General features: G+C 37.9%; 3 protein-coding genes across 5 annotated transcripts; 1 reads left to right on the top strand and 2 right to left on the bottom strand.

Moving 5' to 3' along the window:
* Nucleotides 1–12,526: 12,526 nt before the first annotated feature.
* On the top strand, nucleotides 12,527–16,735 carry CUNH11orf91 (chromosome unknown C11orf91 homolog). Its single transcript, XM_070957498.1, has 2 exons — nucleotides 12,527–12,935; nucleotides 16,650–16,735. The coding sequence occupies exons 1-2, from the start codon at nucleotides 12,527–12,529 to the stop codon at nucleotides 16,733–16,735; spliced, it is 495 nt and encodes a 164-aa protein (XP_070813599.1).
* A 16,076-nt stretch (nucleotides 16,736–32,811) lies between these two features.
* On the bottom strand, nucleotides 32,812–142,003 carry KIAA1549L (KIAA1549 like). Its single transcript, XM_070957499.1, has 20 exons — nucleotides 141,874–142,003; nucleotides 138,484–139,068; nucleotides 136,397–136,509; nucleotides 135,053–135,272; nucleotides 133,160–133,293; nucleotides 129,886–130,048; nucleotides 125,750–125,809; nucleotides 122,575–122,726; nucleotides 121,151–121,322; nucleotides 116,844–117,007; nucleotides 101,971–102,161; nucleotides 99,444–99,571; nucleotides 89,325–89,503; nucleotides 85,567–85,781; nucleotides 64,958–65,087; nucleotides 55,711–56,061; nucleotides 53,200–53,297; nucleotides 51,774–51,922; nucleotides 42,985–43,136; nucleotides 32,812–33,093 (listed from the first exon to the last, which is right to left on the bottom strand). Exons 1-20 carry the CDS (start codon nucleotides 142,001–142,003, stop codon nucleotides 32,812–32,814), a joined length of 3,768 nt encoding a protein of 1,255 aa, XP_070813600.1.
* A 77,093-nt stretch (nucleotides 142,004–219,096) lies between these two features.
* Nucleotides 219,097–285,132, bottom strand: HIPK3 (homeodomain interacting protein kinase 3). Of its 3 annotated transcripts, none has more exons than XM_070934462.1 (16): nucleotides 284,686–285,132; nucleotides 258,610–259,711; nucleotides 243,238–243,361; nucleotides 240,527–240,646; nucleotides 238,245–238,331; nucleotides 237,114–237,298; nucleotides 236,196–236,355; nucleotides 234,209–234,332; nucleotides 230,137–230,249; nucleotides 229,775–229,887; nucleotides 229,533–229,685; nucleotides 228,163–228,459; nucleotides 227,030–227,170; nucleotides 225,361–225,596; nucleotides 223,983–224,110; nucleotides 219,097–223,268 (listed from the first exon to the last, which is right to left on the bottom strand). In XM_070934462.1, exons 2-16 carry the CDS (start codon nucleotides 259,707–259,709, stop codon nucleotides 222,795–222,797), a joined length of 3,555 nt encoding a protein of 1,184 aa, XP_070790563.1. In that variant the 5' UTR covers nucleotides 259,710–259,711; nucleotides 284,686–285,132; the 3' UTR covers nucleotides 219,097–222,794. The 3 variants fall into 3 exon arrangements, with proteins under 3 accessions (XP_070790563.1, XP_070790569.1, XP_070790575.1); XM_070934468.1 differs by lacking the exon at nucleotides 284,686–285,132 and adding an exon at nucleotides 283,572–283,710; XM_070934474.1 differs by lacking the exons at nucleotides 258,610–259,711; nucleotides 284,686–285,132 and adding an exon at nucleotides 248,917–248,995.
* Nucleotides 285,133–288,358: the final 3,226 nt, after the last annotated feature.

The raw sequence follows: 288,358 nt of genomic DNA on the forward strand, positions 1-288,358 counted from the left end.
CATTCCTTAACATATATTCAGCAAATAAATAGAATAAAGAAAGAAAGACTATGCAGCTTTGTTGCACTCCTTTGTCAACATGTAGCCAGTCTGTTTCACCATGTTCTGTCCATACTGTGGCTTCCTGATTTATAGGTATATAGGTTACTCATGATGACAGTGAGACGTTCTGAGTTCATTTTTCTGAATATTTTTCACAACTTGTAACTAAACCTTCTTCTTCTTTTTTTCAAAAAAAGAGCTCACTTTACAACACATCATTACTGTTAACCATTAAAGGAGAATCCATCCCTTGATAAAATATTGAAGAGTTTCTCCTTTCCCTTCAGCAGGTTTAGGGTTAGAGAAATTATCCACCCAATTTATCTGCCCAAATATCTGTAAAAGATTTGGAAAATGGTTTGTATTCAACTCTAGCAGGAAATGCTTCTCAGCCAAGAAATACTGGACCCTTGTCCATGTAGAATTTGTGCTAATCCAGCATCAATATTCTATCCCCATGATTCTACAGTGTTATTCTTCTGGAACAGCCAAACTGTTTTTCTTTAGGCTCTGCCATGGTACAGCTCAAATTACAAAATTTCCATTTTTCAATTCTGAAGCTCTTGGGCAACCATTTTCCATTTATGGGATTTCCTGCTTCACTCTACTTTAATCTTTCTGAGTTCAGTCAAGCCATTATTCCTTCTCTATACACACAGAGAGACATATAAATAGAGGTTCTGCACTATAACCTACAACCATGACAACAACTGTTTGGGAGGGAAAAGGCTGGCTGCAAAATTAGTGTCATCATGTTATCACAGCTTTCAGAGTAGTTCTGTTTTCCCTTTTCTAATGATCAAACAAAAGCAGTTAGGATTAGGAGTTTCAGCTGCCTCCACATTGGAATTTTTAGATGAAATAATTCTAGCAAAACTGCAAGGATAACAACATAGATTAGTCCCTATTAGTCTCTGGGCACAATTCAAGGTGTTGGTTATTACCTTTAAAGCCCTACATGGCTCAGGGCCAGTTTATCTTAGAGACCGCCTTCTACCACATAGCTCCCAGCGACCCGTAAAATCCCACAGAGTTGGTCTCCTCCGGGTCCCGTCAGCTAAACAATGCCAGCTGGCGGGCCCGTGGGGAAGGGCCTTCTCAGTGGCTGCCCCAGCTCTCTGGAACCAGTTATCTCCTGAGGACTGGACCACCCCCACTCTATTGGCCTTCCAAAAAGCGGTGAAGACCTGGCTTTTCCGGCAGGCCTGGGGCTGTTGATCTCGCTGTTGCAATCTTGTGAGATCCAGCCATGAATGGTGTGAATGGGTTTTAATGTTTTAATTTTTAAATGTTTTTATAATGGTTTTTTTTAAAAATGCATTGTAAGCCACCCTGAATCTCCCGGAGAATGGCGGCATATAAATTGAATAAATAAATAAATAAATAAATAAATAAATAAATAAATAAATAAATAAATAAATAAATAATATACTGTTTGGTCAAGGAAGCTGAGCACCAATATAAGATCACAGATAAGCTTACTTAATAGCACAATATATTGTGCAATCTTATTGAATAAGAACAACTTCTTGCCACCAGGCAATTTCAACTGGAAATTGGCTGGTTTTTTGGGAAAACAGCCCCATTAGCGACAGGGGAAGAGCTATTTTCTCCCTTACTGTGTGGTATTGGAGTGAATACATTTTTGTCAGTATTGGATAAAGCACTGATTGAATTGTGATTTTGCCCTCTTTTATTGGTCAGCTGGAAGGAGCAATGACTAGTCACTGGGGTTCCCTTCCTGTCCTCAGAATTGTGAGACAATTATTCAGCTTGGAGGGATTAGAGCAATGTTTCTCAACCTTGACAACTTTACAATATGTGGATTTCAACTCCTATAGTTCAATTCCCATGCTGGCTGAAGAATTCTGGGAGTTGAAGTCAACTTAAGTGGCCAAGGTTGAGAAACAAACACTGTATTAGAGACTAAAAATGGGGTGCTCCATAATGATAGAAAGTGAACCAATAAAATGGGCTAGAAATAACATTCTCATCTTCTCCTGTTTATAGTTGGATATTATTCAGCAGATTCTGCCAGGCCAGCTTTTCTCAAAAAAACAAAAAAACAAAACAGCATTTCAGCATTATCCCATAGGCCCCATCCATTTTGGGAGTCATATAAATGCATATATTTCCTTTTTTGTAAGGAATTTTGTAAGTTTTTCAATGATTTGAGGAGATTAAGGCTTCTTATATGATGACGAGCATTGGGAAAACTTCCTTCTGATTGTTATAAAACCTTGGACCTTTTTGTCTTAGTTATTGTCTAAGCAAGCAAACTCCCTGGACACCTTTCAAGCCTTTCTAATAACATCTAAATGACGAATGTCAACAAATGCACACAGAAAATAAAGTCAGCTTGACCTCGATGGCTCTTTTCAAGACAGCTGAATTAATTTCTGAAGTCTAGAACCTTAATTTTCCTTTTGATAAATAGGAGCCTACTTGCACAATTCCCATCATATTGACAGGAGACCCTGAGGGATTTGCAGGCAGGTATTCTCTCTCCCCCTTCATTCAAAATGATTGTTAGGAGTTTGGACAGAGCATTGCACAGTAATAAGATATAATGTTGAACATTATATCAGAATGTAAACCTTGTAAACTATTATTGTAAATTTGGTTTTAAAAAATTCTGGATTAGATTATAAAATTAGAATAGAATAGAATAGAATAGAATAGAATAGAATAGAATAGAATAGAATAGAATAGAATAGAATAGAATAGAATAGAATAGAATAGAATAGAATAGAATAGAATTCTTTATTGGCCAAGTGTGATTGGACACACAAGGAATTTGTCTTTGGTGCATATGCTCTCAGTGTACATAAAAAGACAAGATAAACTTGTCAAGAATCATAAGGTACAGCACTTAATGATAGTCGTAGGGTACAAATAAGCAATCAGGAAACAATCAATATCAATATAAATCGTAAGGATACAAGCAACAAAGTTACAGTCATGCAGTCATAAGTGGGAGAAGATAGGTGATAGGAACGATGAGATACTAAATTTTATTTAGTATCCTATTTCCAAAAACAGCACCCAACATGATAGCAGATCATGGGCAATCTTGGGTGGTCTCAAAAAATGAAGCAGATTAGAATTTTTTTGCTACTTGGAAAAGAGAATTATCAGTGCTATAAACCAGATTTTTATAGGAAGGGTGAAGACAAAAAACAAGGGGAAATCACTTCTATATTGTTGCCAAGAAAACAAGATGGATCTGTCTTTACCATTTTATTCTTTGCAACCTAACAGCAAGATGAAAAGAAATCATCTACAAGGACTCAAGAGTCTTTCGTTAAAAAAACTCCGATTGTCTAAAAACTGAAGAACCAAATGTTGGTGTGCAGCGAGAAACCTACGAAAGAAAATTTAAGTTTGAAAGTGGGCCAGATTAGATAGGAAATTGGAAGACAAAAATCGAGAAGGATCCATTCCATCCCACTGGGTTTCTATGAGAAAGCAGAGAGGAAAGCAATTCAGAATGCTGCTGATTGCTCCCCTTCTAAGCCTCCCTTTGGAGAACCGGTAGCAGAAATTTTGAGTAGTTCAGAGAACTGGTAAATACCACTTCTGACTGGCCCCGCCCCATCTATTCTCTACCTCCCAAGTCCCAGCTGATTGGGAGGAAATGGGGATTTTGCAGTAACCTTTCCCTGGAGTGGGGAGAGAATGGAGACTTTACAGTATCCTTCCCCTGCCACACCCACCAAGCCACGCCCACCAAGCCACACCCACAAAACTGGTAGTAAAAAAATTTGAATCCCACCACTGATGGGCCCCTTATATGCATACACACCCATTACATACAGGGATGCAAATTACGACTTAATCCCATAGACAGGGGTGTCAAATTGGTGGCCTGCAGCCAGATACATCATGTGCAATTACGCCCACCCCAGCTCTGCGAAAGGAAAAAAACATTGTGATACATCACGTGATAGCAACGTGAGGCGGCAAGTTTGACACCCATGACATAGAAGAAATTACAGTGCTATGGCTGTTGCTGGTAAACAGATTGGAAAGAATTCTTGATGCCATGTTTATTTTTTCTATCATGTATTATTTTTCCTAAAACAGCAAGCCAGGTGCTTTCATTGCTGATATTCATCAGCATAGCACAAAAGATATTGATTTCTACCATGTTTGTCCTCAGCATCTGATATTCATGGGAGTGCTTCCTGTTCAAGGGTGTTTAATATAACTATCATGGCCCATTGTTACTATAATGGTTCTTTTTCACTGCTTTTTTTTAAAAAAGAAATGCACTTACTATATGTGCTTTGGTTATTTGTCTGTTTATATGCAAGTCGTTCTCCTTAGAGCAGTAAAGGTAAAGAACAAACAAAAGTAAAACAGCATATGAAGAAATTAAACACCAACTCAAATCATCCTTAATCCATCAATGATGAGAAGAGCTTGACATATTCTAAAAGGTGAAAGGTGAAAAGAGGGGAGACACCAATAATTCATTTCTTAATTTAGGCACACTGGCACATTTTCACTTATTAAAAATCCAAGCAGTAATTGATCAGCAATGTGAGTTATTTATTTATTTAATAATTATTTAGTTATTACTAAATAAGTAGTAAGGACTACTTCTTTCTTTATATTCACACCACATTTTTCTTCCAAGATGCTCAGGGAAGCATAGATAGATATTCTCTTTCTTCATTTGTTATCACCACACACTTGTTAGATAGGATGAGTGGCAATGTCATCTGCTGATAGGTTAGATAGGTTAGTGTATAATTTTATTTCAGATAATTACTAGCTTGAAACAAGATGTAAGAAGAAGATCAGCCAGAAGGAAATAACGTGCTCAAGTATAAATAAACTAATAAAGAATTATACTCTATTAAAACTAACAACTAAAACTAAAGTTTAGAGCTAGCTAAGTAGGGGAGAAAAAAATAAAAATTAATTACGGGTGAACTCTAGAACCAGATGCTGGATCACTATTACAACCAATTAACAATATATAGATGTGCCGTAATATCTAATAATCTAAAATAATGAGAATAAGTTATGGCGTATTTTTTCAAACATGCAAAGGCAAACCATCTACATCAGATAGAACACTGTACAACTTCTCAGTCAAAAACATGTCTGCCCCTATGGAGTATGTGATGTCACTAGCATGATTTAGAGAGGGAAGGGGCTGCTGAGTAGTACTAGATCATGCTTTTTATACTTTGCTGTGTTCCCCAGACATGGCAAAAGGTGTTGTGACCCAGGCTCACTTAGTCATTACAAGACACAATTGGTCCTAAACAAAACTGTTTTATTATAACAACTGAGAATTACTTCATTCCCAGCTTAGTCCAAATTAATTCCAAAACAAATCCTTCAGAAAAAGTCCTTCGGTTTATCACAAATCTTTATCTTCTTTGGCACCCTGCCAAAGGCCTTTCTTAGCAAAGCCCCACAAAGTTCAGAAACAAGAGACGCTGACTGGAAAACAGATTTAGCAATGTTGCTTTCCTACAAAGAGCCCAACAGCCTTTGCTGCTCTTTTAAGTCTTATGGGAGGGACCAATCATCTCCTGGCCTTACTCCCGAGTTGTCCTTTTTGCTTTAGCTGCTCTTGCCTTCTGGCAGCTCTGTGCATGCATGCACTAGGAACAAGCTCCTCCTGTTCCTCTACCTCTCTGCTGTCTGACTCTGGAGGCTCCGGAGTCTGCGCATCACTCCCAGATGGCCCTGGCCCCATCTCTGCCTCCAACACAGAGCCCTCGTCTGGGCCTTCCCCAGATTCCAAGACTGGCCCATGGTCCTCCCCAGCCTCCTCACTGTCCGACTCCACTGCTAGGTCTGCAGGCTGCTGGCAGACCACAACAAAAGGTACCTATTAATGCTAGTCTTTAGGATTTCCCTGAATTGTTCATCAGCTAAGATGGTAAGCAAGCTTAAACAGGAAAGGATGATATTAAAATCTTGATTAAATGGGGAAAATTGTTGCAGCATTTTAATTAATTTCTGGCCTATGCTAAAATGACTTAAGATGTATCTAAGTTTTTCACCAGGGTTGCCCAGGTCAAATATAATTGAGCCCCTTTTTTTCCTAACAACAGAAATGGGGCTGTTACTTGAACCCATCTACTTCATCTAATATTTTCAGATTCATTACAATGTCATACCGCCAGGTACTACTTCCAATCTGCCTGCAAATTTGAATTTGGGGTTCCCTTGGGCTGACATACTTTAATTCTAACTATTCTCATTTCCTGTGAATGACTTGATTAGAAAAAGAAAGAGAAAGAGAACCAATGCTTTGATGGCTTTTTTTTTTTAATAAAAAAAGGATTATTATTTCCCATCACCTTTCAAACTTCTGCTTGTACATCAGGTTCTCCAGCTAGATCAACATTTCAAATTAAAAGATATGTCTTTCAAACTGATTTTAATTTAGCTTTCCCTTTAACCAGCACAGGTTTAATTTGTTCCTCACTGCTGAATTTAAGTTCACTAGCGTTGTGCTGAGAGGTTCTGTAAACAGCCTCAACTACATTGTTCCACATCATTCTATTACAATAATAAAATTAACATACAAGGGTAGCAACGGAAAGGTTCCAGAAGCAGCTTAGTCCCAGTGAAAATTACAGGAACATGAATGCATTTCATGTGCCACAACGCACTATTGCACATGATGGTATAGCTGGAATGTAGTCACGTTCTAGCAGAACTGGAGCTGATGCTTGCAGAAAAGTAAAAAGCAAGTGCAGCTTCCTGGAGATTTGGGGAATTGTTGTTCCAGTACATCTAGAAAGCATCAGGCAGGAAAAAAAATTGGTGTAGGGTAACCAGAGCTGTGATTTTCAAGCCATATCTTTTGATAAAAAAAAAAATCATCCTGCAGTTAAACACTTACATGCATGAGGGCCATTCTGTAAAAATTACCTCTTTTGGAATAGTAGCAAAATGCATTACTACAGGTTTCTGAAGAAAAGTTATTGCAAGATAGAGTAGTTATTGTTAGCTCTTTCAGGGGCCAGAAGAATGATCCTTACCATTTTTATAAAGAATAGTGGTTATGAAATGTCTCAGCTGGTGGCTCAGACTTTTTTGAGCTTGGAAAGAATGTGAGGCTGGACCTGAGTAACAATTGGAGGGAGATTAGCAGGGAATAACAGGGCAGCAGGCTAGACTGAAAAGCTAAGAATTGCTGGCTATCACCTTTTTTATTACTTTATTTATTTTATTAGTCATATTTCTATGCCGCCCACTCTCCGAGGACTCTGGGCAGCTTACACCAAAAAAAGTATCCTAAATAGCATATTGCCCCCTAACAATCTGAGTCCTCATTTTACCCACCTCGGAAGGATGGAAGGCTGAGTCAACCTTGAGCCGGTGAGATTTGATCTGCTGATCTGCTGAACTAGCAGCCAGCTGAAGTAGCTGCAGTACTGCATCCTAACCACTGCGCCACCTCGGCTCTTTAAAGACCAATTGGCACGGGACTAAATTATTTGCTGGACCGCCTCTCCCTAACAGTATCTGCTCTTCCTACGGGATCCAATGGCTAACCTTTTCAGAACCATGCTGAAACTGGAACGCGCAGGCGATGCTGGAGCACTGGAACCCAAAAGAGAGCAGCTGGCTGGTGCACATGGCCTGCTGCTCTTCTGGGTTCCGTTGCACATGTTCACATGTGTGCATGTGCGCCAGCCAGCTGGTCCAGCGTGCATGCACACAGGCAGCTGCTGTCTTCAGGTTCTGGTACGCATGCACATGCCAAAACCCGGAAGAGCAGCTGGCCACTGCGCGCATGCACGCCGGACCAGCTGTGTGGCACGCATGCGTGTGATGGAACCCGGAATAGCAGCAGGTGACAGTGCGCGTACCCACAGAGATGGCTCACGTGCCATAGGTTTGTCATCACAGCAATAGGACAAGCAAACTCCAAGACCCTTCCCTGAAATCTTGCCTCCTAGTGGAACCTTGGAAGCATGTCTTTTCCATGGAATATTCTTATACATATATATCATGGAATAGCCTCCCCTTGGTGATTTGGCAGAGTCCCAGAAAACCTTTTGGCCTTCCAGAAGACTATCCAGACCTGGCTTTTCATGCCACTACTGGATAGAATCGGGATATCTAGAGCTGGTTGTTAAGTCTTCTAAAAGGATAATTGACGCACCAGGTTTTAATTTTAGGGCAGTGGTTCTCAACCTGTGGTTCGTGACCCTTTCACAGGGGTCGCCTAAGACCATCGGAAAACACATATTTTCGATGGTTTTAGGAATAATTTTATGGTTGGGGGTCACCACAACAACATGAGGAACTGTATTAAAGGGTCACGGCATTAAGAAGGTTGAGAACCACTGTTTTAGGGGGTTGGGAGTTTGACGGTTTATGATTTTATTGTTGTAGACCACCCAGAGTTGTTTTTAAGATGGATGACCATACAAATCTTTTAAATGAATAAATAATCAATCAATCAATCTTGGAAGAGAGCAATGACAAATGAAGAAAAGAGACGTGTGTTCATGAAGTAATGAGGAATTGAGCTTGTTGAAGGGCATATTTATCTTATTTTGTTATAAAAATGTCTAAGGGAAATTGAATGCAGTATTGCAGGCTAATTCTACTGATCGCCAGGAATTCGATTCTGACCGGCTCAAGGTTGACTGAGCCTTCCATCCTTCTGAGGTTGGTAAAATGAGGACCCAGATTGTTGGGAGCAATAAGCTGACTCTTAGAGAGAGTAAACTGCTTAGAAAGTGTTGTAAAGCACTGTGAAGCGGTATATTAGTATAAGTGCTATTGCTATTGCTATATTGAATACTACCAGTTAACCATGAAGGGCATTTTCACCCAAGGACTCTGATCCATTTCAAAAGCAGCTCTTCTCTTTCCTTCTGTGATTCCATTAAACTGGTTGTATTTGATGCCAAGCTAAATCTCTGGATTCAGCTGCAACATATTTTTTTTTTTAATTTGATTTATATGCCGCCCTTCTCCGAAGACTCAGGGAGGCTTACAATGTGCTCAGCAATAGCCTTCATCCTTTTGTATATTTATACAAAGTCAGCTTATTGCCCCCACAAACTGGGTCCTCATTTCACCTACCTTAGAAAGGATGGAAGGCTGAGTCAACCTTGAGCCTTGGCGAGATTCGAACCCTGCAGTAATTGCAGGCAGCTGGTCTTAATAAGCTTAATAACAGGGTGCCTTAAACCCCTGTACTACCAAGGCTCTTATTCATATTTGAAGTTGTGATACAATTAACCCCTTTTTTTAAAGCTCAATGGCCTTGTGAAGTTTGTGGGCAATCCATTTTTCTATTACCAGAAATTCCTGGCAAATCATACCTTGAGTTCCCTAATATAGGAGCTAATTCTCACGTGGCTGAAACTAAACAGGCTGGACCAACAATCAAGAAGTAAACAATGCCCCAATCAAGGAACTGCCAAACAAGCTAACAGTAAACAGCCCATCCAAAGAACCCCAAGGCAGTGGTGAAATGTAAAATTTGTTACTACTGGTTCTGTGGGCGTGGCTTGGTGAGGGAGTGTAATATGACTGAGTGGGTGTGGCCAACTTTACTAAAAAAAATTTACTTTTTTTTACTTTTAAAACCATTTTTTCTACAAAAAATGCTTTTAAAGCCTCTGAAAATCCCAGCTGACTTGCCTGATCAGCAGAGGCTTTCTTTTTTTTTAAAGCCTCTGACGATCCCAGCTGACTTGCCTATCAGCAGAGGCTTTCTTTTTTTAAAATTTTTTTTAGCAGATTAAAAAAATTTTTAAAGCCTCTGACGATCCCAGCTGAGTCGCGCGATCATCAGAGGCTTTTTTTTTTCTTTTAAAAGCATTTTTTCGGCCAAAGAGGTTGTAGAAAAAATGCTTTTAAAAATTAAAAAAAAGCCTCTGATGATTGCGCAGCTCACCTGGGCAATGGGGGGGGGGCGGGGCAGGGATTTTTGCTACCGGTTCTCCGAACCACCCGCCTCCATCGCTACCAGATCGTCCGACCAGGTCTGAAGTGGGAGCATTTCACCCCTGCCCCAAGGCCACTCCCACCAACATTGACAGGGCAAGCCGCTAGAATATAAAGTGAGAGCAAATCCCCTTCCTTACTATCACTGATGTCATCTAATTTGGCTAATGAAATGTCTGCAAGAAAACAACCAAGCTCAGAAAGCACCAAGGATCCCTCATTTCAACTCTGAGCTACAAATGTTCTCCTTTATCAGTAAAGATTGAGCTGCTGTTAGATAGGTTTTCTGTGTTTACATGGTGTTTTGGGGATCATTTATGGTTATTTTTGTGCTTTTTTTATTTTTAACTGTAAGCTGCTCAGAGTCATTGGGAGTCACGTGGCCTGTAAATAAACAAGATGTTACAAGCCCAATACTCATTATTTTCTGAAGAATGCTGACTGACTCTTGCCAAACAATGGGAAGCCTACAAGCAGAATAATGACAGTAACTTCTCTCCATAGGTAAATAAATAAAAATAAATATGTCTCTGAAAATAGAGGCAGGATATAACCACAATAACCATAGTGATTAATAGCTTCATGAATTCCCCCAAAGTGAATTCCATAGTGTAACTACACAGTGCCTGCTACAAAAAAACTATGCAAAAACCTAAGCAGTTAATTTCTCACTTAATGCACTACCATACAATTCCCCAAGCAACATATTTTTTCAATTCCAATAGCATATCGGTGTGAAAACAGTCTAACTGCCTTATTTGCCACAATTATACTTAATTTCTCAAATTGGTTAAAACAATGATTAACGGGTGAAAGTTTGGTTACTTAATTACCTGACAAAAAAGTTACTGCCCTGCTTCACATATTATTTTTTCCCAAAAATCAGTTTGAGAAAAAAAAATTGAATATTCTTCAGGTGGGTTATGCCCATATCTTTCTTACAGTGGAGATTATGTACTATGAGGGAATATAGGTAGGATATTAAGTAGCATGTTAAATACAATGAACAAGCGCAGATATAAATACCTACACAGGCGGCCAGACTGTAAGTATTTGATTCCCTCTGGTGGATGAAAAGCAGTTCTGCAGGTAACTTTGAATCACCCAAAATCTCTATTATCTAAAAATACTTTTTCCTGCAATAAAAAATGTGCTCACAAGAATGCTAATTTAATTTAATTTAATTTATCGAATTTCTATGCCGCCCAACTCCCAAGAGACTCTGGGCAGCTTACAGCAAAAAAAAAAAATACAACAAAGAACATAGGAAAATTATTTTAAAACCTTATAAAAAACATTTTAAAAACATTAAAAGCCCATGCACACGTATAAGAGAACTAACATTGGTACAGTAACTGTGGCAGATAGAGAGTGCTTAAAAAGATGTCTTATCTATTTCATGGACTTCTTATATGAGTGACACATTATTTGTACATGATTTGCATACTAACATCTTCTTCTCAGTAAAAAGTAGGACAGAGTACAGGTTTTAGTGTAATAGTAAAAATAAAAAATATGGAAGAAACGTGTGTACAATTAAAAAAAACAATATTCACGACTGATTCTTCAATAATTTTAGCAACGACATGCTTATCATACAGACTGTTCTGAAATCCATCATCTTTAAAAGAATTGGGAAAAGATTAGGTAGTGAGCTGAGATCCCTCCTTTGTAATTAACCACTGTCCAATAGGTATATTTCAGTAAAGGGGAAGATATGGGAGATAAATGTTTGGTGGTTTAAGCCTGCTCCTTATCCTCAGGGACTCCTATTCTTTCCTTAGTGCTTCAAGAGAGACACAAAATCTAAGAATGGCCCAACAGAGAAGACAACATGGATGCAGAGAGAGAAAGGGAATACAGGTAGTCATCAATTTACAACAGTTAGCTTAGTGACCCTTCGAAGTTACAACGGCATTGAAAAAAGTGACTTATGACATTTTTCACACTTATGACCATTGCAGGATCCCCATGGTCACATGATTTACATTCAGATGCTTGACCACTGACTCACATTTATGATGGTTGCAGAGTCCTGGGGTCATGTGATCCCCTTTTGTGACCTTCTTGACAAGCAAAGTCAATGGGGAAACCAGATTCATTTAACAACCATATTATTCATTTAACAACTGCAGTGATTCACTTAACAAATGTGGCAGGAAAAAGTCATAAAATGGGGCAAAATTCACTTAACGAATTTCTCACTTAGCAACATCAATTGTGGTCATAAGTTGAGGACTACCTGTATAACAAATCAAGTGTCTATTTCTTGAAAAACGTTAATATATTTCATCTTCTAGTTTAAAATTTAATTGCTCAAGGCTGATATGAAAGTGAAGGCTGAAGAAATATGGAAGATGTCTTCCGCCAAGGCAAAAGTGGGGGAGACGATTTCTGGGAGCTGAGGTGTACATATCTGAAGGCTGCTGAGGGTGAAAAACACTGGTCTAGAACTTTAAAACTCCATGACATTTTCTAGATTCTGAGGTTTCCATGGCAGTAGCAGTGCAGTTGCTGAGCCATCAGAAGCAACTCCATGAGCCACCAGCAACAGCCTCTTCCACCCCCTCAGCCACCACCCCCTGTATTCTTCCCCTCCCTCTATGATCGAACTACCCAAAGCACTAACCTAACTGATTGTGCTCTCTGGCGGAAGCTTTTTGTGCCATTGCGAGGAGGGGACGCAGCAGCACCAGCTGGGCCTCAACGCCCTCCACCTGGTCTTGGATTATTTCCACTCACAAGCGAGCGTTGTTGCCCCCCTCCCTGGCCAGCTGGCCTGGCTCCCATTCCCTATGAACCTTTGCGCTTCTTCTGTCCTGCTTCAGAGAACACTGAGGCGCACCAGCAACAACAGCCAGATGGGGAAATCTGTGAGCTTGGCATCCGTCTGAAGGAGTTGGAACTGCTGGCCCTCACAGGAGATGGCTCTGACCCACAGCAGTGTGAGTAATTGAAAGTTCTGACTCCTCATAATCTTGCTTGTTGACACCTTTGCTACCTCAAAGTAAGAAACAATGCGGTTGGAAAGGCTTCACCAACTACCAAAACAGAAGATCCTCGTCTTCCAAACAGTCTAACACGACAACTTTATATTTCATATCTCTTTCCCAAACCCAATACTTTGGCTTGAAAATTTCTGTATTTGTCCTATCAGAAAGCCTTCCCAACAAGATTACTAGGTTATATCTGTGCCTTTATTATTTGCGCAGATATGAAAACCTTCTTGTTCAAAAACAATACCATTTGAAGAGGAGAAACAATTATCTACATTTTCCCCCCTTCATAAATTATTAGAAGTCCAACGTTTTTATTCAATAAACCTGGCAGTTCCAATCTCAATGCATTCACATAACAACTTAATGAATATCTCAAATCATTTCCATTAAAAAACTATAGTTATTCTGCCAGCCCCAAATCTACCAAATTGTAATCCCAAATTAGTCTTGAGTACAAGGTGAAGAGGAGGGTGACTCCCACCACCACCAGCCACACAGATTCTCCTGCCTATTATTTTCCCAGTTCTGTCCTGTCATTCATAATTGTCACAGAACAACACATTTGCCCCAACACCAAGTTTACCCCAAGAGAATAGAAGGTTAAAGCTCAGTAATAAGATAGTGAAGAATTAGCATGATACCTAATTTCTACTACTGGTCCAAAGATTTTGAAAACATTGGGCAGCTCTCTAGTTTGTGACCAAGCAATCCTTTCATTTCAATTGATCCAAGGCCTGAAATCTAGAGTCACTCTATCCTGAATATATTTAACCACTCTAGAATCTCCAATATCCAAGTTTATTTGAATCTTTGAGAATTTTATAAATAACATCTCTTTTTTGTTATTGTTGTTCCTATGCTTATGGAAATATAAAGGAGTATCCAGACTGAATGTTTATACTTTTCCCTCCTGCCTAATAGTATTAAAACTAGCAGTGCTCAACCATTGCGACTTGGCAGCCCAGCAGTGGGGGAGAGGGGAACCGGGCCATGTGAGCAGCGGGCCAGGGCACATGCGTGCACATCTGAACTTGCATGAGTGGTGGGTTGGTTCACATGTAAGTGCACACAGTTCAACTTGTGCAAATTGAGCTGCGTGCACGTGTGCATGCATGCTGGCCTGCCACTTGCATATTCCAGTTGCCACAACCTGGGTGGTTGGGGACCCTTGATTTAAACAACAACAACAACAATAATAATAATAATAATGCCACCCAGAGTCACCCTATAGTAAGATGGGTGGCCAACAAATTTAATAAGTAAATAAATTTAATAAATAAAATAAATAAAGAGATGCTTTAAGTAGTTAAGTAAGTCAGCTAAACAATGCCGGCTGGCAGGCCTGCAGGGGAGGGCCTTCTCTCTGGAACCAGTTACGTCCTGAGGTCCGGACCATCCCCATCCTATTGGCCTTCCGAAAAGCGGTGAAGACCTGGCTTTTCCGGCAGGCCTGGGGCCGTTGATCTCACTCTTGTAATCTGGCAAGATCCGGCCATGAATGGCGTGAATGAGTTTTTAATGTTTTTAATGTTTTTTCATTTTTAAATGTTTTTATAATGATTTTTTAAAATGTATTGTGAGTCTTCGGAGAGGGGCGGCATATAAATTGAATTAATTAAATTAAATTAAATTAAATTAAATTAAATTAAATTAAATTAAATTAAATTAAATTAAATTAAATTAATTAAATAATTAAATTAGTGGCCACAGCTAGTTTTCAAAAACATTTGTTTAAAATAAAAGCAATACATGATCAATGTATACACTTCCAACATCTGTACATATAGTTAAAAAATTTTAACTAAGAAATCATATATTCGATCCCAAGTATGCACCCATTAGTGGACACACCTTTTAAAGTAAGGTCTATTCATGGATACTCCAATTGTAAGGCAATTTCATTATGCCTCTTTCCCTTTGCAGGTTTTTGTGATCTTACACATCTGTTTTAGGCAGCTAGAAGTCCACATAGGAAACAGACATCAGGGGGAAAAATTCCCCCTTCTGTTAACAAGATCTTCTGCTGGATCTTGGCCAATTCATAAATATAGCTCGCTTAGAGTCCAGACCAATGTACTCTGAAACCAAGGATGGAAGAAATGTTTTTAAAGTGATTTATGAAGGGTATGTTGCTATGGTGGGAAAGAACTTCTAAAACAACTTCTAATCTTTGTGATCTTTTCAATCAGCCTTTTCTCACCTGATGTATTCCAGAAGTCTTATAATGCTTCTCCCATCTGTTCTAGCTAAGCCAGTGGACCTGGTGAGCATAATGCTGGACCAGGATATTTTTATGATTCTTAATGCAAAGAGATAAGAGGCTTACTCCAAGAATTTTGAGCCAATCATTTTGATGTCCAGCTGACATAAAATACCAATTCCTAAATTGATGGGTAAAAAATAACATTTTACAACGTAAATCTTCATCAAAGTAATTGCAGGCAGATTATTTGAAAATGAGAATTATTTGTATCAACTGAAGATTGCATACTGAATGGGCAGCTATAAGTGTATATTTCTGCCAGAATTGTGGAGAAAATTTAGAAAGTTGATTTTTTTATTATTATTATTATTGATGATCCTTTGGGAGATTTAAGCTGTTAACCCATATTCCTAAAGTCAATTGTGTTCCATCCATAATAAAAAGAAAAGCTGTCTATAATCACTCATCTTGGAAATTTGTGACTGCAAAAAGTTCCAGCAAACATCAGAAGTCATATGAATAGCTTGGGGAGGGGAATGCTGTGCAGTTTTGATGTATCATATAAAAGCATCACACCATCACTGGGCAAATGAGTTATAGAACAATACAGGTAGTCCTCAACTTACAACAGTTCATTTAGTGACTGTTCACAGTTACACCGGCACTGAAAATTTTGACTTATGACCATTTTTCCCGCTTAAAACCGTGGCAGCATCCCAGTGGTCACATGATCAAAATTCAGATGATTGGCAAGTGGTTCATATTTATGACAGTTGCAGTGTCCCGGGATCGTGTGGTCTCCTTTTCCAACCTTCTAACAAGCAAAATCAATGGGGGATCCAGATTCACTTAACAACCGTGTTACTAACTTAACAAATGCAACGATTCATTTAACAACTCTGGCAAGAAAAGTCGTAAAATGGGGCAAACCCACCAGTAGTGGGTTCCACTTACCTTTGCTACTGGTTTGCAATTGTGAGCGCACGCTCAGCGCTTCTGCGCATTCGCAGAACCTTCTGCGCATGTGCAGACCGTCTGTGATGATGTCCGGGCGGGTGGGTGGAGTCTCCCGCCGCCGCCGCTACCAGTTCGTGGAAACTGGGGTGAACCGGTAGAACCCAACCACTGGAGCTCACTTAACAAATGTTTCACTTAGCAACATAAATTTTGGGCTCAGTTGTGGTTGTAACTTGAGGACTACCTGTACAGTCACCAACAACAACCTCTGACAAAGGAACAAGGGGTCTAGAATTTGCTCTGTCACAAGCCTTGTGTTGCTCTGTCACAAGCCTTTGCAGGCAAGCCACTTTTCCCAAATATTAACTTTAGAATAAGCTCCAAAACCAATGTCATTGTGACTTTTTTTAATTTTATTTTTTATTTGCTGTTACTAAAGAATCATATGTCTTTGCAATAGTACCTGTAACATGGCTAATGTTAAATTCTACACTTTTCAGATAAGCTTCTGAAGGCACTAAAAGATGAAAAGACACAAGATGAAATGACAAGACTGACCCTGAAGAAACATTCACCTATATCATGAAAGCTATTCACGTCTGAGCTGGGAAATTTGTTAGTATGGCAAAGCTATTGTGAGTGACATGGGGCCCATAGTCTGCCAATTGCTTCCTCATGGACTGTTTCTACAATATTCTCATTTTGACAATAAAGTTATTTTCATCCACGCTTCTTGGAGGTGGTTAATCCTGAACTGGAATTCCCCAGCAACTTTCAACTTTTCTCCAGTATTCCTCTTGATACCTAATCTAGACTTTCTTCTCCTTAAACTGTATCCTCTATGTCACTCGGTGTGTGGGTCAGTTATCAATACTATTACAAAGAAAATTTCCTTCGAGTTCTCAGATATTCCCATGACATATTTCTCTTTCTTCCACAGGAAATTGTGAATCCTCCTCCAATTTTCTGCTTTATAGGAAGAGCTGCCTATGCATTGTGCAGTTCAGAATAATAATAAAGCTTGTAGAGAATTATCATTTTAAAAAATGATTTTGTCCCACAAGATGGCAGTATGCTACAAAATTTCTACCTCAGTATGTTTAAATTCACTTGTTTGGGGTTTTTTTAAACCTTCCTACCCATTGTGCCAAATGAATCCTGAAGTTAGGACTCATTTGGCACAAATATTTGACATACCATGCTATTTTCTTCATTGGATGCTTACCACATGCCAAATCATTGGAATTAGAGTTCACCATTACATCAGCAGCTCCTCTGCTCCATAGTTTTTATTCAAAACTAGCTGATATCCTAATCCTCTATTAGACAGGAAAAGGAATGAATTATATGTATAGTGTCAAATCAAAGTAATTTTATTTACAGGCTTTTAAAAGTATAAGTACAGTATACAAATTATAAAGTAAAATGTTTCACAAATTCACTATAATATGAATTTAACACAAAATTTGATTATAAACAACATTTTTAGCTTCACCTCCACGAGCAAGAATAAATAAATTCACGGGTGAACCCACCCTTGAGCAAGCAACAAAAAGTTGTCCTCCCATAGTGACGTCAAGGGCCTCGAGAGCTTTCTTGTGAGCCATGGTGCATTCATCCCATACGATTAATTTACATGTCTTGACCTCCTGAAGTGGCAATGGCAAAAGCAATTTCTCTCTGAGCCCTGATTTCGGCAAGAATTAAATTAGTTAAAAATGTTTTCCCTGTGCCCCCAGAAGCGTCAAGTAAAATGATACCACCTTGTTGTTTTGCTAGCTGATCCATGATCATTTGGTATGCTTTTTTCTGATCTTGATTTAAAAGTGGCTTCTTGTCCGCAATATATGCACTAAGCTGTTCGACGTTGTAGTTCTTTTTTCGTATGTAATCTGCGTGAAGTATGTTGTGTCAGTCTCGTAATGGTGCAGGCAGGCTGAGTTGCAGTAATGTTTTATTGATCATGGCCATACATTTGTCCTCAAGAATAATCAAAGCCTTTTTGAAAATGTCTGGACCAAATGTAATTTCTAATGTTGGATTTTTCCCCTTACCAGAGGGAGACCCCTTATGGAGTACTTGAAGCCGTTACCATGGGAAATCTACTGTGCTGTACAGTAGAAGCCATTTTAAGGCGCAACAGGCTGTATCTTAACAGAACACACATCCCGAGGGGTGTTAGGGATGTCTTACCCCCACAGTATTTTTTTCCAGAGAGGAAGTCATCTGTATACCAAGTTTGTTTGAAATTGCTCGAGGCGTTCCAGAGTTATGATGGAACACACACACACACACATACACACACACACACACACACACAGAGAAAGCCATTATATATACATACACACACACACACACACACACACACACACACACACAGAAAGCCATTATACACACACACACACACACACACACACACACACACACACACACATATATATATATAAAATTGGATTATGAAAAAAGTTCAGTGCAATAAGTATCCAATTTCAGAATCATATTAAGAATTCTAATTGTACCCTTAGATAAGGTCAGGCTAATTGTTGAGCATTTTGTGGATTGTCTTCATCCCAGAAACTAAACTGTTAATATAAGGTTAAATAAATAGGGGGGAGGGTGTTTGTGTGTGTGTGCATGTTCAAATTAGTGTTGATTCCTGGCAACTACATGGACTAGTCCCTGCAGTTTTATTGTCAAGGTTTTTGGGAGTGATTGCCATTGACACCTTCTTTCTAGGATTAAGAGAGAGTGACAGGCCCAAAGTCACCCAGTTGGATTCATATTTTATGTGGGATTAAAATTCATGGTCTGCCAATTTCTAGCTTGGTGCCTTAACCACTAGAGAAAACTGGTTCATGATAAGGTATTACTTTCCCACTTCTGGTTGTTTCACTTTCAGATCTTTTACTGGGTTTTTTGGATATTAGAATAGAAATGGATTGGTTCTTTTACATTTTACCTCAAGCAACCAAATGCTTTGGTCCTGAGGGCATATGCCAAATCTAATCTGGGACTAATCTGTTTGAGCCCAGATGAAACCCCCAATAAATCACAGAACTATAGGACTGGAAGGGACCTTTAAGGTCTTCTAATACAGGGGTGTCAAACTGGATTTCTTCAAAGGCCAGATCAAATCTGGCCTAATATGGCTTCCAAATCTGACACATTGTACTTCTCCTCTGCGGGCTGGTTGCAGGGGGGAAAGGGAGGCAGCAGTGACCAGGATGGATGCCTCCTGCAGCACTCTGCCAGCCGAAAATGGCCGTGGGGCCCATTTTCAGGGCCCGTTTTCAGCCTATTTTTGGTCTATTTTGGGCCTGTTTTTTAGTCCATTTTGGGCCTGGTTTTTGGCCCAGTTTTCAGAACATTTTGGGGGTATTTTTCAGCCCATTATGGGCCCATTTTTCAGCCTGTTTTGGGCCCATTTTTTTTGCCTGTTTTGGGCCTGTTTTTCAGCCCTTTTTCAGCTGGCAAAGTGCTGCAGGAGGCCATGGAGGGTGAAAATGAGGGGCAGGGGGGCACCAACAGCCCATTTTAGCCACCAGAGGCACCACAGGCCAGTTCTTTGATATTATCAGGCTGGCCCCATGGGCCGGATTTAAGCACCGTGGGGAAAAGAAGAGAAGAGAAATGAGAAAGAAAGAAAGAAAGAAAGAAAGAAAGAAAGAAAGAAAGAAAGAAAGAAAGAAAGAAAGAAAGAAAGAAAGAAAGAAAGAAAGAAGAGAAATGTCCATTCTCTTCCCATACCCACCCTGCTCCAGCCAATCAGTATCTCAGGGACAATTGATACATATAATGATAAAAGAAAATTGTGAAACAACCTATTAATCTGTACTGAATTGAAAAAAGAGCATTGGCAGAATATTAAGGGTAATAATATCTGGGACCTACTTGTTTCATTTTTAGGTTGCCTGAAATTCTATTTTTCTTTGTTAAATTCTGTACCAAGCTATTACTGTAAAGATGTTGAGATTAACTCCTTCAGGCGTAATATGTCTATAGTGATATTTTGTGCCTTCCCTCCATTGGATGCAATAAAGTCATTTACTTCAGAAATCTGATACTATTTTGGCTCCTGGGTGATGGGAAGAACTAGATATGAAAGCTTTTTAGAGACAAATAAGTTTTGAATTCAGCATGTTGCCACAAAAACAAGTGGGCTTTGCAAATTGGATTGTTCTACTGTTCATACTCCTTTATAAAAACCTCTTAGGATTTAAAAAAAACTCCTATGCTTTTAAAATTACTAGTATACGATTAGAATGTTATTACATATTAATTCAACATTGTCTCTGTTAATAGAAATGTTACAGAAGAATATATATTTTACTGTAAAGGTAATAACCTGACATTTGGGGTTATTTCATAGTCAAAAACTACCACAAATATATTTTTTAAAAATGAACATGCAGTCTTCATTATATTCCAAAAAAAAGTGCTTTCTCTTTCTCACTTACTCTATTTTTAAGTGTGTCTCGAAGGAAAAATAGCAATGAATCTAACTTCTTTTTTCTATAGAAGCACTTGGGATTTACTGAATCTTGCACTATTTCTTCTGAAGTATCATTTAATGTAAACATGTTGGACAGACTATTCATTTTTATATAATTCTGAATTCACTTCCAGAGTAAATGAAAAATTCAGTGCCTTTGAAGGAACCTTATAATTTTTTCAGATGCAACAATGCCCAAAAATAGAAGAAAAACTACTTCCAGTGAAGCCAATTATATTTGCTATATGTATTATTTAAGAATTCAGCAGCAGGCAACTGATGTCATCAACTGTGTTTGGGTTGCTTGGTGCTGAACCAGAGGACACCAGCCTATCCTTGCATGAACTGAGAGGTAAAAATATGATCCTATTAATCAGAATAGATCTGGAAGTGACCTTGGAGGTCTTCTAGTCCAACTCTTTGCTCAAGCAGGAGACCATATACCATTTCAGACAGGTGGCTGTCCAGTCTCTTCTTTAAAATCTCCAGTGATGAAGCACCCAGAACTTCTGAAGGCAAGCCGTTCCATTGGTTAATTGTTCTCACTGTTAGGAAGTTTCTCCTTAATTCCTGGTTGCTTCTCTGCTTGAGTAGTTTCCATCGTTTCTTGTCCTGCCCTTTGGTGCTTTGGAGAATAAATTGACCGCCCTCTTCCTTGTGGCAGCCCTTCAAATACTGGAATACTGCTATCATGTCACCCCTAGTCCTTCTTTTCTCTAGACTGGCCATACCCAGTTCCTGCAACAGTTCTTCATATGATTTTGTCCCCAGGCCCTTAATTATCTTAGTTGCTCTTCTTTGCACTGTTTCCGAAGTCTCAACATCTTTTTTGTAATGTGGTGACCAAAACTGGATGCAGTATTCCAGGTGTGGCCTTACTAAGGATTCATAAAGTGGTACTAATACTTCATGTGATTTTGATTCTATGCCCCAAAGGATTGTATTAGCTTTTTTGCCTGCTGCCACACACTGCTGCCTCATTTTTAAGTGAATGTCCACTAGGACTTCAAGGTCCCTCTCAGAATTACTGTTTTTGAGCCAGGTTTCACTTAATCTGTACTTGTACCTTTGGTTTTTCCTGCCTATATGTAAAACCTTGCTTGTCTCCGCATTAAATTTCATGTTATTAGATAGGGCCCATTGTTCAGGTCTGTCAAGATATTTTTGGATCCTGAGCTTTTTCTTCCTTATTTTAGCTTTTATTTCTAGTCGGTCTTTTACGGTTATGTTTTTGGTAGGTTGGGCTATAGTTTCTTTTTACATGAAGACTTCTGCAAAGAATGAGTTAAGCACTCCGCAGCTCTGTTTTCTCTCTATGGCCTGTTACTTCCTTTTCATCTTTTCTCTTTAATGGACCAACTGTTTCCTTGACTTTTTTATTGCTATTTGTATATTGAAAGAAACATTTTTATTATCTTTGACTTCTGTTGTAAATCTTTGTTCATTCTGAGTTTTTGCTTTCCTGATTTCTTCTTTGCAGATTCAGGCTATCGGCTGATATTCTCCTTTAGTTATGTGCCCCCCTTTCCATTTTTTGTACTTATCCTTTTTGTCTTTCAATTTATCAGAGATCTTTGTACAACCATGCTGGTTTCTTCTTAGAATTTTTGTTCTTTTTCAGTGGTATTGTGTCGGACTGGGCTTTTATGATCATATTTTTCAATGTTTCCCATGCTTCTTGAGTTGGTTTCCCCTTTAGGATTTTTATCCATGGATTTTTTCTTAGGTTATCTCTGAGTTTGTTAAAATCAGTTCTTTTAAAGTTTAAGACACTGGTTGGATTGCTTGTGCTTGCATTATAGTGAATTCCAATATGATGTGGTCACTCTTGCCCAAGGTTCTGGCAACTTCAACTCCCTCTATCACTTTATTAGTAAGAATACCCAGTATAGCTTTTCCTCTAGTTCCCTCCTCTACCTTTTGGATGACAAAGTTGTCAGCTAAATTGGTTAGGAATCTGTTCAATCTCCCACTTTCTGCAGAGTTTGTCTCCCAGTTAATATCATAGTTATTAAAGTGTCTCATTATTACTGTGGTATATTTCCTACATGCATTTGTTAATTGATTAGCAAAGAGTTCATCAATTTCTTCTGCTTGATTGGGTGGCCTCTAGTATACATCTGTGATAACAATGTTAAAAAGATCTTGCAATCTTTTTGGACTGTTGCCTTCTGGCAGAAGATACAGAACAATTAAAACTCAGACAACACGTTTTCTGAATAGTTTTTATCCCAGAGCTATAATTGCACTCAACAATGAACTAAAGAGCCACCATCAGTGAGCTGTTGGATAGCATTACTTGATCTGTTGTGTGGATGTTTGAGTGGTTTAGGGGTGAGGAATTTGTGGTGGGTGGGAGTGTGTTTGGGGATTGTTATGTGTGTTGGACCTGGTCTTTGGGTGTTAAGTGAATTTCGTTGTATGGGTATACTGTGTATACTCATACAATGACAATAAAGTTATTATTGATTTATTATTTATTTATGTTATTCTTTTTTCCTTTTATATTGACCCATTTGGATTCTAGGTTTTCATCCTTGGTTTTGTGTATTTCTGTAGAGATGTAATGATCTTTTTTATATAATGCAACTCCACCTCCTCTTTTGTTAGGTCTGTTTCTTTTGAATAGTTTGTATCCTTCCATCAGTACATTCCAGTCATGAATTTTATCCCACCAAGTTTTAGTAATGGCAAACTATATTATATCTGCCTTCATGTACTAATACTTCAAGTTCATCCTGTTTGTTCCCTAAACTTTGAGCATTAGTGTATAGGCATTTGAGTCCTTTATGGATCTTGGTTATGTTTCTTATACCTCCTACTTTGTAACTGGAATTTCCATCCTTCCAATCACTCTCTATTTCATTATGTTTTTCTTTTTTTATTTCTTCTTTCTCTTTACTCCCTGTTTATGTGATTGGTTATCTAGTGGTTTTTGCTTGGAATTAGGTTATAAAGTTCATGAAGATTGGCCACCTCCCCCCTCAATTTTAGTTTAAAGCCCTTTTGATAAGATGAGCCAATCATTTTCCAAATAAATTCTCTGCCGTTCTTTGCAAAGAACTGCAAAGGTGCAGCCCATCCCTGTGAGGTGCAGCCCACCCCTTGCCAGTAGCTCTTCATGTAGGTAATGCAGACCATGGTCTAGGAAGCCGAAGTTCTGTTGACAACACCAGTTTTTAAGCCAGTGGTTCATTTCTAAAATCCTTTGCTCCCTCATTGGATGTTGGCCTTTTGTTGGAAGTATAGATGAAAACACCATGTGTACTCCTAATTCTTTAACTTTCTTCCCTAGCTGTCCATAATCTTTTATTACTTTTTCAGATTCATTGTTGTGTCATTGGTCCCCACGGATGGGAGAGGAAAGGTGTAGTAATCCATGGGGTTGATTATTTTAGTAAGGTACTCAGTTACATCTTTAATTTTTGCTCCAGGGAGACAATATACCTCCCTAAATTGACTGGCTGGTCTGCAGACTATAGTTTCTGTTCACCTAAGAATTGAATCTCCTATTACCAATATTTGCCTTTTTTTTTGGTTAGGGAAATCTGTGATACTTTTCTTCCTGTCGCAGGAATGCTGGGTTGTGCTTTTTAAAGAAACTATTAATGAATGCTCTTTTGTGGATGACTGCATATTTTCTTCCAGGGGGAGGCTATGAAAATGATTATTCAGTTCCAGAGTGGCTTCACTGGAGTGGGCTTGGGGAGATAGTAGGGGCTATTTGGCAGCCAAGCAGTACAAAGAATAATACATTTTTGCTACCACTTGATGTCTGGCAAATTGAACAATCAATGCACGGTTACAGGGAATTGTAAATATTCAGTGGAGAAGTACAGGGAAAAAACAAATGCAATGTATGGAGTAACCTGGGTGCTGAGTATGTTTTCCACCTTGTGTACCTTGGGCAAGGTTGGAATTTCAACTGAGGGAATCTCAGGGATGCTGTGTGCAATGCTGTATGGATGAACATGATGGAATCTTCTGCATAATACTTTCGTCACATATACAGTTCTGCAGGCCTGCCATTGAAAGAATAGCCAACTATACTTTTTATAGACTGAATCATGCTTGTGGCATGATGAATCGCTCAGATTCGGGAAGGGCTGGCCTCTGACTGGGTATGTCCAGACGGGATGACTGAGACAGGTCTTGAGAGTGTTATCTGGGGGGAGTTCGATCCTGTGGCTCCCGAGGACATGGACAGGGTCCTGGGACGGCTGAACGCGACCACATGTTTATTGGACCCGTGTCCCTCCTGGTTGGTACTGGCTTCCCGGGAGGTGACACGAGGCTGGCTCCAGAAGATTGTTAATGCTTCTTTGGGTGAGGGGGTCCTGCCGGCCGCTTTGAAAGAAGCGGTGGTGAGGCCCCTCCTCAAGAAGCCTTCTCTGGATCCGGCTGTTTTGGCTAACTATCGTCCAGTCTCCAACCTTCGCTTTATTGCGAAGGTTGTTGAGAGTGTGGTGGCGCAACAGCTTCCCCGGTACCTGGATGAAGCTGTCTATCTAGACCCGCTCCAGTCCGGCTTCCGGCCTGGGCACAGCACGGAAACGGCATTGGTCGCATTGGTGGATGATCTCTGGAGGGCCCGGGATAGGGGTTGCTCCTCTATCCTGGTCCTGTTAGACCTCTCAGCGGCTTTTGATACCATCGACCATGGTATCATGTTGCACCGGTTGGCGGGGTTGGGGGTGGGAGGCACCGTTTTGCGGTGGTTCTCCTCCTACCTCTCTGACCGGTCGCAATCTGTGTTGATAGGGGGGCAGCGGTCGACCCCGAGGCACCTTGCTTGTGGGGTGCCACAAGGGTCGGTCCTCTCGCCCCTTCTGTTCAACATTTATGTAAAGCCGCTGGGTGAGATCATCCGTGGCTTCGGGGTGGAGTTCCATCAGTACGCTGATGACACCCAGCTGTACATCTCCACCCCAAGCCACCCCAATGATGCCCTTAAAGTGATGTCCCAGTGCCTGGAGGCCGTGCGGGCCTGGATGGGGAGAAACAGGCTCCAACTCAACCCCTCCAAGACCGAGTGGCTGTGGCTTCCGGCGTCCCGATATAGCCAGCTGACGCCATCGCTGGCTATTGGGGGCGAATCACTCGCCCCCACGGAGAGGGCTCGTAACTTGGGCGTCCTCCTGGATGCACGGCTGTCGTTAGAAGATCATTTGGCGGCCGTGGCCAGGGGGGCTTTTTATCAGGTCCGCCTGATACGCCAGTTGCGCCCCTTTCTAGATCGGGACTCCCTACGCACAGTCACTCAGGCACTCGTCACTTCCCGCCTGGACTACTGCAACGCTCTCTACATGGGGCTCCCCCTGGGGTGCACCCGGAGGCTCCAGCTGGTCCAGAACGCGGCCGCGCGGGGGATTTTGGGGGCGACGAGGCGCTCCCACGTGACACCTCTCCTGCGCGAGCTGCACTGGCTCCCGGTGGTCTTCCGGGTGCGCTTCAAGGTGTTGGTGACCACCTTTAAAGCGCTCCATGGCTTAGGGCCGGGGTACTTACGAGACTGCCTTCTGCCACCAATAGCCTCCCACCGGCCAGTACGCTCCCACAGAGTGGGCCTCCTCAGGGTGCCGTCCGCCAGACAATGTCGGCTGGCGACCCCCAGGGGGAGAGCCTTCTCTGTGGTGGCGCCCGCCCTCTGGAACAACCTCCCCCCAGAGCTACGTACAATAACAGACCTCCGGATTTTTCGTCGGGCCCTGAAAACCCATTTATTTCAACTAGCTGGGCTGGCTTGAGTCAAATTTTAAACGGATTTTAAATTGGAATGTTTTAATTACGGCCAAAATTATTTAATTATTTTAACCAGTTTTAGATTTTGTATGCTTTGTATGTATGTCTTGTTTTTACTTTGGCTGTTCACCGCCCTGAGTCCTACATTGGAGAAGGGCGGTATAGAAATTTAAACAAACAAATAAATAAATAAATAAATGAAAACTGCCCCCAGACCAGTTTTGCACAATTTGAAATTGGATTATATGTATTGAAGCTTATTTAACTGTGTAATTTGTTAAAAACTGTTTTTAAACTGTGCACAGTTAAAAAAATTGCATTCATTTCTGCTGTAATAAATGCAAATAGGGACAAAGTAAAGAAACTATATTTAAGCACAAGGTCTCAATAAGGTATAGAAGAGAGGAAAGACAGCCTGACCTTGTAAGTTGAAAACAATACTTGCCGAATTCTCTGGGTAATTCTTCTCTGTTACAAAATTCTAAGGATGGGTTTCTGTTCTGTGTTTGATTTGGTTCAAGCAGCCTCAATTAAAAAGAAAGTTGCTATATTAGATAGGATACAGTGTTTAAAATTTGAAATTATACTGTAATTCATTCCAGTGTCAACAGCCAATCATGATTTTAACAAAGGAGAACCCAAATAGATGCTGGATATGAAAAAATATTAATGTAGGTAGTACATTTTTAAGTAAAACAGTTTTTCTAGAAAAGATCTGCAATCTTTACAACAGATAGCTAAGCTTAAGACATGTAAGTCAAATATGGATCTTTTAATATTGAATGTAAATCCTATATTTTTAACAGAGACAAACTGAAACATATGCTGGCTGGAAAGAAAAAGGCTACATCATATAAAATATTTTTATATAAATTGCATTGTATTGTAAGCTAAAATATAATTTGTATAAATTGTATTGTAAGCTAATGCAGAAGGTAGAAAAAGCTAATGAAATTGATTACAATGGACTCAGAGTAACACTATTTTTGGAAAATCAAAAGTTTTTTACCTATCCAGTGGTGGGATTCAATTGGTTCGCACCACTTCGGCCGAACCAGTTGTTAAATTGCTGGCTGGCCCTTAACTGGTAGTTAAATTATTTGAATCCCACCACTATACCTATCCCTGAGCTCATACATGCACATGTGCCCATTTTCTTTATGAGTCTCTCAAAGATTCTGACATGCACATACTGCACAGAAAAATTACTCGGAGGGCTGAGTGACTAGCATCAGCAAGGATGTGCAGTCATGTGCACAGTTCAAAGGCCAGACATTTTACAGTCCTGTGATTTTATCTCTTATTGCACTGCTGCAATATATAAAAGCCAGCAGCAGGTACTCACAACATGCAGGGAGATACAACTCTGTTTATTTTATTGAGACAGAATAGATCTGATATGAATAGGAAGGAAATTGAGAGGTCTGCAGTCTATCAGCAAAGATGTACAAGCTCAGTTGCATACCAAACCTTAAATGCATTTCCTAGCCTGAATTATGGACCAGTTTTGTATCTCTGAGCTTCATTGTTCTCTGTCAAATGGAATTAAGTGTGTAAGAATGAAAATGTAGGTGGTTCTTTAAATAGCTAAAGAGATATATTTTGTCAGTTGCTTATCACACTCTTTGTGTTTCTCATCTGAAAAAAATGTATTCATTATTTCCTAAATCTAGAACTGATTTAGTTATTAGAATCTCTATGTTATAAAAATCCAGGATGTAGATTTCAACTTATATATAGAAGCTGCATCAAAAAGTAGATTATTGAGTGTCTTGATTTCTTCCTAAAATCTATCCTAGGTCTCAGGATTTTTTAAAAAATAGGGGCTCTATAAAACTGAGACCTGACAATTTCTGCAAGATCACTTAGCTCTTCTCCATTCAGAGAATGATGTAAATACATTCAATTGCTATGAAGGTTGTGGAAATTTAGTTTAAAGAAAAATTCCTTTCTTGGAGGCATAAAGATATAAAGGGCTGGAAACAAGAGAGCTGGAGGCATAAATTAGCTAAGTATGAATGAGCAGATAGATACAGAACACTGGTATCACGGAAAGCAACATAAAAAAACGTGTAGGATGAATATTGCTTCTTTGATGTATTATTTAAATGACTGTTGACTAATTGTGTACTAGATGATAACTCATGCAATTCACAAAGTTAAAATACTTGTTGCTAAAAGCACTTGTCACCTAAAAATCTACATGCCTGAGGTTCAAGATCTAGCAAATCTAAATCATGCAGCACAGCTGTTCCCCCCCACTGTTCTACTTACCTTGTCAAGCCTTCTTTTCCCATGTGAAGCGCGCATTTGGCATACACTGCACATGTATGCTGTGCATGCTTTTGGTGCACACTGCATGTGCATGCACAGTATGCTTTTGGCGTGCACTGTGCATGCGCAGGCAGCGAACCGGTGCAATCCGCTGAGGATTTCACCACTGGCTGATAAGATAGTAATACTGAACAGCACACAGAACACTGTACTTGAATGTAAGAAGAGTAAATATTCAAGAACATAAATTAATCACTGAAATATAAGAAATTTAAGGAAAAAGATGTGTTCCTTGTCTGAAATTAGAAGGGGGAAGAAAGAATGAAGATGGACTGATACATGTAGGGAAATGAAAAAGACTGAAGTTGAATAAAAGCAATTTTTATCAAACTAAAAATGTCTTTTGGAAATGAACCAAAAGGGCTAAACAAGTTATATATACCACAACTTTGTCCTTCAGCAGCTTGTATGAATGTAAAAAAATGATGTTCACTGTACATTTATTTAATGCAGATTTATTTTTAAGATGTCTACAGTTTTGAATTATTGAGTTCTGCATGAGTATGGTTACTGAAAGTGATTAGTGGTTATGATGAAGTAAATTGTAAAAGTAAAAGGCATTCGAGCCAAAAGTATTGGGGTCTGTCAAGAGAGAATAAAAAGTTGAAAGTTATGCATAAATGATAAAAAAGTAGAACATATAGATTATATATAGACCTTGTTTAGTGATTGCAATCACTCAGTAAGTGATACAGTTGCTAAATTTGGTATGTTCACCCCAACACTGGGATTGAGGTTTGTATTTACATTCATTGGAGAGGAAGGGATTACAAGAGAGTAAGTAGGCACACAATAGGGAATGCACATCAAAAGGAATACCCTACCAAGGGCTCTTTCCCTAGTGAACTGCTTAGGAGGCAAACAAAAGCGTGAAATTGATTTAGGACAGTGATGGCAAATCTTTTAGAGACCGAGTGCCCAAACTGCAACCCAAAACCCACTTATTTATCACAAAGTCCCAACATGGCAATTTAACCTGAATACTGAGGTTTTACTACCTAAAATAATGATAAACAAGGCAGAGTTCAGCTAATTGTTCTAAGAAAAATGTAATAAGTGTACTTCTTTGCCCCTTCAATTTTTTTCTGCCTTTGAAATATTACGTTTAATAACAAAAAAGAAATTTTTTTGTAATATTCCTCTTTCCCTCCTCTATTTCTGTTTCTCTCTCTTTCCCTCTCTGTTTCTCTTTCCCTCTCTCTCTCTCTCCCCTTTCTTTCCCTCCCTATTTCTCTCTCTCCCCCGCCCGCCTCTGTTTCTCTTCCCCTCTCTTTTTCTCTCCCTGCCCCCCGGGGGGGAGGAACTACTGAACTGGTGCTGGGTGGTGGGAATCTGATGTACGTAGACCAATGAGCCCAGGAGCAGCGCGCCAAAGCTCAGCTGGCCGCCGGGGAGGCGGGGCATCACAACTCAGGCAGCTCTTCAGGAAAAGCAACTGACATCCAGGAGGCCAGAACGAGCTGAGACAACACAGGGTTGCATTGTGGTTCCAAATCGCAATGGGCTTCAAGAGGAGGACAGGATCCCGTCTCTCCCATTTTGAAGCGTGCAAGTGAAAAAGTTCACTCAATCAATTCCAACTTCACAAGATCTTTTTTTTTCACGAGGTCAGAATTGATTGAATTTTTTTTAGTCCCACAAACTTTTGTTTCCCTGCAAACGACGGCGAGAAACGTGATGGAGCTGGTCTGGGACGATGGCATGTGTGCCCAAGAGAGGGCTCTGCATGCCACCTCTGGCACGTGTGCCATAGGCTCGCTACCACAGATTTAGGATCTGGTCAGTTTCAGCCAGCAACTGTCACCCATGTGAGAGCTCTAATAAATTAATTAAGATCACAGACCTGAGTTTGTTTTATTTCTAATTGGCAGTTTTTAGGGAGTGTTGCACTGCAGAAAAAAGCAGCTTAGGAAAAGTTTGCTTGTGTATTCTCTCTGCTCTGGGATAGATGAAAAATGGGTCAGGCACAGGCACATAGAGTGTAATGGTGAACACAACTGAGAAAGCAATATTACATAGATCATACATACAGATATTAGTCACACAGTGACTTTTTCATCACCATAGCAACTGCAAATAGTCACTGTCCTAGGCAGTTGCTAAACAAGGACTACCTTGGTTGAATGTTAAAAATGGGGGAAATGGAGACATTTTAACATGTGCATATACTAATAGAATGGATATTAAGTGATATGTTGCAAGAACTAAACTTTGCCCCTGTCCCCAGCAAAACAAAACAAAACAAAACAAAACAAAACAAAACAAAACAAAACAAAACAAAACAAAACAAAACAAAACAAAACAAAACAAAACAAAACAAAACAAAACAAAAGACAGCTATGCTTGGGAATATTCTATGGAAGTCAGTTGGATATGTCAGAAAAAACATAAAAATTCAGTTGAATGGCAATTGGGTATTTAAGAAGTGCATGTTAAAACAAGAATACACAGTGGTTCTGTTGACTTACTATTTTTTAAACGTTCAGGCTTGCAATGTCTTACTCCTTTTCAGTGCTTTGCATTCTGTTGCTTAGCCCAAAAAAGAATAGTGTGATGGTTAAGTTTGTAATGTATGTCCAACCTCATTACCTCTTTATCTACTTTAGTAAAGGTTAAGGAAATAACAAAAAAAATTATCACAAAACACCACAAAATGGAAACTGAAGAAATGAGTTGGCTAAAGGGTATTTTTTTATTCCAGCAAAAAATCCGTTCATCCAACTTGTTATCCCATAAACAATCTTAGTTCTTCTGAAGATTGCATTATAAATGAATGTTTTTCTGTTAACAGTCTGCCATTTTTGAAGCTATCCTAAATGAATCAGCATATTTGCATTCAACTTTCATTCCACATGTTATTTTCATCGCACTGCAATAAAACAGAGAATTACATTTATCTTTCAAAATATATAATTCTAGATTTGGCAAAATCATTTTCGATATCAACAGTTTCAACAGAACAATTTGTTGAAATACTTCAGCAACGTATTTACAGCATATTATTTTATTCAACCAACCAACTTGTTTGCTTATTCACAACCTTAATATTGATGCCAGGCTATGAAGGTAACATTCCCTTGAGTCATGCTCATTTCCTGCCCAGTGTTTACATGGGCAAAACTCTGGCCATGGGTTTTCTTGACGTGTTTTGCATAGCCGTGTCATTATTTACTCAAGAAAAAAGAATAGAGCTCTGTCTTAAGCAGAGATTTTTTTTTTTAAGTACATTCATTATTCCCAACTGAGTTCTCATTTGAGAACTTGAGACTCAAGGTTCTCAAATTCACTATTTTCACTTTGTTCAATGTGAAATCCTTTTTGAATATAGGGAATTTGGTTTCAGTGGAAGATTCCAAGAGCTTTTTATTTTTGGTCAAGTTTCTTTTCCTTTTGACAGTCAACAGAGACACTATTGAAAACTTTTTGTGTAACTCAAAAGTAACATTATACCAACGCTTTAGACACTAATTATACTAGTATACTTCTTACCAACTCTTTTTTTTCCCCCTGGTTTTTGAATTATAAACAATGATCAAGCCTTTGAGGACATTAATAAAGCACTCTGTGAAGTTCATACATATCAAATTCTTGTGGTCCAAATGTGGCTTCTGGCAAAAGCTGAGCTCTATTGCTTTGTTGTACTCAGTCTTTATACTGTGTTGCAAAATGTAACTTACTTGACCACTAATGAAAGAATACATGTCCTTTAATTATCACAGTATTAGTTTCCTCTTGACCCAGAAAGATAAAACTTACTTTTTACATGCACATGTTGCTACAGAGTGATCTATATTTGTGCTTCCCCAGCACTTTGTATATTGGAATAGTAAGCAGGCATTTGGTTTAACAGATGTTTACAGTGGTAGAAATGTCATCAAACAAGATATATGTGATGAACACTTGCTTATAATATATCAATGTTTCACCAGGGAATATTTATTGTAACAGGCATGAAACTGATGTTATAGTTGCTATCACTTTAAAAGGTCCAATATTGACTCTATCAGAATTGGAAAAACAGGGCATTCTTTTGACAAGTCTAATTTAAAAGCTAGAGACTTCCCAGTGATGAAAACCTACAGAACAGAACGCCATCAAACCTGAAATTCAAACATTTCTGTCTGCTTCTTGGCTAACTTGGCTACTTCTTCTCTTATTGCTTTCACCAAGGCAGTTGTAGAAAGATTGGGGACAGGGTTGACTGAAGCATCATTTTCTATTATGCTTTGATGAGATCCAGCTGTAGCAGAGTGCAGAGCTTCTTCCAGACTTGGGTACAAATCTGCTGATTCACCATACTGAGGATGAAGCATCGAAAGACAGTTGTGCTGATAGGGTGGATGTGAATATGCTTCTATGTAGCCAGGGTGTGGAACCTACAGAAGATTTTAAGTAGAACGTGAACTCCTCTCACTTAAACAACAACACAGAACAGCTGCAGTGTCTACCTCATATAAATATATCACTTGGGAAAAGCTGTAAAATAATCAGTTCAATTACTCCAAAGGAAATGCCATTTTTGAGTGGAAATCATTGAATGGAATCATTTTCATTAGAAATCCATAAGCTCCTTGTCAAATCAATGGTTTTCCATTCCTCAGTAATCTGATGGGAACATAATAGTATACTCTGAGCCATACCGAGAAAGGTACTAACTTCTCTAATTGGAATGAGACTTCTCTTTTCCTTGGACATGAAGGTACATGCCCCAGTAGCATTGCCCCACTTTCAAAACAGAAACAGTTTCAGTTTATTATCAACATATTGAATCCTAATTCACTAAATTAAAACAGAGATTATCTTTTTTGAAAATATGAGACTATCATATTATGTAAGATAATAAGGCTTTGAATTAGTTTGGAAGTAGTAGAATAGGTATTGTGGATATTATTTGATTATTGTTAATTTTTAACATCTCTGCATGCTGTAGAGGCTGGGTTCAAGTAGAATCCAAAAACAAGACAGTAAAATCTAGAGATTAACTTGATTGCTTTGCATGAGCCTTGGTGGCGCAGTGGTTAGAGTGCAGTACTGCAGGCTACTTCTGCTGACTGCCGGCTGCCTGCAATTTGGCAGTTCGAATCTCACCAGGCTCAAGGTTGATTCAATCTTCCATCCTTCCGAGGTTGGTAAAAATGAGGACCCAAATTGTTGGGGGCAATATGCTGACTCTGTAAACCGTTTAGAGAGGGCTGTAACAAAGCACTGTAAAGCGGTATATAAGTCTGAGTGCTAGTGCTATTTTGTCTACATAAATTTTGTATAATAGTCCATGTCTACTCATTTAATAACCCTAAAGTTAAGATTGAGACTAATAGGTTATACCCCCCTTTCCTAATAATCTTACTAGTGGTCAATAGTTCCTCTATATGACAATTTTTAAGAATTTTTTATTGGAAAGATATTAATTTATATATTAATATAAATTAATTAATATTAATTTATTTACTTTTTCTCAAAAATTATAGAACATTATTGCCTTTCAAAGCAGATGTTTCACTCAAATTGATACAATACACAAAAAAGAGAACATAATATTTGTTTAAAGCCCAAGGCGAATTAGGCTTCTACTTGAGAGTCTGTAGATCTCTATAACCTTTTTCCTCAGAGCAACCAAAGCCTTTTAGGTGACTTGAAGAATAGTAGAAAGACAGACACATTATCTATAAAAAATAGTTTACATGCTTTTTTCAGATAAGGAAATTGCAGAAAGAGGAGAATTGATAGAGCAAAAGATTTATTTTTCTATTCACATGATATAAAAAGTATGTAAGGAAATCTTCACACTAATTTGGAGAAAAAATATTGCATAGAATAGGGTTACTGGACATGGATTATAAAATCCAGACAACCACTAGATCAGTGTTGGCGAACCTTTTCAGCACCAAGTGCCAAAATGAGAGAGCGCGCACGCGCGGGGGAGCACCAGAAATCAGAAAAACAGTTCCCCAGGGCGGTTTCTGGTGCGCATGTGGACACAAAGACCAGCTGGCTTTTGGTTTCCAGAGCTCCCGTGCGGGTGCACTGGAGAACTGCTCTTCTGGTTTCCCGCACTCCCGCATGCGTGAAGACCGTACCAGAACCCGGAGGAGCAATGGGCGATGGCTGGTGTGCCCAGAGAGATGGCTCTGCGTGCCATCACTGACTAGATGCTATACAGAAAATTCCATCTCTCTGCTATAAGCTAGTGATCATCTTGGTATTTGCAGCAAAGATGTGGTAGCCATTAAAATTAAAGCAGTTCACTTTTCTATCTCATATCCAAGTCAGAAAGCTTTGACTGCCACAATATATAAGCTTTTTGTTAAAAGTTTGTATGTATATGATTTCTTTTCATTTTAAGCAAGGATTTCAATCAATTTTCATTTTTCAAAACATTTTTTTCAGCTTCAGAAATCTTTTCTAGCTATCTTCCTTTTCCATTTACAACTTATTGGAGAATTTAAAGCATTAATTTCATTATCTCCCTCAATAAACAGATTGGAAGCAGTGAATATGTAATAGTTCCTTCTCTATTCCAGAAATACTCCTGCTGATATCTGCTGATATCCTGCTGATATTTCTCTATTCCAGAAATACTCCTGCACAGTAATCATCCTCCTTAAATTTCATAAAGAGAGGGCTACCAAGTCTGCTATTAAAAAAAACAAAAACCTGTCAAAGTTAATATTTATCTTTTTTCATTTATTATTTATTACTTCAATTTTGAGACCACCTGACTAGGGGGGAGGGGGAGCTTACAAATAAAACCAGAAAATGTCAAGAGAAGAAAGCTAAATAAAAAAAAAAGCTCCCAAAAATAAGTAGCAAAAAGAAAACAAACAATGGAGTTCAATCACAATCCTAGCCCACAGTGGGAAAACAACAAGGTTTGATTGGCAGAAAGTCAAAAGGGTATAACTAACAATTACAGCATATATGTATATACCATATTTTTTGGAGTATAAAACGCACTTTTTCCCTCCTAAAAGGGGGTGAAAATTTAGGTGCATCTTATATACTGAATGTAGCCCCACCCACCCCCTGGCCCCATCCTTTGCCTCTGCTTCGCAGCAGTTACCTCCTTGCAAGCAAACAGCAAGAAGAAACAGCTCCTTTCAGCTTCAGCACAGGCTAATTAGCACAAGTTGATTGGATCGGCCTCCCAATTCTCAGCTGAATTGCTCTCAGCTGTTTTGAGCAGGGCTCTGCTGTTTGCTGCAAAGAGGTAAATTGCTAGAGCAGATTTTTTTTCCCCCTTGTGCTAATCAATCTATGCTGAAAATGAAAATGAAAGTAAAGCAGGCTGTTTGCTGTTGTCTGCAATGAGGCAAAATTGCTCAGAGGCAGAGGCAGAGGCAGAGGGAGATTTCTTTTTCTTCTTTTCCTCACCAAAAAAGGTAGGTGCGTCTTATACTCCGGTGCGTCTTATACTTTGAAAAATACGGTATATGTCTGAAACTAGATGCATAATGTTCACAGAAGGTGTAACTATGCTTACAGCTGTTATCTGTCTGCCCATCCATTCATGAATGTAAAGACTAATTTTATTTAGTTTTTGAATATATGTTTTATTGGTGCATTTTTTCATTAAAAACATAAAAAAATTCATGTCTATCTGAACAGCGTGTTGTCTGGGCATAATTAATTTTAAATAAAGGTACAACAATAACCATAATCATACTTGTAATCTTAATAAATGTATCAATATTAATCATAAAATAGTAAAACAATTGGTTTATCCATCTTGCAATATTTTCAATACAGATTTTTGTTTTCTCTTTGACTTATTTTTAAATTCTAACCTCTGTTTTTGTTAGTTAACCATTGATAAAATATATTCCATGTTAAAAAGTATTCTGTTTCTTCTTTTTCTTTTATCTTAAGTGTCACCCTTCTCAGCACATTCTAATATTTTTTTTATTACACTTTTATCTGTCGGAACCTTATCATTTTTCTGTTGTTGTGCAAACACCATCCTTGCTGCCGTTACTATAGTACATGCAAAATTAAATATGTAGTTCCTTTATTATACTGTTCTGGTAGTATCCCCAGCAGAAATAATTCTGGTTTCAAATCTATGAGTTGTTTTATCATTTTTTCTAACCACGTATGTCCAGTATTTTTTTTGCCTTTGGGCATGTCCACCACATATGATAATATGAACCTGGTGTCTGATTACACTTCCAACATTTAGCTGATAAGTTTTCAAACATCTTAGCTAACCTCACTGGTGGTAAATGCCATATATAAAACATTTTGTATAGATTTTCTTTATAGGCCATTGATATTGTTAATTTACAGTTTCTATCCCACAATTTCTGCCATTTGTCTAATTCTATTGAGTGGCCAAAGTTTTTAGCCCATCTTATCATTGTTTCTTTCACTTGCTCTTTTTCCATTTTAATACTCAATAAGTAACTATAATTTTTTAAAATTAATTTTTCATCTGTCCCTAGTAATATCTGGTCTAGTTCTGTTGGTTCCTCATAGAAACCATGCATTCTTGCATATTTCTCATATCTTGATTGTATTTGCATGTATGGCTACCATGCTAAATCGATCCTTTGATTAATCAATTCTTGTTTAGATTTGAGTTCCCCTTTAACATTCAAAATTGTTTTTATTTATTTATTAAATTATTATTTTATTTATTAAATTTTTTATACCGCCCTTCTCCCGAGGGACTCAGGGCGGTATGACACTAAAACACATATATACAAAAAATTTAAAAGCAATTTAAAAATATATTAAATAATTTGGCCCCAGTCTTATTAAAAAACTAAAACAATCATTTAAAATTCACGTTTAGGCCAGCCCAGCTTGTTGAAACAATAAGGTCTTGAGGGCACGGTGAAAGGCGCGTAGGTCAGGGATCATCCGTATCTCCGGAGGCAGTTCATTCCAGAGGGCAGGTGCCCCCACAGAAAATGTCCTTATACCTTACTTTTTTTTTTTCATATTAATCACATTCGGATGAATCAGTGCCTCCATCGTGGAGAGCCAGACTGGTATTTTTATATAGTGTCTTTAATTTTCCCCCGTACTAACAGTAGTGCATTTCTAACAGGGTGCCTTTGAAAATATCCATGTATTTTATTTTTCCCATACCATAAAAAGGCATGCCACCCAGTTGGAGATCATGTCCGTCCAAAGTTTATAGTCTTTTCTGTCTCAAGTTTACCCATTCTTTAACCCAGACAAGTGCAGAAGCCTGGTAGTATGGCTCCCAGTCTGGCAGCCCAAGGCCCCCTTTCAGTTTAGTATCTTGTAGCAGTTTCAATCTTATTCTTGCTTTTTTCCCTTGCCAAATATATTTTAATATCATTTCGTTTAGTTCTTTAAAAAATTTTTTTTTCTAATTTTATCGGAATTGTCAGGAATAAGAATAACAATCTCGGCAGAATGTTCATTTTTATTGTAGCTATCCTTCCTGTTGTAACAGTTTCATATAATTATCTTCTTTTATAGATGCACATCTTGCTGTTAACTGAACTCCTAAGTATTTGACTTTCTTAACTATCTGAATATTTATCTTTTCCACCAACTCTTCTTTTTTTTTGTTTCTCTGTGACATTTTTAACTAGCATTTTAGTTTTTTCTTTATTCATTTTCAGTCCTGCAACTTCACCATGAAATCTTATGTAGAGAGATTGAAGAAACAGCATATTTAATCTTCAAAAAAGAAGACTAAGCTTAGGGAGATGTAGTAGCTTTCTTCAAGTGCCTGAGATGACATTATCTCTCTTTCCATGCAAGAATTTATATCTTTCTCGCTTATTGTGTTGTTTCATTTTTTTAAGCATTAAAGTGTTTCATTTTTAAGTATTAAAATTAAAAGTATTTTCATTTCATTTTATTAGATTCTCTTACATATTTTAAGAATTGTAATCTGCCCTAAGATTCCAAGATAGTGAGTGGAAAATAAATACTTTAATAAATACATAAATATAAAATATTCTACTTTCTGTTTGTAATTTTGTGCTGGATATTAATTTAGGACTTTGTTTTATTGAACAAATTACCATTTGAAATATAGTTTTTATAAAAATAATAAAATATTTTTATAAAAATATAATTGAAACTTTAAAATACAGTTTGAAAACAATGAAAAGCAATTGCAAGATTCCTTAGAATTTTATTTCTATTTAAACTATCAAAATCATGCCATTTTATTGTTCAATCCTGCTCAAGGCTGCAACATACAATCAAAATTTACTAGGCACCTAATGTTTTAAAGATAATATCCAACTACATTCCTGTTACTCAACTAATGCTAAGTCAAACTTGTTAAAAAACCTATGGCTTGGAATAAAGCACTAGAGGCCAGTATTTCTCTAGTTCAGGCCCATAAAAATGGTAAAGCAGAATTACAATGCTGAGAAATCCAGAGAGTCAAACACTTTTTATCAACCAAACCATCTGCAAATCTGTATTGTCTCATAAGATCATTGCTGCCATTATCAAAAAATTATTCTATTTTTTTCTAAATATGAACGGTAGAGATAGCATGCCATCCAAAGGATAATATATTTTCCAAAGAAAAATGTTACCTGATTAGAAATTGTACTTTGCAGCTTGTTATTTGATTTAGATGATTTGCTGAGAAATAGAAGACTTTTAGAGTTAAAAGAACATAACATGAGATTTGGGTTGAATGGATATTTGTGATAAGATAAAGTTAATGTTGACTTCAAAAATCATTATGTTATATATGCCATATTGAGACTATGGAATAAATGCAAATCCAGGCTGTGCCTAGAAAACATCTTTATAGCTCTCAACACAAGAAACATTCTATACCCAAGAAATAATAGACCAACACAAATTAAAATATTGTGAATACTAGAATTCTGTCAAGGGGGATATAAAATAAAGAGAACAATTGATGGCAGAGGGATATATGGTTGCCTTATTTACAGATATCAGAAAGATTTAAAGTAGATAAATTACAATAACTTTTATTGATAACATTTATTTTATCACTTTTGGTTGATTTTTGTTTTTACAGCCACTCTTTATTTAGTATCTACTTCATTTAGTAGCCATTCAAAAAATATTACAATAGTAATACTAACAAATAATTTTTTGACTAATTTGCAAATTTACAACTAAATTTCATAAAGCTAAAAACAAAACCTTCAGTGTGAAACTGATTAAAGTCTGGTCAGTTTCGGGCACCAGCAGAGCAAAGAGTTTTAAACAAATAATTAAAATCACAAAGCTGCACTTCTTAATTTGCAGTTAGCACTTTTGAGGAAAGAGCTGCACTGCAGAGAAAAGCAGGAAGAGTTAGGGTTTGTTTATCCAGTCTCTCTACCCTGTGAAGGGGGGAAGAGAAACCAGGAATAAATGGGTCAGGCACAGGACACTGTACAAGAGAACTTTATCTGAAAGAGATGGCAGGAACCACTGATCTACATGGCATCTCTCTTTCTCAGTCACATGTTTACTTAGCAACCATTTTGCTTAGTGACCATTTTGTTACTGATTTAAGGAACAGATTGCGGTCTCTAAGGAGAGGTGTACTATTATTTTAATAGTTAATTTGTATTTCATTTGCAGCTTATATTTTACAAAGAAGCGAATACATATAAGATGGTGTTTTATGCTCTTCCAAAAATAAATGCTCTAGAACACTATCCTGACACCCAAAATTTCAATACTGGAGTCCTCTATTTTACTCATTGTTTAAAAAAAAAAGGGAGTTCTCAATTTATTCATTTTTTAAAAATCTATTTCAACTCTTCATTTAAAAGCTTACAAGGTGATTTAGAGCACAACGCTAGTGCTGATTTCCTAGTCACTTTCATGGAAAAGAAAACACCACCAACCCCTAAACTAAACATTTTCCATACAAGATCTTATACACAATGAATCTTTATTTCCATCCATATTTTTGGTTGTTGTTGGTTTTTTCTCATTTCCTTGTTTTTAAATATGTTTAGTAATCTGTACACTGTGAGTTGGGCAACATATAATATCTAAATTATTATTACAAAAATTTAGTTGTGAGTGGCAATGTCACAATTGCTAGTTCTTTTGCTGGTACTGGCCTTCATATGCATCAAGCTTCTGAAGAAACTAGCATGTTGTAATGTATGGGCGTAAGTAAATGTGTGAATTCAAGCAATGTGGCCTTTGGAAATTGGCTGATGGGAATTTAGTCAAGGCAAGGATTTTCTAAGTGCCCCACAAGATTTGTTGGTATGGCATCCAGTGCACCAATTATCATTATTATTTAATTTACAAACTCTATCAGAAGAATACCAATGCAAACCATATCTTCATCAATAACGTGAAGAAGAAGAAGAAGTAAATACAGGGAGTCCTCAACTTACAACAGTTCATTTAGTGACCTTCAAAGTTACAACAGCACCATTCGAAGTTACAAGCTGACTTATGGTTGCTTTTCCCACTTATGACCATTGCAGCATCCTAATTGTCACATGATCGAAATTCAGACACTTGGCAACTGACTCATATTTAGGACGGTTGCAGTGTCACAGGTCATGTGACACTACCAGTAGGCCAGTACCAGCAAAAGAAAAAAATACTTTTTGTAATCTTCTGACAAGCAAAGTCAATGGGGAAGCCAGATTCACTTACAACCAGGTTACTAATTTAACAACTGCAGTGAATAACAACTGTGGCAAGAAAGGTTGTAAAATGAGGAAAAGCTCATGTAACAAATGTCTCATTTGGGAACAGAAATTTGTGGCTCGATTGTTGTAAGTCAAAAACTACATGTATTTAGTAATTATTATGTATTAATAATTATGTAAAGTCTGTTTTGGCATTATGTATCTCACTTGATCACTGAAACTGTATCATTTTTAACTCTCTGTGTTGTTTTCAAATTACTTTGGGAAATCACAATCAGATTGGGCAAGAATTCGCCTGAAATGGAATAGGATTTCCTGCTTGAGCAGGGAGTTGGACCAGAAGACCTCCAAGAACCCTTCCAACTCTGTTATTCTACTATGTGTTTTATAGTTGTTTTTTTTGAAAAAAGTTCTTTATTTTTATTTTTCATCAACATGTTTAAATGTACAGTCCTTATACATTGTTCGTTCATCTTCTTCTTTAACTTCCATTAGGTAATTAATTAATTGCTATGTGTTTTATAGTTCTAATATTCAGCTTAAACCCTGTTTAGGCATACCAGAAAATTTGAACAATATGTGTAACAACTATTGTTATTTTGCATTAATAACATTTTATAAAAGGAACCTAAAACATTAATGAACATTAGCAAAGTGAACTTCCTATTGTTGTACTGTAACATCATACTTTAAGTTCTCTTCTGGAAATGGCTGGATAGCTGAGTACTACGATCAGCAATTGTGTAACCAGTATCAATCACATTCCATTACATATGTGAATGTGCTCTTCTCTTCACTTTTATTATTTGAATGCAAATCTTCGAAAAACAATGACAGCTTTTTTTCATTTGTGCTGAAACCTAAATTTGGAGTCCAGAATTTTGTATTTTAATCAGTCACATAGTCTACACATTATTTATAGTATTCTTAGTGTATTGTTTATTATTTAGTTTTTTTCTCATTGATTTTAATTGTGTTTATTCTAATTCAATTGTGTTAAATTTATTTTAATTCCATTTTTAAACATAATTTTTATATTTGAATATTTTTATAGTTTAGTAGAGATATCTCTTGGCCAGAAATTGAGTATCGTATATCTTATACTACTCTTAAGTTGTTTGTTGTGTACTAGAATGTGTTGACCACATGATATCTTCAATCTGCTATTTAATTGCAAGTCATTGATCAATATTCTTGTTGTATTTCTATCAAGTTTATTTTATTTATTTTTTTTGAAATAATAATAGCAACATTGGAATTTAAAAAAAGGAATACAGATAGTCCTCAACTTACAACAGTTCATTTAGTGGCTGTTCAAAATTACATCATCACTGAAAAAAGTGACTTATGACCATTTTTCACACTTACGACCATTGCAGCATCCCCATGGTCACATCATCAAAATTCAGTTGACAGCTGACAACTGACTCACATTTATGAAAGTTGCAGTGCGCCAGGATCAGGTGATCACCTGATTTTGTGACCTTCTGACGAGCAAAGTCAATGGGTAAATCAGATTCACTTAACAACATTGGCAAAAAAGATCGTAAAATAGGGCAAAACTCACTTAACAAATGTCCCACTTAGCAACATAAATGTTGGGCTCAATTGTGATCGAGGACTACCTATATATATCAGTTTACTCTTGAGATACAAATAGTAAAATAAAATCTGCTCAATTACCGAGTCAGCCCATTGTCCTGGGATATCAGGGTCTCCAGCATAAGACATCCAAGCCTGATTTCTGTATGCTGCAGGTGGTGCTGGGATGAAATAACCTGTGAACCCAGGTTGGTTTGCTGCTGGGATGGCAAACACTGCTGGAACTGTATTTCCTATCAAAAAATAGGGAAGGTAGTTAGTCATTGAAACATATTTTATAAACACAGAGGAACATTTTAAAGGACATCTGAGATGTTCCAAATAGAAGATCCCATTGTTTAAGTGGCGATGGAGAATTTCTTGCCAAAAGTAGATCATGTGTACTAGCTGCATCTGCACCTAGTGCCAAGCTGCCACTATTGTGGCATGTTTTGTGGAAGAGACGGCACCTATATAAAGAGAGATCAGCACTGACATTCCATGTGATACAGCGAAGACAGCCGCACTATATTCATGCAACTAGTAGTGGTACTTGTTCTTTGTCCAAATGAATTACTGTACCAGCTTTTCATTCATTATTTCCATCAGTAAGTGGCACAATGCAGATGCATATTCTTGGATTTATGCAGAGTAGAAAGAGATGTTTTTGGACATGTTTCAAATAAAGCTTGCGAGTATACATAATGTATATGTGATATGAGAAACATATAGATTCTAGTCTTTCTCTAAATGTGTTGTTTCTTTTGTACAATTATTAGCCGAAACACCAACATAGTTCATTTTCAACAGAGTCTTATGGAACAATGAGCAATCACAATAGGATTAAGAGTTTCTGGAAAGCGCTGTAACCGTTTGTTTCGAATTTTTTGAAATATGTTTGTGTGTAACAGTGCTTTTGCACATTTGCAAAATCTTTCAAATTCTTCTGAGTTGAATTTTGTGTTTAGTCACGTTTTGAGCAAAATTGTTGGATTATTAAAGAATAAGGGAATAACATTATAGATGTGACTGTCTTACGTTGTGTGCATCAGACTTTAAGTAATTCAAATAACCTAGCATTTAATGTTATTTAAGTCTTCAATTCCAGTGAAAAATCCGAGTAAGTTTTATATATATATATTGTCACTTAGTCACAATCTTGCTGTTTCCTGATCCTTTCTAATGTCTTCATGAAGAGTTTACTTGTCCACAGGAATGACCTTCTTCATCAGCTGACAAATGAATAGATTTTTCAGTCTGTCACTGGTATCTTCTGGGATGCGCTCCTCAAATTACTGATATCACATTACTGCTCTCAGCAAAAATGTTGCAAAGTATTTTTTCAAAAAATGAACCCACTGTTATCGTCTGGGCATGAAGCACTGCTCTTATAGACCAAAGATAGCAATTATTCACATGTTAGGATTTTTAATGTTCCAAGTATCTTATCATCTTTTCTAGAACTCAAATTTTAAATAATTAAGTATGCGAATGTTATAGAGCCTGGTTTTCTTTTCTTTTTTCTTTTGCCGAAAAGAAAATATCTCTGCCATAAGTCCATGTTCGGGAGACAGCTAGTAGCATGTGCTATTAATATTTTATTTTCTGGGTCCAATGTAGTTTGGTCTTTGCTTTGGCATACTGTTAGCATCTTTTGTGGTTGCTATTGATATAACTTTTGGAGCCTAATCTTATCCATATAAACTAACTGAATTTAATGGAACTTATTCTTATGTAAATATTAAAAGGTCTACAGTTTTCTTCCTAAGGAAAATATCTCCAGAGCAATGTTAATTTTGAAACTTGTCTCCATATGCTAATTTTGCTACAACTATCTTTACAATGCATAATATCTCTCTTGGAATAATATTTCAATTTTACATATTACAGAATTTGAGTAAAATTTATTGTAACCTTCCTGTGAAAACTCATCAAGTAAAGGACTTGAGAATTACTCTATCATTTTAAGTTGTAAATTCATCATCATATTTATGAATACTGTAATTTTATTTTCCTTCTTTCTTTAGTACCTCATAGCATCTATGCAAAATGTCCTAATGCCAATGTGGTTCTCATAAGATTCTCTGCTGAATAGTGAAACTTGTGTGCCTTGTGCCTCTTACCTCCATTTAACGTTTACTTAGGAATTTATATGGATTACAACTCAACCAGCGAACAGCGCTTAACACCTGCCATGATTGTTACGTTATTGTCATCAGTTGCTATTTCCTTTGCAAGAGCCTATTTATTAAACAAAACTGCTCTCTTTTTGTGTCTTATTGACAAATATGTTTGAGTATCTCAAAACAAAACACTTCACACACATGGAATGTTAAACAGAAACAATGTATTTTAATAAGACAAAGTTCCATTTTTCCATTTCAATTTACAACATAGTTTTCCAGCCTTCTTTGTCTACAATGGGCTTCTCAAGTTTGCGCAAATGTTACTTATGGGTTTACAAGTTATAAAAGGAACCAAATATACCAACCAAACAACCTTCATTTGGGAGAGAATATCAGAAGTTAGCCCCATTCTGTATGTTCCTTGAGTTATGTCTCCTTAAGATCTCTGACGTGAGACCTTAAACTCTGAATTTGAAAGGTTTCAGGAAATTATTTCTTCTGTTGATGAATACACCCCTGAATGAATATAGCATAAGGTGTATTTAATCTTATCGGCCTCAACAACAATTCTAAAAAGAGTCATTCCAATAGTAATAATAATAGTAGTAATAATAGTCATAATAATAATAATAACAAAACAGAGACATCATATTACAAACAAAGTCCCTTGAATCCATAAATTGGAATGATTAGATTTAACACAAGTAAATTATGAAATTAGAAAATATTTTACTGCTTAAAGGCATTTCCAGTACCAATATTTATACCACAGCTGTATATTTACACCACACTTTACAATCACAAAGATGGCTTGTAACATTAAATCCAGGATAAGGTTAGTGAGGATCTGCTATCCTGCTGGAGCAATTGTAATTTTCCCTTGAGTAGTCACAATTACAAATATGCATCCCCCAGAACTAGAAGGATGCAAATCAACACAAATAGAGCAGAATTAACCTTTAATCCATGTTTAGAGGGTTAGGAGAGGGGGAATGGAAACTTTTCTATGTCTTCTCCACTGTTCTGATCTTGAGTAGAAGAGCAGCAGTAAGCATTTCTTCTATCCTCAAGTTAAACAAATAAAAGAAGCAAGGGAAGGACCCACTGCTCTAGTGTAAATATGAAAAGATCACTCAGAATTAGAACCCGTATAAAAGTCACCATCAATACAAATATGTAACTTACATTTCAAACTTTTTTCTCCTGAAAAAGGGAAGAACTGTGATCATGATTGTGCAGACCACTTAAATCAGACTCATGTGGCCAAGCAGAAATCTTAAAATACTGGTGGTGGTGGTAGTAGTAATAGTAGTAGCAGCAGGCATTTTAAAACTGTAAAGTTGTTATAGATGGTTTATTCTCCTACAAACAACTGATTGAAAGTTGCTTGTACTTTGGGAATTTCATGCTAACATTCTGAATCCCTTATAGTTAAGATTCACTATAGAAGCATGTAAGAAGCATGACTGAAGAGAAAGCAGTCCCTAGGCCAATTCCAGGATATATTTTACCTATTCAATACAGATTATATGGCTCAATTATCATTTATTCACTCAACATTTCCTAGTAGGATTAGAGATCAATATGTACTTTGTTATTGTTCCAGATTCTCTTTTCTGAGGTAGTCAAAATGGTTAGAGAATCTCAAATTATTTTCTTGTAGTTAGTAATGCCAGTTGAACTGCTTATCTTTATTTTAGTCTGCATGTTCTTGTTATTTTTGGCGATTTCAAGAAAATACGATGACCTGATCAGATGAAAGTATTCATATATTCTTGCAAGTTCCAGATATAAATGAAACTATCTACCTTCTTGAAACCATTTATCTGTGTTAGAAGCTCTATGGAATCTAATGTGATGGGATTCTAGATTGGAATAATTCCTCCGAACTTCACAGGTTCATGACTTCTTAAAAGCCACATGCAGTCCTATAGTGCTTCTTTCTGCCTTTTTTTTTCTAAAGAAAGAAGCCGAGATCTGCCTTGGAATTACAAATTGATGTATTTGTAATTGAAAATGTTTATGTCAACTTTTGAAACATCAACAATGAGTAGGTTAAAATGGAAATATTGTCCAAATATCTTCCAACCACTCCATCCCTGTTAACTTCCAATATTTATTTAAGCCATACTCAAGCTACGCATTTTTTTCATAGGAAAAAAATAAAAAAAAATCTTGTTGAAAACTAACACTGATTGAAATTACAATTAAGAGATTAGATAACCTTTATTGTCACTTTTTCTGTGTATACATTAGCACAGATTAAAAATGAAATTCTGATGCCCATTCTATTTTCTCCATTTTGATGTTATCGGCCTAAACAACAGAAGTCAATGTATGAATCTATGTGGGGTGTGGTGGAAGCAAGAATTGTTTTACAAAGATTGAAAGGTATGCAGAGCTATAGTGAATTAGGTTAGTTGCATTTTCTTTTTTATCTCATGAAATTAATTTCTTTGGCTTACTCTATCTCCTTTTCTATGTTCTGCTTTTTCTGAAAGAGTAAAGTGAGATGACTATGTCAGCATTCAGCATTCAAACAAGAGGCAAATTAAAATATCTCTAGGATTCTCAAAATCAGCCCCTTATTCTTAGGGCATATTAACCTTATTCATTCATTTGTTTTTATAAACCAACATTGATTTATTCCCAGAAAATAAGAAGCTAGAATATTTTTGCAAACATGGAGTAATGCTGAAATATCTACACAATTCTTTAACATATTTATTCCTAAGAAAACTGGCAAAACTCAATTCAGGTAGTCCTCATTTAGCAACTCACTAATTTAAATCATTCCTAGTTATCACTTAGTGGTGATTAAGTGGTGATTTACAACAAATCCTGAAAGCAAAAGGAAGTTGAAGTCACAGTTTGTGACTGTGTCATAAGCACAGTCACAGTTTGAGTTAGTGACCACTTCACTTAACAACAGAGTTGCCAGTGCCAGTTGTGGTCATTAAATGATGACTACCTGTATAATTAAAGATTTTTCAAATGTCCACATGTCAATAATAATGTTACCCATCTCAGTTAAATCTGAGGTAAGATTAATGCACATTCTTGATTAAAATCTGAGCTTTAATTATGGAGCTAGAGTCAAATTTATTTAGCGCATATACTTACTAAAGTCAAATAGTGCATAGTAGTAATAACTTAAGTTTTCTGATTTCAGTAGATCTAATTGAAATTGGTTCATCATATTGTTTTTTTCTTCCATAAAACTATAAATGTCAGCATTCTATCTTAGTGACAGTATCTTACATTCCATCTTTTCAAAAGAGGGCCCAAAAAATCTCAACTTGTTCTATTATCAACACACTATTGATAATATATAAATATATCATAGCAATAATGCTTTACTAATGAGTCACACACTGATACCTCTGCATCAAAAATATCCATTTTGAAGTATCACTCTTGAAATTCTAAACTGACCAACATTTAAATACTTAAACAAGCAAGTAATATGCATTATTCTATCTTATTTTTAAAAACAAACCAAAACTAAGAAATTATTAGTACATGGTTTCCAAAATATTGTGTGAAATTCAAAAAGGAATATTCTAGGTTGAGTTACCCTGCTTTCAGGCAATAAAAATTAGAACTGAGAATAAAGTAGCAAGAATAAAAGGAGGAGCTGAATGGATAAATTATTTCAGAGGTTAGGATAAAGTGATATATCCTAAAATGTAGGTTAAAATCACTGTGCTTGGAAACTACAGAGGGTGAATAATCTATAACAATTTTGTGCAATCCCATTACAGATCAGTTCCAGAAATGTTTATTAAAGGAGTATTTTTCAGAAGCAGCCTATGACATGCTATCTATGGCAGAAGACTGCCCAGAAGCACTATAACTGATGATTGATTATTTCAATAAAGAAAAAAAAAAGTTTCAAAGCTAATGAGACCTATGAGTAAAAGAGCACACAAGCATTAAGCATCTCTTGCCAACATGCAAACTGTGCCGAGTGGCCCCACGGAGACTATTTACATGCCTAAAGTTAAGTAAAATTCTTCAACGCGCCACTGGATCATAACCTAAGGCAATATAGTGAAACTTCTTTCAAGCCCTTTGTTTTTAAAGATGGAAGAGAGAGAGAGAGAGAGAGAGAGAGAGAGAGAGAGAGAGAGAGAGAGAGAGAGAGAGAGAGAGAGAGAGAGAGAACTTATCCCAATCATTGAACATTGCATGTTCCATTACTTTTCATGAAAGTATACTTTGTATAAATATAATACTATATTATACCAAGTATAATTATATTTAGTATAACTATAATGCTATATACAAGTATATAATGCTTGTATATATAATTATACTCCATTGGTTCCATGTAAGCACACTTAAAAGTGTGGCCTAAGCTGCTTTTATTTATGTTGTACTTTTTAGGGAACATCTGTTTAAGAAAAAGCTATTAACTGTTGATGTATTGTTACACGCTGATCTTACAAAGACTATTAAGTTAGGTTTTTAAAAATATATTCCATATGTAGGAAACATTATAGTAGCACTCATTTTTTATGTTTTCATATTTAAAAAACAAAGGGAAACATTTGTCACATCCAGCAGTTCATTCAGCCAGTGTCATCGCTCTTAAGATTTTTCCAAATTTAACAATTAAGAGAAGTCAATTCCTCCTCTTTAATAAAAACTTCAAGAAATTTAAAGTAATGATACATCTAATCAGTAGAATAGAAATGTATATTCCATTAGTTAAGTGCTTCATAAACTTCATAATACATTATTGACTATTTTTTTATTGTGGAAATCAGATTAATGGCTAGAGATGCAATTTCATTCCACTGACATTTACTGCTAGTAATATCATCTAAAGAAAAACCATCAGAAGAGAAGTATTGTTATTTCCTTTGGGAAGGGGGAAAGGCAAATGTTACAATAGCAGATAAAAGCCAGGGCAGGAATGTCCAACTTTTAGACTTATGAGCTTCAACTCCCAGAATTCCCCAATCAGCCATGCTAAGGTTGGACACCTCTGATCTAGGACAAAAGGATTTGGAAAGTGCATACAACAGCCGCTGCCTGTGTTTGGACTGGCACCCATGGTATTTGAACACAGTATGTATTAAACCACAAAATGTAAAGGAGGAAAATCCTAAGAAAAATTGCAGTACCAAGTAATACTGTTTAATCAATAAGCAAGTTAGCTGTTCTCCCTACACACTTTTTCCATTCAGATTTATTTATCTAAATTGGTCATTGAAGAGTAGGAACAAGCTTTTATTTTAAAAGCTATTATCTAATTTACAAAGTTGAATTTTCAAGAAACACTTCAAAGAAAATTGTTCCAAAACTTTGGGGATAATAATTTACTGTTTCTTGTCTACCGATGAGACTGAGATAGGGAAAAAAGCAAGTTAGAAGAAGAAGAAAAAGAAATCTACACCACACCTTTTGCACATGATTAAACAGCTAGTTGGCTTACCTTCCTTTCATCATACAGGCTGTATCAGTCAAGTTAAGAATAAATATTTAGTAGCAGAACCCTTTTAAAAAAATCTGCTTCTTCTAAATCTCTTTATTATCCAAGTAAGCACATTAAACAAACTAGCAACACAACTATTCTTTCTTTGAAAATAATACATTTTTCATTAGCTGAATTATTGACCAATCAAAATGATTTTCCTCTGAAGTCTTAACTCATGAGCTGCAATAATATGTAATATCAGAAACACCAATGAAGTGGGAGATCAACTTTACAATGTAAAACAAGATATACTCCCAACTCATTCAAACACAGGCATATACAAACATTTAGGATGTATAAATCCAAAGTATCTGATAGACTGCAATCTTTTGTTCTGTTTTTAAACTAAGAATTATTTTGATCAGTTGGTTAATAATTCTACTGAATCAAAGAAATGTCTTGAGATACAAGTCAATGGTAGAATACAACCACTAATCTTCTCATCCTCCCAAAGTCTTCGCAAATAATAATATAACTACTTTTCCTTTGCATGTTTCAGGATCAGTCATTACTGTCTTCAATTAAAGGATCTCAGGCAGTATGAAAAAAGATGTCTGAAATCTTGGAGAGCTGCTGACAATCATACCTGGAGACAGGTGAACTGATTTAACGCAGCATGAGGAAGTTTCATGTGTTACCGTAATATCATCTGCTGAAGCTCCATGTGGCAAATACGGCTGCATGTATAATCATAGTCAGTTTATTAATGACAAATGGAGTTAATCTGAATAGATTTGCCATATCGGAAACTTCTCGATTACCAGTTGGAATACCATCACCAAATTCACTTTTAAACACTTTGCAAGGACCTAGAGCTTGGAAGCTGTAGGCACTATGAAACAGCCACATGACATTTACCATCAGTTCAGATTGGCTTCAATACACTATGCCGAGAACAGCAATTTCCCCTAGCTTTTTCTAAAAAGTGCCTGGCTTTTGAATCTACACACATGCATTTAGCTCAAAAGTAATCACTGCAAAGAAAAAAAAAAGACTATGTTAGCAGTTCCAATGTCCTGTCTTAGAAAGATGCTAATTCCAGATGCTTCAAATAGCGAGACCATGTCCTTTCTCTCCATTCCTCTCCTATGTGTTAGAAATATACTTCGTGTGATAAATGAAGGTATGTGTGGGGATCCTTTTATCAATCCTCCTCCTCAAGCCTTCAAGAGAACCATTAACACAGTTTTAAACAAAGGTATTTGTTAGATCTCATACACTTGTCTCTATGCCATACAGACTTAGATGTGGTCTCTGTTTGTACCGCATGCGTTTTTCACCTGAGTAATTCAAAGCTGATTGATCCAATGGAGCCACAGTTACTGGGGCTTTTGATACTGGGACAAAAGGGACATGATCATGTGGCTGTATCTGTTCAGTCCCACTGGACTCTGATACTCTTGTCTTGCTGCCAATATCAGAAGTTGACCTGTACAATACATATTGGAAACATTAGTCATATCAATGTCAAATATACCTTGGTCAAAGTCTAGAACCCTTTTATTCTGGAGCCACACATTTAAGTACTTTGATGTAAATGATCAAAAAGCAGAACCACTTCATCCAGAGCAGCAGGATTTCTTTAAAAGTTTGTGAAAGATGATAGAGAAAATATTATCATTTTGACATTTCTTACTAATAGCTAATCATATCAGCTTTGCTGACCACTGCTTCAAACTAAGTTTGCTTTAGGTAATAATTTATATATCTTTTATTCTGTCCTGCATTTTGATATGTCAATGTAAACACAAGAAAACACCTATATTGATGTAAATAATTCTAATTATAACAGTTAAAAACATTAATGTTAATGACATACCTTTTGTTAGATATTTGCTAGATGTATGCTAAGCTTACTCTTATTTTCGTTCTATCTGACAATGAATGATGAGGCTGGCTGCCAGTGCTCATTGATAGTTTTGCACAACTATGATGACATCACTGACAGCCAATGAGGATAACTCAGCTGCTTCTGTATTCTTATACCAGTGCACTGTGAAAATACATTATTCGTACTATGTGGTGGCTTTGCAGTATATTCCAAAGTGGCTTTTTTTTTTAAAAGCAGTTTGTCAGACCAAGTAATTTGTAAGACTGAATCACACAACAGCAATCAGCTACTCATGCATGAGGTGCATTATTAAGTTAATCTGATCTGAGAATAAAAAATTTAAAAGGCATTATCCACAATAAAAATGAACAGAGAATTGTGCACTAAATATTTAAAGTATGTTAACAGTATGTTAAACCTATCTACATTTATTATGATTACCCAATTTACATAAATAACATTATAGTAAAAATGTTCTAAATTTTTCTTGATTGCCACCCCCCTCAAAAATATTAAATTATCCACTGATCTTGTGCTGTCTGTATTTGATTATTTCAGAAAAAAAAAGGGTGTTCTATTAATGATTCAATTATTTTATAGCACGGTCACCCTGAGATTCTACCTTTGTAATCAAGGATTTAAATCATGGTTCAGACAATACTAGAGAATAGATTTTGCATATTTTTACATATCTAAAAAGTTTGTATCCAAACATTGATATATAGTTTTAAAATATGTAATCATAACATTATACGTGAAATTATACCATTTGATTGAATTTCAAAAGTATATGTTAAATATAAGGAGCTAGCTTCACAGTAGTGGAGCTGAGCTTCAGCATTAGTTACTAAGAAAATTAGAAATTTCTGTAGTACCTCCTAAGAGAAGTTATAGCAACAGGTCCTGTTCTGGGAGGCACAGGAGGAGGTGGAGAACCCATCACCATTTCAGGGAGTGGAGAAAACCTGTATGCCTGGGAAGAAATCAGAGAAATTTCCTCAAAAAAAATTTCCATTATTAAAATAACACTAGAATGTCTTTCCCTGCATTATAGAAGAAGTCCGTTTGATTGAATCCCACAATAGATTCTATTCAAAGGTAGTGGTCTCAAAAGCCTAATAATTAAAAATGTCTTCAAATAATTAAAAAGTAAGCCTTTCAATGTGCTCAAAAGTTCTCATTTATTAATTTTGTAAAATGTTATACTTATATAATTTTACCAAGAGTCAATCTTTTTTCAAGATAAGAACATTTAACATATATAAAAATGAGTTATAGTTCAATTCGGGGAGCCCCCATTTTCATTCTCCTTATTTGTCAAAAGTTAAATCACAAATTAAGTTTCTTTGGGAAAACCCATGAAACATTATGAGTAAGTTATATTTGTTTTAAAATGCTCATAGCAACTCAGATTAAATGAGTATGGATTCGTCTTTTGCACTTCTGTTTTTCTTACGTCAAATTTTATACCATAAATATTCTTAATATTTATTCATATTATATCATTTTTTGGTGAATAGCTTTTTGTACAAGTTGTTCTAATTGAAGAAACAAGAGATCACAATAAGCATTTATTTTTCCATTGCTTGCAAGCATACACTAATATGAGAAATAAATTGTTGTATGGATGTAGGATGAACTGATTTCAATACACATGTCCAGTAAGCAAGTTTTAAATCATGTTGCCTAATAACTGGAACCTGAAAATAACACATGAATAAATTAAATCAATGGTATGTAGAAGGTAACAATATTGATATCTCATAAACTAATTTCAAGTCATCTGACAAGATTGCTGATTCTCATATATTTAACAAACCCAATAAAATAAACCAGCATGAGCAATGCTGCTTTTATATTGCTGAAAAATAATAAACCATTATGGTAACTAGGACTTATTTTGGTTTGGACAGACTGAGAGTTCCATTTAGTTACATACTTGAAATTGTGTAATTCTACATACATATGTATATATTTGTGCTATATTTTATCATAGATTTTAGCATTTATGTCTTTTTATAAAACCGCAACATTTTCTATTAGGATATGAATAATAAGTTTTTTTCTTACATTGACTGGCAAAACTTTGTTCATTTTACAATTTCACAACCTAGTTTTAAACAGACACACTGAAGTGTTTCTCATTCTTCCTTTGTCAGAGAAGGAAAAGATCTAGTTTAAAACTGCATATCTATGACTTGGTTGCTAGTCATTCAGGATTAATGAGCCTTAGAATTTATGCTATACTGTGATACTTAAAAGTGCTTCACACATACAAAATCACAAAGAAAACACTAGTTTGTAATATTCTTGTCTCTTTTTTAAAAAAATTCTAATCATCTGCATCCAAAACCACATCCCACACATTTGAACAAATAACTTTTATTTTCTCATTATCATAAGGGAAATTAATGGCATAAATATATCACAAGATGACCTCTTTTTTTTTTTGAGTGAAGGAGAAAGACAGTAACTGTTTCAAATACATAATTAAAATATTTTATGATTCTACTCATAAGGCAATATTTTCTTGAATATAATTAAACATATAATAGAACATGTATCCCACGTCTTTGAATGCAAAGACACTGCAGGCATAAATTTTACCTGTCTTATCTTCATAAGGTTGATTTAACATGGAAGTTTTTTTGTTTCTGGGCTCTTTTCTGGTAGTATATATTCATGAACCCACTCCATGCCGCTAGTAATACTGCATAGAGTTTTTGTGAATGAGTCTGTCAGTCTATCCCTCTTGCTCCCTCTAACTTAGGATAGAGCCGTGGTGCTCAGTGGTTAAAATGCAGCATTGAAGGCTTCTTCTGCTGACTGCAAGCTGCCAGCAGTTTGGCAGTTTGAGTTTCACCGGCTCAAGGTTGAGTCAGCCTTCCATCCTTCCAAGGTCAGTAAAATGAGGACCCAGAATGTTGGGGGCAATATGCTGACTCTGTAAACCACTTAGAGAGGGCTGTAAAGCACTGTGAAGAGGTATATAAGTGCTATTGTATTACTGATACTCTAGTCTCAGTTAGAGGAACCAGAACAATGAGAGGAAGCATATAACTTCCAATATTGTCTATACCTTGAAAAATACTGTTTACGTTTACTGCATTTATGCTATTAAACTCATACCAGGTTAATTGTCTAGTTTGGTAATCCATCTTGCACGAATATGTAACTCCAAGATCACACACATAACCTTACACGAAATATACAATGTGATTTTAAAGACAAGGTTCTTAAAAGGCATGTAAAACACTGTATGGCATATACAAAGGTTCTGCAGTGAAATGGATACATATTCAACCAACACAAACGGATTTTCCTTGAAAACATATGAAACAAGCTCACAATAGCTCTTTATGTATCATATGTAACTGATCACTTACAGGTCGTGGTAAACTGTACTGATACACTTCTGGTCTATATGTTGGCACCCACTGTATTCCACCTCTAGGCCGAGACATGGTACCAGGAGCACTGGTCACAACTTCAGAATATGGCAAATTCTGTGCAGAATTGTAAGTGTCTTGTTGCCTGTTCTGTCCTCCATGACCTGCTGAAGCCAAACTAAAGGCTTCCTCTAGTAACATGTGCATCTGTTGCCTAACTTCATCAATAGATGGCTGAGAACTCAGAGTTGAAGTCTCTGAATGGCCTTTTGCTTGATGGGCTCTGGTATAATTTCGAGATTCATTGACACGGTCAATATTTGTTTCTTCTATCATTTCAGGCTCAGTCTGTTGGATAAAATATAAGCGTTTAATGGAGATTGTTGCAATCATTTTTTATGATGGTGTTCATACATGTGTACAATGAGCAGATATGTTCACTCATCATCTTAAACCCCTTTTATGAGCTCTGTTATTTAACAGATAGCAGAAAAAAGCTATGTCCTGTGTTAGAAAAACACTAGGACAGCATCCCAAGGAAGCAAGGAAATCAACAAGTACAAGAGATCCCAAGCTTGCTTTCATTCTTCCTATTCAATTCTTAATTGCCCTCCCCATTCATTATCATCATTTAATTAGAGAAGTGATAGAGATACGGTGTTGGATCAGGTGCATATTTCCATTCAAGCATAGAACTTATACTGGCAACAGATCTTTACCTTTGCCCCAGTCTTAGTAAGTCACTTTTACATTTTTATAAATGCCACAGTCATTGTTATTCATTATTTGCTTTAAAGAAGAAAATACTTAAGAGAAATTATAATCAGGCAAAGATGAATATAGACTGTTATTAACTATTTTATATTAATAACTAAGAATGTTTTGTATTAAAAGAAAAAGAGAGTAGCTATCTAGCTTTGATTTCAATGAATTTCTAGCTGCTTAAGAAATCTATATCCTATAAAGATTACAAATGTTACAAGTATCTGATAAAAATACCTATTTTATGCCTTAATATTCTCTACATCAAGAGTCACAAGTACTGTCAACGAATTCATAGTTATGAATAGACTTAAATATTTAAAAAGTTTGTATTTTCTCAGCTTTCAGCTAAAATCAGCTTTCTCTTAAACTACCAACACAAATTGTATTTCATTACATGTTTGTATTCCATTTTTCTCTTTAAAAGGAAAGTTCAAATCAACTACCATTAACATATAAAAGTCAATAAACAGCAAAGCTGAATAAAATAACTTAAAAATCTGATATTCTTATCTAATAACTAGACAAGCGTTTTCAACTTGGAGTCTCATCATCTTGAAACCAATTGGAATTTAATGTTTCATTCAAATTTCTTGGCAGTAACACAGAAGTGGTTTGCCATTGCCTTCTTCTAGATTTACTTCTTGTAATTCTCTTCTCCTAAGTGTATTGATTTCCTACATACTTGCACAAACTCTCTTGCTCCCACTCTCACTAGATTATTTAGTTTCACTTTTTCCTTTGTATTTTACAAGCAAGGTGTATACACTTAAGTGTATAACAGGAGTTCCTGCTCCCGCCCACATTACACCCTAAATCACTAAAGATAATGAGGCTTCCCACCAGATCAAAGTAGTAATTCTAGAAAAGTTAAAAATTAAACTACACTTGTTAAAGGACAAGAGATTCATTAAATAAATAGGTGGCATTGACTACTTTGTAGGATCCTCTTTGCAGGCATAAATAGAACAACATAAGAAGCAAATCGGCTTACTGGAGCCATAAAATGCCTCAAAATCCCACAGAGGCAAAGAAAAGAGTTTGCTTCCATGTTGTTGCTGATGGAAGACATATTTATTTGATTTGTGTAAACTGATCAAACCGCATCTAGTACTTAATTGATTTGTACTTGTAATGACTTTTTAATAATTGGTTGGGACCAATGAGTTATGGATTTGTGTCCTTCCAATGATGAAAATGATTTGATAATTGTGCTCTAGTCACTAGTTCTGAATTAGTTCTGTACCACAATCATTATATCCTATCCTATAGTAAAAAGAAATTAGAGATATACAGAAAGATGAATTAAACATAACAGAAATGAAGCATGTACAAACCAGTGTCCTTAATATTTAAATTTGCCTTTATAACAATAATGTAACACAAATACAGGATGATCCAATTGCAAAGGAAACATGCACAAGGGAATACTGCAGTCAGGGAAATTCTATATATGAATAACTACAGCAAATCCAGCTTTATCTTATACCATAGATTGTTCCTTTACGTTGCTGCTACAATGAAGCACAACAAAGCATAGCACACTATAAACCTAAATGCATTTCATATTATGATTTATGTACTGTGACACATAATGTGAAAACACAGACAATCCTTTCACAGTTGATGTTTCAGTTTTCTGAATCCTGACAAATATAGCAAAGAATCACTATACTTCAACAGGCAGCAAGATTATTTATTACCTCATAAGCATTACTATTATTATTTTTTATGTATTTGGGTTCTGGAAATCAGAGAAATGTGATCAATGTAACAATGTAAAAGGCAAAAACCAAATATAAATCAGCCCTCATTGAAGAAAATGGCTGATGAAAGCTGGTAACAACTAAATAGATCCATGGCTTGACTTCTTGGCATAGTTTCAAATACATCTATGATCTAATTATGACATAATTCCAAATCGCCTTAGAAACTGGAGAGAGAAAAAAATTCCTAGATGTCCTTCTATAGTAAACAAAATGCTTAATTACTTTTATCTCCATTAGATCATGGTAGCAGTGTTTATACTACGGTGACATTTGATTTACTGGATCTTAATAAATGGTCCTTGCATGAAATGGACCATGCATGTGATGGAGCAAATTTCCCTAGTAATTTACATCATTTGCGTAATATCAATCATATCTATTGTGCCAATTTATGGCTTTTACATAATGACATCATTACTCAACTGTAATATTTTGCATTATTTTAATAATAATGTTATCATGAAAATAACATAAATCACTGTGATGATATGCTTCCTTATTTAATAAACAGTATTCCAATTAATCAATTAAAATGGAATTTCATTGTATATTTAAACACAAAAGGCAATGCAAAGAAAGAAAGACATTTTACTATTGCAGAGGACTATGTCATAGCAATTTTGAATACTATAGCTGATAGGGCTTTACATTTTGGTCTCATTGATAAAATATATCTTTAATAGTTTCATACCAGTTTACTTATCAAAGTTTGTGACAAAAGACATTAAATACTGTAATATATTAAAATTCTGATGTTGAATAACTTGCTCCCATTTTCTCCTGTCTTTCCCTCAAACTTCTCCATGATTTCGATCAGTGTTTCTTAACCTTGTTTTCTCTCAAGACCCTTCCAACTTTTAAAAATTATGGAATATGGCAAATGAGTTTTTGTTTGAATGAGTTATATTTCTCAACACTTACGCTATTAAAAAGTAAACATGATGCATTCACTGCATCTATCATGTCTCATGATTGTTTGATGAGATTTTAATATTGTATTATTTTTCAACATATCGATTTCACGATCCAGTGTTCAAATAAACCCTGATTCAAACAATCCTCTAAAGAAGAAGGATAGGAAGAGCATGACTCCTTTGAGCTTTGGTGTTGGAGAAGATCTCTGAGAGTACTATGAACAGCCAAGAAAATAAACCAATGGATTATCAAACAAATGAACTCAGAATTTTCACTCAAGGCACAAATGACCAAATTCAAATTATCCTCCTTTGGACATATTATGCTCTCTAGAAAATGTTGCAGTGCTGGGAAAGGTGGAAGGAAAGAAAAGAAGAGGATAGCCAGCAGCAAGGTGGATGGACTCAATTACAGTGAAAATGTGTGCTCCATTAGAAGACTTTGTCTGAAAAACCAGGTAAGGACTAGATCATCATGGAGAAAATCTATTTAGATGGTCACCACAAGTCACTACAAGTCAGGGACGCAGTGACTCAATGGCTAAGATGCTGAGCTTGTCAATCAAAAGGCCAGCAGTTCAGCAGTTTGAATCCCTAGTGCCGCGTAATGGGGTGCGCTCCCGTTACTTGTCCCAGCTTCTGCCAATCTAGCAGTTCGAAAGCACATAAAAAATGCAAGTAGAAAAATAGGAACCACCTTTGGTGGGAAGCTAACAGCGCCCCATGCGCCTTTGGCATTTAGTCATGCTGGCCACATGACCATGGAGACGTCTTTGGACAGTGCTGGCTCTTCAGCTTTGAAACTGAGATGAGCATCACCCCCTAGAGTCGGGAACGACTAGCACATATGTACGAGAGAAACCTTTACCTTTACCTTTACTCAGTCAAAAACAGCTTGATGCTACATAATAAATCAATCAAAATCTCCTAACTATCAAATAGTTAGGAATATAACTGAAAGAATTTTGGTCACACATTCAATGAAGAAGTAAAACATAGTGCAACTTAAGTTGGTATCAAGCTTCTTAGACATAAATTATTTATATAACAAAGTATAGTCGCATCCATTTAAGTCTGTATATCTATTATAAGAAAGAACAAATATCTGGGACACTGAACTATCATTATGTAAGAACCTTAGTCTGTAACTCTGTAATGCATCTTGTCTAACATCAGGCCCTGTGTTGCTCTAGGATTCTAATGCCTTGGCCAGAATGACTACCTCTAGTAGAATGTGAGGAAAACTTTTAATCCAGCCATATCACACAGGAGAAAGGATCACACTGATACATTAAATAACCACAGTCCACAAGGAAGAGTCTGGAGAAAATTAGGTTATTACTAGAAAATATGAAGACTGTGATACTATGTGTATAGTACAAAAAACATGAATAAATAAATGCAATATATTGCATCTTTTTTTCAACAATACTTTTTTTATTGGGTTAAATGCGAAGTTGATATTCTTAAATTGTTTAAAATGTTTGTTTGCATATAAATAGGTTTCCAAAAATACAAAAGGTTTTTCTCAGTTTCAGTGAGTAAATTTTTCCTTTTCTAAACATTTGTTTCCCTTAAATTTCCCTTAAATTTTGATTTATAAATACCTAACATTGCAACTCGATTATTTCTGTTTGAAAATCTATGGGTTTTTCTTCTGGATTTACAGAAAATGGATTTTCAATCATATTTAACTGAGCATATTCTTCAGTCAAAGCAAATGTTTCATGGAATTCCTCAATCAGAAGGCTAGAATGCTCTCCTTATTTTTTTCCTAACTCAGTGTGCCTGATAAGGAATATGCTGAATACAAATAAGAAACTGATCCAGTTCTGCTTTTTTGAGTTGTCCCTTCAAAAGATGTAATTTCATTTTAATGCTTTTATTGAATTATACATATTAAAGATTAGTTGATCTTTTCCTTGAATCTGGGAAGATTCAGATTATTTACATGAGTTGTGACATTGCAAAATAAAAAGATATTACAGTTCCACTCTTCATTTTCGGGCTGTTTAAATTTTCTAATTCATTTTCAAGAAATTTTATTACTTCACCTTTTATATTAACAAAATGTGAGCCGAGGTGGCGCAGTGGTTAGAGTGCAATACTGCAGCTACTTCAGCTGACTGCTAGTTCAGCAGATCAGTGGATCAAATCTCACCGGCTCAAGGTTGACTCAAGCCTTCCATCCTTCCGAGGTGGGTAAAATGAGGACCTAAATATGCTATTTAGTATATAGTTTTTGGTGTAAGCCGCCCAGAGTCCTCGGAGAGTGGACGGCATAGAAATACGACTAATAAAATAAAAAAATAAATAAAATGCTGCACACAAATATTGCTTTCTTTTTTCGGCAAAAAATTGCCTTCTGTACACAGCAATCTGTATAAAGTACACTGCTTTAAAAAGCTGCCTTCTGTAAACATTTTCCATCAACAGTTATTTCTCTTGCAATTTTAAAGCTCATTTCAACAACAATCTCCATGTCAGTGTTTATATTTTTGAAAGTCTGTTTTTCACTAGGGAGATCCCCCCTCCCAGTAAACTGGCAGTTTTATTTTTTTTTCTCATTATAGTCTAATTTAGCAAGGGCAATTGTGGGTTTTATCTCACAATTTCATCAGGGATTATATTTTGGGGAGATGTTTCACAATACACAAGACACGCTGTAAGGTTCACTTCAAAATAAATGGTATACTTAGCATTTCTTGAGCTTTCAAAAAATGCTGGCTGGCTGCACAAGGTTACTTGGCAGGCCACATGCAGACCACAGCCCATATGTCATGCAAACCTGTTATTATCCAATTCATTTTAAGTCACCACACTGGGAGAAGCTGTCTAAAGTTTTAGCAACTTAATCAAAAGAAACTAGGTAAGCAAACTGAGATTCTTAGGAAGTAGCTTCTTAGGTGCACTACCAATATCTCAATATATCCCTTCCACTGGAGACAGGCGATAGACCACAAGCTGGGTTCTTATGGGCTCTCACCGGTATTCTTAATGTCCCTAGGCTTTGACAAAGCAAAGCAAGTAGTAATTGATAGAATGAAGAACATGGAGTTCCAAGAAGAACTAAATAGGTTGCCTCTCCACAGTAGGGATAGAATCAAACAGGGTGTGTGGGAATCGGCAAGATACTGTATCTAAATGATCTGATCTTCCCAAAACAAAGAATAGCTTTCTTCAGAGCCAGATTTAATATTCTCTCCTCAGCATTTCTCCAGGCTAGGTCTATAAGAGAACACCAATAGCAGAACAGGTATGTAAATGTGGTAAAGGAGAAGTCGAAGATATCTCACATGTTTTATTGTACTGTGAGTTTATAGGTCAGTATATATTCTCCCCTTTCTAGAGAGATTGTCAGGGAAGGCAGATGACTTTTATGTAGGCTTTCTCCTCCAAGACTCAAACCCGGCTACCACGCATGCAGTGGTAAAATTCTGTGTTGCTGCAATGTCCACAAGAAAAAAATTGGTTACTGTCAACTTGTGCCAATTAGCTGTCAACTTGTACCAATTATTTGGAGATATCTATAACAATTTTTGGAAAATACATTTACTCACATACTTATTGGCTCTCCACTCACGTAAATTAGGGAGTGACCCTAACGGTTTGAGATCATGTATTTTCATAACATTATTAATGTCATTATTATTTTTAATATATTGTATGCCAATTGCTGATCGATAACAGTAATAAAGTTATATACTATTCAATAAGTTCTTGCTAGGACTTTTGTAGTAGGCTGCTACTACAAAATAATATTTTTAATTTTAATATTAATACCTAAGAATATATACAGGTGAAACTCGAAAAATTAGAATATCGTGCAAAAGTTCATTTATTTCAGTAATGCAACTTAAAAGGTGAAACTAATATATGAGACAGACTCATTACATGCAAAGCGAGATAGTTCAAGCCTTGATTTGTCATAATTTTGATGATTATGGCTTACAGCTCATGAAAACCCCAAATTCACAATCTCAGAAAATTAGAATATTACATGAAATCAATAAAACAAGGATTGTACATAGAACAATATTGGACCTCTGAAAAGTATAAGCATGCATATGTACTCAGTACTTGGTTTGGGCCCCTTTTGCATCAATTACTGCCTCAATGCGGTGTGGCATGGATGCTATCAGCCTGTGGCACTGCTGCGGTGTTATGGAAGACCAGGATGCTTCAATAGCAGCCTTCAGCTCTTCTGCATTGTTCGGTCTAATGTCTCTCATCTTTCTCTTGGCAATGCCCCATTGATTCTCTATGGGGTTCAGGTCAGACGAGTTTGCTGGCCAATCAAGCACAGTAATCCCATGGTCATTGAACCAGGTTTTGGTACTTTTGGCAGTGTGGGCAGGTGTCAAGTCCTGCTGGAAAATGAAGTCAGCATCGTTATAAAGCTCATCTGCGGAAGGAAGCATGAAGTGCTCCAAAATCTCCTGGTAGATGGCTGCATTGACCCTGGACTTCATGAAGCACAGTGGACCAACACCAGCAGATGACATGGCTCCCCAAATCAACACAGACTGTGGAAACTTCACACTGGACTTCAAGCATCTTGCAGTGTGTGCCTCTCCATTCTTCCTCCAGACTCTGGGTCTTTGGTTTCCAAATGAGATGCAAAAGTTGCTCTTATCAGAAAAGAGGACTTTGGACCACTGAGCAACAGACCAGCTCTTTTTTTCTTTAGCCCAGGTAAGACGCTTCTGACGTTGTTTGTTGTTCAGGAGCAGCTTGACAAGAGGAATACAACATTTGAAGCCCATGTCCAGGATCCGTCTCTGTGTGGTGGCTCTTGATGCACTGACTCCAGCCTCACTCCACTCCTTGTGAAAGTCCCCAACACTTTTGAATGGCCTTTTCCTGACAATCCTCTCCAGGCTGTGGTCATCCCTGCTGCTTGTGCACCTTTTTCTTCCACACTTTTCCCTTCCACATAACTTTCTATTAATGTGCTTTGATACAGCATTTTGGGAACATCCAACTTCTTTTGCAATTACCTTTTGAGGCTTTCCCTCCTTATGGAGGGTGTCCATGATGGTTTTCTGCATAACTGTCACGTCAGCAGTCTTTCCCATGATTGTGATTCTGAGAGACCATTTAAAGGCTCAGGAACCCTTTGCAGGTGTTATGGCTTACTTAGCTGATTAGAGTGGGACACTTTGAGCCTAGAATATTGAACCTTTTCACAATATTCTAATTTTCTGAGATTGTGAATTTGGGGTTTTCATGAGCTGTAAGTCATAATCATCAAAAGTATGACTAATCAAGGCTTGAACTATCTCGCTTTGCATGTAATGAGTCTATCTCATATATTAGTTTCACCTTTTAAGTTGCATTACTGAAATAAATGAACTTTTGCACAATATTTCGATAATTTTTCGAGTTTCACCTGTATATATATATATATATATATATATATATATATATATATATATATATATACACACTTGATTAAATTAACATTTAACAAACATTAAATGTAAATTAAGCATCTCGACAGAAGGTATAAGTAACAATTCAGAACTGTTCTGTGAAACATTATATAAATGACGGTCAGTTTAAATTTTTGGGAATAAAAATACTAAATCCATAAAAATGAACATATGACATTCAACCTAATTTCAAAAGCAGATTTTATAAACCTTTTACAAAATATTGATTCCCATTGCGGACTCAAGGCTGCAAATATGTAAGTATATCATTTTGCTAAGATAAACTTAATGTGTACTGTAATTCTTCTAAAACGATTTATTAATATTGCGATATGCGCAACAAATGCAGTCTCCATACACTTACATCATATCCACTATTGCGGATACCACGTCTCTGTCTTTCACGTGTAACTAGAAGATCCATTTCAGTTTCTCCTGGACTAGGACTGTTCAAAGATTGTCTGCTTCGGTAAACTGAGGTCTTTGTTTGTTGCCTATAGAAAAAGGAAATATTTACATGTGAATAAAACAGGACAAAACATTAGTAAATTGCTCTGATATTTAGCCTATATTGATTTATGAACAATGGCATATCATATTTTAATTATTTAGACATATATGTATCAATTCAAAATGTACAGCATTATCTAAGCAATCTTTGGATCAAATTATGCATTGTTTGTGATGGTAGAAACCTAGGTGTAAACTAGATATCGCCTTGTGTATAGTTTATTGAATAGCCCGAAGGCCTTTTCAAACAAAACAGAAAAGAAAAAGGGAAAAAGATAAAACAGTTACAAAAATAGCAATCTAAAAATATATGATAGATGACATTAAAATTTTACCATATCAAATTTCAATAGCTAAGTTGCCAAGACTAGAAGACTAGATAACCCAAATAGGATAGCTCCTCTCTAACTGAGCTCATCTTTCTTACAATCGATAAAATTTTCCTTGATATAACTGGCTCGTATTGCCGTCAACCTTTTAAGGTATCGAGTGATCGCTCTTACCAGGGGAGGAGAGTCAGCCCTCAACAGAAATGCTAATTTTTGGCTTATATTCCAGTGGGGAAATTTATTTATAATTGGGGACAGATATTGATTTCTAACTTCCTGATAGAGACTACATTCGAATATTATATGCGCCGTGTCCTCCACGACGTTTACCCCACATATGCATATTCTTTTGTCATACGGGATTTTCCGATAACGGCCGAATCTAACGTTGGTATCTAGAAGTTCGAATCTAAACTTAACAAATAACTGTCTCTCCACTGATGGCATTTCTAAATATAAATACTTTTCCAGGGTGAAAGTTGTTTTAACTGCTGTCAGCAGTTTAAGGGAATGATTAGTTGAAAGGGTTGCCATATCCATTTGCCCATGTATATCTTTAATCCGTTGTTTAACTTGGTTCAACGGGAACCCTACGCCATATCGGTTCAATATTTCTGACAGCCGGGTTAGCCAGGAATATCTTTGAGGATTTGAAATCTGCTGTTCCTCTAGACATATTTTAGGGAGTCTGCTGGCATCCATCTGGGTCATTTTTAGCCAGTAGGCTACCGCCCTAGTGATTGTATAGGTGTACAGTGAGAAATGTCCCAATTCAGCTCTGACGGCTGCAGCTGAAGTGGAATTGTTTACCCCAAGCATCCTCCTTAACAGATTATTTTGAGTTCTCTCTAATATGGGGGCCTCTGAAGACCCCAAATTTCAGCACCATAGAGCATGATCGGAACGAGTTTAGCCTGAAAGACTTTACGAAGAGGTAAAATGGAGGTTGGTTGGATTCGTTTACTTAATTTAGATACAAGGCTTGCTCCTGCTCTAACCTTTTGAGAAAGGTATTGATGGTGCGAAGTCCAACCTCCTGCACTGGAAAAAACAATTCCAAGATAAGTATATTGGGTAACTTGTTCAATTTTTGTGTCGTTAATCTGCCAATTGTGCTTTTTATTCTTGTTGCCAAAGACTAAAACTTTTGATTTAGCTACATTTATAGTCAAGTGGTTTGCAGTACAGTAACGTGTGAGCTTGTCAAGAAGTCTCCTCATTCCTATTTGGGTTCTAGAAAACAACACTAAGTCATCGGCATACATTAATACATTAATAAATCTAGAGTCTATTTGGGGGCTGTGCGTCATAAGATCATCCAGCTGCACTGGGATATCATTTATATAAAGGTTAAAAAGAGTAGGACTTCCGGTTTGCTGTTTGTCCCCGCCGGACGCTCCTTCGGGATCGTCGAACCCACTGCCTGTAAGAGCCGCCTTTTTCAGCGGAATGGCGGCTCGAAAAAACTCCGTTTCCATTAGGAAACGGAGATAGAGCCGGCTGGGGTGGGTAGAGTCCTCTGCCTAATCCCAAAAGTTTTTTATTTACTTTTGGGAGGGAGCGGAAGAGACTCCCCGTATCCCCAGCCGATGCTCCGGGCTCTGGGAGATCTCTGCTACATGCAGAGCTAGGGGGCAAAAGCAAGCCTGTAAATCTGTTAAATTAATTAAAGAAGATGTGAGCTGGACCTCTGATCCTGAAGTGCAAGTATTCTTCTTATTTTAGAAAAGTTATTGAAGTTGTTTAAGAAGTGAAAGGAAAAAAGATTTTTAAAATGGCGATTGCTGCTGTGACTGCTGCGGCTTGAAGAGAGGCTGAAGGGGAAAGTCCTTCCGTTTTCTATTACAAAGTAGCGGAGTGAATACTTCTGGCTGTAATTGAAGGCAAAACCTCACTCTCACTCTTGTTTTTTCCTTCTTTTTTTTTTTTTTCCCCCTGGGGATCTGATATTAATCTTGGTTGGAAAAAAGCTTTTTTTTTTCTTTTCCAGTAAATCTTGTCTGTGTGGAAAAATGGCACTGAGACTTATAAAGTTAGACAAACAGGCTGTGGGGGGGGATTCCCCCATTAACAAATTACATCAACAAGTTCTAACTCTCCAGTCTCAGAAACCTGACTTTAATATAATAGAATTTCTTCTTGAGGAGATTGTAAGAAGGGATGAGATTGTGAATCAGCAACTTGAAAAATTTAAGCTGGAAAAGAAAAAGAAAAGAAACAGATCTCATAGAAATAGCAGTTTCTAAACTAAGCAACAGTGAAGCCAGGGACTTTAAAAAAATGAACGAATATGTGAAAATAGTGGAGGCGAAGTATTGTTTAATACTATCTTGAGGATAGTGGCAATGCCGTGATTTTGGGATGTGAAAAGAGCCTTACATTGTTGGATTTGAATTATCTATTTTGGATTTCTTTTACCGATAAATATATTATAACTATTTCGAGTTACAAGGCAAGAGAGTCATGCTGGGGCATGCAGAAGATCTGGCTGTTACCCACTAGGATGATGGGAATTAATAATCCTGATGAAAACCAATTACAACTATATGGAATATAATTATAATGTCACTCGGGTGGTTGTTTTTACTTTTATATATACATGAGGATATTCATTACTGATGGGGGCAGAAGATGATTGAAGATCTTGAATAAACTGTTGCACCAGGATGTTATGTTACCCTATTATGGATGATGGATTTAACAATCCAGTGGAAAGACATCAAAGAAGATATTATATGAATTATAAATTTAAAGTCATTGTCTTTTTTCTTTTTATAAAATGGAATGTATACATAGATATATGTATATTTTAGCAGAGTGGGCAGTGGTTCATATTTAGAATTGTAGTGCATGGTAATTTTGCGGGAAACTGGGTTGAAATAGGTTAGTTTACTGATTGATTAGTTTAAGAAAAAGGATTTTTAAGTTATATATTTAGGGGAGTGGAGGAATTGGATAGAACTGAATAAATGTTAAATTTGGGTGTGGGGAGAAGGCTGCTTTGAAATGTTATATTAATATATATAAAAGATTAAATGTTATGTTGTTGTAATAATATACTATAAGTTTGGGGGAGGAGAAAAAGGGCAGATTATTGCGAAAATGGGAGTTATAAGAATATTATGCTAAGGGTCAGTTTTTTGAGGAGGGAGTAAGGGAATGTTAAAATATTATGTAATTAGTTATGAATTAGCTTCATGTTGTGAAGAAGTCACAGGGGGGGATGGGTGGTGAGGGGGGGGGTTAGGGAAGAGGGGGGGGAAAGGGGGAAAAACTTGTATTTGAAAACTTTTTCAATAAAAAAAAAAAAAAGAGTAGGGCCCAGCAGGCAGCCCTGCCTCACTCCTCTAGTTGTCGGTATGCTGTTTGTTGAGGCCCCATTTGCTGCATATCTGACTCTAATTGCCATATTAGTATAGAGAATCCTGATCAACAAAATAAGTCTGGGGTCCATCCCCATAACTTGTAGTTTCCTCCACAAATGGTTCCTATCTATAGAATCAAAAGCAGCAGTAAAATCAATAAAGGCGGTATACAGCTTTTTCCCCTGGGTCTTGTATTTATTAATTAAGTGGGAAAGGACAAAACAATTGTCTATGGTAGACCTACCTGTTCTAAAACCTGCCTGCTCATTTGTCAGAATTTCCTTATCCAAGCACCAGTCCTCTATTTTATTTAGGAGATGTTTCGTATACATTTTTGAAATTATATTAAGAAGACTGATGGGTCGGTAGTTGGATGGGGCGGCTCTGTCACCTTTCTTAAAAATTGGAAAAACTATAGCTAACCTCCACCCTTCAGGGATTATCCCTACTTTATCGATATAAGTAAACAGTGCTACCAGCACTGGTACCCAAAAGTCAATGTTGGACCTAAAGAGTTCAGGAGGCAACAAGTCCTCTCCAGGGGCCTTCCTGGCCTTTAAGGATTGAATTATATGCTTAACTTCGGTAGGGGTAACTGGTGTCCATTCCGGACATTTCCTTAATTCTTGCTGGAGGATATCCAATTGCAAGACATTTGTTGTATTGTTACCATCAAATAAAGCAAGATAGTGCTTCTCCCATTTTACTGCTGATATATCAGTGTCCATAAATGGGGAACGTTGTTTTAATATACCGGCTATCTTATGCCAAAAGATCGTAGGGAATTGGGATTTCGCTGCTTTGTGAATATCTGTATGTAACCATATATATCTACATTCATAGAAGGTAATAATGATAATAACCCAACAATCTTTAAATTAGTTGACCATTCATGTCATGACAACTCAATCCAAACTTCATACCCAGTTCCTGCAACCGTTCTTCATATGTGCTTATATTCATATGTGCCTTACATTTTATTCATTTGCTCAAAGTTCTCATATTTATATTTTAGAGAAAGGTTTTTAGAAACCATTAAATTTCTAAGTAAATGGGAAACATTTGAGAATTGGTTGGATCAGAAGTAACATATCCAAATAAATAGCTCTATTTAATTTGCAATGTTTAGCTGATTTCAAGAAAATTAGGCAAGGCACCCAAAGAATCAGGTTAACTGAACCAACTAGCAGAACTTAGTCATAATTATAAGAAAGAAGACAGAGTGATTATCTACCACCATAGCATTTTTATGTGTTGTAGATTCTCAGAAGAACTTTTCCTAGTTTACAAGATACTGAACCTGATGGAATTTTATTTGATAGTGTCAAATGTGGGACATTTAATCAAAATATTATCAAATTGTGAATAATATGGAACATTATGAATTACATACAAAATATAATATTGATCAAACTATGAAAGAAAATTACAACAGAAACTCAGAGGTTAAGTTCAAAATGGAAGGCATGATTTCCAGTCCACACCAGAGTTGAAGACTAATATGGGATATCCAGACACCTTTGAAATAGAGTTTGTTTATAACTTTTTTACTGAGAAGGCTTATTCTAGTTTTTCGCTATGTGCAAAGGGAAAAGTTTACTGAAGAAAGCTTTTCATCTGATGAATGCTTCTTAATTCCTAAAAAAGAAACAAGTTTACACCCCATTCTCAGCTCAAGTCAAGGAACTTGAGTCTGAAAATACTTGCGGTCAGGGGTTATGCTTTTTTTTTTTTTTTGAAAAATGCAAGATAATTTCTCACTTTTTTTTTTTTTGAGGTTGAAAGAAACATCTGGGATGAATAAATGAAAAAATGAAAGAATTATGAAATTTCCTTTTACCCATTAATATAATACAGTTTTACATGTTATGGAAACAAGTAAAGATACATCCTTGCTAAAATGTAAGTTTGGTAATTTACTATGGCAAACAACGAGCATGTGCCATGCACATTGGAAGTGATGTTACCTATTACCAGGCCTTAGAATACCGGGGCTATATAATTTTTCATTACAGCTTTAATCAAAACTCATGTCTGAAACAAATCAATCAATCAAATCTTAATTGTACTCAGTGATCACTACTATTTGCAGTTTCAAAACATAATAGAAAAGAACGTTCAAATTCTATATATAAATGAGAAGTAAATTATTCAAAAAGATTCTTGAACCAGAATAATTTTCTTTGCTCAGAAGACTGATAATCAAATAAATGTAAAATTACTAAAACAACTAAATCTAAAGTATCTGAATTATGTTTCAATACTTATTGAAATTTTAAACTAGATAATATAATTTTATTGCTAAAAATAAGAATACTGGCAGTAGATGAATTCAAAATGTATTTGCTTTTATGGCCACTGCTTCATAATGTAACCAAACTGAAATTTAACAGTATAGCATCAATAAAATTCCAGTCAGCAGCAGAGACTATGCTAATACCCACTGAACAGCAATAGTGATCAGAATTCTACTACTTTCCTGTAGTAGTAAAGGTATTTCTGAGGTATCTGTTAAAGGCAGAGAATAAGATTGTTTTGATGGTGTTTTGTGATGCCTGGAGGTTAAAAGTACTATAATTAAACTTTGTACCACATATGAATATAAAGGACATTAGCAAATGTGCACAATCAATTCAATTTCTCTCAGAGGTCAAGGGTAGACAGCCTCTTATATAAATGTACTATTGAATTTCTGTCAGAAGGGCAGAAGGCAAGATATCACATCTGCTTAATATAAAAGTTCAACTAAGTGTTGTATGGAATATATTACTGACTATCTGACTACTAAAAAAGGACTCTCTAACGTACCTACATTGTGTATTTTTGAAATATGGAGTTACTCTGTAGTTGTATAGCAACTAAATCAAATTAATAAATAAGTAATAGAACAAACATTGTATTATTTTTCTTTATCAAGGTTAAGCAGTCATGGCACTTCATATTACTCTGAATTAGTAAACTCACTGAAGGCGACGGTAGTTAACTGTGCAGATATAGCCTCATTTTACATATATTGAAAGTACATCTTTATATTAAAACATAAGTTTGCAACAAATACAAACAGATTTAATTTGAGAACCTGGGAATCCAATTCTCAAAACTTCCCACTGAAGAAGAATAGACTATAGTTCACTGTTTCTTCTACTCTTCTCCAGGTAGGATGAAAAGAAGCAAAAAAAAAAAAAACCACAACCAATAAAAGTAATTGAAATTTTTATTTCATAAGAATTCAGACAAATGGAGTGGCACCTTAATAGTTATTAGTCCTGAAAGTGCAACAATACTTTTGCTGCAAAACACCAAAACAAAAGGAATGCTTTGTTCCTTTCAACATAAATATGACTGTTTCATCAAAGTGGACCAGCTGAAAAAAAATCATAAAACAACAGAAATCTTTTTCATTGCCTTTTTTTGGGAAAACCAAGTTTAAATATTATCAAACACAGCAATGCATTACTGTGTCAGGAATGCATTACTGCAATACAGCTATATATTTCCACTTCTAAAGTTATATAATAATTCTTTTGATAAGCTTTGCATGAATTATGTTCACAGTTCTTGGAGATTTGACAGTTTTAAAATACTGGAGATCTAGTCAAGAAGGCGATATGCTATCTTTACACACAGTGAACAATCTAGTTATGGTAATAATTTTGTGAACTTCAACTGTGGCAACAAGAGAATGACCACAGATCCTATACATTATGGTTTCAATTTTTGTATTGCATCTCCAATAGCTAAGCAATAAGTACCACCCTTTATTTGAATTCTCTTAAAATCTTCTCTTAAAAATAGATTACTATGTTGGGAGCCTCAACTGATTTCTCCAAAAACCCTAACAGATAACAGAACTTCATAAAAGAGCAACAGCAGAAAGACTAAATTATTTCCAATAACAAAAGCTTAAAATCGATACAGTGCCAAGAAGATTTGTCTGATTAAGTTCTATAAATGTAACTCTGCTTGATCAGGACTAAGTTGATCAATAATAATATTGTACTATGGGAAACCCAGATAATCTCAAAATTGATTTTCTAGCTATTTTTAAACTGTAATTAACTACAGTATGAGCTTTTAACAGATAAAAGAATTAAAATTATACACACACATATAAATCTACGAAAACAAAAATCTACGAAAACACATACATATACTGTATATATATATATATATATATATATATATATATATATATATATATATATATATATAGGTCTTTGGTTATTCGGGTCTTCTCCCACGTAGAATTGGAAGTGTCTTGGCGACGTTTCGACGAAGTCTCATTCGTCATCTTCAGGCTGGTGTTCTCGGCTTCGTGCTTCCAGGAGCAATGTGAGATCTCAGCTGTCTCTTCCTTTTAACTGCTAGTGGGGGTGTGAGCTGATTGGGTGGGGACTTGGCTGTGTTCTGATTGGGTGGAGGTGTGTTCTGATTGGTTAGGGGCTTGGCTGTGCTCTGGTTGGATGGGGGGTTGGTTGTGCTCTTCACCCAAGTACCAATCAAAGAAGCCTTGACAGTTATCCAAAACAAATATAACCCCCCCAAGCACATCTTAGATCTGACCAACCACTGCCTATCCAACACATACTTCATCTATAATGGACAGAAATACAAACAAACAGAAGGAGCACCCATGGGATCACCCCTCTCACCTGTCATTGCCAACCTCTATATGGAATACTTTGAAACCCAAGCTCTAGAAAAATCTGATCACAAACCCAAACTCTGGCTCAGATATGTGGACGACACCTTCATAATCTGGCCACATGGGAAAGAAAAACTGGACAACTTCCTCACACACCTCAACAGCCTACACCCCAAAATACAGTTCACCATGGAAACAGAAGTGAACAACCAACTTCCCTTTCTGGATGTCTTAGTCTACAGAAAATCCAATGGCTCCCTAGGACACACTATCTACCAGAAGAAAACACACACAAACCGCTATCTGCACGCACTCTCACACCACCACCCTGCCCAGATCAACTCTGTAGCCAAGACACTCATTTCCAGAACAAAACGCTTAGCTGACGAACAACACCTAAAAACCGAACTATACACTCTTACTAACGTACTAACATCCAATGGATTCCAAAGAAATAAGATCACCAACCTAATCCAAAAAGAAACCCCCACTAAAATCCAAGACAGAGAACAAGAAAACGGCAAAGCCCTCCTCCCATACATAAAAGGCACCACAGACAGAATAAGCAAAATCCTCCACAAACATAACATCAAGACAGCATTCTGCACAAACCGAAAAATATCCACCATCCTAAGGAACCCCAAAGACAAAATTGAGTTAGAAAATCAAGGAGTATATGAAATCCCATGCCCCGCCTGCCCCACTACATACATCGGACAAACCAACAGACGAATAAATGCACGCATAGAAGAACACAAGAACTCAGTCAGAAAAGAGGAACCAACTTCTTCCCTGGTCCAACACCTTAAAGCCACAGGACATGATATTGACTTTAAAAAGACCAGAACTATCGTCAAAACTGAACACTTTAACAACAGAATAATCAGAGAAGCCATCGAGATAGAAAAACGCCCACACAGCATGAACAAACGAGACGATACCTCCCGCCTACCAGCCATTTGGAAACCTGCCCTTATTGACAAACGAGTCCCTAACACGACAAATGACACCAGACCCACACTCACGAGAGCCACACAGGATGTCACCACCACACATCCATGCAGAAAGCAGACTCAAACCCACACTGATAATGAGCCACGACCAAGGACCAGAAGCCAGACCGCAGCTGCATCATTAGCCACTTTAAACCCCTCCAATCCATACATGAAGCAGACTGACACCCACCATGAAGAGCTCGCACGGCCACAAACACGAAGCCAAACAACAACAACGCAGCTCACCAGCTCAAATCCCCCTGCAACTCAGACTAAGCTGAGCACAACCAAGCCCCCACCCAAACAGAACACACCCCCAGCCAATCAGAGCACAACCAACCCCCCATCCAACCAGAGCACAGCCAAGCCCCTAACCAATCAGAACACACCTCCACCCAATCAGAACACAGCCAAGTCCCCACCCAATCAGCTCACACCCCCACTAGCAGTTAAAAGGAAGAGACAGCTGAGATCTCACATTGCTCCTGGAAGCACGAAGCCGAGAACACCAGCCTGAAGATGACGAATGAGACTTCGTCGAAACGTCGCCAAGACACTTCCAATTCTACGTGGGAGAAGACCCGAATAACCAAAGACCTACATACAAACACCCGCGAAAACCTGAGAAAATATATATATATATATATATATATATATATATATATATATATATATATATATATACACACACACACACATATATATATACACACACGCACATATATACACACATATATATCTTCTCAAGTTTTCGCGGGTGTGTGTATGTAAAAAGTTAAAATCTCGGGTGTTTTCCCGCATCATTAAAAGTCTGTTAGTTGAAATGCTTAAAATCCTGGCTAAAATCCCAGCTTAAGATCCTCCAAAATCCCAACAAAACACTTTGTAAGATCTTTTGAAACTCTGGCTAAAATCCTAATCAACATTTTAAAAGTTTTCTTTTTGGCAATGTTTCGACAAGCTCCCTAACTTGTCATCATCAGGCCCCTACTTTCAGTTTAGAAGCTGTGGGTATGCTGCGAGATCGGAGTTGTCGCTTTTCTATGTTCACTGCTGCTGATGTATGCTGGTTAGCCTGCAACTCTGTGTCCTGATTGGAGGGCAGCAGTTTTTTCTCCTGCTTCATTATCCTAGCTGCAGCCTGATTGCGTGTTAAAGGCCCAGCTTTCTCTGGTTCCCTATTACTAACTGTCAACTGAAAAGAAGGAAGGATTCTGTAGGCATCACAACACCGCTGATTGCTTGTTGAGATCTCAGCCTATCTTCTGGCTCGGTTCTCTCTCTCTCCCTATTGCTAGCTATCATCTGCAAAGAGGGAAGGACTCTAGCAGGCATTACAACACCACTGGTTGCCTGTTGGGATCGCTGCATATCCTCTGATGTTAAAACTCGAGTTTCCCTCAGTGCAGGTCTCCAAATAGGTTATCAAGTTCTCAATTATACTTCTAATTTTATTTTCGTGGAACCCATTTGCCATTAATACCTCTGTGAGAGTCTGAAGCTGAGGCATATGTACATACAGAGCTTCAGACTCTCACAGAGGTATTAATGGCAAATGGGTTCCACGAAAATAAAATTAGAAGTATAATCCGGCAAGGGACATTAGGACAGAGCGAAACCCAAGAAGAAGAACAGAATATGGGAAAAGCCATCCTGCCCTATATAAACCACTGATAAAATTAGTAAGATATTACAGAAACACAAAATAAAAACAGTGTTCTTCACAGATAGAAAAATATTGATGATGTTAAGAAACCCCAAGGATAAAATTGAGCTGGAAAATCAAAGGGTATATGAAGTGCCATGTGCCTCCTGTCAGTCATCTTACATTGGACAGATGAATAGACGAATAGGTGTGCGTTTAGAAGAACACAAAAACGCAGTGAAAGAAGAAGAGCGAACTTCTTCCTTGGTACAACACATGAAGGCCACGGGACATAATATCAACTTCAACAATACTAGAACAGTGGTGAAAGAGGAACATCTTAATAAGAGAATAATTAGGGTGGCTATCAAAATTGAAAAGAGGCCGCAGAATATGAATAGACAAGATGACGCTTCTAGGTTATCAAGTATTTGGAGACCTGCACTGAGGGAAACTCGAGTTTTAACATCAGAGGATAGGCAGAGATTCCAACAGGCAACCAGTGGTGTTGTAATGCCTGCCAGAGTCCTTCCCTCTTTGCAGATTATAGCTAGCAATAGGGAGAGAGAGAGAACCGAGCCAGAAGATAGGCTGAGATCTCAACAGGCAATCAGCAGTGTTGTGATGCCTACCAGAATCCTTCCTTCTTTGCAATTGACAGTTAGTAATAGGGAGCCAGAGAAAGCTGGGCCTTTAACACGCAATCAGGCTGCAGCTAGGATAATGAAGCAGGAAAAAAAACTGCTGCCCTCCAATCAGGACACAGAGTTGCAGGCTAACCAGCATACATCAGCAGCAGCGAACATAGAAAAGCAACAACTCCGATCTCGCAGCATACCCACAGCTTCTAAACTGAAAGTAGGGGCCCGATGATGACAAGTTAGAGAGCTTGTCAAAATGTTGCCAAAAAGAAAACTTTTAAAGTGTTGGTTAGGATTTTAGCCAGAGTTTCAAAAGACCTTACAGAGTTTCAAAAGACCTTACAAAGTGTTTTGTTGGGATTTTGGAGGATCTTAAGCTGGGATTTTAGCCAGGATTTTAAGCATTTCAACTAACAGACTTTTAATGATGCAGGAAAACACCCAAGATTTTAACTTTTTACATACATACATACATACATACATACATACATACATACATACATTACATACATGCATACATACATACACAAGTCTTGGCCTATTCGCGTCTTTTCCCGTGTAAGATTGAGAGCATCTTGGCGACGTTTCGACGAGGTCCCACTCGTCATCTTCAGGCTGGTGTCTTTGGCTTCGTGTTTGTGCGAGCAAAGCATGATCGGAGATGCTGTCTCTCTATAAATACTGGTGGGGAGGTGGGGAGTGCTGGCTTTGTTGTTGTAAGTGGGTTGGTTGGCTGTGTTGTTACATCTTGATTAGTTGATGGAGTTGATGCTTGCAGATTAGTCGGCTGTTTCATAACATCCTGTGTGGGCGAGGTCCTAGCTATGTGCCCATTAGTCTTTTGTGTTATAACGACTTGGGTAATGGGTTGTGTGGTAGCATCCTGAGCTCTAGTGTTGTGACATCCTGAGTCCTGTGATGTATTGTCTTGAGCAGATGGCTGTGATGCAACATCCCGGGCTTTGGTTTGGCTCCGAATCTGAGGTTTTGTTATGTGCTCATGACGTGTGTTAGTTTGCTTTGTGTGGGGGTCAGAGGGGGGGTGCAGCAGCTGGCGATGCCACTGTGGTCCGGTCCCTGGATGGTGGTTGCATTTCGTCTATGGGATGGGATTGGGTTTGAATCTGGTGAGGTTGATTGGTGGTGGCATCATGTGTTATCCTGGGTCTGGTGTTAATGTTTGTGGCTGGGGCTCGTTTGTTGACTAGGGCTAGTTTCCAGATGTCTGGTAGGCAGGAGGTATCATCACGTTTATTCATGTTATGGGGGTGTTTCTCTATTTCGATGGCTTCCAAAATTATTCTCTTGTTGAAGTGTTCTTCACTTCAACACAACATTTCAACGAATGGGACCTCGTCGAAACATCGCCAAGATACTCTCAATCTTACACAGGAAAAGACCCAAATACGCCAAGACTTGCATACCTGTACCCATGAAAATCTACGAAAACAAATATATATATATAGGTCTTTGATTATTCGGGTTTTCTCCCGCGTAAAATTGGAAGTGTCTTGGCAAGACACTTCCAATTTTACACGGGAGAAAACCCGAACAACCAAAGTCCTACATACAAACACCCGCGAAAACCTCAGAAATATATATATATCAGCAATAAGAACAGGTTCTAGAATTAATTCCCAAAAAATAAGGATAATCTCAGTGCTGGGGCAGGATTTCAATGGAATCAAAAATAATAGTTTCAAGTGGAAACCCAGAGAGAGGCTAAATTCTGAAATTAACTGTTCCAACCAGTAAACCAAAATAAATGTCAATGATAAAAATTCCTGAAAGTGATTTTTTTATAAAAGCAAGACTGAAAAGCTGGATGACAGACCATCATGCGAAACAAACCCAGATTTTTCAGAGTGTATTTTAACCAAAATATTATGAGCCTCCTTAATTTTTCTTTGCTAAGAATTATTTTGGCAAATGGGGATAGGTTATTAAAATGTTTTTGTTACTCTTATACATATAAGACAGCAGTAATGGGCTGACACCAGTTGCACACTTAAGTGATTAAATAATGACACTGTTTTCAGAGAGATTATTAGGCATTCCTTGATCTAATTGTGAAACTATTAATGGGAAAGGGGATAGAGGTACATTACAACACTGATTATAATGAGCACCAACCTTTGCAAAATTGTCTTGAGATTATAATTAGCTGAAATAGAGAAGGTTTACTAATGAAGGAAGTATTAGTACTAACAACAGGCATAAGCACAGGGCTAGCCGAGGTCAACATGGAAAATAATGTAAGGATTAAAAAAATTGAACATATGGCAAGAAATACTCAGAGGACTGTAAAGGACTTGAGCTGGTCCTTATACAATTTGCAACACCAATTTGTTTTTGGTGTAATGTATACAAAACATACAAATAAATATTGATTTATAAAGGTCTGTCTGCATAATGCATTTTGTTGACAATCATTATAATTCAGAGAATGATTGTTATTTCTTTCAATGAAAGAAAGAAAATACAGAACAAAAAAACAGGAAAATCCATTCCCTTTAAAGATTACTAAAATATTTAGTAGAAAGAGAAAACATGTACTGTCTATATATTTTGTGAAAGGTTTTTCTACCATCTAATGACAGGATTACGAATTGGTCATTTTTATTTAAATCTGTTAAATCTATCTAACTAACCTAATATTATCTGCTGTTTGTTTAGTTTATATAATCCCTACTTGATCATTCTTAATAACAAATGGTAACATTTGCTGTAATCTATTTGCTAACACTGCAATTAAAATATTTGTGTCAACATAATCAAGAACGGCTGAGAGCAGATTGGGTATAATCTTTACCTGATTTTGTTATTGTAATATAAATTTGATTAAATGCCTGTGATAATATTCCCTTATCAAGTATTTCATTATACCATTGACAGTTTTGGCACCGAAAGATCTATAAATATTTTATATCACTTTATAGGAAAACCATCCCCTTGCCACTTTTAAAAAAATTTAATAGCTGCCTCCAATATTGGGTCAAATAACAATTGTTTTTGTGTATCATCTAAGTGGAATAAGTTTATTTTACTTAAAAAGTCCTCTATATCATCATTTGATATATCCATTCTCTGGATATATCAAACTATATTTACCATATAGATCTGAGTAAAAAGTTAAAACATTGACAATTTATATCTCTTGAACTTTTCTGTATTTCATATCTTTCACCTCTAAGAACTGGAATCATTGCCCTATCTTTTTTTTGCTTTAAACAATTCTTCATCTGTATCTTTATATAGCACTACATGGGCATCTAACCATCTACACCCAAAAATATTTCAATTCATCTTTCAAATGATTTTCCTTCTTATTTTTAAGTTTATTTTCTTTGATGCATAATCAATTATTCTACTTTGGTTATAAGATGTATATGCGTCCCATTCAAAAATTTGGGCACTTGATGTCTCTGAATTCAAATCAAAGTGTTGCAAAGTCGTCAGCTAGACAAATATTCATTTCATTTCACATACAACAAAAAATAGATTTAGAATTTAACATTTAGCCTATACGGTAAAGGACAGTCTAGAACAGCATTTGGTTAGAGCAGCGGTTCTCAACCTGGGGGTCGCGACCCCTTTGGGGGTCAAACAGCCATTTCACAGGGGTCACCAAAGCCCTCTCTCAACCCCCCCATGCCTTCACTCACCCTCATCCTCTGCCTCTGTTGGATCGCCCGGTCGCCGTTCGCTTACCCCGCCCACTCCCAATCTATTGCTGCCTCCAGAGTCCCAGCTGATGGCTAGAGTGAAAAAAACTTTAAATTCTTGCCGTGGGGCTTCAAAGAGCTAGCTGCAAAGAGGTAAATTCCTGGAGCAAATTTTTTTCCCCCTAGCTATGCTGAAAAGCGAAATTGAAAGTAAAGAAGGGTCTTTGCTGCAACGTGACAAAATGAGGCAGAGAGATTTCTTTTTCTTTTTCCTCACCAAAAAAGGTAGGTGCAAAACTGCAAACAATGGGAAATTTAGGGCAAAAGAAGAGTTCAAGATTTTAAAACACAAAAGGAAAAAAGCTCTATTTAACTAGGGAATTGTAATAATTGAGATACTATTAATTGTATATTGTGTTGAAAGCAGAAATGGTTAAGTTGTGGTTTGGAGGAATATATGGGGGAAATTATTTGGTTTATTATTATTGGTAAATATAATTAATTGATTTGTAAGAAATTGGATTGCATGGAAATAATTGGAATATTCATGGTCATATTGATTAATATACAAAAAAGATAGTTATATAACTAATTGATTTATATTAAAATGTTGAATTTGTATTAAACAACTGTATTACATAATTACATAATTAACCAATGTGAGGATGGTTATAAAAATAGATGACAATGGGAAGGGGTATAATATAGAAGGGAAAAATTGAATTTGATTAAGATTAGAGATGAGGATGAAGGGTAATATTGGTTTTTTTAAAAAATAGATGAGGAATAAATATGGTAAAAAGGAAATATAGAAATTGTAAATTTAATCAAAATAACTAAACACTGTGTTGGAAGAAGTATCCTTCTGGGTTCTGCTCCAAGTGGGGAAAAAGACACTGAAAACATGGAGACTGCTTGGAAAGATGGTTTAATGGTGGACAGGATCACATGGCTTGAGTTCCTGAACAGAAAAGGGGCAGATACAGTAAATCCTCAGGTTTTTGTGCACTCTCTGGCTTTGCATTTCTTGGGGCCCCGAAAGAGTATCCTGATTGGTTGTCAGACTCCCAGGGGGTGGGGGTCTTAGCTAGCCTTGCTGGCTGATGGTCACATGTGCTTCCCAGGTCACATGCTTCCCAGGTCATGTGTGGTGAGTTTGGGTTGCTAGATGGGGCCCATTGTGTTAGTTTCTGTTGCTATTGTGTTGCAAATGTCCTTTGACAAAGGATTGACTTTCTGCCTCTGGCCCATTAACAAAGGGTGGGGGGCAGGAAGGTGGGAGCTGCTTTGTCTGTAAAATATGCTTCTCCATTTCTCATCCAGGGAAATATAATATTCTGCCTTTTTAATATTTCCCAAAATATTTCATTCTTCTAGGAAAGGGGTGGCTGCTAACCTCCTACAACTGTTTAAATTTGTGAACCGGCCAAATACTCTGTTCAAAGAAAATACGTTGTATGTTTGTATGTGTGTTTCTAATTATTGCTATTTATTGCTATTTGTTCTCTTTTATTCTTTAAAGTTTAACAATTCATTCTTTATCTTAATATCTTTATATTTGTTTGGGGTTGGCTTTCTTCCCTTTCATCTTTTTTATTGTACAGCAATCTTTCTCCTCAAACTTACCACCTCTGTCTTTTCTTTCCTTCTTACTTTCTCTTCCCCCCCCTCTTCTTCTTCTCCCTACTTCTTCCTTTCTCCTCCTCCTCTCTTCCTCCCTCTCTTACCCTCACTCCTACTCTAATTTCCCTTCCCTTCCTTCATCCCTCTCTATTGCTGTATCCTTTTATGCATATGGACTACTCAGAGGGCTGAAAAAGTTATTTTTGACTGGTCCTCGCACTTTTGACCAGTCCTCGAACTTACGACTGTCCTCACAATTTACGTTTTTGCCCTATCTTGTCACCATGGTGAAGAGAAGCAGTTGTGAAATGAGTGACACGGTTGTTAAGAATGGTACAATGGGCATAAATGATGACCAGTCATAACTGCAAAGACAGGTCAAAAGTGTGAGGACCTGTCAGAAATCACATTTTTCAGCCCTCTGGGTAGTCCTTTTGTGCACAGGGACTACTCAGAGGGTGAAAAAGTTATTTTTGACTGGTCCTCGCACTTTTGACCAGTCCTCGAATTTACGACTGTCCTCACATTTTACGTTTTTTGCCCTTTCTTATACCATGTTGAAGAGAAGCAGTTGTGAAATGAGTGACATGGTTGTTAAGAATGCTGCACAGGCATAAATGTGAGGATGGTCATAAGTGTGAGGACCAGTCAAAAGTCCAAGGACCTGTCAGAAATGACTTTTTTCAGCCCTCTGAGTAGTCCCTATACACATAGCCACGGCCACCCAGTCACATGACCAGCTAGCCACGCCCACCCAGTCACATGACCTCCAAGCCACACCCACAAAATAAACCACACCCACAGAACCGGTAGTAAAAAAAATTAGAACCCACCCCTGGTTGGGGGTCACCACAACATGAGGAACTGTATTAAAGGGTTGCGGCATTAGGAAGGTTAAGAACCACTGGGTTAGAGATATAAGAAGGATAATGCTTCTTTAAAACAGATATTTTCACACTGTCCTATGTCAGATGTTTTGGGTGAATATAGCAAAAGATATAAATGTAACTAAAAAAAAAAAATTTTCAGAAGATAATAATCTTTGAATTAAATAACTAGTACATTGTACAACTGGGCAACATAAATGAATTCTTCATGCACTTATAAGCTAAAAGACTCATAATGCAACATTGGAAATATAAATATATAGTCCCATTTAATCAATGGATTGAAGATCTGATTACACTTGCTACTTATGACTGGATTTGTGATAACTCTTCCTGCTTCCCCAGATACCTCTCCAGATATCAGCTCAGAGGAAGATGAACAAGTTCCAGGCACATATGGAGGGGAGTCAATGGCTCCGAGCAGCCATCTGAAAGGGAAAGCACAGCTGCAGCAGGACAGCCCTGAGGCTTCAGATGGGGAAAGCTTGCAGCTGCAGCTAGTCAGCAATGAGGAACTGCCTTCTGCACCTGATACAAGAACACGTAAGGAGAGAAAAGGCAAAAGCAGTGAAGGTCAGCCTGATTCCTTGTGAGGAAGCAGCCTCACCCTTCTTGATGGGCTGCACCAGGAGCTGGCTATTTAGCACAGCAGACAGATGGAGGTGATGCTAGGAACTTATTCATTTCCTAGCTATGTGCCTTGACTTTGGATCATGCCTTGTGAACTCTGGGACTTTTCTTGCCTCATGAATCCTCTTGTGTTGTGGATTTAATTTTGCCTACCGGGTTTATCTTGTTTGGGAAACTTTCAAGGGCCTTGTGGACTCATTCGCCATTGCTCTGTAGACTAGCATTGGTTTGCTTTTGGCTAGACTTAATTGGGATAGTTCTGGGGTTTTGGTGAAAGGAATTGCTGGGGAATATTAATAAACCCACTAAACCACCGTTATGAATGCATCTGAGTGAGCGGGACAACACAGGATTACATATAGCTTTGTATGGATAAATACAACAAAATATGGAACTCATATATTCAAAATAATATAGGTTAAAAAATGACAGCTATATAAGTATATTAGAAATGAATACACAAACATGCACAGATATGTGTGTGTATAATAATTATTTATAGCATTATAACTGTTTATTTCAACAATATGTTATACTTTATATTATCTTTTTCTGTTGTATTTTTTCACTCATTTTTTAAGAACCGTATTTGGTGGGTTCTAAAAAGGGGTTGCAGAAAAAAATGCTTTTAGAAGCCTCTGACGATCAGGCAACTCAGCTGGGATCGCCAGAGGCTTTTAAAGGCATTTTTTTTTCTACAACCTCTTCGGAATTTTCTTTTTTTTTTTACTTTTAAAAGCATTTTTTCGGCCGAAGAGGTTGTAGAAAAAATGCTTTTAAAAGTTAAAAAAAAAATCCTCTGATGAGGTGGGCAGGGTAAGCGAGCGGCGACTGGGCTGGGGACCGGTTTGGGGGCGTGGCCAGCCAATGTTATTACCGGTTCTCTGAACTACTACAAATTTTTACTACTGGTTCTTGCAAACCGGTGCAAACCGGGAGCAATCCACCACTGATTACAGGTAGTCTTTGACTTACAACCAATTGCTTAGTGACCATTTGAAGTTACAATCTACTTGAAAAAGAAGACTTATGATGGATCTGAAGTTGCAATGGTTGTCCTCCCCCCCATGATCACATGACCACACTCCATTTATGGCTGTTTGAAATGTCCCCCAATCACATGGCCACATTTTACTTTCATTTTTTCATGAAACTGCTTAACAACCACTGTCACTTAATAACAATCTATTTTTCTAATGTAACAAATTAAACATTAAAGTTTATGTTGAAAAATATTTTCCATGGTCTTTTTCTACAATCTGCGGAAGCAAATAAATTTCCACATAGGTAATAACATAATATTTAAATATTATGCAAAACAGATTGGAGGATTTTTACACATTTGATTCTTTCTAATTTTTTAGTCATGATTCAATTACTTCATTATATTCTTTACATAGATTATATGAATATTCATTGTTCATTTATATTTCTACAGTAATCTGTATTAATTTTAAAAAGGCTTTCTATATAATTCAGGAACTATTTTATCTTTTGCTATGCATGTCAGGTCTAACTCGCAAGCTGTTAAGCAGATCCCTATAACAGTGTTTTGTAGTATTATCACTACATTATAAAATGAAGATCTCTACTGACTAATACCCTGAAAACTGACTTTTTTATTTTATTTTTTGCATCCTGTTTTTATGAATGCTATAACAGAATAGGAGAGAAATTATTTGGGCTGGGCCCTTATTCCACTCTTAATAGTAGGAAGTAACAGAAATTTTCAGTCACAATCAACAGAAAAGATAGAGCACTATTCCATTTAAACATACTGCTTTTCAACTTTTAAAAATTAACATCTTGTTCCACTTTCATTACTTCAAAAATGATGCACCTATCAACTAAAAATATGACAACTCATTCAGCAGAAGATGGCACACCACAAAAACACTATTCATATGCAAATGAACTTGTCACTTCACATTAACACCTACCATATGACACCAAGACAGCAATTTGCACATTTTGTCTTTTTTATAAAACATGAAGATTAGCATGACACTCTACAAATATACATTGAAAAGCTACTCACCTGTTTTTGGGCTCTACAAATGGAGAGGATCCATCTGTATCAGGATCCAGAATATGGTCTATTTCATTTTGTGTTTTCTCATACATCTTTTTTCTATCTGCCAAGCCCTTGTTGTCAATTTGTGGGAAATCATAATAGCCTTTCCGCTTGGCTTTCAATCGCAATTTGTTGCGATAGTGTTCTATATCAGACTTCTGTTTCAAGGCTTTGTTAATCTGACAATAAAATTTAAAAGGGAAAATATACAAATTAATAAAATTAGACGATTAGTTTTTAAGGTGACTAATTCTCTGAAACAACAAACACGGTTGGAGTTCATTCAACCACACTATTGAGAACTTTTTAACAATTTTTTTTAAGGTTTTCAGATAAAGTGTGATGCTCCACATAAATATAGAGAGCACTCAATCCTAATTAAGGCAGCAGTGTCAGATCCATTGCTTATATTAATCTTTTAAAAATGGAAAAGAATCAGTAACAGTTTAATGCTAACACTTAGGCAGCAACCTTGGTCAAATTATATGTTTTAATCAATGGTGGGTTGCCCCGGTTCGCACCGGTTGTATAGAACTGGTAGTAAAACCGGCGGAAGGCTCCACCCACCGACCCCGATGTCATCAAAACGCTTCTGCGCATGCACAGAAGAGAGCGTGCACACGGCCCTGCTGCAAACCGGTAGTAAAGTTAAGTAGAACCCACCCCTGGTTTTAATGTATTTCTAATTAAACAAGTGCAATCTCAATGAGTTACATAGTTAAATATGATATCTTTCTGCAAATCTGAATGCATGTTTACTATTTAGATGCTTCCATTTACTTATTCAAAATAAAAAGTGAATATGGAAGACAAAGGGCATTTGGATTCCATTGCTTTAAAAAAATTCCATTGCTTTAAAAAAAAAAAAAACTACAGAACTGCTAACAGGTCTCAAATGGTGATTGACTAGTTAGGCCTACAACTACCAGGTGAAGAGAATAATACTGGTGAACAAATGCCCTGATCTTCTAACCTTTTGTTGTTGCCTATTTTCAACAATCATGAGTCCTCTAAGCAACTGAACATTTGAAAAAAAAAGAGTATTTACTCTTAAAAACCCAGGGAAGACTTATTAAAAATCTCTAAAAGCTTCCAGATGGCAATTTCAATTATGAGAACGTGATTAAGAAATGGAAGTTACATGCAGAACAGAACCCACAGATCACAGCAGATGAAAGTTTTAGTTGGAGAAACTGTCTATAGATCCATTGCACAGGACTGCATATACATAGGAAAGCTGTCAGAATTCAATTTATTTCACCACAAAAATACACTAAAACATGCAAAGAAACCCCTGATAAACATGGAACACTTGTTTATTTTATTCTATTAATTAATTAAACTTATACAGCCCATCCAGTCAACTCAGGATGGCCCATTTGGGCTCTTAAGTGCTTTGGGTTTACTTGGAAACAAAAATTGCACCTTCATATTCAATCACATAATATTTTTCTTGAGTGAAGCATTTGAAAAGAGTACTCTGACTTTTCAAATTACTAAAGGGAATTACAGAATGTTCTTTAATATAATTTATTAAGGGGAAAAGGAAAGTGATCGAATTCCAGCAAATTTTTATCAACTATTTTCAATTTAGAACCAATGTATCTCAGTATAGAATATGCTGATGGTGATAAGAATCCTTTTCTCAGGATTCCCATGACCTTAGGTGCATTAGAAAAGAGGCAACTATCCTCACAGATAATAGGAACATTTGCAGATGATTGTTTACATAAGTCACTTGAATCTGTAGAAGCTCATGTCCTATAATCAATAAAACTAAAAGAAATAATAAAGCTTGGATAGTTCAGCAAGACAAGTCTGAAACATATCTATAAATCAACCACAAAATATTTACAAGAAAGAAGGATAAAAGTTTGGAATGGCATTCATAGTCCCCTGATTTGAATAGTAATCTAAATTTGTAGAAGAATTTGAATATACAGGAGACCCAAGAATATTTCTGAGCTAGAAGAATTCTGCAAGAAAAAGTGGAGAAAAAAATCCCGCCCAAAAATTGATTTTGAATTACAAAATTTTTACATGCAACTATGTCAAAACTCATGGCTTCAAAATCTAAGGGACTGGTTTGGACAAAACTCATCAGCACTTTTTCATGCGGCTGTTGATGAAAATAGGATAGCTAACATGATCGTCAATGTCCGATGACGGATATGGCACAGGAAGAAGAAGAATGTCAAAACTCAGTATCAGTAAACAACACTAGTGGTCTATGCCATGTCCCAACATAGATGCTCAATGTAATGCACTGTAATATAACCACAGTATAAACCATGCAACGTAGAACCAAATAACTATGAGTTACTGGGCAGTTTTTGTGTAAACCTCAGGCTGCAAAGATACTGATTAAAGATGGTCAAATCACCTTGTCACAGCAGAAGTCAAAAGAACAAATTTCAGCAGAGTTTTGAAAGATTATTTAAGAATAAAGAAGAATGTGATTACACATTCACATATCAAGGCATAGTTGAAGGGAATATACACTTTATAGATGGTAATTTAAGAGAAGAATAGATGCAGTAAAAAAAATCCCCTTGGAATGTCCTCCTTAAGCAAAACATCTTAACATATGTACATAACCTGCAGTAAGCTTCATTATCCTTCTTATCCTCTTGTTTTCTTTTAACTTCCACACAGGGGAATATGTTCACAATTATATGCACTGATATATTTAGGCTTTCTTTCATAATTTAGAATATGATATCTATGGAAATTTTCATAATATAATCTTGAGTCAGAGTTACATATTCATTATCCAAAAGCTCTCTACGTAAAAGCTACATTTTATACATACAATACATACATACAATAAAACATTTACATACAATAAAACTATAGACATTTGCCATCCTTCCATTTCATCATCTAAAAATTGTTTCCCTTCTAAAAGCTGATCTTCTTTGTTAACAATCAAACTGTTTTACTATGTGTAAAGATAAACAAAGAAAAATAATTGTACTTGAGTTTCACCTATTTAATGGTGAAACTGAACTAGCATTACTTTTTCATTGTATACTACACACATCTGCTGCAATTAATTTGATGCAAGATTAATCTATGAGACATATTTTTCCTTCCATTTGACACTATGTGTCAAGCTCTTGGTAACAGAAAGCAAGATTTTCACGAAGCTTTTTTTTTTAATTGAAAGAGAAAAGAGATTAGATTACAGAAAAATGTAGAGAACTGGATACTTTTAACGCACAATTTATCTTTAATTTTGCCTAGTCAGGGACTTCTTAATCGCCTTGCTACCAATTGTTGGATGGACAAGAGAGATCCTAACTGTTTTACTGATAACAGGAGAATGTGCAATTGTTCTGAGCTAATAGTGCACTGCAAACTGTTATCTACTTTCCCAGGCTCTGAGAAGCCTCTAACATTGTTGTACTTTAAATACAGATGGAGAAGAAAAAAAAGAATTTCTCCTCTAAGAATGGTGCATATTTATCATTTCAACAAGGTAACAGAGGAAAACATATTCGGAACAAAGGACAGTCTGAAATTTAATTTCTTTGGTCTGCCTCTCAGAATTATTGCCAGAACCACTGGATGATTCCACACACATTTTTTTGTCTTTGCTGCCAAGTCACCAATTGGCTTAGTAGTCACATTATTGAGCATTCCCTCCTCATATCACTTCTTTAACAGATATACCACAGCTCAACATATAACAGAAAACCAATTATGAGATATATTCTTACCTCCCCATTAAGAATAGCTGTATCTTGGGTCCTGTCTGTTCCTGGGTGTGCAGGAGGCAAAGCTACAGGCTTTATTGCAATCAACTGTACAGATCCAGAAGATGTGTCAAAGGGATCAATGGCAGATTTAGTCATATTGTCAAATAGCATGCTTCCATCCTCTTCATCACTTAAAGGCACTAAAATAAGTTAAAATTTAGTCAGAATATTATTTTGGCATTTTACATGTGGGCCACTTTGGGAGAAAGTAAAAATGAACTATGCTAGATATGGTAAGGGGAAAGCTAATTCTTCTAGCTAGAATCATCACAAAAATGAAAGCTATAGTTTTTATTTTTCCTTATAATGTTATGCCACATACCTTTTTATGACCCTGTAATTCCTTAATGCCCTTCCTGGTGCTTATGTGGAGTTTGCACCAGATATTTATATGCCACTATACCACCAGTTGAGGTATCTACAATAGGCTGATGATACTCAATTCTATATTTTCACTCTTGATGAGCCAAGCAATGCTATGGCTACCCTACCCTCTTGTGGTGCCTGGAGCCTGTGGGGACCTGCATGGGGGACAAAAGGCTTTGACTGAACCCTGGGAAGACCAAATGGTTTGGTTACATGGGGCTCTGGCATTTGAGATGTTGCCATCTTTGACTCTGGATGAGATGGAATGGCCCAAGACAGATCTGGACCACAACTTGGGGTTATCCTGGACTCCAACTCTGACTTGAGGAACAGGTGGCAGTTGCAGCTAGGAGAACCTTTGCACAACCTCATGTTGTGGCCTTTCCTAGATCAGGACTCCCTGTACTCAGTCATCAGGCCGTAGTCATCTCATGATTGGACTATCCAATCTTTAAGAAATTGTTCCAATCCAAGAAAAGCCCTGTTCCCTTTCCCTCCACATATTCAATTGGAGATTGGCTGCTCTGCTTTCATTTCTCTCCTGCAGGCTCTTTCCTAGTTTTGTCCTATCTAAACTACTTCTGCATAGCATAAAATCAGAAACTCTGGACCACAATGTATCCCATTAAAGATAGGAATGTTTATAAAATCTTCATAAACACAACTCTTCATCATACTATAGGAGAATATTTAAAATAATCAGACCAAGGGGATGAAAACACATAAATGAAAGGTAAAGGTTTTCTACCATTGAGTTTAATTCCTGGTAATTACATGGAATGGCTTTGAAGCTTTCTTGGCAATAACATGGAAGTGGTTTGCCACTGCCTTTTTAAAAGATGCTTTTCTAATTTCTAACTCTGAAATTTCTTGGTGGATTATGATTAAAATAACCAGTTCATACACAGACACATGCACATGCTGAAATCTAAATATATAGATTTTATAGTTGCAAATTCTCAAATACTTGTTTTGCAATTGTGACTCTCTCTGGTTCATTTTAAGAATAGAATAGAATAGAATTCTTTATTGGCCAAGTGTGGTTTGACACACAAGGAATTTGTCTTGGTGCATACGCTCTCCGTGTACATACAAGAAAAGTTACATGCGTCAAAAATCATAAGGTACAGCACTTAATGATAGTCATAGGGAACAAATAAGCAATCAAATCATATTAGGAAACAGTCAATATAAATTGTAAGGATACCAGCAACAACGTTACAGTCATACAGTCATAAGTGGGAGGAGATGGGTGATAGGAACGATGAGAAGATTAATAGTAATGCAGTAATCTATCTAATAAAATCCCCAGAGGAGGAATATTCTCCTCTGTCTTCTGCAATTTTCCATCTACCTCAGATGAGCTAAGGTATAGATTTCTGCAAAGTGAATGCAGGGAAAGGAGCTAAATCAGTCCATTATTTCATGCTTAGTGCTTAAACAAGGATTCACAGCTTCCGTGCCATAAGGCAACATTCTTTCATTTTCCTTACATTCTGTTAAAAAACTACCTGAAGCCAAAATGTATGCCATCTAATAAATAGCTTTATAATCAGAACAACTACAGTAGCAGCAACGTTTTTTTAATAAATGTGCCACTGTTATAATTTGCTGATAACAAGAAAGTTTCCTGAAAGCATTTAGTCAAAATAACAGCATTATAAACATCAGAGATGCTATATGCAGAAAAGATGGATTGAACATAGCAAATGAAATATTTCTCATATTTTTATTTTATTTGTACTGGAAGTCCTTGAAGATGTGATAAGTAAGCATAATCAGAATCTTTGGTGCAGGTTTTGTGAAAGACATAGGTTTGAGTCCATCAAAATGATATCTTCATTTTTCCCATCATATATAAGATTTGATGTGATAATTCATGCTCCACTGAGATGGGACATCTCAGAATTCATTAGTAATTTGAATTATATTTAAAATTGGTTTTCAGAAGAAATCATTCAGTTCCAAAAAATGTGATCTCTTACAGACTTTGAAATTCACTTACAAAGGATTATGGCAAATTTTCCTTCCTGTTTAAAACAACAGCTGTTCAACCAAGCTGTGCATTATGATAAATATCAAACAGCTGGCGAAAGCTTAGCATAGTCTTTATCTAAAGCTACTGTTTTACCCTTTGCTTGTAGTCACCTCTACAGCATCCTTTATATTCATTACATCCAACTTCTCTTTCTAAAGCTCAGGTAAGCATTTACTAGAAAATATAATAGTTACTATAGAAACTGCAGTTCATTTAAAAAAAAAAGATTCTGCATATTTGAACTGATACTCTTATGCTGCCAAGATCAATGATGTTTACAGGAAAGGAATATCATGTGGGACTGCACAAAACTGCATGCAGACCACCTCATCCCACCTCCAACTTACAGAACAAACATTTTGAGTCCAAAGTTACACATGCTTATTTGAAGATAAAAGATGCTAACTTGGAAAGACAAGAATAATGTGTATTTTTTTTTTCAGGTTAGGGTTTGAAATTGCAAGTTATGAACACAAATCAGGAAGGTTTCCCCTCCAGAAAAGCTGTCTCTGTCCTAATCTGTAGTCCTTGAAGTACTGACTACTAGTTTCTCAAAGTTCCAGCTGTTGTACCATCCCCGCAGTCACATAGTTGCGATTTGTGTGCTAAGCAACTAGCTCATACTTATGACAGTTGCAGTGTCCCATGGTTACGTTATCACTATTTTCTTTTCTATTTTTTTTTATTTTTTTTAGCATAAAACATAAAATACATCTTTTTAGAGCAGGGGTTTGGTCCGGCTTAAAATAAGTACAATTATTCACATTCCCTCAATCAATTTTGTTCCAAATTTTAAAATCTTTAAGAAGAACATAATAATAATAATAATAATAATAATAATAATAATAATAATAATAATAATAATAATAATAACCAAAATTCTTATTCTAAACATTTATCATTCTACTATAACACCCAAAATTCTAAACAATAAACACCATTCTAAATCCTTATCATTTTAACAATTGATATTTCATATATATTCCTCAATCCTAAAACCCATTGCCTCAAAACTATATTTTATCTCTCTTAAATTACAACAGCTATCCAATTCTTGAGAAAAAATATTTTCCTCCTCTCTTAAAATCATTTTGAAATAAATCAACACTTCTTTCTATATTTTATTACTTCCAAAATATTTTACCTTAATACTTCAAATTTATTCTCAAATTCTATTAGTCCAGCTGTTTAACTGATTCATGGTTTAAATATCTATTTCCCAGTTATAATTTCCAGTATTCCTTTCTCCATTTATTTAACTGGTTCACAGTTCAATTACTATTCTCCAATAATGTCTCTCTACTTCCTCCTAGGTTTATTTTTGAGCTGGTTCGCATCTTAATCAGCTGCTTTCCAGCAATACTTCCTCCACTCCTTAATTATTTTGGCTGGTTCACAGTATAATTTTAACTGCATACCAACCTTCTCCTTTACTCCTCCTAAATCTAATGTAAAACTGGTTCACAACTCAGATGGTTGCCTTCCAGCAATGCTTTCCTCCACTCCTACCCCTATTTTTAACTGGTTCACAACTTTATTTCAATTGATCCCCAGGTATAGTCTCCTCCACGCCTACCTTTTTATCTTTTGCTAGTTCACAGTTTTGCTTTAACTGTTAGCCAGCGCATATTTCCTCCATTCCTAACTCCTATTTTTATTTTTAACTGGTTCCCAGTTTGCATTGACTGTTCTCCAGTATGATGCTTTCCTCCACTCCTACCCTATTTGTAAGGCTGGGTCTCAGCTTTTCTTTCACTGATCACCAGAATCTTGCTTTATATTTTCCTCCACTCCAAGATCTCTTATTCAATTATTTAGCTTCAAATTACTTCAAAGTGTATCACCAATGGTGTTTTCAATCTATTCTCCTCCGTATCTTTTGCTGATTTAAAAAAAAATACATTTCAACAAATATCTCTCATTTTCTCCTAAATTTTCTCCCGTTACTTGCTTATTTCAATACAAACATCATTTTAAAACATTTTAAATTCATTTTTCTATGCTTATTAAATCTATGAATAATTCTTTTAACATCCAACACCTTAAAAAAAATGTTTTCTACCAAATTATTAAATCTATTAATATCACTATTTTTGACCTTCCCTGCAAGCAAAATCTAAGGGAAAATCAGCAGACAAGGTCACATATTGCTTCATAAAGCCCCCCCTCCCCCACCTTCCTTGTATGTTTGCTGACCTGTGGCCTGGTTCCCCAGGTCTCCCTGCATTCATGAGTTATTGATGTCTTGGACCACTACATCCATAAAATATATAGAGTATGCATTACAATGGCAATTAAAAGTTAAATGAGTTAAACACAAAGAAAGAAAGGGGAGAGAAAAGTTTAAAGTTTTCAAAGAATTTACAAGTTATTTACAAGGGCCACTAAATTCTCCTCAGTGCAACAGTTGCCTATCCGTTTTAAAATAAGATAAAAATGGCACGCAATGAGGTCTGAATATAAGACATCAAATGAAGAGTCCTGCTCATACATTAGCTCATCTGTTTATTACATGAATTTGACAAGTCTTAGAAGCTTTGAAGACTGCCTTAATTAAATTCGGGGAAATGAGTATTATAGATATCATATGAAAATGGAACAGCATTAAAAATACTTCGGTAGGGAAATGATTACCCAATGACCCATGGAAAATGTTTTTCATAATTAAACCAAAAAGGACAGGGTTTAAATTAGTTTCCCATTATTAAATTAAATTCCCAAACCTAATAACAAGGTCTACAGTTGGACCTTTCTGTTTCTACTAGTTCTTCAAATGCATATTCCTTCATTCACATGTCTTGGTAAGATGTTGTATTGTCTAAATTAGGAAGGTTTTAAGAAGATTAAAGCCTATCCTTAATAGTAACCATAAGGTGTCACTTTCCACTTAATCAGAAAAACAGGATTTAAAATTGGTTTGCTACTATGACAACCAATGAACCAGTCTTATATTTGATTTCCTAATAAACCAATCTGAATGGTAAAGACAGTTTTCCTAATTTTCGAAGTCTGTTTCTTTTCTTAAGAGATAATATATGTTTAATCCTTGCATGAAAAGGTTGCTCAGTTAATTTATCAAAATATTCATAAATTCACAGTCTTATTAGTTGTATTTATAAAATCACTTCTGGAAGTAAAATCCTATATCAACTAGCTCTGTTTGGATTGTTCCAATTGCTTGTTCTTATCATATCTAATATGAACATTTTTTTTCTATGTATATTTGGAAAAAAACACTCACTTCAAAGGCAGGGAGTATCATATACCTGGCACACTGAATACATACAGATGGAATATGGCATGACACTCCGAAACTGAGCACAAGGTACTGACAGAAGCTACTGGTTTAGACTGAAAACCCAACTGAATTGAGCTACTTAACTGTACCTATAAAAAGTGAATTCATCTGGTTTAACTAGAGGTACCTAGGACCTGAACAAGATCTTCCTGAATTGATGTATTCTCTCAATTCTGATTCCTTTTCTCAATATTTGGTTCTATCTGTCTATAATTCAGAACTGAAACTACATTTCAACTCAGTTATTCTGCAATAGGCAGAAGTATTTTACTTCTATACTTGCTCAATTTACTGGTTATATTAGGTTTCTCAAATTATCCTTTAAACTTTTACCAAGGAGAAAGGAGCGTTTTTATCTAGTTGACTAATAATAAAGTTAACAAAGATAACTTGGGAGAGAGTCAAAATACTGTCTATAACCAAATACGTAAAGCCATCATTATTCCTATCTTTCTTTCTTGCCCCAAATTGGGACAAACAAACAAAAATTCATCCATGTAGCTTTGTTTATATTTTTAACTTGTCTGTGGGTTCTTGTAAGGCCTTTTCTCTAAAAAGAGGATTGATTTCTAACCTTCATTATTTATGCTCACTAGGCATCTAAGTTAGTTCACCTCACTTAATGAATGTGTGAATAAATCAATTCCATCAGTGAAATAGGAATGAAAGCAGCCACCCTGAAGGAAACTTGGTAACAGCTGGGAGAGGCAGAACTTGAAGGGAAAAGAGGAAATTGCTGCAAGTAAACACTTGCCCTTTCCTTCTATTTGCTGAGGAATATTAGTTGCAATACCCCTGGAGCAAGATGATGGATAACTTCCTAATAAAATGTTTATTAGGCATGTCACTGGATTAAATTCAGGTTTAGCATTCCCACAGATTTATATTGATTTTTTTCCACTTTTTAAATCTTTTTTGTACTTTTATCAACAATCACAAAGCCTGGAAAGACTGAATAAATATTGCCTGTTATATGTCTGAATGGATTTGCAATTGCCTTTTTCTTTCTCTTGTTAAGAGATCATGCACTGCATTGTTTAGCAAAACATTTGTTTTTGCAATAGGGCCGAGTTGAACCAGACAGAAGTGGGCATCTCTTTGAAATTATACCTATAAGGTCAGTAAAAAATTGCACTGCACACTTGGTTTTTCAAAAGCCTTTGACAAAGTTCTTCTTGAAAAAATACTGAACAAATCCAGCTGCCATTGGGTGTATCGACAAGTGTTCTTATAGATTGGCAACTTGTAACAAACAAAACAGAGAATAGGGAAAAAGTAGCCAATTTTAATACTGCAAAGATGTGCAAAGAGGCCCCATAAAGATTTCCATAGGGACTGATATGTTTTTTATCTTGTACATAAATATCTAGAGTTGGGGTTTAGCAATGAAGTGGCCACATTACCTAATGATAAAATTATTCATAGTAATCAAATTGAAATGGTGAACTCCCAAAAGATCTCTGTAAAATTAGTAAATAATTTCACTAATTTTAATGTAATAATAATGTCATTATAAAAAAACTATGGTAATAAAATATTTGAAGCACTGTATACCTATCTAGTCAATGCACCTTAAAAAATTATAACGGAGAATATATGCCCCCAAAAAGCAACCAAAATGGTTATTGGTCAGGGCAGTTCCCCTAAAACACTGGTCCCCAAATTTTCCAGCTTGGTGGAGGCAGTAGGGTGGGGTAGGGAGAGGGGATGGTTTGGCTCACATGCATGCACCACTTTCACAAATGCAGCTTCATGCACACACTCATGCACACCACTTCCGCAGCCCAGTTCTGAACAGGCTGCGACCTGGGGGGGTTGGGGACCTCTGCCTTAAAAGGAAAGAATACAGCTATTTAAGTTCTTTAACATAAGGAGGAGGGTAATAGGAATTTTTAAAAATTGATAAAATTGTGCATCTCCTAGGTCCATGATGGCAAACCTATGGCACGCGTGCCACAGGTGGCACGCAGAGCCATATCTGTGGGCACACGAGCGTTGCCCTAGCTCAGCTCCAGCATGCACATGCATGAAGGCCAGCTGATTTTCGGGCCTTTCAGGCCCACCGGAAGTCAGGAAACGGGCCATTTCCAGCCTCCGGAGGGGTGGGGAAGGCCGTTTTCGTCCTCCCCAGGCTCCAAGAAAGCCTCTAGAGCCTGGGAAGGGCGAAAAACGGGCCTACCGGGCCCACTGGTAACCTTTTTGCCATTGGGTGCCAAAAGCGGGGGGAGTGCAGAGGGGTCACACGCGCATGCGTGGGGCGGCATTGAATTATGGGTGTGGGCACGCTCACCTGCAACCTCCCCGTTCTCCCCCCGCTTTTGGCACACGATGGCAAAAAGGTTAGCCATCACTGTCCTAAGTAATGTGGATAGAATGATTCAGGATAATATATACCATATATAAACTGAAATTTGCTATCAGCAGTTGTGGCAATGGAAACCAATTTGGATGATATCAAATGAGGACTGGATGGGTTCCTAGTGGTGACTATTTAGTAAATAGTAATGACTATTTGCTACAGAGGTAGGTTTCAGCAGGTTCTGGCCAGTTCTGGAGAACTGGTAGTGGAAATTTTGAGTAGTTCGGAGAACTGGTAGTAAAAATTCTGACTGGCCCCACCCCCATCTATTCTCTGCCTTCCAAGTCCCAGATGATCGGGAGGAAATGGGGATTTTGCAGTAACCTTCCCCTGGAGTGGGGAAGGAATGGAGGTTTTACAGTATCCTTCCCCTGGAGGGGTGGGAATGGAGATTTTACAATATTCTTCCCCTGCCATGTCCACCAAGCCACACCCACAGAACCGGTAGTAAAGTATTTTGAAACCCACCACTGATTTGCTACCCCCTAAATCACAGACAATATGGGTAAAATATTGGGTACCAGGAAGTAACAATTGAAGGGTCTATCATCCTCCCATTCAGGCTAATAAACTACTAAAATGCAGTTGGATGCTCTGACCCTGCAGAGCTCTTCTTATATATTAGCTATAAATATCTTACTCTCGTGATTTCAATAGCTTTGCTCTAAGTAAGTTTAAGTGAATGCAACCTAATGCAAATATTTTTTTTGTTTAAATAAGAATCTCCTTGCGAATGAATTTCAATAACAATTATCTACATTGTAAAGTTTGATCAGAATTATGGTGAGCTTGATCAAATGAAACATTAATACAATTTTATTTAAAATGCCATTTTTGAGGCTTAAAAACAAAAACGAAACAAAAAATAAGCACACAGAAAACGTAAGAAAACTTATAATATAAAACAAATACGATGGCATTCTAGAATGATTCAAGAAAGGATTTTTAAAACAGTCTTTTAGCACATTAAAATATTGTGAATGGAAAGTAACATGCAGTAGATTTTTTTTCAGAAAATCTTTAAAGACTTAAACTTTATGAGAATTAATACTAGAGATCACTTGCTGTGAATAGTTAGTATACATATCTGGTAATACAAAAATTTGTGGACACTTTTCTGGTAATTATAAATATATAAATATATCAATTATACACAGACATTAATGTGTATGCACAATATCTCTAGACTCTTCACATTTCATAGCATCACTTTCAACCAATATATTGAGAAAATATTCTATTATGTAACTTTTCAATATCAAGCAGTTTGAGGACACTCCTAAGATTTTAAGATTATATTAATTCAACTGTATACTGCTTCTCACATACACATTTAATGCAGAAGTTCTTTCTGCCCATTTTAAGAGAAATTGTGAAATTTCAGATTATGTCATTTTCATCAGGAAAAATAATTTTTTTACAATTTATTTTTAGAGTTTAAGACAAAAGAAGTAACACTTTACACAACATGAACAATATCCCATAGCATATCAAAAATGAATATCCAGTTGTCATTAAACATAGATGGTAACTTAAATCAAAAAGCATACTTCTCTTCACACAGAAAGACAGAACAAAAGGGACAATGTTTAGAAAAACACAATAGCTGCTACAACTTGGAACCACAATTTTATATTCAAATTAACAAAACTAAGGGACATTAACAAATTTGGCCCAATTAAAGCAACATCAAAACAGAAATGGAAAAGCATGTATTATACATCAAATTTAGATTCAGACCACACCACCACCTAATACACCAGGAAACATAGCAATGATCAAAGTTGAAATAAAGACTGAGGTCATATGAAAGAGGTGGTCTACAGAACTCAAATAAGGGTTATAAATAAACAAAGCAAAAAAAGCAAAAAAGAGAGAAGTGCATTGTAGATAGGTGTATGGCATTAATTCTAATTAACTGCAATATTATATTCAGTATTATATTTTCTAGGGTAATCTACCTCCATTGGAGAAATGGAAGGTAATTTAGTAAATCAATCACTAGGGCACATTTCTCACCATTTCTTTTTCTTCCTTCCTCTTTTGTCACTTTCTGCTGTGCTGTAACTTTCTGTGGAGAGCCTCGGCATGAATTGGGCTTTCCTGATTCGTTGCTGATGACGGAACCATTTTCACTCAGCGACCGGCTGCAAGTAACCATAGCAACAAGGAAGAAGACTAAATTTTTCCTGCATATTCGTCATTTCAAGGTTATTGCATTTGCTTGGCCTGTATCACCGCCTATTCCAAGCCTGATTTTTATAGACAAATAAATATTTATAGTATGTTGCAATGAAGAAACATAAAAACAGCAGGAAGGCATCCATAGTATTTCCAGGGTGGGGGTTGTTATAACAACCAGAAGTCAGAACAATCTCTATGCGTGGCTATTGTTTTCTTTAAAAGCTCACAATAATAAAGGGAAAATCTTGCAACAAAAAGAGATAAAGGCTTTCCCCCCCCCCTCACATAGAGGCCATTAAATAAATAATTCTCAATACATGTATCTTTATTCTAATATTGGTTTAACATATTGCTACAAATTCATTCCATGGCTTTTTATAAAACCAGAAGAGAAATAAAGAACATTTTCTGGTAGGGAATTCATCTTTAGCCAAATTTCAAAAATAGCACTAGGATAAAGGACACTACAATAATATAAAATGTTTGACAGTCTTTGGAAAGAGGGAGAAAGCTTTTTTAAAAAAAAAAACACTAGAAGATTTCCTTTTGTGAATGTATAACTAAGATATTCAGATGTGGATTCATATTCCTGTTCACAGCCTTGTGTAAATATTATGCACACATTTTAAAACAGTAAAGCAAACAGCAGAGCACAGCTGGTTTAATAGTCAAATCTGCAAGAAAATGGGAATGATCTGCTTACATTTTAAAAATAGCCATAAACCAACCATCACACTCCCTATGCCTTATTAAAACAAGCCATGATTATTAGCTCTATTTTGAATATAATTTATTTCATTCATCCTTACTTGGAACAGTTCATCCAATGTCCAGGTCTAAGCATAACAGCAAAGAATGAATAGGTGTAAGTGTAACAGCAAAATAGTTAGCTGGAGATGAAGTCAAAATTTGTAATCTCTTCTATGTCACTGTGCACAAGACAGGTGAACAAATCTAAGGCAAGCATAGAATGGTATATATTTATCTCTGAAGCTGAGATGCTTCAAAGAAATATCAAGTGACAACTCACAACCATTTATTTAAGTTTTATGAGGTATTACTCTGACTATTCTCTACCCTTGTTCTGATGAGGTTTGTTTGATGTATTCTATGCTCTGATTTTCCCAGCGAAGAAAACTAAGGAAATTAAGCTCTCTGATAACCTTAATATATATATACTGTTCCTAATATAATAACCCTAACCCTAACCCTAATATATTCCAAAGTATACTGTGTTGTATCTATATCTGTATCTAGCGTGATCTATATATAATTTGGACAAAGAATGTGCAAATAAGTTCTGTGAGGAATATACTTCATTCATTCAAAGTAAATCAGTTAAGTCAGGAATTTTAATTTGTTGCTAGTATAAATGATATATATGCATTGGACTGGTTCTTCGAAATAGACTATTTTTACTTTCTTATATAGGTTATACAGATTGTTTTAAGCTCAAAAATACTTTGAAAATGGTTAAAACAGCCATTTCTGAATTAGAAGCAACTGTTTGGATGCAAAACAGAGCATGATGATTTTGAAATTGTTTGAATTCCAATTGTTCATCCCCAAGACACAAGTACATTATTGTCACAATACATAATGCTATCAATTTCTAGATTTTAACTTCAGAACAACTGCACAATAGGGTCATGATACACGTGTTAACATTTTGAGGTCTCTTAATGCATGGTTTTTCATGCTACAGCATCAATCATGCTGGGAGATGTACTTCAGCAATATCTGAGATCTACAAGTTCCCTATTCCTGACATAGTGAGAGACTTGTCAGAGGGAGAAAAAACAGTTCTTAAAGGGCACCATCCCGTTTGGGTTTTAAAAACAAACCTAGTTCATATATAAAACTGTGCCAGGATACTAGCCATGGAATTATATACTCCATCCCAAACAGCAATATAGCAGTTATAACATGAACTAATTAAAGTTCTATGAATAATACATTACAGTAGTCAGGTAGTAATTTCTGCAAATAACAGAAATTGAGTAGCAACTGCAACTTATCTTTGTTCAGAAGGCTTTGGATCACCAATGTGAAATGAGAAAAGGATTTCTGTATTGTGGAACCAATTGGGCATCTAGGGGCACCCCCAAACTATGAACCAGTTTCTTTAAAGCACCATAATTCCATTCAGAACAGGTTGATTAGTTCTCAGACATGCAGATATTGCAACAATGAATTATTTTTCTTGATATTCTTTTTTTTAAATCTAAGCATTCAAAACTGTACCACAGAAGTTTGAGCAGATTTTTGTGTGTGCGTGAAAAGACTGAAATTGTAAGCACAGAAACAATTACAAAAATCTGTCAACCATCTAAGCCCTAGTCTTTCTGCTGATATTGCTCACCTCTTTCTTGTGTCATTGGACTTGGCAGTTTTTGCTGTGCTCCCATCCTGAACAATTTCTCTTTCCTGGGATGCAGGAGCATCTCTCACAGGAACAGGCAAAACTACGGTCTCTTGAGTGACAGGCAAAACATCATCTTCAGTCCCTTGTTGGCCTAAATGTTGCTTGGCGTAGTCAAAACCTTGAACTGGCTGAAAAAAGAGTGGGGGACTCAATGATATGCATTGCATATAACTAAAAGTGATGAAAATATGTACTTAAATGTAAGACTGCTTTTGAAATGAATTGGTATTCATTTTTAAGTATTTTAAAGCAGAACTTAAAACTATATTTTTCCCCACAAAATAGAACATCTACTGTTTAAACAAAGTAAGATTACTCCAATTTCATGCCTCCATTTTTGGCTGGTGTGACTGATGTGATTCAATTTCTTAGCATCCCTAATATCCTCATATGAGTTGTAGTTAAATGGCAACAAAGGCAAGAGATTGCAAGAACAGTGTTGTAAAAAAAAGAAAAGAACAACAACAATGACAGCAATGACAACAACAAGTGAGCATTTGAAAAGCATCACAGGATGATATTTGATCTGGCACAATTTTACTTTTAAACAGACTACTTACTTACTGGATTGAAATCAATAAAAAGATTCAGACAAGTAGAAAAGAGAAAATTCACTTTTGACCTTGCAAAAATTCCTTTTTTTGAAATATTAATTTTGTGAACTACAAAATAGAAACCAGTATTTCACACTTTTTAACTACATCTTGGAACATATCCATTTTTAAACTTTACCAGTAGCACACAATTGTCTGTTATCCACAATACCATCTGCTTCATGTAAATATTAACTATTCTTATGACAATAAATTACATAACAGATGCATTAAATATTATACAAGTACACCGGTTCTAAAATAATAGTTTAAACTGAACCTTTACAATTTGTAACACATGGTTTAAAACAAATGGAAATAGAATTCTTATTTCAACTTTTTTCAGATCAAATATTCATCTGTAACTATCATACATGTCTTAAATTTGAGCAAAAGGAAGATAATTTAGGTACTTAGCTTAACTTTTATGGCTTTCCCTTTGGTATCATAGAGAGGTGTTCTTGGGTAGCAGGACATTTTCACAAAATGGGTATAAAGTACATTCAAGGGGTAGCACTATAACATCTAATGTCCAAATATATTGTCATATATTTGGGATTGGAATGGGAAAAAAAATTGGCACTGGTCCCTTAACAACCAGTTACTATATATACCAGAACTATAAAGATATATAATATTAGTGGGAAACCTCTCCCCTTTTCATTACTAATTAATATGGTTGGACCAGGATCAGTAGCTGTGCAGGCAGCAGTAAAATAGGTAATCCTGGAACTAATTCTGAAAAAGAAAGCAGAAAGCTGATTTTGATGTAGGTCTACGATCCACTAACACTCCAATTGTGGAACAAAAATCAACTGAAATAATACTATGAATCTGTACAGTCAGTTTGTGTATAATATGTTTCTGCATATAAACTTTAGAATATAAAACAATTTATTTCTACAGAAACTGAACTGTAAGTATTAGCACCTTTGAAACTTGTCACTATTCATACATGGGTAAGATTACTTAACCACAATAGAAAATCCCTATTTCTATGTGACACAAAATAAACCAGGAAAAAAAAAAAACCCAGGAAAATATCCATTACTATTTAACGAATAAAATCCTAGGAGGAATAGAAATATTATTAGCACCATCTTTTCTTCTTCAGTCTTAACAATTAGCAATAGCAATAGTACTTAGACTTATAGTATACCACTTCACAGTGCTTTACAGCCACCCTCAAAGTCAGCATATTGCCCCCAACAATCTGGGTCCTCATCTTACCCACCTCGGAAGGATGGAAGGCAGAGTCAACCTTGAGATGTTCAGGATCGAATTAGTGATAGTCAGCAGAATTAGCATGCAATATTGCATTCTAAACATTGTGCCACTATAGCTCTTCTGCTTAATGAATGCTTATAGGGCCAATAAGCTTTGAATCTGATGGTTCTATGGTGAATGAAACCAGCAATGTTTCAAATTATTTTTTATCACAAGTACAACTTCTCCTCTGAACCCAAACATCCTTTTAAAAAATGCTAGACATCTCAATGTTTAAAAAACTGGTTCATAAAAACTTTACTTTTCCTGCAACCTGAAATTATTCATTACTTTGTTGAAATAAACAGTTGGAACCACCTATACACAAATCACCCATGCACCTATCATCTATATCTGTACCCAAATTACATCTATACTTTTCAATTCTTTATTTTTTAAAAGAAAAATATAACAGATTGAATAAATACACATAGTTTCTCATCCTTTCTCAATTCTTAACAGACATAACATGTTTTCTTTTTTAAAATATAAACAAGATGTGTCAAGTCAATAATCAATTATCAAAATGTTATCATACATGAATTTTTTATTTTATTTTATTTCTACCCTGCCACAGTCAAACAACTCTTGGCAGCTTAGAAGTTATATAAACAAAAATTAAAACATCCATAATGGGTTAAAATCAATCAAAACAAAAAGACCAAATAGGATGATAACCCTATCAATCTCACATAGGTTCAAAGTAAGTCCTCCAAAATAACCTTTTTTTAAATTTCAGAAAAACTGACAAGGAGAATGCCAACCTGATCTCCATCAGGTGCCTGATATAAAGCTTATCACTTCCCAAAAAAAAGTAGCACTAACTAATCTTAGTCATGTAAACCTCTTAGAAATGTGAGATTCAAGGAAATTTCTCCTTAGCTGTTCCAATTGGTTGGGCTGATGATTGTTGGATCATATGGACCTGAACGTATCGAGATACAAGTCATAAATGAATATGTAGGTCAATATCAGCATCTTAAATTTTACTTTAAAACTAACTGGTAGCCTATGCATAGCCTACAAAACAATGTTATTACATTCCCAGCCACAAACACCAATAAACATGTAGGCCACCACATTGTGGACCAGTTGCAGATTCTGGACCGGTTGCAAGAATATCTTTTAAGGGCAGCTTAATGTAAAGTTCATTGCAATAGGTAAAATAGGTGGTAATACAACATGAATTACTGTAGATGAGGCCTCTTGCCTCACGTAGAGCTGCAACTGGCACACGAATCATAATTTCTGGTCATACCTCTACCTGCTGATAAACAGAAACTGTGAATTCTCTAGGATAGGGACCCGCTGCTTATGTAGAAATTGTATAGGGAGAGTTCCCTTTCCTCCTAATCCTCCAAATTCATTAATCCCATTTGGTCTGATTTTTGGCTCAACATTAAGATCCACACAGCCTATAAAACTGCAGAGATTCCAACTGTGAATTAGCTTTACATTATCATTTTCTGGTACACAGATTTATAATCAGGATGCAATATGTGCCAAAAAGTTCTCTGTTTGCAAATCTCTACGTATACATTCACCAAGGTAGTGAAGATTCTGAAAGGGCTTTACTGCTATGGAAATATAAAAGTTTGGTTAGAACTGAAACTACCCAACTCAGAGCTAGATACCTAACAGCAATTTGAACCATGCAGAAGAATTGGCCTGAGTAACCCTCACATTAAATTTGCTTGGAGTGACTATCACCAGCACTTGCTTGATTCAAACTGCTGATCGGTTATGTTCCATCAAGTTGGTGTTGTCTCACAGAAACAATACAGTAGACCTCAATTTATGACCATAATTGAGCCCCAACATCTTGTTGCTAAGCGGGACAGTTGTTAAATGAGTTTTGTCCCATTTTACAACCTTCTTGCCACGGTTGTTAAATGAATCATTGCAGCTGTTAAGATAATAACACAACAGCATTGAAAAAAATGATTTATAACCATTTTTCATACTCATGGCTATTGCAGAATCCTCGTAGTCATGTGATCAAAATTCAAACTCTTGGCAACTGGTTCATATTTATGATGGTGTCCTGGGGTCATGTGATCAGCTTTTGTGACCTTCTGGCAACCAAAGTCAATGGGGAAGCCAGATTTACTTAACAAAGGTGTTACTAACTTAGCTGCACTGATTTACTTAACAACTGTGACAAGAAAGGTTGTAAAATGGGGCAAAATTCACTTAACAAATTCACTTAGCAACATAAATTTTGGGCTCAATTGTGGTAATAAATCGAGGATTACCTGTACTCCATTAAGTCCTGTAATCTTCTGACCCGATAATGATCAGAGTGCTGATCTAATTTCATCTTCTAGTATCAGAGGTTTGTGCTAGTAGGAAACACCATCTAAGGGATAGGATAGGATAGGATAGGATAGGATAGGATAGGATAGGATAGGATAGGATAGGATAGGATAGGATAGGATAGGATAGGATAGGATAGGATAGGATCTGGAAGGGACTTTGGAGGTCTTCTAGTCCAGCCTCCTGATCAAGCAGGAGAGCCTAAACTATTTCAGACAAGTGACTGTCTAGTCTCTTCTTAAAAACCTCCAGTGATGGAGCACCACGATTTCTGAAGGCAAGCTGTTCCACTAGTTAATTGTCCTCATTGTTAGGAAGTTTCTCCTTAATTCCAGATTGCTTCTCTCTTTGATTAATTTCCAACCATTGTTTCTTGTCCTGCCCTCTGGTGCTTTGGAGAATAATTTGATCCCCTCTTCTTTGTGGCAGCCCTTCAAATATTGAAATACTGCTATCATGTTGCCACTAATTCTTCTTTTCTGTAGACTAGCCAAACCCAAAACTTGCAGCCGTTCTTCATATGGTTTAGTCTCCAGACCTTTTATCATCTTAGCTGCTCTTCTTTGAACTTTTTCCAAAGTCTCAACATCTTTTGTGGTAGTATGGTGACCAAAATTGGTTGCAGTATTCCAGGTGTGATCTTACTAGAGTTTCATAAAGCGACACTAATCTTGAATATAGGTAACTCTATTGTACAGAATTTCAGTGTCCGGTACTCTTTCTTTGAATCTTTCCTTTATCTTCTTTGAATTTGTTGCTATCTCTTCATTGAAATACTTTAGCATAGTAATTTCAGATAAAAATGTCTTCCTGAATTTGGAAATCTTTTAGTAGACTTCCTTTGTTTTTCTCTGTCAATTTTCATCTACATCTTTACAGTCAGCTTTAGCTACATCTTTGCTGCTATAATCGAGCTCTTCCACTTCCATGTGCCAGTAATAAAGTCAGTTTGAGTTCTGTGTACTCCATCTGCTGATGTCCATATACATAAGCAACTTTTGATTGCTAAAAGACTGCATTAGTAATGAAGAAATCGCTGGATTGGCAGAAACTATTAAATCATTCCACTTCATTTCTGTTTTCTAGGCCATACTGTCCAACTACATTTTCCTCTATACTGTTTCCAATTTTGGCATTCCAATCTCCAATCACAAGCGGCACATTTTGTTCAGCTTTTAAATTGAACATTTAAATTGAACATGACCATAAAATTCAACTTTCCTCTTCATCTGCATCAGTAGTTGAAGCACAAACTCAGATAAGGGTCATATTAAAGAATTGTCCATGAAATCTAATTGATATTATACCAACTGCATTATACCCAAGAACTGCTACGGCTACATCCTTTTTAACCATGAAACTATATTGTTCCTTCTTTGTTTTTTCTACCCCAAGTAGTTACAGTGTGATCTTCTGACTGAAAGCACACAATTCCAGTCCATTTCATGCTGATGTCTAAAATATCAATGTTAGTTGCTTCATTGCATTTTTCACTATGTTCCAGTGTTAATGCTTCTTAAATTTATATTCCATTATTCTTTTTTTTTTGCAGCTTTTACTTTTCTTTTCCTGCATGCCAACATCATCAGCAAAAAACAAACAAACAAACCCAAAGCCTTTAATCTCACTGTTTTATAAACACTATTTGCACTCTGAAAGATCCTCAGCTCTTCCTCAATAGCATATTGACAGCTATCCAATTTAAGGGACTCATTATCTGACTTGATGTTATCAGTTATTTTTTGTTGTTTATCCATGTGGTTGCCTTGGTAAAACAAAGTATTGGTTTTTACCATTGCCTTTTCCACACAATATAGGGATGCAGTGGCTCAGTGGCTAAGATGCTGAGCTTGTCAATCAAAAGGTCAGCAGTTCAATGGTTTAAATCCCTAGTGCCACGTAATGGGCGCTGTTCCTACCTGATACGCCCTTTCTCAGCGTGAGGGGAAGATCATCCAGGAATGGGTAGTGCTCTGCTTCTCTGCTTGGAGACCGAGTCAAATTTTCTTGGTCATGCTTACTCCTGCCTGGGTGCTTCCCAGTTCGGCGAAGGCATAGCAAAGCTGAGACTCACCAACTGTAAAAACAGGAGCACCCCCCCCCCCCGGACTACAGACCAGACGGTCAACAGGGTGGGGCTGGATGATTTTCCCCTCATGCCGAGAAAGGGTGTATCAGGTAGGACCAACGCCCATTCTCCAGCGTATCAGGGAAGATCATCCAGGAATGGGACTTACCAAAGCCGGTCAGTCATATGGGAGGGAAGCAGTCTGGTCTGAACTCTACCACCCGCCACCGAAGTTGGTGCAAGTGAAATGCAACCCACTCCCCATAATAATGGCAGAATGTCAGAATGAGTATGACCAAACCGCTGTACCAACATCCATGACAGACAGCAGCAGCAGAGAAACAACCTTCACGGTAGTGTCACCGGCAAGGTTGCACCCAAGAAGAAATCTGGAAGGCCAGAAGCACTGGGAAAAGGAACCCCGCCGACAAGCAAAAGGTCCCCCCTGAGGACCAACCATCCCCGGCCAATGGCCCTTCAAGGCACTTCTGGAGTAAACCTGAAACGAGAAGAACGCCATCCCTCCACAGGGAAGGACCCATCAAACAATCGTGGCAACAGTCCCAGACAGTTAAGACCAGCCAGCCCAGAGACAGGGGTGGAAGGAATCATGGCCACGACACGGCCGAAAACCCCCCAGGGCCCCAGGCTGAGGAATAAACCCCAGTCGGGAGAGGGGATGAATCGGGACCTCCTTCATGTCAGGCGGAAGAACATAGATATGTCCCCGAAAGGACGCCAGTGAGGAGTGGCCATCCGTCAATTTGAAAGTGACCAGCTCAAGAGCCCCCAGTAGGGTCCCATCGGGCTGAGCAATAGTTGTAGCCACTTCCCGTCCCAAGGTTGTACAATAAAGACCAACGGTAGGCCACCAGGATGAACATTATAATCCAACATGATGGATGTCACCTGCGGCGCAGCCAAAGCCAGACTCCACCGGGAAGGGTGGACAACAACAACAACCCCTCCTGAACAGTCAGTGGGAGACCTGAACCAACCCAGAGAAGGATCCCCCCCCAGTGTCCAGCCCGAGGGTCCTAATGAACCTGGAGCCCACATGTCAGGAAGGGCAGAATGGACGGCCATTCCCCTACCAGTGTAGACGGCAACACGTGGAACCCAAGGCGCGGTCCCTGAAAGGAGCCCAAAGGAACACCTAGTGTCAAGGTAATAAAGGACATAGCCACAGAAGTCCTGAATGTGGAAGTCCCGTGGACCAAACAAGGTCAAATGGAACCAACAGCGTCATTGTCAGGTGATCAATGAGGCCTGTACCCAGTAAGGCCTCAAGACTGAAGTTCAGTACTGCCGAACTCGTGCCTCAACTGCAATGGCGAAAAACAAATTAGTCTACTTACTCCCAATGGCACCAGAATAGTTACTGACCGTCCGAGATAGCAAGGCAAGACTAAACGTGAAACGGAAACAGAAGATGAAGATCACTGCCAAGCAGCAGCACGAAGGGTGCCAATCAGATACCAACCACAAACCGTCTAATATACCACAGTCATTGTGAGGCAGGTAAAGGGAATCACATCGGGAATCTAGCGTATCCGTACTCGAGTGCACCCTAGTAGTGAGAACGGAAACAACTGGCCTTGGAAAGCACCCAAGTTCCCCTGTCCAACGAGGAGCCCGAAGCGCACGTTCAAAAGGTTGACAGACTGGCAATATAAGTAGGAGAGGCAAGACTGAAAAGCCCCGGACCGACTTCCCCTATGTTTTGTTGAGAGAGATTGGCCATCGCCATGGTGGAAAGGACCTTGGACTTCATCCTCAGCAATCCCCTGCCAGCACAGGAAAAGTGACGACGCTAAACCACCGACCTGTCCTATTAACTAGCTCAGTGTCTCAGCTACTGAGCCACCGAATCAGGCATGCCACCAAGGCATATGATGATCCTGCTTCCAACCGGAGCCCTGGCTACCTGCCGTGACCGAATCGGCCAAGGAAGGAGGACAGTGTGCTGTCTACAATCGGAAGGGAAAATTGCCGACTAGACGAAGAAGACGATCGATGACCGATGTGACCTTATCCGAATGAGTGACCTCACCAATGCCTGCCTGGAATCCAGGGGAGAAAATGGCCCCACGCTGAGGTGTAATCCAAATGGCCGTCTCGCATCGCCCAGAAGATGACCCCACAACTCAAGGCGTGAACGAACATCAACCGCTGAGTGTGCTCGGGTGACCAACACCAAATGGATAGATGAGTGTCCACTGAGATCCTTTCCAAGGAACTTTGCGTTCCGGAACCCCAAGGCTAACATCCGAGACTAACCCCATACAGGGAAAGGAACACGAGTTGAAACATGTTCCAAGACGGCCAAGTTAGATAACCCCCAACCGGGGAGAACATGTTATGCCTCCTGAGAGAAGCCAACAATACCCCAGGAAGGACCCTGCAGGGAAACAAGAGTGTTACCATCCGTGCACCTGAAGTACCTGAGCAGTGCCTGTGAACTCGTAGAAGAAACAATCCGGCCCAGCGCATTACTGGAGGTAAACAAAGGACATGTACAATCCAGAAAAACGTCCAGCTCTGGCCAAGGAAGTCCCCCGGTCTCTGTGTTAGCGTAAGAGCCGAGGCTAACGTCGCTCCCCCATGGCAACCAACCCCAGTACGTGCTGCCATGCGGTGGGACTTGTGGCTACTTCCTAAGTCCGGGGTACGCAGGTTCTACATTGGAGAGGGTCACTGCTTTTGAACCTGAACAGGTGTAAAGGTTCTCCTCGCACATATGTGCTAGTCGCTCCCAAACTCCAGGTGGCAGTGCTAGTCACCGTTTCCAAGCCCAAGAACCAGCGCTGTCCAAAGACATCTCCACGGCCATGTGGCCAGCGCGACCAACGCCAAAGGTACACAGAACACTGTCACCTCTCCACCAAAGGTGGTCCCCATCTTTCCACCTGCATCCTTCCATGTGCCCTCGAACTGCCAGGCCGGCAGAAAACGGGACAAGCAACGGGAGCTCATCCTGGCACTAGGGACTCGAATCGCCAACTCCCGATCAACAAGCTCAGTGTCTTAGCCACTGAGCCACCATGTCTCAGAGAGGAGAGAATCCCCCAGAGAAACTGGGGGTCCTACATATCACTGTGTAATCCCGAGACAGTTCTCTGGGAGCTGGTTAAGCATTTGCCCTTGAGGTGGATTGGAAGTCCAAACCCAGCACCCCCAGGGTCAGGATCCCCCCCAGAGGAATGCCCTTCTTAAACTGAAGGGCATAGCAGCCTGAGACGTCAGGTCCCGATTTAAGAAGGGACAGTGAGAGCAGTCAGGGAACTGAGGAGCCTCAGCCACTGCACTCCTACGGTGTACTTTCCTGTCAGAGTGGTTGGTGCAGTCGAACCTCTCTAGAGGGAACTGGTACCATGGCGTTGCCCTGAACCTTTGTGGGCTGCCAACTAAGGTGACAAGACCGGTGACAGGATATTGATCTTATGTGAAAGCTCTCAGTACCGCCCCTTGAGACAGGCGTGATTATATCAGGCGATTGCAGGGTGGCATATGTCCTAAGACAATAGGATGTTGCGTCAACCTATATTGTGGCCAGAGTAAGACAGATAAACCGTCTGAATCTGCCTGGAGAAGCATTCTCAGTTCTTATGCTTGAAGGCACCTGTCGCAAGTGGCCATTTAGAAGCAATGCTGCCTCCTCTCACCTAGGACTGGAGCAGGCAAGCGGCCCCATTGCAACTGAAGCTGTGCCTGAGGCAGCAATTTTCCCGCCTCTTGGAGCAGCAGGAAGGCGGGGCTGTCTGAACACTGTCACTGCGGCCAATCAGTAGTCAGACAGACGTACAGAAGCACTGCTGGTACAACTGGCAACATGTAAACACAATGCAGACCAGCCGCAGGCCTTTTGTGCGGCTAATGTCAGGCAGTCTAGCTTGTTATAAGATCTCCTGCCTCGGCCATAACGGCGCCTAGCATGCCAGCCACTTCCTCCGCAGGTTGGGCAGCCTGGCTCGATATGAGCGCGCCTGCCGCGGCTGAAACAGCGCCCAGCACACCAGCCACTCAATCCGTGTTTCAGGCCGTCTGTTCTTCGGGAGCACGCCCACCGCGGCTGCAACGGCACTTAATGTTCAGCCGCTCCATTCTCAGTTTGGGCAGTCCATCTCATCATGAGCGCTCATGCCGCAGCTGTAATGATGCCTAGTGTTCCAGCCGCCATTCGCAGATCGTGCAACCTGGCTGTTCATGAGCGCATTTGCTGCGGCTGCAAAGGCACCTAATGCGCCCGCCACTCCATCGTCAGGTCAGGCAGCCTGGCTCATCATGAGTGCTCCTGCAGCGGCTGCAAATGCCATGGTTGTAATGGTGCCTAACGCACCAGCTGCTTACTGCAGGTAGGGCAGCCTGGCTCATCATGAGCACGCCTGCCGAGGCCCATGTGGCCCCCGAAGCACTGGCCTCAATCAGTGTGCCTAGATGAATCTAGGCAGGGACTGAATCCCTCACTACAGGTTAAACTAATGCCAGGGGCTGCCTGTTAGCAGGCAATGCCCAATCCACTAAGCCGGGAACGGCAGGGATCTCGGCTGAAATTCAAGCCGGTAGAAAGAGGTACCAGCGGACTGGTGACCCCCGAGAATGCTCACCAGCGATCACCAAGCCTTGCTCCGAATAATAATCCAAATTGCTGTCATTTTACATTGAGAAGAAATCGAAGAATGGGTGAGTCTCTATTCTCAGTCTCAACTTGTGGAAGACCAAGTCGAACTGGGGAGCTCCCAGGCAGGAGTAGGCATGGCCAAGAAAGTTTGACTTGGTCTCCGAGCAGAGAAGCAGAGCACTATCTATTCCTGGATTATCTTCCCCGATACGCTGGAGAACGGGGTTCTCCAACCTAGCAGTTTGAAAGCACGTAAAAAATGCAAGTAGAAAAATAGGGACCACCTTTGGTGGGAAGGTAACAGCGTTCCGTGCACCTTTGGCATTTAGTCATGCCAGCCACATGACCACAGAGACGTCTTTGGACAGCGCTGGCTCTTCGGCTTTAAAACGGAGATGAGCACCGCCCCCTAGTGTCGGACAAGGGGAACCTTTACCTTTACCTTTTTTCCACACAATATGAAAATATGCTTAAAGTGATAACCCACCTCCAGCAACTTCCTATACTGATGCTGCCCAAATAGATCATCTCCTTCCTTTAGCTGCAAAACTAGTAGGAACTTCGCCCTTTGGGTGACCCTGTTGGGATAATATATTCTTGACATACATTCTTCCCAGGAACATCCCTTCCCCACCACAATGAGGCAGCACAGCAGGATGTGGGAAGAAGCTAATGGACTGGTAGATAAATTATTAATTGGCTGGAACTGCTCTATTTCTTGTTTCAAAAGAAGCTCCCCGCCCCCTTCTTAATTTCATTCCAACTTCCAACTGTTGCAGCCCTTTCTATCTGACCATTTTGAAATGGGGCTTTCTTTGGTTTTATATTGAAAACTGGAATAAGTTTATTGACTTGGCAGAGAGTAAGGCATTTCCTCTTGGGTTTGAAATCTAAAACCATTAGCTGCAAATTGATGCTATTAATTAAAAGGAACAAAGGGTGCACTGTTATAGTAATGGAGTCAAAAGATTAAAAATAAAAAGAGTTCCAGTGCACTCAGATTAAATAATTCAGTCTTTTATCATATTCAGGTTGCATCAAGTAAAAACTAAATTTGGCTATGCTCATTTTCAACAATTATAAAAAGAAGAGAAATGCATTTATGCATTGATTCTTCTGTGGGGAAGGAACACCCCCTCTGTTTTCCCTATGTTGTAGTTAAGTCATTTGAAGCAATATCAATGAAGATGGTAAAGAAATCAAAGTAGTCTCAAGATGCTGCACTCTTTTTCAAAAAGCCACTGATCTCTCTCAAATGACAAGTCATTTGCCTGGATTCCTTTAAGGAACTCTTCCTACTGTGTAGCCTCAGAGGTGCAGCAAAACCTTTCTCCTCTTGGTCACCATGCACTGCAGTGTTTAATCTGAAGGTTTAATGAACTACTTAGATCCATTCACTGAGGGAGGGATTTTATGAAATGGACCAGTAGGCAGGCCTTCTGTGCAAAGAGCTGCTGTGTACAGAATGCTGTTAGCAGCAGGAATATAGGACTGATTACGCAGCTCTATGCGCTGTGTTCCCCTCTGAGACCTGAAATCAGAGCAAGCCAGGCAAGGAAAACAGACACAGACACATATTTTGCAAGCAGCACAAAATACTGAGATTTCTCATCACAAACTTGGATTGCTCATTCTTAAAAATAATGCACCAAAACGTTCTTAACAGCCATATTCAAAATATAAGCAGCAGTAAACAGGATTTTAAAACAATAAAGTAACCCTCTTGCAGATCTGATTTTTCATCCAGGAGTGTTTGCACTATTATTAACAACTATATACACTGTAAAACTTTTATGTTTGACAATTGGCTACTTTACTTTTATGATAAGAAGTCAATGTTCAATGAGGTTAAAATGAAAAAAAAAATCAATACTAATTAGTACTACAGCAGAGAAATCAGAGGAATCTATAAGAAAATGCTTCAGATGGGAGCCATTTTCCTGAATGAAAGGATTCCCTCTCCTCAGAGTTACTGCAGGGTCAGCCTTTGGGGCAATACCATTCGGGAATAATAAAGTTAAAGTATTCCCAACATAATCTAAATTTTACCCACATACATAAATACAGTTGCTGCTAAGTTTTAAAGCAAAGGGGGAGCCATAACTAACTCACACGGGAGAGGAGAGCTGCAATTTATCAAACTATAATCTATCTGGGTCTCTCAATTTGTCAAAGCTCTTACATCCTCCAATTACAATATGTTTTGATACTCAAAAGATAATATTAAATAGATCACTGTATATCACTGTAAAGTCACAGTATGTTGGGGGAGAAGGGAATTGCTGATCTCCCCAGCATTTGTTCAAATGTCATGTTTCTGAAACTTTAAAACAATTACTTAAGTTAGTAATAACTAAAAATAGTCTCAATCTAATTAAGCTATTTGTCTTCTACTAAATAGTTCTACTATTTCTTTATTAAAATAAAATAAAAACTGCATTGTCAAACTTTAACCTCAATCTTTGCATTATACATAAACTATTATTATGACAGAATTATTATGACAGAATAATGACTTTATTATGACATAAAATTAATAACTATTGAAGATTTTTTTAGGAAAAGGAGACCAACTGCCCTAAATTCAATTAAGGCAGATATTAAAAATCACTTACTTCAGAATCTGAACTCCACAATATGTATCTAGATATTGAACAGAAGATTTTCTCCATGATTTTGGAATGGTGGGACCAGCTTGGTTTGACATGCTGACTCAATAAATGAATAAATGTCTATATTTCTTTGCAACCATGCTATCTTAATATTCTGGGTTTATTTATAGTTTTAGATTGTAGTACATAGATATTAATATATTTTTAGGTTACTCCAATTAAGTAACATGCAGCTTTAGGGAACTAGAAAGGCGAAGAAAGTTGACAAGTGACCACATGACATTTTGTGGGTGATGGACTCTGAATCATGTATGCTGCATAGCATCTATACTTTTACTTACACACACACACACAATTTTCCAGCCTTTATAGTTTTAAATACTGAAATAATAGCACCATCCTTACAACAAAAATAAAATAAAAAGAGCCCTGGTGGTGCAGCAGACTAAAGCACTGTTATTAACATCAGCTGCCTGCAATTACTGCAAGTTCAAACCCCCCCCCCCCCCCCAGGCTCAAGGTTGACTCAGCCTTCCTTCCTTTCTAAAGAAGGTAAAATGAGGACCCAGATTGTGGGGGCAATAAGCTAACTTTGTATAAATATATAAAAGTATGAAGGCTATTGCTTAATGCATTGTAAGCCGCCCTGAGTCTCCGGAGAAGGGCGGCATATAAATCAAATTTAAAAAAAAAAATAGGCTTTGCTTCTGGTCAGCAAACGAAACTAATTTATTCAACCGTAATTTTGATGCAGAAATAAATAAAACAAGCATCTGATGCCATGTACTGTACATGCCTATCTCCTTATTAAAAAATTCACTTGTAAAGTAAAAAAAACACAGAATGAAAAGGTGCTTTAATGCGTCTTAATCGTCTTGAGTCTTGACATACAAGGTCCATGTGAGCTCACCCATTACTTGCAATTCTCTGAGTGACCACTGGTGGGGAGTGGGGTGAGTTGGGGAACTCTGAAGTTTAGCACTGCTTCCAGTTCTAATGACATGGAAATTAACTAAAAAATACCTTTCACTTTTATTTGGAACAAAAGGACACAGAATAAAATATAGAGTTCTTACTATGAATCAGGGAGACTTAACAAGCCTATATTTACTTCATTTTCATCCAATTACCAAAAGCAGTGGTGCCTTTTCAGATCTCAATCCTGCTACTTCTTGTCAGTAGGGATGGTTTCAATCTGTCTTTGAACACAGATTAATGCCTTGGTAAAACTTGTCTAAACACAGCACAATTAACTCATCTTGCACACATGGATGAAGAACATAAGTCTAAAGAAACAAATTCATATGCCTGAGCCTAGGACGAAAATAGCCTACCTTGGCTCTTTGTGGCAAGTTCATCATGGTATCTGTCTTGAAGTCATTTTTGTTCTTCCTGCATAGCACAGCTGTGATGATAAGGATGATGACTGTAACAACTGCTATGGGAGCCAACACTGCTGCAATGATCCATAAATTGTTGGGTGGGTTTTTAACTACAGCTGCATACATTAAGAGAAAAGGAAAGAAATAAACTTATAAAGTTTACTTGTAATGTATCAGAGCAATGATCCATTTGACTGAATAAATTTTTCTCTAGCCTTCTCCAACCTAAAATCTTTCCAGATGAACTGGGACTGCAATTCTTGGTGCTAGTCTCACAATGCATCAGGGGAATGTCAGTTTAGAAAAGGTTAGTCTATTTGTTCAGTCAAAAAATTTTTTTCTATTTCTCCTATGTCAACTGAAAACCTCTGACAGGAGGTTTTCCCTAAGCATACCAACTATGCTCTATCACAAAGAAATAGATTGCCTCTCACACACAATTATATTCAACAGCATCAGTTTTATTTAGACATTTATACCAAAAAAAAAAGCATAGGGCTACCATATTATAAAATAAATATAGAATATATTACAAGAATGTATGCATATGAGTCTTCGATTGTTAGAGGGTACCAATCTAATGTAATTTTTAAATTAAAATTTCTCTGCTGTTGTAAATTCATTAAATCATTAATGTAATAATTTATTAAATTAATGATCTATTCATTAATTTTTAATGATTAAATCATTAATCATTAGTAATTTTAATGTTAATTTATCATTATTCATTAAATAAAATCATTTATAGCATAGTATTAATTCTGCCCAGAGTAACAGTCACTGCTGCTTCAACTTGAAGATATCTGACAAATAAGCAACCAGTCTGAAACTGGTCTTAGCACCTAAAAATGGGGAATATTGTACACTGATATTCAAAACATACCTTTGGGCTTCTTTTTGAACTAAAGTGGTCAAGTGGGCTGCGCCGAACCGGCCACGCTGGCGCCAAACAGGCCGCAGTGAACGGGCAGCGGCGGTGGCAAATGGGCTGCGGCAAATGGGCCATGGTGAACGGGCTGCAGCGAACCAGTCGCAGCAAACGGGCCAGGGCTAACAAGCCAGATGAATACCGGATGGATGCTGGAGGGAGGCAGAGGCAGATTTTTTTCCTTGTTTTCCTCCCCAAAAGCTAGGTGTGTCTTATAGTCCAGAGCATCTTACAGTCCGAAAAATACGGTACTTAGTCTTCAGCAAGGCATTTGACAAACTAGACCACAATCTACTTCATGGTAAGCTAGAAAAAAGTGGGATAGATAGCATCACCACCAGATGGATTCGTAACTGACAGACAAACTGTACTCAACGAGGAGTCCTCAATGGGTCTAGGTCTACATGGAGGGAAGTAACCAGTGGGGTACCACAAGGTTCCATCTTAGGCCCAGTACTTTTCAATATCTTCATAAACAATTTAGATGAGGGAATAGAAGGGGAATTTACCAAATTTGCAGATGATACTAAGCTGTCAGGAATAGCTAACGAACTAGAAGATAGGCTCAAGATCCAGATGGCTTGAACACTAGGCCCTATCTAACAAAATGAAATTCAATGTAGAGAAAAGTAAAGTCTTACACTTAGGCAAGAAAAACCAAAAGTACACATATAGACTGGGTGAAACCAGGCTTAACAGCATTAGCTGTGAGAGAGATCTTGGAGTCTTAGTGGACAACCAGCTAAATATAAACCAGCAGTGTGCAGCGGCAACCAAAAAAGGCAATGCAATCCTAAACTGCATTAACAGATGGTTGCAATCAAGATCAAATGAGGTACTAATACCACTCTATAAAGACTTAGCAAGACCACACTTGGAGTACTGCATCCAGTTTTGGTCACCATACTATGGAAAAGATGTTGAGACTCTAGAAAAAATGCAGAGAAGAGCAACCAGGATGATTAGGGGACTGGAAACTAAAACATATGAAGAATGGTTACAGGAACTGGGCACAGCTGGTCTAGTAAAGAGAAGGACCAGGGGAGACATGATAGCAGTGTTTTAATATTTGAGGGGCTGCCACAGAGAGAAAGGGGTCAAGCTATTTTCAAAGGCACCTGAAGGTCAGACAATGAATAATGGATGGAAACTGATCAAGGAAAGATTCAACCTAGAAATAAGAATAAATTTTCTGACAGTGAGAACAATCAACCAATGGAACAGCTTGCCTTCAGAAGTTGTGGGAGCTTCATCACTGGAGGCTTTCAAGAAGAGATTGGACTGCCATTTGTCAGAAATGGTGTAGGGTCTCCTGCTTGGGTGGGGGGTTGGACTAGATGACCTACAAGGTCCCTTCCAACTCTTTTAATCTGTTAATCACTAGCTGAGATTAAGGCACACAGGACTAAAGGATTTCTTTACTCAGTGATCTGTGAAACAAGGATGCATATTTTTTCCTTTTATTCAGCTTCCCTGTGTACTCTGAAATCAATAGTTGTAAACTAAAAAAAATTACTAAACTATTATATGCAGATGTTTTCACAATATTTCTATTTCCCAATTGATTTGAAATGAGTTTTACCTGCACTTAACACATATTAGTTTTCTATTTTTTTATTACCTTACTGTTTCAACTATTATGAAAACCAGCTCCAAACCTCTGAAAATATGATAGGCCTAATTACATAAAAATACATATACATAAAAAGCAGTGGTGGGATTCAGCCAGTTCGCACCACTTTGGGAGAACCGGTTGTTAACTTTCTGAGCAGTTTGGCAAACTGGTTTTTGGAAGAAATCATTAGGGCAGAGAACCGGTTGTTAAATTACTTGAATCCCACCACTTATAAAAAATACCAAACATGTAGCTTAACCAAGTGCTAACACTACTGTAAAAAAAATCAATACACAGATGTGCAAAAGGAATTTGGGTGAACTATTATCTGTCTGCATAAATAATACTTAGCTCAATAGTCTATTTTATATAAAGCAGTTTCTATTTCTACTGGGTCCAATGTGAGAACATATTAGTGAGCAATTGCTTAATTTTCATTTGTGTCAGAGTTTACTATTTTTCCTGGTACAAACTCTACAATACTAACTGAATGCATTACAGAATACATTATATTCTGCAATCTAGAATATGTTGTAATATGTGGAAATAAACTTAGAAATTATCTGCAATGTTAGAATAATTTATCATCCTTCTTTCTTTGTCTACAATTAATATACATAATTTCAGTCTTGCAAAATTATAGATAAACAGCCAATGCTTAACTGTAATTTAAAAACACCTTGCTCTGGAGAAGATATGTTGACCTACTTCAGAGTATTAGAATCTTAGCTTAACAAGTTCAGATATTGATCTGTTTTATTCAGCCACTTTATCCTCCTTTATACCAGCAAGTACTGTAATAGGTTATTCAGTTATCTATATATTCCTCACAGTTTCCAAATAAGCAAAGACAAGATACCAATTTCAAACAATTTCACACTCTAGCTTATCTTAACCATTCATTACACCATTTCATTTTGAACTTAACAAAAAGTTACAGAAAAATCTAGATAACTGTTGTGGTTAAGGGTAGATATAGTTTGCTTGTTTTCTTGCTTGCTTAAATAAAGGAAAGAGCAAAGAGGTTCTCAATATAGGTTATAGGTTATATATAGGTTCTCAAAATCATTCATCTCTTGCTTCAGTAAGACAAGAGGTTGACAATCCAAACACACAAACTGACTTCTAAGAAATGAGCAAGATATTGAATGTTGTTGTTATGTAAACCATATATCTTTTATTACCAACTATAACAGCATGCAGCTTCTCATCTATCAATTTCTTAAAAATTAGATGAATCTAAAACAAAAATCCCATCACAGGCAGCAGGCAAGAAGTCACTAAAACAGGTTGAAAGTACACTGTGCAATCCAAAACTAAGACTAATATATTTGTACAATTCATGTCACATTTACTGCATTGAAACAGGCTGAATCTAAGATTTCTTTTAATTCTTCACCTAGGCTATCATTATGGCATGCTTACACTTCCTATAATCCAAAGGGTCAATGTAAATTATAATCTCACAAATAATATACTCACACACATATTTATGCATACATCCTATTTTATCAGAAAGCTCTTCCATATGATATTGTTCTAAAGAATGTGATATAGTATTCAAAGAGAAAAAAGCAACTAATAAGCAACTACAGAAGATAACATTTTTAATAAGCCTTGGCACTAGAAGGTTTTTGTTACATTTTCATAACAATCATAAGAATTAGAATTAAACATCTAAAAGAGGAAGAGGGAAGCAAAGAAAATATTTCTTACGATCAGCTTGTACTTGAACAACATATCCTAGGGTCAATGCCATCCTTTGTGAATCAACCGTAGTCAAACGTTTAGCAGCTATTGTGCCCAACAAAGGTTTCCCATTGTATAAAGTATAGTAAGTCAATTCAGCAGGCTCCCGGGGACCTGGAATTCGCTGCATTTTTACCATCTTAAAAACACACACACACACAAATAAAGACCATAAAAAGCAATTACATTTGTAATGTTAATACGTTCATTTCTGTATTCTGCAAAAGACAACATTAATTTGTAAATAGGCTTGTAAATTTAAATTACATTTTCAATTAAATCTGCAATATACATGAATATTCAGAAGGAAGTTATTTAGTTCATAAATACCACTGGGGACTTGTTTGTATCCCATATTGACAAGTTATACATAGACAGGGCTAGCTACAAATCTTAGTATTCCAGACACCAACTCTTTGTTCAGGAATTGATTTCCTTGGCAGAAAGCTCACAAACAAAACCTGGCTGGATTAGTTCATTTATTGAGACAAATGGATGAACCAAAAATAAACATACAAAATTTGTCTTCTATAGTACACAGGAGTATAAACCTACTAAACGTCAGGATTTGCATTGTAAGCTTAGTCTTTTCACCTGTCAGGATAAGCAGAACTTTCACTGTTGTCTTGTTATCTATGAAAGTCACTTGATCTATGTTCACATAATAGTCCACTGCAAATTTATTTGCATTCCTCTTGCATTTCAATTTCTAGGTACTAAATTAATCTGAGTGATTCCAGCTTCTTGGTGATTCATAAACTCTGCTCCAATCAAAACAGATCAGACACCTAGATTCACACACCAAATAACAAGATCTTGCTCTTAGATTTTCTTTTCATGCAACCATGCGCAAATCAGATAACTAATGGAGGGGAACAGTAATTGGGGAAAGTCCTCCCCCAAACTTGGAATACCTTAATTCATGTGTGCTATGGGTACATTAATATATTTGGTACAATATTTCATATTACCAACATAAAACAGAAAACTTTGGTGTAAAAATCTCTCCCATTAGCAATCAAACATTCGGTGGAACACACACACACACACACACACACACACACACACACACACACACACATATAACCTGAAATAGCATTCAGTGGAATATATATATATATATATATATATATATATATATATATATATATATATATATATATATATATATAAAACCTGAAAGAGTTTCACATGTCTCATTTTCAAACAAAGAGATGAAGAAAAAACAACAACAACTGTGAGTTGTTCTAATTTTAACCTACCAAAATTTGTAATAAAAATGAACAGAAAAACCTTAATCTTCACTACAATATGAAGTTTCTAGTTGATATCTCCCAAAATACTGCAAAAGAGGGAGAAACTTAAGAATTGTCTTCAGTTCTTGTCTCTACCTGCACAGTAAAGCTGCCAATAGTAGTGGCTCGTTTAAATCGTCTTTCTTGTTGTTGAGACATCATGAACAGTGGTGCCAAACGTTGCTCCATGAGTCTTGCAAAACTTTGGTTATTCACCCCCAGCAATGTAATGTCAACTCCCAGTAAAACTACAAAAATAGAAGGAAAATACATACTGCAGCAGTGAGTTAAAGATATATAAACATATACGCTTAAAAAAATGTTTTTCTTCCAACACTTTCAAGAGTTGTGTGTCTGTTTTTTTATGTACAATATTCAATCCAGCATAGGGCCTGTACATGTGTACAAGTACTGTGTGACCTTTAATTGGTCGTTAAAATATATCTTAATCCTACAACATATTTGTAAAATGTTTTTATTGAAAAATGGCTTGGAAGCACATTCCACAAATCCTATTGTGGACATTAGCTTCTACCATTTTATAGCTGTTCTTATTATTATTGTCAGGGTTCCAAGTAACACCCCCAACGAAAGAAGACTCTGAGGCTAGAAGTTCCTCAAAAGTTCCATTTTATTAGAGATGTCATATTGGCACATCTGGGAAAACCCAAATCTGAAAGCTTCCAGGTTTTTCCCACCCAAAAGAAAGTCCAAGTCACATGTCCATCACATGGTCCAATCAATGCACCATCCCAACTGGAGATGCTTCCCAGTCACACTACTCCAGGTCCAGGACAGGATGTCCTTGACTCTCAGAGAAAAGAATGTTATTATGGCTAGATATCTCCCCAACTCCATACAATCCCCCCTCCCAGTTTCCCACAGCACTAAATGTGGCAGCCCTGAAGATCCAAAGGAAAAGATGGCTTCCAGGACTGACAATTAGAAGCTTATATACAATACTTTTTCACTTGTGCTCTAAAATAGTTGTTTTATTAGCATCGTTTTACTTTGATAATTGTTAAATATATGTTTTAAATACTGATTTCCATGTGGCGACCGCCCTTATAAATTATGAACAGATGACAATTACAATTAAAAAAAAAATGAATTGCCATGTTAAAAATGATCATAAAAATATGGACAAAATGTTCTCATGGGTAATCACAATTGTTAAAGGTCACCGTGAAATAATTTATTATTTATTTATTTGTTTATTTATTTGAATTTATATACTGCCCTTCTCCTGAAGGACTCAGGGCGGTGTACAGCCAGAATAAGAACACACAAATAGAAAATGTAATAACAATTTAAAATATATATTAAACCTTATGGCCCGTAACTAATTAAAAACCCATTTTTTGAACCTCAAGAATTAAAAATTAAAAATTAAAGATTAAAAGATAAAAAGAATTAGAATTAGGCCAGCCCGGCTTGTTGGAACAAAAGGGTCTTGAGGGCACAGCGGAAGGTGCGTAGGTCCGGGATCCTCCGAATCTCTGGGGGCAATTCGTTCCAGAGGGCAGGTGCCCCCACAGAGAAGGCTCTCCCCCTGGGGGTCACCAGTCGACATTGCCTGACCGACGACACCCGGAGGAGACCCTCTCTGTGGGAGCATACTGGCCGGTGGGAGGTTATTGGTAGCAGAAGGCGGTCTCGTAGGTATCCAGGTCCTAAGCCATGGAGCGCTCTAAAGATGTTAACCAACACCTTGAATCACACCCGGAAGACCACCGGAAGCCAGTGCAACTCACGCAGGATAGGTGTTACATGGGAGCGCCACGTCGCCCCCACAATCACCTGCGCGGCCACATTCTGCACCAGTTGGAGCCTCCGGGTACTCTTCAAGGGGAGCCCCATGTAGAGAGCGTTACAGTAGTCCAGGCGGGAAGTGACGAGGGCGTGAGTGACGGTGCGCAAGGAGTCCCGATCCAGAAAGGGACGCAACTGACGAATCAGGCGAACCTGATAAAAGGCCTCCCTGGCCACAGCCGTCAGATGTTCTTCCAAGGACAGCCGTGCATCCAGGAGGATGCCCAAGTTGCGGACCCTCTCCATGGGGGCCAAAGACTCACCCCCAATAGTCAGCGATGGCATCAGCTGACTATATTGGGACACCGGGAGCCACAGCCACTCGGTCTTGGAGGGATTGAATCTGAGCCTGTTCCTCCCCATCCAGATCCACATGGCCTCCAGGTACCGGGACATCAAATAAAAAACAGTACCTGCACACATGTACATTTCCTATGCTATATTGAATATTGTACATTAAAAAAAAAACACACAACACTTGAAAGTGCCAAAAGAGAAAAAAATATCTCTAAAAGACCAGAGAAATAGAGCTGTAGCTTATTTATTGAGAAATGGAGAACAGGGGTTCCATTAGATTTACACTGGGAATCACAGAAACACAAGAAATATTTGACTCTCCAAGAAATGACTGGTTTCTACTTATGTTGCAGCCCAAACAAATTGGAAGTAATCAACTACATAACAAAGTATTTGTTTCAATTCAGGAGATAAATGTTCTCTGTGGAAGTAATTTAAACCAAAGCACAGCTGTACAAAACCTGCAGATTTAGAAAGTTCCACATTTCTCCACAAAACTGCAACATGAATGAATTGTGCCGAAGCACAATTGCATTGCAGAAAAAAATATTGTTCCATATTCTTACTTTCTTAAGCAGAGAAAATATGCAACTTGCATAGTTAACCATCCATACTGAGAATGTTCATGTTTTCTTAACTACTGTGTTCTCGGATTTAGCAAAAACAAAATCCCACTTGTATTTTTCCAAGAATGTGTCCCTTAGACAAAATGGATTTTCTCAGGAAATTAATCTCACTGGTAGAGTTGTTTGGTATGTAGGGGGCAGATTGTTGAAAAAGGAGTGCTAGCAGGGGAAAATCAACCCTTCTCATATGCATGCTGAGAGGAACAGTTTAAGTATGTTGCTATGAGACAGCCAGATGTATATATGGCCAATATGTATTTATAAATCAACACTTTGTATACCTTGTTATTTTTGTTAAGGTTCTGAAACTTGTAAACCTTGGGCATATTATTTTTGGATATGAAATTCATAGTGTTTTTTTTTCAAAACTTATTCAGTAAATGGATAAGGCAATAATTTGCATAAGTCTCAGACTATTTAATACTTTACGAAGACACCAAAAAATGGCAGATATCGCACTCATTTTAACAATGTCACCCTCACAATGTCAAGGTTCTCTCATTAGGAAAATTCTGTTTTAAAAAAAAACTCTTTACCTGTAATCACCCAGTAATCTCTAGTTGTTTCTGAAGTATCGAGATTTGGATATTCCAGTGCTTTAAAATAAAACAGGAAACAAAGCAATAAAATACTCAACTAGTTTCACATTTTCCATATTGTCTTTTTTTCTTGTGCTGTGCCAAAAATTTATTCTGCAAAATGTCAGTTTTGTTTTCTTACCAGGAATCCCTGCATGCAAATATTCCTTATTACTAAATGTCTCAATAAACTCCAGAATCAGATCGTCAAGCTCACATACAAAAGGAAAATCACACAGATCATCTATACTTTCCAAATACGTCTTATAGGTTACATTATAAATTGTGCACCGGAGAAAATATATGAGTTGGTGTTCTTTGGAAATCAAGCCCCACATGTAATTTATTGCTACTCCTATCTGGCATATAAACTGAAGTCATAATTCCCTTCAGAATTTGCTAATCAGGTTTTGGATAACTGTAAAAATAAAACACAACTAAAATGTGATTATAGTGAAGGTGGGAAAAATCTATTTCAAAACCAGTTCAAAGGGTTACAAAATAGTTAGCTATCCTATTCATCCAGGTGGTAGGCAGAGACAACAGAAGTCAGGGTCATGTCCAGAGGCCAATCAGGAAAATAGTTTCCTTCCCTCAGGTTGGCTTTCTTTTTAAAGGAGTCTTTTGGAGTTGGAGTTTTCTCCTTCAAAAGCAACTGAAAGCAAGGAAGGGGGGAAAGTATATTTCCCCAAAACAGAAGCAACAGGGCTACATCTATAAATTTAGGCACAAGTTAGGATTAGTAAAATTTGCCGTAGTACATTCATTGAGATCTTGTCTCTATGAAGTTGCGAGAGTTCCTGGAGCTGAGGGAGCAATTAGTTCTTGAATTAATAGTGATTAAAATCAACCTCTCGAGACAGCAATTGTTCATTTCTTCTTTTTTTCTCCCTTCCAATTTCTTCTAGTTACTAATAAAACTCACTGAGTTATTCTATACAAAAAAAAAAAACCCTAAATAAATTCTTTCTTTTGAAAGAAGTATTTCTTTCTTAATTGTATGCCTTCTTCTTGCCAGGTCAAACTATTTAAGGAACAGGACTGCCACAAGACTCTTCTCTGGAAAATGAGTGAACAAGAGGGTACTCTGGAGAACATTGGCTGAGGATTTGTGAAAACAAGATTTGAAGATCCCCTTCTAGATTGCAATAAGGGGTCCCAACGTACTACTTCATGTGCCTTCATGAACCCCATTAGTCATTTTAATATTCCAGATTGACAACTACAAATTATGTATACACGTTCAAGGTTATTTTACTCAAACTCCAGAATATATTCTTTTCACAATAGAGTTATTTATTTCTCCCATATAGTATTCCGCCTTTTTTATATATAATTCAAGGTGGCAAATTTGATATTCTTGCCTATTTTCCACACATGATTTGTAAATACCTCTTGAAAAGTCATTATAAAACTAGTCAGAAGAATGCTCATACAGACCAGAATTCTCCCTTCCAGGCAGGTCTTCTAGAGAAGGTCTATTAAAAGTCACCCTCCTTGCAAGGTATATGAGGTACAGCCACTCTTTGTTTAGTGGTTACCTCATTTAACAACTGTTCTCAAATAAGAAAGGTAAATTAAAAAATATATTTTCTGATCTTTGCACAACTTTAGGACCAAATTTTGTGTGCATAACTATCAAAACCTTCACTGTGAAATGTTAGCAAATTTAGGGAAGCACTATATTGCACAGAAAAGCAGCTTCAGGAAGAAACAGTCTGCTTAAGCAATCTCTATATACCCTGCGAGGGGCAAAAAAAAAAGGGGGGGGGAAGGAAATAGGTCAGGCATAGGTCACTGTGGGAGACAATATTGAATGGGGCAGCAACAACCAGGGATCTTTACAGCATTTCTCTTTCTCCCTCAGAGGTGTGTGTTCACTTAGCAACTATTTTGCTTAATAATATTTTTCTTTTGATTTAAGGAATGGATTACAGTCACTAAACAAGGGGACAATATTTAGACTAAGCAACAGGCCTCCTCTGCAGCAGCTCCAGTTTCAAAACTCTCTGTATGAAGCTTCATGTAGCCCACTGCTTGTCAATATTCTATGAAGAAATTAAAATTGTATTGTTCCTTTGATGAGCTTTCATCCCTGATTGACTGATTGAGAGCATCTACCTTGGGGTATGATTTATTCTGTGGTTGCTCTAAGCCACAAAGAGCCCTTCAAGATTGGGGGCAGATTATAATACACAAACAACATGCAATAAGTAACTATTTTCCAAATTGGTACTACCCACATGTTTTGGCAAACTGGATTGGTTAAAGCTGATGTGCACAGTCAACAGACCCATAACTGTATGTAACAATACATATCCATACAGATAATATGTCTAAAATAAATGCTAATTCATTCATTAATACATTAATGCAACATTAACAGCATTTTAATTTAAAAGACAGGTATACTGATGTGCCAACATTCACATATGTCATGTAAGAAGAAACATATTTTTCTGAGCAATCAATTATCAAACGTAAATTTCATTGCAGCAATTTTATTCTATTTATGACTTTTTAAATCATGTATGAAGGAGATTTTACAGCCTAAAGGGAAATGACAGTATGAAAATGCTCCGTGCCTTTACCAATAAATTAAAATTATGCAGTAGCAAATTAATAAGCTCTTTCTAGATTGATATTTACAGAAGAGAAATCATGAACCTTGTATGCTCTTCAGATTTATGAGACAACATAGCAAAAAAGCAAAAAAAAAAAAAAAAGTAATTATGTGAAAGAACAGGAGGGGACTGCAATATAATGAAAAAAAGATTCTTCCTCAGTGCCAAGTTTAAGATAAAACCCCTCTTGGTGTATATAATGTTGAAAGAGTAAGAAAATTTTGTTCCATCAACAAATAAACAGAAATGGATCCAACTCAGAGTTTATTAGAATATACATATTGTCTTTTAAATCTATTGTTCAATGTTTATAAAAATTTGGTTGCCGGCAAAGTTACTGAGTAATCATTTCATGACCTGATAACATACTTTGGAAACCAGTCTGGGGAACTGGTACTACATAATTTTATTAAGCCCCTTCAGTATTTCTTTTCAGATGCATTTTAAATACAGGTTTTCCCCATATTCCCTTTTAAGGAAAGATGGTTGGCAAAGTAAACTAATTTGTTATCTGAAGCAAACTAAATCAATGGTTCTTAAATACTAAATATTTCCAAATAGCCTATCAGTTATTAGTAAATATGTTCCTGAGCTGAACTCACAGTGACTTTTTGATTCTGTCCATGTCCATGTCATGGCAGCATATGAAAATGAATTGCTTCTTTCCCCAGAATACCTTTTTAACAATCTAGCCTGCAACTCTACTATTTGTTGTTATTATTTGAGGGACAAATGAAGTCCTACCCTCTTTAGCTTTATGGGATTAGCCAAGACGGGCAAGGGGTTATCACCTCCTGAAATCTCATTTAATATGAATGATTACCAAATATTAGGGCAATGTGAAGAACATGGATGTTTGATCCAGGATGAATGACTATTATCTTTTGGGCCAACTTGAGATAGATGCCTTGGTAAATTTTCTACGAGTTGATTACAACAGGGGTCCCTTTTTGATTCCACGGATGGGTGGCAGTGTGCACAACCTAATTCCCACGCATTAACAAATGAAGTTTTACATGCTCGCCCATCATTTTGGTGGCCCGGATCCCAACAGGTTCAGGATCCCTGGATTACAATAACAGTTCCAAAGAGAGGGTTTTGAAACTTTAATTTTACCTTTTTATTATTGTTGCTGTTGTTGTTGTTGTTAACTATTTGGTCATTAATATAGTATATGGATGACAGGCTAATAAATTGCAAATAGATTTAGTAGTTTAAAAATTTGGGGGGGGCTGTTTCACAAGGGGTGAGAAACTAATATTGTTGTAATATATTAATCTGTATTCAACTAGGGAGGATAATATGTGTATATAGGTTAGGTTTTTTTCCTAATGCATTTTAATGTTTTGTTTGTGTTTTCTTCTTTTTTTAAAATAAACTTTTGAAGTTTTTTGAATTTGTATTTTAACTTTTTTTTAAATAAAATAAAAATAGAACAATAAAATAGGGAGTAATATAAAGAAGACTTACCTTCAGCAATAGTTAATGGTGGGAAAGTAAGATAGAATCCCACCAGTTCTGCTGAAAGCTGATTAAGAAGGTTGCTTGAAACTGTGCCATTTAAGACTGTACTTTCATTTCTCACCACATAAAACAGAGTGACAGCCTGAGACACATTTGATGTGTTCAGGATCTGAAAAAATAAAACAATTGCAATAGGGAGAGAGTGGATAAATTCATTTTGATTTATTGTTCTTTCCATTTATTATTATATTAGTGCAAAGATCAAGGGTAAATGTTAATCATGCTATTACTGTAAAAGACACATGCGCCCATGTATTTTCACTCTTTAGATAGACAATCCAACCAACCCAACAGGCAGTAGAAAAGAATATTTCTATTTCACAAACAAAAACTCATCTTGGAAGCACATTTTTAATATCAATAATGATGGGCCATTTGGATGTATCCTTAATGATGGGCCATTTGCCTGTATATATGAAAGAAAATGGTAACATTTCTGTTGTTATGTTTGATTCTGCTCCATTTTTAAATTTTAAGAGCTGAGCATTCAAAACATTCAAATCTCATTTGTTCTTATAGCTTTTCCCACCCATCTAATCTGCAGGGCTATCAACTATATAAATTATAACCAATTTTATACTATGGAAACTAGAATTGGGGGAAAATGGGAGAGGGAACAAGCAGGAGAAGCAAAAATGGCATGTTCCATGCACAGGGGAGACAATATTTCATTCAGGTTTCTTCCATTAAAACAAATAGGGAGTGGAGGAAGTTCAAATGGGAAATGTGTCTTGTCTTCATGGTAATGTCATTTTCAACAGAGGAATGTTATGCCCACAAAGTTTACCACATGCTTTCAATGCATATTATGCAAGTCTAATTGCACAGACCTGCAGCAAACATCTGGGGCAGACAAGACTGCCATCCTTTCTTGATGCTCAAAGAAGAAGCAAAAGAGCACACATAACTCTTCCTCGTCTCTATTAGTTTAAAAAGAGCCCCCAAAAATATGCTGTGCATCATGCATGAATTGAAGGAACCAAACAAATTCTTGCTTACAGGCACATTCTAAATGTAAGAAAACTCAAACAGATTTAATACAATGAGATAAAGATCTCATCTATGATAGGAAGATGATATTACAAGATTCTGTACTGATGAAGGACAAAAATATCATAAGGGAGGGAATATACAGGTATCAGGTCCAATCACTCCTATCACTCTTGTTCATTGCTGGCTTCTTGTTCTTTGTTCTATCTGCTTTGAGGGTATATTGCTCTAAGAACCATTAAATTATATTTTATAAGGAACATATTTATATGATACTAAAAGGTGTTAAAAGTTCAAACCGATAATAATATAGATCAGTTGGTTCATATAAAAATTATTCAAATGCAAAATAAATTATTTCTTGTTCTGAATTCAGATTTTTTTTCATAAAGCAATTACTATATATGATTCATACTCTTTCTACACAAAGTAAACAGTTCACTTCTGCCAGTCAAGCTTATCAAGCCAAATTTTTGACACTTCTTTCCTTTGGCATGTCCCTGTAGATTTCTGGCATGACTAGTCAACTAGAAAGGATCCTATCAAACTTTATTTTGATTTTTACCACTCAGTATATAGAATATGACTCCATATCTGGAAGTGAGTATATAATTAACTGAATGTAAAACTTGGAAAAATGTTTGAAATGATTATTGAATTCTGCCATTGCTCCGTTTAGTAACACATACTGCTGTAAGATTCTTTCATCAATCAGAAGGTGGTTTTAGGGGGGAAAATTATGATGGTACATATCTTTTAGTTAGTTATAACTTTGAAAAGATTCCAATATCCACAAAATAAAAGTAACTGGTTTAGTTTTACAGCATCTCAGAAATGCAGCCAGTAAGTTTTAGCACTATATTCTTAAATAATATTTCAATAATAACTACAAATAAGGGGCTAAGATCCATTATTCATACAGTTTAACTGCTTTTAAATGTGGAACCGGACTGTATTCACTTTAATTAGTGCCCTCTGTTTTGTGAACTGGCCAGTTAACACAATTCAATTGGTTTTGCAGATATTGAACAGGATTTTGGTCCTTATATTTTATTTGTAATTTTATAGGGAGATCAGTTTGAGATGAATCTTGTCGTTGCTAATTACTGTGCATGGGAGCCCTACAACAGCTAGCTAACTCATTCATTCATTCATTCATTCATTCATTCATCTCCTTCCACTTATGACTGTATGACTGTAACTTTGTTGCTTGTATCCTTACAATTTATATTGATATTGACTGTTTCCTGATTGCTTATTTGTACCCTATGACTATCATTAAGTGTTGTACCTTATGATTCTTGATGAACGTATCTTTTCTTTTATGTACACTGAGAGTATATGCACCAAGACAAATTCCTTGTGTGTCCAATCACACTTGGCCAATAAAAAATTCTATTCTATTCTATTTTAAAATACTTATATAGCCACCCATCTTGTAGAACACAACCCTGGGAGGCTAAAATAAACACGAACAAAAGAAAACCAAGAAAAACCAGGCATCCAATCCATCATCAACACTCATTCATGCAATCTGCTTAGCAGATAAATAATTGCAGAGAGGATAAATAAATTTCCTCATTTCTGAATCTTTTTTTAATACAAAGTCCAGCTCAAAATCTCAAATTCTGCTTGTCAGAGCAGACCCACACAGTATTCCTTGATATCCACCAACAGTGGATCTCTTGGCTCCAAAGAAAGTGGCATATTGAACGGAAAAGTATGAGAGATGTATAGAAATCAAATACAATTTTGTAAGAATAGCTGCCCTTGTATGTGTTTATATAAACATGGAAGTAAGATTCCATACATATATGCAATGGTTAAGGTGTTAGACGAGGAATAGGGAGACCTAGAGTCTAGTCCACTCTCAATCATGAAATCTCACTGGGGTAACTTTGGGCTGGTCATACTCTCTCAGACCAAAATAGGAAGAAAGAACATTATGGATACTGCTTTGAACTCCTGTACAAAAAAAAAAAAGAGGGCAGGATATAAACCTATTAAATAAATGAATAATGATAATAAATGGATGATAATAAAATAAATGAATAATACATTACAAGTGTCATCATATGAATCATGAATTTTCTCTTAATAAATGGTAATAATAAAATATATTTATATTGGCCTTCCAATTATACTGATAACAATATGATAAAAATAAGTCCTGCAAAGAATCTTCACCTGTTTTATGTAGTAATAATTTGATAAAGTTAAGAATTTTTACCTGAACATTTAATTTGCTAGTGGTATTCAAGATCTTCCTCTCAGCATCTTGAAATGCCCTCTGCAATCTTTGTTCCATTGTCTGAACAAATCTGCATGACTGTATGTTGTCTGATTCATCCACAAACTGTAATTCTAGATGAACAAGAGCCATTGCATTTAGTGAATATATATTCTCTGCCTTGTTAAAACTTGCAACTCTACACATATCTTGAAGAACAAAGTCTCTTCAAGTCAAACTTACTGTCAAGCTTCCAAGTAATATGTCCCCTGAAAAAATGTCCAAGGCATCCATTTTCCATTAAAGCCTTTTTATTAGGATTACTTTATCCTGATGACTTCATCAGCACGATCAGGTAGTCTTCTTGCAACAGTACTAAAGTGGTTGGCCATTTCTTTCTTCTAGAATGATTTTTACTGCCCTACCTAGCCTGATATTTCATGGAGCTCTCCCAGCTATACTTAGCTCCAAGGTCAGCCACATTCACACTAATCAGGATTAAGCCCACTGAATTCAAAACTTCTAAATAAACGGAACAAAATTCACTGCACAAGATTTCATATTATGGCATTAAAACGGATCATTAAATATATAGTACAAGTATATCTTGCTTAAGAACCATTTGTTCAGTGACTGAAATTATGGCAGTGCTGAATAAATGTTACTTATGGCTAGTCCTCAAAATCCTGGCCACAGCAGCACCCCCCACAATCACATGATCATGGTCCAGGTACTCAGGTGCCCAGTTTGTGATTACAAAGTCACAGGAAGCTATATCACATAATCACTATTTACAAACTTCCCTGATGGCTCTCCACAAGCAAAGTCAATGGGGAAGCCAGCAGAGAAGATCACAAGTTCCTCTCACTTTTTGTCCAGCCTGCAGTACTCCCCATCAGCCCACAGCCTCTGCCAGTTCTCCTTCAGCCTCCCCTGACTTGCACACAGCCTATGCCAGCCCTCTCACAACTTGCATGCAACCTGTGCCAGCCATCCCCCACAGTACCTCCATGCTCCTTACCTGAGACTCCTGCCTCTCCCTGCTTAATGACTTGTATGCCTTGAAGTTACAATGGCAACCTGGGCTGCCTGGGATTGCTGTCGCTATGTGATGTGGTCATGTAATATCACACTTTATAACCACATCTCTTAGTGATGGCAATTCCACTCCCAATGGTGGTCATAACTTGAGGACTAGCTTAGTAACGCTAGTAGTATGAAGCATTATGTTTCTATTTCAAGTAAATCAATTCCAATCGAACTAATAATGATAGATACAATCAGTACTGTTGTTTGGATTTTTTCCCTCCTTCCTCTTTAACTCTTTTGCTTTCTGTGTCACGTTTTTAGATGATAAATGTAGAAAAGACACTTTTAATAGTGGTATTTGTTAACCATTCTGTGAACCTTTTTGAAGAGTGTTAAAAGCTTTTTTAAAGAGCAGGAAAATAGTGTGATACAGTTAAAGGAATAACAAAAATCAAATGTTGTTGTAACACATATAAAAAGTGTGCTTTGTTGCTTCAGACCTAGTAGTTTAAAACAAATTGAAGCAATTCTATTAGCTAAATCATTGTTACAATTAAAATAGCTAATTTTATCTAATTAAATGCCACTCTCTTAATTTTCAAGGGGCAGATTGACCCAATTGTTCTCAAATACTATCTGACAGAAGGACAAGCCTTAAACAGGGAAGGGAGGAATACCCACTTCTAATACATTTTGGTTACTGGAGCACAGTGTCTTTGGGGCCAAGCTTAGTTCCCCACTCCAATTTAGAAGAACCTTAGGTGTACAAAGACCTTTTTATTTCCTGTTCTAACACTGAAATTTGTAGCTGTACTAACAGATATACCCTATTACCTCTGAGACTGTACATTAGAGAAAATTTACCTGTTTTCAGCTGAAAATGATAAGCTGGCAATGGGTTCCATGGTAAGGCTAAGACAGCAACAGAATGAAGATTTGGCACATGTTTCCTAATATCTAAAGTGGCATTAGTAACACCATAAGCAATTAGCATTTCAATAACCACAGCAGGTATGAAAACGAGTCTGTCCTGAGTAACATAGTAACCAATTGTCACATTGTTTGATTGCTCCAGAATTTCTATCTGAAAAATAAAAAAGATAAATATGCATTTCATATTCCTCACAATTAAGGAGTTTTGATTCAGATCACTAAGAGAACTGTATGACTCTTCTGTTCAAGGAACTAAAAAGATTAAACTGTTAATCTCAAAGAAATTATCAAGACAAAATTGCCCTTTCAATAAAATTATAAATAATTAAAAATGTTTTGTTAGATTAACAGACTCACTGAAGAATGAGCATAAAGTGAAAAGCACTTGGCCTTAGGTGACCTGACTTACTTCAAATGGATCATTCTCTTTGTTGATTAATTTAGTATTCATTAGTCTTATATTACTTTACTAAACTCTACAGTTACAGTGTCTTGGAAAAATGCAAGTTGTTATAATAAAATACATATGGTAAGTTTCTTGGTTCTATGTTATACTATATGCAAATATCAGTTAAGAGCTTGCCTTACAAGACACTGGAACATTGGAATGGAATACTAACTATGCATTTTACAAATCCATACAGACCATTATTCTTTTGGAATAAAGGAAAAACAGCAATGGAAAGGATACTAAAGTTGTAAAAACCAAAATATTATGCAAACCAGAGAACAGCTTAATAACAGTAATAGTTCGCTCTCTATTGTATCTCCTTAAATATTCTGGAAGTAAATTTGGTATGCTTTTTCCTTTTTTCAGATAGATCTATTGGCTCTCCTACAAATTAACTGACCTTAACTGAATAATAGAGTTAGAAGGAACCTTGGAGATTTTCTAGTCCAACTCCATGTTCAAGCAGGAGACCCTACACCATTTCAGACAAATAACAGTCCAATCTCTTCTTAAAAGTGAATAATAGAAGTCCCATTCCACTGGAATGAGCTGCATGTTCCATTCCGGACACTGCATTTTCAATCGGAGATTGCTCGTTGCAAAATGCCCAGACTTTTCAATCTTAATGATCAAAGCTCCTTCTCTGTTCTGCCTAAAATCAAGGAAATATATTCTAAAAGAAACTGGTAAATAAAAATAGTTTGCTTTCATATTTGTAATTCGCAACAATTCTGCCAATTCTATACATTTTCACAAAGATGTTAAAAAGAACCCTTAGCTTGTGTCCTTAATCTGATTATAAAACAGACAGCAAACTTGCTTACTTGTGCATTGACATTTTGATTGAAAGCTTGACGCAATGCCAGGGTGAGACCTTTAGTGACATTTTGTTTCAAGGAGCCACTCAGCAGCAGTCTTCTTGTATTCAGAAACAATACTAGAATGTAAAGATGCGTATTTATTTACAAGTATCCTTTGTTCACTTTCTCTATATTTTTTTCCAAATCACAAGGCCTGGCCATATAATTTACAAACAAACTGAATTCTGCAAGGGAATTTACATTCAGTACTGAAAACTTGAACTCAAGTAAAAATTATTATTTACAATCAAAGACCATTAATTGTTACTCTTCTAAACCAACAATGTCATCATAATCATAATTAAATAATTAGAAATCTTTATTGATAAAACGTTTCTTAGAGCAATATTTCTGCCCTAGAAGAGTCTGCAGCTTCTCATGAAGTTTCCTAATTTGTTACTTGATGACAAAGTCTTCTCTCCTTATTTTGGCCCTTTAATAAAATTGGCTTTTATACGTGATTCCAATTTTGTAATTGTTCTGGATCCATTTCATCAAATGCTCTCATGAATAGCATATCTGGTGGTGTGACCTCAGAACAACCTCTCCTATCCTGGAACTCCCCAAATGTACTGCAACTCTCAGAAATCTAGGAGCCAGCTTGAGAAAGACTGCCTTGGAGGAAGAAGAGGACAATACAGGGGAATTAAGCAGATCTTGATATTGCCAGCACCTTGGAAAATGCCATTTGTGGAATCCGGAGGTTCAGGAAATCAATGTTCCCTAGCTGGTCCCATCCTTTATCTCCAGGCATAGATTATCCACAGGAACAGAGGTAATAGTATGTTCAAACAGAAGCCTAGAATCAAAGACACAATTTCCCATCTAGAAACACAATGTTCCCAATTCCCAAATCCTACCCATAATCATGGGAAGGCATGCTTCTCATACAGTTCAAATTAGGATCTTCCTAATAAGCTAATACATTAGGAAGGTATAAAACTTCTGGCAAGATCAGAACCAAACAGAGAATATTAAGAGGACAGATGAAAACTGCTCCTTGAAGAAGGAGATCTCAAGCCACCAGCAATACATGGGTGGGGAAATAATAAATATTGAATTTATTAACAATAGGGTTTATATTTTATACTGAGCAATTGCTGAAACCCATTCTTAACTGCTTCTATAATTCTTGTAATATCTTACTTATTAAAGACCTGTGTCTTTGAATCCTTATCAATATGATTCCAATCTAGTGTCAGCTAAAAGAAAGTTGGTGGTTGGAACGAGGCAGTAACATCAGCTATAAAGGTCTTAAGCTTGATGAACAAACCAGCACATTATCCCATGTATGTTTGTAAAATCTTTGCTGGACAGTTCCCTTTCTATCTTATACAATTGGGAAACATGCGGCATCATGTGGAGTGCAAAACTGCTAAAACCTGAAAGGAGTTTCCTGCTATTTCAAGGTGAGAAAGTAAAGAAAATTGTAAGGGAATCTTTATAACAAGAATATCAGGATTAGAAAAAGATCTCCCCAAACCTAGCCCTTCCAATGTGTATAATATGGACTTACCCTATCTGAAATCCTTGGTGTCAAACTTTGTCCCTTAACCATCAAATAGTGCCCATCTATGTAATACACCAAGATTCTCAATCTACTGGATCAGAAGTCCCCAACCCCCAGTTCGTGGACCGGCACTAGTCCGCAGCATACCAGAAACTGGTGCATGCAAAAAAGCAATGCCCCATCCATGGGATGCCGGCAGCCTGTGAAACGACGACTCCTCTGGTCCATGGAAAAAACTCTCTCCAAGGAACCAGTCCCTAGTGCCCAAAAGGTTGGGGGCCACTGTACTAGATAACTCTTGGCCTTGAGATTAAGCAGACTTTTCAGCCATTCAGCATTAATGGAAGCACCACTAGTTTTAGAACTGTGCTATAAGAACTTTGAGCTAGACTGTGTAAAAAAAAAGATTTAAAAAATACTATCTGTCCACCTAGCTATCCTTTTCAGTTACTATGCTAATTTTAAAAAAACCCTGAAATTAATTATTATACTTTCATAATCAAAATCAATATCTAGCATCCAAATGTACACATATTCATACCTGTCTTAACAAGCAGGTTTCTGGACAGCTGGCATTCCAGAGGGAGAACTGTTGTCACATTAACAAAAGCTGATTCAGTAGCAGCAACAGAAGCATTTTCAGCAGATGTAGGGAGAAGTCTAGATGTTTTCGCTGATGCTGTAATAGATGTCAAAGCTGCTGTCATTGTTAATGGGTATGCAGTTGATGTTTTACTGATGTCTGGGCTTGTGGATTTCTTGGTGTCAAGTAATGTTTCAGTTTGTCTTGGTGCATGTGTTGTGGGCACTGAAGCTGTACTAAATTTCTCAATTGGGGATGAACTAGTGATATATTCAGGTATTATAGAACCATCCCTTGATACAACTGGAAAATTTGCATGTATTACTACTGGGCTTAAAGTTGGTGCCATTTTTGTGACAGTGTTATTTTTTGCTAATGTTGACTTTAACGTGCTTAATGCCATCACAGATGGTGAATTGTCAGTGCTCAGTGAGAACAAGGATGAAGTCAGCATTGGTGATGTTGGAGCTGATTTTCCTGTAACTGGTGTTGCTTCTGAAGTTGCTAGAGATGATAATACACCAGGAGACACAGACGGTAACACTGTAATGACAGAATGAGTAAAGTTGGTTGTTGGCAACAAAGAAGTTAGTTGCGTTTGTGATGCATGGGTAGAAGTTATGATAGCTGCAAAAGTGGTATGTGTTTGCAATGGAGTGATTGTGGTGATCTCATTATGTATTTTTACTGTACCTTGGGCATTATTTTTATTATTTGTATGCAACATTCTAGTAGTTAATGCTGTAGATGGTTGGCTCAATTGATTATGTGTTTTTGAATTAAAGTTATTTACAAAGTCTGTTGTTTTTCTTACAATCGAATATTCTTCAGTAACATTTAATCCTGGCACTGAGTTTACAATTGATTTAGGGGGAGCTTTTTTATTACTAATTGTACTAACTTCATTATTTACTGGAAGAGTTAATTTAGTAATGAACTGAGAAGCCGCTGAAAATGGAAGTGAGGTGTAAAACCTGTTTGTTGAGGCAAACAACTTTCCAGAGTTACTTGTCTGAGGTTCGGGTGTCATGTGCAATTTGTCAGTAGACAGCCATGAATGAGAATGTGTTGACAAAGTTGTAGAAAATGTATCCAGATTAGATGTTTGAGTGTTAGTAGCTGTGAAATCTTTAGATGTAGAATAGGACTGCTTTTGATAACCTGAAGTGAAATTAGTATTCCCAACTGTGAAATTTTCCAGAAAACTTTGAGATGCATATATTTTTCGTTTTGATTGTAATAATGGCATTTCTGTGATCTGTGACAAGGTACTTTGGTTTTGAAAAGAAGGTGAATATGATGTTTCTATGGAAGATAACGGTATGTTAAATTCCGAGAAACTTTTAGACTTCATTTTAGTGAAAGGTACAATTGAAACTTGCCGAGCAGATGTTACAGTTATATTAATGGGTGCTACTGAAGAACTGGAAGGTTTGTTCTTTACATAACTTGTTGATTGTTTCCAGACAGGAATCTTTGAATATATTCTTTCTAAAACTGTGTGACTTGCAATATCTTTTGTGGTTAGGAATATCTGGGTTGTCTTCTTTCCTGAAGACGCACTGCCATCAGTAGTGGACTGCCAATCTCTATTGCCCCAGTGAGGAACTAAAGCTTTATTTAACATATCTAACTTGCTTTCTGAAGTGGCATCAGTAAGGCCCATGGGAAATGTTGCTGGGGTTCTCAAATGATCGTCTGATGAAATAACTGAGACCAAATCATACACGTCTGAAGTTGTCACAGCAGTTTTGTAAGTTGTGTCAGCCATATGTGAATGTTCATCAGCAGAATTATTTAAAAGTGGCTGAGATAAATGTTTTGAATGTGAGCCTAAAGTTGTGAATACTACTGAATTTTTCTCTTCTTTTGTTAAACTAAGATTTGGGTTTTGTTTTTTAGATTCTATTGGCTTTAGCTTCATAGAATCATTAACTGGACTTATAGATGTGACAGTAGAACGAGGTTTCAGAAGCTCTCTAAAAGAAGTTGGCAAAGAAACTGGAAAAGTTGTAAAGGTTGTTCTTTCTTGTGAAAAAACATTCGGAAGCATTTCTTGCCAAGGTGCTTGTCTGCTGACCGGAATTGTTAAAGGAAACTTTGTGGACGGTGTCTCCCAAAACCAGTATGGAGGGATATTATTTGCACCAAGAACTGTGAACACTGTAGAATCCTTTGTGAAAGACTGTTGTTGCAATAATTTCTCCACAGAAAAAATAGGAGGCCATATAGTAGCTTCATAATTTCTATCAGGAGTATCTTTTTTAAAAACCCAGGTTAATTCTGTGATGGGAGAATTTGTTAAGTTAGTCTCTAAAACAAAGTTAGGATTTGAGGTTGAAACAGTAGAATGAGCTGCAATGTAGGATGGCCAATTAGTCCTCATAATTAAGGAAGGAATCTCATCTGTTGAATAGGAGGTGGGAACAGTTGCCAATGTTGGTATTTGAACTATTGCATTATCTTTTATTGTTTCTGAATTAACTACAGTTTGCACTGTTGAGGAAGACGTATTAGTCAAATGAGAAAGCCTTTGACTTTCAGGAGATATTAATGCTCTTTCTCCTGTAGATTTTGATATTATCATAGAGGACAGACCAGTAATGGTTTCTGACAGTGAAGACAGAGCACCTGAGGTATGTAGAGCTGATGCAGAAATCCATGGAATTGTTTTCCTGCTTTTAAGAATTGGGAATGATGTGGTTACAAACATGCTGCTTTTTTTCAGAGATGATGTGATATCTATTGCTTTACTTGTGAATGGTGGGGCAAAAGATGCTTTATGAATTAATTCAGAAAAAGAATTATTTTTTCTAAAACTCAGTGCAGCTTTCTGAGTAGGTAGTACATCAAAAACCTCACTGGGTATTAATGCACGGAAAGCAAATGGATGCCATTTCCTATCTCTTGGATATATATATCTCTTGGCTTTTTCTATGGGGTGCTTATTAATCAATTCAAAATTATAACTAGAGGAGGAGGTAGCAACCCAAGATTCATTGCCAACCTTTCTGGATAACACATATTTTGTTGTGCTCAGTGAATTACCTGATTTTTTATTTGAGTTAGATTTAGCTGTGTTTGTGCTGAGTAAATGTTTCACATTTATGGACGAGGGCATTTTGGTAGATGACACAGATGACTTGGAAACAACAATGATAGGTGTATCCTTTATCAAAGACAAAGGGGATGATAATGGAAAGTTTGGAAATATGTTTGATCTTAATTTGATTTCACTTGAAATGGAAGATGTTGTACATGGAATTATCTGAAATGACAAAGTAGTAGCTGGATGTGTCACTGATGATGATGTAGACAATGCAGGGGGCACACTAATTTGAGGCAAACCTGATACAATAGTCATTTCATCAGCTTCCTGAGGCTTCGTTGGTGATTCAGTTGATACCTCAGAAGGTTCCTGCGATGCACTGTTGCCACTGCCTTGATAGAGAGTTGGTAAAAGCCTAGTTTGGTCCATAGTTCTGGTTCGAGTTCCTGCTAATGTACTTTTTATTATCTGAAGCAAATTAGCGTTCTCCAAGGCTTGCCTCATTGAAATATCACCCACTGAGGAAGACTCAAGTTCTTTAGAAGGCCATGTTGGTGATAATACAGCTCTCCAGTTAGTAAAAGGTTCTGAAGAGGGAGCAACATTTATCCGTTGTTGCTCAGCACCTGAAAGATAATACATTTGTAATGAAAACCTACCAAACTTCTATTAAAACAAAACACATTCATTTGAATTTCTTTAGAACGGGATTGCACCTATCTCCAGCTCTCTTTCAGATAGAACAGTTACTTTGAGATCACATGGGAGCACAGACTGGTCAAAGATGGATTATACTGGCATAAAAATCCAGTTTCCTGGATTCATCAGCATCTAGTCATGTCACAAATAGAACATAGTTGTGTTCTGACCCAGCCTTAGCAAGTACGTAGTGATAAGACATTTACTCATGAGTAAAACAAGCCCATTTTTATAACAGGGAAGTAACAGTCTTTTATTTACATAGATAAACAAAAAATCAAACGTAATTAGTCCCAACACACCTGAGTTTAGCCAAGAAATCCAAATTGCTTGCTGTATACTAGAAATGAATGGATGTCTGTGACAACCACCCACACTCCCAAACCCCCCTTATTTATTTCCCAGCCAGGGAAGGGCTGCCTGTCGTCTGTGTCTGCCTCTCCCTGAATGCTAGTTTATTGTTTTCCTTTGCTCTCCTCTCTTTTCCTCTCTGGGCATACGTGCATCTAGGATGAGCCCCATCTGTTCCTCCCCCTCACTCAGCTCAGGCCCCGAAGACAGATGTTTCTCCACCTGGGGGAGGACAGAAGGCCTCGGCTCTGCCTCTGTCTCTGATGCTGTTTTCTTATCAGAGCCTTCCAAAGGCTCCAAAGCTGGCCCAGGCTCTCCCTCTCCCTCTCCCTCCACCTCCTCCTCATCTGATTCTGCAGCTAGCTGGCAGATGACGGGCCACAACAAGTTGGAAACAAGAGGCTCAAAGAATATCCGCAAGAGGTAGATAAAATGATATGGTAAATAGTCCTATTCCTCAGGGAAAACAGATTCTCCTCATAGATTAGAGAAAGCTCCTGGGATAAATAATAATAATAATAAAGTTCTGGGCAACAGTTTCATTGATACTGGTAAATGTACAAAAAGGTAAAATGTATGATAGCGAGGATAAATTACAGGTGAATATAAGTGCAGTTAACATGCCTAAAAGACCTATGACTGCCAACCCTGTTATCAGTTACATAAACTACAAAGACTTGACCAGGCTGCACTTGAAAAATTCCCAATGTTGTTATCAACTACAGTATGTCAACATATTAAGAAAGTTGGAATCAGAAGCCAAACAAATGAAAGAAATGCTGACAAGTATATATTGGTGACTTGGCAATCAATGCTGCATAGGAATATTGTCAGCCTTGGCTGGGTTCCTTCACAGAGCAGCTGTAGGTGTTACCTTGCCAGCAGTAATTATGTATATAATTACATGCAGGAAAAGAAAGCAAGAAAATATAGGAAACAAAACGAGAGAAAGGAGAATAAAGGTTAAAATATTCCAATAATTCTCTGTATATGTAGATATGTAAGGACATGTATATACATATGTACATAGAAAGATACATGCATACTCACACGAACACAAAAATGCAAAACTGGGGCAGTCATTTTCAATTACAATAAGTAAATTGTACTTTACCGTATATCAGCAATGGTTAGACAAAATTGTACTAATACCTGCACAAATCATTTTTTAATACGAAAATCAACAAAGCTAATCATAATATAGTTGATATGACGTTAATTCAATTTTTCAGAAATATTTAAAAACTGTGATATATATCTGAGTGTGTGTGTGTGTGTGTGTGTGTGTGTGTGTGTGTGTGTGGTGTTGGTTTCCTATTAAATATCATCCAATACAGCTACCACCTTATCTCAGGTGTTATGTTACATCATCAATGCAGTATATTACCTACACCATAGTATTTCTGCAACAAGGAAGAAAATAAAAGGGGATGTAGCAGGAAGCAGCATGGCCCAAGTACAAAATATTGAAACAAACTGGGAATTTTTTTAACAAAATTGAAGTACAGAAATAAGTGGAGAAATACAGAATAGACAGTAATGCAAAATGTTGCCAATGTAATCAAAACTTTGCATGGAAAGTACACGTTTCAATAGATGACTCAAGTGAATTAATAGAAACCATCTTTCTTGTTCAACAGATAGTTTAAAAGATAGCTAACTAGATTAGCGAAGATAATGGAATTTGCAGAAATATTAAATTAATTTCTTTGCTTAGATAAAAAAAAATATATTTATAACTACCTGAATACCCATACTCCGCTACGAAACTATGAAATCAGGCTTAATAAATCGACATTTACAGCTTGAAAATTTGTAAAAAAAAAGGTCAAAATAGGATATAAATCTTCAAGGCCCGTCAAACGTCCAGGGTATGCCATACCTTTTCTAAACGATGGATAGGAGATGGGCAGAAGTTGGGCAAGACAAGTTCTTGAGCCCAATGAAAAACGGTGTTAACTTTGGGAACGAAGGTGGGATCAAGTCGGAGGATGACCTTGTCCAGGTGAAAAACACACAAGTCTTGACGAATGGAAAGGGCTGCCAGTTCAGAAATGCATCGGGCAGACATGATTGCAACAAGAAATGCCATTTTGAAGAAAAGAAACTTAAGAGTGACGTCACGGAGAGGTTCAAAGGGACCCCTGATCAGTGCGGTTAACACCCTGTTGAGGTGTTTCCAAGTAGGAAAACGGTGGATAACTGGTGGGCATAGGTTAGTGGCCCCTCTGAGAAATTTATGGATTAAGGGATCCCTGGTGACGGACGTCAACGAATCACATGCCAATACTGAGGATATGGCAGCAGTCTGCCGTCTCAGGGTGGAAGGGGAAAGACCCGCATCAAACCCCTTCTGCAAAAAACCAATAATGTGAGCGACAGAAGCCGATGTGGGAATTAGATTCCGTTTCCTGCACCAGATAGAAAAGGTGCGCCATGTGGCCTCGTAAATGCAATTAGTCAAGGTGCGCTGAGTGGCCTGGATGGTCCGGATGGCCCTAGGTGGAATATTGGCCCTGGCTAGGAGACCGTCAGTCTCCAGACGGTCAATTGTAACCACTGGGACTCTGGATGAACTAGAGTTTCTTGAAGGAAAGAGATCCTGTCGTTGGGAATTCGCCAAGGATGTGCCGCTGAGAGGGAGACCAAATCCGCAAACCAAGACCGTTGAGGCCAATGCAGGGCAAGAAGGATCAATTCCACTCTCTCCTCAAGTTTCTGGAGTACTTTGGCAATGAGAGGGAGGGGAGGGGAGGCGTACAGAAGGAGGCCTTGAGGCCAAGGGGCAAGTAGGGCATCCACCGCCTCCGCTCCGGGAGTCGGGAACCTGGAAAAAAGTGTGGTATCTGGTGATTGGCGTGAGAGGCAAAGAGGTCCACCGCTGGAAGGCCGAACTGGGAAGTAAGTTCCGTGAAGAGCCGAGGGTGAAGGCTGTATTCTGCTTGGTCCTCCAGGTGGTGACTGAGGGAATCAGCTTGAACATTCAACTTCCCTGAGATGTGAGATGCTCTCAAGGAGGCTAGATGTTTCTCCACCCAAAGACCCAGGCGAAGGGCCTCCTGCAAGAGGGCCCTCGAGCGAGTGCTTCCCTGCCTGTTGACATGAGATTTGGCAGAAACGTTGTCTGTCAGCACGAGCACATGCTGACCGCTGATTAGGTGGTGGAACTGAAGCAAAGCTAAATAAATTGCCCGTAGTTCTAGCCAGTTGATGTTGAAAAGCCTTTCCTGCTTCGACCAGAGGCCCTGGGCCATATGGGAATCCAAATGTGCCCCCCAACCTAAGAGGCTGGCATCTGTGGTGAGAACTAAGCAGTGAAGTTCTCAGAACCGACTGCCTTTGGAGATTGCAGGTGAGGTCCACCACCTCAGGGAATCTAGGACCTCAGTGGGGAGAGTAACCCTTGTTAGGGAGGTGCTCTTTCAGGCTCTTTGGAAGGGAAGAAGGAACCACTGCAACTGTCTGCTATGAAGACGGGACCAAAGGACAATGCCAAATGAAAACACCATTTTGCCCAAAAGGCGGGAGAGAGTTAGTAGAGGGATCGAACGGTCCCTGAAGGAACGGAGGGCCAGGTCAGCTAGACTGGTTTGGCAGTCTAGGGACAGTGAAACTTCAGATGTGGTGGTATCTATTAGAGCCCCAAGTGCTGAATACAGGTGGAAGGAGTAAAAAAACTCTTGGGCCAGTTTATGAGGAACCCATGAGCCTGCAGCTCCTGAAGAGTGGTGCGGATATCCTGATGAGCTAGGGATTCAGATTTAGAAAGGATGAGAATATCATTCAAATAAAAAAGGATTCTAATGGGCAAGGCTCGAATATGGGCAATGAGGGCCGCCATAAGTTTAGTAAACACCCTGGGAGCAGAGGAGAGCCCAAATGGCAGGGCTTTGTACTGATAATGGTGTCCCACATAATAAATCCAGAGAAATTTACGGTGGACGGGAAGGATGGGGACATGGAGATAGGCCTCTGTTAGGTCAACTGACGAAAGAAAATCCCCCTCCTGAATGGATTCTAAAACCGTTTGAAGGGAGTGCATTTTGAACCGGCGGTAAATAATATACCGGTTCAAGACCTTAAGATCTAGCATTGCCCTCCAGCCCCCCGAGGATTTAGGCACTAAAAACAGGCGAGAATAGAACCCCTGCCTGCCCTGACCAGGAGGCACCGATTCAATGGCCTTGATCTCCAATAAATGGCTGATTGCTGCGGCCATGTGTCTACAGTATGAAAGATCATGAGACAAGGGGCATGGGACAAAAACCCTCGGGGAATTGGATTGAAACTTTAGAGCTAGACCAGCTCTGATGGTATTCCTCACTCAGATATCGGAAGTAGTGGAGTCCCAGAGGTTGGAGTAAAACAAGAGGCATCCTCCAACATGGGAATTCGATGGCATCCTATCTAGACCTATGGAGGGAGCGACCCCTACCTCCCCAGAAGGACTTCTTGGGAAAGTAGCGGTAACCTTGTCTGACCTGGCTGCCCTGGTGCTGAGCTCCTCTGGTTGGGAATGCATGAGATGATCGGTGTTGAAAAAATCCACTGTCCGTGGGATGAAAGGACTGGGAGCGAAAATAAGGTTGCTGCCGAAATTCAGTTCTTCGAGAAACAGAGGGTAAGACTTTCCGGCGATCCCTGATTTCAACTAGAATGGGGTCAAGAGAGGAACCAAAGAGCTTATCCCCTGAATAAGGAGAGGAAGCCAAATGCCATTTTTTTCTGGTGTCGGCTTGCCAATGCCGAAGCCAGAGGAGTCTCCTTGAGGTAACTGAAGAACCTATAGATTTGGCCGCAAATCTGGTGGCATTGAGAATGGTGTCTGCTGAAAATTCAACAGCTGCTAAAACCTTATTAATGTTTTGGTGAGACCATGAATCAGAAGCAGGAATTCTCTCCTGCAGTTGTTTCAACCACAGTATAGAAGCTCTGTTAAAAAACGAGGCTGCCGAGGCAGCTCTTACCAACCAGGTGGTGGCCTGATGGCCTTTGATCAGAGTCCTTTCAGCTCTCTTGTCTTCTGGCCATAACGACTCATCTGGAGGTCCCACCAGGTGAGTAGCCGAAGAGAGCACGACTACGGGATCATCCACTGTGGGAACCTGTAGCAAGTCAGAGAATTCTGCAGCCAAATTATAAAAAAGTTTATCCTGGGCATTGGGAAGAGGACCCGAACCAGGAGATGCCCACTGATGTCGCACCATGTCTGAAAACAATTTTGGAGCAGGTAAGGTTTCAATACGAACAGTCTGTTCTGAGAAAAGAGAAGAAGATGGATCAACCTCAGCCGAGGCTAACTTCTGTCCAGAAGAAGAAGGCATCATCTTAGTTGAAGATAGAGCTTTAAACAACAATGATCAAAAAAGTTGAGGCCTAAAAAGACCTATAAAAGAGGGTTGGTCTGGCTCAAGGCCTTCATTATCAGACCATTCCTGATCCAAGGGCATGTCCTCTCCAGATACTGAAATCTGACTCACTGAAGCAGGGGACTCAGGCCTCTCTTGATGTCCTCCAGATTCATCCACATGATGTGAACGACTGACCTGACTTACATAGTCGGAAACCTCTGACACAGATCTCTGTTGGAGACCTTGGGTTATTCCTTGGCGAACGACCTCTGATATCATGGAGGCTAAGGCAGACATGATTACAGGAGGCTGTGGATCAGATGGCTGAGCAGAACTAAACAAAGGGACTGCAGGTGGCAGAGTATTAATCTGACCGACCTCTGGCATGGAAGAGACCTTCAGGAGGTAAAGTGGCAAACAAAATGGCCGCCTCTGCTGAGGAGGGAGAAGTTCCCTGATCTAAACGATCGGGTGATAAAGAGGCTCTGTGAAGGGACTGAGGCATCGCTTGGCGATCCGGGGCTAGAGAAGCAGTATCCTGTGCAGGCAAGAGACCTAGCCTGCTTTAATGCCTCCTGTTGAGCTTTTTGAATGGTGCGCTGTAAAGCCTTGTGACCCCGCTGTTCGTCCTTATGGGCTTGGGAGGATTTAGCATGAGCCTGAGAAACCCCTCCCCTTTGGAGCATTTGGATTGCCCCTGGGTCCCCGAGGTCCCCTCTCCCAGATCACTGTCATGGCGTCTTCTCCTCCCGAGTTGGCGCCATGTGGCCTGACCTGATCTTGCAGAACTGGCGTCTGCCATTTTGAATCACTCCGCACCCACAAATTAAAGATGAATGCGGTTGGAGCCCCAACCGCTACTCACTGCGCCGTCTAGGTGTACCCTTGGTCAGTCAAGCAAGGACCAATAGATAGACAGTGGGGAAAATCAGGATCGCTCACCCTCAGGCTAAAAATGTGATCACTCCAGCGCGGTGAATTCATTCCTCGCGCCAATTGCTGCTGAGCAAAAGCTGTAAACACAGCTGAAACACCCGCAATTAAAGCCTCTGATGACCAGGAAGAAGCGGGGCCGGTGCAGGTTGGCGCCGCCAAGCAGACTCATGAGCGCTGCCCATTGGACTGCCAGCTGGCAGTCCTAAGCCGCCACACGGCCTTCAGTGGAATCGGACAAGAGTCCTTCACGCTGGAATAGTCTGTTCTGATCTTCTGGAGCACAGAAACTGGCAATTTGCAAAACAAGGCCTAAAAAGGCTTAGATAAAGGAGACACGACTGTCCAAGCAGACCGAGTCGACAAACTAGAGAGCAGAAGGAAGGGCAGGGCCTAATATATTTGCAGACTCAGTCCTCATTGGCTAACAGAAAGAGTCTACCCATGCCTGACTGCCATTTCCACCAAGGAGGAGAAACTGAATGATTTAGGCATATTAGGCATAAAGCTGGCTTTAATAAATAAAATAAGAAGGTGTTAACATAAATATGAACATTAATCCAGAAATATTTTCTATGTGCAGATAAGGCAGGCTGGATTACTGCCAGGGCTGGGAAGGAGGAAATGTTCATATTTTATCTTAATAATAAACAATTTGGCACTGTGAATGTATGTTAGTTAAATGCAATCTCAGCAATCAAAAGTCTTGTGGGAAGTTGCTGGAATAAACAATTTAGAAACCCAAACAGGAAAATGGATAAAAGATAAAAAGTCCCTTCTTTACTTTTACACTTTTAATATTCATTTGATATAACTTTATACATCTTAGATAACTTATCTGGTGATAAATACCAATGATACATCATTTTATAGAAATTTTCTTTTAGATTATAATTTAATGTAAATTTTAAACCTTCGTCCACATATTTTCCCATTGTTCAAGCATCACATTATATCCAAAATTCCTTGCCCACTGAATCATACAATGTTTTTCATGTTCATTTTCCAAATTTAATTTCAATATTATTTTATAGCTCTTAGTAATAATATGTTTATGGTTGCAACATAATGAAATTTCCATTTCACTTTTAACAAAGTCAAATCCATAGCACTTTTTATCTAGTTTAAATCTTTTTTTCAGTTGTTGATAAGTAAACCAATGGCAAACATAACCTTCTGATTCAAGTTCTTCCCTCGGCTTTAGTATTGGATCACCAGAGCTGAGAGATAAAATTTTACCATACATCAACCAGTCTGGCTTTGCCACCATTTCTTTTCTTTAAAAAATGCTTCCTGGAGTGACACCCAAAGGGGCAACTTCGTAGAGAGCCTTGTTTTATATTTATTCCAAACTCTTAGTATGGCACGTCTAACAAAATGATTATTAAAATCAACATTAACTTTACTTTTATCATACCATAAGGAGCCGTGCCATCCAAATTCATGGCCCTCTAATTCAAGTAACTCTTATTCTGGAGACTCACCCATTCTTTTGCCCAGGTCAAACAGCATGCATCAAAATACAATTTCATATCTGGTAGACCCAAAACCCCTCTTTCCTTAGCATCTTGCAGAAGTTTATATCTAATTCTTGGTTTTTTTCCCTTGCCATTTTTATCATCTATGGTGGACATGTGATAAAGCAAAAAATTGTCAAGCATGACTCATATTTTAATACAGAAAATTTTGAAACTGGAAATAAAAATGAAACCAGAACTTTTCCTTTTGGGTTTAATGGAAAAAGAACTGGATAAAAATTTGGAACTTTGTTATTATATATGTTGACAGCAGCAAGACTATTGTATGCACAAAAATGGAAGGACACTTTGATTCCTACTATGAACGAATGGTTGCAGAAGTTGATGGAGTTGGATGAAATGGCAAAGCGCTGACAGCCGAGGAAGATTTAATTTTAAACAGGAGCCTACAACCAGCCAGGCTGGGAGGCTCAGATTCAAATACGGCTGTAGGCAGCAGAATCGGGGGTGAACCATTCACGCCGCTCAGGGAGGCTCAACCCAGAGGGAGGCCTGCAACCTACTGCGAAGCGGTCCTCAGCGGGATCTGGCCGAAGCCCTGCTCGCTGGAAAGCTCCCTTTCTGAAATTAAAGTTAAAGGAAGCTGGAAGGTCAGCAATAGTAAAATTTATATTTAAAAGGAAAATCCTTTGTTGGGCAGCTCAATCCGTGTCTGTATCCAAATCGGATCGAGTCTAAAAGCTGGGAAGCAGAGATGGAGGAGGAGCTTCTCAACTAGTAGACCCGATCCGTCAGTATCGGAGAGCATTAACCCATTAGTGACCGGCGGACCCACTAGCAATGAGAATGGCAAAATTGACTACTTTGATTAAAGAAAAGAACATAAGTACTTTTGTTTCCACATGGAGACCTCTTTTGAGCTTCGTGCTTGGAATAGAAAAGAATGAAACTTTTATTTTGGGTTTTACCAAGTAGATTGATAGATCTTTACAAAAATGGCTTCTTCATATTATTATGAAAAGTTGTGATTTGATGTTAATGCCTTATTTTACTGCAACAGAGAGTCGGAAGTCAATGCTTCTTTTTCTTCTTTTTCTCATATTTTCTCACTCCTCTTTTTCTCCCCACTGCTTTTCTATTTACTTCTGTATTTTGTATTTTACAATATCTTATAATTCAATAAAAATGTTTTTACAAAAAGGAAAATGGATAAAAGATTATCCAGAGATATAAAGAACACTCCATTTTGATTTCTCTACTTACAATTACTCTATCTGAAAACACTGACACAATCCAGCTAAAGTAAAGCTCTTTAAAGTCTACAATCCTTTACTTTATTCAATAAAACATAAATATGCTGGATTGTGCCCTTAATGTGCAAGAAATATATAGATTAATAATTGGAATGGTAGTTTTATTTTCTATGATGGTATCTCATACATCTGAAAATCTACTATCTCTGCCTAAGCAACTCTGTCAGTGAAGGCAGTGGATTCATTTTAAGAAAGCTGGCAGGGAAGACAAGATAACAGATTAATAATTAGAAGGCCATCAACCTTTCATAACAAAGGGAAATACCAGAGCATTTTCAAATTGCCAGTACATTAATCCTATGTTTCCAATGCTATTAAAGTTATTTACATGACACCAATTGGGGGAGGGAGTGGAACTGTATAGTTAACTGCTTTTGGAAATGAAATGGAACCAAAAATGTGGCATACGAAGATGAACACAGATAAAATAAACAAGAAAAGAGAAAAAATCCATCTGTACTTTTAGTAGGGACTTATCTCTATACCAAACTTCCTCACTTCTACTGTACAAGCTTCAGTTCCCAGAGTTCTCAGCCTGTTTGGCCTAATTTAAAACATATCTGAAAATAAGGGAGTTAAGAAAAGATAGTAGACAAAAAGGGGATAGAGTAAAAGCTAGACAAACTCTGATCCCCTTATAATTATACATAACATATATAATATATAATATCTACAATCCTCCTCTATAGATATGCCAACTAGTTTTTACATTTCCCAGAATGGAAAAGTAAACTAACTTTCATTTTAATTGATATATGATTCATCTTGAATTGTTCCTACAATGTAAATTAATTCACCACATTTAAAAATTGAAATCCATTTCAAAATACAAAGATAAAAGCAATGGCTCTCTTTTTTTTTGAAATAATATTTGGTTCAAAACTTCAGAGTGTCCCACTTTTAAATGCATAAGAATGCTAACAAAGAAGGAACTGAAGAATTAGAAGCAGCTCAGATATACTGTAGACGGAAAAGGCTACATTTGAACCTGAAATTTGCTATCATTGGCAGAATGTGCTAACCTCCAAAAACTGAAGGATGATACATCCAGGCACTGATGTAACTCCAGTTTACATGTAAAAAGGATGGATAGTTGTCCTGCTGGAAAAACATTTACCAGATTAATCCAAATCAATAAAGTCATGTGCATTGAATCTTTCTTAAACAGTCCCATATGCACAATTTCTGCTCCTTAGACCTCTTAAAGGTCAACCTTACCTACTCTGACTCTTCTTTATCCAGAGACTATTTTTTAACCGAATTCAAATGCTGGAAGAAGGGAAGCAATGTCCTATTCTCATATTCAACTAAATACCAGCTACCTCCTCCCCTATGTCCTCATCTCATACCCTTTTAAGCACATTGCTACCAATCAGCCCAAGTAAATTAGTATTACCCTCCTCCACTATCAATAGCAATAGCAGCAGGACTTACATACTGCCCTATAGTGCTTCACAGCACTCTCTGAGCAGTTTACAATGTCAACATATTGACCCCAATAGTCTGGGTCCTCATTTTACTGACTTCAGAAGGATGGAAGGCTTAGTCAACCTTCAGCTGGTCACGATCAAACTCTTGGCAGTGGACAAGTTAGCCTGCAATACTGCATTCTAATTAGTGTGCCACCAAGACTCCTCCTATCCCTAACAAGGTATCTGACACAGGCACACCTACTGTATTTCCTAATTTTGGGGATTCTATACATGCTGTTGTTATGGCATAATCCCCTGCTTTGCTTGCTCATAAAGTAGTAAGTAGCCTGTATATGATGACAAATGCAGACAATGTACGGCTTTGTGTTGCTTTGTCTTTTGCATAGGCAACATCTTAATAATGTATGATCAAAGTGGAACTGCTCTCCTTAAGATGATAATGACATTGAATTTGAGCTTATAGCAGAACTTAGAGCTTCGTTCAGCACTACCGATGTCTTCTCCCAAAGGCATCATTGGTAGGCTGCTTCCCTAATTCTTGCTGGCACTGCCAAGGGCAGCCAGTTGGCCAAACAGCAGAAAATCACAAAGCAGTGGCAATGAACAATACAAAAGTTTTTTAAAATATAATCATTATTTTGTTTTGTTTAGACTTCATAGAAGAAAATCATTATTCAGAAGTATGTCAACTGCCCATCAGAAAAAACATGGGTATAACTGGTTTAGATACAATATGTAAGATATCTATTGTATTTTAACATTTAAAATAAATACCTATTACTAAGTACCTATTAATACTAGAAATAATCATTCATGCTTTTAGAATTCTTCCAAAATAACAACGTATTAAATCAATCCTTTTAAAAGTCCACATATATATTATCACTAATAATGATTTATATTTACTTATTTACTATCCACCGGGGTGCAGTGGCCTAGTGGTTAAGACAGTGGACTTGTAAATTGGAAGATTGGCAGTTCGAGACCCATGAACTATGCGATGGGATGAGCTCCCTTTCCTTGCCCCAGCTCCTGCCCACCCAGCAGTTCAAAAGCATGCAAATGCAAGTAGATAAATAGCTATCACTTTGGTGGAAAGGTGACAGCATTCTGTGTGCCTTGGAATATAGTCATGCCAGCCACATGTCCATGGAAGCATCTTCAGAAAAAGCTGGCTCCCTCAGCTAAGAAACGGAGATGAGCATCAGACACAACTGTACAGGGGAAACCTTTACCTTTTAACATTACCTTTATTTACTGTTCAAGACCAAGTTGCACCCTTATTACATGCATAAGTAACTACATATAGTAGATATATACAAAAAATGTTGAAACCATATGAAGTAAGTGTTTCATTGTAGGGACCAAACACTTTCTATTACCTAAGGCTATAAATACTGCCTTCAAAACACCTGGTATTGGTCATTTAATAAGAATACAGGTAGTCCTCAATTTATTACCATAATGGAACCTATATTTTCACTATAAGTCATGAAACAGTGGAAAACATATAATTGAAATTGCTAAATCAAAAGGAATATATTTTGAAATAAATCATATAGCCTTGATTCAAATGCTGAAAAAATGGAAGTGGCATTTATTGATTTCTTTTCTCCACAATACCTCTTAGAGCTTCAAAAACCTTTGGCCGAAGTTGAAAACTCTCTACAACTGTGGGAAGGTTTGTTTTTTTTTAAAGCTTATTTGTCCTTCCATCAGTAATTTTTTTAAAAAATTCTTTCATAAGCTTGTAAATTCCTTTTTGGAACCTAATATTCCCATGATCAGTTCAATATTATTCAAGGAGCATTCAAATTCAGATGATTACAATGCTATCCATAGATGGGGGTATACCAATCCCTTTATATCACTTTGCCAGAGTTTTTCCTCAATTTCAGACGATGATTCACTTCCAATTCACAATTTCTTCTACTCCAGGCAACAAAAGAGCAGGAGACTTCAGTCAGATTTCTTCCATTGGGCACCTATTCCAAAGTTTGATCATGATGCCTTCCTCGTGCATTAACTGTTCTCATTCTCTTCTCTGAGGACTTCCTGCTTTAGTTCAGTTAGCAGTACTTACTGGGAACTATCCATGGTCCTGATTTATAAAAGCTGCAGTGACAAAGCAGGGTTCGTCTGGAACTAATTTGTAATACTTTGTTTATATTGATTTGATTTGTTTCAGCAATAGAGCAAGTCCAGAAAAACCTTAAATCACAAACATACTCCTTCAAGGAGAAAGTACACATAATTCCCTTTAAGATTAACTAGTACAATTACTAGGTTGCCTAGATATCCATTGACAACAATAAATATAAATTAGGATTCATTCAGAATAATAGTTTTCCTCAATCTTTACAGCACACTGCCTTATTTAGAACATTACTATTTATTAGTAATAATTATTAATTAATTGTAATAATACAAGTATTACTATCTATGACGACAAGCTTTCTGTAGCTCTATTGGCCTAAGTGTCGATTAAAAGCACTCTCAATTTAGCCTGATTCCCAAAGGACACTTATTTTTGTTGAAGCTCAATGCAAAGTGCCTTTAATGGACATTCATTAAAAGAGTGCATGATATAAAAAATAATAATATAAGAGGTTTCTATATCAATATATGATCCCTACCAAATTATGAAATGGATTTTTTTGGTGAAAAAAATCTGAAGTAGGGATCATCTACTAAGATTGTACATCAGCCAAAATTATTCCCCTGTGAGAGATCTTTATCCAAGTAGAGAAATCTTACCTAACAGAGGTGAAAGTGACTCTGAAGACATACATATAGAGGTAGTCCTCAATTTACAACCACAATTGAGCCCAACATTTCTGTTGTTAAGTGAGGCATTTGTTAAGTCAGTTTTGTCCCATCTTAAGACCTTTTTTGCCACAGTTGTTAAGTGAATCACTGCAGTTGATACGTTAGTAACCCGCTTGTTAAGTGAATCTGGCTCCCCCATTGACTTTGTTTCTCAGACAGTCACAAAAGGGGATCATATGACCCTGGGACACTGCAACTGTCATAAATAAGAACCAACTGCTAAGCATCTGAATTTTGATCACATGATCATGGGGATGTTGCAAAGGTCGTAAATTTGAAATACAGTCAAGTCATATTTTTCAGTGCTGTTGTAACTTTGAACAGGCATTAAATGAACTATTATAAGTCGAGGACTATCTTTATGCAACTAAGACACTGTTGTGCCTACATTTGATGAATTTTCAGATGAGGAATAGGAGAGAAAGCATTGGAAGAAGCCTCAGAAGATTCAGCTGAAACACAGCTCACAAACTGAAACTAAGCCAAACAATGCTGCCAAAGATGAAGATATTAAAGTCAGTCCTTCTCCCCCAAAGTCTAGGAAATACTTGGAGTGCAAGAGATAATGTGCAGTAAAAACTGGGACAGATCTTGTATGATTAAGACTTTTGCTAGGTTTTAGGAAATTAACAACTCCAAGGCGCAGACAAAAAATTCCCTATTGCAGTATTTAAGCTTGTGTCTGACAGTCTTGTGTTATCAGCAACTATGGGCTAATGATAAGCTGCTTGACTTGTTAGTCATAGTTATGATTCTCTGTACTTCAACCCAGTTTTTGTAACTCTGGAATACTCTTTCAGATTTCTTTATGGCAACACCTTGAATCTGAAGAATTAGATACATTAGATTCTGGTTAATGGACCTGCTTTCATTGTGCACTTGCTCTCTCTCCTTTGCCATGCTTCTTCCTTTGCAGTTTACAGTCATGAACAAAAGACAGATCACGCATGCACTGCCTGCAATCTACATACTATACGCTAGCATCTTCAATTACTGCAGCAGCTGTTTAATACAGGATTCAGTAATAAACTTCATTGGCTTCTTAATATAATTTTTTAATTACACCTGTGGAAGCTGCTGAAAAATTAAAAACTCTCCAGACTGTGGCTAGATTACAAGACCCACACAAAAGTCAAAAATGGTATATTCTCTGAGATACATTTTTCCTAGCTAAAATGTGCAAAGAGAAAATATTAGACAAATTTGTCGCAATTTTGATGTTTAAAAAGCACAGTGAGAGACATAAAGAAAGTGAATTAAAGCGTGGATTATGTAAAGGAAAAGATCATCCAAAAAAAGGAGAATACAGTATATGTAGTTCAGGGTTGAACTGTGGAATCCTTGGTGCTCTCATGCAGACATTTCATTTGCTTGCAGACACTTCATTACCCAGCTAGATAACATCATCGGTACAAATGTGTTTGGTTTGCTCTGCCAATTTGGTAAGGATGTAGTTTTCTCCTTGGTAGTTCCTAGATTAGGCCATTAGTTTCTATTTGATTGGTGGTCTGGTGTTAATCTGTGCTTGTTTGGGTGTTGGCAGCAGGGAATGTATCCTGGTTTTTTTTCCCTTTTTTATTATCTCTTTTGAATGGTGTGTAAATGTACTTTATCCCTATGCCTACTGATTGGTGTGAATGCTTTCCAAGAATTCCCTAGCATTTTGGGATTAGAAGAAAATGGACGTTGTCTTACCTGAACCTCCCTTCTATGCGGACTGCTGGAGAATCCAAAGCGTGGGTTATTCAATGTCTATTAGCCAGAGACTTAGTGAGTGTTTCTTTAAATTTCTTTGACCATGCCTCCCTCGCTCGGCTGAGCCTCAGTTTTGTTCACAAAGGAGCAGATCATGGAGAACGTGCAGAAGGAAAGGACCAGCCGGAAATAATGAGCAGAAGCCTCACAGAGCAGGTTAGATTCTCCAGCAGCGCGCATAGAAGGGACGTTCAGGTAAGACAACGTCTGTTCCCCAGCACGCTGCTTGGAGAATCCAAAGCATGGGTTATACCCAAGCAAGTTCTAAGAAGGGGAGGAGGCAGGCTGCTCCTGGGTGGCTGAAGCAGAGTGGACTGATTGTAGTACACGCCGTCCAAAGGACGCCTCAGCCGAGGTAAAAGAGTCAACCTTATAATGGTGTATAAATGGTGTCAAGGAAGTCCAGGTGGCCGCCCTGCAAATGTCAGTAACAGAAGCCTGGGTGGCCCATGCCGCCGTGGTAGAAGCACTCCTCATAGACTGTGGCAAAATCCGTCCTCGTAACGGTTTGTTCTGAAGTGCATGCGCCTTGGAAATGCAAGCCTTCAGCCATGTCCGATGGTAGAAGAAGATACCTTCCGTCCCATTGAAGCCGGGAGGAAGGAAACAAACAAGGCCACTGATTTACGGAAAAGCGCAGACCTTTTAATGTATCTGCAGAGGGCCCTCCGAACGTCCAAGGTATGCCAGTGGTCCTCCAGTTGATGCCTCGGGTTCGGACAGAAATCCAGGAGAACGTCTCTGACCGACACGGCGGCAATCTCAGAGATGCGCCATGCAGAGATTATTGCCACCAGAAAGGCAACTTTGAGAGTCAAAAGTCGCAAGCTGATAGCTACCAATGGTTCAAAGGGAGAAAACATGAGGACGTGAAGGACCAGGGAAATGTCCCACATTGGGTAGCGATGGACAACCGGGGGACTGAGGTTGGCGGTCCCTTTTAGAAAACCCTGAAGCTTCGAGTCTTGGGAGAGGGAGCGACCGCCGTCATCAGACAAGACAGTGTTCAAGGGTGCAACCTGCCTGCGGAGCGTGTTAGGGGCAAGACCCTTGTCCAAACCATCTTGAAGGAATTCTAGCACCTCAGACATAGAAGCCGAAGTTGGGTTGATGTATCCTCTAGAACACCAGAAACAGAACGACCTCCAGTTGGCGTTATAGATCCAGTTCGTAGAAGCGTGCTTGGAAGCTTGAATCGTGGATATCACCCGCCCCGATATTGTCCTTCCTTAGGAGGATCCTCTCAAGTGCCAGACGGTCAACTGGAGCCATTGAGGCTCTGGATGCAGTATGACCCCCTGGCTGAGAGAGATCCTGTCCCTGGGAATCCTCCAGGGACGGGCGACAGACAGACCTAACAGATCTGCACACAAGGATCTCCGCAACCAATGGGGGGCAACTAGCAGGACGTCTGCCGTCTCCGCTAATACCTTGCGAATCAGTCTCGGGATTAGCAGAAGAGGCGGGAAGGCATAGAGTAGCGCCAAAGGCCAGGGGCTGCGGAGAGGGTCGACCCCCTCTACTGTCGGGCATGGGGACTGGGAAAAGAAATGAGACAGCTGGGTGTTGCTCGGGTGCGCAAAAAGGTCGAGAATTGGATGTCCGAAGTGGTGAGACAGTTCGCGGAAGAGGGCAGGATGGAGACGCCATTCCGATTAATCTACTTGGGTTCTGCTCAGCCAATCAGCTCGAACGTTGGTTGACCTGGAGATGTGTTGTGCCATGAGAGAGATGACATGTCTCTCCGCCCAGGTTAGTAGCCTCGCTGACTCATCCATGAGAGGTTTGGACCGAGTGCCCCCTTCGCGGTTCACATGAGCTTTCATGGTCACGTTGTCTGTCAGGACGAGCAGATGGTGGACTTGAAGTGGCACAGGGCAAGGTCGACAGCCCTCAGCTCCAGCCAGTTGATATAGTTCTGGAGATCCGCCAGAGACCAACGACCTTGAGCAATATGGGAGAGAAGATGAGCGCCCCAACCCAACAAGCTTGCATCTGGGTTTTTTTTTTTTTTTTTTTTTTTTTTTGTAGCTGGGGGTGGGCAAGACAACAGGAGGATCGAACCCCCGGCGCAGTCCTAGCCTGCTTCACCTCAGGCCAGAGGAGAACTGTAGCGTTTAGTCAGCAAGGCGTCCAAAGATCGCCCAAGGCTAGAATAGAACAGATAAAGTCCAAAGCAATTACACAATAAACTGACACCTTTTGGAAGGCGCAGGAGTAAAAGGCTGACTCCTATCACGCCGCTTCACCTCTCCAGGAATGCATAAGAACAAGCCCATTCCTCAGTGCAATAGCGGCTCAAACGTCAGTCAATAAGGAAGATCAGACACGGTCTGGAAATCGTCCCTCAGCGCTGCTGCTTTTGTCAGCTGAAAGAAAATGGTGTGAGAGCGGGAAACCGCCCTCCAGTGCCTTTGCAGCCTCCAACGATGAGCCAAAGCGCGCAAACATTAAAAAGTGCTCCTAGCACAGCGAAGCCTTCAGTATCAACAGAGTATGCTGCGGCTGACTGGGCAGTGACTCCGGAGCCACCTTTGAATCCACGTGGAGCTGAGATGGTGGTGGTGGTCGTGCCGGCAAGCCGGGGGACTACCGCACACACTGGCAGCAATCTTCAAGGCGCGAAGATGCCCTAGGGTGGACAGAGCTCCGCAATGCTGCCTTCAGAATTCAGGGTGGTGGTAGCTGGCCTGGAGCCCCAGGTATGACTTACCCACCATGGGCAGTGGAAGAGGGAGATTGCTCGCAGCAGAATCCACAAACACCTCCTCAATCCACAAACACATTGCAACTCCACTGACAGATAACAATTGGAGAATTCAAAAAAAAAACCATGGGTAATTAAATGTCTATAACAGTCCAGAGCAATAAATACCAGTCTCTCTAGCTCGACTGAGTGAATAAAACTGAGGCTCAGCTGAGCGAGGGAGGCATGGTCGAAGAAATTTAAAGAAACACTCACTCAGTCTCTGGCTAATAGACATTGAATAACCCACGCTTTGGATTCTCTAAGCAGCGCGCTGGAGAACAAAAAAACCCAGCACACCAGAACACATCCTCTCCAGAAGGATTCCACAGAAAAGATCTTGTTAAATATAGTTTACACCAACATCATTCAATATGTGTCTCCTTACAAAACACCTTGCTTTTATTACATCCAATTCATGTACAACTTGTACTCTTTATTTTTATCATCACTCTATTTTGGGGGGGGATTTGTTTAGTATATGTTTACATTATACAGCAGTCTATTAAGTATGCAATAGCAGTATGTCTAAAACATGATGTACATACCATAATTTTAAAAAATATATTTTATTGCTAAAATGCTAAAATTATCTGGGCCTTCAACAACTTTTTGCTGGTGGAGGGTCTTATAAAAAAAATGCAATATCTATGAATAAAGTGAAGCATAATAAAATCAAGTAGGACCTCTCCTTGCTCTGATTTTCTAGTATTTATAAGCAACCACAAGTATGAATTTGAAAAATAATTTATGAAGACCAAGATAATTTTGTTTCACAAGAAAAAAATGGTTGTTAGGTAGGTAGACACATAGAGATATATATAAAACTTATAATTGACTCATTTTTTTTCTTATGAAACAAAACTACCTTGATTATCATAAATTATTTTTCAAATCTGTATTTGTGGTTGTGTCATACAATCATTTGGGTTCTCGATCAACAATAAAAACTACTTGTAAACTTATAAACACATTCATGTTCCTAACTTCATCACATCCTTGGTTTAATCCTTTTTCAATCACTCCGTTAAGCGTTCCATTTATTTTCAAACATGCTTTATTTCCATCATATATCATTCTTACAATTGTCTTTTAAGTTACAGGAAAGCAGATTACAACTGCATATTAATTCCAGTTCTATATTAAACTGGATATTAAAACTGCATATCAAAAGAAATGTGACCAATTACTCAGAGTGGTATAAGATCACTTATATGTGGATATGTTTAAGAAGAGGCTGGAAAGCCATCTATTGGAGTGTTTTAATTTAGACATTTTGCACTAAGGGAGAGAAGGGGATATGATAGGGGAGGCTTCTGTGGGGCAAGGCTGAGGGAGAAAAGGGGATAGGATAGGGGAGGCTTCTGTGGGGCAAGGCTGAAGGAGAAAAGGGGATAGGATAGGGGAGGCTTCTGTGGGGCAAGGCTGAGTGAGAGAAGGGGACAAGAGAGGAGAGGCTTCTGTGGGGCAAGGCTGAGGGAGAGAAGGGGAGAGGAGAGGCCGATCATAACTACTCATTAATTTTCAAGTGTAAGTGTTGATTTATCAAGCCCGATTACATAGTTTCGTAGTGGAGCACGGGTATTCAGATAGTAATCTATATTACTAAGAGCTGGAAGGGATCAAGTCCAGAATGGCTTGGATTGGGGTGGGCAGTCACTTAATAACCTACGATTCTTAATTAACAACTCCAACGGGGGATGGTAGGATTGCCATCCTAGGACATTGCAGTTCTATGATATCCTGCTTTATGATCAAGCTGATTTACAATGCCAATCCTAGTCCCAATTGTGGTTATAGGTTGAAAGCTATCTGTAAACTTCTTAAAATCTGAATCATACTTATGACAATGCCCACTACAGTAAGTAATCATAAAATACATTTATTCTACCAAAACTGACACTTGTTTTGTCATGATTTCTAAGAAATGGCAGGTTGATTAACAATAGTTAAATAAACCTTATTGTATAAGTATTATAAAAGGAGAGAAGCAAATATCATTTAACAAAGGTTAAGGAGACAATGCATTTATAAAACATGTGTTACTACTATGGTTTAACAGATGAATATGTGAATAATGAGAAAAATGACAGTTTTCAAGAGAACACTATTATTAAAAAAATGTTCCATGCTGTGTATTCTAGTAGCACCTCTGTGATATGCTGATAAGCATGAAAATGGAACTTCTAAAAAGCAAAGAATTTGACAATCTCATTAGTAGAGATCAAGGCTCTCTGGAGAAAACATAAGCAAACCATGTGTACCCAATACAATCTATTTTTCCTTATTTCCTTCATCTTAGCCTTACTGTATTACAATCAATTTTTTAAAAAAATCTTATGAGCAATTCAGATCAAGCACTTTTCTAATACTGTACATCCACTTCCATGAGGCACAGAAGTGCATCTCTAAAGTACATCTCATCTTCAGCCCTCAGAATATATTCAACAACCTGTGCCTAAAGACAAGCTCTGAGCTAACATAAAGATTGAGCAGTTTCTACTAGTAGGATTTAACTGTATTATTTGCCTGACTCTCACTCTGTACTAACACAGGCAGTGCTTCAAGCACTGCATTATAAAACATTCTTGAAGATAAGAAGATCCATATGGTAACTGAAGTACTAGCTGTGAAACATCAGAAGAAAAAGGATGTGGCAGCTTCTAACATCCAATGGGACAGCTAAGTGGTTTCTTCACCACTACGCTGGAGCTCATTGGTATCGTTACCAAGCTATCATTCTTACACTATAATAGCCTTAATGCCATGCGGGATAAGGGGATAAAAGAGTGCAGCCAGAATAATGATCCCTTCCCAAAGGACCATTTTTCTGTTAGCAATTCTATTGCTGCCTATCACATTATTGTTCCCCAAATCTAATACTTGGCAACATTTGGGAGGTTGATGGTTGCATTTAATATATGACAGCTATGATAACAATGGCAAATTGGATGGGGTAATAATAGTTAAGGTTTTCTGATTTGTTTTTTTCTAAGTTCTAGGAAAGAATGCTGAGGTCTTTCTCTACTTTTAAATTATATTATGAATAATGTATGCAATATTTTATAGTTTTCATGTGTCTGCTACCTCAGAATGGAAGAAAATTGCACCACTAATGTTTAGCAATCAGGGTCAGAAGAGGAATTTGCTGGTTGTGCATGTCACTTCCAGTGGCCCCATTTAATATGCAATACCCAGAGGACCCAGATTGTTGGGGGCAATATGCTGACTCTGCAAACTGCTTAGAGAGGGTTGTTAAGCACTGTGAAGCGATATATAAGTCTAAGTGCTATTGCTAACACAGGTAAGAAGAACACAGAAGACCATACTTTTCTTCTTACATCACACCATATACTGTATCCTAGGGCTCAGAATGACAGCACCTATCATGTAGAACAACGGTCACCAGCTGGTGGTCCGTGGACCACTGGTGGTCTGCGAGAAAATTTTGGTGGTCCGCAGAAAAATTATTTCCATTTTTTTATATTGCACTAAATCAGGGGTCCTCAAACTATGGCCCCTGGGACAGATACATGCAATGAACATTTGTGTTGCTGCAGAGTCTCTCTCCCTTCAGGGTCTTTTTGTATGGGTCAGAGGACACAGAAATTTTGACTTGGGATCTGCTTCAGCCTCCTGGTGCAGGGCTTTGGGCGAAGGCTGGAGGGAAGTGCCGCTGGTGGCGAAGACCCAGAGGATGTTGTTCCAGTGGGATTGCATCATGGCCTGGAACTGGCTGTCCATCTCAGCCCGCTGAGCCTCCAGGCACCTGTACCTGGCCCTGCACTCCCGCAGGTCTTCCCTCTGCTTGGAAAGCCTATGCTCGTGGTCCTCAGTGAGGTGCTTCTACTGAGCCTCCTTCTCGGTCAGATCCAATTTGAACTGAGCTGTTTTGCCAACTCTTTCTCATGGTGGCTGCTTAGCTCCAACAACTGCTTTGTGTTGGGGCCCTAAGGAGCCCAGGCAGAGAGGCGAGAAGTGGCTGGGAGGGGAGGGGTGAGTAGAGGCTGGCAAGGTGCCCCTTGACGTGACATTGAGTTGGCCACGCTCACCCAGTCTCATGACCATCTAGCTACATCCACCTAGCCGGTCATTAGGCAGATCATATTAGTTGGTCCGCAGGATTTAAAATTATGAATTTAGTGGTCCCTGAGATCCGAAAGGTTGGTGAGCCCTGATATAGAAGATAGAGGTTCTAGCAGTCCCCAACAAATGGAATTCAAATTACTTGGAAGCTCATACCACAATCAACATCCCAGGCGGATGTCCCAGGGCTGCTGCACATATGCACATGTGCACCGCATGTGAAGGGAGGCAGACACCCCGCTCTGAGGAAAAGAGGAGGCGGTGAAGCCCTGGCTGTCACCCGGGAGAGGACCACACAGGGACACACACACAAACGCCCCTGTTGCCTCCTCTGCCACTTCTTTTGATCATGAAGAGCTGGAAGACGTTTCCTTAGATCTCCGCCAAACTCATTGTTGGAACGAAATGTGGCAGCCATGAACTGCGCTTTCCTCCAAGTCTTATCCAAAAAGCTCTGTGCAGAGAGAAGCACCTGTTTCCCTCTGCTGCGCCACAGCACTTAGAGGAAAGCACGGCTCACGGCTGCTAAATTTCGCTATACTGTGCCAAAAAGAGCAATGAAGGAGAGAAACAGCCACTAATCTGGATAACACATGGACTGGAGCAGCTCTGTGTGCTCTCCACTGGCTGTTTCTTCCCCTTCGCTAGTGCAACACAGCAAAATATAGCAGCCATGAGCTGCACTTTCCTCTAAGTCAAATCCAGAAAGATCTGGCTGGGAGGGGTGCTTCTGTCCACTGGCTCAGGGAAGTGGGCTCAGCAGCAGCCCAGACAAGCCGAGGAACTGCGGGGAGCCTCCCGTGTGTTGCATTCCCCTCCCAGCCTTCACCCGTACCTCTGTGCCTCCAGGGTCTCCAAAGCCGCCGCTGTTGGAGCTGCGACAAGGACAGGAGCAGCCCAGTAAGCTGAGCACCCGAAAATGGCATGGAGGCGCGGCCAAAGGCTGAGAGGGGGGCTGCAACACACAGGAGGCTTCCTGCAGTTCCTCAGTTCATCTGGGCTGCAGCTGAGTCCGCTGCCCTGAGCCGACGTAGGCCGCGAAAGATGCGGCTGAGAGCATGCTAACCTTGCGCTCCCCGAGTGCCGGATTGTGCCATTGCCATCGCCCCTGGCCTGCCCAGCTCATCCCCACGTTCATGTGGGCTAGCATGAGCGCGGCTCTTCAGGAGCTCGGCAACAATGCCAAAAAGTTCTCCGGTCGGCCGGCGAGAAGGAAGCTGCTACGTGCTTTCCCTCTGTTGCCCTTCCCGACCAAAAAGCCATGGCTGGCGGGCCGCAGAAGTAGGGTCACCCTCTTGACTGGGGGCTGGGCGCGTCCTCAGTGAAGCCACACCCAAGGTCCAGAGGGAAGCCTTTCTACTGCATGCTCATCTCATGGACAGGACCAGGCCAGCTCAGTGCGCCAACAAGAGTGGGGTGCTCCAGCTGCAACCATGGGGAAGGCCCGTCAGAGGCAAGAAGGGGCACTTTTTGGCCAGGAAGGGCAATGGAGGGAAAGCCGAGACAACCATCGCCACCCTACCGCATCCCGACCTGGATATGGGGCCAGAGTGTCAAAAAAAAAAAGTATCAAAAAGTCCCAAAAATTTTCGCCATTTTGGTGGGCGTGGCTTGGTGGTGGGGTCATGTGACTGAGCGTGTAACGTCAAGTTGGCCACACCCATTCAGTCATGCCCCCACCCAGCCACACCCACAGAACCGGTAGTAAAAAATTATAGAACCCACCACTGCACCAGGGTCAAAATGATATAACACAACACAATGTGATTGGTTAGTTTGTGGTAAAATATGTCATGTAATATTGTTATTGAGTCCCTATGTATCTCTCAACATTAAAAAATGAAGTTGTTTTACTGAATAGCATTTGCATTATATTCTAAAAGTAATATGGACAAATGGATTTTTAAATTATTTTATCTGTCAGGATTCTAGTGCATTTGAAAACTGCTTGCCAGCAAAGACAAATCACTACTCTAATCCTATCCTAGGCAGGCCATGCATCTTTTATTTTCTCTTAAACAGCTTTCAAATAAATGAAAGCTTTGCTGCTGGAGATCTCACTTGTAACATGTGTAGAAGAAAGATATATCTGCTTCTGTGCACATTGAAAGAGAACTGTCTTTTTTTTTTATTGAAAAAGTTTTCAAATACAGAATTTTTTTCCCTACATTTTTCTCCCCCCCTCCTCCCTAACCCCCCCTCACCACCCATCCCCCCCATGACTTCCTCACAAAAACCTAATTCATAACAGATTATATAATATTTTACCATCCCCTTACTCCCTCCTCTAAATACTGACCCTTATTTACTAATAATATTATTAATATTATTACTTCCCCCTTTTACCATACATTTCAAAAAATCATTTTACTATAGCATTGCGTAATAACTTCTAATTTAACATAATAATATTATTATAACTCCCGATTTATCAATAATCTGCCCTATTTCTCCTCCCCATACTTATATCTGTATATTAATACAACATTTCATAACAATCTTCCATTTTAAAACTATGTAATAAATCCTGCTTTAACATTTAATCTTTTGTATATATTAATATAACATTTCAAAGCAGCCTTCCCCATAAATCCTAATTTAGCATTTATTCAGCTCCATCCATTTGCTCCAATCCCATAAGTATATCACTTAAGCATCCCTTTTCTTAAACTAAACAATCTGTAAACTAACCTATCTCCACCCACTTTCCTACAAAGTTGCCATACACAACAGTTCTTAATATCTTTAATCTACTACCCACCCTACTAAAAAAAAGTATTCCATTATATAGAAAAAATCAATAACTTTAAGTTTATAATCCATATAATATCTTCTTTAGTGTCTTTCCACTAGATTGTTGAGTACATCATCCATATTAGGGCAACATAGCATCCTAGTTGCAACAGATTGTTCCAAATCCTCAGTTGTCTTCTGCCCCCATCAATAATAAATCTCCTCCTATATATATAAAAAAGAAAAACAACCACCCGAGTGACATTATAATTATATTCCATACAGTATCTGTAATTGTGGTTATCTTCAGGATTATTCATTCCCATCATCATAATGGGTAACAACCAGATCTTCTGCATGCCCCAGCGTAATTCTCTTGCCTTATAACTCGACATAAATATAATACATTTATCAATAAAAAGAACTCCAAAATAGATAATTCCAATCCAACCGGTTTAAGGCTCTTTTCACATCCAAAAATTACGGCATTGCAGAGGTCTGTCACTCTCCTCAGGATATTGTTAACCAATACTTCGCCTCAACTGTCTTTTCATATATTCGTTCATTTTTTTTAAAAAAAAGAACTGGCTTCACTGTTGCTTAATTTAGAAATTTTTATTTTTGTGAGACCTATTTCTTTTTTTCTTTTCCTTTTGTGGGTTTGTTCTCTATCCTAATTTCCTTTCTGCAAGTTGTATATCGACTGAGCGATTTTCATACTGCTTTATGACTTGATCTTGTTGGTTTTGCTGTAACTCATATTTCTTTTCTGACAATTGTATATCAGCTAATTGATTTCCATGCTTGTCTGTGACTTGATGAATCATAATCACGTTAGAATCCGATGCCACTTCTCTTTTATTTGTAAATAATCCAGCTGGGGTGTCTAAAGAATCCGAAGGCAATTTATCTACAGAAGCCTCTATAATTCGATGTTTTCCCTTTATTTCCAATTCCTTCTGCTTATCCTGTATTGTGCATAAAGATGTTGAATTCCTTTTCAAAATTTTTTGATAAAATTCTTCCGCTTTTTCAACAGTATTTAATTGATATCTTTCTCCTTGATATCTCAATATAATACCCACTGGGGCGTCCCACCTGAATAGAATATTTCTTTTTTTAAGTTCAGTCACCAGAAAACCAAATTTCTTTCTTTCCAATAACATCTTGGGCGGGAGCTCTTTGTATATCCAAATCTTTCTTCCAAACCATTGCAAAGTAGAATTGTAAGAATTTTGCACAATATTATTTCTTATCTCCTTATCTGTAAAATAGATCACCACATCTCTAGGCAGTTGCCTTTGCTTTGCAGTCCAGGAATTTATTCTATAAACTCTATCAATCCTGCAAAATACTTCCTCAGGTTGAACCTTTAAAATCCCAGCCAGAATTTCAGAAGATATTTTCCTTAAATCATCTCTGTTGTTTTCCTGCAGTCCTCTCAGTCTAATCGCATATTCAGTAAAATTATATTGCATCATTAAAACTTCTCTTTCAATCCGTTGCTGTATGTTTTCTGCATTACAAGTCTTTTGATCAGCCTCCATTTTAGGTTTTTCTTCTGGGCTATTATCTTGAGTATTTGACAAGTCATTTTCAATTTTTTGTATTCTATTGCCCAAATTGTCCTCAGTTTCTTCCATTTTAGACTCTAATAACTTAGTATTTGCATCCAACTGGATCATAAATTCTGAAAAACCATTAGCCATTTTTATAATCTTTCGTTCCAAAAAATCAAACTTTGATTGCACCAATTCTTTAATTTCCTGCTTAAATTTTTCAAGGTGCTGATTCACAATCTCATCCCTTCTTACAATCTCCTCTAAGAGAAATTCTATTATGTTAAAATCAGGTTTCTGAGACTGGAGACTTAGAACTTGTTCATGTAATTTGTTAATGGGGGAATCCCCCCCCCCACTGCTTGTTTGTCTGACTTTATACGTCTCAATGCCATGTTTCTGCCCAGAGAAGCTTTTTTAGAAAAGAGAAGAAAAGCAGGGAAAAAAAAAACTTCTTTCCAACCAAGATCAATATCAAATCTCCAGGAGAAAAAAGACACAAAAGTGAAGTTTTATCTTCAATTGTAGCCAAAAGAATTTATTCCGCTACTTTGTAGTAATAGAAAACGGAAGGACTTTCCCTTTCAGCCCCTTCTCAAGCCGCGGCAGTCGCCATTTTAAAAAAACTTTTTTTCCTTCTTACTTTCTTGAATAACTTTTATAAAGTAAATGAAATACTTGCGATTCAGGATCACAGGTCCAGCTCACGTCCTCTTTGATTAATCTGTTAAATTTGTGGGCTTGTTCTTGTCGCCTAGCTCTGCATAAGCAGAAGTCTCCCAAAGCCCGGAGCGGCGGCTAGAGATATGGGGAGTCTCATCTGCTCCGTCCCAAAAGTAAAAAAAAAACTTTTGGGGCTACGCAGAGAGCTCTACCCACCCTAGCCGGCTCTATCTCCATTTCCTCATGGAAACGGAGTTTTTTCAAGCTGCCATTCCGTTGTGAAGGCGGCTCTTTACAGGCAGTGGGGCTGGCGATCCCGAGAGATCGTCTAGCGGCGACAAGCAGCAAACCGGAAGTCCGAAAGAGAACTGTCTTCAGTCCCCTGAGAAAATGTATCAAAAACATGGAGATAATGACAAATAATAAGTAGCAACTGTGACAAATGTTTTTATTATTAGGTAGATGCCTAATTTCAAGAGAGGTTGGTGAGGGAAGTGAAGGGCTTAGCCTAAAAATTTAAATCCTACTTTTTAAACTGCACTTGCACCCTATGATGTAGGAGTTCATCAAATTAAGGAAAATAAATTCCTAATGGTACATTCCTGAAAAAAAATCCTGTTCCTATTCGTCCTACTGTACATTTCTAGGATCATATTCTAAAAGGAAGAATTATCAGAGATGGTAAATAAGTCCATATAATTACAGTATTTTTCGAAGTATAAGACGCACATTTTTACCCCCAAAAAGAGGGTGAAAATCTCGGTGCCTCTTATAGTCCGAATGTAGCCCCACCCACCTGCCGGCCCTCACCCTTCGGATATTTTCGGGCAGTTCCAGGCGGCGGGGATCTGGGTCGGGGCACAGCCTGAGGAACAAACCTCTTCCGGATGATCTGGGGGGGAATCTGCCCAGCAGCTTCCGGAAACAAGGCGGGCCTCACGGTTTGCGGCTGGTCACCCCCCTGGCCACCCAGCGGGTAGCTCAGGGCAGACAATGGTTGTGATAACTTCACTCCACAGCAATGTGAGGAGCCACGGCCGCCTAAGCCCTCTCCGCACCCAGGAGCCGAGCCGAGCCAAACATGATCCCAATTCCAAAGTAAAGTGTTTTCGGGCAGCAGACCTGCGATCCCCTTCTCAATTCCAAACATGGGGTGTGCAGAGGCAAAAAAAGTGCATCGCATTTCAGACATTTCAGGAGGAAAGAGAAGGTGACTCTCTTGAGAAGAAGGATGAGGGCCAGTGGTGGGTTGTTCCCGGTTCGGACCAGTTCTATAGAACTGGTAGTAAAACTGGTAGTGGAAGGCTCCGTCCACCAACCCCGACATCATCAGCGGCTTTGAGAATTGCATTGGGGAATCCGGCCAACGGGCAGCGGTGGCTGAAAAAGAGGAATGTTTCACTTTAGGGGCTCCCGTTCGGCTTGGCTCAGCTCCTGGGTGTGGAGAGGGCTTCGGCGGCAGCGGCGGTGGCTCCGCACATTGCTGGGGAGTGAAGTCATCATGACCACTTTCTGCCCTGAGCTGCCCACTGGGTGGCCAGAGGGGTGACCAGCCACAAACCGTGAGGCCCACCTTGTTCCCCGAAGCTGCTGGGCAGATTCCCCCCCAGACCGTCCCAAAGAGGTTTGTTCCTCAGGCTGTGCTCTGACCCTCCCCCCCAGAGCATGCGAGGGGTCTCTTTGGGGGAAAGCGAGTAGTCCCTGCGGATCACAGGAGCACCCCGATAAGTTTTCTGGAAAAGAACTTCTCAGTAATCAACACCCTCTTTCCCAGCTGAGTCTCTGAAGTACCTCTCACTTGCAGGAGGAGGAGGAAGGTGGCGTAAAGCAGCACCACCTTAAATGCTGGTAGGCAGAGGTAGAATTCTTTTTTTCTTGTTTTCCTCTGCCATTAAGGTGCGTCTTATACTCTGGTGCATCTTATACTCCAAAAAATACAGTAATAGTTGGAATCAGTAATGGGTTTCAATTTTCTTCGCTACCGGTTCGCTATTGGGAGTGCACAGGCACAGAGCATTTTTTATGAAGTCCAGTAGTGTGGGTGGAGCCTCTCGCGGCTGCCGCTACTGGTTCGCCCAAACCGGAGCAAACCGGTAGCAACCCACTATTGGTTAGAATATATGCTTATTGTTTATCTTAGTTAACTTAGTTACTATTAACTACCAATAAGGTGGTTAGACATTCCATTTCATTCTTTAATTTACCAATATTTGTAATTGGTAAATAACAATATATTGGCTTTTCTTATTTTTTCTGTGTGAGACATATTAACTGATTGCTGCAATAAAGAAATTTATATTAATGAGAAAAGAAATCACTGCTACGAAAACTAACTCTACTTTTAGAGAATGAAAAAGCTACTGCTGGAGTCTGAATTAACAGGACAGAACAAAACAGAGGCTAAAATTTGCATGTCTCTTTTATTGAAATCTAGAGTTACCACTTAAGAAAAAACAATAAATGTCAGACTTGCTACTGATACCTAAATGAAATGTTTCCAATGAACTATGTTGTAAATTGCCTTGCAAATACACAATAAATCTCATTGAAACATTACACAGAAAGGCCATTTTGGGAGATGCTCACTAGGTTTTGTGAAGTTGAAAAACATATCATTAGCATTCACTTTGAGGATTTTGCCTCCCTTACTGACCAGCAAAAGATAATAGCTCATCCTTAAAAGCTGGATGTTGACTCTTTCACCTTCTCAGCTTTTCAAAAAAAATCACTGTAAATACTTCTTGGCAAGATACCATTTTCTACTAGTAATAAAAGCAATAATCCTAACTGACATATAAGAGATGGATGGTAATTGAGGGTTAAAATGAAATGTTAAATATCTGTGAAAGCAGTTGGAGATAGTATATTTTTGTAATCTATAATTAAAACATCTAAAAAAGACAATATAGAATATACAGCTCATGATTTGTGAATGACTGTGTACTATTCCAACTTACAAGACTGAGGATGACATAATAGGCTCATAAATTAGAATTTTTTAATAATGTTCATTTTAATGGGGCAGATGGATTGCTATATATGATGATGAAGTAGATGATATAGATGATGTAGATATACACATAGATATATAGATATATTGTAGATATGTAGATCATGTAGCGATTATGGTTAAAAGAATTTATTAACAGTATTTCGGCCAGGCAATGCAAAATGTTTTAAAGTGCATATTACTCTTTGGTACACAGAATTTTTTTAAAAATCCTCTTTTTTGTTCCTCTTTGAATCCCCAGCATACATGTTAACCTAGAATTGTCATTATTAATAAAGTAGATTTTTAAAAAAATAATAAAATACCAAAGGTTTAAAATAACTTCCCATTCTGACCATTCTTTGAAAATAACAGATTGTCCACTGTTTTTCTCTTTATGCCCACCCCATCTACAATTCTTCTGTTAATATATGTGAGCAGTTTCCGATCATCTGATTTTTTTTATACTTTGAACATGCATACATTTGGTACACCGTAAATATTCCACTGAAAAGGTCAACGTATGCTGTCTTTATAAAAATAAAGGATGCTCATATGAACAGGCTGCCTGCCAGAATCCAGGACAGAAAAGTACATGCTGCTCTCCTTCTTATCCAGCAAATCCATGCGCACTGAAGAAGTGGAGGTGGAAAAAATCTCACACAAACTATCATAGTTTCTTGCTTTACATTGCTCCAAATAATCAAAGGAATTGCAAACAAAGAATTAAAAGAAGTATTTGTACCTGATACAAATCTGAAACCTTAAAGTCAGTTCAGAACAGTAACTCTTTTGCTAATTTACGGTAGCCCTAAAAATTGATTATTGTCTACAAGGTGCGACTAGTTCCTTTTATTTACTTTTCAATCCTAACTCTAAGAGAGATGCTTTGACAAACTATTTCATACTTCAGAAATGTATTTAAATTAGTGTTCATTTACTGTAACAGTATATGGAAAAGACCTTAGGAGACAAGGCAAAGAGATGCTTCTAAGGAATCAGTCAAGTAAGGGACAACATATCCCACATCTGGATAGTGGGTGGGGCCAGAGATCAGAAGGGACCCTTCCCGTTTCATGGGCTATAAAGCAGACAGGGGAGAACTACATTTTACAGACTTGCAAGATTCTCTCAATTTAGTTTTATAATAAAGTTGAATCAGCTGATCTGTTCATGTTTTCTATCTGATTTGCCTCACAAGGCCGACCGTTACTGAGTAGCTGATGAAGTTTGATGCTGTTCTTTGTGAAGGTGCAGTGATACCCTAATGTCATTTCTCCCATTCTTCACGTTCTGACAAACCCAAATACAAATCACTCTAGATAATACAAAACAAACTGTTCCCATCACTATGTTTCTGTATTTGCCTGGTCCACATATAATTCAGAGAAATATTAAACAACAAATTAATTTCATATTTAAATGGAGGTGAAGATAATATGGCTGCTTTAAATCAAACACTTGGCCAGATTAGGGATTGATAATGATGTTAAATAAAGCAATAAAAAGATATTTGGGCAATAGTTTTAAATCTTTTTCCATTTAAATTATATTTAGACATTAACTTTTGCTCTACAATTGTACAACCAATACATTAAACTTCTGCATTCTAACACAGATAAATAAATAACACAGTTAATAAATTCTTTTAACCAAACCTTGCATTTGGGGCAGTTTTGCTAAAGCATATTCAGGTAATCCTTGACTTACAAACACCCTTTTAACAATGGTTCCCGAATTATGACACCTCGGGAAAGGTTGCAAAAACTTCCAATCATCGCAAAACGTTGCACCACCTGGTAGACTTATGATTAGTGGCCAGGTGGCCCACAATAATTTGGTTGCCATTTGTAATATTCTCTGCTGGCTTCCACAGAAGGTCAACAGACAAGCCAGCAGGTAAGATTGCAAGCTATTGCTTGCTGCCAAGAGGATCCCTGTTGTCTCTGGGGACTGACTGAAAGAGCTGCCTTCTTAGGAGCTGAACTCCTTCAGCGGAGTTCAAAACAGAGCCAAATCCTGAAGATTTCAGGTTCATTCCTAAACCTCATCAAAGAGGTTCCCTTCTAGGTATACAGAAGAGCTGAAGAGCTGAAATCCTTCCACAGGGGGGCCTTTAGCCACACCCCTAGAGATAAGAGGGAAGTGGAAAGCAGAGTCAGCAAAATGTATGAGTGCCTCAGGTGAGCAAGGGAACCCTCCAGAGGCCTGGCACAGGCCGTTCATGAACATCTCTCTGCTCAGGTGCTGAAAATCAGTAGAGATTCCCAGTCTCCATTTGCTTAACAAACCATGAACTGATTAACTATCACAACTAGGAGTGCCAGGATTGTGATTGTTCAGCAAAGCAGTCACATGGGTGTCTTGCATAGTGACTGCTTTGCTCAATGACTGAGAATCCTGTCCCCACTGTCAATTCAAAATCTGTGCGATGAGACAGGATTCTTTTAATTAAGTCTTTCTTTAATTAATTTGAACCCGTTAACTTTCTAAAATCAACACTATAATCACCGTTAAAAAAAAAAAAGCTCCAAAGTGATTAAAAACATGAGGTTTGGTCAAACTAGGAGTTTTGGTGGGGAATAGTGAACTGAAGTTCCACAAATTCTGTACAGGTGAAAGGCAACTGGATATTGGATCCAGACTGCCAAAAAATTCTGAAATTACTCATATGTACTCAAGAACCCTGTTCTTAGTGAGTAAACAACAGAAATGGATGCTTTTGTAATCCCTTGCAATTAGCACATGGGATTCCATTGTTCTCTTGAGACATTAATGTTGCCTTTTGGGGCGGGGTACTCAAATCTAGCTCTTCTGATGCCCTAACAAGCACTTCCATTTTATTTTCTTGCCAACCGTGGAAAAATTATTTGTCATTGCCTTATTTTTGAATATTTTTTTTCCAACTTTCTAGTCACGTCCACAGATAACCAGGATTTTCCCACCCAAGCGTTAACTGGATTTAGTCATGTGTAGCTTAGATTAAGAATTTAAAATCCACTGTAAAAATCCTCACAAAGATGACAAATTAAAAAAACACTATAACACAATTATTTAACAGATCAATTATAAAATTTAATTTTATATTTAATTTTAAAATTAAAAGTTAAGATACAAAATAATATGTATAAAACATATTAATATAAGAAAGTGAATGCATTATGTGAAATGAGTAAATCATTGTATTTTAAGCGTTTCCCTTGAGAAAGTAGCTTACTTAAATTGAAGTGCAGATTTATTTCTCGGTAGAACATATGAATTTTGAGCACAAGAAATAGAAGATAATATTTCAGGTAATCTTTGCCCTGGATTATGCAGACTCTGTGTGTCTGTGCATCTGTCTGTCTGTCTCTGTGTTATATGTTGTATTTGTGTGCATACAAATGAACATATTGTTTATTTGCAATTGTGTTCTAGGCATACATTTCTCAGCATTTCCCCCCACAAACATTCTTCTGCATAATTCCCCAATAGCTATATTTAGGACTCACTTTAATAAGAGAATGATAGGCAATGATATATCAAGAAGTCTACATAACAAATTTATGTATTTAGCTTAGAGGAAAAAAGAAACTAACAAATATACCTACACTGCCTCTACAAGTCACAATCAGCAATCATCAAGTTTTCCGCCCAATAGTCTTGGGACTGGTCTGACTTTACACTCACAATCCACTAATCTCTGTGGATCATCTGATGCCTGCAGTGATTGAGTTTGCAGAGCTAGTAGCTATGCTGTAAGTAGAGCAACCTATGTGAGCTGGGCATTTTCAGCAGCACGTTGATCCATGCCGATTTCTGTTGCCATGTGATCGGTGGTTAATTCCTCTCACAAGTTTAGTTTGGCAACAATCTGTCCTGCTTGATCCACAGAAATCACAAACTCACAGGTAAATCTTATATCTTTACTAAAAAGGTTTTCAAACCGAACTCTACTGGTAAAAGGTTTGAACAAACAAAAAGGCAGAAGGAGTTAAGGACCACAATGGTATGGTAAATGGAGAAATCTCACCAATAGATCTTTGAGACACACCATTCCCCTTATAGAGGTGGTATGACTTGGATTTGTTCCTTTAAGGGGCTGGGTTCTTTCTGGGCAACTGAGAGCATTTGTTCAGCCCTCTCTCCTCGGTGCAGGTCTTTGCATTGGGAGGACATGTTAGCTCCACCTATTCCAGAAATGGCTGTCTCCCCTGGTTGCCGGAAACTTGCTCAGAGAAAGCCCCTCAGGCTGATGATTCTCTTCATCTTTTGAATCCAAACTGGCCATGACAAAGGTAAAATCCACCTAGCCTTGGAAGTTACCTCTGACCCTACTTTCAAGAACATACAGCATTTGGGGTTTTCCCATAAATGTATTCCTATCTGATTTTCTGTATTTAATCTCATCACTTATTCGTTACCAAGAAAGAGACTCCTTCAATTAGGATTCCAACACCCAAGTTTTCTTTCGACTCAGATTGGCATTCCCTATCCATCAAACAGTATTTGGTAGGGTGGTGGATGTTGGATGACAAAGGATGGGCTGAGAAATGAATACCTATCTGAGAGATGATTTTTTTTATCTTTGGCATCTTCTTTTTCCTTCTTTTATGTTTACAGTTTTTCTAAATCACAGAACAAGCAGATAGACATTTAAATGTAAACCAGAGTATTTCTCATGCTACAAAACTCTTCCCATCTTCATTCTGCAACTGGAAAACTTGGTTGCCATCCTTTGACACTCAATCCAACCTATGAGATTCCTGGAGCCACAAAGGAGTCTCCTTACCTAACAAACTGAATCCACACATAATATTGGGGGAGGGGAAAGAGTGGGGAAATTTGTACCACAATTACATGTGAATGCATTTTGAATTTTTGGTGCAGGAGAAGCAAACAGAATGTTAGAATGATTGGAAGGCCTATCTAAATTCAAACCCTTGTGGGAAACAGCAGATGGTATATGTACAATATGTTTCCTTCAACACTCTATTTGTACACTCACAAGCCCAAGCTAACTACACCACTGAGCTACTGCACCTGTCAACAATTCAGATTTTGAGGGGAAGAGGACTTCTTTGGAAAGGGAGACGTTTGTACAATTAATAAGAAAGTGATAGAGACTGCCCTTTCAAAAGTCAGCTAACCTTAAAATTGTCTCTTTAGCCTTTGAGGAAGATTCCTTTCCCTAGCTTTGTAGCTGAGTCACAGATTGGCTGTGTGCACCTGTCAGCAGCTGTAGGGAAAGCTAAGGGGACTCAGGTGTGGTGGGGAAGAGAAAAGGCCAAGGAGGAGAGGAGAAGGCCAGGCTTTTTGGGAATGGTGGTAGTGAGATAGTAAACTCGTGTGCCACTGGGCCTAGCCAGCTGGGGTCTTCCAATTTGTGGCAGTGGTGCACAGTGTTAGGCCTAGTCAGCTGAGACCTTCCAAGCATAGTAGGGCAGGAAGGTGTCCAGACTTCTCAGAAGTAATGGGGAAGGAGAAGGCCTGTGCACCACTGGGCCTAGCCAGCCAGGATCTTCTGCCTCATGGTAGGTTTCCACGTGCCAGTAGGGATTAACCCCCACACCCCCCAAGCCTTCCTCCATCCCCTTGGGTATCTCTGCATGGTCACTTAACGACTGCAATGAGGAAAGCTTGGATTATGAATGTTGAGCAAGGCAGCCATGTAGCCAATGACTACAATGACTTATGAGCAAAATTCTGGCCTCAATTGTAATTGTAAGTCAAGGACTACCAGTTTATATAACTTAAATCGTAGTCTAAAATAAAGAAGCCAATCCAGCTAGCCCTGTTATGTCTGTAAGCCATTCAGCAAATCCCTGAATAAGGTAAATGTCTGGAGAGTCAGAGTGTTAAGATTTATCTCGATGACTAATGTGAAGCCTGACAATTGTATATATTGAAGCAGAATTTGGATAGCAACCTCTCAGGAATTTGGATTTTTTTAAAAAAAAATTAAATAAGGAAGAATGGCTTAATTATTAATATCATAATCAGATGAATGGTCTAAAAATCTCTTCTATGTTTTTCACTTATGGATGAATTCACCACTTTTCATCTCCTTCACTTCTGGATCAAAGACTCATTTGTAAATACTGCAGATGTACTTTGTAATTTGCAATGTGAATAATTATATGAGGAAATGTTTATGGATAATTTATATTGAGTCTGCAAGAAAATAATTGTTTTAAACAATTTTCCTGTGTCATGCAAGAATTTAAATCACATGTTTATAAGCAGAAAAATCTTTTTTTTTCTTTGCTGTTCATAAGCCAAAAAGTCTTAAAGTAGTTTTCAAGATAAAAATGTTTTGGGGTTCTTTGCAGAAAATATTGCCTACTTCATATAGGCTCTAATGAGGTATAATTGTTCCATTTTTCTAATTTGCAAATGGTCACAAACAGATCAATGATTTTCTGTATCAGATTGATTCATTCAGTTCTTTCTAGCGTTACCATTCAGTCTCAAATTAGGTGTTTATCTAATCATTTAGACCCTGTAATAAAACCATCAACTTTGGTATATACTCTTAACTTCAATAAATCAGAGCTTCTGAGAGAATTTATAACAGTATAACAGAAAGTGAAGATTATGTAACTTGCTTATTTAGATATCTTCCCAAATTTATGAGGTCATTTCACTGCTATTAACCAAAGATAGATAGGGTTGATTCTGGTTCCGTTACCAATTTAGAGTCCCAGAAAACATTCTGTTCACAGATTAACATAAAAGGACTTAATAGATTTAGTATCTTTTAGACTCAGTAACTCAGACACTACAGATTCATATGAAAGAATTACTGACTGATTTAAAAAGAGGCTGTCCACATAAATAATTGCTAATACATAAATATTTAAGAAAGGAACAAATCTGGGGTGAAATGCTCCTGGTTCGGACCAGATCGCCCGATCCGGTAGCGATGGTGGGGGGGGGGGTTCGGCGAACCGGTAGCAAAAATCCCTGCGTGCCCCCCACATGCCCAGCTGAGCCGCATGATCATCAGAGGCTTTTTTTTTTACTTTTAAAAGCATTTTTTCTACCACCTCTTCCGATGAAAAAATGCTTTTAAAAGTTAAAAAAAAAAAAAAAAAGCCCCTGATGATCGTGTAGCTCAGCTGGGATCATCAGAGGCTTTTCAAAGCATTTTTTTCTGCAACTTCTTGGCCGAAGAGGTGGTGAAAAAAATGCTTTGAAATATCTGACGATCCCAGCTGAGTTGCCTGATCGGCAGAGAGGTATTTTTTAAAAAGCCTCTCTGACAATCCCAGTTGAGTTGCCTGATTGGCAGAGGCTTTTCAAAGCATTAGAAAAAAATACTTTGAAAGTTTTAAAAAAAAAAAGTTGGCCACGTCCACCCAGTCACATTACCCCCCCCCCCCAAGTCCTGCCCACAGAACCAGTAGTAACAAATTTTACACTTCACCCCTGGAACAAATGCTTCTTAAATATCATTTATTAATGCCTACAGATATTTTTTCTGATTTTTAAGCATTTTACATTTCAAATGTTCAGGCACTTTTTGCAATTAAGGATTTTAATTATTCTGTTTGCTATCATCAATTTACTTCTTTTTTCCCCTCTGTCTTTCTATAAACAATCAAAGAACTTTAAGAAACAGTAGACTAGGATAATTCAATCAGAATAGAGCTGGAAAGAACCTTGGAGGTCTTCTAGTCCGACTCCCTGCTCAAGCAGAAGACCCTGTATCATTTCAGACAAGTGACTGTCCAGTCTCTTCTTAAAAACCTCCAGTGATGAAGCACCCACAACTTCTGATGGCAAGCTGATAATTATATTATCTATCTATCTATCTATCTATCTATCTATCTATCTAATCAATGTTATTCATTATCATGAGATGATCAGCCACTAACCTGAATCACTTTAAAAGGGTATCAAATAAATAACTGAGGTCAGGTCTACAAAGAAAGACTAGTGCCGAAGACAATGTTACATCTGGGCTGGAGGCACCATTTCTCCAAACATAAGTTGCAAGAAATCTGTAATGGGGCATAAGATTGCCTCTACCTTCCCACTGTCAGCACCCAAGGTTTATAAACACATTGGACTGTGTAAGAAGAAAAATGCTGGATTAAGATGAATCTTAGCAAAGCTATACATTTCTGAAATGTCATGGAATTCCAAATCCCTCTTAAATTACAGAAGCCGAGGAAATATGATTGAAAACCCTATTAATTTCAGGGTTTTTCCTTTCAAATGATATGAAGATGTTGAATAGGGGAAGATCTATAATCAAATGGTAAAAAAACCCATGCTGTTGTAAGCAAGCGTTCATTTTGGCTCCCTCAGCTAAAAAATGGAGATGAGCTCCGCCCCCTAGAATCAGATACGACTGAACAGGGAAAACCGTTATCTTTACCTTTTATCATCTTCAGTCAAACTCATTATCTTTAAAAATCCAAGAGTCTTGTGCCATCGTATTAACTAATATATCTCATTAAGGTCCCAGGGCTTCATTAAAATTGCCCTGATTTACAGACAGAAAGAGATAAGAGGATTAAAAGCAATGTAATCAAGAGAAAATGTAATGAAGGCAGTGATTCACCACAAACAATACTAAATCTCCCATTCAAAATAAGCTAATTTCATACAAGCACGTAAGATTTCATTTAACTTGGATCATGTAGGAGGAGAGTTATGTCAGGCTGTGGAGTCTAGCAGCACTTTTCTGACTAACACCTCCCCTAATAATGTCTACACTGAGAAGCACCAAGTTCAACCAGATGGAGTGGAAATCTATAAAACCTACCAAGAAACTGGCATAGATACAGACATTAATCTCAAATACAAATCACATGGCATCATTCCTACAGGACTGAAAGTGAAAAATCCTTTACAGTCTGCACATCACACAGCAATGACCAAAGAATATATTTAACTTGGAATAATTCCTCATAGAATATCAAGCAAGCTTTTGTTAACTTCAAGATCCTATCAGGCATCTAACAGATAAAAATGTCTTAGAATTCATTCTATGCTTTTTTGGGAATCGTACCATTTTCAAATTACTCCCAGATGTTACAATTCTAGGTCTCGATATTACCATAATTAGTAAGAAAAATAAACTAAGAAGTTATTCTTTAAAAATTAGCTAAGGTTTATTGCATAAAGATGTGAGACTGTTTTGGAAAGCAAAAAGCATTTACATGATTATAACTACATGATTATAACCACTAAAAGAAAATAATTTTCAACAACAGCATGGAAATAAACAGTTAATTTATGAGTATTTCTCAACAGCTGCATAAGGCATAGGGAATGTACTGAGACAAAAACAAATTATGAAAGATGAGATTACAGCAGAACTTCCAACAGAATAATATTCTAAAAGTGTTGTCCGGACAAAAGGGATTCACAGATGAATATGACAAATGTTAACCAGGAAAGTGAGCACTTGGTGGAGAAAGGAAATGCAGAAGGGTCAGGGACAAGAAATGGAAGCTTCTGCATCTATTGTCTCTAATGAGAAAACTATCCACCCAATGGTGGGATCCTGCCAGTTTAACAACTGGTTCGGTGATCGCGTGCTTCGAGCGCGTGTACAGTTTTGACAAAACTAACCTTCTGCGTTACTTCTGGGGACTAAGACAGCTGAGGCGCAGCAATCCGTTCTTCCGTGCAAATCAGCTGAGAGGATAAAGGTAAGTAAAGCGTGCAGGGGCGGGTGGATCGTTGGAGCTACTGGTACATCGGAACCGGTGCAAACTGGCTGAATCACACCCCTGTATCCACCCACTTTCCAGTACTCTATATTTCTTATTTCAAGCACTTCTCAACTGCTGAGAATGCAGCTTACAGTAAGAAACATTTCATATTAATCAATACAAGTTCCTAAAGGTCAATCAGGAAACAAAAACCTGTAACCTTTTGTTATATGGATAGCACTTCTTTACAATGCCATCACTTGTTCTCCTGTCCTCTCATTTGAACCTTACAGAGAACAGAATCTGAATCCAAAGCTGTACTTAACACAATTTCATCCAAAAGCATTCAGTTATAACTCCTATCATTTATTTTTATTTATTTATTTATTTATTTTATTTATTTGTCAACATATATAACAGGTAAAAGTATAAACATAATTTGAATACATGAAAAGAGTAAAAGTAAAAAGGAATATTAGGACAGGGATGGTAGGCATGCTGGTGCACTTATGCACGCTCCTTACAGACCTCTTAGGAATGGGGAGGTCAACAGAAGACAGTTTAAGGTTAAAGTTTTGGGGGTTTGGGGAAGAAACCACAGAGTCAGGTAGTGTATTCCAGACATCGACCACTCTGTTACTGAAGTCATATTTTCTGCAATCAAGTTTGGAGCAGTTTACCTTGAGTTTGTATCTATTACTTGCTTGTGTATTGTGGTTGAAGCTGAAGTAGTCTTTGACAGGTAGGACATTGTGGCAGATAATTTTAAGTAGCACACTTAGGTCAAACCGAAGTCAGTGTAGTTCTAAGTTGTCTAAGCCCAAAATTTGAAGTCTGGTGGTATAAGGTATTTTATTGTGGGTAGAGGAATGGACGACTCTTCTCGTAAAATATCTCTGGACTCTCTCAATTGTATTTATGTCCGATATGCAGTGCAGGTTCCAGACAGATGAGCTGTATTCAAGAATTGGTCCAGCAAATGTTTTGTATGGTCTAGTTAGTAGTACAATATTACCAGAGAAGAAGCTATGCAAGATTAGGTTAACAACTCTTAATGCCTTTTTGGCAATGTTGTTACAGTGGGCTTTGGCACTTAGATCTTTAGAAATGAGTACTCCAAGGTCCTTAACAGAGTGAGGGTCATCTACAAGGTCATGTCCATCTAATTTGTATTTTATGTTTTGATTTTTTTTGCCAATGTGCAAGACAGAGCATATGTTGGTTGAGATTTGAAGTTGCCACTTGTTAGACCAATCTGACACATAGTCAAGGTCTTTTTGAAGGGTAGTTGCATTGTCAGTGGTGTTGAATAGTTTAACATCATCAGCGAAGAGAACAGAGTTGCTTTTAATATGATTGCAAAGGTCATTTATGTAAAGTATGAAGAGCGTTGGACCTAAAACACTGCCTTGGGGGACACCACTATTAACAGGTACAGGATTTGATACAGCGCTTCCTATTTTGACCACTTGTTGTCTGTTTGACAGGAGAGCAGCTATCCATTCATGTAGGAATCCAGAAATGCCATAGATTTTAGTTTTAGAAGTAATTTATCATGTACCGACTGAATCAAAAGCTGAATCAAAAACTGAATCAAAAGCTTTACAGAAGTCTATGTAAATTGCATCTACTGCTTTGCCCTGATCAAGATGTGTAGTCCATATGTTTTTGCAATGTAGTAGTTGTAGATTACAGGATAAATTTCTTTTATCATGTCCAACCAATTCTTGCCAGCTGGAATAATGACAGTTCATGCCACCACAACTAGAAGGAAAAGGATTAGACTTAGACTTATACAACATGGTTGCAGGCAGAAGCTCTAAAAAAAACCCAACTACCATGGGCAAAATTCTGAGAAAATGGCAATGTTCCAGTGTTCCTTCCTCTATGTATCATTCAATCTAAGTATACATGACAGAGTTGATATATCTTGAAGACCTATGTTGATGCTATACACACACACACACACACATATCCATGACATAAGTATTTACAATGATACATAGAGCACTGTGATATTTCTTGAAAGTATTCTGTACATAAGAACAAAATCTAAGCCAGTGCTCCCCAAACTACATACATACTTGAAGGGAAAATATCACAGAAGTGTTCCTGCTAGAGCCCTATGAAAAGTAGTATTGGGGGAAAATGTACTGCAGCTCTTTGATATGCAAATATTTTTAGTACGAAGCTCTTCAGGCATTGCCAGTACCAATGCTGTATTAATATTTATTTATTTCCAACCCAATGGAATTTTTAAAATGAATTATTTAAAAGGAGGACTCTGTATATTCACAGGAAAACTCTGGAAATTGAACAGAAGAGAACTATACTTTGTGACTTGGGAGAAGACATAAAGGAAAAGTTTGTACTTGAGAACAGGCCAGAGCAGAGAGTAGGGGCTGTGGAAAAAAGCATTAAAAAATTAACCCAATAGAAGAGGAAGCTGAGTAGCCACTCAGAACAATGCCAGCTGCTCCATTTTAAGTCCCCCTTTTCCTTGTCAGCCTTCCATGCTTCCCTATGATAACATCCACACACACACAAACACAAGAGGAAAGCAAAAACATGCCCAACAGTGGCAACACATATAGACGCACCCTAATTAGAGCCTTTGACATAAATACATACAAATGCACACACACAAGCAGCACATATAATATGAACATATCCTGTTTAGCTCCTGGGAAGAAAGCAAATATGCATTCCTTTAGGGATATAAAACAGTACTTCATTACAGGGAAGAAAACACTGGTAACTACTATGACCACTAGCCTGTCTATCTGTCAGCACAATAACTCAAGAATCTGAACAAAGAGAAGTCAGGTGTGAAGGAAAAAAATCCAAATTCCCCAATATAATCACTATGGAAGAAACAGTAGAGCACAGGTGTCAAATCTGCAGCGTCACATTGCCATCATGTGATGTTTTCTGATGTTTTTTCCCTTCGTGGAGCTGGGATGGGCGTGCTGCAGTAGAGCATCATGAATGAAGGCAAACATACATGTCCCAGGATAATGTTGCAAGATCCAATCTGATTAGGTCACCAGGATCAGAAGTTTTATTTTCCCGAGTTTTCAGAGAGTACTTGTGCTGGTGCCCATCGTCAGGGAACCTCTCTTTTTGGAATATGTGTTTTAGGCTACTCCATGAGTCGTACTTATGTGGTGCCTTCCTATTGGCTGATTGGTGTGTTGGTGTCTAGTGATTGGTGCCCAGTGATTGGCTGTTTCCTTGTGCTGCCAAGTCCTCGGCTCCTAGGTATCTGGTAGATCATCAGTTGGAATGTTATCACTGCAATCTGCTCCCACCCCCACCCCGGTCATGACAACATAATATAGTATTACAGTAATAAATTGCCACCACTGCATACCAAACATCTTGTAAAATGCAAAAGATTTAACTTATGTGGGACTTGTTGAACTACACCCACCTGTTCTGATTGTTCAGATTATAATAGAGAGGGGAATGCTAATTATCTTTCTGATTATGCAAAATATATCTTCATTTATGCAATTTCTTTCTGTTTCTCTCTAGCTGCAAAATCTATATTGTAGTGCTCTTCCAGAGAGTTCCTTCAAAGAAGATTATTTTAGAGTAATAGAACAGGCTGAAGCAAATAGGAGGCATGTTAGGCAACCATCAATCACACTTCTCTAGCTAAAATGAGGTATTTTAAAATATATGGATACTGTGCTCAGTACTGCAAAATTCAAGTAGAATTGCTACCAAGAAACAAAGGGGGTCATGCACTATTTGTTGTAAAATAATTAGGGATTCTTTTTTGGGATCACACTTTTCAAATGATATCTTTCCCAAAACTTATATGCTCCTTAAAACTCTACTACCCTCAGAAACACATGCACAGAAAAATTGTTTACCTAAATTATGCAATGTAGAGAGAGACTTTTAAAAAAATCTATTAAAAAAAACAAGAACATCACCCTGATTATGGTTTTGTGGGCTTTAATACAAAGAGACTTCTCTTGTGTGCCCAGTGCAGGACTCTAGTGAAGTAAGATCTTCAATCATACAGAAAGCTACACCTGTGCCTCATTTTCTACTCAGTTTGAGTCTTTCACACATTTAGCTGAATATCTGGAGCAGCTGTCAGATGCCCTGGGGTGCTCCTTTGCATTTAAGAACCAGTTTCAGTGCATTATTTCTAAAGAGTCGAAAGATTTTTTTATTACCTCCTTTCCCGAAGAACGTCAGTTATTGTAAAATGGCATCTGTCTAGGCCACAGCTAGACAGGATGCATGTTATCCTGCCAATTCAGAGGAAGATGCTAATGGATGCCAGGTGGCTCAAATAAACCAAACATGGTACAGGTAGTCCTCAATTTACAATCAGTCATTTAGTGACAATTCAAAGTTGCAACAGCACTGAAAAAAGCAACTTATACCAGTTTTTCACATGTATGACCATCGCAGCATCCCTGTGGTCATTGTGATCAAAATTCAGATGCTTGGCAACTGGCATGTATTCATGATGGTTGCAGTGTCTCAGGGTCATGTGATCACTTTTTGCGACCTTCTGACAAGCGAAATCAATGGGGAAGCCATATTCATTTAGCATCTGTGATAGTAACTTAACGACTGCAAAGATTCTATATATAATACTAAATTCTATAATACATAGAATTAATGAGGCCATCTTTATAGATGTGAGTTAGGTTATGGGAAGAAGGATTTTTTTTTTTTTGTAACTTTAAAATAGGGTGAAGAGTTGTATTAGCTTGTGCTTAGTTTGATGAACTGGAAGCTACTTCTTTATTATTAGTAGTCTTTGTTTCTTTTTTCTTTTCTCTTTCTTTTTTTAATTTTTCTTTCTTACTTTTCTTTAATCTTTTACTTTAGTTGGTTTTTCCTATCTCTGTTAAAAATTCAGTAACATTTTTACAAATTATTTATCATTAGCATCAATTACATTCAGCATTTTATATGGAACAACCTTCCTAAAGCAAATGGAATTAAATAAACATGGAAGATCTCCAAGGATTGTGATGTTTTTACAATGATTATTTAACATGATAGACACGTATACTTGAAAAATCAACTGTGCTGATCTCTTTATTGATCAAGCCAGCTTTTCTCAATCTGGGTCCCTTCCAGCTAAATGTACTCAGAATGATTAGCAATTGTCATACTGGCTGAAAATTCTGAAACAACGCATCTGGCGGGTATGTCACAGGTTCCTTTTTTTGAACCACTAATAACCAGGCTGTCCCAGACTCAACAGACATTAAGCACTGGAAACTTGGACAATTGAGTTTTCTGTCTCCCTTCAATAGATGGGAGGAGATTTTTATTTTACAAAAAGAATGCTTGCAGAATTCAATCTTTTTATCTTTTTCAGTTTTTACTTTCTATTCCATCAAAGTCTTTATAGACAGTCCTTGACTTACAACCATACGTTTGGTGACTGTTTTTACAACAGCACTGAAAAAAGTGACTTATGACTGTTTTTCACACTTACAACTGTTGCAGCATCCCCATAGTCAGGTGATCAAATCCAGGCACTTGGCAACTGGCATGTATTATGACAGTTGCACTATCCCAGGGGCATGTGATCCCCATTTGTAACTTTCCCAGTTTCAAACAAGCAAAGTCAATGTGGGAAACCAAATTCACTTAATGACTGCATGATTCACTTAACAACTGCCCTGTTTTGCTTAACAACTGTGGCAAAAAGGTTGTAAAATGAGTCACAACTCCCTTAACAACTGCCTTGCTCAGCAACATACGTTTTTGGCTCAATTGTGATCATAACCTGTGCTTTTTCTTCATTTTTTTCTGCTTTGTTTCCAGATGGGCTTCTTGATTCTTTTTCTCTTCTTACATATCTTTACTGCATCTGAGGAAAAATGCTTAAAGATCTTTTACTTTTAATTTTTTTTTTTTTTTATTAAATATACAATTTAAAAACATTAGACATGGTGCGACTTGTCTGGTACATACTTTTCTAACACTTTTTCTTGCATGTATATTACAATATAGCATCCTGCATCTTCCATATATATATGTATATATATTTATACTTTTTGTACATTCAATCACACTCCAGTTATATACATATTCCCTTCGCATCTATTCAAATCCAATTTATTCCTATCTAATATTTCTTATATTATTTTATTTATTTTTCTCCCCTTTTCTTCACTTGGTTTCTAAATCTCTATCCCTTCATTCCTCCTTTTCTCTAGCCATTTATAAAATGTATTCCAGGTTACATAGAATTCTGATTCATCTTTATCTTTGAGCTCCATTGTTAACCTGTCCATTTCTGCCCAGGTCAATATTTTGTTAATTATTTCTGCCTCTTGTGGGTTCTCTTTGCATTTCCAATTTTGTGCGAATATTAACCTCGCTACCGTTAATATGTGTACCATAAGATATATTTCTTCCTTTTTGTAATTATCCCTTATTATACCCAGAAGGAAGAGTTCTGGTGTCATATCTATCGTCTGGTTTAATATCTCTTCTAGCCACTGTTTTATTTGGAGCCAAAAGTCCTTGGCTTTTGGGCACCCCCACCACATATAATAATAAGTGCCAAGTGTTGTGTTACATTTCCAACACTTCGGTGAGCAATTTTTGCACATCTTGGCCAGTCTTGTGGGTGGGAGATGTCACCTGTAAAACATCTTGTATTGATTTTCTTTATATGCAGTCGCTAGGGTAAGCTTTCTGTTCCTCACCCATAATTTTTGCCAGCTATCTAGATCTATGCCATACCCAAAATTCTTACTCCAGGTGAGCATGGTCTCTTTCGCTTGCTCTTCTATCATGTCGTAGTCCAATAAATATTTATATAATTTCCTAATCATCTGCACATCTGCCCCTTGTAGGATTTCGTCCAATTCTGCAGGTTTGGTCCTTATGCCCCATTCATTTTTATTTCTCACATATTGGGATTGAAATTGAAGGTATGCCCACCATTCTAGTTCTATCCCTTATTCTTGTAAGTCTTGTCTAGACCTCAGCTCTCCTTTTTCATTCAATATATCTTTATACGTAATCACTCTTCCTAATTTCATGAAATTTGGGTGTACAAACATCTCCGTCGACAGCCAGTTGGGAATTTCTACATAATTTTGTTGCTTAGTTTTTATCCAAACATCCAGTAAAGCTCTTCTGATGAGGTGTTTCTGGAAGTATTGGTGTGCTTTATGTTTCCCGTCCGAGAGGATCGCATGCCGTTTGCATGTCATGTCCTTCCAGTGCTAGCAGCTTCCTGCTTTTTAAATTAATCCACTCCCTAATCCACGTGAGTGCTGCCGCCTGGTAGTATTTTTCCCAGTCAGGGAGTCCAAAACCACCTCTCGAGTCTTGTAATAATTTCAATTTAATTCTGGTTTTTTTCCCTTGCCAAATATTATTTTATTTAAATTTCTAAAAAAATCCTTTTTCAATCTTATTGGTATGGTTTGAAATAGAAAGAGTATCTTTGGCAATATAGTCATTTTGACTGTCGCGATTCTCCCCATGAAGGAAAGTTGCAGGTTTTTCCACCTATCCAAATCTATCTTAATTTGGTCCACTAATTTGTTGTAATTGTCCTCCTTTAGTGTAGCACATCTTGACGTCAAATAAATACCTAAGTATCTCACTTTCTTTACTATCTGCATTTTAATTTTCTCAGCCAATTCTTTTTTTTGCATTTTACTCATATTTTTGACTAAAATTTTAGTTTGTTACTTGTTCACCCTCAAACCTGCAACTTCCCCATATTCGCCCAATACTTCCATTAATCTCTCACCCGATTGTAAAGGGTCTTCTAGAATGAACACTAGGTCATCAGCAAATGCTTGTACTTTGAAGATTTCCTTTCTTATTTCCAGGCCTTTTATTTGTTCATCTTTTCGGATAATTCTAATGAGTACTTCTAGGGATAGAATGAACAATAACAGAGATAATGGACATCCCTGCCTAGTTCCTTTCTGAATTTTGAAACTCTGTGTCGTTTCACCATTAACAACTACTTTGGCTTTTTGGGTTGAGTAGATTGCATTGAACATGTTTATGAAATTCTCCCCAAATTCCATTAATTTTAATTGATTTGACATAAAGTCCCATTTGACGTTGTCGAAGGCCTTTTGTGCATCAACAAACATTAAAGCCAATTTCTTTTCATTGTGGGTCTCATAGTATTCCAGTACGTTGAGTATGATTCTGATGTTATTTTTTAACTGCCTCCTCGGCAGAAAACCATTCTGATCACTATGAATAAAATCCTCTAGGAATCTTTTAAACCTTTCAGCCATGATGGCCATGAATATCTTATAGTCCGAATTTAACAAAGATATAGATTTGTAATTCCTAACAAGTGTCAAATCCGAATTGTCCTTTGGAATTAAGGTGATGATTGCTTCCTCCCATGAGGCCGGTATTTTTGTATCTCTAAGAACTGCATTAAATACTTCTAATAAAGTGGAATTTAGTGGATCTTGAAGATTTTTATATATTTCCGAAGGCAATCCATCCGGGCCTGCTGTTTTGTTAGTTTTCTGTCTTTTAATTGCCTCTTTGTTTTATTGGCTCTGATTACTCATTCTGTTCTTCATAAGGCCCATGGGGGCAGAGCTCTGAGGCAGTCATCTTCTCTTCCCTTCTTCTCGCCTTTTTTCCCTTTTTTAAAATATTGGAACCACGTTGGCTCTTTTCTGATCTTTTGGCATTTCCCCTGTAATCCAGGATTTCTCAAAGATTTCAGTCATTGGCTCTGAGATGACATCTGCCAGTTCTTTTAATATCCTGGGATGTAATCCATGCAGTCCAAGAGGCATGAATTTATTCAAGGCAACTAAGGATTCTCTCACCAATTCCTTATCTATTTTCATCTGCATTTCTCTTCTGCTCTTTGCAATACAGCTTCTGAGAAGCTGGATGGACTGTTTTTTATTTTGTGAAAATACAAATGCAAGTTAGGAATTAAACAGTTCAGCTTTCTCACTGTTATCTGTCACCATCTTCTTGTTCTGTACATAAACAGGTAGTCCTCAACTTACAACAGTTCATTTAGTGACGTTCAAGGTTACAGTTGCACTGAAAAAAGTGACTTATGACCATTTTTCACACTTACGACCTTTGTAGCAGTCCTGTGATCATGTGATCAAAATTTAGAAGCTTGGCAATTGGTTCATACTTATGACCATTGCTGTGTCCCAAGGTCATGTGATCATCTTTTGCAACCTTTTGACCAAGCAAAATCAATGGGGAAGATGGATTCACTTAACAGCCATGTTATTAACTTATCAGCTGCAGTGATTAACTTAACATCGGTGGCAAGAAAGATCATAAAATGGGGCAAAACCACTTAACAAATATTTCACTTAACAACAAAAATTTTGGGCTCAATTGTGGTCATAAATCGAGGACTACTTGTATTTAGTTCTTTTTCCCTTAATATTTATTCAGACACTTTCAACGGTTTTCATTCTCAGATCAGGAATTTCCATAGATGTATAGTACTAACAATAGCACTTAGACTTATATATCACTTCACAGTGCTTTACAGCCCTCTCTAAGCGATTTACAGAGTCAGCATATTGCCCCCAACTATCTGGGTCCTTATTTTACCCACCTTGGAAGGACGGAAGGCTGAGTCAACCTTGAGCCGGTGAGAATTGAATTACCAAAATGCAGCCAGCAGTAGTAGCTTGCAGTACTGCATTCTAACCATTGTGCCACCATGGCTCATTATAGTTTTCTTTACATATAATGTACAGTATAGCTATTCTTTACATGTAATGTAGGACCATTTCAGGAGTGGGTTCTATTTACCTTTACTACCAATTCGCATTGTGCTCGCACGCTCTTCTCTGCATGCGCAGAGATGAACGTCTGGGTCAGTGGGTGGAGCCTCCTGTCAGTTTTACTACCAGTTCTTGCAAACCGGTCCAAACAGGGGGCAACCCATCACTGGTCCATTTCTTCTTTCATTGGATCTGGGGGTTTTAGCCACCTATATCCTTCCATGTATTCCAATCATAAGAGTCATCCCATCAACTTTAAGCAATTCCTACAATGGCACATTTACCCACCACTACAAGTTCTGCTTTTTTGTCCTCCTTATTCTTAGTGTATAGGTATCTGAACCATTTAATACGGTGCTCCTTAAGTTTACCTATTATCCCAAAAATATCTATTCAGCAGGATCACAGGTTACTTGTTTTATTCTTTCTTCCTTGTCATTTTATTTTTCTGAGTTAGCCTCTGCCTAATTCAGTGTGCCAAATACAATCTGTCTGAGTTCATTAAATTAATTAAAGCTATTCCTGGAGATTTTTTTTTTGACTAGGAGGAAAACTAAAATATTTTCAATAAAGGATAATAAACTCTATATCTTGATATCTACAGTTCACTAAGCCACTGGGCCTAGAGGGTCACGGTATCTAATATTCCACTTTAATCCCATCTAACAAATTCTATCAAGTCCAGCTAGAGATTCAGAGAATTACAGCCCAGGAATGTCTGGATGGCTCTTATGATTATTGCATCATTTTAAACATATTTTTTAAATAAAGGTATTGTAATTCTCGCTTAACAAGCTGTCACTTAACGAATGTCCAAAGTTACAACAGATTTCAAAAAAGTTACTTACGCTCCATCCTGAAAACTTCAACTGCTGCACCCCTTGGAGGTCATGTGATTGATTTTCAGGTACTTGGCAACCAGCTCACATTTACAACCAGATGTAGCATCCTGCAATCAGAGCTTCTCAGTGGATTGGATTATATAAATTTGTCTAAATAATTCAGGACTGAAAAATATCTACAAAGGTATCTTTTATTTTCTCTGGTTTGTCTCTTATAATATGAGAATATTTGCAGTTGCTATAGAAGTATAGATTCTAGTTTTCTGATAATAAATATTATTCAAATATGAGAATCCTTTCTAAAACAAAAAGGACAAAAATAGTGCAGACAGTGTTCAGTGCAATACACTATTACAGAATACCTAATTCTCTTCATAAAATCAAGAATAGAAAAAAACTCTAGCAATGAAGAGTTTAGGTGCCTTGCAAAAAATACATTTTAATTAGGCCCATTTATGACCCAGCATTGTCTTAAATATAGATTCGAAAATAATGTTCCAGCTAATGAATGAGAATTCTAAGCTAGGAATGCAATTAGTTCAATTTGCTATCTGCTGTTAATTGCAGTAATTATATTTATGATTTTATTGTAGAAAACATTTCACTTAATTATCAATATAAATAGTCTTATAAAATATTTATTATTTTTAGATTCTATAATACAGAGTTCTATTAAATATTTAAGCAACACAAATGGATGATCACTGCAGCAAGTTAGATATCCATGGCTGTATGCCAGAAATAGCACTTCAGGCATGAATTAATTCAGCAAAATTTCTATGCACACCTCAGATGACAGTAACTTAAAAAGAGGGATGTCTGTCTTTCCTATTCTTAATACATAAATACATTTAAGGTTTATGAAATTAACAATAAATGTTTTAAGAATTAAGAAAAATCCAATGTTCCAAAAAGCCATACTTTTTTTTAAAAAAAAAAGTACAATTAGCTGATCACTTGAATAAATGTTTCCCCATAATATGTTCTCTATATAACTTTAACAAGTGTTCATCCTTTTCATTTTGATAACTTGCTCCTAAATTCAACTTCAAAGTTAACTATATCAGTAATATCTAGTGAATGCTATTCTTTACATATTAGACTACTGCAAGAGTCTAACAGCACAACTCTTTAGCAGAAGTATTTCATCCACAATTTTCCATGAAAATGTATTCAGCATTTATAAAGATCTTAATAGTTCTGCTATTAAATGGTTTATAATTGTTCACCTAGTAATTTGAAAGTTAATTTTAGAGGATATTACCCTTAATGTGTAACTCTCATATGTGATAATTATTTTTTTCATCAAAATATATGCTAAGGAGAAGACAGAAGAGTTTTTAAGGGTAGCACTAGAAAACCTCTATCAAGAAGCAACAATATTCATCTTACAATTTGCCTTCTATAGATAACAAACACAGGAATTATTCTCACAAACCAGACTGAGTCTGCCATCTAAAGATTATCAAGTGCAGCATGCAGTGGTGGGTTGCTCCCGGTTCGGTCCGGTTCTATAGAACTGGTAGTAAAACCGGTGGGAGGCTCCGCCCACCCATCACAATATCATCATGGGTGATCTGCGCATGCGCAGAAGCGCGCGCACTCCCGCTGCAAACCGGTTATAAAGATAAGCAGAATCCACCCCTGGCAACATGCATTTCTCAACGCAACCCAAGCAAAAAAAAAAACCTACAAAACTTATATATAAAATTCATATCAAGTGCAAGAGATCTCTATTATACAACCAGAATATCAAGAGCAACATTCATGGAATTATTCTGACTCCAATGCTGCCCAGCAACTGACATTCAGTATTTGGAGGCAGAATTAAATATCACAATGGACCATTTTATTTCTTCATAAAATGAGGAACGTATCTCTTAGTTGGTAATAGTTGGCAGGTATTACCAACTTCCTGTGGAAGAGAATTCCAAGATTAACCATGTATATGTAAACAAGTATTGTGTTTTGATTGTCTAAATCAGGGGTGTCAAACTCAAGGCCTGCGGGCCGGATGCAGCCTGCGGGGTGCTTACATCTGGCCCGCAGGGCTGCCCTGGAAACAGCAAAGGCCCACAGTGCCTCTGCCAGCAAAAATGGAGCTTGGGAGGGCCGCGAGCAGCTCTCGCGAGCTCCGTTTTCGCTGGCAGAGGATTACAGGAGGTCATCGCAGCCAAAAACAGGGCTTGGGCACCCATTTTCGCTGGCAGAGCACTCAGGCAACCATAGGAGCCCCCGACAGAGTGATGTCCAGCTGGCCATGCCTATGCCAGCCTCTCGAGGTCAAACACAACCGTGATGTGGCCCTCAATGAAATTGAGTGTGACATCCCAGATCTAAATTCTCCATCAATCTGCTTCATGTATGACCCTGTCACAACTTCTCATAGCCTACTTTGTCTCAGGTATATCTTTATAAATTTCAGCTACATTTATTTTTTTACTAATTAATACCCTCACACACACACCCTAAGTTTTGTAACTTATCCTCTAGGGAAGTTGCTGTTTTCACTCTCCTTCTCTCCAATTTTATAGTAATACTTTACAATATAACATTTAGAAGTGATTTCAATATTCTGACTGTTCCTGAGATCTTCATTTGAGACGTACTATATACATAGATCTATGAAATCCTAAATCATTCCAGAAGAAAAAGAAAGGCCACATCTTGCCATTTACAATTCAACTTAACTACTCATACATTAATATCAGTTATCTACTGTATTCTCTATTTTAGATAAATGACATCTTTATTTTATGTCTGCTTAGAAGTAACCTGCATCAACTGACTTCTGCAGTGGAACCTCCCATTTTTCAATGAAATTGGTGGAAAAAGTCTCTGGGTCAGGATCCTGCTTAATTTGTGCTACAGAGTAATACTGAATTTTAGAGCAGAACTAGAAAATGACAAATTATAAATAGCCAATGCTTAATACTGATTTCAAAATGAGCATTCAATAATCAAAATGCTCCTGAAGAGGTCCATTTTTGGCTGTTGCTGAGAGAAACTGGGGGGAGGGAGGGAATTGTTTTCAATTCCAGAACAATTGAATTCCAGCAAGTACAGAACAGTTTTAGTGGATCACAAGCTTGACAAAATATAACTTTTTAAAATGATTGTGCCAAACATTCTATTTAAAGGCATTTTTATTTGTACACCCAAGTAGGTTCTTAAAAAGGAAGAACATGAGGCTGACCAGCTTCCAAAAATATGATTCGCAGTAAGAAACAATAATGCTTTTATAACATGTTTGACTGGAAAATGTGACTCAGAGTAGATAGATAAATAAATGGATTCAAAAGGTATTTAAAAGGTAGCCTTCCTTGATAAAGTATGGAATAAAAGCAAGAACATTTTGTACTCAAACACAATATATCAAGAACAAAAATAGCTCTTTACTCATCCATACATGCTTTGAATGCCAAACCCAAACCATTGTAATTTGTTTAATTGTACTTCATAAAAATATGCCTGCAGTGTTAAGTGGTGCACATTTAACATGAAATATAAGCCAATTAAAAGATATAATGGATTGAAAGACTACATTTAGTAGATTTTCTCCTTAATAGGAAAAAGAAATTCTAGTCTCCATTCTAGTCTCTAGTCTTTGGACTCTAGTCTCCATTCCATAAAAAATGTAAGCTATTTTTCGAACAGTAAGCAGCTCTTGCTTATTTCAACAAGAATTATCTATTTTGCACTCTTGAGAAAAAGGAATACAAGATTATCAGCATGTATGAATGCCATATTGTATGACCTATTCACGATATTTACAATTTATTTCTGTTTCCAAGTCAGTTTAAAAATTGAAGAATCTTGATGATAGCACAAAAGGGCAAAATCTAACTTGGAGGGGCAAAATTTTATCCCACAGGCAGTATTTCTAGCTTTTGTTGTTGTTCAACCACTAAGTTGTGTCTGGCTCTTCATGATCCCATGGACCATACCACGCCAAATTCCCCTGTCCTGCACTGTCTCCTGGAGTTTGTCCAAATTCATGTTCATTGCATCAGTTACACTATCTAACCATATCATCCTCTGTCATCCCCTTCTCCTTTTGCCTTCTATCTTTTCCAAACTCAAGGTCTTTCCCTCTCCTCTCATTTCGTGGCCAAAGTTTTTGAGCTTCAGCTTCAGTATCTGTCCTTCCAAAGAACAGTCAGAGTAGATTTCTTTTAGGATTGACTGATTTGATCTCCTTTCAGTCCAAGGGGCTCTCCTGGGTCTTCTCCAACACCACAATTCAAAAGCAGTATTTCTAGCAGTTGTACTATTAAGTTAGTTTTCAGACATTTAAATTTCAGACAGCGACAAAAATCTGCATTTTTACTCATCTGCCTATTCTTGCACCAATACAGGTTAAATAAGCCAGTATAAATGTTTAGTGAAAAGCTGCTGATTTACATATTTCTCCAGCAATAACTTTAATCAAACACATAATTGGCATTATCTCAAAATAAAATTATGCAATTCAAGCAGTAATGACCAGTTAAACATTGCTTTTGAAATCAAATTAGAAGCTACCTTGGCATTTAACTATGTATTAACTTCATTTACTGCAAAAATTCATAGCAATAAAAACCCCAAAGGAGCTAAAGATGAGGCAAGATTTTGTTATTGAGAATATCAGCTGGTAGCTTTCATAAGCAATGATCTTGGCAGGCTCCAAATACTTGTTAAAATCCTACTGCCAAAACCAAGGGGAGGTAATATTATTTTTCCATTATTGTCAGTCAGAGCAATGTCTGTTCCTGAATATTACAGGTTCCATACTGCTTTAGTTACAGCTTGTATAAACTACAGTTTTTTACATAAATGTTCTTATTTATGATGAAACTTCAGCACAAAAAGTACAAATGATTGTGAAAGAAAAACTGTATACCTATTTTTTCTTCTGTTCAACAGTGTCTGATTCTCAGAAACTGCTTGAACAAATCCCTGTAGTTTTCTTTGCAAGGTCTTTCAGAAGTAGTTTGCCATTGGTTCGTTCATAGATGTGAAAGAAAGTGCCAAGCTCAAGGTCACCCACACTGGCTTTTGTGCCTAAGTCAGGACTAAAATTCACAATTTCCCAGTTTTTAGCCTGATGCCTTAACCGCTACACCAAACTGCTTCTGTACCTATGTAACTGGGCTAATCCATAGTTCAGATTCAGTTCCATGCTAGTGATTCAGAGCATACAAGGGATCAAACAAGCAGCCATATTTTTCTCTTCCTTAAAGCGGCTTTGAGGAATTATAGATAAATGCTATCATGTTCCTGTGCCAAAGCTTTCTTTGGAACCTAATTCAAAATATCACACAGTCCAAATACATATTACAAATTGTGCATAACAATCCACAGAACTTTCTTCAATCCACATAGCAATGATTTAATGAGCATTTCTTTCAGCTAAATCAAATATTGCTCACTGCTGTATAGAAGAAGACACATGCATATCTGGCAGCAAAACCTAATACTCTTACATTTGTGTACATACATATACACACTAAACTTGTTCACATATACTTTTTTGCTAAGCTTGTTCACATACGATTTCACACACACACAAAAAAGCAGTATAATAGTATATACAAATACTCAGTGCTTATCCCTATTCCCTCTGGAAATAAAAGTTGAGATACTATCTAATTAAGTCCTCCTATAAATTGAAATTTTTTCATCAGCAAAAAGGAGATGGGGGTATCTAATTAAGTTGTCCATTCCCTCCCCCAGGCATCAAAGCTTCTAAATTCTGCTCTGGAGAACTGCAGAACCCTCTAGAATCAATCTGAGAAAAAGTGCGGAATAGTGCAGAGGAGAAATGAGATGAAAATCTTGTCCCATAAGCAAAAGACTACTTACACTACATAGTTTTTCACCCTTCGTAAGATGAAGAGGTAAGAAATCTGCTCTTTAAATCTGAAATACCTCCTAGCATATCAAAACTACTTATCTAACTATATTCCCAAATCACAATGAAGACTTCATAGACTATATAATTTATTATGCAGCCTATGTCCGCAATGGCGAACCTATGGCAAGTGTCCCACAGGTGGCATGCATAGCCATATCAGTGGGCTCAGCTCCGGCGCACATGCACACGCCAGCCAGCTGATTTTCAGGCCTTCTGGGCCCACCAGAAGTAGGGAAACAGGCTGTTTCCTGCCTCCGTAGGGCCTCGGGGGGGGGAGGCCCATTTTTCTCTCTCACCTGACTCCAGAGCCTTTCTGGGAGTCTGGGGAGGGCAAAAAAGGCCTTCCCCACCCCCTTGGAGGCCCTCTGGAGGCCAGAAATGGCCCATTTGCGGCCTCCAGAGCAGGGCCTCTGGGGGAGGTGGGGAAGCCCATTTTCGCCCTCCCCAGATTCCTAGAGAGGCTCTGGGGGCTGGGGACAGCAAAAAATGGCCTTCCGGTCCCACCGGAAGTTGGCAAATGGGCCGTTTCTGGCTTCCGAAGGGGTAGGGAAGGCCATTTTCACCCTCCCTAGACTCCTAGAAAGGCTCTGGAGCCAGGTGAGAGAGAAAAACAGGCCTACCAAGCCATCGCGTGCCAGGAGCGGGGGGAGCAGGGGGGTCGTGTGTGCATGCGCAGGGGTGGGGTGCATAGAATTATGGGTCTGGGCACACATGCGCACGACCCGCGATGGCAAAAAGATTAGCCATCACTGGCCTATGTAATTAATCAATTAAACCACTTTAAGGGCTAGAATAATAAACATATATTTTAGTCCATTTCTGTTCAAAGCAGATGAGATGATTTATAGAAGATTCTGGAATTGTAAAGCATCCTGTGCTAATTACTTTTACTCAAGATTACTTTTCTCTAAGAGCTTGATGATCAAAACTCTGTAACAGGTATTGTTCAGAAAGAAATCAGTATTTCATCTTCAAAGACCTCTTATACAGTATCGCTAAGAGTATGCCCCTTTTATCCATCTTTCAGAACGTTGCACTTTCCCCATGAAATGAAGTAAAAAGTCTTAGCACTTTCTAAAACTTTCTCTTTTAACTACAGTAAATAGTGTACAATAATTGGCATTCAATTTCTTCATGCATCCCCCAGATGGTCCAATTAGAGAAATATAGCCCTTTCCCCATATATAGAACAACAATATTTTGTATGTGGAAAAAATACAACTCTTCTAAAAATATATTATCCATTGCTTAGCAAGAGTGCAGTTACAATCTACTGCAGTTCAGAATTCCTATCACTGTGTAAAGTATCAGTAATCAGATGTGTTTGAAATAATTCATGGCATGCAATATATCTTTCCTTTATTTGGTTTTTTTTTTTAGTTTTACATTTTTAAGTATTTATAAATTATGTACTAGCCTTTTTTAAAAGTTGGAAAATATTTCTACAAACAGCTCTGCAAAAAAATTTACTGAAAGCTGTTTAATATTTTTAAACGTATCAACTCCAAAAGAACCATAATATTTTTTTGATATTTGAAATTTGATCAAAAATTTTGATATTTTATCTTAGTTGATATATGAAAAATGCAATCCTCTGCTAGCTGGCTCTATCTATCTATCTATCTATCTATCTATCTATCTATCCATCCATCCATCCATCCATCCATCCATATCTATCTCACTTCAGCCTTCTATTCCGTGTGAACTAGATATTAAACTATTGCTTTTAAATGTGGCACTGCAAAACAGTTGCAGAAAGGGTAAAATATGGTTGCAGACAACATGAATTAAATTTACCATCTGGAGAAGTTCTTATTAAAGCAAGCATTGCTAAGCAACAAAATTCTAATTAACTCATATTGGTGGGTATGAAAGTACTGATAGAATTATATAATACAAGACAAATTCTTAAATACTGAACTATTGCACAATTGTGATGCAGTATTGGGAGTTAACTGATGCTGTAGTGGGAGATACAAGGACTAAAATTATCAATACCATTTGATGTATGAATCAGGCCACTCATCCATCTAAATTCTGCATTATACAGGTGAAACTCGAAAAATTAGAATATCGTGCAAAAGTTCATTTATTTCAGTAATGCAACTTAAAAGGTAAAACCAATATATGAGATAGACTCATTACATGCAAAGCGAGATAGTTCAAGTCTTGATTTGTCATACTTTTGATGATTATGGCTTACAGCTCATGAAAACCCCAAATTCACAATCTCAGAAAATTAGAATATTGTTAAAAGGTTCCATATTCTAGGCTCAAAGTGTCCCACTCTAATCAGCCATAACACCTGCAAAGGTGTTACCTGAGCCTTTAAATGGTCTCTCAGTCTGGTTCAATAGGAATCACAATCATGGGAAACACTGCTGACCTGACAGTTGTGCAGAAAACCATCATTGACACCCTCCGTAAGGAGGGAAAGCCTCAAAAGGTAATTGCAAAAGAAGTTGGATGTTCCCAAAGTGCTGTATCAAAGCACATTAATAGAAAGTTATGTGGAAGGGAAAAGTGTGGAATAAAAAGGTGCACAAGCAGCAGGGATGACCGCAGCCTGGAGAAGATTGTCAGGAAAAGGCCATTCAAAAGTGTTGGGGACTTTCACAAGGAGTGGAGTGAGGCTGGAGTCAGTGCATCAAGAGCCATCACACACAGACGGATCCTGGACATGGGCTTCAAATGTCGTATTCCTCTTGTCAAGCCGCTCCTGAACAACAAACGTCAGAAGCGTCTTACCTGGGCTAAAGAAAAAAAGAACTGGTCTGTTGCTCAGTAGTCCAAAGTCCTCTTTTCTGATGAGAGCAACTTTTGCATCTCATTTGGAAACCAAGGACCCAGAGCCTGGAGGAAGAATGGAGAGGCACACACTGCAAGATGCTTGAAGTCCAGTGTGAAGTTTCCACAGTCTGTGTTGATTTGGGGAGCCATGTCATCTGCTGGTGTTGGTCCACTGTGCTTCATTAAGTCCAGGGTCAACGCAGCCGTCTACCAGGAGATTTTGGAGCATTTCATGCTTCCTTCCGCAGATGAGCTTTATAACGATGCTGACTTCATTTTCCAGCAGGACTTGGCACCTGCCCACACTGCCAAAAGTACCAAAACCTGGTTCAATGACCATGGGATTACTGTGCTTGATTGGCCAGCAAACTCGCCTGACCTGAACCCCATAGAGAATCTATGGGGCATTGCCAAGAGAAAAATGAGAGACATGAGACTGAACAATGCAGAAGAGCTGAAGGCCACTATTGAAGCATCCTGGTCTTCCATAACACCTCAGCGGTGCCACAGGCTGATAGCATCCATGCCACATTGCATTGAGGCAGTAATTGATGCAAAAGGGGCCCAAACCAAGTACTGAGTACATATGCATGCTTATACTTTTCAGAGGTCCGATATTGTTCTATGTACAATCCTTGTTTTATTGATTTCATGTAATATTCTAATTTTCTGAGATTGTGAATTTGGGGTTTTCATGAGCTGTAAGCCATAATCATCAAAATTATGACAACTCAAGGCTTGAACTATCTCGCTTTGCATGTAATGAGTCTATCTCATATATTAGTTTCACCTTTTAAGTTGCATTACTGAAATAAATGAACTTTTGCACGATATTCTAATTTTTCGAGTTTCACCTGTAAATGCTGACTAGCAGTAGCTTTTACAGCATTTCAGGACTTTTCTCTGAATTCTACGTTGGAAATACCAAGGATATTCTGTATGCTAGTCATTTACTCTACCAGTAACTCATGACATTTGTGACCATAACAATAACTTGAATCAAACAATTTACTATTATATATTGCAAACTGATAAACAAGATTTCTAGTGCAATCAACCAAACATCCAATAAGGAAATATGAAACTAATAAAATAATTGTATACCAAGAGAATGGTCTCTGTTGTAGTAGAGTAGGCAGCATATATGCATAATATAAGGAAATGAAAGTTAATGGAAGTGGTTATAGTGAAAAAAAGATCTTTCAAATAGTATGCTGATTTGAAGAATAACAATATCAAGTAATTATTAGCATAATGCAAATGGAAAATTAAAAGTATTACATTGGTCAAGAAACCAAGGTATTCCTTAGCAAATTTATAAAGCAACTAAATTTTTCAAACTATAGCATAAAATTAACTTCCAGAATTTCTAGAGCAATTAGAAATTTTTACAGTACATGACTGAAACTGTCAACAAAATAATATTAATTTTTCAAATTTTATTTAAAAAAAAACCCTGATTCCAACAAAGCACAATGAACTAATAGGTTTAAAAAGACCTTTGTGAAAACAAAGTTGAAGTTTTGGATAAAAGAGAAGCTCAAATAGAATGCCGATGCAATATTACACAACAAACTTCAAGCAATAACAGTTTTCCTTCCTCTCCTCATTTATGTGTCCTTGAAAACTGCTTTAGAGGGTCCCCAGATCCCCTGGAGCAGATTGGAAGGGAAATTCATCTGCTGGCACAGTTCAGCTTGCTGGCAGAATATCATTGGATACAATTCAAGGTTCTCCCCAAGTCTATATTTGCACTGAAACAAAAACAAATGTTTATTACCAGTATCAATCCATAGAGAAGTTTAGACAATTAAGGATCAGGAAGAGACTATTCAGTTGAATATATTTATCATTTTTATTTACTTCAACCAGAAAGAAGTTCTTTTCTCCAGAAACAAATGTCTCGACCCACTTAAGCAAATAAGCATAAATCACTGACTATTGTTTTGAAAGATGTATTATTTTGGGAAGAAAAAAAATCTGAATTCTATACATTTCATATATCACAGGTGGTTTCAGAAGTATTTTGCCTGGGACTCCTACCTCTACCCATTTTGCAGTGATGTGAGGCCCTCGCTTATACTCTGTATATTCCTGGATTTATGAAGGCAAATGGAACTTTTTAGTAACATCGTCGATTTTGGGGGGAAAATAGATGTGACGGAAAAGAAGTGAAAAATACCATAGAGAATGTAGAACAACCGCAGGAAGAGAAAGGATGACTCCCATATGAAAAACTATAAAACAGATTAATCGCCAAGCAAAATAAACAGAATGTGAATATAGGTAGTCCTCATTGAATTATCATTCATTCAGCAACCATTCAAACTTACAACAGTGAATGAGGGGAATGTATAACAGATTCTCATAGTTGTGGCCATCTCAGAGTCTGTGCTTGGCAATCAGCTGGCAATTATGACATTGCAGCATTCCACCGTCACATCTTCACCATTTGTGACCTTCACTGCAACAAGTAAAATCAAAGGGGAAGCCTGGAGAAGATTCAACGATCACATGACTGTGAGACTGCATCACATGACTCCTGCAACCACACAGGAGTCACCTAACAACAACAATTAGGACTGCTGCAACTGCCCTGATCAATTAATAATAAGTCATGTGATGTTGCACATTATGACTGCATTGCTTAGTGACAGAGTTGCTATCCCCAATTACCATTGTTAAGTAAGTTCCTTGTATAGGAAGATGTGAAGTCCACTTAGAACAGAGTAAGAATTTTGTTCAAGTTTGTGAAGTTACACTAATGGGAAGCATGAAAAATGATCCTTGGCAGTATTATAAAGAAGAGAGGCTGCATATAAGAGGAGAAATAGCTGGTAGTCACCTTTAAAATCCTTCATGGTTTCGGACCAGATTATTTATGTGGTTTCTTCCCCATCTGTTTCTACCAATCTTATCCAATCCTGCAGGATGGGAGTGCTATGAAAATTGTTCGTTAAAAAGTGTCAGCTGGTAGAGTGCAAAAGGAGAGCTCTTTCTGCCATGATGCCTGTCCTTTGGAATATCACACTTCCTTAAGACACTGAAACCTTGGCTCAGTGCCCCAGCCAAGGCCCCTAGGAATGTAATAAAGCCCATCTCCTGGTTATGTTAATAGTTGTTTTATGAGTCTTGGCTGCCATGTGTTCTTATTTTCTCTACTGCATGTGTTTTATCTATTTTTATTGTAAACTGGGCAGCTTTTGAAATTAAATAGATGATAGACAGACAGACAGACACAGACAGACAGAAAGAGGCAGGCAGGCAGGTAGGCAGGCAGGCAGCCAGACATAAAAGGATACACTGATTTTATAATATGCATAAACCAATGATATTTGATGAAATGATGAAGTGAAAGAAATTATGGTTGAGAAAGACAACACAGACAAGAGAAAACTATTAAAAGGAGGTAGAAAAATGTACTTTATTATTATAAAGTTATAATATAAGATTATTTTATTTGATTGTATAATGTGTATACAGGGAAAATAATAGTAGAAAAGATCATAGTAAAAAAAGGAACAGTTAAAATTAAAGATCAATCCTTACTGTCCTTTGGAAGGACAAATACTGAAGCTGAGGCTCAAATATTTTGGCTATCAAATTAGAAGAGGACTCATTGGAAAAGAGTCCTTTCCCTAAGGCTGCAAAAGATTGAAGGCAAAAGGAGAAGAGGGCAGCAGAGAGTGAACTGGTTAAATAATGTCATCAATACAATGAACATGAATTTGGACCAACTCTGGGAGACAGTGGAGCAAAGAGGGTCCTGGTCCATGGGGTCACAAAGAGGCGTACCGACTTAGTGACTGAACAACAGCAAAATTAAGTTAAAGAAAGCTAAGAAAATGCAGAATGCTTTTATGTCTTTTATTGAAATAATATCTGATAAAACCAGTTTTCTAGTACTATTAGATAATATAATGTAGTTTAAATATTTAGAATAGTTCAAATAGCAAGACAATATTCACCTGTATTTCCAGGTAAAGACATTTTATTAATATAAAGATAGAAAATTTTATGCAATATACAACACATGTATTTATTTCTGTCTATTTCATTCATATTTTGGAATTTTCCAGTAAGATATATGCAATCTTTTTAAAAATGTGATTATTACTTATACTTAAACAAGTTTTAATTTCTATTTCTCTCATATGAAATCATGTGTAAGTACAAAGTGAAAATTGTAGAAAATAATCTATATACTACAGGGACAGAGAGAGAACAGAAAGAGAATTCATAGTCACCATATGTATCTGCTGCTCTATTACAGAAATACACATATGATGATACTAGATCTAAACATAAATTCTCAGAGGTTTCACACATGTAACTATGCAGAGAATGATATAGTTACACCAAGATAGCTGAAATTCATATCTACTTTTTCATGCAAACTCTAACATACTTTATCTTATCTCTGACCCAGTAGACAATCTGCGCAATTCCATTATATTATTAAAACTAACTACATACCAGCCAGGTAACAGCTAAGTCTGGAGCTCTTCTGTCTTTACAAGACTACTGGATATTGCACACAAAGAAGAATTATTGATTCAAACTAATGCAAGTCTACTTTGCATATATATTATACAAACAGATTTATATAAATATAACTGTATTTATGAACCAAAGCATTTTTCATAAGTAGAAAATTATTGGATCTGAAAATAAGCACATAATTTGGAGATAATCTTCTACCCAACATTTAGATCCATGATGTTGAAGGTAACATATCCACGTTTGAATTCATTAGCAATTTTCTTTAAAAATTAATTCTTATAAATAGCAGTATGCTAATTAAATAGCATCCTAAGAAAAATAAAGCCATGTAGTCTAAGAAAATAAGAACAAGAAATTAAAATGGAACTTCTCTGCACTACGACATACCTCCGTGATTTTTGTCTGATTTAACTAAATTTAGTTTTCTCTGACTTAACTTGAATGAGAATCCATGTCATTGCATGGGAGAGGCAATGAGCAAAACAATTAAAGGAAGCCATGCCACAAAATGGTCTAATGAACTTGAAGTAGGGAACTGCCGGTCAATGTACAAAAACATCTACCACATCCAAAAGATATCAATGGTCTGTTAGAACAAGGAATTTCGGTTAATAAAACCACAAAAGAAAACAAAGTCACAAACTTCATCAACAATTTCTAATTCTCTGTAATTCCTTATAACCTCTGTTAGAAACACAGAGGTGGAAAAGTGAACAGTTTGCAAAACATGAGGCAAACAATAAGAAACTATTATTACTAATAAAAGTGGTTTGAATAAAAAAAATCCCCATGAAACTAGTTCCAATACTTTTTAGTAGTTCTTTTAAGCATGATTAGGTGCTCTTGAAACTGAAAAGAAGTTTAACACTTCCAAAACTTGGTCTTTTACCTAAACTGGACTAAAATTTATGAATTTGTTTATACACTCAAATAGTTTTAAGTCCTTATCCTAGTGTTACAGATTCCAGTTTGGGAATTGCACTTTACCATAACCATAATAGATGAATGTTTTGCAGAAATATTTCATGGTAATTGTGTCACCCAAGCATATTTACAATAAAAGTCTGTGATTTATATGCAGCAATTCAGCTGATTTGAATCTCTGCCTTGTTACTACTTAAAAACACAAAACTGCATAGGAATGGTTTTCAAAAATAATAAACACAGAGGGATCTTTCTCCCTTTTGACAAAACAAATCACAGAAACAAATTCAGGTAAGAATTGGAATCTTCTCTTGCAGCCTTTTTCTCTGCAAAATAAAACAGGTAAGGAAAAGAACTAGGAGGAGAGATCGCAGAGCACTCCTTACATCGTCGGTAACTTTACAAACACCATCCCCAGCGCCTATTGAAAAGTAACGTCATGTTATGCAGAGAGAGAGAGAGAGAGAGAGAGAGGGTCACCAATCTATGTGATTTTAAAATATTAAAAGCCTTCGGGAGCATTCCCAAAACCAAGCACGTACTCCACGGCCACACAAATAAGGGTTTGGATCTTGCAATAAAGTGCAGCTATTCTGTAGACAGGGGTTAACTTCTGCGAAGGTAACAGCGGCAAGACGGGAAATGGAAGAACATGGCCCCTATGCGCTACATGGAAAGGACTCCTTCCATGCTTTAAAAAGGGAGTATCTGATAGCCGACCATCCTTACACACCAGCGCAAAGCTTCATGCAAACCCCGTTACTCAGTAGACAATGGCAGCATATTCCGAGACGAGGAAGTGCTCGGACAATAATAACTGCATCTAGCGGCTTGCAGCCAAACGACCATCACCAACCACTTCGCTATCCATCACTGAAGACTTGCTTCCCGCTTCCCGCCTCCCGCATCCGTGATTTACCGACCCGGCTCTGCAGGCGGGTTTCTTACCTCGCTCCGCCTGGACCCGCTGGCAAAGGACTAAAAGCACGCCAAGCAGCATGACAGCCTTAAAGAGGGATCCTCTGGCGGCCGGGCCGGCCTCGATACTCCTCCGATCAGGGCATGGCGGGGGTGGCGGCGGCAGCGGCGAGAGCATCGGTAGACTACAGCCAGCGCTGGCCGCCCAAGCCCTCGAGATGCCCGCTGCAAGGACTCCCTGCAGGCATTCAGGAGGCTCACACTTGGCGGCGGCGGCGCCTACCGCCACCGCCGCCGCATCGTCCCCGAGAGCCATTGGTGGGCCGGCTCGGCTTGCACATTCCCGTCGAGGGTCCGGCGCTTGCCTGGGTCTCCTGTCACGGTGCGCGGGTTCCCATAGCCGCGCGCCTCCGCCAGGCCAGACAGGGCAAGGCAGGAGCAAGCGGCGAGCCGTCCTTTGCCTTAACAGCAGCAGGTGTGGAGGGGCTGCTGCGAGAGCCTCCCGGTGCAGCAAGCCGCCCGTCGCCAGGCCCTTCCCGCCCTAACCCTGGGCGCGGGTTGGGGGGAGGGGGGGACGGACGGACGCCTCAGGCTGGTAACGGGTGCCGAACGGACGGGGAGTTGTGATAGCGGCGCTGAAACGGCGCTTCATCGACAAAAGAATCACGTAGCAACCCTCCGCCCCTCCTTTGCTCCGGAGTCGCAAGAGATGGCGGCGCTCCCAAGCCGAGGGGGACCTCTTCTGGGCTCTCGAGGCCTCACCGGGGAGAAGTTTCGGGCGCGGGGACCACGGCACGATCCCAGAGGCCTCTTCGATCCCGGTGGAGGCTCGCGCGTCCCTGATTCTTCTCTCTCTCTCTCTCTCTCTCTCTCGAGCCGCGAATTCGTAAAAGCAAGCCGGCCGTGCAAATAGCCCTTCGTGCTAAAAGCCGCCTTCTCCCATTGGTTAGGGTTGTCATTCGTCGCTCCAACTTTTAAAAATGAGTATTGTGCCGTGTGGCCTAATGGAGTTCATATAGGTCTCAGGAAAGGAATCCTTCACAGAAGCCATATTTATATACCGACCGATTCGTGCTGTTGCTTTTCAGAGCGAGCAAATGTCACGCAAAGGAGGAACAGCATAGTGACTCAAAGAAATGAAAACGCAAGATAGGAGAAACCATCTCCGTAGACTTTTACTGGTTCCTCGCTACTGTATTAAAACCACATGAATTCAGGATTAATCAGCATTTGCACATTTTAATATTTCTCCATCTTTTTTCTTCTACCAAGGTACATACATTCACTAGCACTGAAGTGTATATAACTTGCAAGTGCTCGCTCCCTATGCAAGTCTTTGCATTACAAAATCTAAGATTTGCTGCAGATGATTTGAATTCTTAGTCAAGAATCTTAGCAACCTCTGTATGCAAAATTATATATTCATCTACATCCCCAACAAACAGGCAGGTAATATCTGCACAAGCATTCCAGATATTTTCATTTACAAATACATTGAACTGCTAAGTAGATGTCATATACCTTATTGAAGTGTTTGCTAACCATTTCAGTTATTCTAATGCTTAAATTCCATTATCTATTTAAAATATTCTCATATTCAATTTCCATCATATTCAGTACTTTTTTTTTCACAGCAACCAACCTTCATATTTGTACAAGACTAATTTTATCTTACATTTTTTCTAATTCAACAAATACATAATACATTTTCTTTTGAACATTCATACTTATTTTCTCAATGATCTGTTGAAAAGTAAAACTTGATCTACAAATTCTTTCCCACAATTGAACTTCCCAATTTTTTACTTACTGTCACTTATTTGTATCCCTTCAGTCAGAAACACTTTCCCAGGAACATTCACCAAACTTTTTCCTATGGTTTTTTGTGTTTGCTCTTGCTAACTTTTCCTTCATATGGGGGGATAAAAATAGATTTTTTTCTAATTGTCAGATGCAGTTGCAATTTTCACATATAAATAAGATACATAATTACTTTATAAGCAAGCCATGTTCATTTATGTCCAGTTGAATCAACCATCCCTGCAGTCTTCATTTTTTAAAATTCCTGTAGTGTTTTAAGATTTCCTTTTCATTATTGTTTTATTCTTCAAATGATTGTCATTTACATACAAACTTCAAAAATACTTCCAGCACTCTTTCATTTCAATTTCATCCCAAATTTCATCATGCTTATTTTAATAACCCTTACTCTGGCTCCTTGTTTAGCCCGCTTCTCCCAACTACAAGATGTGTGTTTATTAACATGAAAAACCATGCCTCTTTTTATCTGCCTTTTTAAAACATAACTAAGTAATGTTGTCTTTTACTAGATTCCTTGCAATTATTTTCTTCTTTACATACATAATATATAATATTGCTCTCATTCTCATTCTTTCAGCGATAATATTCTAGCCTCAGCTTTTTTCATATCCACTAATTTTGTTATAATTCTATTAAGCATCCTTTTTCAGACTTACAATTAAGGTGTCAAGCAAAGACTATCCTATAGATGTTCTATAAATGTATATATTCTATAGTGAGTGGACTGACTGCTGCCTTCAAGTGATATACAGGAAGGGGTGTGGTGAAATTCTACTAACATGCCTGCTCATGAAGCTTTTCACTTAGCATGGATGAGATCAGGCTAATGAGGGGGGAAGAAGCATGGGGAAATAGTGGGAGTGAAGTGTGGCTTGTTAGTTTTTTGGGCGATATGGGTGACTGCCAAATGCTTGATCAAAGCCCTTGTAACCTGGTTGGGGCTTATCTGTGTCTCAATGGAGAGGGAAGACCTCCCATGGGGAAGGCAGCCTCCCTATCTAGGACCAATAGTGTATTCCAGCCTCCTGAGCTAAGCTCCAGCACCTGGTCTCTTGCTCTGGTAGCTTTAGACTCTGGTTGCTGTTTCTTAATACTAGATTGGTATGTAGTAAAACTTATTCACAACTTGATCCTGAATGAGAGGACTGAACTGACTTTCAGCACTGAAACTTGGAGGGAGTGTTCCCCACTTAGAGATGTTTCCTGGGTTTCAGGTACAGCACTAGCCTCCAGGTGAAAGATGGGGAGTGGCCATTGACATCCAAGAATATCTGGTGGGCTCAGAAGATCAGGTGTTTGTGGCCATTATGGTAATAACCATGGACATAGTCCAACTTGTTAAATATCCAACACAGAGATCATATATTAGATCTGGTTCTTGTTTTGGGGCTGTGGTGTGATGATATGGGATTGAGTGATATTAATATTAATCCCTTAATATGGACAGCTCATGAACCAGATTGTGCCTCTATGAAATTCTGTGATCATGAATCCTGTAGAGCTTCTTAGTTCATGTAGCAGCTTCAAGAGATGAAGCAAGAGATGCCTAGAGCACCATTGGTGATATGTGAAGGATGAAGTCATTTGGGCATCAGTTGATCTTTATTAGGACCTGTGTTAAGCTTACATCTCTACTCTTACTGCATATGCAGACAGCGGGCCAGCAGCTGTTTCAATTAACCAGGTCTCTTCTGGGTAAGGGAGTTGCTTTGAAGAATTACTATGAGGAATATTCTTGGAATCTATCAGATGAAGTGGCTTGACTTAATTGGAATTAGATTCAAGCTGGGCAAGTTTTTTGGAAGTGCCTGAGAACGTCTAAGATCTGAATTATCTGAGAAGAGTTTAAATTAGTTAATCCTGAAGATCACTGCTGTGAGTTTAGATACCTATGTTCTGGATTAGACTCCTGGGAGTTAACATTTGATTGGCTCCAAATGATGATTAATGCCTCGTTGTGGGAGAGGGTAGTGCTATTTGCCTTGAAGGATATAGCTATACACTCCTTCTCAAGAGACTATCCTTGGATCAGACAGTGTTAGATAACTTTTTTTCCCCAGTTTTCAATCAGTTTCTAGAGAAGTTCTTGAAAGGCTGGTAGGTGCTTAGCTTCAAAAGACCCCTGCAAGAAGTAGATTCTCTGGACCCTTTCCAGCCAGGGTTCAGGCCAAGTTCTAGTACTGAGAAAGTATGATAATGTGGATAAATTCTGAATGGCTTGGGATGGGGATGGTGCAACCCATCTGGACCTCCTGGACTTCTTGGGAGCATTCAATACCATGGACCATGGTACCTTTCTGGACTGGCTTTGGAGGTTGAGAATGTGGGACACTGTTTTGCAATGATTTTACTCCTTCCTCTACACCTCAACAGTATTGAGAGGGAAAGGTCTATTGCCTCTTGCCACTCCTCTTTAATTTACACAAGAAATCACTAGGCGAGGTCATTTAATGGCACAGGGTGCATTATTACCTGTAATTATTATCCTAGTCATGTATTTCCACCCCTGGCTGGGCAGGCAGTGCCATTCAGCCAGCTCTGAATCAATCCTAGCAAGACAGAATAACTTTGGGGTTTTCCTAAAGGTCTGGTGATGTGATATATTTTACCTTCAGTGAGGTAATACTTCCCTGGATAGAGCTGGCAAACAACTTCGGGCTCCTCCTAGACTTGGGAGTCCTGCCTTTTGGAACAACCTTCCATGCTTTAGACATAGATTTAAGATAACATAAAAGAAACATATATATTAGGAAAAGGAGAAAAACCTGGAAAATGATTGAATTCTCCTTTGTAACTTTTGCAATGAGGTAAAATCATAAATCCAATTTAGTGGTTAAGAACACTGCAAGCAGTATCACCCAGATGAAAGAGATTACTTTTTGATGGATGAAAATATCCTTAAACGCGGGAAAGAAGTAATGTTGTGAAAATGAATTTTGCAATAACACTGATAGATATTTTTGAAAGCAATACATACTCATATAGCTTTCACATAAATATTTTAAACAGATTACGGTAGCAGTTAAATTATTCAGTATCTCCTTATTAAAGTTATGTCATTTAAAAGGTAATGCTTTTAATTTTTCTCAGTTTAAACAATACCATTGGGAGTTAGTTGCCAACCTCACAGTAAATCAGGGATATTATGTAGCACCTTGCCATCTTGGCCAGTTCTTGGTTCTAACTGTAGTTAGAATTTGGTTGTATTTTCAGCAATGAAGGCATATTTGGGTCTTTTTGAATAGAACATTTAAACTTGATTTTTCCTTTAAAGAAAAATACGAACATGGGCCAATTCTTATTTTAAGATGGCTGATAATATTTTGTGTGGTGGGGATATCTGCTCATAAAAGAATCATTATGTTTAATCAAGTAATGATACATTTAAAATATTTCAGAATTTTTTCAGAATAAAATTTCCTAGAAAGATTAGATGGAAATACAATTATAGCACTTGGCATGTACATTGCTTTATGTAGCAGTGCTCTTGCTGCCTCTGAAACCCTGAAAAGCCTGGAGAAGGCCTTAAGTAAACTGACAATATACTATTATAAAAATTATAAAATAAAAAATAAATAAATTTGAATATACAAGAAATTTGGAATACAGAATTGGTGCATCCTATATTTAGCTTTTTCCAGGTTTTAAAGAATGTCAACTAATATCTCCCAAAGGTGGCAAAGCCTAGCAGATTTTATCTAGCTTGATGCTGCCACTGAAATATGTCAAAATGAAGATGATTTATCTTTAACCCCAATAGAGCTGAATATGAGGCAAGACGTATCAGCTGTGAAACAGATGATTATGAGGACACAGCAGGAAAAAAAATGTTGCCCAGTCTTAATTGCACTGTGGGTAAGAGCTAATATGAAAAGTCATACAGGACTTTTCTGAAGGCAATAAAATGTGATGCTTTGAGACAAAAACACATTCAAACATTTCATGTTGTTTCCAAGAAAGCGAGGGAAGGGAAGAAAGAAAAGAGAATTCTGAGCTTGTCAGGAACACTTATCCAAGAACAAATTATGTAGAATACATTTAGAAATACTAAAACTGCAGAGACAGATACTATATTTAACTGTGTTTTCTGTGTAGTATCTGACAGAGAAAAGAGAAGTGTTTTGGCCTGTTGGCCGCCGACCCTTTTACCAGCCGAATCAAATGAGGGGGTGGCGTGGGAGTCAGGGCCAGCATCAAGGCAATCAGAGAGCTCCGAGGGGGAAGAGGGAATGGAGCTATCAGAGATAGAGACACAGGCAGTGCCTGGGCCATCGATCAGCCCTCACATGGAGTCAACAGCTCCCAGATCTGGAGGTGGCTGATGAGGAAGAGGAGGAACAGCTGGGTCCAGTGCTGACACACGGATACACAGAAGGCAGAGGAGAGCAGTGGAAATCTATGGGCTGGTCCTTGAGACGGAAGATCCACCGCTACTAGTGAAGCCCCACCCTAGCTCTGAGGATAAAAGGCAGGGGGCGGAGATGAATAGGTATGGCAAACAACTATTCAACTCCCTGCCAATCCGCCACTGATAGCCTACACTTCTGAATCCTGTCTGGAAATTATCAGAATTCTTCTTGGAATTTGCAGCGCCTTCTGAGATTGTTTATGTGTCTCTCTCTCTCTGCTGCTGGAAAAAAATGAGTGCACCTTCCAGGACTTCCTTTCCAAGTGTAGGAAGAGAGAGAGACTGACTCCTGGTGTGTTGGGCCAGTTCAGGGGGAAAGGGAGCGAGTGTCACTTTCCACAGGACTTAGAGACTTCGTAGCCTGCTGTGAGAGAGCGGCTGTTGGCGCACCTAATAAAGGGAATATTTCATTTACAAAGGGTTTGTTGTGTTTGGGGGCTGGGTCAGAACAAGAGGGCCTGACCTGGTTTGGCTTGTTTTTGATGCCTAGGCTGTTTAAGTTTCACTCACCTTTGGGCACAGAAATAGTACTAAACCTGTAGGCTCCATCCCCCTATTGGGCCATATTTATTTCATTTCATTTCATAACTTTTGCATACTTTTGAAAACTTCATCCCTACCAATCTGAAATATGGCTTGAAACACCAAATACGATGGCTGCTGCAGATTTAACCAAGGCACCTGTGGATTTCATCAGTTATTTGATACTGGATCTGCTCAGGAATTTTTTTCTCATATATTTCTGGAATATTGATTGGCACAGCAAGTTATGCTATTGTCCCCCAGGAAAAAGCTGCATCAAAATAACAAACATCTTTCTTTTTCAGGCATCGTTTTTGTTATTTCATCTTCCAGAGCACTTCTGAAAATCAGGGAGCCCCCATAAACCACATATGGGGAGAGGTCACACAGGTGCAATCTAATATAAAAGGCATTGCCACCTTTTCATTCCAAATGGTGGTGAAGGCCTCAGTCAAAATGTGTTTCAGAGCCTAGGGAATTTCCCAAGCTCACTCTGAAATCCAGTTGTATCCATCAGGCTTGTGGGGGGAGGACCAATTAAAGAGGTTCTATTGCACTGTACTGCAGACCAGCACTGGAAAGCTCAAAAGAAATTAAAGAGTAACCAGACCATAACAAGAGACTGATGTTGATATCTTAAATACACAGATCATGTTACAACCCCCTGAGACAAACACCAGATCTCAGGTGTGATCACTATTTGCACAAAATTATTATTTGGGTCAGGCTGACGGTTGTCATGGTGGCCATACATTCCCAATCTGCTTCAGACTCCATGTCCCGAGAAAGTGGGTTGAAATCTTGCAGCCATACAAGGGTAGAAGATTCTACTGCTACCCTGCAACATAAAACAGTTCAAGCAGGCAGAGACTGGTATAGCAGCAGAGGTCCCATTTGTTTCTATAGTTCAGTTTCACATCTAGGGTCTTGCATCCAATTATCTACAAAGCAATGTCTCTAGACTGAATGAACAATTCACCATGGGACACCTTGCCATAGGACAATTCAACAAATACAAAAGTTAAATTACTTTCAATGGAACCATGGCCAATAATAATAAAGTCAATCGAGAAATACAAGAGTTATAATTTCAATGAAAACATGGTCACCAATAATAAAAATAACTGAATGAAATTATTAATACAGCACTGAATTGTTCTTCAACGAGTTGTCCTGTGGCGAACTGGCCATGGGAATTATCCCACAAGTTGGCCATGGCAAGTTGTCGTAGACCCATCTCTAGAAGCCATAAATCTCCTAAAATGATAAAAAATCAACCCATTCCGTGGCTGAAATTAATGCTATATTTGCCTGGGCACATCTTCATGAGAACCCTTACATGCTAATCCAAGTTGAAATTATACATTCCTGTCATTCATGATTAAATCTTGAATGAGGATGACTTATTGCAGGCCAACCTGGCATACAGGAGCAACAGCTAGACACTAGGACCATTGGGGAGCCAATGACTTTGTACTGAACATAAAGCATATTCATTTTTGCAGAGGTAGAGAATTTTTACTTAGGCAGAAAAGAAAGCATGTATGCATTTTGTAAAATATGCTTGAAACTTGTCTATATCTGTAAAGAGAGATATGGAGAAATGCAGAAAGTCAAAGGAGTTTAAAATCTCCTAAATGCTGATGACTTCTTCCTCCATCCAATAATGGATGAAGCATTTTTTCAGATTGTTTTTTTTAATTATACATAACTTGCAGAAGTAGTTGTTTATTGGTAAACAAAGTATTTCCAAAATGTGAAATAGCTAATTAATATATGGATACAAAAAAACCACTGTATCCACTGTTCTGGAAAAGGCAAGACATAAGATCATCCAAAAGCATTTACCACAAGATTCTGATGATTTAAAAACATACATTTTCATCAAATACTACTGGCAGTTCTGACAAGGATGACAGGCTCCTCCATCTTTAAAGATTCTCAACATTTAATTAGGGTTTATTTTTGAGATATGCCTAGAGGAACCAGATGCTGAAAATATTGAAAAATCGATTGAAAAAAATCTGTGATTCAAGACTGCCTACAAGAACATACGGCGTTTGTGAAATATGTTGAGTTCAACCCACACAGTAATGCTTCCTATGAAAGTTATTTTCAGCATGGTTGGAAAAATACAATCAAGGCTAGCAGCTCCATAGGACATGCTGTACGTGCAATTTATGCAAAATACACATGCAATCCCCTTTGCAGTATTTATATAAATCACTAAATAGAATGATCAAAAAGCATTTAATCCTGGTCAACAAACTGTATTCAACCAGGCTAAAATCAAATTGAAATACAAGATAGGCATAGAATAATGCTGTTGCAGCCATTTTCTACCGGTAATCACATGCTTTACTATAAATAGGTAAACCTTCCACAATATGTTTGAAACTTCTATAAGGAAATAGGAATGATGTGGTGCTAGCATAGCACTTTCAATCAATGTCAGCCATTAAAACTGCTTAGTATTGAGTATATTCCCCAATTCACATCTTTCTTTTGTATGTTGTTTTAAAAACAATGTTATCTTCAACCAGATTTGAAATAGCTTGAACTATTCTCCACTATTAACTGTATGTATTCCCCTATTAACACTATTTATTCCCCAATTCTTTGAAATGCCATATACAAATTTGCTATAGGGTTTTATTTCTGCAAAAATAAATATAATAATATCCATACGAGAAAAACACTTTGGATAATCTGGCAATGAAATTAATAGTTATGTATGTAAAACACTGATGGGATTGTGTAATTAAATATAAAAGGATTTTATTCTTGATTATTTGCTTCTATGCCATACATATTAGAGATGTACACAAAACAGCCCAACATCAAGAAATAGATGAAACATCAAAATGATTTAAGGAATCAAGAGTTTTCAGATTCAGAAGCTGAAGTGTTTGACCAGGCTAAGTGTCAATTTGACCTACTGGAATAGATACTTGAGGATATATGGTGGCATTTTGGTTAGCTGATCCAGAAACTGAATTAGGTAAGATCCTGAGCCCTTTTGCAAATTACAAAGGATAGAGCAAAAAGGCAAGCCACCTACTTGAAAGTTAGCAGGGAGAACTATAAGAAAAGAGTATTTGCCTGACCAGCTCTTCGGAGCAAATAAACCTTCACAGCCCCATCCTAAAACCCTGTTCTCATGTTGGGTTGGATTACCTGATTGGACTTTGAAATGGATACTGACTGTTCTTGGATCCTTCCTGGACCTGTGATTTGTCTTTGGAAAAGTAAGCTCTTATTGTTTTCAAGGCATCTATAGCAAAAAGTTTTAAGTGTCCAACATCAACCTGTGTTACTTTGTTATAAATTAAACACTCTTGAGTTTGTACCGGAAACTAATTCTGTGTGTAGTTGACAGCACAGAACAAAGTGTCAAGGGCAAAATGCTAACACTAATACAAAAATAGTCCTGACCATCAATACATTGTTTTTCACTTGTACTATTCTACAGGAAACTCAATGGCAATCATAAATCAGAGCCTAACATCTATGCAACAAAATATACCCAGAATCATCAAGAAGAAATTGACCACAATTTTTTCTTATAGAATACAATAAAAAAAAGGGAAACTATGAACGAAGTAAATAGCTCACCACTGCATGGAAATGCACAAGGATCTTTGTTTAGAATACTGTTTCACCTATAAGGTTTGTTTCATTAGCTATGTCCATAACTTTGAAGTTGGATAGTCCTAAACTAGCTATACTTTTTTTTTTTTTGGCCTGTTTCTCTTGTCTCCAGTGTTATGCTAGAAATAGATTACTGTCATAGCCTTGAAAACTCCAGGCATTGTGCACATGAGGCATGTTTTCTACTACCTCAAGTTAAATGCATACAATGGCACAATATTCACCACAAAATATACTGCTCAAAAAAATATAGGGAACACAAGTAGAAGACATCCGAGATCTGAATGAATGAAATAGCCTTATTAAATACTTTGTTCTTTACATACAGTAGTTTATACACTGCTCAAACAACTAAAGGGAACACAAAACTACTGTATATAACGAACAAAGTATTTAATAAGGCTATTTCATTCATTCAGATCTCGGATGTCTTCTGCTTGTGTTCCCTTTATTTTTTTGAGCAGTGTATATTACATCTATTTCTTTTCCTTCCCCTTGTCTTCCTCCTTAAATTAATGGCTCCAATTCGCTCATTATAAGAGTTACTTTTATGCGGAATTCTCATGTTTTTAGAGCAGAATTGTATACATAGGAATGACATGTACGTTTTCCCATAAAATTTCCCATAAAATTTCATGACTTTGTTCATTAAATATTCTTACAGTATATTTGTTTCCCCTTTTTCACTCTGTCTAAAGGTGTCAACACAAATACTTTCCTACCACTTTGAAACTTTTCCTATGAGCACAAAATTCAAATATTGAGAGGGAGATGAGTGGTACCTAAATTTGATAAACAAAGAAATGATGCTGAAGATTTGATCTTCCCTTCTAAACATAGGAGGCTATGCCTTTATGAGTTGGGATATACCTTGACAAATGTAATTTTTTTTTAAGTATAAAGAAAAGCCAACAAGAGCAATTGCTGCAATATACCGTATATTTTAATTCAAAGTGAATCTTGACAGTATTACACCATAAATTCTTATTTTGACACTCACCAAAATAGTCACCTGGAAAACCCGCTTTTTGTGACAAAGTACAGAAGGCTTGGTCACATTTAAATCACTGAGAACTAGAGAGAAATACTATCGCAAACTGTAGGAAACATTATATCCATAAAAATTTTCCCAGTCCTCTTATTGTAATATTGCACAGTGCAATTGCTACATGACAAACTAGTGTAGCACAGAAATCAGGAACAAAAAAGCCACAATTCTCCAAATCATTATTAAGCGATAATAGTTCAAACTTAACAACCAAACCTATATACTCAGTCCTAAAACAAATCTATGGTTTGCAGTTTGAATTTTAGTTTTAACAAAAATCAAGTTAAATTTAGCAGTAAGTACAGAGTATTTTTTTAAAAAATAAAGCAAAATAATTAGTAAATACAGTAGTATACTTGATCAATAACACACCCTGAATTAAAGTTAAAAACTGAATACAAGGAATTAATATAAAAATTACTCTTCAAATTAAAAATAGTACACAATTTATCGTGCAGTGTTTTATTTAAAAAGCATTAGCTACAGCCACCAAGTAGCCAAGCTATTCAATAGCTAATCAGAGTCAACTTGACTGCTCTGGAGTGAAATCATGGATTACAGCCTGAGAGAGGACATACAATCTGATCCTTCTTTGCAAATCTCATTAAAGAACTGGCTGTACATTATTTTTAGTGTTGGTTGTGGTAGATCCTATTTTTCACTTCTGAAAAGTTAAAAATATATGTTTTACAGTACAGAAGGAGCCACAGGCTTCCTCTGGAGTATACTGATAAAATGTTAGTGTTTACCTGGCATATTGTTCCATGTACATTAGCTTTATATTCTGAACGCAACTGAAAAGCAAAGTAAATACTTCAGAGAAAGGAAGATCCAGTTTTTAAGAACATTTTCCTCCATTCAATTGTTATGGAAAAGTAAGTTACCGTATGTTTTTTGTGGGTCTTGGTGAGTCCAATGCCAGCAATGGAAACAGCACCCAAGAAACCCCATTCCCAAAACTGGGAACTTAAGAGAAGACAAGAATTTACCGAACCATAAATATTAAGAAGAATGACAAATCTACCTGGTGATTTTCTGGATTTCCTCTATAAGTTTCAGAAAATGACAAAGTTTTCAAAGGTATCAGGTTACTCTTGCATTAAGAGAGATACATACAGAAAGAGAAGTCTGTTTATACAAAATGCATACAATTATCTGTGAGAAATCACTGAAGTTGAAATCCAGCATACTCCTTTGGGTACACTTAATGACTAATATGGGCCTACTGAGTCTTTGTTTTTCTTTCAGTAGCAATTCTTTCAATTCCACAAACTGTTTTTTAATCTTTTCAGTATTTCAGAAGTGCTTTTGCTCGACAAGGCAGGTGACAAAACTGCCCCCGCTGGCCCCACAGAGCTGTGGCTCTCTGATTGCAGCTCAAGCATAATGGGAAAGAGAGAATTTATTACCATGTTCGGTCATTACAATGTACTGCTGGTCTTTTTTTTTAATGAACTAATACTGCTATATTTCAGATACAGGCACATTTATTTCAATTAGACATTCATTAAATAAAACACTGCTTGTGTTAATGGAGCAAAGGAAAAAACTCTTTCAACTGCTAGACTACTCAGACTTCAATCTTATGCACACTTTCCTAGAAGCAAGCCCCACTGAAGTCAGTAGGATCGCTTTTAAATAAACATGCTTAGGATTGTGCTTGAAAGAAACTCTTTCCACTCCTATTCCAGTCTATGCTGCAAGAACCGTATTCCAGGAACATTTATTTAAAAAGGTAAGTAAGTAGTTTAAGCGTCTGCACAATGTCAATATGAACACATAAAAATTATATTACATGAATACAGCCACTTATATGCAATGATAGTTAATAGAGATAAAATACTGATGCAAATAACACACTCAAAGTAACATATGCAAATTGTTTTCCATCATTTACAATATAGTAGTTACAACACTCCAAACATGAAAGGAAACAAAACAAAATCAACCCTCTACTTCCATTTCATGTAATTAGACTTATACAGAAATTAGAAGGCTAAAAACTAGTTAAATCACCTAATTTCACAGCTATTTGAAGTGGCAATCATTATATAGCAGCTTATCTATGATACATTCAAGATAAATGATGCAATTTAGTATTTGCCTCACAAGCTAGATCACAGCCTCACTTCCTTTAAATCCACCATAGCACTACAGTATATTTGAGGTCTATGAAAAAAGTAGCTACCTTTTATAGAAAATGGATGATTAAGTCTTTGGTGCTGCAAAAGCAATTTCATTTGAACAAAATAAACACAAGAGATTGACTACCTAGGGAAAATGCATGTCATCTGTTGTCCCTGATGGAATGTATTTAAATAAGAAAATACTCCCCAAACTCTAGAACAAATACCATAATGTAAAAAAGCTAAAACCTCTCCCATGCATAAATGAAAAATTGCACAAAAAGTACTCACATCATTTCAAGCTTCAACAGTAAATATTCTGCTACTATTTATTAAATACTGCATGGTTTGCTCAAGCTAAGATGAAACCACAGTATGAATCAACAAGCATTTTGCTTTTATTTTCTTTCACTATCTACCCAGATAATTCTTACTATACCTTTAAACAGGTTATTAAATCCAGTTGGATATAAAACACTTCGAAAATAAACTACTTTAGATTGTATTGCAGTTCCACCAGACAGTATAAAACACCATTTTTTTTAATTCAACAAGCTAATGAATCAACTTTTCCTAAACACTACAAAATGCTTTTCTTGAAGCTTATTTTAAGGAAAACTATCAGACAGCGGAATTCGTTTAACAGCAATGCATGCTGTTTTCAAAAAAAAGAAATCTCACCCAGTACTAAAATCATACCACGCACAACAAAAAAGAAAGAAAGTAGTGAGCGTGCATTAATCTATCAAAGAATCAACAAATCTGAGTGTTAAGTGCTGCAGTCCTCAACATTTATAACGCAGTGACATTAACAACCTTGAATATTTAAGGCACTATGTGGGAACCGGTTTACAATGCAGTTGAGATTATCAGGACACCAACATTTAAGAGCAGTTTTCTAGGCAACTGCATTTTTGTCCATTCAAGGGACACATGCAATGTGGAGAACAGTTCAACCTTTTTAGGTATGTGATTCAACACAGAACATCAAGATACATAATACAAACAAGTTACTCTTACATGATACTGATGACATGTGCATCTGTTGCTCTAAACCTGTACACTCAATGGCTTCCCAAATGTAGAAGTGCCTCGCACTAGATCAGAAGGCAATTTTATAAAAATAGTAGGAGCAAAACTGAATTTTTACTCCCTTAAGTCACCTGTTTGGAGTTATTTCATAAGAAGGTAACATGACTAAAGACAAATTTATACCAAATGTGCAAAACACACATTAAAAGTGAATTAAAGCTCAAGGTTATTTAAATTGCACCCAAGTCTAACATGATTAAAAAAAAATAATTTTCTTGTGCCATGGCTAATATTTATTAAATACCATGTTTTCCTCTCAAATCACATATCTTTCTATATATCTGTGTGTGTGTGCGTGTGTGTGTGTGTGTATATATATATCTGAGCTTTGACAGCATACTGTAATTTGAGTCTCACATAAATGGATATTGGCTGAGTTTTGTTGGACTCAGTGGAAATCCTGTGTAAGCAGGTGATGCAATGTAAGAATGTGGTGGGAAAATTGGTTTATATCGAGTCTGTTGAATGTTTGGGGAAGGCAGTAGTCGGGGATTTATGCCCACTGGGATCTGATGAATTATGCCACCGTGATGAGAAATACTGTAACTGGGATGATGTAATATTGGTCTTGAGGTACATGGTGATGCAAAAATGTGGGCCACAGGTGCAGCAGTACTGAGGGATGCAGATGATGGGTAAGGTAGAATTGCAGGCTGTCCTCCAAGATGTGTATTTCCAGCCAATTGTGCATGAATTGAAGTATGAGTGGGACTTCCATGTGGAAGAGAGAATGCATGACCAGCAACATTATTTGGGATGAATGTCTGCTGCCTCCAATGACCACAGTTTCCATTCCACTCCTGAGACCCAGATCCAAATGGCTGAACCTGTTCAAGGAAATTGAAGAGAAATGGTAGTTAATTTTAAAAGAGAAATTAATCCTTTCTCCCTGTCTGTGTCCTACTAATGCAGCCTCAAATACCATAGGAAGAATGTTTCTTCCTTTTCTTACTAATATATACCATCTCAAACACAATGATGTAAAAAAAAAATTTTTTTTTGTTTAATACCCATTTCAGGTTTCCAAGTATGGCCAAATGCAGATCCAACCCATTGGACAATAGCATTTTCCTATCTACTTTGAGTGAACTGATGGTATATTTCATTAGGTTATTTCAGTTTCGAACATTTTGAAAGAAAAAAAAAAAAATTTCCAGCATGCACATGCACAAGCATGTGCTCTCATAGTCACACAAAATATATTTCCTACAATCAGTTCATTCCATTCAGATAGCTGTGATGCATCTAATTAAACTGAAACAAAGGTCATATAGAGCTAAATTAAGAAGTCTTCAAGGCTTGAGCACAATATATCTTGCCCTATAGATACAAATTTGTGCAGCATATGTCATAACTGGTAAAAGACAAATATTCAAGAACTAGAAGCAGTCATAGAAAATACATTGTATTGATGTTGCTCTTGACTTGAAGGAATTTACATCAAGGAAATAATTACAACAGTGGCAAACAATTTTAGACTAAAATGAGCAGCCTGAATGAGTTAGAAAATTGTATTTGCAAAATAATATTCTCACACATACTTGACTGAGGTTTGAATGCTGCTGATGGAATGCTGACATAAATTTTCGCTGACGATTACCCAAGCCAGAAGAATGGTTGGTTTTTACACGAGCAGATCGACGTTTTACCAGCGGTTGGCAGGTATTAACTAAGAAAATACAAACAGGGTTACTTCTAAAATTTTGTTTATTATTCAAGTAAAATAAAAACTTTATATTCGTTGCTGATGTTAAACATTACCTAAAAAATTCTGTAGAGGTTTTGGGATGAAGACCTCATCAATCCTGATTATTATTTGGGGGGTGGGGTGGGGAAGGATTGTATAGACATTAATAGGCATCATTACTATATAAAATCTGAGTTAGTGGAAAGACATACCGTATTTTTCGGTGTATAAAACGCACCGGAGTATAAGACGCACCTTAATTTTGGGGGAGGAAAACAAGGAAAAAAGTATTTTACCTCTGCCGACCAGCATTTAAGGTGGCGCCACCCTCCTCTTCCTCCTGCAAGCGAGAGGTGCAGGGACTACTCGCTTTCCCCCTAGCATGCTCTGGGGGGAGCACAGCCTGAGGAACAACCCTCCCTCTTCGGGACGGTGGGGGAGGGGGGAATCTGCCCAGCAGCTTTGGGGAACAAGGCGGATGCCACGATTTGCGGCTGGTCACCCCTCTGGCCGCACTGACTTCACTCCCCAGCAATGTGAGGAGCCGCCCCCGCCGCTGCCTAACTCTCTCTGCGCCCAGAAGCCAAGGCGAGCTGAATGGGAGCCCCTAAAGGGAAACGTTCCTCCTTTCCAGCCATCGCTGCCCGGATTCCAAAATGCAAACCTCAAGAGTTGCGCTTCAGATGGCAGCCAGTTCCCCTGCAATGTGCAGCGAGGAACTGGGAAGTGCTTTGGATTCGGGGAGGAGATTGTAGCGCTGCCGCCTAAAAGTGTTTTTCTGCACATTGCAGAGCCGCGCCCCCCCGTCCTCCTTCTCAGCAGACTCTTCTCTTTCCTCCTGGCCAGATCAGCCGCCTGAAACATGGTACACTTTTTTTTGTCTCTGCACACACCCCATGTTTGGAATCGGGAAGGGGATCGTGGGTCTGCCGGCCGTTTGTGAACATAGCATGTCAGACCCATCCTGCAGAAAATTTTTCCTGAACTTTCTAACATTTTCTAGCATAAACTTACAAATGATACATGCCCCTTGCTCGAAGATTTTGATGTAAAGCTCCCACATAGGACATCCTCATTTTCCAGAGATACAATCTTTTAAAGGATTTGGGAGCAATGGAGAAAACGAGAATAATCAACTACCCAAGCAGTTCTTAATTCACCAAAGTTTGGAAGCAATCAGTAATAAACAGACTGACCCAGAAAATAACCCCACCCTCTCCCCCCCAAAGTACCTGAGTTTGTCATTTGTCCGTCTACATTTAACCTGTTCTGTATCCTTATTGGTGGCACAACCACAGTGCATACAGTTGGTTTGGCTTCTAGGTTAGCAGAGGATCTGGTTTCTGTTTTTTTATTGGAGGCTTCTGAAAAACGACTTGCTAGAAATGGGCTGTCATGGCCTGAAGAGTCAGAGCTGGGGGAACCATCCACAGTATCACAGCCACTTTCCTGTTCATCATCTGATATGCTATAATATAAAGGAAAACACCACTAAGATATGTAGAGTTTCTATCTTTAGCAGTATACATCCAGAGGGATACTCAAAACCTATTAAACCGAATACCAGAAATTCTTTCACATTTAATATTTTGAAGTTTCAGAAAGGAACTGAGACTGAAATTAACAATCAAAACTTCCACATGTATTTTTAAAGATAATTTTTGCAGCATGAACTACTGAGAAACATTTCTGCATCTTCAAAATCCAATGATTTTTTTGGATTTTTGGATTTGAGTACAAAAAAAATAAATGTTTTCAGTTGTTGATTATGAAAAAGGGTAATTCTAAAGAAATTCAGAATTTTAATTTTGATTTACTTTCTCTAGCTTTATCACAGCTAGAGAAAGAAAGAAAAGGCAGACTTTGTTTGGGGAAGTCTTCAGCAAACCCTATCTGTCACTATTAAAGCAGTACTGTAGCAGCTTCTTTTCAGGCCTGATCAGCTATAGCACCAGAGCCATTAACTGTTCAAAATAGCTCTTCTTCCTAGCAACTGCTAATTTCATTTACCTTAAATGATGTTCTCATATAACCAAATCTAATTGGTTATACTAGCAGGAGAAAAAATATGACTTTAAAAAAAAGAGATATATAAACTGTAGCCTCTCAATGCTGCTAAGAGGGTCGAAAAATATGGTGATAGTCTTTAACCTAACAATTATTAAGATTTTTCCTTTTTTTTTTCAACAAAAAATTGTCAAACATTTGCCTCAGCATTAGTAATACCAATGTCTTTTTTTAAATTAGAGTAACCTAGTTGTCATGGCAATTGTCTGAGTAGCATGATAATTTTATATGTCTTTAAATGATCAGACTTCCAACTGAACAAAACTGCTCATATTCGTCCTCTCTGTTGAACTATTCAAAATATAATAATTTATATTTTAAGAATATGTAATAAAATTGATTCACTGAATTCTAAACCACAATAACTTTTTTAGCTTACAGCTTTAAAACAATGGGGGGGGGGGTTTGTACATAGTTATAGCTTTGCTGAATTGCTACTTTAACATCAGGACCCTTAGATCTTACATAAAGCCTCTACAAAAAAGTTGAAAGAAAGCTTTTGGGTAAGTAAAGCAGAATACACATGAACAATATACTCCAATCTTTCTTAATTTGAAATGGGAAAACCAACAGAGGCTGTTTCATAAAAACCAGAGATTATGGTTACCCATTTTCAAACAAAACTTGCCTTATTTAAAAGTATTGACTCTAGTTCCTGTTCATATGTAACAGCAAGTTAGATGTAAATTCATCTTGGTTTTAAGTTGACACAAAAAAAGAAGAAAATAGCAGCAAAAAATCTGTTTGCAAAGATACAGAACTATGCCTCCCATGCCTCATTAGGCCAAAATGGAAAGTTAGTACTTATTAGTAGTAATTATTTACAATTCCTACCTGTTAGGTCTCTTACAAGGGGATGGACTTGATTGTCCAGAAGAGCTTGTGCTCAAAGTGCTGTCAGGACTACTCAATGAACACACACGGTCAATATTTAGTGTATTCTGGCAAGCTTCACAATCAAGACTTCCTTTGCATCTGAAAAAAAATTGAGGGACATACTCATGTCATACCTATTAACATTCAGTCCTCATGCAGCTCTCTATTATTACTGTTGTTGTTGTTGTCATCATGATTCACAGACCAGAAGAAGTCCAGATAACATAATATAAATAGTTTTCTCAATTACCACAAAGGATTTTGTGCTCACTTGACACACCCACACCTGACCCATCACAAGACCTACTAACCACACAATGCCCTTATAAACAGAAGAACACTGAAACTGAGATCCCCTAAACTCCGCTGACCATATTACCCAGCCTGGTAACGAAACATTCGGAAACTAACCCATGAGCCCGGAGGACCAACCTTCACCCACAAACTTTCCCCATGAAGAATCAAAGGAAATCTAAGTTGGCAATTCTAAATTACTTCAGCAGCAAAATGTTGTAAAAATAGGTCACAGTAGCCAGGCAGATGTATCGGCCATCTCTTCCCTACTAAGTTGGACGACAGCCTACTAACACAAGAGGAAAAGAAAAGTAGCAAAACTTCAACTCCTTTCTGACCACTTCCTAAGACCCAGACTTCACCTTGTACCAGTGCTTGGTCAGATTTACTTTTGTCTTCCTCCATCAGTGTCTCAGGCTTCTTTTTATTGGTTGTATCTCCACAAATGTTTGCATCTCTGGGAGAGGGGTCACTCGGTAAGCCTGTGGCTATACGCTTTCCATGAAATATTTTTCAATCCATCTCACTGAACATGCACACAGACATGAGCTTATTTTTGTTCGTCATATACAGTACAGAGTCCTTCTAGTTTACAAATACAAATTTCAGTTCAAAAAGCTGTAACAACAGCTGATTCAAACAATCTGTTGTATATAACATACAGGGGAGGAAATCCATTTGACTCCTCTATTTTTTTTAAAAAAGGGGAACCCTTTATTAATGCAAGATTTACAGTCTTCGCCATACGAGCACTAGCACACCCACAGATTATAAGTGCACCAGGAGCACCTACTTACTCTGCAACTGAATGCCTCTGCATTGCATCATCTTCATCTGTGTCACTGCTGATGGTAATCACACTGGCTGCTGGACTTGGGGAATCTGCAATGATGATAGCCTGGCGCTGCTTGTTTGAAACAGATGGGTCAGGATCCTGCCTGACAGATGGCATACAATAGCTGTTTTCCTGCCTCTCTGAATTATGATTGTCCTGCGTTTCTACCACACTTAGTTTTTCATCAGCCTTCATATTAATTATCTTTGGAGATACAAATGCCGAATTTTGGATATTGGTATTTTGTAATGCATTATTCCTGTGAAGAAGACATTTATTTAGACCCTTTGTAAGAACGGTTTTACAGAATAAATGCACTAACTTTATTTACCTTTACCAAATTAATTTAAGCTACAACATAAAACTTTGAAACGACAACGAGTATAAATAAATCAACATATGAAACATAAAACAATGAACATACAGGTATCATGGAAAATGTCATTTTCCTGAATAATAATGGAAAACATTTTGGATAACTATTGTGTATCACAAGCAGGGTTGTTCATATGCTGGAATGCAAGGTTCGGAGTTGGATCTATCATGAAATGTAGAACAATACACTGGAAGTACTTTTTTTTTAAAAAAAAAAAAGGAAAGAAGAAATGAAGAAATGCTGGCTTGGACACCATAGACATTTTTGTATTAGATTCAAAATCCACTGAAATCATCAGGAACTATATTCAATGACACCAGTGGACACGAATCAGGGATTACTTAACACAGTTCACCACTGTAACTGTCCTTCCCGGTCTTAGGTTTCTCCATTACTGAAATGTCCCATACCTTTGTAAATAACTTCTGTAGTGATGGGGTACATTTTCTCCACAGAGCACTTACAGTGTTTCTTGCTGCCAGCAAAAGAAAGACTATTCTTAATACTATTCTAAGTCATATTATGACTATTATTTTTATGCTAATTTCAATAGTTCAAACTTGATAAATCCTCATGCACATAAATTTAGGAACAACTAACTAGGGCTATCAGTCTTTTTTTTTTTAAATAACCCAACCAAAATATATTTCTGCCCTAGACACAGTTGAAGCCACTGTGATAAGGAAAGATAAAATCAGAGGACAGCAAAATTCTACAGTTTTCAAGGGAAGAGAGTTGGCTTGCTTCCTTTGGTTTTAATCAATAGGCTCCGAACAAATTTGTATTGTAATACAATATTTAATTTTTAAATCACCAAAGTTCTAAATAAACATTTAGCTACTGTATATCAACAACTTGACGAGCATGTAATATTTCTAATACATTACCCCCCTTTTAATGGGATTGTGAAAGTATGGTAACATCTGAACTAACCACAAATCATATTCAATACTAACCTCGCTTTATTTCTCTTGGTAGGTGTGGGTTGAGGCCAAACTACATGTGCAATGCCCACACTGATTGGCTGAGGAGCAGATAAAGTTATTTGATTGGTTAAGAGTGGCTGGGTCATCATTGAGTTATAATGGTTACCATGAGGAATCATCTTCCTGGGTAAGACAGAGAAAATAAAGCATTATTCAAAGGTGGCGTCTTTAAACAAGAATTATATAAAACAAAGCATACTACTTCAACATACCCCCATTCTCCAAGTCTCTGTGGGCCAGCCACAGAATCAGAAGCCAGTGTTGTAACAGGAGTTATGTGTTGCCATGTAGGAAACAAAAGTTGCTGACTTCTATTAGACCACGTCTGTTATAAACACAAAAAAAAAAGATATAAAATTGGAACTTAGTATTGTCAGGAGTAAAATGAATGAAAATTTCTAAAGTTTTCGGTAAGATGCAGTTTCAGTTTTTATAACTGAGTTTTTTTTAATGTGCATGTGAAAAAAAATTAGTTTAATTTTCTATGTGCAGAACAAATGGACATGTTACTTAAACAACAGCATCAAGTAATATGTGCAGTTCTGAAAATGCAAAATCTGCAGTAATGACATACCTGAGAAAGGACGCCTCTTATTTGTAGTAAGGTTGGGGCCTGTGTTACCAATGGCACTGCATTATCTACTCTCACAGAGTACCCATTGGCTTTCCCATGATTAGCAGGAATCCCTAATTCAGACAAGAATAATGCTTAATAATGATACAAAATAATAAGGAAACAAAATTAATGTTTATATGAGATTCGAATATAATTTACAGAGCCGCCCACTTAACATGTGACTCAGGCCCATGAACACAATGAAAAACAACAAATGGCAATTACAAAATAAAATATAATACAAAATAATAAACATGTTGTGTCAGAAGCACTTGAAAAAAAATTAAAAGAATCAATCAAGATAAGGTCACAAGATCTCCTGGTCCAATTCCTGGTGGGAAAAATAGGTCTTTAAAGTCTTACAAAATGCAGGCAAGCACTGGGCCATCTAGATCTTAGAGCAGGGGTGTCAAACTCACATCATCACAGCGGCATCATATGACGTATTGGGACTTTGTTCCCCTTCACTGAACTAGGCATGGACGTGGCCAGCGCGTGATGCATCTGGCTCACAGGCCGGGAGTTTGACAGCTCTGTCTTAAGAATGATTGCTGTTCCATAGGACAAACACGAGGACAGAGAAGGCACAAATCCTCAATCAGCCAAGATGATATTGCTTGATGGCACCCAGAACATGGCAATCCTTTCAGAGCTTGTATCAGACAGGCATAAGTAAATAGAGAGAAGCAGTCCTGCAAATAAACAGGCCTGGCGAGGAATGACTTTAAAAGTGATAAACAGCACCTTGAATTTGCACCTGGAAACCAAGTGGCAAACAATGCAGCTCATTATGTAGTAATAACTACCTCCACTACTACACTCTGGACCAGCTTGGCTACTGAGAGGCCTTTAAGGACAGCACCATGTAAAGTTCATTGAAGGGGGTGACCAAGGCATAAGTGGCTGTGAACAAGGCCTCCCAATAAAGAAATAAGACAAAACTGGTTCACAAAATGGTTTCGTTGAAAGATCCTGTGAAAAGCCAAAGTTGTTTTCAGGCAGGAATCATGAATCTAGGAGGACCTCAAATTATGCTCCTTGGTGAAGCGCAATCCTATTCAAAATAAAGACAGAAAGTCTCCAGATTCGGTGTGCCTTAAGGCTCCCAGCCACAACTTGGGTTGAACCAAACCTGTTCATCTCCATCTAATCCCCGACAGTTTACAGACATTGGGATAGAACCTCAACAGCATCACATTCACCCAGGGGTTGAAATATATACCTGGGTATCTTTAGCACTCTAATTATACTTAACTCCATTACCTAAGAGTATTATACAGTTACTAAATAGGAATGGAAAGAGAATCAAATCCTGAGGCACTTCACAGAGCAAGGATCAAGGCATAGATTTTCCCTGCAGCAATACTGACTGGAATCAACTCTGAAGGAAGAACTTTTTCTTCCCTCATCCTCTCCCAAATGTAAACTATACAGGTTGCCCATGACTTATGACCACTATTGGAATCTTGGCCATTGAGCAAAGTGGTTGTTAAGCGAGATATCATGTCACTGCTTGTCTCAAGTACCGCAATCTCAGCATTCCTGGTTGTGATTAAGCAATATCATAGGTTGTTAAATGAATGGCGTCCCAGATAAGTAGCACAGGATACCTCAATGGGATGGGGGAGACCCTGGAAAGCCTGCAACAGGCTGTGTGAGAATATGTCTCCACTCAGAGGAGTTGAAAATCCTCCTTGCCGAAATCCAAGAAGGATTTTCAGCCCCTGAATGGAGAGACTTTCACACACAGAATTCATCAACCCAATAAGGCCCTAAATTGAAATTCTTCAGCAGGCAATTCTTTCAGTCAGCCCCCAGATATGACCGGGAGTTCTCTCAGCAGGTGGCACAGGCTTGCAACCTTCCCCACTGACTTTCAGGGGAAACTGACAGAAAAGATTGCAAATGATGATCACATGATCACAAGGCGCTTGGCAACTGGTTGTGTGAACAGGTTACCAAGCAACCAGATCTATGATTTATGTGATCACGTGACTAGGGTATACACCATTTTGCAATAGTCAGAAGTGCTTTACAGGCCATAAAGCACCCTTTCCGAGGGCATCATTAATTTGGACCACCATTAAGCATTAACATTAAGTCAAGGCCTATCTGCATCTACTTTTTGAGACACGTTCAAATCAGAGGCAGATTTTCTACTCCCTTAGTTTAGCTGTGAGTAATTTGAGAAAAAGAATGATAACAGGAAACAGAAAGAAAAAAGAGTTTTAGACCTTTACTTAGAAATTGCTTCCTACTTATAAAGAAGTCATACTGTATGGGGTTGCGAGTCATGTATCCTCTGTTCTCTCAGTACATTTCATTTGGCTCCAACCTTATTACCGAATCATAATTTAGCAATCAAGAACATTCCTGCATGTCATCCATCTCTGATCTGAGGATGCTGAACTGTCTTAACTGAACAAGGAAAATCAAAGTTTCCAGGAGGCATAGTTTGTCAGAAAATAAGCAGCCACCAAGAGGTTATGTGTCTCTGTGTTGGTTTAATCAGACAGAGGCATCAGTAACATACACCATGGCTAAAATGCAAATTAAGCAATCCTGAAATACTAAACTGAAGTAGAGCTTAACACCTAGCACCAGAAAGAGATATAAGGCTGCAAATTATAGACCAGTGTTGGCTGTATCAAATAAACCATTCACTCATCAGTGATACCCTTTTTAATTCTGGGATTAAGCAGCCAGCAAATAGATAGCCGCAAGTTCTAGCAGGCAGCAATACTACTTAAATGTAGCAGTAATTGAATTTTCACCAAGTCTGTACCACTTTAGCACCACAGTCCTGAGCACCAATGATAAAGATGCATAGGGCATACTTTGACAGAGGAGTCAAAAAGACCAAGATTCTCATAAAATATGACCCAGCAACCTCTGTCACGTATAAGCAACAAGTACCAATAGGTGCATAATTAATCTAAATTCATGAGCAACCCACTGAGTGTCAATCAAGACATACCCTTCAAATTCCAATAGGCAGTGACATCACCATGCATTGTCATCATTATCATCATCTTGTGCATTCCTCTGGGATTGAAGAACGCATTTAACCAATTTCCCAAAGGGGTTCTTTCAGTAAGTTTTATAGCTCATTATTTTTTAAAAAAAGATATGAAATAACAATTGTCAAACAAAGGGTTCAATCAGCTTAGCTGAAATGGCAAGCAAGTAGTATTCAAGTTTTGATTCCTCCAGGGCACACAAATGTATTTAAATGACCAATAAAAATGCTTTGCATTGGTATTAATGAAATCTTATTTTTAAATATAGAGGAGGAACTTGATACCACCAGGTCTTCTTATAACACTGATCATCGATATGCGTGCACATTGTGTAAACAGCATTAACATAAATATTGAATCTGAAGCTGTTTTGAAAGAACTTCATCCTCCTACCCTCACCCCCAGAAATAAAGCTAGAACCATTAAAATAAAGCAATGAAGTGATTTCTCAAGAATTTATCATGGCCATCAGAGGCTTGCATTTTAAGGGAACTTTCCAGGAATGCGGAGCTTGTTATATTTGCAGAAGGCAGCAGATGCAGGTCATCCTGCTGATAAAAGGGAAGGAGGCATTTATTCCTATCCCCTCTCCTTCAGCAAACTTTCCCTATACCCTATTCTGGGTTACCAATTCTACTGAACAGGATTTTAAGGGAAAAGCTGGTGTAATTTATGTATCAGATTCTTATCATGCCTTTCATCTAGGATTTCAAACCAGCATATATACTGCTGTCTTCTCCATTTTTCCTCACCACCACCACCACCACCCTTTGAGGTAGGTGGGGCTGAAAGGTAATGACTGCCCCAGTGTCACTTAGCTTCCAGGCCTACAGGCAGACTAAAACCAGCTACTCCAATAAACTAGATCTTTCCATTCCACCCCCCCCCAAAAAAAACAACCCCAGAGCAAGATGCTCCTACCAGTGAGAGCAGATACCAGTGTATTTCAATGGTAAAATTATTTAAATTATTTTTTTTTTAAAAAATAAACATTAAAAATTAGGTCAAACCTTGGACAGCAGGGGGACATATAATCAATGTTTGATGAAAAGCATCACTGCAACCAAACTGAGCAGTTCCTGCCTGTAAGGGTATTCCAGGATGCATAACCGCGTGGGCTGTTGCAGCTAATGTCTGAAACAATATGTATATTATAAATCAACAAAGAGGCTGTTACACTTTTAAGGCTAAGCTAAAAGTAGCTTGCTTAAAACAAAAACATATAAATAAGTCATATAAATAAGTTTATGTTTGGTTTCCACGATTACTTTAGGATTATATAATGTTCCTTCTAAGATAGTGGGAAACAAACACCATACATGAAATTCAACTTGATACTCAGCAAAACAGCATTTGACCACAGGAGGGCACTATAATAAAACATTTTAGAGTGTACAGCTTCAATTGTGTTTGGCTTGGTTTTTGTAAAATGTTTTCCAAGAGAAGTTCTAAATCAACCAGTATTGCTCCAGAACCCTAGGGTTCAAAAAGAACTTTGTGGAGTTCTATGAAATTACTCTCCTCCCACCTCACATTCAAATGCAGCCAATTGCATACAGCAATTTTTTAAGGAAAAAAGTTATAGGTTGTCCTTGCTTATTGTCCACTCGTTCAGTGACATTTCAAAGTTACAATGGTGCTGAACAAGGCAGACTTAAAATAGGTCAAAGTAGTTGCAGCTGTTTCAGCGCTCCGGTGGTCCCACAATCACACGATCACCATTTGTGACATTCACTGCCAGTTTCCAACAAGCAAAATCAAAGGCAGGTGACTGTGAGATGCTGCAACTGCCTAGGATTCACCTAATGACAACAGTCAGAATTGCAGTCATAGGTTGGTGCTGACATATGGCACCTCGCTTTAAGACCGTGTTGCTTAGTGGCATGGTTCCTGCTCCCAATTACTATCAGTAACTCTATCATTAAACATGCATTTCTTTGGTTAAAACATTAACCTTCCAGATAAATGGAAAAGATAATTTTGCATACAGAATAAACAGTTTAGTTTTTATACTTCTGATAAGTGGAACAATTTTCTGGGAGAGTAATTGGGAGGTTCATTTTTGTGGACTTCAAACCATTTTAACATCTATATTTGCATAATTACATTACAACAATACAAGTCCCTTTTTAATGCCAATTCTCTCTTTACAGCTTTACTTCTAGCTGGGGGGGGGGAGGGAGAAGGAGAGGGGTTTTTGAATTTTTTATAACAAGTTCCACAGACTGAAAAAGTGTGAAAACTCCTCTTCTAAAGAACAAATGAAATTACTAAGCTTAGTTATTACTTCAGGTTAGAGTTAAATGAAGGCCCATCAGTGTAGCCCTCCTCCTTCTTGAATAAGGGATCAAAGTAAGAAGCCAAGACAGAAGAAGGATAAATGCTAAAATGTAATCCCTTGTGAATTCTCAACTATTCATATTTTCAATCATGGAAAAGTCCAAGGAACTTCAGGCACAGCAAACAATAATGCTTATGGCTGCAAGCAACATGTATAGACTTCCTCATCTTCACCCAAGGGAAAACCTGCATGATTACTATGAGAACTGTCACGTACATATCTCTAAGGAGGAAATGTGAACGTTCTATTTAAGGTAATACAAATAAGCATGGGAATAATGAAGCGCTTGCATTTCCTGTTTCCCTATGTATCTCAAACATTGCCAATATTTCGCATGTAAATGAATGAAGATACTAACATATTTATTAGGGTTATGTGTCTGTGGGTAAGAGCTTACATCAGATGAAGTGGATTGTGCCAGTGCTGATTTCTCTAAAGTTTACTTTACAATTCAATTCAAAGCATAACCAAATTAAATTGCATAAAATACCCTATACTGACACTACCCAGCAGGCTGATGAACATTCAGATTCATATCTTTCTTATTGAAAGTCTCTCTTTTTCTGCTACTGTGATGATTCTATTACAAACGTGCCCCATTCTAAAGTCTCAGATAAGGGGAGAAAGCAAGCTTTTGTCAAATTAGAAATACTTACCTGGTTCTGTACTGCCCCAATCTTGGTGAAATTAGGCATGAGGCCTAGTGTGTTGCTTGCAGCAACTGGTCCCAAATGTATTGTTTTATTGCAGTTGCTTATCTCGTATGAATTTGACCGGTACTTGCAAACATCCATGATATGAAAAGATGATTTCACACTATTAATGAGAGAAGGAAAAAGGAATTGTCAGAAAGACTGAAGTACTCCATATCCTAGAGTCAAACTGAGTTGTAAAAGTAGCTAAAGTGTGTACTCACTGTGGTACTGACTATACCACAGCGATTAGATTTAATATGCCAATGACTACCGAGGTCCTGTAGTGATGCAAACAGTGCATATGTTTAAAAGGCATCTTGCTTTCCCGCTCTACACCGTTAGAAAATTATGATTTCTCCCTATACTAGTAGCAGATTACATTTGCATTATAAATGAGCACATTATTAAGGCAACAAGGGATAAGACAGCCAATTTTGATTATGTGCAGTTGTACAAAATACACAATAGAGTAAATAAAGTTTCATTCGTATTCCTGGTGATTTCACGGACACCAATAGGTTACCATTGCCACCTTCTGGGGATTTTTTTTCTTTTTTTACTTCTCAGCCCTAGGATTCCTTGGAGGCTTCCTGCCCCAGTACTAACCAGGTCCAAACAAAGCCAGCTAAGTGCTGCCTTTTGCTGAAACATGTGGAAAAACAGCAACACTTCTAATCTTCATGCCATCTGAAAGCTGCCTGTAATAGATATTCTGCCTCAGCTGCATCATCATGAAATGAACGCTCATATACTGGAAGAGACCATTGTCAGGAGGAGGTTTTCCAGAATCCAACCCCACAGATCATACACAACACATCATGGGACCCAGTGAAAAAGGCTCAACCAGGATCATTATAAAAAGTGTCTTATGGGACATACTGGTTGCTGTGAGGAAAATCAAGGAGGTGCTTCATGGTAACAAAAGGATGGCTCAGTGTGTCAACCGGAGTGATTCTCAAGTTAGCATCAATCAATAGCATTTTCTTTAAAAGGCTGACAAACTCTCTTCTGTCCGCTTTCTCTGCCAAAAGATCACTTCCTTCTAGATCCATCACCATGTTCACCTAGCATTGAATAATTAGATGCAAAAGTTTGTTTCAGGTTGTTTTCCAAATAAATATTAATAAAACAGCACTGTATAATAAAACTACAACATCACCAATAGCAAGTTCTATAAATCTGAACTAAATCCAAAAAGATTTCGTTCTACATTGTATTACAGCACTTATATTTCACTTTTTGTCCAGAAATTCAAAGTCTCCCCATTTTTACTCCCTTGAACAACACTTTGGGAAGTAAACTGGGAAGAGAGTGCAACTGGCTGAAAGTCACCCAATGTGCTCTGGAGGCTTTCAGACTTCAATACAGTGAACTGGATCAAGTTCAATAATGTTATAGTACAGTAGGTAATATAACCTACTGTCATACTGTTATATACTGTAATATAACCTACTGTTATTCAGAAGAGTGATAAACAGCAGTGGTGAAAGAAATACAGGAACTGCTAATAAGGAAATAGCTTGAAAGTATCACAGGTATAATAAAGAAACAAGTGTACTTCAAGTGCCAGATTAAAGACCAACTCCATTTTAATGTTAGTTTATATTAGTTTAATGGTATTATAACAAAGGATAATTCACACTATAAAACAAAGGACGCTAAAAATGGCAAGAAAGTAACTTTTCACATCTAGATTTTCAAAATTCTTGGAGGCATAGAATCCTTATACATTATTAACAATATGGGATGGGATGGGATTGAGGCAAGAGGCAAACCGAATTACTTTAAAAAGTGAAATTCCATTAATTTCACATGCAGTTATAGAACATGCAGATGAATACATAAATCTGGATATGGTATCATGCAATTCAAAGTGCCCCCTGTAAGCAAAGCTCCAGATAAAACAAAAGGGAGAACTTTGAAAATGAACAGAGATCATTTACTACAAAATAAATTAGAGGCAAAAGGCTCTTAATACAAAGTATTTCAAATGTATACACATGTACTCACATGCACTATATCATCCAAACAGTTGAAAATGTATTTCCGGGCTTCTTTGGATTTCATACCTGTTTCACCTTCATGTTCTTCCAGTGTCTTCAGAAATGTGAAGGTGGGGGAAAGATGCATATATTATTCTTAATATATTAGCGTTCAGTGCAGAAAACTGAACAGTAGAGATTACAGTACACAACACAAGTGTTGTGTTTAAAGTATACATTACCATAAAATTCTTTTGTTTAGAAAAACATAAAAATAATCCCTGGCTATCTTGTCATTATTTTTTTCTTGGAATTCTCAGAAACTTTCTGGAACTTGGATGGCTACAATCATAACAAATTTAACACCAATCTAAATACTATCAGGAAAATACAGTATTTAAGAATGTTGTATCTATGTATATAGGTAACTGCATTTGGGATATGTAATACTGCATGTTTGACATCTATGTTTGGATTTTGCTTGAATTTACATATGCAGATGAACTCGAAGGTTTAGTAGTACTCCTATAAAATGAGAATATAAATTATTTCCCTTGCAGAGAGGCTGTAAACCAAGGATTATTGGAACCTCTGGGCCTGAAAAATATGATAAATTAATATTCACTGTAACAAGTATTATTTTGCAGGTCATCCTCAATTTATGACCAGTCAGTTAATAACTGTTTGAAATTAGGTTCGCAATAAATTCTTTATAGCACATAAAGCATTTCTGGCCATCATAAAATGTCATGCCACAACACCCCAGGTGTCATATAATCACATTTTGGGTGCTTGGCAATGGGCTCACCTTTATGACTGGTTGCAGCATCCTATGGTCACATAATCACAGCTTGCGACTTTTTTGCCAATTTCTGGCAAAAAGAAATGTCCATTCAAAAAAAAAAATGGGTTCACATTTATGACCAGTTTGCTTAACAAACTCAAATTAGCTAATGACTGTGATGATTCGCTTAATGATTGCTGCAAAAAATGTCATAAAATCAGGTCCAATCAGGTGGCTGTCTCATCACCATAACAACTTATGACCAGAAATATTTCCCAATTGTAGTTTTAAGCTGAGGACTTCCTCTATTGGTAAGGTCTCCTAATGGAAGGTCCATTAGTTATAAGATTTTTGAACACTGCATTCTATCTTTCAGTTCAGTGTTGATTCCATAGTATGCTCATTCCTAATGTTCTTTCATGAGTAAATCAAAACTATCTCAGTCTCCTTCATAATAAATGGATATATATAATATCGAAAAGGCTTTTCACAATGGAAAACTTTATTTAGAAGAATGAAAAACTTTGTATTGATGGCTCTAAGATTCCAGAAGTTTATAAAATCTATAAAAACAATCAACCACTTAAATAAATAAAATGCACAGAATTCATAGTATAAAATTAACAGTTATAACATAAAGATACCAACACAGTACAAAATCAACAATCTACCTGGCATTCCCATTCAAACAGATACTCTAAAAAGCTCCATTTAACTACTCTTCTAAGTCCATCCAGGTTGATGCCAACTGAACTTCCAGAGGAAAAGACATTTAACAGAGATGGAGAAGACTGAGACAAACCTTTAACATCCTGATTTTTGGGTGGTGCAAATTAGACAGGTCACTTTTAACTGAAGTAGGCAATACTGGAAGCATCTGGGCTTCATAGGTTTACATTAGCACTTTGATTTATATTTAGAAGCTTACCAGAAACCATTGCAGCAAACACAAAATTGGAGATATTGGTTGGTCAATAAACAAACCAGTACATTTTGCACCAATGTAGATTCAGATAGTCTTCAAAGGCAGCAACATGTAGAGTGCATTGTAGTAGTCAATTCTGGAGGTTAGTTACTGAAGCAGAGTCCTGCTGCTTCAGAATTTAAAAGAATCCCTCTTTATACGCCCATATAAGACTTACATTTTCTTGATAATCTGCTGCTTTTATAAGCCTCGAAGCCTTTATGTTGTTTGAAAAATAATTTTCTTTCCAAGTACAAGTTATAGTGTTATGCAGTGTCCAGGATGTTTTGAACCAAATAATGGCACAAAAGCTGCATCCAATTGTTATTGTAAATAAATTCAACTGAACATTACTTCTGCTTGAATCCCAATGTTCATTGTTGGGAAACAAATCAAACAATCCACAGCAAAATTGTTTTTTCCAAATCATTATCCAGAAAGGGCAGACATTTCAGAGAGAATAGTGACAAAGTAGCTCTTGTATGGCTCAGTAAATTATTTCCAAAATACATAGCCAAAAGCATAGAACACAGGAACTTGTCATCATGAGGACTATCAGTACCTTTAATCTCCAACCAGAATATGGTACATCTTTTTCTCTACAGAAAAATCGTGTGGTCTTCGTTCCAAGGTTCAACAATTGCTCCGCAGGCAATCCTTGTGTTTGTGAAATGTAGCGAATCTATAGAGATAAAAGTATCACAGCACTTTTTTCACCAATACATACACACCTATCAATTTTAGAACCTAAACAAGCACTTCACTGTACTTAATATAATTAAAGAATATCACAATGGCTCAAGAATGTAACAACAAAGAAGGATCAAACCCAGGCTGTAACAGAATATTTGAATGTTGCATTTTATTTAAGCAGATCTTAATCTTTAATTTATACAGAGGCAGTATCCAGGATTGTTTTGACTAAACACTTCTTAACAATTTTGAAATATCTGAAATCAGACATATTTTTCAGAGGTGAGAGCCTGAGCCTTGTCATCTGGGAGGAGTAAGAGCCAGTTGCTCTTGAGGAAAGCGAGAGGGTCCTTGGGATTGTGAGCTCACTCATCTGTGTTCTAGATCCAAGCCCCATCTGCGAAATGGCATGTGGTTGAGTCCAGGCAGTGATTAATGCCTATTTACAGGAAGTGAATGGTACCACCTGCGATAAAGGAGGTGGAGGTGCGCCCTCTTCTCAAGAGGCCATCCATGAACCCCAAAACTTTGGACAACTTTCATCCAGTCTCCAATCTTCCCTTTTTAGGGAAGGTTGTTGAGAGGGTGATTGGCACACACTACAAAGGGCCCTGGATGAAGAAGATTATCTGGACTCTTTTCAATCTGGATTCAGGCCAGGGCACAGCACTGAAATGATATTGGTCATGCTTGATGATCTTTGGAGGACTCAGGATGGAAGTGGTGTGACTATTCTGGTCCTTCTAGACCTCTCAGAGGCTTTCGATACCATTGACCATAGTAGCCTTGTGGACTGGCTTTGGGGATTGGGAATGGAAGGCACTGTGTTACAGTGGTTCTCCTCCTTCCTCCATAGGTGGAAAGCCATAGCCCCTTGCAATAAATATGGGGTGTCCCATGGCTCAAGCATTTCACCCCTTCTTTTTAACATCTACATATAACTACTAGGGAGCTCATCCATTGGTATGGGGTTTGGTATCATCAGAATGTTGATGATATCTCCATCCCTTGTTAGACTAATGATGCTCTGATGGTGCTAGCCAAATGCCTGCAGGCTATAAGAGTCTGGATGGAGAAGAACCGGTTTTGGCTCAACCTTGGCAAGATGGAGCGGCTATGGGTTTTTGCGCCCTCCCCCAGATGATACTTCATCTGTGACTCTGGATGGGGTGGCACTTCCCTTGGCTGAGCTGCTGTGTAATTTGAGGGTCCTGCTAGAGTCACAGTTCCTGCTCAAAGAGAAGGTGGCAGTCCTGGTTTGGGGGGGAGTTGCACATATTTGTTTAGTGCACCAATAGTGTCCTTTTCTGGAGCTGGAGGCCTTGCTCATGGTCAGTCATGCTATGATCACCTCCTGTTTGGATTACTGCAATGCGCTCTATTCGGAGCTGCCATGAAGTGCCACTTCAACTGACCTGGAATGAAGCAATGCGCACAATAATGCCCCGCCCCCTCCAATTTTCCAGTGTTATACCTATGTTGCGTGAGCTGTACCACCTTCCGGTTTCCTTCCAGGTGCAAATCAAAATGCTGATCCCTATGGAATATTCTGCCTCTATCCTTCTAAGGATAGAGTAAAAGCTTTGAAGACCTGACCCCCCCCCACCAAACACTGGGATGAGATTAGATACTTGCACGTCAGAAGTTTGGATTGGTGCCAGGTTTTTGGTGTTTTTTTTAAAAAAATTTAATGTGTTTACTTTTAATATGGTTTTGTTTGTTGTTTTAAGTTGTAATTGAGAGCCACCCAGAGTTGGTTATAAGATGGGCGGCTTTATAAATGGTTTAAATAAAAAAATGTTTGATGTGTTTTTATAGTGTGATAGGGTTTTAATTACTATTCTTGCAAGTTCCCCAGAGTCACTTTTTGTGAGATGGGTGGCTACATAAATTGGCTAAATAATAATGAATAAAACTACTTAAAAAAACACATAGCTACAGATCCTTCTATCCTTGCAAGTCTGGAATGATATGGAGATGTAGAGTGAATGGCATTGATATAAACTAAAGGTATATTTTTTCCTCATGCATTTATATGTATAGATATACAATAACTATTTGTTATAATTTTGCTTTTCAAATTACGTTATTCACCTGTATATTTATAGTTTCATCCAGAAAACTGTATAAATGAAAACTCTTTATTCAATTCAGTCTAACTCTATACCAGTCCTGGTTACCTCTGTTAAATGAGGGCCACATTCGTCATTAAGCAAGGATCTTAATTCCTGCCAATTTCCCCTCTGACTTTGCTTGAGTGAAGCTGGCAGGGAACATTGGAAATCAAGATTATGTGACTACAGGGACACTGCAACTCCAAGGAAGTATCGTTAAGCCCCCTCATTCAACATTGTTGTAATTTTGAATGGTCATAACCTAAGAACTACCTGTACCTGAAATTCACAGGAACAGCCTTACTGTTGACTCGATGTGCATTTAACTCAGTTACCATGATATGCTGATCCTTCATACACTAAAAAATCTTACCATAGTAATGAAATTTAAATTCCCTACTGACCAAATTACAATTTTAAACAATTAAAATAAATATTCTTATAGCACCAGTGCAGTTTCTTTTACCTGATCATATTCAAGGGCTCCTGGATATAGTGGCCATCCAAGGAATAGTTCAGCAATCACACAGCCCAATGACCACATGTCTATGGCTTCACAGAATGGCAAACCCAATATGATTTCTGGTGCTCTGAAAACAGAAATGGCACAATGGCTCGTTGTCTTAGTTTTATATATAAATATTAATGAAAAAATATATATAAGTAATATTGAATATCAAGCCACATAGGCTTTCTGTTCCTGCTACATAAAGAACTTTACATTCTGCCTTCCTTTTCCTTTTTCAAACCTGAATCCTTTAATTTAATTCAGTTACATGTCACTGAAGTTGCCTACTGGATGTTATCTTGCTTCTGGATAAACTATTTGAGGAATTCAATGTTTGGGCCATGCTTTTCTTAGTTGATAGTTAGCATGTAAACACATTAGTGGCTTTCTCTTTTCTGTAGTAAAAGACTATGAAGAATTCAGTTTATATCTGACAAGTGTAATCTGGATTTTTATTTATTAATCTACCCCATTCATTATTTTCTCTGAACATTTATTACAATATAGTAACAATAACTGGATTTTCAAAAATGTTTGGGTGAGATTCCAGTGGGGTGCCATGCAAATAAAAATGACTCTTCAAAAGATTTGCAAAAGGAATACCAAAGGCAGCTGATAACTCAGAAACTTTAATTCATACCATCTTGAAAAATAGAACTCCTAAATATTTAAAACTTATGCTTCACATCCTAATGTGGTGTGACACTGATGGTGAAGAAATTTCCCATGAAAAGCCAAAAGTGGTAGCACGTAAGGTTTTTGTTGTGGTTGATTCCTTTGCTTTGAATTTAAATAGTTTAACTATGTCTGAAATGATGGAACTGTTATTTTTAGTATAATCTTTATGGAGGAAGAAAAAAAAATATTTCTGAGGATGAAAATACCCTTATGTCATCACTCTGGAATGTTTTCAGTATTCTGGGTAGATGCATCAATTAATATAAAATTACCCTATTCATTTCTTTTACATGATGATTTAATATACTTCTTCTAACTTCCTACTTTATTTATCTTTAAAACAAATTAACATACTTCACATTTTGTACTGGTTCATGCTTCACACCAATGAATAGACAGATTTATTAAAAACTGAAATCTTTCTATTGGAGTTCATCATTTGACTTACCACTTGTCGTACCTTTCTAGCTGTGCAATGTCTTTTCTGGAGTATGGTGCCCAAGATTGTGCACAATATCCCAAATATAACCATAATCAAATCACATATTCATACTTATTTTTCAACAATCTCTATGAAATATGTTTTTTCACACAATCATATATACTATGATTAATGGAAATATAGTTCCTAGCAATTACAAATAACATGTTTATAGGTCCAGGATAGGCTATCTGTGATTCCAAAATGCTTATTACCAAAAATTAATGGCATATGTACCTGCAAACTTCCAAGGGTAAATTACTTGGAAGCTGACCTCTCTAGAGAGAGAGAGAGAGGGAAAAAGAAAGGGTATAAAGACTGAACTGAACCAGTCAGTCTTCATTCATTCCATCTGCCCTCCCATCCTCTACCCTGTAACGCTGCCAAACGTATGTAGAGGTAGCCTTCACTTAACTGTTCATAGTTATGATGGCACTGAATGACGGGACTAAAGTTCCAGTTGTTACAGCATCCTATAATCACAATAAAAAAAAATTCAGGCACTTGGTAACCAACTCAAACTAACAACCAGCTGCAATGTCTCGTAGTCATGTGATTGCCATTTGTGACCTTCCCTGCCATCTTTCAACAAGCAAAGTCAATGAGAAATAGCAATGAAAGTTGTTAAGTCCCTTGGATACTTCTCCCCCATGCCTTTCTGCACTCTCATATGGCAGTCTCTCCTTCCCTCTTTGCTTGCCTCTCTCTCCTTTTCCCCTTTGCCTGATACATGGTGCCTGACTTCCTCCCTGAATTTGCACCCATCTACAGCACCTCCACTGCCTTATTCACATGCAATCTGCACCAAATTCTTCAGATTATTCTCTATCCTCCTGTAGTTACCTCTACATCTGGGACTCCGTTTCCTGTTTTAATGACCTGCAAGTTTCACACACACACACACTGGGACTGCCTGGATTGCTGCTAAGCAATGTGTCATGTGACATTCTGCTTTATGACATCACTTAGCCACAGCAATCCCAATCCCGACTGCTGTCATAACTCAAGGACTACCTGTATAAGATGCACATTATCTTTTATAGTAAAGCTTCATCTTTTCAGTCTTCCTGGAAAGAGTCAAAATCTACACCTTTTTACTCAGTTCTACTAGAACTGAAGTATCACATTTCCACATAATTTGCATAAGGAGATATTGTGTTAAAAGAAGCAATGTTACACAAATATAATTTCTCAATAATGTAAATCAATTTGTATCTCTCGTTTCAGGCGTCATGTTTTGTTCTCGAGTATCATAAACAAGGAGCAAATTGACTGGCGGTTAGCGAAAGGCAGAATCACAAGTGGACTAAAACTGAACTAACTTTCTCTGTATATTCCAGTTGCTGTTTACATATTCTTTTGTTGAAGAAATTGATAATAGTTATAGATGCATTACCATTAATACAATAGTTCATTTTTTATTTGCTAAAGTACCTTAACATAAACCAGCTAGTTCCAATTAGTTCAAATTATCTTTTATATCGAGACTTAGATTAACACTTCTTTAACTTGGGGGATACAAACAGATTTACAGACAATCCTTGTTTAGCTACTACAATTGTGACTAGCAAGTCAGTCATTAAGCCAAATAGGGTCTATGCTTGCAATCTTAGTTTTCCTTGCTTTACAGATCTGCAAAGGTCAGTTATTTTTTTCATCACAGTTGTAACTGTGAACTGTCGCTAAATGAGGACTAGTTTTATTTCTATTCTATTCAAATAGAACGCTCAGGTGATTTTTTAAAATTTAACGTGTATAAAACAAAGACACTAAGAATAAATAGGGTAAAACACAAATAGTAAAATCATAGATCTTTGGATCTGAACTCACAGATTTTCTAATGGTAGTGAGAATGAGAACAAGGACAATCCTCAAGGAAATATACTCTGTAGATGGAAGCAATGTATAAGAAGCCCCACTTCTGCATGCCCAAGATAAATCAGGGATTTCTCCTGTAGCCGTTAATTAGCATGAATGTATATTTTCCCAATAACGTTTACATTGGTATGTTAATCATACATGTGGGGCTCAGATTATATTATCAGAAGCAAATGTTTTTTGAGGATCATACAGGCATAACTCAAGGAGAGTAAATAACAACATCTAATCACAAGAGGATTTTAGTATAAGACCATACACTTTTTAACAGTTTGGGAAGACTAATTTATAAACTAAGTTGCAACATTTTGATGCATTCAATAATGTATGAATAGGCATCTTCTATTTTTGTAATTTTTGAAAGAAGGCACATTTGGGCAGATCTTTTGCCACTGTTCCTTAGTTCCTTGCATACTTAACAAAGCTTCTTGGATTATGTTGTCTTCTAATTTTCTTTTAACAACAACTTGTGGGTCAGTCTTCCATCTTGCTTTAAGCCTGTGTGTAATTATTACTTTCAATCACTAAATTTAGAAAAGTTTATATGAGCTTTCAAGTGATGGCACGCCCCTCCCTATATGCTGGCAGGTAAGAGTACCTGGAATTCATTCATATAAGAAAGGGTTTTTTAAAACAGCTGAAGTTCTACCTGGTGATATTTCAACTGATTTAAAAATTTCATACAGGTGTTGTGTTTGCAGCTGTAAACTTCTCCTGCAAGGAGCTGCAGTAGAGCAAGGGTGTCAAACTCACGTCGTCACGTGACGTGTTGCAACTTTTTTCCCTTTCGCTAAACCAGGCGTGGGCATGGCCAGCTCCTGACACATTCAGGCTACAGGCCGCGAGTTTGACACCCCTGCAGTAGTTTGTGGCTGGTTAATCAACTCATCAGAATACATGACAGAACATTTTCTAGCTGTTATTTTAAATCCTAAACTAATATATCAGAAACTTTTGTGACAAACTGAGTAGAAGCCAACATGCTGGCCAAAAATTTATATTGCATTCTGATGTCTGTATTTACTTAGTAGAGAAACAGAATAATACAGATTACTAACCTGTCATGCTTTAAAATTGATAATATATAGTTCCGTAAACATGCATGCCATTATTCAATAAATATTTAGATGCAACTAAATGATGCTCATGTTTACATATAATTTTAATAAGAAACAGTTTTACCTACACAATTAGTGTATTTTCCTAAGAAAGGCTTTCCTCCTTTTTTGGACTAATACAAGTTGTCCTCGACTTATAACCACAATTGAGCATAAAAGTTCTGTTGCTAAGTGAGACATTTGTTAAGTGAATTTTGCTCTATTTTACGACCTTTCGTGCCACAGTTCTTAAGTGCATCACTGCAGGTGTTAACTTAGTAACACAGATGTTAAGTGAATCTGGCTTCCACATTGACTTTGCTTGTCAGAACGTTGCAAAAGGAGATCACATGACCCTGAGACACTGCAACTGTCATAAATATGAACAGTTGTCAAGCATCTGAATTTTGATCACATGATCAAAGGGATGCCACAAAGGTCGTAACTATAAAAAACGGTCATTAGTCACATTTTTCAGTGCTGTTGTAACTTTGAATGGTCACTAAACAAACTGTTCTAAGTCGAGAACTACCTGTACACTATTGATGGTTAAACTCCAGTGCTGAGATAGTATTAATTCATCCTTTCATGAACAAAACTATCAAGATTTTTTTTCTTATTCAATATGCGTATTACAAAATGTTATCATGAAATTTCTCTGCTAGTTCAGGCTTAAAATTGTTTCCATCCATGTTCAAGAGTCATGTAACACAAATTTACCTACTAAATTGAAATCCAAATTCTTTACCAATAGTTTTAAATTATATAATTATTTGTAAATTGCCCAGTGTCACTAAGGTGAAATGGTGTAGAGAAATTAATTAAATATAATGCAAGACGAGTGTTTATGACCACAAAATAGTATAGTTAAATTTCATCATAAACAATGATTCATTACATCTCAAGAAAGTATCTAATTGCCACCACTGGTGATCTTCTAAAGCCAACAAACTATCTTAGCTTTAGATAGAAAGCTCCTTTTGGGGGACATATTTTTTCCCTATGAACCTTCCATAGACTGGAAGGCCCAACTGAGATAATTCTTTTCTGTGATAGCTTGTTTGTAAAATTTAAATCACAATTTCTTATTCTCATACACAAGATTTGGAGGTGGGAACAAAATGTAACTAGTTGATGTTGGATTATTGCTAGGAAAATTTCTGAGGGTGCTTGCACCTCAGTTGCTGCTATCATAGATTATGCTTATTTGATCTCCATATTGTATAAATAACGTGGAATTCTGGTCTATCTATTTTGAGACAGAAAGAGAGGGAAAAATAACTTGACTCAGTTAGACATGTCAGCCTTTCTAGGGTTACTATAGAGATTACCAGTTCTCGTTACAATATGCACTTCCTCAGACCATCCCAAGAGCTGGTTGTACTACCTCGCTTTTACCAGCGAATATAGATTGGGTATTTAATAGATCAGGCCTGCACAACTTGTGGATGAAAAAGGGCCACACTGATAAATTTAAAATAATCACAGGCCGCAAAGTAATACCTGGCATGTCGATCAGTTGTTTGGTGGCTAGAGGAGCGCTGGCAACACTGGAGCTGGTGATGTCGGTGAGGCCTGGAGGCATTGGAGGCGCTTGGCAGGGTTTCTTATGGGCAGCAGGAGCAGATCCTTCCTGGTGGTGGCGACATCTGGTGGTGAATTTATTGAGTTTTTAAAAAACACTGGTGGGCTGCACAGGGCAGTTTGGTAGGCCACGTGTTGCCCAATGGGCCATATGCTGTGCAGGCCCGGAACAAACTTTGTTCAAGATCCATACTCCTAGAGGAGCTTTGTTAATTAGTCCCCACCTTGAAAATTTCTCATTTCTGGTTCACTAGTAAAAGGCTTTCTCCTTCCAATATAAATAATATACAAGAAGGATAAAATACCCATTCTAGTGTTGCTTAAATTATTTTCTTCCTTAGGGAAAGTCAACTGAAATCTTCAAAAGTAATGGATAAGGTTATCTTGGTTATCATTTTGGGCATATAATATTTGTTGCATTAATTTTTCCTATGGGTCCATTCACATTTAAGAATACTGATTCTCTTTCAAGTATCTAATGTGTGTTCTCACTTATTCTGTCTAATTGCCACCACTGGTGATCTTCTAAAGCCAATAACTTCTTTAACTTTAAAAAGGTATCTTAGCTAAATTAGCTGGGGCTGCATAACTCTTTAGCATATCATTTAACAATGGCTGGATTCATATGTCTTAATAAGTTGTAAACTTATTTCAAGGTAATTCCACCTCTGACTTTGAATGGGCTTGTAAACCCGTTTATTTAATCTAATGAACTGTGGTTTATTCAATGACGATTAAGCAAACAATGGCTTAGTGCATTATATAAACTAGCCAAGAATGCATTCTAGTCAAATTCTCCTAGTAGGCATCTCTTGGTAACATTTGTTATTACTTTATTTATTAAATTTATATGCTGCCTATCTGCAGTCGTGAATCTGGTATGATGTGGTATGATAAAAGCAGTAGCTCTCCTGCATTTAATTTAATATTTATATGCAATGCATGAACTCTGGCTTATCTATATCGCAACAGGTATTTATAACCCAAGATTGGATCAAAATTCTACATTAATGTTCCAGATTCACATATACACTTAATATTATAATATATAACAGCTTCTTTTTGAAAGAGCATTTTAATACCTTGCTAAGCAAAGAAGAAAGTGTTAATACAAAACAGAAAAGAACAATTAGCTTCTAGCTTACAGAAAGATTAATTTCTATAAAAATTATAAGAATTATAAAAGTTACTAATTGGTTAATAAAAGTCCAATGAAGTGGTTTGTTACACAAGAGATCAGCAATATTTTACATAAAATAGAAACAAACATAAACAGTAAGCTTAAGAGAAATAGGTTCAATGCAAATTGTAAATTCATTAGGTCTTAAAGGTTCAAGAAACAGTTTAAATAAAGATTAAAATATATACTGTGTGTGTATGTGTTTGTGTGTGTGTGTGTGTGTGTGTGTGTTCATGTCTTCTATGCTACTGCTAGTTCTGAAACACAAGAAACTTGCATTTCTCAACCAATTGCAATGTTAACATTCTATCAGTATCAGGTGTGCTCCTTGGTGTGGTAAGCCTCATAATCTCTTATACATACTGTAACAGGAAAATGTACAGCTAACCAGTTACTGCTGGGCTGCAATTTTTATCATCTTTTCTATCAACATTAACCAGGACTGAGATACATTACCATTTCTATTCTCCCTGCATTTCCCAAGCACAAAATGATGCTTTATATAACAGACTTTTAACTACTATGAATCTTCAATTTTCACATTATTTTAATTTTCCAGTATCTATATAAAATATGTAGTTTTAAAAAATTCAAAGTCTCTTATATGGAATTAAGCATTTCAATCATTTGAAGCATATAAGCATTAATAATTTGAATTTACATATGTACATACACAAAATGTATGTATGCTTCTCTAAAAGCCACTTGAAAAACATACACAAGAAAACATACTTAAAGATATAATTCCCAAGAAGGCGTAGGAAAAATGGAGAAGGAATCAATGTACAAAATCTTAGCAGAAATCTGAAAATTAAAAAAGATAAATGATAACTCACCAAGGAAAACTACAGACTACAGATTTTTATGCAAATCTATTTTCTAATCTTAACCAGAGCCTCTCACACAAACATACCTATGACATTTTAGTCTTTGAAGTATGAGAAATCAAATTTGTCTTTCAATGTCTAAAATCTAATAAGGTGGCTGGAGAAGTTTTTCTACTCCCAGAGCTCTTTAAGACTCATATTGATTGGTGTGCCTTACTATTAGCAAGGCTGTTCAGGTTGCATTCCAGTCGGATGGGAAGTTGGCAGTATAGTTCCCCTATATAAAAAGGGGGACAAAGCTGACTCAAAAAACTATAGACCGATAAAGCTGCGCTGTTGCAAGGAAGACGGAGCCTGCTATCAGTCCCGCTAGGAGGCTCCGAGACGATGCGACGATCCGCAGCGGTATTGGGCATGAGCCCTTCACGCTGCTGCTGGAGAGGGGTGGGTGGGTCTCAGGCAGAGACTGGAAGCCCCCAGCCCCAATTGCCGCAAGCGGCCTTCAGCGGGCTCGGGCGCAAGACCCTTCACACTGGCAAGCTTAACCAGGTAACTGGGAGACAATCTGGAAGAAAAAACTTCAACCAAAGATGCACCAGCAATCTGAAATGGGCAGCTCAGAATTTCGTGTCTGGTCCCAATCAGACCGAGTCTGAAAGCTGGGAAGCAAGAGGAAGAGAAGGAGCTTGACAGCTTGCAGACTCGGTCCATTGACATCAGACAAGCATTAACCTATTCCTGACCGCTGGCCCCCACACTCGATGAGAAAGAAACATTCTGTGGATGAAATTGGCCACCTTAAATATGGAACTCAAGACTCTTATTCTTGGTTCAGATGCTCTACTCAAACACTCATTTGAAAGTCTGTACAGGTATAATTGGTTCTCTAAGAGTATACCCATCATCAGTATGCTGATACCAAATTATTTATCTCCAGCCCTGGCAAATTAAGCAATGCCATAAATATCTTATCCTGGTATCTGGAGGCTGTGACTGGATGGGGAACAAGAAAATTCAGTTGAACCCAGGCAAAATTTTGATTTTGGAAGCCCACTGGTTCCAGGACCATGACATCTTTGGTGTTGGATAGGGCTATACAATCCAGGGGTCCTCATAGGATCATGATTCCTGCTAAATGAGCAGATGGCATTTGTAGCAAGAAGTCCTTTGTGCAGCTTTGTCTTGTGCAACAACTGTGCCAGTTCTGGATTGGCAGGTCCTGCCAATCATTCATGCACTAGTTGCCTCCAAATTAGACTATGCAGTCAACATAGACCTGACCCTGAAGAACATCTGGAAGCTTCAGCTGGTACAGAATAAACAAGCATAGGCAGTTATGCACAGTGTATATTACACTTTTGCTCTGCAAACTGCTCTGGCTGTGAATTGGACCTTCTAGGTCCAATTCAAGGCGCTGATTTTAATCTTTAAAGCCCTTTATAGCATGGTAGTGGGCTACCTAGGGAACATCTCCTTTGTATCAGCTTGCCATTAGATCTGGCAAAACAGGGCATGCTACAGGTCCCATTAGCTACAGACCTACATTTGGTGAGTCCCAGGAAACATGCCTTCTCTGCTCAGGTGCCCACCTTATGGAACATCCTTCCGCTTGAAATTAGATTAGCTCTATACTCCCCTTTTATGACTCTCATTCCATAACTAATTCAGGATAGAGTCAGGACGATTGGATGGAAATTAGATTAGCTCTATCTCTTTTGATATTGCAAAAGGCTGGAAGGCCAAGGCCTAATAATGTAATCAGAGATTGACTTAAAGCAGAACAAAAAAAGAAAAAAAAGGACATGTTTATGCAAATGAGCCTAAATATGTCTTCAATTAAGAGGGAAAAAATCAAATCCTATCTACAGCAAGCAGCAAAAAACAAGAGATGCATACGAGAAAACTATGGGAATGCCCTATTTTTATGTTTATTAGATTTTTGTTTTTGTTTTTCTCCATAAGCCTTTAGTGGCACATAATACTTGCTCCTTAAAATTTCCCCCACAACAACACAGTGAGGCATATTTGATTGAAAGTGTGTGGCTGATCCAAAGTCAAACGATCAGCTTCCATGGCCAAGTGTAGACTTGAATCTAGATCTCCTGGGTTGAACACCTCAAACATTATATCACCACTTTATTATTCAAATGAAAAATAAAAAAGGTATCAGTTTAGGTAAGCTGCTTGAGAAAACCCAAATGCCAAAACAATAAAATCTCTGTCAATCAGCAGCATATTTAGTCATTACCATCTTCTGTTTGTTTACATTTATAGCAGCCAGCTGAACCAGATCGTGTTTTCAACCTTGAATAAGGAGAAGAAGAAAAAAAAAAAGTAGAGCCTAGGCAGATAATCTCCCCCACTGATGGTCGTCCTCCTCCAACTTCTTGTAAAATAAAGCTTTTCAATTAAATACAGCCTATCTTAACAAACTGCTTTTACACATGTAATAGCTGAGGCCTTCTTGACAGTAACTACACTTACAAACGTAAGAGTTGACTTTGAGCAGCCTGACCTTCAGCAAAATGAATACACTTAACTGCATGTACTTCTGGCTTATTTCACTGCAGCAGTGAAGCAGCCTCACCATCTATAGTAGTCAACAGTTTCTGATTACCACCCCCTGCCTATTTTAAGCTACCCCCCCCCCAACATTTCAGTGATGCACAGTTCAAAGTGATAGAATAACATCTGAGGCCACATTCCAGCTCAAGTTGTTTACAGAGGAATCTTGGTCCTGTTCTCATGCACTGCTTTTTTCATCAATGACTGCACTCTTGTTTTTATTTTCAAATAAAGTATTTCAGAATAATCCTTGAGCAACTAAATCAAAAGGAAATGTTCGTTTATGGAAGTTAACTGAATCACAGCAACACATGAAAAGATGAAAAAAATGAAGATTTTTTTTCATTCGGAATACCATATTTACAGTGTTTCTCATCTACATTTTGTCATTAAATCTAAACAAATGCCCACATCTAATTTTACCTTATCTGTGGGACTAATCATAAAACATTCTCAAATTAATCTATTTAAAGTAAGTTTCTCCAAAATGGCACAACAATTCAAAGGGCCAAAAATTATTGCCGGTTTATTTTAAAATTACTTTTTACCAGGTACAGAAATGCCACTCTAATTAATAAAACTAATCAATCAACCTTCATAATATGATTTTTCATCTAATCTTGGACTAGAAAATCCTAATACTAGCCCCATTGTTGCTGTTCATTTCTTTAAAAAGAAATGTATGGAGTTTTAAATAATTTTTGCAGCCTGGATCAGCTTCTGGAAGTTGTTCTCTGACAGCAAGACTCAAAGGAGATATCTAAAATATTTCCTGTTTAGTTCTTAACAGATATCCAAGTTCATGAACTTACTCCATTTTAAACTCCCATTCCCACCATTAATTCTTCATATACGTCTTTAACATATAGATAGCAGTTCACTCCCAGTTAGTTACAATAGTAGGTATGGTTTCATATATTGCTTTTTCTCCTTATTTCTAGGATTTGATCCTATAAAACAGCAATTAAACCCACACCCAAAGAGCCCTACAGCTTAAAAATCTAGTTCTATCATTACTATAGGTGGTTAATTTAAACTTTAAAGTACAAGTACGATTTGAAATTCAGAATTAAGAAATTAGTTCTAGACTAAACTATTACCATATGACTAGTAGTCTGAAGTGAATTATAGTGGTGCTTTCTTTTTTATCTTAGAATCTATACTCAACTCTGGATGAAAAGATAAATAATTTTATGTCTGTAACATCAACATCTTAAATATTGATAGAATTTTTACTTTTCTTTATATTTCTTTTTAATTTCAATATTTTAAAGATTTTAAATACAATGTTGGTCATTTTAATCATGTTATATAAACATTACTGCATTGAAATCTGCATTGAAATAATATAACGTATTGTGGTTTACATTATAAAAGAATAAAAAGTTTAAAAACTAAAATTTTGAAGAAACTCCATGGTGATAAATATAGAATACATATACACATATACATGCTATAGAAGTATCTTGCTGTTTTTCTATTTAATATTTAACAAAATAACATTCCAACTAAATAATTTGCTATAAATTAGAGGTTTTCAAACTTTTTCACTGTATGACAGGATTTCCCAAACTGTGAGGTGTACCTCCCTTTAGGAGAAATAGGCAGAGTCTACAGTAGTAATGAAGAAACTTAGTTAGACTGTCACAAGAAAACCACTTTTTCCATACTATTGTTTTCATTGTTTGTATTTATTTGGTATTTGGATTGTTGGGGAGGAATATACAATAAGATTATACATACAATAATATATACAATAAGGGAGATGTGGTAGCAAAAAGTTTAGGAACTGCTGGACAATGGAACCTAATAATAACACCAGCAGAACTGCAAAAAACTGTGCTACTTGGAACATCGTACATCTTAAGAAGGTACTTGGTTGATAGCTAGGATGCTGGCAGCAACCCATATCAACCATTACCACCAGTCAATGGTATTTGTGATGCATTTTTGAATATTCAGTTGACTGAGTTTCATGTTTAATGAATAAAGTAAATAATAATGATGATGATGATGATGATGATGATGATGATGATGATGATGCCAGAACCCCTGATCTAGTGATAGATTTCTAATGATAGAAAATTGGCTGGATTTATCCTTTCCCCCCGTGATTTTCATCATTTATATGTCAATTGATCATTTGTATAGTGCAATCATAGAAATTGCTTAACGCACTGTAAGCCGCCCTGAGTCTCCGGAGAAGGGCGGCATATAAATCAAATTAAAAAAAAAAAAAAAAAAAATTATATACACTGATATAAATGACATTTCTTCAGTTATTTGTTACTATCTGAAGTGCTGTCTGAAAGCCAACAGCCTTTCCTCAGTTAGACATGCACTCTCCACAAAACAGTAAATCCACCAGTAAAGATTTCACTCAATGACATACTACTCAATGTAGTATGGCTGTACATTATCTTTTATCCTTATTATTTTCTTTACTCCCCGTCTTATTGGTATGATGATGATGATGATGATGATGATGATGATGATGATGATGATGATTCTGTTGTTTTACATGTACACTGGGAGCTTCTGCATAGGAGACAAATTTCTTGGGAATCTAATCACTTTTGGCCAAATAAAGCGTTTTGATAAATACTGCAAATATGAAACAGGCAATGTGTTCAAAAAGGGGGATTATTAGAATGTGATTCTTTACATTAGTCCCCATTTAGGAATCAAAATTATGAAGGGCAATTTAGTGGCTAAGTGAAACCATGATTGTGCTTATGATTTTACTTCAGCTTTCCTTTGCTTTACAGACTTGCAAAGGTCATAAATGTGAGGTTTGGTTGTAAAGTTACTTTTTCATCACTGTCTTAGGTGTGAATGATCACTAAGCAAGAACTACTTACGTTTTTTCTTACATTATTTTCTCCATGCAATCACTTAGAAACTATTGTAAACCTTAGAAAAACACATATAAGAGTCCATCCTGTGTCAGGTCCCCCCAAATTCCCGTAGAAAAAGAGGCAGAGTATCGATAACTTATCAGACTTATGGAGAAGGGTTCACCATGACTGGCATCCACGGTCAGTGGTGGGATTCAAAAAAATTTTTACTACCGGTTCTGTGGGTGTGGCTTGGTGGGCGTGGCATAGCTTGGTGGGCATGGCAGGGGAAGGATACTGTAAAAGCTCCATTCCCACTCCACTCCAGGGGAAGGTTACTGCAAAATCCCCATTTCCTCCCAATCAGCTGGGACTCGGGAGGCAGAGAATAGATGGGGGCGGGGCCAGTCAGAGGTGGTATTTACCGTTTCTCCGAACTACTCAAAATTTCCACTACCAGTTCTCCAGAACTGGTCAGAATCTGCTGAATACCACCTCTGTCCACAGTATACGGTAATGCAAGAACAACTAACTGACCCAGAGGCTTACTTTTTTTCCTCATTCTCCTAAGAAAATCCAGAACCAGAAGGCTGGGAGATCAGGATGCTTGGGTTTGAAAAGAGGTTCCTCAGCAGTAATGGGTCTACTCAAATGCAAGTCCTTACTTACAAGTAACCTCTCTATTCAGTTAATCATCAGCTGCATAGTGATCCAAACTCCAAAGGAGAAAAAGTAATTCCAAGCACGTATTGGTACACATACACACTTGTTGACACCTTCTTAAATGAGACTTTTTGAAGGGAATGTCAACAGGTGCAATCTACACACCCATACAATCTCTTAATTACCTTTTCTCTTTGGAATTTGGATCACTGTACAGCCTTTCCAACCATTTAATGAGCAGCTGGAGCCAAGAGAAGATCCTGCATTCATAAACAGAAAAACCTTCAACTTCAGAATACAGCAGTGCTGGAGCTATATTTGTATCAGACTTTTTCTCTTGCTTGTCCCATTCCTGATCTTCAATTTCTGTCTGACTACACTTCTCTATGATCTGGTACCATTTACAGATGAAGTTACTACTTTCCTACTGAGTCCCACTGATTAATGCATCATAACAGAGGATGGGTAAGGGAATTAAAATCATTATAATTTCTGCTTTTTGTATTAGGATTCCTTTAGCCCAGAAGAAATGGATGATTACGGGATAGACAGTTTTTGTCTTGGAGTGATGAAGGTTATAAGACGGGGTATGATGACGCAAACTGAGCAAGACCATGGGCATTATAGTTGGTGAATAAAGTTAGACCTCCTTTGTAAAAGTTAACACTGCAGTTTTATTTTTTTTTCCCCTGGTTGGAAATGGTGGATAACCAAGTCATTGATTTTTAATCAAAGGAACTTTGGAATTATATAAAAAGAGGTGAAGAAGTTATAGAACATCCACCTGTTAGCTTAATGAACAATGTGGAATACAGGCAAACAAAACAAGGCTGATTTATTCCAGAAAAAAAAGGGAAGCTGCTCCCAAAATTATCTTCACATAGATATGTGAACAAAATACTTTTGCTGGCTATATTGGAAACTTTCCTAAAATCTCAGAACAAATTAGAAACCATTTTGATATCTGTAAACAATGTGTTGATCAGTCCCGAATGTGCTTCATTAACCCCGTCAGATAATCTCAGAATATGGACTTAATTGTTTCCACTTGTATATAGCCTTTTTCACACAGTGTTCATGTTGTTCATTCAATGTAATGTCAAGTTTTTACATGGTGCATAAGCAGACTCATCAAGGCTAGCTGCCAACTATCACTTCATGATCTGCCATCTCTATTATCTAAGCTGACTGGAGCTGACGGTGAAAAAAATATAAAGCATTTTTAGTTTTACAGATTTCCCAGTGGACAATACTCTCAACACTGGAAGTGAAAAAACATATTCAGAGAGTACAAGCTAATACTTCTTTAATTATCCAATATAATTTCTAATAATTATTCTAATTATGTGCGTCTCAGGATCTGTATGCATAACAAAACAATGAAGTTCTACTTAATTAGTCAAATACTGCAAGAAGCTATTTAAAGAAGTATTCTTACCAAACCTTATGCATTTTGGACTCTGGAAAACAAACTAGTTTAGTTACATAAGTCAATGTAGAAAAGTCAAAACTTTCAAGGTGTAAGATAATAGGTACATACCTGTAATAGCGAGATTGCAAGTATGTTGAACAGACTGTCTTTGATACATGACTAGCAGATCCAAAGTCAATTACCTTAACTCGGTAAGGCTGCCGTGCTGGATCCACCAACATAATATTTTCTGGTTTGAGGTCAGCATGTATTAAACCAAGACTTTTTAGTTTTTTCAGTGCAGTGGCCACCTGTTGCAGAATAGGCCGAATTACCCTTAGCTGAAGAGGACTAAATTTGTTTTGTTTCAGAAAGTCATACAAATTCTGTTCCAACATCTCAAAAACTAAGCAAGTATGGTTATGATGTTGAAAGCACTCATAGGCTTTCACAAAATTAAACTCGTCTGCATTCTCTGTACTTAATCTTCCTAATATGCTCACTTCTATTTGCCCTTGGCGTGCATAAGATGGATGGTTCTTCAGGATTTTGATTGCCACTATTTCATTTGTCCCTCTTTTCCAGCACTTTACGACTTGGCCAAAAGTCCCTCGCCCAAGGAAATCAAGAACCTCATAAGTATTTTTCGCAGAACATAATACCTCATGCTGCACTAACTGATAATCTCCATCACCACTGGTACCATTTGGTTTTGAAGCTGCAGTAGTTGTCATAACTGTCATTGGGTTTCCCAAGTTTGTTTGCAACATAGCAGGCAATATAGGCAGTTCATCAACAATCTGCATTGCGCCACTCTGGTTTTCTAACTCTTCACTCTTACGCTTCAATCCACATTGCTGGGGACGATCCAAGATGTTCAACTCACTTTCCTGTGTCCCAGGCCAAGGTGCTTCCACTTGAGGTTGCTGTGCCTGCACTGCTAAGATTTTTGTAGCACCTGCAATAGTTTTTAAACCAACAGTACTGGTCTGCAACAAAAAAGTCTCTCTTTGAGGTCTGTCAAATATATTTGTAGCTTGCAAGAAAGCACCAACCCTACTGGGAGGCTGAGTGATTCCAAAATTGTTACCATTCAAATAGAGCTGTGGGTAGGCTCTTTCATGATATACACAACTACTTGGCTCCACTTTCAGTTTCTTCACATTAGAAAAGGCACTTGGCTGAGTTTGATAAATATATGATGGATAGACCAAGACTTGTGAGGCCATACCTGAAAGAGAGAGAACATATTAAGATACTCTGTTGCTTCCCATCCCTCCATATATTTATCTTTTAAGTCTCTAAAAATAGCTATCAAAAAGCCAAGCCGTTTTGTACATTAAATACTGAAGCTGTTACATGTTTTACATGGTTTATACATGAGTAATGGACAGATTTCCTCTGCTTTTAGAGAAAATATACAGTGTACCAAAACAGATTCTGAATGTTTACCACTCAGCTAACTTTAAAGAAAAGCAGCTTTCAAAGTGACAGCACAGTGCTAATAGCAAATACCGATTAACTACTATGAAACAACTGTAATAGCAGAACCTATTTAAATCGATGTCACAAATATGGACATGATTTAAGTTTTTGACAATAACTTTCATTGTGACTAATATATAAAAGAAACTTTGTTTTTCCAGAGTAATTCAATAATGGAAATTAATCAGCAATTAAACTACATGGCTTTATCATCAAGAAATAAATAAACTCTTTGGTTCTTCCCAACTTATGATTCTATACAGATGACTTAAACATGCATCATCCAACTCAAACTCTTGAATTGGCTTCCTAAATCAAAAGAATCCTCTTTGGCCTTTGAAGTTCTTTTTCCACTAGTCTCTTATGAGAATATACAGCAGAATTTAAAGGATATTCATCATTCTAAGAACTACAAAACTACATAATGTTTATCTAATTTCTCAACAAAAAAAAGTAAAAATGGCTCCTGACTTTATTTGTATAAGTTTAGTATAAAGTATTTAATATAAAAATAGCAGTACAAAGGAATATCTGTTTGTTCCTAACATATCACAAAAAAGGCTTTCAACCCAACACCTTCTTTATATTTCTTTGTCTGTAGCAATGTATATGAATGATACAATGGTAGGTAAGTAGCATAGTGTATGAATTGAATGGTCCTGCAAGCTTTTTTTTTTTTTTTTTTGATTTATATGCCACCCTTCTCCAGAGACTCAGGACGGCTTACAATGCGTTAAGCAATAGCCTTCATACTTTTGTATATTTATACAAAGTCACCTTATTGCCCCCACAAACTGAGTCCTCAATTTACCTACCTTAGAAAGGATGGAAGGCTGAGTCAACTTTGAGCCTGGTGAGATTCGAACTTACAGTAATTGCAGACAGCTGGTGTTAATCACAATGCTATCAGTCTGCTGCAGTAAAGTGATTTTTCAAAGATTAAAGTTTACATTTTGGATAGTAAAGTGGGAGGATTATTTCTGACTCTTGGGTGCATAGCAGATCTTGTGTGTTAAACAGAGATACCAAATGACTTCAGTGCTTGATGAAAGTTACACACTTTGTTCTATTACTATAAAGCATGTTGAGAGAGGGAAAGCTTTACCTTCCATAAGTGTGCACTGCTGCTCAAGAGTACCTTTTCAGAGGATAGGCTTTTTAAAGATACAGAGAAAGGGAAGAATGAAGACAAATTAGGCTAAGTTGCTGTTTTATTGCAAAAGTTTAAGAGATCTGAAAATCAACTGTGCATGAATACAAACACTTGCATTTACTCCTAGGTATGCAGTTTCAAACTTCTGGGAGAAGGATGGAACAAGATTACACCTTTTAAATAACTACTACCCACACAAAAAATAGCAATGAAATGATTTTACAATCAAATTCTTCCAAATAGCTTTGGATTTTCTTTCAAAATTAGCCAGTTTGCTTCTGAATGAAATTCAAAGACCTGGTTGTCACCTATAAAAGTCCTACATGGCCTAGGGCCTGGTGACTTGAGGAACCACCTGTCTCCCATATTACCACTATGCTCTTGCAAGGTTGGCGTGTTCTGGGTTCCTTTGATTACAATGTCATATTTCAGGACACCAGAAGGACATCTATATAGAAGTGTCTACTATGAGGTCCCCGGATGACTGGCTGTTGTTGTTGTTCAGAAGAGCAATGAAGACATAGTTCTTCACCCAGGCCTTTAACAATGGAGACTGAGACCCCTTGCCTCATTCCATCTTCTTTTGCAATTTCCACCTTTTAAAAAAATTAATTTGATTTATTGTAATTTCTTTGATTACAGTGAGCTGCCCAAAATAACTGGGAGTCAGGTGGCAATAAATAATCATTATTATTTCAAGATTTTTATTATCAATTTTTATTCTGAAAACAGTCACAATGCTTGAATAAATTCATTGTCCATAGTTTGAGAATCTGTGATAGGGAATCCAGCAACCTGACTGATATATCTTTTTCTTTGTTTTTACTTTGTTAATTGAGTGGATGTGCTTTTGAATTAATTAAAAAAGAACTGCTTCGTTAACAATAAGCAAGTACGGTAGGTTAAAGGATTTTTTAAACAAACAAGTCCTTTATCAATATAGGAGAAAATTCATTATGGTGAACAGACTAGCCACCTTCTGAGATATGACATTTCAAGAAAATGAATTTTGCCAAAGGAAAAATAATGAGATCTGAAGGAATAATAACAAATTATTTGTAAAAATTGTTAATATAAACCATATATCTATCTTCTGATCTTATGAGTAACAACAGATCCAATGTAGTTTGCCAAAAGTTTTCAAATGGAATGACATGATCTTAAGGCAGCATTTCTCAACCTTAGAAACTTTAAGTTGTGTGGACTTCAAGTCCCAGAATTCCCTAGCCAGCATGTCCACATAACTTAAGGTTCCCAAGGTTGAGAACACTGCCATAAGGCTTCAAGCTCTGTTGAAATTGATGGATGGGAGAGTCAATTAATTAAATTTCTGAGATTTCTTTAATCCCTACATTGACTTGAATCAAACCTAAATTAAATTTCTGAATAGGGAATATCGATTTCTAATACTAGCACAACAATATAGAAACCATTTTAAACTACAAAGCAAGAGCTGTTCCTCAAAAACGCTACTATTATGGGAAAAAGACAGCCTGGTACAACCACCTCATATGCAAAAGCTGAAATTTATGTTAACATCACATAAGCTGGCTGAAAATAGAATATTAGCTTATGAAATGTAGAACAGCCCATGCAGCACACATAACTCCAAGTAGTGATCATCTTGCTATTGCTATGACTATAAATGGACATATAAAATATTTACTCATAATTCCATATCCTCCACCAAACTCCTATTCAACATACTAAGCTATTTTCCTAATCAATCATAGCCAAATGTGGTTCAAATATGGAACTGATGACCACCTTAAGATCACTGCTTCGCTTCTCAGGCTAGAAGGGGAACCAGGGGTTCCTGGCCTGGCTCAACTAGAGAGAAATGGAGCTGGATATCAGGCATTTTTTGCTTAAATAAACCAAAACTGATAATCTGAACTATTAGAAGAAAATGAGAAAATGTAGCCCATAATTTAACTATAAATATATCAAACATGGTTATAGAATATAAAAATAGTTGTGATCTTTAGAAACCTCAACCTATAAACTATATCTAAATACTGCTAAATACTGATTTAAAATCACTTTAACTTTTGCATTAACTTTAGACGTGTCAATTTATAAGCCTTAGTTAAATTCTGAAATGAAGACAGAAGTTCCTACATGTTATAGTGAACAACTGTGAGGGTTAAATGAAAAGTAATGTATAGTATCCACCTCAATAACTTTAGTTTAAATAGGAATAGTTTAATAGATGAAACAGGAAAATAATCCTTGAAATGAGCATCCCCTATTCCTTATTGTCAGCTCTGAATCCAGTCTGGCTGAAGCCATCTTGTGCTGCTTCATAGTTGTCACAACTATGGGGGGAAGATGAGGGGGAAATAGCTAGACAGTCTCATAGACAAAATAAAGAGCTCTCCCGCGGTAATCAAGGTCATCCCAACAGGTGGTAGTAGGAGGAGGATCAGAAGTGGCTGAGGGAGCCCGCCAACTGCTTTGATTGGACAATGTGACCTGTGACACCTGGGGAGAGAAACCTTTGCTTTTAATTACATGGTAACCACGGGAAAGTTTTAGAATTGGTTTTCACTGGCTGTGCCAATATGATGTGTCCAATAAATATGTTCTCTGAGGAACGTTCCTGCCTTGGAGTTCTGGTTTCTTTGGATGCATTACATGTCCTGATATGTTTTCCACCTATGCCACTTTGAAGCAATTAAGCAGAATTCAGAAGCACAAGAATTGTTGCTGCAACATGAGAATGCTAGATTCACACCTCATAAACCACCCAAAATGCAATTGTGAATGTGGATCCCACCATCTCATTCCATCCGCCATGCAGTCCAGACTTGGTGCCATGTGACTTTTCTTTTTTCCCCAACCTGAAGGAATATCTTTGTGGACATCTCTGACTCAAAGGAAGAGGTGGAGAACACTGTCAAGACCTGAATGAAGGGACAAAGGATGGAGTTCTTTCATGACAACTTATAAATTTGTTCATCATTAGCAAAAAAATTGAATAGATGATTATGTGGAGAAATAAATGCAGGTAACAAAAGAGCTCATTTCAAAGATTATTTTCTTGTTTTATTCACTAAAATATCCCTATTTAAATTAAAGTTATGGGCTTGGAGCTATTACTTTTAGTTCAATAGTTTACCACGTGAACCTTCAACTTCTAAGTTATGACATCTGAATAGGATTTAAATACTGCTTTGAGGGCTGTGAAGTATTTTGAATGTGATATGAAAGATGTGCTTCAAAATAAATGGAACGGTACATTCAATACTATTGCAACTCATTAAGAAGTCATATTTATTTCCAAGGCTGCATGGCTACTATGGAAGTCTACTCGTTCATATTAGTAAACTATAATTTTAAAATGCTGTCCTATCATATGGATTGTACCTGAGAACGAACGTTGTCTTACCTGAACGTTCCTTTTCAGCTCTCTGCGACTGCAATCCAACTCTGGGTTTCCTTCTTCCTCGCTTCCTATTGACTGGGTGATTTTTTTAAAACTGTCTCTCCGTGCTGTGGCCACGCCCACCTTCCCATGATGCACCAGTCTTTGAACGAAGGCGTGACCACCTAGTAGACAAATCAAAAATTCAGAACAAGCCATATAAACTTCAAATCTCTGGAACCCGTAAAAAACACAAGAAAACAAGAACCAACAGGGCAGGTGTGGATTGCAGTCGCAGAGAGCTGAAAAGGAACGTTCAGGTAAGACAACGTTCGTTTTCCAGCCCTCTGCTCCTGCAATCCACCTCTGGGATATACCAAAGTTCAAATCCCAGGGCGGGAAAACTACTTGGACTCAGACTCCTGGACCTCAAGGACACTTTGGAGAACACGCCGCCCAAAAGATGCTTCGGCCGAAGCATACGTATCAATTCGGTAATGTCTGATGAAGGGTGTCACAGAAGACCAAGTAGCGGCCCGACATATGTCTGAAACTGAAGCCTGCGTAGCCCAGGCGGCCGACGTCGCCGCACTACGAGTAGAGTGAGGTAATATGCGACTCGGCACAGGACGAGAACGTTGCTTGTAAGCTGTAGCTATGCATATCTTAATCCACCTGCCCACTGTGGATGAAGATATCTTTTGGCCCAAAGAAGGTGGATGAAATGACACCAGAAGAGCCTCAGTTTTACGGATGGATTCAGTCCTGCGAATATAACGACGTAGAGCCCTACGCACATCAAGGGTATGCCAGTCTTTTTCGCGTTGATGTTTCGGTGACGGGCAGAAATCCGGAAGGATAAGCTCCTGAGCCCGATGAAAATATGAGTTTACTTTGGGTAAGAATGCTGGGTCCAGACGTAGTATCACTGTATTAGGTTGAAAAATACAGAGATCTTTTCTAATCGATAGGGCGGAAAGTTCAGACACCCGTCTGGCAGAAGTGATCGCCAAAAGAAAGGTCAACTTGAAAGACAAAAACTTTAAAGGAATAGACCCCAAAGGTTCAAAAGGAGGGTACATCAAGGTCTGAAGAACAAGGGAAAGGTCCCAGGTCGGGTACCTATGAACAACAGGTGGGCATAAGTTTACTGCTCCATGAAGAAATCCCTTAAGTAACGGATGCATAGCCAAAGACGAGTATGGGGGACACCGAATGACCGTAGATAATGCAGCCGTCTGACGACGAAGGGTAGAAGATGACAACCCTTTGTCTAAGCCGGATTGTAGAAAACACAGAATGTCCTCTATCTGGGCTGAAGTAGGGTCTACCAGGTTGGCCGCACACCAGCGACAGAAGGCCTTCCAGGAAGAGTCGTATATCCTTGAAGTTGACGGCCTACGAGAAGCCTGGATTGTACTTATGACGGAGTCGGGCAGTCGGTCCTTTCGCAAGATAAGCCGCTCAAACGCCAAACGGCCAATTGGAGCCATCCTGGCTCTGGGTGGTCGATGACCCCTTGGCGTAGGGCGATGCGGTCTCGTGGAATCAGCCACGGTGGACGAGACGATAAGGCCACAAGATCTGCGTACCACTGTCGACGAGGCCAGTTGGGAGCCACCAGGATCATTTCGGCCCTTTCCTCCAAGAGCCTCCGAATTACCTGAGGAATCAAGGGAATTGGGGGAAAGGCGTACAATAGCCCCGGGGGCCAATGGCAGCGCAGCGCGTCGTGATCCATCGCTGACTGGCAAGGGTAACGAGTCACATAGAGTGGAAGTTGGGCATTCGACGGGCTGGCGAACAAGTCCACGACAGGCGTGCCGAACAGAAGGACGGCTTCGCGAAAGAGCCTCGGATGCAGCTGCCATTCCGAGTGATCGAGACTTTGTCTGCTGAGCCAATCTGCCCTCACATTGTCTACGCCGGAGATGTGATCGGCTCTCAAGGAAAGAAGATGGCGTTCCGCCCACCGGAATAGACTTTCTGCTTCTAACATCAGAGACCTCGAATGTGTCCCGCCTTCTTTGTTTACATGGGCCTTGGCTGCAATGTTGTCCGTGAGCACAAGGACGTGGTGACCCTCCAACTGAGATTGAAAATGTTTGAGGGCCAGGCGGATTGCTCTGAGTTCTAACAGATTGATGTTGTGGCCTCTTTCTGGAACGGACCAACGACCCTGCACCACCTGATGTTGAAGGTGGGCTCCCCAGCCGCGAAGGCTGGCGTCCGAGGTCAGAGTCATTCTGTCTTGAATCAGAAAGTGCGAGCCCTTGTGAACTGCCGATCCCATCCACCACTGAAAAGACAGCCGAAGTTGAGGTGGAAGGTACACTTTGTGAAGGGAATCGCTGCGTCCCGAGCGCTGGTAAGGGAGCAGAAACCATTGTAATGGCCTCGCGTGACGTCGTGCCCATGGAACAATTGAGAAACACGACACCATCTTCCCCAGCAGTTGAGACAGCTGGAGAAGGGGGATGGAGCGATGAGACAGAACTTGACGTATCAGGTCTTGAAGACTCGAGATCCTGTCCGGAGATAGAAAAACCTGACCCCGAATAGAGTCTATCACCGCCCCCAAGTGCAGCAGTGATGTGGACGGGTAAAGGTGACTCTTGGGAAAATTTATTGAGAATCCGTGATCCTGGAAGGCCATGATGACAAGATGAAGGTCTCGAGCTGCCTGACTCCTGGACGATGACAACACCAGGATGTCGTCGAGGTAACAGAGTACCCGCACCGGGATCTTTCGGAGTGACGCCGCCACTACAGCCACTAATTTTGTGAAGGTTCTTGGGGCGGAGGATAAACCAAAGGGCATTGCGCAATATTGATAATGATCGTCCCCAATTTGAAAGCGCAGAAACTTCCTGTGTGAAGGTGACACTGGGACATGCAGATATGCCTCCCTGAGGTCGACCGATTGAAGGAGGTCGCCACGACGAACACCCCCCAAGATGGACCCCAGGGAGTGCATCTTGAATCTGCGATAGCAAATGAAAAGGTTTAGTTGTTTCAAATTCAAGATGGCCCGACAACCCCCGGAATGTTTCGGGACGAGAAAGAGCGTCGAATAGAATCCCAGGCCATGTTGATCCGGCGGTACCTTCTCTATTGCTCTGATGTTGAGTAAATGGCAAACTTGTTCCTGCAGCAAGCGGCCCTGTTCGGGAGAACGTGGCACAGGGCAGCAAATGTGTCGAGAAGGCGGACATCCCAGGAACTCGATCGACAGGCCGGAAGACACCGTATGAAGGATCCAAGAGTCCGAGGTCGACTGTTCCCATTGATGGTGGAAAAGTTGCAGACGACCGCCAATGGGATCCCGTGACCCGCAGTCATTTGCCCCTGCGGAATTGACGGTATCCGGCTCCTCGAAAGGGGCGCTTGGAACCAGAGGAGTTCCTGGCTCTGTCACGAAACCGCTGGCGATCTGAGGAACGGTCGGGACCAAAGAATTGTGGACGTTGCGAATAGGCACCGCCTGACCTGGAAGTCGCTCGAAAGGACTGTCTTTGATAATAAGGCGTATAACGTCTTTCAGGTCTGCGATATGAGGAAGTCGGCATAATCTTCCTCTTGTCCTTATCCTCGATAAGAACAGGATCAAGAGCGGAGCCGAACAGATTCGGAGCCTTGTAGGGTGCTGCCGCCAAGCGCCACTTAGCTTTGGCATCGGCCCTCCAATTCCTAAGCCAAAATAAACGACGGGATGTAATAGACGAGGCCAAAGCCCTGGACGTAAACTTCACAGAATTTAAGGAAGCGTCGGCCGAATATTCCGTCGCTGCAACAATTTTGTTTATGTCTTGGTGGAGACGTGTGTCTTCTGGTGGTAGCCTATCCTGAAGCTGCCTCAGCCAAAGCAGCGTCGCTCGGTTGAAAAAGGAAGTGGCGGTCGCGGTTTTGATTGCCCATGCCAGGGCTTGATGTTCTTTACGAAAGGAAAGCTCAGACTTTCTGTCCTCCGATTTCAATCCGTCCAGTGCATCCGTTGACAGTAAGGACGAGGAGGACAGGTTGGCAATGGGAGTGTCCACCACAGGAACAGACAGCATGGCGTCCAAATCTGGTGCCGCACAATACAATTTCTTATCAATGCTATTGGGGCCCGTGGACGAAGCAGGTTGAGACCAAGGAGATTGTAGCACGTCAGAAAAAAGTTGAGGACAGGGAATGAAGTCCCTGCCCGGTTTGGAAGAGGAGAACAAGGCCTCGTGGGGGTTCGACGCGGACGCAGTCTCAGATGTTGCAGGCGCAGAGGCAGACATGTTAGTGACCTGACGAGCCTTATGTAGCAGAGATTTAAACAATGAAGGCCTGAACAGCCCGGTAAAGGCAGGAACATCAGGAGCGAGGCCCTCGTCCTCCGAAAATTCTAAATCCTCAACAACATTCTCCCCTTGATCGGACTCATCCGAAGAATCAGGCGCCAAAAGGTGAGAAGGCCTCGGAGTCGGTGCCATAGGTGGTTGGGGCACCTGATGGGGGGCCATCTGTACAAGAGGCAAGGACGGTTGCTGGATTCCCGCGGCCAAAATTGAAGACAAGGCGTTAGACAGCAAAAACTGCAAGTCCATCTGGGGAGGCAATAATTGTCCATCAGCCCCACGAAGACCAGCGGCGGTTGGTGTGAAAGTCGCCTCAGGGCGAGAAGCAGGAGGAGGGGGGGCGGGGTTGAACAAGCCCACCGATGAAACATCAGGCAACGAGATTGAAGCTCTTTTTGACAGCTGTCCAGAGGTACCTGGCTGTGGTGGATCAGGCGCCTGGGCTCCACCAGACGCAGGCGACAAAGGTGGTGGATTCAGGCCAGTCGGAAAAACAGAGGCCAAAGTGGCCTGCCTGGCCTTGTCATATTGGCGCTCCAGAGCCCTGTGGCGTCGTTGTGCGTCCTTATCCGCCGCTGCCGATGATTTAGGCTGGCGGGAGTCCTCAGAAGCAGACACGACTCTGCTACGAGATTTGGACTTGTGCTTGGCTGGAGCCCTAGGGGGACTGGGCTCACGCTCCTCATCAGAGGAAAAAAAGGCATCCGCCATGACTAATAAGATTAAATATAATCAATCGGGGGTTGTTTTTTTTTTTTTATATAAAAATGTAATAAACAATAACTTGTATAATATTTAACTTCTTTTAGTCCTTTTTTCTTTTCTTTTCTTTTTTTTTTTTTTGTTTTATATATATATTCAAACACAAGCTGAACTATATACACTTAGCCCTCTTTAACTCCGAGGGTGGCCGAAACAGCCCAGCCAAAGCTATCTCCGCCAGGAAAAAAACAAAGGCTGGCTAAGGTGTCACAGGGGATTAACAAATACTGCCCAGGCTCCAATAAAATTAGTGGGACAACAGACAGCTGGTCCCCTTAACTGGGCAGGCTGACAAGCACGCGTACACCCCAACTAAAATGTGGCTTAGAGAGAGGGTGACCCAGGAAAAAAGGCGGCCCTTAAAGAGCGACTTTGCCGTTCAAAATGGCGCCCGCCAAAACGCTGCCAGGAAAACTGCGCCAAAATGGCGGCCTCGGGCCGTTCAGAAATGGCGGCAACACAGGCGGCTGGAAATCGCGTCCAAATAAGGATCAAGGGCAAGCCTCGCCGGACGCCGCCCGAGGGACGGGCGTCAGCGCAACCTCACCGCCGCAGCAGCCGACACTCTCCACAAGGCTGTGGGCTGGAACGAAGTCTCCAACTCTGCCTGGGCGCCTGAAGCCCCGAGCGGCAACTTTGAAAGGCTGACAAATGGATCGCAGCGCACACAAACGGCAGCGGTGAGAAATTGAATAATACGTCAGAGGCCGCAGGGCAAACCTTGCGGAGCACTCCGGAGCCGCCCTAAGAGAGCCAAAAATACCGTGCAGAAATTGGTGTGGGGAAGGAGATGCAGCAATCGCAAATCCCCGCGCTCCACACCGGCGGCTAGAAATAAGAGAGGGAACCGCCCCGAAGGGCCGGTAACCCGAGCTGCTGTCAGAAATGCGAAACCCCCGGGCGGAGGACGTGCCGGCTCCCCAGGCACCTATCTCGCGCCCCGCAGCTCACCAATAGAGGCTCTCACCGATCAGACAAAAATTACTAAGAAAAATAAATAAAAAAGCCTAACGCAAACTGCTAAATTCTCCAAAAAATGAGCACGAAGAGAAAGGCACACCAGTCAGTCAGCGACTGAGTGAAAAGACTGGTGCATCATGGGAAGGTGGGCGTGGCCACAGCACGGAGAGACAGTTTTAAACAAATCACCCAGTCAATAGGAAGCGAGGAAGAAGGAAACCCAGAGGTGGATTGCAGGAGCAGAGGGCTGGAAAAAGTGTTTTGCTAGTTTCTATCTAGTGGTTGATACATATAAAATATCTGTAAAAATAGGTTAACCATAATGTTGTTGGCTAGCTTTACAGTACTGTAAACCAGTAATGTTTATTCAATACATTAAAATGGCTAGATTTGTACAACAGACTAAAATCAATTACTCAAAACAATACTAGGCCATTAAGCAAGAATTAATCTTGCTTCTTTTTAATTCCCCAAGCTTTTAAAAAGCCAACTCCACAGGGAAAAAACACATTGTTTAAATAATATTACTTATCTGCATGTTAAATAGCCACAGCAAATTTATGCATTTACACACTAATTTACAAGAGCTTTACCCTTTTCGTAGTTGCTTTACTTTAGATATGAGCTCCAAACTCATGAGCCAGAAGTTAGAATATTTTTTCCCTTCAAGCAGAACGGTCTGGTGACATTAATTTGACTGCTACCAACTGATTCCCACCTATAAATATAAATCATTACTTTTCTTAAAGGTTGGTAAGTTTTCTCTTCTTCCAAAAAGAATAGTTGTTTGTAACGACATAAAGCTGTTCTGAACTAATGCAATTTAGGGAAAATTACTAAAGTAATGTTGCTTCACTACTGATATTTAAAAGCGGACTGAAGCTTAGTATCTTTTTATAATGATTTATTTACAATAAAGAGATGAACTTGACTAGCAATGTGAAGGGCCAAAGAATTAAAATAATAAAAATTGGAGCGATGTGCATGAACGTTTTAGGGAAAAAATAACAGGAAGAAAATAGTAACTTTTGTCTCTTTTAGTCTTCAAATCATTGGGGGGGGGGGGGAGAGAGAATCCCAAGAACACTATTTTCCCAATCTTGGTATCTTTAATATTTTACTGAGTCAAAAGCGGGGAAGCCCTAGCAACAAGGGTGGAGCTTAACAGCTTTGACAGACTCAGTCCTTCAACTGAACAGAGGAGCACAACCCATTCCTGGATGCTGTCTCCACCTAGAGGGAGAACATATATGCACTACTCAAAAACAGAATTGCCTGCAACAAATTTTTAAAGTATACAAAGTATCTGGTACTCATCATCCATATTTAACATTACAGATAATAGACATGTTATTCAAGCCAAGGTTTGAAAGTCTGATACAAGCTGCTGTTTTAGATATATAGGAAGCATAGTTTTTTCTTGCACCTAGAGGCGATATAACAGATCTTTTCTTATATTCTAAAGCTCAAGGAATGAGCAACTTTATGCAGTCAGAAGCCAAACACTGTAGGGGGACGTCCTTTGAGGGACATCCTTGGTTTGGGAGGAACTAAAATGCACCTTAACAGAGGGGTCTTTGGGAGTTCTGGGAATACAAAATAGAGAAATGATAAGACTAACAGATTTTATTTTCATTGTTACTTTCATTAAAGCACAGTGAAAATCACAGTGAAAAATTGTTTTGCTACTTATTTTTACAACATGATCTTGAGTGACTTCAGTGTAATGGCAAAAGATTTAGGGGCTGCCTAATACGCTTGTCTTCTTTCTAGTTAACTTTTTTTTTTCTAACACCTAGAGAAATTAATATTTGAAAATGCATTAAATATAGCAGCTATTGTATAAACCTGTTACAGACGATAAATCTAGCTAGAGATAAAAATACCTGAGAGAGAAAAAGAAAAAAAAATGGAAGGAACTCAAAAATGCTTTTAAAAGCATTTTCCTAGTTCATTACTTTTCTAAATCACATCTTCCATGAAGTTTTAAAACTTAATCTCTGTTAAATTCATATAGCAAAGGCTAGCATAACAAATTACATAAACTAATTATGTGATGTGGGAAGAAATACTTCCTTTTGTAATCAACTTCATTGCATAACCCTACAAAAATCTTCCACATCCCCATACTATAATCCATTTTCTACATCTGCCATTTTCCCTCCCTATTTTTTGCAAAGTGGAATGTTTTAGTCTTTTTAACTTTATAAAATGTTGTGGAGTTTTTGAAAAATTGTATTAAGTATTTTAAATTCAGACATATGATATACACACAGAAGGCAATTACTAAACCAGCCACTTAATCTAGGTCTTTTTAAATCAACCCTGGCATTTCCAATTCTTTTAATTATAGCAGCCAATATACATAGTACCTTGCAAAAAGCACCTGAAAAGTATAGAATCCTGAAGGGGGGAAATGTTTAGGAAAAATTGAAAATTTTGAAAAATGAGATACTTAAAGCCTGACCACAAAAAATACAGAAAATAAAATGGGAAGCATCCAATGAAAATATTAAGACTACAGATAAACTGTAGAAGATCAGCTGATAAACTGGGAAAGAAAAAGAACAAGCTTAAGAAATGACTACAGAAAAAAATATCAGTATCAGAGAATAATTATCTGACTCTAAGGATGGCACCAGAAAAACTAAAAATCAAAATCATTTCTAGAGGCTAGAAATGAATTCTAGATGTAACAAATAAAAGTCCTTTGGGTATATGCAGGAGAGAAAGAGGAAGCAGTCAGGTCACTGATTGGAGAATGTGATCATTTGCTGTGAGGCAACAAGAAAGAGGCTAAACTGCTTAATTTCTATTTTTCATGTCTTTTCACAAAAGGAAAAATGACCACATAAATTAAATAAAGCCAATAACTAGGGAAAAATGATCTATAAGGGGGAGATGTATAAGAGAAATACAGATTAAAAGAGGTAAGGAACTGGTATGAGATCTCCTAATTGCCTTGAATACATTTGCTTAAGTGGGCCCAGATGGATTATATCCGAGAGTGCTAAAGGGACTGGCAGATGTGATTTCAGAAACATTGTCCAAAATTTTTGAGAACTCCTAAAGTACAGAGAGAGTGCCAGAAGACTGACGAAAAGCTAACATTGTTCTTCAATCTTTAAAAACAGGATAAAAAAAGAGACAGAAAGCCAGACCAGTCATCCTGACATCAGTACGTAGAGGAATTCTAGAAAAGATCAACATGCAGTTAGTTTGAAAGACTCAGAAAAACAGATTACTAGAAGCCAGGATGAATTTGAAAAAAACAGTTATGCCAGACAAATCTTTTTTTTTTTTTTTACAAAGCAATTTACGAAATGGTGTAGTACGCTCAGATCTCGGTAAATTGTTTAACGAGGTTGATTGTAACCTTCTTGATAACATGGAACAAAATTATATAGATGGTCCCACTTCAGATGGATTTATAGATGGTTGAGCAAGTTTAGCTAATACTCGGTCCTTAATATGTCTATGTCAACATGGAGGAAGCTATGAGCTGGGTTACTCTCCCATTTTCATAGTAACTTAGAGAAGGGGATAGAAGATTCATCAAATTTGCAGACAACCAAACACTGGGGAAGATAGGAATTGTAACACCTCAGAAGACAGGTTCAAAATTCAAAATAATAGGCAGACTTTAACATTGGGCCTTATCCAACGAAATGCAGTTCAGTGACACACATAGGGTTCTGTGTTTAGGGAGGAAAAAACATGTGTACGTACAAGACAGGTGGTACATCTCAGATTAAACATCAGTCAGTAGTGGTCAGGCAGGATGGGCATGCTTCGGGTCCTTTTAGTTAAGGAATGCCAACTGACAGGGCCCCAAAGGTGTGTCTTTTCTGCCATAGTGCCCATCCTATAGAACATTCCCCCTCTGGAGGATAGCCCTGACCCTGCTGGCCTTTCACAAGTTTCTAAAGATCTAATTCCATGCCTAGGTTTGGGGCTCACAGTGTGTGATAGAACCCATTTCCTGGTTATGGGCCGCAATTGTGGACAGTAATACTTTCTCAGCTGTTGTTTAAATAAGTCAAAAATAAAATATTATCACAGTTAAGTACTAATGGGTAGAAGCTTTACCGAGAGAAATCCCAAAATGAAATAAGGAACAATTTCCTGACCATGAGAGCTATTATGTCAATGGTTCTTATTGCTATTTCACCCAATTCCTTCTTTTTCCCATCTCAAATAAACACACTGTTGTTTTATACAGAGGTTTTTACAGCAGCAGTCCCAAACTGGATCCTTCACTGACAAACAATTACAAATTGTTCCATTAACCCCAGGGTATGTCCTAATTATTCCCTTGGGGCTAATTAACCAATTTCTGTACCATTGTTTTAAACATTAGAATGTTGTATCTCTTGTAATTGTGGGTCCTCCATTACTGGAAATTTTCAAGCAAAAGTAGGTCTGGAATGGTATTAGGATTCCTGCCCTAGGTAGCAAGTCGGTTTAGCAGATCTCAATTTATAAGGCAGATGACTCTCAAAAGTAACAAAAAAAGCCATCACATAACACACATTTCATTTTTACATAAAAAACCCTCATATTACACAGGACAATTCACTTTTGTGTATGGAATGGAATAGGCCTATTGTTTCCTAGGAGCATATTTATAGATATCCAGTGAAAGAGAACACAGCAGAGAATGATGTTAGTCTCTTTTAAACCAAGGTATATTTTTATTTATTACATTTATATGCTTCCCACCTGTTGTGCAACTTTGAGTGGTGTATAAATTGGTAAAGTATCTCAATATCTCAAATTGAAGAGCTAGGGAAGAGTAGTTTTTGTTTCAAATAGGCAACTGTGAAGGGCTACTACTATTTGAGTCAACAAGAGAGTTCTAAATAAATAAATAGCCTGCCTCTGTATAAGGTAACCTTAAGGTTTCCCTGCACATACGTGCAATTCGTTTCCGGCTCTAGGGGCAGTGCTCATCTCCATTTCTAAGCTGAAGAGCCAGCGCTGTCCGAAGACGTCTCCGTGGTCATGTGGCTGGCGTGACACGACGCCAAACATGCACGGAGCGCTGTTACCTTCCCACCAAGGTGGTCCCTATTTTTCTACTTGCAATTTTATGTGCTTTCGAACTGCTAGGTTGACAGAAGCTGGGACAAGTAACGGGAGCTCACTCTGTTACGCGGCGCTAGGGATTCGAACCGCTGCTGGACTGCCGATCTTCTGATCGATAAGCTCAGCGTCTTAGCCACTGAGCCACTGCATCCTTAAGGATGCGGTGACCACATATTTTTATACTCAAATATTTCTGTCTAACAATTGTTATTTTACATTTCTTTCTTCCAGTCAAATTCAAATACATATTCTCTGGTCTGCAAGTTTTTGACATGGTGCAATTGAAACCAAGCAAAACTGATACACAAACTGAAACCATTACATGATGACAGCATGTCCAAGTTTAAATCCAGACTACCTCAATCACTTATTAAGGCAATGGGAGGTCAGAAGAAAAGTGCCTAGTGGCAGTAGAATATACTAGGGCTTCTCCCTACCAACAGCTAAAGAATCCTCCACAGCCAAATTCAGACACAGATAAACTTAAATTGGGAGAAACCCATGTGGTTTGCAAGAAGTTGCAAGGAGAATAACAGGGACCAGAGGTTTCAATTCCCTTGTCACCACACAGGCAATCTTTCTACTCTTATAAACAGATCCCCACAGCCACAAAATTTAACATGTGATTTCAGTACATACAGGGATCTAGTGAAGCTTTATATTGTAGTACATTTCAATAGATGCATTTTCATTCAGAGTATTTCAAATGCTGCACATCCTGGTGGCTTAAAAACTATCAGCAAGAGGTGCAACCACTAGCAGAGAGATGTTTGCCTCTTTCTGTCTTTTTCCTAAGAGAGGGTTTTATTTTACTTTAATCTCTTCCACCTAATTATGAGCAATGAGAGGAAATATATACTGTAGAAGTAATGGAAGGGAATAAAATGAGGACAGCTCTAACTTGGAAAGAATACCTAAATGTATGGACCTGTTCAATATTATCTAATCTTCATTAATACTCATTTTAGTTTGCCCCCTTTAGAAGAGCCACCCTCAAAAAGGTAGCAGGATAAGCCGATGTTAGATTTCCTCCCTCTTAAGATCAAATCTTACGCACTGGGAAAGTCAGCCAATCCTATGCCCACCCACCGTCTCAAATGGGAGGGGAAAGGGCAGCAATCTAGAGAACAGGAACAGCAGTGTTCCTAGACAGCAAGGCCAAGGCCATAACATCATGGCTATAGATCCGCCCATATTGATGTAAGTGTAGCTATGGCAACTTTCAATAAAAAATCCCACCTACATTGGCTGTACTACAAGTAGGTTGCTATGTTTTCGTTTCCAGGCACCTTTTTCCCCCTCCCTTCCCAAGGCCTAAGCAGATATTACATGGGAGCTGAGTCTACGTGTGTGCCCAGATGGAATTAAAAGAAAAGCAGCCACAAAAGACAAGCAGTAGAAGCAGGAAAATAGTACAAGTTGAGAAGTTGCTTAACGCTTGTCCCTCTGATTCTTCTGTTTGATATTTCCCCACTGTTTACACAATAAAGAGAACTTGGAGGAACAATCCTAAATGGAAAAACAACTGGAGAAAAAAGGAAGGGTTAAATAGTCCTGCAATATTTTTTTTTCCAATGGCAACGTGTCATATGTTGTCTATGTATTGTTTGGATACTGTTAGATATGCCTCTGGTATAATCCTTAGTTTAGTTTTTATAGAATTGTCCAACCCAAAGAAGAATTTTGAGAAACAAAGCAAAACAGGGATCCATGTTCTGGTATATGTATGCCCAGAGTGGATAAAAATCAATGATTTTTTAAAAAAAATAAAAAAAAAATCAGATTTTTTTTATTTAAATCGGATTTTTTTTATTTAAATCGGATTTTTTTGATTTTTATCGAATTTATTTTAATAAAAAACTTTTGGGGTAAAAATCTATCGTAAGATAGTTTTCTATTTAAGATACATAAATAATTTAGTTTATTCAGCATGAAATGGAGTTTAGTTATGTAGCATGAGGCTATATATTCTGCAACACTGGGACTATCGGTGAGTCAACAGTAGGTCAAAGGAGTAGCAGAGATGACAGTTGCTCTTTAAAAATTATGATTTTAATCAAGTTGATTTAAATCAAGCCTTTTTACTAGTGATTTAAATCATGATTTAAATTGTGAATCCACCCTGTGTATGCCTGTGCTTAAACACAGCTAAGGCCTGTCTACAAAACAACCAAACCAGCATTAGCTTATTGCATGCATCCTCAGCAGATTCAGGGTGAAACTTTTTTAAGTTTATACGTAGATAAGAGCTATTATCAGGTTTTAAAATATATTCAGAACCAAGCTTTCTTAAATAAACCTAATCTAGGGATGATTCAGACATGGTCTCACCTCACTTTTTTCCGTTGCAATATCCTGAAAACTTCATTAATGTGTCATTGAAATTACATAATGGTGGTGGTGTAATTTCTTACTGATTTTCATTTTAAAATCATTAAAAAACTGCATGCAAGCCTTGATTTTTAAAAATGTGCATATTACCCAAAGTAAAAGAAAACTTAAACCAACATTCAAACATCTCTTAAAATCAGGCTGTCTTACTTCCACTTTATGACATCATCCTTATGATCCCAACCATTCTTATTCCCTCCCCCACAAGAATGTTAGAGTTGATGCTCCCAACTTCTTAACAGTTGCCTATTCTGTCTTAATCCATTAAAAAGACATATTTGGAGCAAAGCAAAAGATGTAGCTTATTAACAAATTTTCCCCTATATATAAGTAAGAAAAACAAGATTCTTCAGAAACAACTCCAGTCTAGGCATGCTATTCATGCCTCCACTTTTCCTTCAGGGAAAGTAGTTCAAGGCATGCTAAAGCACATAAATTCCAACCAATTCATGCAGAAGAACATGTCACCAACTCATATACCAATAAACAAAAATGTCTACTACACTGGGTAAGCCAACGATCAGAAGGAAGGTATTCACATAAATATCTTTTGTAGATTTATTAAAATAAACAAACTAGAATAGGCAAGTCAAAACTACTCTGCCATAAGCACAACATTCTATTAATAACACAACTGTTTAAGGCATATACTCAGGATCAAATTAAATTGGATCAGATACTAATCTTTCTTCTGGGATTACCCAATTTTTAAAATTACTTTTTAAAAAGTTTAGCCATTCTTCTATCAGACATTTGATTTCTTTGAAACATATTTCAACTTTTGTATCTGCATCTTTGGCACAGAACCTACACTTCTAGCAGTTCAAAACACATCTGCCTAATTTTTTTTTTCACTTTATCTTGCCCAAAGTCATATATTACGTAGGTTAAATAATCAAAACAAACGGTTACTAGTAGGATACCATTTTACAGTGCTTCTGAAGTTGGAGAAACAAATCTAAGATGGTCAGGTAAAACAACACAACACAGCCAAACTATAATCCCACATTAACTGCAACATGATGTAAAGGCTCTGAAACACATGTGATATTTAGAGCAGAACATGTGATCCTTTGTCAAAAGGCCTACTTTCACTGCAACATACTGATACAATGCTGTCAAGCCACAATGAAGAGGTCTCTTCCATTAACTACTTACTGACTCAATGCTGATATGACAGGGTCTCAAAGATATATTTTCTCTTCCACAAACAACTCAATCTTCAACCTTTTTACAGCTTTATACTAAAAATTGATTTGGTACTTTTCATTATGATGAAGACAAACCTTATTTCAGTTTGACAGACATGACAGTAAAAGGCTACAAATCATTGCAATTTTCAAGAAGCTCAATAACTGAAGTAAAAAGGCTGTACATTTGCCTGTGATACACTACTATATCAACTCTAATACAAAGTTAGGAAATATTTTGTGTTCAATCCAAGGTCAGACTCCCTTACTGCAGCTGGTTTATAATCTGTTTTGATTTTGAAAAAAAATATACAATAGCAATTATGCAAACTACTGACAACCAAAATACCTTATTTCATGCCCAAAAATATAAATGTATGCTTCTAACAATACTCTTTAAATATAAAATCTATAAAATCAAAAACAAATTTATAACTGTCATAGAATCTAAGTGTATTTACAATAAATAATTCTAATTCTAAAATCCAATCTACGAATTCTCCCCAAGTTCTGAAAAACAATTATTTACAAAACTAAACTAAACATGTGATGCTTACATCAACCAGAATCACAATGTCAAACTATTACTTGAAGAATAACAACATTTAGGGAAACAGTTTTTTAAAATTTTACATGATTTCTAACCTGATCAAATCATACTACTCCGGGTAGTTTGCAGTAATTAAAAAAATAAAACTATTACACTAGAAGAATAAAATTAATAAATTCAGCCAGTAAAAGCAGCAATATCTATAAATTAGGATGCAAATGCTTAAGACAGAACTGCCTGGATTGTCTCCTCATACCAAGAATCCTCCTTACTTTAGGAGGTAGATATCCACCTTGCAGAAGAAAATGCACATTTGTTTATTTTTTAAAAAAAAAAGCAACACAGACTAAGCATAGTGACTAAAGCATGACTAAAGCACTCTGTATTGTTTTTGTAATATAAATCATAATAGGTTGAATCCAAAGAGTACACTAAGCCAAAGTCAATACTTTTCTAAGTAAGGCATGAAAAGAAGCTGGGTGACTTTGGCCTAATCACTCTCCCTCCGCCCAACCCACCTCAGAGGGTTGTTGTGGGAAAAATAGCAGCAGGAAGCATTGCGTATGTTTGCTGCTTTATAAAATAATAAAAGTAAAATAAAAATGATAATAAACTAATTTCTGGCAAATAACTGTTTTGGCCAACTTAACAGATAAACCTATGGTTATGGGAATGTAATATATTTTCATATGTCTTTAACAAGGCATAAATAAGGAATTCTACTATACCTACATGGGCTGGTCAGCAGGCTAATACATTTGGCTGTCTTGTTTACAATGTTGATTTAACAGAATAACAGAGTTGGAAAGGACCTTGGAAGTCTTCTAGTCCAACCCTCTGCTCAAGCAGGAAACCCTATACCAGGGGTATCAAATTCAATTTCATTGAGGGCCGCATCAGGGCTGTTGGTGACCTGGGAGGGGGGGCGGCTGGGTGGGTGTGGCCAGCTTGACACCACTCATGAGGCATGGCTGACTGGGTGGGCATGGCCAGCTTGACACCACTCCTCAAACTGCTGGCATGTTTCCTCTTTGCACTGGGTAGATCGGGCAGAAGCCAGGCTGGCCCAATGTTTCCTCTTCGCATTGGGTAGACAGGACCGAAACGACACGGGTAGACCAGGCTGAAGCAACACAGGCCAGCCCCTTACATTTTCCACGACAGAATTATTAGATAAAATAGATAATTTAGTGTCTTTGGTCAACACCTACAATTTTGAGAAAGGAAGTTTTTTTGAAAAAACACAGGGATGAGAGGTTCCTAAATTACAAACCTGAATCTAACTCAAAGGACCATTAAGAAAAGAGAATTTTAATTATAAGTAATGGACTACACAACCTTTCCCATCATTTCTCTTGTTTCAGACTACTTGGTTTTTAAGAAATCACAATGGAAAGATATATGCTATAATTTTATTTTACTCCTCTACATGTCAGTTCTTACTTCTCTAACATGCTGATCATTTCATCAGCTATATAATCTCATTCTGGTATAAAGAAACTACTAGACATAAACTTTTCTCTTGGTATTGCTATATATAGATACAAGCTTTTCCACAAAAACATGTGATTTTCATCACTAGACAGCTGGAATAATGTCAAAAATTGAAAGTGAATGATTGCATGGTTTTGCTCTGCTTGTGCATTCTTTTAAAATGGAAGTAATAATGTAAAGTGAAATACTATTTAACTTAGTTATTCTAAAACCCATGCTACCATCTATATATTTTGTGCCAAAATGCTTACCAAATAAACATGTTGTAATCTCTTTTATGTTTAGCAGCCTTTGAAAAATATTGGTGTACATGAATGCTTCAAATTTTCTTGCTTACATGAGCATTGTTTCATGTCAATTGCTATCAATGTGTTGGAGGATATATTTCATGACACAAAGTCTTCAAAAAACTAAAAAGTATATGTGTTTTTCTCTAGAAATAATTCCTTATCCTTAATAAGCTTTAAAAATAAAAATTAGCTGCAATTAATTAATTACCCATTACTTGTAAATAAGCTCCATTAAACTCAATGGGACTTCTGATAAGATTACATTAACAATTATCCTAAAACAACTATTCATGCCAAATGGCTAAGACAAAACTTGCCAGATTATAACTGGTTTCTAACAGCCATAATGTAGATTGTCTGCTTTGACATTTTCTGTGCATCTAGCCATTTAGTTTGTACTGTATAGTTTAATGTAACATGTGGACCACTTGTTTGGCTTAAACAAGTCATAAATAAAATGACTGATGATTTAACACAAAAGCTATATTTCTTATCTATAATATGGATTATGTACAAATGCATATATACTTATATTACAAAACCTTATTATATCAAAGATAAAAGTTTAATAAATGGAATATTTTCTCCCACAGAATTATTAAAGAATCAAACTAATTCACAAATCAATTCTTCACAGCATTCTGCTTGGGCTTTAGGAAAATTGTCAAGGTCTACCTGTTCTGTCTTGCATAAGAGGTGGTGGTGTTGCAATTGAAGGTGGGGTTCACAGTCACGTGGTGTTTGTTTTTTGTTTTATTTTCTGCCCTTTTTATTTTTATATGCATTTGGAAAGGTGAATCATTATTTTCATTTTTCTGTAAATTTCCTTTATTAGCCACTCAGAGCCTTCAGGAATGGGCAGCCAAATGAGTGAATTAATAAATAAACAAAACCCTGACCTGATTACATGCTACTTAATCTATGTGCCTGATGACACATTTATTAAAATTAGCCTCTTAACAATTCTATAGTGATATCATTGTTAATTCTTTTTTAATACTACTCAATTGTAAAATGTCTCCAAGTTTTTAAATTTAGCATTAACATGTACACGATACCAAAACCACCATAGCAACCTTTAGAGCTAGTGAATTGTAGTAAACTATAGTTATATTCAGTTTTCTAGTTGCTATACAAGGAGGAAGCTGAGCAACAGTGTTTTGTAAATTGCCTTCTAAGGTGAGAATATAAAAAGAGTAAGATTTAATTTATCATTCAAATACAGCATTCCAACAGACTACTGAAGTCACATAAAAAAACTAATAAAGGAAAAAATCCAAATAAGACAGCTAAAATTACTATCCTTTGTTGTTTTTTAAAAATAAATATGATGTTAATGCCACTGAACAAAGAGTCAATGATTTCAAGTACCCTTTATATAGCACTTAGTGCGTAGTCATGGCTTAATATAAGTGCATTTACAAAATTAGCTACATGCATATCCAAGTATCTGGTTTCACAAGGCACATGCGAATAAGACACCAATACTGCTGGCCAAGAGAATTTAATGTTTAGCATATATGACAGAGAGAGAAAAAAAACTGTCTAAATTAAATTCAAATAAATTCTTTAGATGAAAAATAAGTTTGATTACCTCAGTATACTTTTCCTAAAAAATAATGTTACAAGTCATCAGTTAGGATGGTAACTGCTTTAAAATAAAGTTGGTATATTACAAGCACTTTCTGACCTAGAAAATCGTAAAATAAAACGCCTGCTTCATCAAAATGACAGAAAAACAAAAACAAAAACCCAACACAACACAAATAAGACTTGTTGTTTGCAGCCAGCTATTATTACAGCAAACTTTATTACTACTCTAAACATTTAAACAATTCTCACAGGGCCTTTTTGTTGTTTAGTTACGGTGAAAAAGATTTATAAAGCAAAAGGCAATCTCTAAAATTCAACATTTAAAAAAGATCCCTGTTAAGGTCTAAAATTTAATAATCAAGTTTTAACACCGATCCTAAAGCCCAACTAGCTTTGAACGATTGCCAGTATGACGTGATTACAAGTACTCCACATACCATTCTGAGTCAGACTGTTCCCCCGGCATGAAAATAGCCATTACTTTCCCCAAACCATTGTTGCTAGTTACCTCCGAGTCCCGAAGCGAGGCAATAATTCCTGGTAACCAGAGTAGACGGCGACCACGCCTTCCCGCTGCTCTAACAAGTTGCAAGAGGAGCAGCCGTGTCACATTTCTTCTTTCATACACACCAGCGATCCTAAAGATTAGCCCGCTCGGCCAGCGTAAAAAAACTAAGCTAGCAAAACGGCACGAAAGGGTGAGGGCGGGGGCAGAGACAGGCGCACAGCGCGAAAGGGAAATTTCTAGTTCCCAAATAAAAAAAAAAGGGGGGGGGAGAAAGCCCGTACAGAAAGCGAGAACTGAAGCAAAGCGAGAAACGAACTGGACTATTTATATAACTCTCACATACGCCGGCGGCAAGAAAGCTACTTTATACGTCAGTCTGTAAATAATACTAGCAAAAAAAAAAAAAGGGGGGGATATTTAGTAGTCTTTTGCCAAGTCGTGGCAAAAAAAAAACAAAAAAAAACCGGACATCGATTGTTCAGACATCGATTGTACCAGAAAGAATGGAAAATGTTTCCACCAAACTCTGCCAAGGCAAAGTTTTTAAAAGCGCCGTTGCAAGCAAGCCCTCTTCCCAGGATCGAGGCACGGAGCTTAGTTGGGACCCGGGTCCGTGCTCTAATCTCTCTCCCCTAAACTAAACCCCAGCGGCGATTAAGATCCGAGCAATCAAATCTCCCTCCGGGGGGCCAAAATCCTCCTAGAGGGCTTTTTTTCCCCCCTTCCACACCCACCTGCTTAAGGGCAGATTTTGCTCTCCTTCTGGGAAACGCCAAAAGCCCGATTTCCCCGACTTTTCTCAAACCGACTCGCCTCTACAGGACAGCTTCATTTGGAGCGCGCTGGGCCGCGAAAAGGAGTCGAAGCCAAAAGCCCAGGAAGAGCTGAGAAGTTGAAGGCAGGGGGTACGAATGGCCTCAGCACCCCTGCCCAGCCCCACACTTTCCACCCCCAGAGATCTAAGAATAAGCCCAGAGGCTTCGCCCTTCCTGCCCTCCCTGGGGAAGAAAAAGCAGCCTGGCTCCCTTGTTCCCGGCTCTTACTTCACAGATCGGGCAGCGCTGGACTCCCCGCAGCCACCGCCGCCGCCGCCGCCTCAGCCCTCGGCATGACCGGAGAGCTACTACAAGGAGGCGCCTCCCAGGCCCGACTCAACCCCGGGCTGCTGCTGCTGCTGCTGTTGCTTCTGCTGCCGCCGCCTCCTCAGCCGCTGCCATCTTGTCCTGGCGGCTGTGAGGAAAGCGCCCCACCTCAGCCCGCTCAGCTCCCCGGGCCTCTGCCTCATCTTCCCGGGGAGGGATCCAGCCTGCCGCCGCCACTTCCTTTGCTGCCACCGCCCACTCCGGCGGCTGTTCTCTTCCCGCTTCTTTGGCGGCGGGGCCTGCGGGAACGAGTGCAGCTGGCTCCTCCGTCGTAGCCCTGAGCCGCCCACTCCACTCCCGGGGCAGCGAAGCCGAGGCAGCTTCCTCAACGCCGCTCCGACATGTCTCAGTTCCGTTTCCAGCCTGCGGGGTTCTCCTGGCGAGCGCAAGCGGCCCGCCCTTATCCGCAGCTGTAGCGCCCCCGGCTGGCTACCGGCCGCCGCCTCCTAACTGGATTTCGCCATCCGAAACCCGCCTCCTTCTCGGGGTGAGCATCTTTGGCCCTCGGTTGTACGGTACGGCTCTGGCAGAAGAGCCCAATAAACGGATGGTCAAGGGAGGGGAAAGGGAAGAAAGAAATCGCCCTTCCTTTCAGACCGTCGAGACCGACCTTCCGTCGGGACGACCGAAGCTGCCTTTAAAGGGGATTTAGGATGACAGCCAAAAGCCAAGTCCACTTAATGGCTACGCGGATTTGCAAGTAGATCTCTGAAGAGCCCAAAGCTGTTTTCATTTCAGTCTGCTTCTAATAATAAGTAGTCGGCTTCTCATTTGCTTGGGAAACATTTAAATAATTAAACTTTAATAAACCATTTGTTTCGCAACTAGAATTCCTTCTCCTTTGCAGGGGAGTACTCACATGAAAATAAGCCCTTTGTCTATTTCAGGCCATGATGACCAGCTGACCAAAAGTATTGGATAATGATGGTTCAAAAACAAATACAATGATGTTCTGTTCTTCTCATAAGTTGTATGTGCACAATATGTCAAACTAAAAAACTTTTTTAAAAAATCTTTGGAGGGGTTACTTTCACTTTTCTAGACTTTGCTTCTCAGAGACCATCGCTAATGCTTCCATTAATAATCATTATCCTGGAAAAACTACCTATTGGGCAGGAACAAAAAAGCATGATTTAATAGCTACCGCTTTTATTTCTCCAGAAAGCCACCATCAATACTTGCCTAGATAATGATCACTTGATCCTAGTTTTGAACTGGAGACTCATCACCCTATTTGTTAATTTCTCATAGGCCTATTACATGCAGATTTATCTTTATGAAATATAGATTCAAAAGATGGTCAATGAGATACAGCTCTCAGGACCTCTTCCCAAGGATAGGGTAGCAACAAAGGACTCAGATTGTTACAATTTTTTTCTTTATCCCAAATAATAAAAATGTTCTCAGAGACATGACAATTTAATCTAAACATGAGCCATAAAAATATACTATAGACCTCCTTAGAAGCAACCTTTTAATTTTATGTATTTGAACTCTGGTTTCATCACGAAGCCATACAAGCTAGGAGGGTCATAGTTGCTATATATCATAGATACAAATAAAATCTCCCTCACACCTCCTACTTGACAATATATCTCTAGTGGGAAAAAGTTAAGCCCCGCCTAGTAGCAAAAACCAGACACTGCCAAAGAAGCTTGGTAGCAACTGACACGATAAGGAAAAGCAAATAGATTTAGCTATTTTCTGAAGATCAGTTGTACCACCCTTGAACGCTGTGTTGCCTAGTAATAAATGACACTTCCCAGCAGCCTGTTAGGAAGCCTATTTACCTGAGCTATATATGAGTGAATGGATGAGGGCATGGGCAATTTGGTATAAGCCAAATTAATTGGGGGATATCTCAAGAGAACAGCATACTTTTGCATTTGTTCAAAAATTATGCTGTTTGATTCATTGTTTATTTACATTGATGAGTTAATTGAAATCCTTAAATATTGGTTTAGGGCCATTATTATTTCCATCTACAAGTAACATAAGAAATATCTGCCAGCCAATGATCAACTACTAAGCTTCCTAATTATAATTGACAACATCTATGCCAAAAATGTATTTTGACATTGTAAAATTGGCCGGGAACAACGTTTATCAGACAAATAGGCTGACTTCATATCAGGGCCCTGGTTTTCTATATCCTGATGGAAGTGTGTGCCTAGTCCCAAAAAGTTTATATTTGCAGTATTTGTAAACTTTAAGTAAACTTTTGACTCCAGTTCTTTGGAAATACTATGTCAGAAGTTAAAGGTCTCCTTGATCTTATTCACTTTCACAATGCTTGTTCACTTTCACAATTTTATGTAAATGCCAGTCTGAAAATGCAATGCAATGCAGCATGATATTTATTTTATTCAATTTTGGCACCACCTGACTCCAACTTGACCCTAGGAGACTTACAATAAAAACAAGATAGAAAGAACCATAAATAAATGAGTAAAGTTGAAAATCCAGTCAGTGTTAATCCAGCTGTTCTATCAAATGAATTATTTTATGGTTATATTTTAATCTGTCTCTTGAGCTGATATATAACAAAACAAAATAACCAGTTAAAGTGAACACACAATCATCTATGTGGTCCACCTTTTTTACTCTTTAGACATAAATTTCTGTTCTAATCAGTAGGCTATAACCTGTTTCTCTCATGTGTAATTTAAATATCAATTACATAGTGGATGATTTAAATAAAAAGAAACATCTTCCAATTTCATAAATAATCACATAGCAAATATAGTATAGTATAGGGATTCTATTGGAGATCTCAGCAGGATTAAAAAGAACATGCAGTGCAACAGGATTTTTAGTGTGGACCATTGTTAGAAATTAACTTTTTAGAAAACTGAAACTATAAACTTGGCAACCCCCTCTCCAAAAAAAAACCCTCAAGAAATGTTCTTAAAATATCAAAGGGCAAGCCAGTCTAAATTCATAAGGTAACTGTCTGAGGCAGCCTGATTGTCCTAAGCTTGGCATTTTGCACTGAAGCTTTTGAAAACAATGTGAAGACTAGAGCCTGGATTATTATCTTTTACTATTAATACAATAAGCTTCCAGTCACAAGATTTGGCTCTTCAATTGAACAATTGGACAATCTTCTTAGGTAAAGAACATAAAAATTAAATTGTTAGTACGGATTCTCCTCTCCATTATTATTAGCTTTTAGTTGCCAGGCCAGAGTTCAGATCAAGGATGATAAACATGGAGCATCAAACCAAATGCAACAGCTTCTTTACTCTTATTAACAAGTGCTTTAAAAACCACCAGTTTTTGTACTTAGATCAACTTCAGATCTCTAAATTCTACAAACCATTACGCTCTCATTTTGATGTTTTATCCTTAACCATCCTAGAAGGCAGCCTTATAAACTAAAGCCCTGCCCTCTCTAGAGCTGAAGTAATAGAAACTTTGGTCTTTATCCTCATATATGGACTTTTTAATTTCTAAAATAAGTTGATACAGCTTCATATTCTGATTTCTATGGCCAGACTAATTCATTCTAGGTTCAAGATTGCATCAGCAAATGTAGCCACATTTCAAGTAGTGGCCTGAAAAATATGGCAGC

This window comes from Pituophis catenifer, unplaced genomic scaffold (genome assembly GCF_029215685.1).
Source record: "Pituophis catenifer annectens isolate HBS135680 unplaced genomic scaffold, rPitCat1.0.hap2 SCAF_1, whole genome shotgun sequence".
NCBI lineage: Eukaryota > Metazoa > Chordata > Lepidosauria > Squamata > Colubridae > Pituophis > Pituophis catenifer.

What these genes read in the sequence shown, in the direction of transcription:
- CUNH11orf91 (XM_070957498.1), top strand. Translation starts at nt 12,527, where the DNA reads ATGAGCCACCAGCAACAGCCTCTTCCACCCCCTCAGCCACCACCCCCT. An exon ending in TGGCTCTGACCCACAGCAGT is followed by an intron (nt 12,936 to 16,649) that starts GTGAGTAATTGA and finishes TACACTTTTCAG; the next exon opens with ATAAGCTTCTGAAGGCACTA.
- KIAA1549L (XM_070957499.1), bottom strand. Translation starts at nt 142,003, where the DNA reads ATGGACCAAACTAGGCTTTTACCAACTCTCTATCAAGGCAGTGGCAAC. An exon ending in AAACCTGCTTGTTAAGACAG is followed by an intron (nt 136,510 to 138,483) that starts GTATGAATATGT and finishes TTTACATTCTAG; the next exon opens with TATTGTTTCTGAATACAAGA. An exon ending in TCCGCAATAGTGGATATGAT is followed by an intron (nt 56,062 to 64,957) that starts GTAAGTGTATGG and finishes TTTATCCAACAG; the next exon opens with ACTGAGCCTGAAATGATAGA.
- HIPK3 (XM_070934462.1), bottom strand. Translation starts at nt 259,709, where the DNA reads ATGGCCTCACAAGTCTTGGTCTATCCATCATATATTTATCAAACTCAG. An exon ending in TTGGGGCAGTACAGAACCAG is followed by an intron (nt 234,333 to 236,195) that starts GTAAGTATTTCT and finishes ATATTGTTTCAG; the next exon opens with ACATTAGCTGCAACAGCCCA. An exon ending in AGCATTCAAACCTCAGTCAA is followed by an intron (nt 223,269 to 223,982) that starts GTATGTGTGAGA and finishes TTCCTTGAACAG; the next exon opens with GTTCAGCCATTTGGATCTGG.